At 39.0% G+C, this 231490-nt stretch overlaps 2 protein-coding genes and 1 non-coding gene across 3 annotated transcripts; 2 read left to right on the forward strand and 1 right to left on the reverse strand.

The window, feature by feature from the left end:
* The first annotated feature begins 106183 nt into the window (after positions 1 to 106183).
* On the forward strand, positions 106184 to 110164 carry LOC110467600 (uncharacterized). The gene is made up of 4 exons (XM_031507461.2): positions 106184 to 106697; positions 106794 to 106864; positions 107589 to 107706; positions 108955 to 110164. The coding sequence occupies exons 1-3, from the start codon at positions 106184 to 106186 to the stop codon at positions 107631 to 107633; spliced, it is 630 nt and encodes a 209-aa protein (XP_031363321.2). The 3' UTR covers positions 107634 to 107706; positions 108955 to 110164.
* On the forward strand, positions 107015 to 107145 carry LOC116184648 (small nucleolar RNA SNORA13). The gene has a single exon (XR_004149399.1). It is a non-coding gene; the product is annotated as a small nucleolar RNA SNORA13 (small nucleolar RNA).
* A 623-nt stretch (positions 110165 to 110787) lies between the features above and the next one.
* On the reverse strand, positions 110788 to 227208 carry EPB41L4A (erythrocyte membrane protein band 4.1 like 4A). The gene is made up of 23 exons (XM_021524791.2): positions 226991 to 227208; positions 181973 to 182077; positions 175268 to 175319; positions 174729 to 174807; positions 170981 to 171078; positions 167731 to 167851; positions 163580 to 163667; positions 161382 to 161470; positions 160937 to 161000; positions 151655 to 151746; positions 150534 to 150611; positions 148070 to 148182; positions 141933 to 142014; positions 137646 to 137729; positions 135408 to 135521; positions 133098 to 133145; positions 128522 to 128599; positions 124057 to 124176; positions 118694 to 118741; positions 118018 to 118086; positions 117037 to 117147; positions 115934 to 116015; positions 110788 to 114902 (listed from the first exon to the last, which is right to left on the reverse strand). The coding sequence occupies exons 1-23, from the start codon at positions 227087 to 227089 to the stop codon at positions 114774 to 114776; spliced, it is 2043 nt and encodes a 680-aa protein (XP_021380466.1). The 5' UTR covers positions 227090 to 227208; the 3' UTR covers positions 110788 to 114773.
* Positions 227209 to 231490: the final 4282 nt, after the last annotated feature.

Below are 231490 nucleotides of genomic sequence, written 5' to 3' on the forward strand. Positions count from 1 at the left end.
TGGCATTTTTCTGTTGGTTCAGGCTGGGAACACACTGTCCAACGTAGGTGACAGATATTGGCACGTTATTGTAAATCCAGCCCAGGGAGTTTCTGGTATTGAATGTTTGTAACATCCCACTGAGGGCAGAGCCCCACACGCTGCCCTGCAGGACAGAGCTGGGCAGGGCAGCAGAACATGTTAGAGATAAACAGAATAAACAACCTTGGAACCAGCACAGACCAATTATGGCTTCTGCTTTGGCTGAGGGGTAGAAAAAAGAGACTTTCTACAATCTCAGAATCATCAATACCTCAGATTCCGACCGGTTTGCACGGCCTGGTTTTGCTAGTGGGCGTACTACAGGGGTGGGTTCTGTGAGAAGATGGTGGAAGTTCCCTCCATGTCTGGCAGAGCCAGTGCCAGCTGGCTCCAGGATGGATCTGACTCTGGTTCAGAAGGCCAAACCCATTAGACGTGGTGGTTATACTTCTGTGATAACATATTTAAGGGTAAGAAAAACAGAAGTTATTGTGCAGAGGTAGTTGCAGCCAGAGGAGAGAGGGGTGAGAGCATGTGAGAGGAGCTGCTCTGCAGACAGCCAGGGCAGTGGAGCAGGAGGAGCAGGGCCAGGATTTCCCCTCAGCCCATGGTGAAGCTCCTGCAGCCCCTGGAGCAGCCCAGGGATGCCAGAGCAAGGGGAGGACATCAGGACATCAGGCTGTCAACCTGTGGGAAAACTCCTGGTGTGGAGCTGCAGACCTGTGGGGAGGGGATTCCAGGCTGGAGCAGGTTTCCTGGTAAGAGTTGCAATCCCATGAGGGATCTGATCAGGAGCAGGCTGTGCCTAAAGGACTGAGCCTTTCAGAAGGGTGACCCACGCTGCAGACAGAGAGCTGCTGTCCGTGGCATGGACTCCTGCTGGAGAAATTCACAGAGAACAGTTTCCTGTGGAAGGGACCTCAGTTTGGCATCTCACCAATGTATACAAACACCTGCAAGGGAGGGTGCAGGAGGCAGAAAAAGGATCTTTCCAGTGGTGCCCAGTTTCTGTCTGTCCATCCCATAGAGAATGGGCACAGACAGAAGGAAACACAGGAGGTTACTCCTGAGCAATTCAGTACAGATGCATAAGAGCATACATGTGTCCTTTTTCTTGCTTGGCCAGAAGAAATTCACTGCTAATCTGCATTTGGTTATACTTTAGCTAAGGCAAAAAAAGACATATTTTAAAGGAAATTCCTTGCTCCTGGGAAAAAAAAGAAAAAAAAGAAAAAAAAGAAAAAAAAAAAAAAAAAAAAAAAAAAAAAAGGGCATGTGAAAGACAAGGAAGTTAAAGAAAGAGACAAGGAAGGAAGGAAAGAAAAAAATCAACCAAGCAGCAAAGTGTAATATTTAATTATAGGTTATGGGGGTCTTCAGTAGATTGCTCTTCTTGAATCCACCCAGACTATCATCTGACACAAGGTTAACCACTGTGTGTGAAAGACTTGGTTGATCAGTTTAGTTCATAATTGGTATTATTTCACCCAATGCTTGTACTCAGGGATAACAGGCAGTCTCATTTCTCGACATAGTAACAAGGTGGTGGACTAAAAGTCATTGCTGATAAATTGAGAAAGTCCCTTCAGGTCAGTGCTGTGACATTGTCAGCTGTATGTAGGGACATGTCACCCTTTTGCTTTTGCATCATCTTTCAACATGTATCCTGACTGTCCTGCTGTCCTTTTCTGTTACTCCACTATATATCATGAAATATTGTATTATCACAATAAGGGAATTGGTTTCAAACTTTAAATTAAACAGAGAATACATACTGCTGTATGTTCTCACTTTGAGGCTAATATTTTCCTTTTAAATAAATGCCTTCCATAGCTGTTCAGATTCTGCTGCTTGATCCTTTAGTAAAGTCATAACTCTGGATTTGCATATCATAGTCTGTTGCCCTGTAAATTGCTAATGGTGAAGTTGAGAATATGTACTCCCACACAACATCGATTTAAAGATAGATTGTATGAATTAAAATCTCATTTTGTGTGTTTAGCAACCATGTTAAACATCTTCAGGGTGACCAAGAGAAATAGCATGCTAAGTCACATATTTATAAGGAACACTAAAACTTCAAACCTAATCCAATACAAAAATTACAGGTTATTTACTTTAGATCCCAAGTTAAAAGTGAGATGCAATCTGTGCATTTTCTAAGTTCAGCTTGAAAGTATTAACAGTATAATTACATTTTTATAAGAGATGTGCTCTTTTTAGGATTTATCAGAAGTTCTGGGTAATATTTCTAAAAGGTGTAAAATTGTACTTAAAAACACTAAATAAACAAACTCCCAAATGTCCATTTTTATTTGTGGAATTTCACATCTGAAAAAAGAAAAAGTAAAGAATATCTTAATATTTTTATTTTGAAACAAATTAACTCAGCTTTTCCATCTAATTTTTCTCCTTACAGGTTGTAGCCATGTAAGATAACACATCATAAGAGCATATTTTTACCAAAACAGATAAAAGCTCATACTGACCAAATACAGACTGATTTATCACAGATGCATCCCTCACATTCCTCATTTAATCTGGATTTAAATATATGGCAGTGAGAAAAGTACTGGGTTTTTCAACCTACACTACTTTTCATTATAGTGACACCCATGATGCAACTTGATTCAGCATTAGCTGAATTAAAAGCTGAGGCTTCTAATGAAGCCTTTAGCAAAAAGGCCTCCAGCAAAAAAATAACTCGAGGTGCCTGCCCCTCCAGCTGCCTGAGAATGGCAGGTGCTCCGCTGCAAATTCACACTGCTCACACATTTGCTACGATAAAATTCACACTATTCACACTATGTACAATGGAAGTCCTGCTACCTGAAAAGTGGAGTGGTATCTCTGTGTCCAGCTAATGAATGTCTCATTATTCTTATCTCAGAGTGGTTTGAAGGATTTTACTGGAAGAGTAATTATACCTTGAATGTGAAGGTAACCATGGTGGCTCTCAGTACTTATGCATTTATTTTATACACATTTTATATATACTATGTATTTACAGTATTTATGAGCCAAGTGAGTGTCTTATCCAGAAATGGTCACCTTGGTGCACTTCTGCAGCCCTGGATATTTGAACTCCAATCTGTTTTGCCATTTATTTGGTTTTGAAAATAACTGAAGGCTTCAGACACTGTTTACCACAGCAGTTAACCTCTTGCCTGGAGAGAACTTCTGGCTTTCTCCACTCTGTAAATCTGGTGGTCTGTATTTCCACCCCAAATTATAATTCACAGATCCAAGTTTCAACAAGGTCTGACTTTCTGCAAGTTTTGATTTCTGCAGAAACTTCCTTTGCTTCTATATTTCTTAAAATGATAACTAAGGCATGCTTGTACTCACAAGGACATTGTGTGACTCTTCATGACAGAATGTTCATGCCCTGCAAACTGTTTTATTTAATATCTGGATGGAACCTTCATAACCTGTCCACCAGGGCACCGTGTGAGGCACCTCTAAGAAAATATTTATCTTGCCAGCCTGGCAAAGAGAGGGGATGTGTTTGCTGGCAGCAGATAACTCCTTCATACATATGAAATTGTGGCAACCTCTGTCACTGTTTTTGTATCTGATCACATAAATGCAAAATAATTCAGGCTGGAAAGGACATGAGGAGATCTATATTCCATCCTTCTGCTCAAAGATGGGTCAACATCTGAGGTCAGATATGTTTGCAAAGGGCTTTTTCGAGTCAGGGCTTTAAACTTGGCAAGGACAGACACTACCTAGCCTCTGCGTAAGTTCTGCCACTGATTTACTGTCCTCATAGGGAAACTTTTTCTTTAATCCAATCTAAACCACACATTTCAACTCATGTCCATTATCTCTGATCCTCTTCACATATATCACTAAGTGTATGGAAACTTCTTATTTGATTGTTTACCCTAAGACATCATTATACATATTATAATTGTAATTCCAGTGTGGCAGCATCAGGAGAACTCATACTTCTATCAGATAAAAAAATGAAAAAATATTTTGTCAAGTAATATTATGGCATGCCATAAATTTTATCACTAAGTTTATTCTAACTCATGTTATCTGAAAGCTTTGTGATTTGTAGGCATTTTTAGTCAACTTGAGGACATTTAGTTATTTGTGTTGCCCTAAGACTCTGGAGTTAACAACAAAACCACCATACTGCAGTAGAGTCAGACTCTGGTTTTAATGTCAGAAGAGAGAACTGATCTTTCTGGACCTCGTATAGATGAAATTTAAAAACTCAAACTGTGCTAAATGAACAAGAACAGATAGCTTTGGTTGCCTTTAAAAAGGAGGAATAGAAGGACAATTTTCAGAGTTGTTCATACAGACTGAATATGTTTTTGGAAAAGCTCCCTGTTGTTTCTCCAGAGAGTAAGTAGCTACAAGTGGGATGTACATTATGAAGTTATCTACCTTTCTTTTACAGTTCAGTAGGAGCACTGACAATAATTTATTTACATACTTCTGACAAAAAAATGTCCTTAACTTCCTACTTTGCCAAACCATGCTGCAGTGTGTCTGAGCAGGACAGCTGAGTCTCGGCTCTTTCTGCATATCCAGTTTTGAGATGTGGGCCAAAGCAGCACGCCTCAGACAGGTAATTTCTTTGGTAAGGAGCCCAGGAAAACACTCACACCTCCCCAACAGCGCTGTGGCAACAGAAGGGCTCCACACATTCAGCCATCCTGTTGCAATAGTTCTTGCAGGGATACAAGCTGTACTCCTTAGGAACCTGATTTAGGGTATGCTGGCAAAAATGCTGCCTGTACTAACATCAGGTACCCTACTTTCTACACAGCTCACTCTACCTACAAGCTGCCTGATGGATGGAAAGAGTAATCACTAATGGAACCATAGAATCATACAATTATTACAGTTGGAAAAGCTCTCTAAGGTCATCAAGTCAAACCATTCATTTACTATGCTATTCACCCCAGTCAGCAACCAAACATTAATGAAACTAGATTTGTTACTGGGAAAATAATGGGGTTATATCCATTTGTACTAATAAGCATCTTCACTATTTTTGCTAATTTAAAATCTTCTACCTATAAAATATTTTTTAAGAAAATTATTAATAAATTGTCTAGCCCAGTCTATTTGTCAGTCTGTTCCCTGGAATTTTCAGATGATTTATGACCCCTGTGATTCCTCTTCTGAAGTGGGCCTTCTAGGAATTGTCATCTTATTCGCCTGCTTTTGAAGTAAACAAGCAGCATTGCAGTCAAGCAAACACCAAGCAGAAAAGTTTAAGACATCTGGGCTTCTGTGAGTATTTTTGCTCACAGAAATCTTTGAGCCCACATCTGCCTATCTTTGAAATTGAGAAAAGTTACATTCAGTGGATGAAAAATGTAGGGCTAAGAATAAATGTGGTTATTTAATATTTGTTTCAAGTTATTCTATTAGGAAAATATTTTCTCCACATCTTACAGCTCACAGACTTGTGTACATTAACACATATCTTAAAATACACAGTTTAGCTGTATCTAATAGTCTGATACAAAAACTATGCAAAAAGGATAAGGGAAAAAGGACTCATAATCATGCCATAATACCATCTGAAATGCCTCTTCCTTGCTTTATTACCTCCGAGCACAATTCTGTTACAATACTTTTCAATTAAACATATTTCAGGAACATCAGAAGAAAATTAACTCACTTTTTTAACATGCCGTGTGAGCATTGTTCTTGGCTTCCTCTACAACCAGAAAGGGTTTACAGCAGCCCCCATGGAGCCATGCATGGGGAAGGAGGGGGTGTGAGCTGCAGCACCACTGTGGCAGCTGGGGAGTGAGAGCTGTCATTGTGTGCTGCTGCTCTAAGGACACTTCCCTTCCTCCTGGCAGCCCCCAAATGGACATTGAGAAAGCTGTGCAGAAGGAAATCTGCATGGAACTGTGGTGGGGTAGCTCAGGTGGCCCGAGTGCTGCAGTGGCACAGCAGCCACAGCCCTTCAGAGGGGACAGGCAAGGAAGAGAGGCAGTGGGGAAGTCCTCTGTGTGAAGGAAAGCCAACAGCTTTATCATGGTAAGAATTGAATTCTTGTGGGTGAGAATTAGGGGAAAGGCCAATAAGATAGACATCCCAGGAGTCTGTTAAAGTCCACTCAACCAGGATGAAGAGGCAGGTGAAATACTCCACAAGCTGCTCAAGAGTACGTGTAGGTGCTAGCCCTTGTTCTCCTGGGCAACAAGAGAGTTCCAGTAATCCAGGAGGAAACAGTGACCTGCTGCTCTAATTCAACAGGCCAAATGGTACTAAGGGAGCTGGTGGAAGTGCTCTTTGAGCCATTTTCCATTATTCTCCAGCAGTCCTGGCTAACCAGGGAGGTCTCAGGGGACTGGAAGTGTTCAAGAATATGTGTAGATGTGGTAATTAGAGATTGGGTTTAACAGTGGACTTGGAGTGCTGGGTTAATGGTTGGGTCTGATAAACTTCAGGGTATTTTCCAACCTTAATCACAGAATCACAGAACCATTAACATTGGAAAAGACCTCCAAGATCATCATGTTCAACCTTTGACCTAACACCACTATGCCCAGTAAATGAAGTAAGAGGTGGTTTTGACTTTGTATTATGCAACACAGGGAAAAAGATAAACGTTTTTTCCTTTGAATCTTTGTAGCAGTGAGAAAAATCTAATGGTTTCTCCCCGAACCTGCCTCAACAATTCCCTGGCAACACTGCTTCAGTGAGAAATGTTGCAAATATTAGAAAGGATTTTCTGGGCCTCTCTAACACAGGAAAACTTCCACCTGTTAAACTAAAACTTCAGCATGAACTTCAAATGTTAAGCTTAAAGCACTGTAAGATATAAAGTTATGCTTTTTACCAAACAAAAACTGAAATACTACAAATGTTGACTGACCTACATTGCATTCAGGAGCAGTTTTGAGGCTATTTCAAAACTCAATTTTTCACCTTCATAGTGAATAGAAGAGTCTAGTATTTCACCAACAGATCACTTCCTATTTACTACTCTTTGGCTAATAGTTAACACAGAATTGTTTTCTCATGCTGCAATTTCCACTGTGACATTGCCACAATATCGTGAAGAAAGTATGAATCTCTTGTCACCTCATTTTCAGCTACAAAACCATATTTGTTCATTGCTATGGCAACGGCTGCCCCAGCCCAGCCTAATAGGGTGCTTGTCTAGACAGCATTAAACATATCTGTGCTTATGTGTGTCTGGTTTTAGCAGCCAGGTGTGCAGAAGGTGGGGTGAAAGGAAGAGAGGCAAGAGAAAAGAAGTGAGTAAAAGAGTAAAAGAGTAAAAGAGTAGAAGAGTAAAAGGGTAAAAGAGTAAAAGAGTAAAAGAGTAAAAGAGTAAAAGAGTAAAAGCACTTCAGAAGTGACCACATTTTACATAAGAATTCTTAGTTCTGGAGTCCTTTCCTGGGATGCGGTGTTAAAATGTGCTCCTCACTCAGGACACACATATTTACAGACTTGCATGAAAGCACTTCAAACTGATTTCTGATTGAACTGAGTAAGGGGCCAGCACCATCCACGGGTTACTCCAGAACGGAGGCATTTCTCAGGGCAGAAAGCCATTTCACACTTCCTATGGAGAAGAGTGAAGTGTCTGAGTCTGATCCAGGTCAGCAGGGCTCAGCAAGGACCTGAGGAAAGCCTTAGCTGTGATTCAGATCTGCAGGTTGGATCCTGGGGGAAACAGAGTAAAACACCCCAGCACTGCTGTCATGGGACACCCCTTGGAAAGGGAGAGTTACCACAGGGACAGTGGAGCAACTGAGACTGGGTAGACCAAGAGACCCACAAGACATCATTATGCAATAAAAGGAATGCATATTTTCAGCATTTTTCATTCACACTGGTAAATGAGTATTTCACAGTGGAAGAGCATCTAAAGAGGGATCCTTCCCCCTTTCCTGTGCATGATACAAGCAGATACTCCCAAAACAATTTCAAAGTAATATTTAGATGTTCTTCTGGAAGACAGACACCAACCTTCCAGCTGGCACTAAGTGACAAGACTCAATTCAAGGACAAGGTTTTTGATGGCAAACAGGCTCTTAGCCTGTTTGGGAAAAGCCAGAGATGAGTTTAACAGCTGCTTGTGGTGCCAACACCCTACTTCTGTGTCCTGGGGATGATTTGTTGACAGAACTGCTCAGAAAGAGAGCACCTCTTGAAGAAAAGACAGCTAGAGCTTGTTGGTAGAGATACATATTCAGCTGATTCCCACCTTGTCTAGACAGAGAGTTACAGAGAAAATACAGTCCCTGTGGAATCACTACAGGTAGCTCCCACTGTTGACTCCATATTTTATCTGTACAGGACAAGGGGATGCAGTTTGCACTTTCTTAAACAGATTGAGTAGGTTGAGACCACAGTCTGAAAGGGATAGTTTTTAACAAAAAGAGTATTCAATGATCATGTGTCCACTGCCCATTTTGCAGCCATCCCAAACTCATGGTCACACAAAATATGGTGTTCATGTGTTGCATCCCAGTGTCCCAACCCAAGATCAGCAGAGTTACATTATACCTTTCCATGTTCTTGGCTCAGCACAATTCAAATTGGAGCATCTGATCATTCCAAAAAGGGATGTTCTTGTAGCAATTTCATTCATCCCATAAATAGGAGGAAATAGTAAGGAAAAGACCTACGTATTGTATCTTAGAGTTGAAAAGTATAACTACAGTCTCAACTGAAATCTGGCAAACAATCTCCCAGTTTTCGAGAAGGACAAGAAGAGGACCCTGGAAAATACAGGCTTGTCAGTCTCACTTCAGTGCTTTGCAAAATTATGGAGAATATTATTTGGGGAGGTATTAAAAAGCACCTGAAGGACAGCACAGTCACTGGTGACAGCCAGCACAACTTCATGACAGGAAAGTCCTGCTTATCCAACCTTATTTCTTTTCATATAAAGGTTACCCACCTAGCTGATCAAGAGAAGGCATTTGATGACATTATTCTGGATTTCAGTAAAGATTTTGGCTCTTTCTCTCACAGGATCCCTCTGGACAAAATGTCCAGCACACAGCAGAATATTTATTTTATATCAACCTGTCCTACCCAGAAGATCCCCATTATTTGGATGCCACATCAGGACTATTCCAGCCTAGGTGTCAGTGAGGATTGGACTTTGACCATCTACTGGTACTGTACTAATAATTGTAATTGTTTGGTCTTAGGAACATCTCTTATATACTTATTGCTCTGCAAAAGTCTTAAAAGGGTCCACATGATACAAGTCACTCTCATGCAGCCAAATTAATTACTTGTAGCTGTTTGAAAATGCTTTAATTGTCTAAAACCCAGTGTTATTTGGGTTAGCAATTAAGCCCAAGACAAGCTTAATGAGAGCAGTAGCATAGATGAGGGTACTGTTGCTAGGCTCCTGCTTAAACTCCTTGAGTTTCCTTTGTTTAATTGCTCTTGGGAGAACAAAATATCTTCCTGAGACATCAAGTGCCTAAGCTGAAGCATTACTTGTAAGAGCTTAATATTTTCCATCAGGAGGCCAGACTGCTGATGAATCCCAATAATTGACGTAATGTAGAAGAGATTGTATATGAGTGCGGATTTTATCTTAGTGCTAGTATTGCCCCCAGGAAAATTACCATCTGTGTTCAATAAAGGATGAAAATCACTGCTTGAGTATGATTTTTGTGTTTAATGCTTAGCATCAGTTCTGTTTCTGAGGCAAACCACTCTTCAGGATACTCTTTGGCACAAAGTACAGATGAAGAGGCTGGAAGAAGGATGTCTATTATACAGAGAGATGCTCCAGAAAGTTTATTGTTTTTCTAAAATGATGTCCAGATGTCCAAAGTCTACTGTCAGCTACTTCTCTCATGAGGCTGCCAGACATGCAGGAGAGCTGCCTGTGGCTGATGCTGCCCGTGCTCCGATCCTGATCTCATTCTGCTCTGGAACTGCTGGATCCAAACTGGATTAAAGCATTTGCTTCAAAATATCAAGAGCAGATAATTATCAACTGGACTGATAAAGGAGTGCTAGAGAGAGTATTTGTGTTTAACATCAATCAATAAATATATCCACATCTATGTTTCAAATGACATTAAATGTGAATTGTATTAACTGCTGATCTCCATTAATAATAAAAGCCACCATTATCATACATTTGATTTCACACTAAGGTTGCAGAAATTGCAATCACTGCACTCTTTAATGAGGAAATTGCATTTGCTGAAAAGAGCCAAAAAGACATATTTTAAATGGAAACACAAGATCTTATTAATTTTTTTTTATTGTAAATCAGGGAAATCCAAAGCATTGCAGAAGTCTACAGCAACACAGTAAAACTTCTATTTTTCTTCAATTCCCTGTCATAATTAAAAAAAAACCCTCAATATTTTAAAAGCTTTACATTTTTTTTTAAACACCAAAATGAACAACCATTCTGCTGTAATACTTCTGCTTATAAAAAATGATAACTTTTACTTCTGCAGAATCATTTTTGTTTCACATTCCTTGCCTGAGTGGACAAAGTTTTGTAATGTTTGCAAAGAGTGTTCAAGCTAGCATCTTGTTTAGCTGTGCAGCTTTTCTGGCATGTGGCTGTACATTTGCTGTTATTTTCTTGATGCACTTACTGCTGCTTTCATCTTGCCAGACCCTATCTAGAAAAAAAGTCACTAAAACAGCTGCTATGCTGAGTGACTTCATGAAGGAGGAAAGGAGTGTTGGCTGCCTTGAAAATTTCTCTGGTGTACAGCTTTATCAAGTAAATATTGATAAAGTTGTCTTGATAAAAGTCACAGGTGCTTTTTTATTAGCATACTAGGAGTTTATTTCAGTGGGACAAGGATTTGGCCCATCTGTGTATTTTTACTGACAATCCTGAGCATGAACATAAAGTATTTAAAGTAGTTCTTTGGAGAATGATTTCTTACTTTAGTCAACTTTTTACAGTTTCTCATCTATGCCTCTGTTGTGCTTAGCTTGACAAAACAATTCTCAGTTGTAAACTCAGCCATGAAAACTGTAAAAACACAACATGTCCTGCTTTTGTCAGCTGAAGTAGCACAACTAACTAGTAACAGAAATAGTATCTGTTTCTGCCCTAAGATGGAGACATGCAAAATTTCCACAGAGCAAATCTTGGGGTCAGATTCTGGTTCCAGGTGCAGCCTGCCAAACCCTGGGAAAGAGAGCAAGTGCTGTACAGATGCAGTTTAAAGCAAAAACTAGTTTTATTCAGTATTTAGCTGCAGCTGCCCCTGTAGCATGTTTAGATTTTTATGGCAAACTTTATTTTACACATATGAACACAGCTGTAGCTGCCTGTACCCATCCAAGGGCTGCCAAGAGTTGTGACAAACATAGTTCCAGATTGTGCTGCAATACCACAGATGTCACACACTGGAACTGGCACGTGTGCATTCCCACCTGCAAGTAGAATTCTGTCTCAGCCCTTATTGTATTAAATAAAATACATGATATCCATACATAAGAAAATTGCTGCCTAAAGGCCAACTGCTACAAAAGCCATCTGCAGCTTCCAGTCCCAAAATAGGCCTTCCCATCCTGTTATCTCCTCATGCTTCCACTGCAATATTCTTTGGAGAAGAATGAGCTGAAGTTTAAATATTCCTCCATTGAACCTATAGGTTGAGAAACCCTTCTAGTGTGTTTCTTGCTAGGGTAAACTAAGCACTTGGGGTAGAATCTGGCTTTTATACTTCTATTTTAGTTTCAACAACAACATTAATAAAGCATGGCAGTTTGTCCTCATTTCAATTCAGTGGCAGCCTAGTAATACAATATACTTTGATGTACAGTAATCTCTGTCTGCTATCAGATTGGGAGACAAAGTCATGCTGCAATACAGACTCTGATAATTTATGTCACTCTGACTTAGGAGCATGAAGGTTGTATCTAAAATGTGGAATTTTGTCCGTACATATTGGACTTTTTACAGGATTTTTTTTAAATTGGTACTTGAAATATGTTATTACAGGTCTTTTTGTGTTTGTATGGATTTGTGTCTGCAACATTAGTAGCAGTTTGGCCTTTCAGCACAGTATTTATGGAAGGAAAGGAGAATTGGCAAAGGGAAGAATCACTGAACCATGAGTAAAACATTCAAACAGAGTAAAATATTGAGTGATGGCTGGTGGATCTGACTGGATTTTAGGAATGGAATCATAAGCACTCCCAGTTTGTACTGGGTCATTATATTTGCTGTTGTGGGTTGTTGTGGGGTAGCATTTTATTCTCAATGTTCACAGAGAAGTTGAAAACATGCCCTGAGAATGATGGAGTTCATGGTTCATTACACTAGTTTCCCATGGGGAAAAACTAAGTATCCTTAAACCCAAAAAATGATAAAAACATGCTCCTGAGTAATAAGATCTAATCAGTAGTGTTATTGTAGACCACCAAGTAATTAACCACAAATTAGCTTTACTTCATAAAGTGAAATATTTTACTTTTTAGCCTTCCTCTCTAGGAAGGGTTTTAAGTGTCTCTGTCAGATCTGAATCTCCTTAACTGACCACAGAATAACGTGTATTAAAATTCAGACAGATTTATAATTTCAGTAAGATCTAAAATAATTCTAAGGGGAAGAAACTAAAATAATAGAGACCTTCTTTCTCTATTGCATTAGCAGCATCAGCCAGGGATTATCAGCCATCAAGATCTTAGTGTCCCCAGGAGGAATAATTCCAATAGAATGAAACAACCTTCAGATTTGCATTAAAAAAAAAAAAAAAAAAAAAGAAGAAAGAAAGAAAAAAGGGTGCAGTGGATACTTTGCCCTAGTATGATGCAAAGAGAGTTCGAAGAATTAAAATGTACTTTTCCTTAATAAACTGCTCTGAAGGCACAAAGAATGTAATTTATATGTTAGTTTATTTCATGTATTTCTGCCATAGAGTAACAGAATGGTTTGTGTTGGAAGAGACCTCTGTGGTTTATCTAGTCTAACCCCCTTTCATGGGCAGGGACACTTCACCCAGAGCAGGTGGCTTAATAGCCCATTCAGCCTTACTTTACACTTCCCAGGGGCTTCCATCCACAGCTTCTCTAGGTAACTTCTGCCAGTACCTCATCAACCTCACAGTAAACAATTTCTTACTTATATCTAAAATAAGTCTACCCTCTTTTAGATTAAAAGAGAGTAGATTAAAAGAGGGTAGACTTTTAGATTTAACAAGGGTAGATTTATCCTATCCCTAGACACCCTGGTAAAACATTGTCTATCTTTCTTAAATGCCCCTGAAGGTTTCCAAAGGGCACATTAATGTCTTTCCAGAATATTCCCTTCTCTAGGTTGAATAACCCACTGTCTCAGCAGAGAATCCACTGTGTTCATAGCAGAGTTGTTTCAGACCTCTAATAACCTCTAATGACTGGAATCCCTCCTCTGGAGCCACTCACACAGGTCTGTGTCTTCCTTGTACCAAAAACCACAGAGCTAGATGCAGAGGGGAGAAATGTAACTCAGAGAAGTGCTGTTCTGTGGTGTACCCTCAGTATCTTGCACCCCTAATAATGTAATTTCACCAGCATTCAAGTCTAACTGCATGTAGTCTAATATTAGTGACAGGCATTGGTATCAAAGCTGAGATTAAACCTGTAGGGAATCCTAAATATGTGAGTGTAGGAAGAGAACAGATGACCTAGGAAAGGTGGATGTCAAGGGCTGGTCAAGCAGCATTCTTCTCTTCCAGTCTGTTCTCCCTCTGCTACAAAAACTTCAGTGTTATTTGATTTCCAGAAAGGGCACATGCCACATTTCACTGACCTTTTTGTTAGGGGGCACAGTAGATGAAATGAATACAACACAACAGTGTTTGCTGGCAAGTTTTTACACCTTATTTGCTTGCGCAAAAGAAACAACTGGACTCTAACTCCAATCACAAAAAAGGACACAAAGGGCTACACTACCATAAGCAAGCAGCTTGATGGAGACCTCCCTCTCTGGTCTGGATGCAGCAGCATCTTTCACCTCTGCAGCAAGAAATGCTAGCCCTGAAACTCCACAGACAGATCTGCACACTCTGACAGAACCACAAGGAGATGAGGTCCTGCATGTCTTTTTCTAAAGAGCAGTTTCAGAGATTCTTGTGGCCAAAATTGCTATTGGAACTTTTTCACTTTTTTTCACCTGAAACTTTAGCTGAGTGTTAATTCTCTCACTGGAATTCTGCCCTCCAACTCTTGCAGACGGGGGGTCAGATTGTCTGTGGCAGCCACCTTGTACTGTCTTTTGGCAGAGTGGGGTGGCTGACAGGGAGTTCATAACAGCACTCTCAGTCTTTCTATCAGTGTGGGTTACACCACAGGGGATGCATGCTAGCTGCTCCACTAGGAAACAAAAATCACTATTTCCTCCCCTCCCTGCACTCTTGGTTCTTTAGGGAAAAATCGTACTCAAGCTATGACCTCTAAATTCCAACACAGAACTGTATCTAAGTAAAGCTTTTCCCACCTTTACTGAAATATACAGGTGCCTAAGAAAACTCCCAAAGGTGATTTTCACCCAGTCAGAAGACTTCTAGGTGTCTTCAGTGACACTTCTATAACTTCCAGTAGTGGTTTTAACTGAAAAAAATGTGTTCTGGTGATAGATTGCAATGAAAAGTCCTAAAAGATGAGCAATATGACGGAGCAGAAAATGCTTTTGATCTTCTTAGACCTAGGTTAGAGTCTTAAGTAGTACCCGAATGTAAGGCTCAGAGATATTGGTATAAGAACTTCATTACACCAGTCTGTTCAAAACTTCTTTGTCATGAGGAGACTATTTCTTTGTTAAGAGTGTCAAATGAACACACATTTACCATTGAACTTATCTTCCAGTAGATACAAGTACATAATTTTCTATTCTATATGCAACAATTGTGCTGGGGATTCATCTCATTGTGCTTTACCAACTCTTGCTGCAAGTAAGAGTTGTCAGAGTTGTTCTCTGCTGCTGGGCCCCTTGTTCCTCACTTTTATTTCATCATTGTAACAAGCAGGAGGTACCAAGAGGGCATATAAATTTCGAAGACTATTGTTCAGGAGCTATATTTGACTTTTGTCTATGTCAAATTCCTAATTCTGTAGCTTAATGCTCATGGCCCCATACAGTCACCCTGTGAACAGGCAAACCCAGGAGGGCAACACCAATTCTTTGCTTGAACTAATCTTGTGAGATTGGGATTTTTTTTGTTTGTGGGGCTTGTTTGTTTGTTTGAGTTTGAGTTTGTTTTGGTATGGTTTTTGGGCGGTTTCGGTGGGTTTTTTTGTCACAGTCCATAAAAGGAATCTGAGAAGAAAGGGAGCAGTGGTCTGTAAATTGTATTGCCACCACATGCTCTTAACTGCAATACTGACATAGTACTGCCTGATCCAGTATTTAGGGAAAACAATTTCTCAGCAAAGAGTTACAGACTGCAGTAGTGCTGCTGCCAGAGCAGAATGTCAACTCAAGCAACAGAAGCCTTGAACCCCGTGTGGCTGCCATGAATCCTTGCTGGAGGACACCCCATTAGGCTTTAAATTGTCATGCACTGCAGAACTGCCAGACTTTTCTTACTCAGCTTCAGTCATTCATTACTTTGTATGTCACACTTTTTTAATCATGAATCTCAGTAGAGAATTTATGAGCAACTCCACACATTCATAAGAACATTCCTTACATTCTCCTCTTGAAGGTAATTTTGTAACCCTGTGTAAAAGAAGCTGACAATGAGATCATCTGTAAGGGAGTCCTGGATCATGTCATTTTTACTAGAAACACAATCAAGGGAAGAAGAGACCATTTGGAGTATATTTTTGCCAATCTTCCATCATACAGTAACACACAGTCACTGACATCTATATTCCTGCATAAATTCTGCTACTTCTTTCCTTTCCCTCTATTAATGACATCCCAGGAAAAATCAGTGTCTGAACTTCTGTGGAACAGTAATATTTAATGTTAATTTGTGGTACCATAACAATGGGGTTTTTCTCCCCTTTGGATTATAACAAAAATGTGGCTTTCAGGAGCATAAGACTAGTGAGAAATAGTGAAGGTATGAATGATTGCCTCTTCTTTTGCTGAAGAAATAAAAAATCTTCACTCCCTCAGAGCTGGTCAGAAAGCTAGGCTTATAAGGAGTCATGCATTCTGAACAAAGCTTTTTATCAATAGTTTGACCTAATAAAGATGTTTGTAGAGGGGATTTTGTGCTTTGGTTAGTTGTTAAACATAGGTCAGAACAGATCAGTCAGCCTGTGATTCAGATAAAGCCTCAGTAGTCAAAACATACATGGTGTTCAAGAAAATGGAGTGACAGGACTATGATGGTCTCACCTTGATGTAAATTTAACAGGACTAGGGGGCAGAGCACCTAAATATCTTGAGGACAGGTAAATGCAGTGACTGTGAAATGTGCTGTCTGCCACCCATTCCCTAAGGAGCAGCAGCATTCCTCTAAATCACCAGGCAGAAACAATTTCTCAGGCAGCAATAAACTTCAGCTCTTATTTAGCCAAATCATTCCCACGTGTTCAGTTTTCTCTGTATTACTACTGATATTGTCAACAAGGCTGTCCATTACTGCTAAGTCTTTGTTTAGCATCAACCGGACTTGTGAGGTCCAAAAGGAATTGGATCTTTTCTAGGGGAATCCTAGGTGTGACAGGATACAGCCTTAGGGAACAATTTTGATTCAGCTTTACAGAGACGATAATTGCATTCAGGGAATGCTGGTAGGAAGTCTTGTGTTGAGTTCTGCCCTAACACAGATGTCCAAGAACACAACTGCAAGTAATGAATCACATTTCCAGTGGCACCCATATGGGGACTTTTTCCCCTCTCAGATTTGTTTTGTTGTGGTTTAATCCCACCCAGGAGCCAGGCCCCACAGAGATGCTCCTACATGAGTAGGACTGGGAAGAGAATCGGAAAGGCAAAAGCTACAAAACCCATTGTTGAATACAGACAGTTTAATAGGGAAAGTAAAAGCCACACATACAAGCAAAACAAAACAAGGAATGAATTTACTGCTTCCTGTGGCTGGGCAGGTGTTTCAGCCACCCCCAGGAAAGCAGGGCCATCATACTAATGTCACTTCAGAAGACAAACCCCATCATTCCAAACATCCTCCCACACCTTTCCTCCTTCTTCTCCCCACTTTACAGATTGAGCCTGATGTCCCAGGGTCTGTAATATCCCTTTGGTCAATTTTGATCACCTGTCCTGTCTGTGTCTTTTTGCAGCCTCCCAGGCACCCCCAGCCCTTTCCCCAGCAAGGTGGTGGGAAAAGCAGGGAAGTCCTTGGCTCTCTGCAATCCCTGCTCAGCAATAACAAAAACACCTCTGAATTATCAACTCTGTGCTCAGCACAAATATGAAACACAGCCCCATGCCTGCTGCTGGGAAGAAAACTAATTCTACACCAGCCAAAACTATCACAGAACCTCAGAATCTCAAGCTGAGCAAGATACAGAGGAAAGATCAAAAAGAAAAAGCTCTTTCCAAAAGTGCAGCACCTCAGAGTATGCAAGACTACACTGCCATGTGGCTGCACTGCCACTGCACTGCAGCTGTTCACTGGGAGTAAAGCAGAGGTACAGCCTCTAAGTGTGGGGATCATGGGTTTGTTCTTTCATCTATGAGATACTCTTCATATTCCCAAATTAATATATGATGCAATCACTGGTCTCTATAACACCGATTTCCCAGATATGCTTGAGAGATGGGGAATGTCAGATAAAGATAATAACACAGTAAAATTAATTGTTCAGACAGGATCAAAGCAAGAAATTTCCAGAGGATCCTTCAGATAGAAAGCATGAACTCATAGTATATAGCTGTAAAAATTACTCCCTTAGTAAAACAGCCACAGAGTACAGGCAAAGGTCCCTTCACTTTCTCCCAAAATATCCAGATAAAAGTATGAAGAAAAAAGAGTCATATAAAAGCAGCAAAATGCACTAAATGGAGCAGTCCTTGTTCCAGGACTTCTTGTAAATTATCACCCTAATATTAATGCTCTGGGTTGCCAGGGAGTCGGAGAAAAACAGGCCTGTAAAATGTATTGATTCCTCACAATATTACTACCAGCAGAACAAACAGTACTAATATGTAGTCTTGCTCCTCTCCTTTCCACCACAGAAGACAGTGCGAAGAAAGCCTTGAAAATATGTAGTTGTCAGGTACATATCTGGAAAACAGGCATTCTTTCTTGGAGATGGGGGTGCATTCCCCTGGGAGGCAGCGTCAAGTGGTGGCAAACTTGATGGTGAACCAGTATATTGTGCTTCCTGACTCCTTGCAGACTTTGTTGTGGCTATAACTTTGACACAACTCCTGGCTATCTCCTGTTCTTCCAAGTTTTGTAAAAATTGTAGAAGCTTTTGCCACAGCACCATTGATTTGAACAAAAATGTAGAATGTTTTTGCTGTTATGACACCTCCCATTATTTTCCATAAAATAAAGAGCTCACCAAGGCAAGCTTACAAGGAATTTTAATAGACATCCATGTGCATGTCTAATAAATAATAATAAAATTATATATTTATTATGCAGAAGACGAATGTGCATACCTATTATAAAAAGCTAAACTTTACAGGAGAGAAAGCATCTTTTACTAGAAAGATGATACAGTTTGTAACAGTCAGGTAAGATCACCCAGTCCCTTCATCAAGCCAGACAGAAGCACCAAGCTCCATGCCAAACAGATGTTGGAAAAGATTGGAAGTTGGAAAAGACACCATTCTTCCTACTGCCACATGGGCAATAATTTGTCTTGCGCTGGATTGTCAGCTGTTCCAATTAAACAGTGACATTTTATACCACAATAATTTTTATTTTTTTTTTTAGTAAAGCAGTACAGAATTAACTGGATTAAGCATTCTCTTCTATACTGTTGTTATGTACTGCTAAATACAAAATACCTGAACCATAGACTACATATCTGACCGTGGTTCAGGTTGTGCATATACATAACAAATAAAAGCAAATATTTAATTGAGAAATAAATTATGTCTTCAGAAGATGGGATATATCACAGTAGCCACAGAAAAGGAGAAAATATTCAGCACTTTGAAGGCTGAGTACTAAAAATATTACACTGTGATTTTTATGATAAAGGAGGAAAGATATTTTTTTTTCCAAACTAGAATAAAATTGTACATGTTCTTCTAGACTTAAATATCCTTAAACACCTTGACAAGAAAAATAACCTCATGAAAACATGCAAGAGCATTCTAGGAAGGAAACTGAATTCTGTCCCTTGTAGTACAAAACTACGCAAGACAAAATCTCCTACTCAGTCTATCATTTCATAAACAAGTTTTCAGTACAGGTCACATATTCTGGCACCTCAGCCCCACCAACAGCAGATGAAGTGTCTATAATTCCTTCCCATCCTTACTGAGGAGGCAGGCAGGCAAGGCATATTGAGGAAGACATGAAAGAATAGGGACAATGTTCTACCTGGAAAAACCTTGCCCTGAACATGCAGTCTCCTCAGATTTTGGGAGTGGTTCTTCACCACAAACCATCCGTAAGCAGCTGCTCTGTGCCTAGAGCAGTGGTTGTTCTTCCAGCTCATGTTGTATGTAACTTGTGTGAACTCCTCTGCAGAACTCGTTAAGGCATCTGGTTGAGGTGGTAAAATGAAAGAAATTGCCATCATTTATTAGAAGATATAACTGTAAAACTGGTATTAAGGACTTAGAGGAATTATAGAATATTGTCCAGGTGCTTGGAAAAAAACCTGTTAGTCCATTAGGAAGAGCTGGAAGGATTGCTATTTCAGCTACTTTTCCCGTATAACTCATAAGTATTGCCTGTCAAATCCCAAACTGTTCACCCAGACAAACTCCTGCTGAGCAAATGGAATTTTGCCCGAGGAAGGACTGAATGAGGTTTTCTGCAGTTGAGTCTCTGAGCCTGGCACTGAAGGACTCATTGTCATGATAACACAACCTATAATCAGTGAATCTGACAGGATGGTACACATTTTGATATACGGTCCATGTACGTTTGTTTAGTCTGGGAATTCATTTGTCAGCAAATATACAGAATGCACTGGTCAAATGTGTGTTTGTCCCACACACACCAATAATTCATGCATTTCAAATATAAAAAATAATATTTTCTATCATTTTTGTGCTAGCTAAGGATACAAAAACAAGTGCTTTTTTTTTGTAACTGTCAGCCTTTCTTCAATTTGTGGTTCTCCTAAAGACAGAACACTATTGACAATAACTTCACTGTCCTTAACTGCCTTTTATTCCTCAGAGGCATCCCTTAAGAGCTGCTGTATCAGAAAGCTGAAAAACATTGCTATCTAAAATTATTTCCTTTTAAGTATTAAAGCTGCAGACACATGTACTCCACGGGCTAAGTAATTTTTAAAATTTGACAACAAAAGGCAAGATTCTGATGTTTTCACTTGCCCTTTGACAGAAAGATTTTCAGTGGGTCTACTCCTGAAATGAAGTAACATAAGGTAAAATAAGAGCATTATCATGCAGCTTTAAATCATTGGTCTTTATCAACACTGTGTACACACGTTTCTGCTGTAGTCTTGGAGAACTGCAGGACCTTGAAATTCTCTTGACCTGGATTTCACTGGTACTGGGTAACTTCCATTATTATTCCTCATAAATGAATTACACAGATTGTGTTTACCCTCTGTTGGAGGCACAGCACTGTGTGTTATTGTTATGTCTAATGTCAGCATTTGCTCAGGGCAGAACCAGACAAAAATAAATTGGCTGAGATTAACCTAACACACTTGCATTTCACAGGCCCACATGAATGCCAGAAGTAGCAAATTACGAAATAAAGTAAATCTAAGTCTTTTGAATGCAAAAAGTTCTGCTTAAGTGCTCTCAGAGAACTCACTTCCCGTTTCACCCACAAAAGAGATGCCTTGGCCAGATGCCAATTCAGCTAAATGCATGAAAGTCCAATTCTTCTGTAAGACATGAACGAGCAGATACCACTTGGATGATCTAACATCATTTCAATGGGCTTGATATAAAACCTGAACAGACTGACACCTGAAGCCAAACGTCTGAATCATAAGCATGAGATCTACTCCCCTTTTCTGTTCATTTTGAAGGAATTTGGCTGTTCTCTGCACTGATCTAGTGCACGGAGGAGAACAGTAAAGCAGCTATGTCTGTTAAATCATAGTCACACGATTCCTTTTCAGTGGCATTTGATAAGGAGCTGTGAATATTTCAAAATAGAAGGCCTGAAATCATACTTAGCAACACAAATGAGTGACTTGATTTCCAAATTAATCAGGCATTTGGAAGTTCTTACCCAGCTGTTGTTACTAAGCACCCTAGAAAATAAAGACACTAAACAAACTACATGCATGATACACAGAGGAACATGTATGTGCAAATAGTCATCCTCTTATGTTCTTTCTGTCTTTACCTAGCAAAAGACAGAAAGTGTCAGAGGAGATGTATCAGAGAAGACGCAAGAGAAAGCTTCAACTCAATAAATAGCAGATGGTAGGACAATCTCCACTTAGCACACATGACAGTTGGGATCCCTGGATGCCATAAATTTTATTCATAGAATCACAGAATAAGCTGAGCTGGAAGGGACACATCAGGATCATTCAGTCCAACTCCCAGCCCTGCACAGGACACCCCCAGAGTCAACACGCCTGAGGGTGTTATCCTACTTGAACTCTGTCAGGTGCTGTGACCACTATCTTGGAGAGCCTATTCCAGTGCCCAAACACCCTCTGGGAGGAAATCCTTTTCCTTACATCCAGCCTAAATCTCCCCTGCAGAACTTTAGGCCATTCCCTTGAGTCCTGTCAGTGGCCACCCCAGAGAAGAGATCAGGGTCTGCCCCTCCTCTTCCCTTCATAAGGAAGCTGCAGACTCCAATGAGTTCTCCTCTCGGTCTCCTCCAGGCTGAACAGACCAAGTGCCCTCAGCCCCTCCTCATATGGCTTCACCTCAAGGCCCTTCCCATCATCATGGCCTCCTTTGGACATTCACTGATAGCTTAATGCCTTTTTTTTATTGTGGTGCTGAAAACTGCCCCCAGAACTCAAGATGAGGCCACCCCAGTGCAGAGCAGATGGACAATAAAGAACTAAATGTATTCTAGTGTGAGCAAACTCCAATGGATCTGGCATATATTCCCTGCTTTGCAGCTTTGCAGCGTGTTTGACAATGAGTTTGCAAAATTCTTGTAGAAGTTGATTTTGTAACAGGATCTTCTTACACACACAAGAGGTAACAAGAGCGGGGTTCATGGCTCTGTGCTTGGCCATAATTGATGCAGGTCTGTGAGCTTGGTATGCACGTACCTGTGCCACTCAGTGAAGTCCTGGTCTGTAGAAAGGCAATAGAAAGCTAACAATCTCAGCACAGATAGGGGTGTGCTTTAGGATCAGATCAATCAATTTTTCATCTGCACTGCTTGGGCAGACCCTAAACACAAGGCACATATCACTTTCAAGGTTTTCCTTGAAAGCTTACACCCCATCTCCATTTAGTTGTCAGAAATCTTTGTGAAGTCAGCCATCTTGTTGAAATCTTGTTTTGCCCCAGTGTTTATTTTCCTGTTTCACTTTGTGAGACTCTGATATTCTTGCCAGCCAATCCCCTTGTCTGACCTTCCACATTTCTCACTGTTGCAATACCATTCTATTCACCTTGTTATCACATTTCTCAGTTGTCTTGCTAGCAAATGCAAGTCTAAGACTCATCTTACAAGTCACAGTGTCACCCCTTTAGTCTGCAGCTGTCTCATTCTGGCCGATCCAAAAGTTCAGGAAGTTTCTCCCAGGGAATATCACCTTCAGTCCAAGCTGTCTCTGGACCCTCATGTTCAAGTCCTGATTAATGTCAAGGATATTGTTTTCAGTAGTAGCAGTAGTATGGTATTACTGGACCCTATTCCATGACACATGTACCTATCAGGATTTTTTACTACATATAGCAGCACACAGGGAGAGCTCAACCCTGATCCCCATTTTTAAACTAAAACATAGGCCTACAAAAATAACAGAAGGCCAAATTTTCTTATCATGTCTTTTCCAGGAATGAACTTCATACCGAGAAATGTCACCTTTCCAAATGATTGCTGGCTAATCTACAAAATAATTATGCAGCCTGCAGAAGGATGCAGAGCTTGTAAAATCTGCTGCACATACCAGCATGTTTTTTCCAAGGCATTTTTTCATTCAACATTATTTTGGATATAGATGAGAGAATTCATCCTAATTTTAATGTGGTATGCATCTGGTTTTCTTGTTTCAAAAATAACTTGGAAGATACCCATTTCCACATTTAGAAAAAATAGACCTGAATATAATATTCTTTGCATTCCTATTTCTGACTGAGTCCAGCATACTTTGAAGGATGACTTAACAACAAAACCAGGTTGTTTTACATCTACAGTTGAGGGGGGAGAATGTGTTAAAATAATTCTTTGGGAATGTCCTATAGCCATAATTCTTAATTCTTCATTGTGTCTAATATTCTCCTTCTAAAGCCTGTTCTCATAAATGATTGCTGTGGTGAAATGGCTATGAGCCAAAACTGGGAAACAGAACATATTTCTCCAAGTTGTATCTATTTCCTGGGTTCCATAACAGTGATGTATTTGTGTCCAGAAGAGTGGTGGATGGGGAAGGAAAATGATTGGATATGTTGGTCTCCTGCTAAAAAAATTCATGTCAATACAGTAGACAGTAAGAGCAGCTGTATCAGGACATTATACCAAAGGGCATACTGACAAATCCATGAGCTCCTTCTCCTGTAGTGTCAGTACTTTCAGAGTTTACTTTCCATAAATCTTGATTAAATGGTCAGATTTCTAGATAATAATTTATAAAATGTCCTTCCACACAAAATCCCCTCTCATTTGAAATTTTACTGGAATGCCATTAGTTTGCTGATTATTGTGAGTTCTCACAAATGCTCTTAACAATGGAACAAAATAAAACGTTTGACATGGCAACTTCACTGAGAAACCCACAGATTCTGCAAAGCTTCCCTCAACTACCCTTAGGACTTGGCATCTTTGCTACACAGTGCTTTTCATCTGTTTAATTGTTCTTGATGTAAAATGGAAAGCAAAGAATCACTGAACAAGGAAGGTTGTTGAAAAAGGTTTTATTCTATTATCTCTCTGCTAACTAAAGCCCACATTTTCCATATACTTCTATTACCCATTTGCTATATACACTGCCCTAATAATTACTTCAGTAATTTACTTCATCTCTGTATTACAAGTAAATTATTTCCGTAAATGTGTTGTAAACAGATTTATTTTCACTCATGCCTATTTTCATTTCCATCTATTTTCACTTCAGAAGTGTAAAATGACAAGACTGAACAGTCAATGTGTCAATTTTAAATGTTAGATAATCTTAATAAGTATAATTCAATTTGTAGGTGCTGTGACAATGTTTTCCTAGAGAAATATTCATAAATTTAAAAGGACGGGCAAAATTAATTCCTGATTTATCTGCTTCTGAAGCGAGCAACTCAAAGCGGTGAAATTCAACGGATGCAGAAGGGGAGGACCCTCAGTGTCCTTGCTCCAGTCTCGATGGCTGGGAAAGGACAAATGCTGTCAGCAGAGCCTTGCTGTGCCATCAGGCCATCTGCCTGCACACCTCAGGGGCAGCAGGACTGCTGCAAGGCATCCCGTTTTCTGGGCAGCAAGGTAACATATGGAGCCCTCACATCAACTCCTGTCCAATATAAACCTGCAGCCACACCTCCCGTGCCACCTGGCGCCTTTCCTACCCTTTTTCCAGCAGGTGCAAGTGCAGGCACAGGTGTGAGAGGTGCTAAAGCAGGTGCTTTTCAGAGATCAGACCTCTCTGCATCAGACACTGCCTGCCAGGCCAAGCATCACCTTGTAGCACACAGCATTCTCTCACAGTTCCTACCCAGGGATGTTAGGAAACACTACAGGTGTGGTGGGATCAGCTGCATGCTAAACTGGGATTATCCACTAGTCTCTGCTCTTGATCACTTAGGGATACCATGAGCTAAGAAAATGGATAGCAGCAATGGGTGCTGGCAGCACTTTCTCAGATTCTCAAGGTCTCTTGTTTCAGTCACTAGCCCCTTCATATCAGGAAGAAACACCAGAGTGTTGTGAGAATACAAGGAGAGACAGGTGGCACAGAGATTAACCTGAAGGAAAGTCTGTAAGCAAGTAGATTGCAAAATAACTGAAAGTAAATATTGGCTTAATGGCTATATAAACATGTGTCTCTCCCTTCTTTTCAGAGCCCTGAGGGAGAGACAGGCGAGTATGAAAGCAGTCTCCATGGCAGTGTGGCTGTGACACTGCCCTGGTGTCATTCAAACCTCTCATTGTTAATCAATAGCAGAGATGAAAACGTTAACAGCACAGAGGCAGGGAAACAGCTCAAACCGTAAACAGCACCTGCTTCCAACCATCTAGTGGCTGCATCTTAAAAATCAGGAAGGGGTTGTCTAAATCCATTAAGGCACTTAGCATAAATATGTGTAACAGACCTGTCATTTTGGGTTAGGGAGAAAAGAGAGCAAGACACCCTACACACTGAGAAAATATATGAAATTACAGACAGTTTAAGTCAGACTGTGCAGTTCATGGCCTGTCAACTTCTCTGTTTAACAACCATTTTCAAGATTCAATTGATAAATTTGCCCTAAATCACAAAAAGCTGTGTAAAAGGGCAGGCAAGCAATCTTCCATTATTCCTTTCTTCACAAGCATTTGAAAAAAATTGTGAAGTCATTTTAAACTTCAGTAGTACAAAGGGATATATACCTATTTTACAGTAACTGTGTAAGGATTAACAAAGCTAGATGTGGACAACAACATGAGCACCTACAGCAATGAGGCACTATGAAATGCAAATAAGCATTTACACTGGAGACTGTACTTAACAACCAAAATAGACATCTATACACTGGAAAGGACAACAGTGCAGACAATAAAAAAGAGAGCATAGATTAAAAATGTCACCCATGAACAGAGAAGCTGGTTTGTGGGAGAGAGGATTGGTATTTGCTTTTTACTCAAAAAAATTTCACTTTCAGTGTAGGTCTTCAGAAAATGTTGTACCTTCTTCAGGAATTAATTTGGTCACCTGATATGCTGCTAAGCTTGCTCAGATAAACTATTGCCCCTATGGGTATTTGGGAAGTAATGAAAACTTGATTTCAGGAAGTTTTTTTTGTGCAGCTCTGAAACAACTTGTGGTACTTTTTTTCAGACTGGTGTGCTAAGAATAGAGAAGATCACTTAATGAATGCAATAAAAAAATGGGTAGTACCCCTTTTGCACGTGATAGTGAAAATGTGCTACTTAACTCTTTAAATCCCTATGGGTCATTTAGTTACTCTACTGTCACTCTCAGGTAGGTGACCAAAGATTGGCAATACGTGGTCACCAGTCAGCAGCCAATGTAATACAAACTACCAGGCTAAAAAAGCAAATGGAAAAGAAATTGCTGTAGAAACATCTTTTCCTTGAAGAGCTACTGGTGCACATCTAGGCTTTTGAGTGCTATGTCTGCAGGACCCTGATTCCTCTGGGCTGAAACTATGCATATTTGATCCTTAAATGCATTCCCTTGTGGATCCAGACTTTACACCCAAGGCTCTCACCTGGTCTTACCACAGACCCACTTTAAAGGATTGTTTAGGCTGATGGGGATTGTATTTAGGCATAAACACCCAAGCTCTGGCATGGCTCTTCCCCAGGGGCTGCAGGTCAATGCTGCCTGATGCTGCTTGCAAGAGTAAAATAAATTCCAAAAATCATACAAAGGAGTATCATCTGTCATAGAGTAGTTAGAAATAAATAATGCTTCTATTCCTAATGGTAGGAAACAACCTCACTGATGCTGCTCAGCTGAAAAGAAGAGCCATTCAAGTTTTTATATCAGGACACAAAAATATAGTTTAGGGAATGTGTGGGTTAAAGCAAAGAGAACACTATTTGTACGTAAAGCTTGGTAGGAAAAACTGGAACAGCTTATTGGGAAGTTAATGGTGTGCCAGAATGTAACCTGTACAGCTCTTAGTAGAAAACCACTAGCCACTGTTCTCTGATGAACTTTCAGTTTCCTTTTTAGGGTTTCTCAGGGTTATTCTGCCTTCAGAGTTCTAATTCAATTTTCAAAAGACACCTGTTCTCTCCAGCATTTTTTTTTTTTTCAGTTTTCCTCTATGTTTCTTCAGCAAAATCTCTGGCCAGCCTAGGGGTTAAATCCTTTCATTCTCTCATTTACTAAGTCTCTCTTCCCCCCTACAACTTCTCTTTCCTGCTCTCTTTTCCTTCAAGCTTTCACAATAGCACTAGTTCATAAACACCTATAGTTCCTCTTCCTTACCTCTGCTGCCTCTCCATTAGAACAGAGTCTCCTGTTCAGTCAAATTGACTTTCTTAGTGGTCCATCATATTCACTGGAATTTTGGCCCTCACATGGAACTATGACTGGGACATCCATAATGAACCCTGACAGTAGCTGCCCTCTGGGCCTTTAAATAACATCTCAAGCATTTCTCCTTCATAGATTATTTGCTTTGCATTGATTTGAAACTACTGGTGATGCACAAAAGAAGACCAGAGCAGGGTGAGGGTGACCGCAGTTCTTCAGTATGATCATTTGTACAGTAGATTAAGTGCTATACTTCATCTGCAGCATGATTAACAGGATCAAAGGTGCTGGCAGATAGCTCCGGAGGTTGACCTTCTATTTTGACAAAAGCTTTTTAGAGGCTTGCTATCAAACTATTGCTCAAATATGAAGTGGTTGGTACATATATCTACTTTTTTTTTTTTTTAACTGGTGAACTGTGTGCAGGCTGAGAGCTCCTTCCTGCAGAGAAAAATTTATGCTGTCATAGAATGGTTTGGGTTGAGGGGACCTTAAAGATCATCTTTAAGGGCAGGGACACCTTCCACTAGAACAGGTTACTGAGAGTTCTATTCAGCCTGGGCTTGAGTGCCTCCAGAGATGGGAACTCATGATCTGTCTGGGTAACATGTTCCAGTGCTTGAACATCCTTATAGTAAAGAATTACTTCCCAACTAATCTAAACCTCCAGTCTTCATGTAGACCCACTTCATGTGCTCTTAAGTTCTTCCCAGAACATTCCCCAGGCTGAACAGCCCCAACTCCTCTCAGGCAAAGCCTGCCTTCATAGGAGACATTATTATGCTATAAGAAACAAATTACCATTTTCTACCACAGCAGAACAGTGTCAACAAGTGAAACAATAGTGAGATGGTCCCTAAACTACTTCACATGTCTCTGTTGACTAGCTTGCCTTATGTTGCCAAAAGGAAAGCTGTTTCACAGCACTGCCTTCCTTTTCACGTCTGACTGCTCTCAAGGATCGCTTCTCTGTGTGTCCCTGTTGTCTGTGTGTGACATAAGGGTGGTAAATGGTGGGTGGTAACCCAAGCCACCTCCCATTTTTTCTTTCCTGTTTTATGCCATCCTGGAGCATACATCTGAGGGAAGTGAAAGGGGAGAAGTGCATCAAGCCAGAGGCAGCTGTAGTATGAGCTATCTCTTTTTGTCATAGCGTCTTGCCTGGCTTGAGCTTCCCAGCAGCAGCTCTTGAAATGCAGCATTCCAATGTTATTGTAGCAGAAGATACTAATACTGTCTTTCTGGGGTTTTTTTCAAAGGATAAGAATAACATTTATTTCTGCCTGAGGTCAGCCATATTTCTAAACTCTTTAGAATGTTTGCACTAAAATATTTACAAAGGTAACAATTACATGACAAAAGCTCATTATGCTATGATATATTATAATAGATTGAAATTTTACATATACAGAATCAGATTCTTTATATGTATAAAATCACAAAAGCAACAAAAGCACTCTTTTAACTGCTGTAACTGGGTAAAATTACTGCAGATAATTTCTTTTTCCCCAACTCTTTATCCACATCCCATAGTCTCTATGGGGAAGCTCAGTGCAAATCTAACAATTCCATATATGCAGTAAAGTAAAATTTAAAAATTAAAAAAAAAAGAGAACTTGAGTGCACTGAAAAAATAAATGCATTATTTGTGATACGTTTACTCAAACTGAAGGACTTCACTGCCTAAGTTACAACAAAACATCCCCAGCACAGGAAGGACATGGAGCTGTTGGAGTGAATCCAGAGGAGGCTGCCAAAGTGATCAGAGGGATGGAGCACCTCTGCTGTGAGGAAAGGCTGAGAGCATGGGAATTGTTCAGCCTGGAGAAGAGAAAGATTTGAGGTGACCTAACTGTGGCCTTCCAGTCCCTGAAGGATGCTCACAAGAAAGACAGAGAGAGACTTCTTACAAGAGTTTGGAGTGTGAGAGGGACAAGAGGCAATGTCTTCAAACTGAAAGAGCAGGTTCAGATTAGATATTAGGAGCAATGTATTTTCTGTGAAGATGTTGAGGCACTGGTACAGGTTGCCCAAAGATGCTGTGGCTGCCCCAGCCCTGGAGGCATTCAAGGCCAGGTTGGATGGGGCTTGGATCAGCCTGGGATAGTGGAAGGCATCCCTGCCCGTGGCAAGAGGGGTTGCCAGATCATCTTTTAGCTCCCTTCAACTCAGACCATTCTGTGGTTCTGATTCATTGGGCACTTCATGACATGATGGACTCTACCAGGAACTCAGCATTAGATTAGGGCAGCATCAGAATCATGGTTCTTAGTCAGAATCATCACCCCGGTAGTGCACAGATCTCATGTACACACCAAGCAGTCACCTGAAGCTGGCCTCAAACAGAACTGGTTCTGACATGAAGAGAAGAAATGTCAGGGATCTAGTCAGGAGACAGAACTTGCTCTTTTTCTCATTAATGGGCCAATAGGGAGCAATGTGTATGTCAGGCCAGCTGCTGCACAGGAGCACACCAATAGCAACAGTGGCAAGAAATGCCTCCCTCCATCTTTTAGCCAAAAGCTCTGTGTCATTTCCTCTTGGACCAGAGCCTTGCTACCATGATTCATGCTCTGCTTGGTTACTACAACCCACTGCATCTGGAGCTGCACAGATGCAGAATAAAGAGCTACAAAAACAGACACACTCATGAGAATCCTGACTGAGGAATAACTGTCTATGAGACTAGGGTGAGACAGTTTGGTACATTGAAAGTGTAGTTTCAAATAAAGTCTTGTCAAAAGTCCAGCCACTTTTTCTTAATCAGATCATAAGGGAATAACAAAGAAGTAAGGGGAAGGTATTTTATATCATTAACCAAGTCATTAACATAAGGGATGAGCATATTTAATATTACTCTCATGTTTACCTCCGTTGTCTATATATACCAGTGAGAAAAATGCAGGCAGATTGAAACTAGAAATGTATTTCTCTCATGCAAGGAAGTTTTCATTGCTTACACAGCCTCTAGAGCTTAAAATGTACTTTTCCCCCATAAGTAATAAATTCAGTTAAGAACATTTTGGACACAACTGTCTTTGACTCATGTAGTGGATCTGAGTCCAGCTGAATTTCTCTCCAGGCTGGAGAAACCTGCATTTTATCAGTTTCATGAATCACTACCAGCTTTCCTCACTTGACTTCAGAGTCGCCCTGTTTCCATTCTTTGGACATGAACAGGTTCAGAAGCAATGTGAAATAATGGGTGGAGAGTCCTGATGCAGTGCCTGTCTGTGAAGAAGGTTAGTCACCTAGAGCCTGACAAAAGTCTTCACAAGGGATCTGGTGTCCAGCTATTCAGATAAGAACATCGAGTACAGCATGTTCCAAGCCAAGCGGTATCTTCCAGGCAAACTGATCCCACTTCCTGTCATTTTTATATAGTAGCTACAATACCTTGCAAAAATTATGGCTTGAAGCTGCACAAAACAGGTATAAATGAACAAATTACCTTGGCAAATGGAACAGTAGCTACAGATTATGATGATGTAATGTGGATGCACTTGTATCTACATAAGACATTCAACTTAGTAGCTTTTAAACATATGTTAGCATTCTAACAGAGTTTTGCCTAATGTTCTTATGCTAATATCAGGCCAGGCAGAACCATGTTGTATGAATATTATTCATCGGTGTCAGTCAAACCAGTCATAATCAGAGTTTAGCATTTTTTTTTAAATATATTTTGCTATATAATGAAATATAATGAAAGAGCAGCCCCCAAACACTACCACTGCAGATTAAGGTGAGGTTTAACAAAGGATAGCCATTAAAATTAAGCAATTTGGTTTAATTGCCTCTAGTAATGAAAAGCTTATCAAAACATCTGACAGTGACTATCCTAATTTATTTCCTCAGTTTAAATATGATTCACACTACAACCAAAGTTGATTCTGTCAACTCTACTACACCATTCTTAATGGGAGGGTGGGTAGAGAAAAGAATAAGAGAAAAGAAAAAGATCTATAAATAGTCAGTCAAAGAATTTGTAATCTAACTAAACAGGTTCACAAACCATACTATTGGCAGACAGAGTATAAAATCTTCAGAAATGTTGAAATGTCTAGATGTAAGTTCCCAAATGTGTAGACACCAAAAAAATAGGATGTTAGGCTCCCAGCTCACTGCACTGAGCATCTTAGACTAAGTTGGTGTGTACTTTCCTTCTCACTCAACCCCCTTGCTGCAGGGTAAATGACTGGAGAGAAATTTACAAAAGTATGATGCATCTAATCCCAAGCCTTTAATCACCACTTTCTAATTTTAAGCAAATCAGTGTGTATCTTTTCAAGTTCTGCCTCATTATTACTTCTGCAGAAAGACATCTAAATATTAAGATACCTACAATGTTGTGTGTCTTTGGTGAGGCCTAAGCAAGAAGCAGCTTGGGGATAAGATCTAACAAGGTGTGTCACTCCTCTGACTCTACCCCCTCACATTTTCTACCTCCAGTCCAGTATCTGCAGTACTCTCACACAGTGTCCCATTTTCAAACACCTAATCCTGAAACAAACTCCATGTGCAAAGTTCCAGCATTGCCCTGTGACAGACAGAGTCTGGGCCTCTGCACCAAGGCCAGCTGTACTGCTGTTGGCATAACCTTTATGAAGAAAATCAACATCCTTTAAATGGAGAAGAGACATGACTCTTATACCTTCAGACCTGGCACCTCTCGTTCTTGTTTTTCTTTGGGCTAACCTGATTCCAGACCTTCATTGTATTTACTCCCCAGCTCCTACTGGCCAATAAGAAGGGGAACATCAACCACAAAAGCCAGAAAACCCTGTGATCATGCCAAAACCTCATGAGACATCTCTTTTGCTATGGTGAATGTCTCAGTTTTTAAAGATGAGTGTATGGTAGTGGCTATGAACAAGCCAAGAACAGTGAGTATGTGATGATCACCTAGGTTATGTACAATAAGCACCTTCACTTGCATGCATTGGTTACTGTGCAAATTAATTAACTGGTTGCTGGTCTGATGCTGAGAATTCCTTCAGACTGGCTAGTTCTCATTCTGAAAAAAAATTGTCTTATTTGGCACTTTCTTGATTCTCCAAGGAGTGTCCAGACAACAATATTAAAGCAAGGTGTCAACCAGGGACAATTTTTGGGGCAATTGCTTCTCCATTGTTCACCTTCCAAACAAGCCTTCCCAGAGTACTCATTTATCAACTGTCTGAAGCATATTTTACATTCAAAGCTGTCTAACACTGTGAATTAAGCATGATGGAGGCAATGCCTGGACAAAATCTAAACCTCCTCCCTGCTGCTCACAGACTGGAGAGCAGAGAGCTCTGTACATCATTGACTGAGATTCACTCTACTGAGGGTGAAAACAATCCTATCAATCTAAATACAAAATTAATATTTAGAGACATTCTTTGTCTCTAAATAGGTTAGGTGAGGTTATCAGCTCCTGGCAGATTGTACAAATGTATGCATGGTAGGGTTTCCCAGGGAATTATCTGTAAAAGGTACACCCCAGCAAAATTATTGTAATATTTTTCCTTCTTTATTTGTGCTCTCTAACACCCAACTTTTACACAACTTCATAGTTATACATTTCGTGGAGAGAATGTGTATCTTCTGGACTTTATTGCCTTACTGAAAGTGAGCATGTGTCTTAGGAAAACCTTTGTCCAAAATCTCTGGTGCCTGTGGCCTATTTATCTTTTTATCTGCAGATTGAGAAAAATGAGCCAAAGATTTACATAAAATGGACACTTAATAAAAGGTTTACAAATTACAGTACATAATTATGTATCTGGAAGGAACACTGATATTCCTTCTTTTTTCGAAACTTTTCCCCTTCAATTTGCTCAAAAAAACTCCCCAAAAGCAGGGCTAGTCAAAGCATCCATTAAATCATGGGAGCAGAGAGGCCTGTCGAGGGAATAATATCTTGTGTGAATATTTTAATTTAGTAATCATTTCTTGAAATTCTTTATTCCATTAAAATATGGAGAATGAAAGATTTTGCTCAGGTTATATGTGCTGAAAACTGGGTTTGTTCCTTTGGCTTTTTGTATTTAAATTACAAACCAGAAACCTTTCAGCAGAAAATATCTTGCCAACAGTAAAATATTTTTGTAGGTAGTCAGTTTCCGAAAAAGAATGTTGATTTTTTGACTGGCCATTCTTATCATTGATCTTTCCCTAACAGTGTGGAATATGATGTCAGTGAATTATCACACAGAAGAAAATTATTTTCTTTTGTCACTGTAGTAATCACCAGGCTAGCTAGTCTCAAACAATAAGAGTGACACCATTTAATTTAGCCCTGAATTGATTTAATCCGCAGTCAGGCTGATGAATAAACTGCTGATAATAGCAACACTGAAACTGAGCTAAAACAAAAGAACTTAACATATAAAAATTCAAGTCTGGAAATGGTAGACATTCAAGCTTGAGCAGGTTGAATTAACTTATCCACTTAAAATCTGGTTTAGAAGCCCATAATGAAAAGGAATGAATACAACACTGCTCATTTAGCTCCCATCAGCAAAACTGTCATTCTCCCATTTCATGGCTCTGACAAGTTATGTCATAGCCCTCTCATTTCAGGTCTTCCCAGTTACATAAATATTTTGCTGCTTATTAGCAGTGTCACTGTCCCACCAACAGCACATATCTAAGCACCATGCATATCATTAACTAATTAGATACAACAGGACTGTTTGCCAACAGAAGAAAAGAATCACATTTAAACCCTTGAATCACTACAGCCTAGTTTAATGGATCTGCAAAAAAAAAAAAAAAAAAAAAAAGCATAATTTGAAAACAAAAGCCTATTTATCACTTGTATTCCCCACAGAAGGAGTTGTATAAGGTCAGAGCAAAACCTTGGCTTTGCCTCTTCCTGACAGACAGAGTAGTCCAGCTGAACAGGCACACTTAGTGTTTTTCTGCTGAACTGTTGCAAAAATTTGATCCTGTCAGATAGCAGCATGAAAGAATCTGACTCACATTCATAATGCTCCTGAGGTGCTCTGGGGTGATGACAGTAATGTGACTCTGTTTGCTTCAAACACTCAAGAGAGGTAGAAGAAAAACACCACAATATTTTATGCATGGTCTTATTCTTAAGCGTTCTACAGCCATGGAGAGACTGGAAACAAACAACCAAAAAAATGTAGCCATGTGTTATTTAGGTTGGAAGCAGTAAAGACTTAACATTCATCAGTGATTGCCTGCAACAGGAGATGGGCTCAGAGCCAGGTATGCACACATCTGCCTTCCCTGCCAGAAAAATATGCCTGGTTAGAAGTTAGCTGCTAATCTCTTCAGCAGGGTATTTACAGTCCTACTGTAGACCTGGAAGAGTAGCTATGGAAAATTTTTAACATATCTTCCTCATGTTTGCAATGAGGAGGTTAATGTATGCATTTTAGGATGAGCTGAATTTTCTACTCTGCACAAAACTTTTTTTCTTCTGAGCATCCTAATACCTTTTTTTTAATACTGGAGAAAGACAAAAGAAATCACCTGTACTGACAGGCAGTGTGAACCCTTGAATTCAGCCAAACTCACACTGGAAGACAGGAGAAGTTAGCAAAGAGAGGAGCTACAAAACTTCAATTATCTATTTAAAGTGTTTGAAATACCAGGGACAACACCAGCAGAGAGGCTACAGACCCACTGTAGACCAAAATACTGGCCACGAATAGTCACTGAGTGACTCTGTGCTTTAACACAGAGGACTGGAATATCACTTCAGCAGGCATTTCACATTCTGCCTATCCACAGCACCAGCCCTCAGACGTGATGTGGATGAAGCTGATTTCCCTTTTAAAAGGACACCAATCTTCACCTCAGCCACATACTGGGTGGGGTGATGATCATTCCCTCTCTGTGTTACTGAACCACCTTGGCTTTTGTGTCTTACTTGGACAAAAAAGTCCCACCTGGAGACAGGTCTTACATAAGTAAATCTATCTAAGCATGAAAAAAGGTAAAGTAACTGCCATGTGATAATCAGTTAAGTTTGTTGTTATTCTAAGCTGTGTTTTTAATGGCTCGGAGTGGCAGAAAAAATATGAAAAAAGAATGTTTGACTTCTCCTTCTCTAGTAGTAATCTTCACCTTAAGTATAACATTCTGTTGTTAGCACCCTTTAATGAGACTTAAATTCAAAAGAAAAGGATAATGAAAGACATGAATGCAGAAGATAGAACTATAAAAGTTCATAGTGGAGGAAGCTTTGGAAAAGTAAATGGATGTGACTGATGGCAGAAGTAGACTATGCCTGATACAAGAAAACATGGTTATAAAACTTAACTCCTTGCATTTACACTGAGAAGGAAAACACGTTAGAGGTCATAGAAAAACCTCTGCCAAGCAGTGCTGCTTGGCAAGAACTAGTTTGTAGTTTACAGCACATCCCTAAGATAAGCAAAGCAGTAGGAACTAATGGATAGAAAGTGGCTTCCTCACTGCCTGCTCCCATATCAGGAGACAGCAAAGGCTTGCTTTTTGTTCTGGACACGCAGCAGTTTGATTTCCTGATCTACTTGGGTGGAGCAATTTGCCAAGAAGACTCTGTCCAACCAGCCATCATCTGTATCGTGTGATGCAGCCAAACAGACCTTCAATTTTGCCAGAAGCAAGACTGATTCAGTAGCAGGGGACTCAACACAAGCTGTCTGGGGTGGTGCTCTGATTCCTCTGCAACACTGGCTGGGACAGGGGGACTCTTTGCTACTGTCTCCCTGAAAGGAGGCAGAAGGAACAAGTCTCCTGGCCACCATCCTAGGAGGCAAAGTGCTGCAGAACCATAAAAATCATACAAGTACAGGAAAATAGGACTAGGCGGCATCTCAGGAATCTATATAATTCACATCCTACCACTAGCACTGCACTTCTTGCTGTCACCATATATGCAGCTGTGAGGAACAAGTCACAAAAGAGAAAAATGTGAACCAAAGTGCATACATGGCCACCCACAGCAATGCTGAAGGAACAGGAAACTGAATCTCATTTACTATATATTCATTTTTTGCCTTAGACACTGTAGCTTTTGTAAGTTCAGTCTAAAAATAAAGTCAGAATGTTGGCTAATATTACAAAGAACTTGATGAAAGTACTACAGAGCTCTTGAAGAAAGAGTGATAAAATTATCCTTTTTATCCCCACTGAGATTTTCACTCTATTTTTAACTCTGTTTGTTTCTCCCCTCTGAAATGTTATAATTACTGAAGAAGCAGAGCAAACTTTTGAAGGAGAAGCTGAAAATTTCCTGGTGTTACCAAAAATTTCAAATTGTACTTCTGGCTTCTGGGCAGATGCCTTTATCTCTGCGTATAGAAATAACACAGCTTTGGGGCAAAGATCCCTCAGAAAATTAATACCTATTTTTGGTGTTGTTTCTTTTTTTTTTTTTTTTCTTTCCATTCTTTTCAAAAGTACATGTTCCAAATACAATCTTGCAAACTCTCGGCAGTATTCTTGTTCAATATTTCAGTATTTTCATAAACAACTTCAGTCTGAAAAAAAAGAAAAAAATGTTAGGAAGCAAAGACAGACTACTGTAGCAGAAGCCAGAAACAAATCTGAGGGCTTTCTTGAGGACTCATCAGTGACTAAAGGAAGCTCTGTTCATTTGCATCACTATTCTGGTGCTTGAGTCAAAGCTATGAGTGCATTTTTGTATTTGAAGAAGTTTCTTAGTGGTTGCATATAGAGTAATGTGCCAGAGAAGCTGGGGGACTTTTCGACATATTTGTTTTATTTATGAAATAGACACCTGCTGTTTACTTTAGATTTCCCTGGAAGCCTTTGTAAGATTGAGTAAGACAGTGGCTAATGTCATATATTTTCAAGATATTTTTCCTTGGCTGTGTAGAACTGAGCTATTTGTAATAAAAAAAAACTTTTTAATTTGTGAAGAATTTGCTGCTAAAGCTCTCCCAGTTTTTCTCTAAAAGTAGATTTTCCAGAGTTGACTCACAGGTCATGCCCTGATATAAACAGGGGACAGTCAGCACAGGCCAGCACACAGCATTTCAACATAATAAAATGTTTCAGCAACTCAGCTACAAAAAGATGCTCACAGTACAGCTCCTGTGAGTCACAAAACTTTCAGGATTACTCCTTTATATGCCATCCAGCCGCATAGAGCAGTCACAGTTCTGGCACATTCAGACTGTCCTTCTGCCATCTCAGGGCTATTTCACATGGCTGATAGGTGTTCCAGAAGCCTGAACAGCTGGATTGTTTTTTAGAAACCAGTGGGAAACCATTAGCCTTTTCATCAATGATCTCAAGATTCCTTCAGTGAAGAAAATTTTGTGGGAACGTGGGTTTATTTCAACTTAAGACCCAAGAAACATCATTGCTTAGTGTTTTATAGCTGCTGCCCAATCCATCTTGCTTTGAAATCCAAACCGTGTTGCATTGCATTGGTCACATCAGTCAGCCTTTTCTTATAAAGGACACCCTGTCAGCTCTCTCCAAGGCATGACTGTAGGGCAGAGGGGATCTGGGCTCCCACACATGACCTGGCCATCCACTGCCCCCTCAGACATAAGGGCTTGACACAGGACAAGGCAGGCACACGCTGTGGTCCCCAGGTACTGCCACACCTTCATTTCAGAAGTTTAGGCATTATTCTAGCTAATACAACTTGTTCCCTGGAGGCAGAGTGAGGAGGACACCATACTCTCTCAGAGCTGAATCTATGAAGAATAGCTGAAAAACTTATATATTAAAAACTCATCCTGGTCCTTAAGCATTAAGAAGGTAGCTAACTCCTTCAGACACAGTTTGTTACTGCTTTCCAAAGCTGGGCAGCCCAAATAAGTGCTGCCCTTTGCTCTGTAATGTCAACTGCTAGTGCTAGCAGTGTTTTACTCAACAGTGGTGAGCATTAATAACCACTAATTAGTGACAATTAATGGCTGAAGAGAGTGAAAATGGCTCAAGAGAGTGGCCCTTTCAGGCAGCTGTGGACCATTGGATGCATTGATGGTCATACCTTCATTCTCCTTGTCATAAGAAATGCAGGAACCATAGGGGAAACAAGTCCAAAGTCCTTGATTATATGCAGGTACCAAGGTATCAAGGTGGGGCACACATTTCTCATTTACCTCTCTAGAGAGGCAGAGCTCCTATTTACTTCACCCAAGACATTTCCCACTTTAATACATGCCCTCTGTTACATTTTAGAAAACCCTCTAATAACACCTGGTATTTTACTCACAAAAAAAGACCACCTGACAGAAGTGTAATAGCACAGTCAAGAGTGGCAGGCTGGCTGCTGGACTTGCACTTTCAGGCTGAAGGACAGTGCTCTTCTTCTCTCAGATCAATGTCTTTACCAACTAAGTGCCAGTGTGACCAAAAGCAGGGTGGCACAACTGTGTAAAAAAATGATAAGGGTTTCCATTCCCTTATGTGCCCATGTATTGTCCTACAAAGCCCATTCCAGAAAGTTTGTTACTTTCTGATTCTTTTTTTATTCTAAATGCCTGTACTGTCATACAGGCTGACTGAAGTACTGCAGTTATTATAAAATAATCATGGAAATTTGGGAAAGCAATGTTCTTGTACCAGCTGCCTCTGCACAAATAATCCTTGCAAATGTAAAAAGAGCAAATGTGTGTCAGATTTTGCCATGGGCCAAAGGACAAGTTGAAGAATCATCTATGGCTGTGCAGCTGCAAACAACAGCAGGGAGCTTTGACAGTCCTGTGCTCTTTCAGAAGATCTCTTGTCCCAGGTTTATATCACATGAATTATCACAATTATCATGAGACACTTTACAGGCTATCAAGGTACTTCATGACATTAAGCCCTTCTTTAGTCAACTCTGTCACCAAGGCAACAGAAGTGCACTGTCAAAGTGATATATTCCATGCTCAGGTGTTCGCCATGCTAAATGTGATCTTGTCAGAAGTGGATGAACTGAAGTGATTAAACTTCTGGATGAGTCTGATTAACTGATTAGCCTACAATCTAAAAACAGACAAAATATGGCATGAATTATAAGGTATACTTTTCCCCATGAATTAGTTTTTGCTGAATTTACATCAAAATCCCATTACTGTGGTGGTCAGTGAAATTTAGAAGCCAGAAATTGCACATATGTTATCAGACTATAAAAAAATTATTAATGGGGAGATTTTCATAATGTTTTCTTTAAGGCATAAGGAGAAAAAACATCATATCAAGCTTCTTGTGATTTGTGGGTTATGAATGCTTAGTCATGTATGTATGTATAGCTTTAGCACCATGTGGCTATGAGTGCATAAAATGGCATTTGCATTGATATCACCAGTTAGAAAATCAAGTCCACAATTAAGACAGAAATAGATTTTAATTACAAATGAAGGTTATGTAAGTGTAAGTGCAGATGGAATAATTAGAGCCTTTACAGTGAAATTCTAAATGCTTGTTCATGAAGACATAAGAAGTTATAGCAACATCTGGTTCAATAAGAGAATAGAATACTCTTTTCATATTTTAAGTACCTGCTAATATGAAAAGAAAATGTCTCTGAACTGGAGCACTTGCAAAGTGCGCACACTGCACTTTGAAAGACATAGCTGCATGTTGTTTATTTATTCATGTTGAATGTTTTAAACTAAGGCATGACAAGCAATGCATAAAGAAGTAAATCAACTCATTCAGTCCTTTCCACTGTGACTCATGTTATCCAGGCTGCACAGGGAAAACAAAGTGGCACCTCGCTGAAAACCAGCAGACAGCACAAAGATAGAGACCACCCCTTTACAAACACTTCACTGAAGGATGTCCTTTAGAAGCTGGAGGTTTTTGCAGTCTTTGATTGTATTGTAGTAAGATAAACAGTAATTCCTTTTTAGCCTCTGCCTATGACTACAGCAATTTGCCCAGTTTTTTTCTTTAATAAAAAAGGGTACATCACTTCAGATCACAGTTACTGTGATTCTTTGATTACAAGTCAAAATCCTAAAGTTTCAGAGTCCATGACAAATAAATTTTTGTAGCTTTTGCTCTTAGAGGAAGAAATGCCCTGAAACAGAAAAATAGTATCACTTGTGGTGTCATTACATTGATATAAATTGAGAATACCCCTAGGATGACTGTGCCCCAGAAGTACCCACTAAATATCTCATGGAAGGAATAAGGAAATACAAAATGAAATAAAATTGCTCTATATAGATCTTTCAGTGGTAAAAGTAATATGACATGTGATTGCACTTCCTGCATGCATAAAATTTGCACAGGCAGTCTAGGAAGTTAAGATGTCTTTGGAGCCTAATTTTGTTAAAAGAACTGAAAGAAAACATGTTTTCCATTACTCCCTCTTGTTGGCACTTTCTAAGTTGTTCCCTAAACACAGATAGCAATGCCTCATCTTGAAACAATAAAAAAATAAATGCCTTATCTCTGTTTTGACTTGTAATCTGAAGACTTGTATTCCCTGGGAACACAAAATGCTATTCTGCAGAATGATTTTTTTCTGGCTGTAAATATATTAGTGGACAATTCCTAAACCTCATGTACACCCTTCATTCATTCACCTTCTACACTTCATTCCTTAGAAATGCCTTATGAAAAGAAGTGTTGCACTGACCTTAGCAACTTGCACTATAAGAAAAATATAATACTAATTTTAAAATCACAAGAGATAGCAAGAAGAAACACTTTCTTTCTGGGATATTACAATTCCAAACAAAGGGTTTTTTAATAATTATTTTATCTTCTTTCATTTTCTTTTTTATTCTCACTCTTATTTTTTTTTTTTTTTTACTCCCAAAGCAATTTGAGAGCTATTACTTAATAACTAAATATATTTCTTGCTGCTCTTTTTCTGTAACTCAAAGCCCTGAGGTTTTCTGCAGGTGGAAGTAATGCCACCTAAAGACAGATAAAGATATTTAGTACTTCCTTCTACTTCAGTTTAGTTAAGAGAGAGCAGAATAGATCCTCCTTAATCTCCTGTGCTCTTCTACACAAATTCTGACTTATATTAAAACAAAACCATCATAAAACCTCTCAACAGGGAAGATAAAACCGAATTTTGCCAACTCATTGTGGGGCAGAGCTGTGTCCAGGACACACACTGGGGGTGGAGAGCCAAGCACTGCCTGATGTTTTGCCTCCAGAGGAGGGGCTGAGGGTTATCACAGGGGCTTCATCATCACTGCTGCCCTTCAGGCAGTGTAGCGTGACTCTGAGGTTTCAGCTTCCCCACGCAAATTATCCCTTTTCCTGCGTGTGCCTGTAGCAAGCTCTGAAACAGCAATTCCTATGTAAGCACAGCATATCCATGGGCATGCCACTCTGTGGATTGATCTGCTAGATATAAATCCACAGCAGCTCTAAGTCTTAGGCAAAATGCATTTCAGACAAAATGGTCCCAGTGCCACTGTAAAAAGATTATGAGGAAGTTGTGAATGAGAGAGATTTAGGATTCAATCTTCAAACAGAAGAATTTTGTTTACTTTGTTGTATTTGGGGATCCACTTGGAAACAACCAAATAGAGAAAAGCATTCACTTTTTCTTTACACTGGAACCTCATTATCTAAACATTTTTCATGAGTTGCAGGTTTGAATACAATAACAAGAAAGAGTGAACTGAGGTATGATTAAATTAGTTTGATGCTTGGTAAGTTTGTTTCAGTGAAGAAAAGCAGCCCCAACTTTGAATACAGGATTCCTTGTTTCCTTAATGGGCAGTAATTATTAAATTTTATACAGACATACATTGACTTTGTGCACATGCACACAAAAAGTCCAACAGCAACAATGAGAAAAAGGAAAACAACAGAAAGAAGTCTTAGAAGTTTTTGCAGAAGAGACCAGGAAATTCTAAAAAATTTTAATCTAACCCAGTGTAACTGAAGTAGTTGCAATCTGCGGCACACCTGATCTGAATGGGTTGCATTCATTTTAATGACTAACATTGTATTTATTGTTTTGCACTATGTAATAAAAACAGATTGATAGTGATATCTCTGAAGTATAAAACTGCCAATGACCATAAGAGTTTCTATCTCAGTCTCTCCAGTTTTTATTGGACTGACTGAGGATTACCTTCACTATTTAACTCTATGCTTAGCATATTGTCTGTGCTTGTCTGTGTTCTGGTTATGAAACTGAAAAGTTGTTTTGAGGAAAAGGTAAATAAATACTTTAACATTGTTTTGTATGAGAAAACCTGAGCATTTTTACTTCAGAAATAGATAATCTAGTACGTGTTCAGCTGCTATGGAAGTTATACCTTTGTCTCCTTCAAGCCTACCCCTGTTTAATTGATTAAAGATATTGCAGTTTTAAGACATCTCTATCAAGGTCTATTTCTCATTACTAAGCCCATGAAACATCTGTAAACACTACTATATGCAACTGTTACTTTCAAAAGGAAGTGAGTAGAAAATAACCAACAAAAAACAAAATAACCAGTCAGTGTAAAATAATCATAGTGATTTTTGCTGCAAAGAAAACTGGCTGATTTAATCAATTTCATACCTGATCGATCTTTATCAAAATCCATAACTTTTTCTTTTTACTGGAAATTATGGTTAACTGGCATGTTTCTCCCACCAGTTTTGCATTTGTTGCATTATATTAATTGGAATATCCCTGCAATTCACTGTGGTCTGGGCTTACAGCCATGGTAAATGAGTGCCCTAGAGGTAACAAATACATCTTGTGGTAACAAGTCTGCCACTGAGTGAATAGAAATTGGGCCTTGTCAGAAGGTACAAATGACTGTTAATGTGAGAAATTATTGGTGTCACATGTTCAAAAGATACTCCTGACACCAATGCCTTTGTCTGGACCGAGTTGAAAGGTAAAAGTGTTTTATCCCTGCTAGAGCCACATATTCCTTTGAAATCCTCTCAGTAACACAGAAAATCTCCTGGCACATATGTAGTGACCATGATCTCTGTACAGAGAAGACTGACTGGCCAAGGATTCAGCTTTCACAGATGAAAGAAAGTAGAACAGTTTTGCATGGCTGTTTGTGGTTTCCCCCACCTTGAGTGCAAAGATCTGTGCTATTCATGCACTTCCATTGTGCCCTGCAGTTTGTTGAAACTTGAAAAGGATTGATGAGAAGGTTTGCCGTTGTAAGGGAGACCCAGAAGACAAAGAATTAAAACAGTCTCTTTTTTTTTTTTTTTTTTTTTTAATGGAAATTGCAAAATTATCTAGAAGAGCTGTTTCTTTGTCTTTGTCTTGTTTGTACTCTGGATACTGGGGACCTAAAATGTAAGCATCTTTGTAGTAGCAGCAGACTGCTCTTCTTACCTTCTTAGTCTGCTTACAAAACTCAAAATTTGAGAATTTGCATCCAGCAGTGTTTTAAGATAAAAGTAGATCCTCTTCATGAAAATGGATTTCCAGTTTCTAAATGAATACTAGATGACAACTGTTTTCCTAATAATCCGTAAAGAAAAGTATTTGGGAGTAAGAATAATTCCCCTGTTGCTATCAGGATGTTTGTTCTGTCTAGGCCTGATGCTTGGAGATTATTATTTTACATCTGGATTGCAGCTTTCTGATTGTATCAGAGGTACACAGTGGTGTTTTGTAGCTGAAAATAGTCCATCACAGATTCTCAAATGTATTTAGGTTTATGGGAAAAATTCTTATTTGGAAAACTTAAAAAGGAAGGTGAACTATGTTACTGAAGATGTAACCCCCACTCACTTCAAACAGTCTATCCCCATGCTATGCTAAAATAAGACTAGATTTGTTTGCAGATAAGCCTTTTTCATGTTGATCAAAGATATAAAGAACAAACTAAATGGTATTACTTTAATTTTTTTGTGATTACTTATACTGTCTCCAATCTTGATAACACAGATCAAGAACACACTACATATGTCAAAGTTTAATACCATTTTGACAGCATTGTACCATCTTTCTCTGGAAAGATTGTTGTATTTTTCTCAAAATACAAGGCTGACAATATGTGTTTAGTTTTCTAAAAATAACTTCCTTTACTGATACTAAGAACTTATTCTGGAGCTGTCGAAAGAAAATTTTCTGGTCACCCACTCCATTGATAGTGAATACTTATAGAAGAGTGTCAGTTGTAACTGTGGTTTCAAAAGTTTTCTGAGGTCCCCAAAATTGATTGAGTCTTCCACAATTCACATGTCAGGGATGGCACAGAGACTTGTGGGATCTATTTCATCACAAAGATAAAACATGGAAGCTTTGAACATCGACTTTCAAAACAACATTGCAATATTCTTTCCTTCAGGACCATGACAGGTTTTCATAATCATAGACAGGTGGAAAAAAAAGAAAGTCAAATAGCAAAAAAAAAAGTAAAATAGCAATATGTTAGAGACAATTAATTGCTCTGCCAAATCTAGTACAAAAGGGAAGGTTTTTTGATCAGTAAGAGTGCAAATCTATGCAGTGAAAACTCAGAAATTATGAATTTTAAAGGAACAAGTTGATGGTCATTAGTAGAGTTTTTATACTACATCTCCTCCCTCAAAGAAATTGGTTGGCAAAATCAAAAGAATATTGGATACATTTATAAGACATCTGATCCTTGGAGAAATGAGGCTTGATAAACAAAAATTAAAATTGAAGATTTAATGAAAATGCCACTATAGCAAAATAACTCTTCCGGCTGCTATGAGATAGATACTCATGAAAGCTGTAATGAGTTGGATGAGTAACTTGCTTTTAATCAGCCAGCTTCTGCATGATGACTTTTTAAAATATGCAGTTTGGTAATAACACAAGAAAATTTTTGAAGTAGCAGCTGGAGAACATGGCAGGAAACCTGAGGTAACAAAATCTAAAAAAATACTACTTCTTTGCTTATTAGTCAGTGACTAGGTGGTTTGGTTTATCCATACCTTGTTTACAAATTAACCAATCTGTTAAATGCCACATTTTTTAAGATCACCAAAAGTTGACTAGCATTGTGCAAATACAGTATTTTTAACAGGACAGCCTAAGAGGCTGCTAGGATGCAGCTCCTCCTGGGTCCAGGGGTACAGTACTTACTGAATGTCTTCCCAGTCTATTCTTCCTTTGCTGTTAGAAATATCAGGATCAAAATTAATGTTCTTTTGCAGTCTTTCCGCACGTAGGCATTTCCAAAGCTCAGTGATCAATTTCTCATCAGTGAATGCAGCATCTCAATCAAGAAGTGCTCATATCTGTCTCTGTCAGGATTGAATTTCTGTCCAGCTCTGCTTAGAAACAGGGCAGCTCTCATGTGTGTTGCCATCTGTGGCAAAGATCTTTGGGCGGTGATCTGTGCAGAAATGTGTTCTCAGGTATCTCTGGGGCCAGGATCTCAGGAGGTTTAGGCACACAAGTTCATTCAAAAATCTAAACCACTGGTATACCTGAGCTGGGCATCAAGTTCCTCTGCCGTGGCAATCTGGGACTCCTGTGTACCTGCAAAAAGGCAAACTCTTACAGGGGGGAGAACAAGAAAGAGACTACCAAGGAGGACTTACAGGAGTGCAGTTTTGAATTTGAGTACTAGCTGCAGTACAGTCATCATTCTCTAGCTGCACTACAGTCATCTTAACATGTGGAAGATTTTCAGACTGGAGAATCACCTTTAAAGGTTCATTGAAAGTTCTGGATGAACAAAGGAACTGAATAGTCACTTTACTCTTCCATCTGTTCTTCCCACCAAGAATATCCATCAAGCAGCTTTTCTGGTCCCAAACCCAAGGTCAGTAGCAGCTCTCAAGCTTGTTCAGTCTGACCAGTTCCTTACATGACTGCTTTGCCTCTTGTGTCAATGTATTTTAATGGCCTTCCAAAGCCTTCTACATTCTTTTCTCCAGTCTTGGCTTCTAGACTGACCTGCTTATCACCTCTGATATCTAGATATCTGGTGATATCTAACCAGGCCATCCTTTCCTAAACTGAACTCTGGAAATCCAAATCTGGAGACTTAGCCATGTGCACAGCAGCCAGCCCAAGGCTGTCCTGTCTTTCCAAAGGAATGAGAGACCACCAGAGTTGAAAAGGCATGATGCTTAATTCCTGTTTAACCCTTAAATTAAACAAGTGCTTTCCTGCTGGTTTCTTCCTCCTGTTCAAGAAGAAATACATAAAACAAGCTCATTCTGGACAGTCCTAATGTTTTAGAGGCAAGAAAATGCAAGCTATAAAGGCTTATACAAATCACCAGAGAAGTTTGCAGGTGTCTGTTAATCTCTGACCAGTCCCTTAGCAAAATCATACTTTCCAATGCAGTTGTTAATTACTTTACCAGGTCCTATCCCAGATGGCACATTCTGAAGTCTAACACAGTCATGTTGGCAGTGACATATTCTTTTGACAGATTTCTTAAGTGGAAAGTCCCTCCTCTGTAATTAATGTTCTCTTTTTACTTTACCAGTAGCATCCCAATGCTTACCAGCCTCCCAAATGAAGACTGAACCATATTGCTTTAGTTAATGAAATAATCAGAGCAGACAGTATCGTCCAGAGGTACTTGTTATATACTTCAAACAAGTCACAAGCAGGAAGAACAGGGAGGGAAAACAAGTGGGTAGGATTGTGCAGTTGCAGTGACTCAGCCTGTGTAATTAACATTAGATGGTGGCTTTTATTTCATTACTCTATGTAAGGTGAAGTGCAGTTTACTTCAAGATGCTTCAGTCTTTCAAGGGAAACTTTGTGGACTTGGTAATGAGTAATTTACTCATGTGTCCACTTCATTCCTCAGCACACAGATTTCAGCACCCTTAGGACACAGGACAAGGAGGGCTGGCATTCCCATGCTGCAGAGATTGCTGGGCTGCATGACGAAGAAAGAATTGCCACTCTAAATTCTGGCTACAAGTAGAAGTCTCTTTTTTCTTTATACATACAATTGAATTGCTTCAGTAAATGAATGCATACAATGTGTGTTGGTGTGCATGTGATAGAGATAACTAACTGCAATACTTCCTTCAAGGGTAAACAGATGAAAGGAGTTTATCTGTTTGTAATTTCAGCAAGAACAAGTTTATTTGGTTCTCATAATATCAAAAAATTAATTAATAACATTTTTTAATTTATTAAAATTTTCATTTTTTAACTTATTAAAATTGCAATATAAAGGTAGCTACATAAATCTACTACAATAGTTAAAGAAATTCACAATGACATCTGGCAGTATACAATATTTTTTTTGGCAAATGGGGTTTTAAAGTTCAATATAAAAATATTCTTTTCAAATAAATTCTGAAAAGAAAGCTATAGCTTTGTGAATAACAATTTCCTTAATATTATTTTACTATTAGGAGGGTAGAGCTCTCCAATATTTTAAAAGGATTCAAGTTTCTCCTTAACACTAGATCACTATGTAGAGCTTCTTTTTGAAATGTACACCTTGTATCTGACACAATCACAAGTAGCTTAGTAAGTGATAGGTCATAATAAATCCTGGTCCATTAAATTCTGAAACACATCTGCTTAAATACAATATTTTCTGCAAAGTGTCCTATTCATTCATTAACAAGACAACAAATCCAGTTTGTATTCAGAAAACAAAGTAAATCATATTAAAGAAGATACAATAGTCTGGATTTAGATCAGGGTAACCAGTAGCAACTAGTTTATCTTTACTTTCCATGGTGATGTTAGCAACATTTGTTCCTTGAAATGACTGCATGCAAAGGAATCAAATACACATACTGGAAAGAAATCAAACAGCAGAATAATTTCATGTGTTAGGAATTAGATGATAAACCATTACGAGTTCCAAAAGAACCAAGTACACTTCCCTACATGCCATCTCTACTTGCAGTAGCATAAACATCCCTAGCTCAGTAATAAAATGTTTCTTTCTGACACAGTAGATGATTTTCCAGTGATGTCAGTTCTTAAGCCATGATCTTAAAAAGCAACTTTGATACTGACAGCAAGAAGAATAATAAATGCAAATTCATATTGCATTTTGACTGGCCTAGTAATGTTCAGTGCAGTGAAAGTTACTCCAATATTGTAATTCACAACTTTGTCCTTAATATCTGGCAGCCATTTAGCCTCTTTCTGAAGGAGAATCCCTGAGGGCAAAACTAGCTTTACCTCTTAAAGCATAAAGCAATATTTATTTTTCCTTCATCTCACCAAGGTCATGAGAATATTTGTTTACGTAGTTTGATAAAATCTTGATTTTTATCAAAACCCAGAACTCCTATTAAATATACTACTGAAATGGCCATTGAAATAAGAAGGGTTAGATGGTATTTTTTGTTGAGAGATTCTTCATGCTGTGTTCATAGTTACTGAAATGACAGTAGACATGATTCCTATCACTACGTACAAATCAGTCATCCTGCATATTTCACTGCACTTCATAGAACCTAATACAAGAACACAGCCCTAAATTTGTTAATATATACTATTGGTTGCCATGGAAAGGAAGTGGAGTGCAGGCTGGGAAGATGGGGATCTAGGACATGGGGAAAACAGGGAGTTGCCTGTTCAGGAGAACATGGGACAAGAGGTGTGAAATGGAAATTGAGCTACTTAAGGGTCCAGTCAGGCAAGAAAAGAGCCTGGAAATAAAAATTATTATTATTAATAATAATTAATAATAAATTATAAATACTAATAAACAATAAAAATAATTAATAATAAAACTAGTCCTGCAAAACTAGGACTGAAAGTACAGGTGCTTATATCCATAGGATACATAAATACATGTCTTTCTACCTGTTATCATACACCCAGTTTTACAGTGGACCATATGACAGGGAGTCTTGTACTCCTTCCTATGCTTAGTGTGTAGTGTTTTCCTTAACTGCTCTCATCTCTTCTTCCCAGATTTCTTTCTCTTCAGGTCTATTTTTATGCTTCCTTTCTTCTCCTGCTTCCCTGGTGTCAGCTTTGTGCCAGCACCAGGAAGGGTGCCCCATGTCCTCAAGCAAGGTGGGGCTCTGCCTGCTGGAGCAGGCAGCCCCAGAGCAAAGAGCTAGACAGAGTCTTCCACTCCAGTGCCAACAGCCAGGCCCTGACAAGTTCCCACCGCACTCTTGAGAGATGACTTCTTTTTTTGGACTCATCATGTGTTCTAAAATACATTTTTCAGTGATGTCAAGAGATGCATTTTGGTTGTAAGCAGCCACCCTTCCTGCCAAATCCCCCAGCCCTGCTTCAAAACATGGGTGTGTAGAGCTTCAACTGGAATGACTATATTGCTTATATTAACACAGAAGGAAGCATGAGTATTTTTGCCTCATACAGTTTGAGATATGGCTGAACTTTCCAAAATGCTTAAGTTAAATAAGGTTAAATAATACATTAATGTACAGAGGCTTTTATAAGGCAGCTTGTCAAGCAAACATAGACTTCAACAACTTGCCCTGTTTAAAATACCATGATCTGATAGGGGAAAAAGATACAGATGAAGAATTCAAATACAAAAAATGAGAGGAAAGGTTTAGAAGAGATAAGTGTAACAAAATAAAATTAACAAATTGAAAACCTATAGCAGAAAAAAAAATTTCCCAGCATTGAAATTTGATTAGACATAGAATACTGGTCCTTTGGGGATGGTGTAAGCCCCATGATTTGTGACCCAGACTATAAAAATAGGCTGGACAAAATATTAGAAACATATGTCCTGCTGAATAACCCTGTGCTCTGAGATGGATGAACCAGATTACCGAATATGACTTTTCCATCTGTACCATCCATGAATCCAAGAGAATTTCTGTATCACTCTCTGGATGAACAACCCAGAAACCTCCCTGAAAGACCTAGCCCTGCCATCAGTGCCCGTGCCAATTAGCACCTTGCTTCACAGCAGCTCTCTCTCCTCTAAATTCCTCTCAAAATTGGATTCCAAGGGAAAAAGCTCACAGAGGAGAAAAAAATAAATTTGAAAATTATTGTGTAGCAATCTAGGAAATGTCTGAATTTCTTCCCTGGACAAAGGGGATGGAAATGCTAGAAAAGGGAAGGAAGAAGAAAGAACATTATTTGCTAGAAATGTGATCTGAAAATTATGGCCAGTCACCAAGGTCAATGTCTCATCCTCCAACAGTGCTTCTCCCTCCCATGAGCAGCACGAGTGACACGGAGACTTTATCATTTTGCTTACTCACTAGCAAATGTACACCCCCTCTTTCATCAGTGCAGGAATCTTTGTGAGATACTTCAGTGATGGTTTAAAAAACAAAATTAATTTATAGCTTGAGCTGCCATCCACAGAAGAATTCCTATTTGGCATGGGTAACCTGGGCTGTAAGGTCAAACACAAGGTTGACACAGGAGAGCTCCCTGCAGCAGCAGGAGCAGGCTGCTCAGCAAGACAAGAAGAAAACATGCAAAACAGAGAGTGATAACAATTTTCACATTCAGTCATAAAATTGCAAATTCTTCACTTCCTACAAAGAGAGTCACATGTGTCTCAGCAATAGAACTGAAAAGAGAGCAGTTTGAAGCCATAAAACTGCATGATTTTCAATAAAAGGAGTGCAAAAATTTCTGTTGCTTAGTAGTTGGAATGCAGTTTAACAGAATTTACATAACAGAATGCAGTTTTTTTAGACTTATGGAATCATAGAAAAAGCTGAGTTTGAAGGCACCCATCAGGATCATTGACTCCAACTTCTGGTCCTGTGCAGGACAGCCCCAAGAGTCACACCATGTCGCCTGAAAGTGTTGTCCAAAAGCTTATTGTCCAGTCAGGCTGGTGGTGTGACCACTGCCCTGGGGAGCCTGTTCCAATGCTGCTGTAATTAAGCAGCTGTAGAACTGAGCAACTGAAACAAATCATGCAGCTGTGTTCTAAAACTTAACAGGAAAAAACTGCTTTACCTGCCTTCTAAGGGTGGTCATTTTGGATTATCTGGATTAAAGTTCAGAAAGAGCATTAAGAGAACTGACACCTGGAATTATCATTTTGAAGTTGCTTTCAAATCATGGTGACTGTGTGAAAATCTGGGTCTTTGTCTTTCATCAAATCAGACATATATATATAAAAACTTGTGGTGAAAACATTATTTCTGGACCACCAATTTCTGTCTGGCTTAGTACACAACCTCTTTCATCCAGATTCAATGAGGATGTAGTAGTGTCCTGTCACAGGGAGCTATGACTGCCTGTCAGATGCTGAGTACAAATGAGCCTCCCCAAAAATCTGAACTTCTTTGATAGTTAAAGGGCAGAAACTGGAACTTCCTGAAAACTGTCAACTCTCCTGTTCATTCTCTTCTAAGTCTTGATGCTGTAATGGTTACAGGTGTTTGCATTTGACAACATTTAGATATTGATCATGACAAAACCTGCTGCTTCTCAAAAAGTCTTTCTAACCGTAATGCCCTGAGTAGAGGAACATTTTCTATAAGTGGAGTTTCATTAATCAACTAGTTAACTAATTAACTACCTAGCTGTGGATCTTTCTGAATCCATCTTTCTCCTTTTGTTCCCCAACAATACAGCATTGAAGCAGATGCTAGTAACTGACTTTTGCATATAATCCCATACACTTGCTTTTAATTTTGAAAGATTGCCCGCAAATTATACAGCTTGAGTTTCTACAGTTAACGCCAACAAATTTCACATTTAAAGCAGGAATTCAGCCACTTTCATTATGCAGGAAGAAAGAAGCATAAGTTTCGTAATTACGACATTCATCCTCCACTTTATGGAAAGTGACTAGTTGTATTGGGTTTCTGTGGCCAAGTTTTGGTAGTGGTAGGTTACTGGGTGGTTTCTGTGAGAAGCTGCCAGAAGGTTCCCCATGGCCAACACAGGCAGTGCCAACTGGCTCCTGTGGGAACTCAAAATGTCCCTCAGACATTTTTGGAGGTTCCAGGCCCAGGTCAGAAGCATTTGAGACCCTGGCAGGCAGCTGGAAACAGCTGTGATTATGGATTTGAACCTGGAATGATTTACCAACCTTGCAGGAAGAACAAGAAGTCATAAAAGTTTAGATATTATAGTAGAAATAGTCACAAAGTAGAGGGAAGAATTTTTGAGTGCTGTACAGGGGGTTTTGGTTTTGTACATGGGGGTCAGAGGTTTTAAGATGGAGGAATTTGGGCCTGCCCTGTCCTCCCTCTTTCTTCTTCCTTACCTCCATGTTCTTGGTGATGTTGGCACTCACAGATTGGTTTAGAGTAGAAAAGCACCATTTAATATAGGTAATAGGCATTGGGAAAAACTATAAGCATGTTATACGTAATATATCATATAAAAGATAGCAGCAGCCCTGGGCCGAGGGAGAGAAGAAGAAGACAGCAGACAGAGAGGATGTCAGGGTGTGTGTGTGCCTCTGCCTGAGCAGCTGAGCAAACCACAGCAACCTGAGAATCTTTTAGATAACTTGCAATAAACAACCATGAGACCAAACAACAAGAGACTGCTGAGCCTTTCTTTGGAAGCACGGGTTGGAGGAGAAGCTTTTCCACCACACGAAGCCACCCCGCAACATAGGGTGGTCTTCAGCAGCTCCAGGATGGATCCACCACTGGCCAAGGCCAAGCTATCAGCAATGGTGGCAATACCTCTGTAGTAACAGATGTAAGAAGGAAGAGGAGTTATTGAGCAGATGGAATTGTGCCCAAAGAGAGGGGTGAGAACATGCGAGAGGAACAACTTTGCAAACACCTGGGTCTGTGGAGAAGGAGGGGCAGAAGGTGCTCCTGGTGCCAGAGCTGAGATTCCCCTGCAGCCCATGATGCAGCCTGTGGTGAAGACCCCGTGCCCCTGCAGCCCATGGAGATCCATAGGGATGCAGAGATCCCCCTGCAACTTGTGGAGGACCCTGACTGGAGCAGGGGCATGCCCAAGAAAGGCTATGATGCCATGGGAAGCCCACACTGGAACAGGTTCCTGGCAGGACCTGAGGCCCTGTGGAGACAGGGGCCCACACTGGAGTGGTTTCCTGGAAGGACTTTTGACTCTGTGGGGAACCCAGGCTGGAGCAGGCTGCTCCTGAAGCACTACACCCTGTGCTGGAATCATAGCCCATGGGAAGGACACATATTAGAGAAGTTCATGGAGAACTGTCTCCTTTGAGAGGGAACTCGCACTGGAACAGGGGATGAACTCTTTTCCACGAGCAGAACCAGGAGCCGAGTGTGATGAACTGACCATAACCCCCATTCCCTGTCTCCATGGATCTCTGGGTGAGGAGGAGGAGCCCGGAAAGGAGGCAGGGGTGGGGGGAAGCTGTTTGTAATGGTTTTTTTACTTCTTATTATCCTGCCCTGATTTTTGTTGGTAATAAATTAATCTAATTTCCCCAAGTTGGGTCTGTTTTGCCTCTGATGGTAATCGTTGAGAGATCGCTCCCTGTTTTTGCCTAAACACATAAGCCTTTCATGATATTTTCTCTCCCCTGTCCAGCTGTGGAGGGGAGTGACAGAGTGGCTTTGATGGGTGCCTGGCATCCAGTCACAGTGTTAGCCCACCACAATAATAAAGCAAAGACCATAACAGACATGTTGAGAGATATTGTTCTTTCTCTTTTAAGGTTAGTGAAATGGAAAATGTTGTCAGTGATAAAACACAGAGAGAGGCAGCTGGAATTGACTGAAGGCTTGGCATGACATAAAGGAGAAGGTGCAGAGGCAGAGGAATGTCTCTTTGCAGAGGGCTACCTGGCATAAACCATTGTAATGCAAGGTTTGGCCTAATGAAGGCAACAAATGATGAGACCTCAGACTTGGATGCAACTGTAGAGAACAACACACTTTAATAGAGATTCATCATCATGGTGGAGCAGAAAATTAGTAGGTAGCCCAAGACTGAGAAGTACCTCACAGAGAAAAGCAGCAGAATACCCTGTTTTAGATGGCTTGCCTGTGGAAGAATGTGAGGACAGAAGAAAGGAAGGAAGGAAGCTCCCAGAGCAAAGACATTCCCAAGTAAGGGTTTGGCTGCACTAAGGGAAAGCAAAATATAGGAACTATGAAGCAGCTCTTCCCAAAAAGGGATGGAGAAGAAGAAATAACAAAAATAGAATGTAGCATAAGGATGATAGACATAAATAAGTGTAAAATTGGGCCAAATCACAGAATGATATGCAAACAGGAGAAAAATGCAGGGTAGGAATTCCATATGAACAGCAAAATAAGTGGGTTTATTCTTCCTTTTCAAGAATTCATGGGCCATTCACAGAATGGGAGAATGGGCTGCCTGCCAGGATGAAAAATGTGGGTGTGACTCTGAAGGGATCATCACAGGAATGGAGGAGAGGGCAATGAGATGCATGATATAGTCAGATTCCTACTGGGATGGTTCAAAGACACTTATGCACAGCTGGAGAGAACAGGAAAAAAAACGGAGGGACTCAGTCTCCAGTACAGTGCTTTTTGTATTAGAAGAGATGAAAATATGGACAAGATAGCAAAAAAGTACAAACAGGTATTCAGAAAAACAAACCTCTAAGAATGAATGCTACTTCATGGAAGAAATTTTACAGCTTCCTCCTGTTTTTTCATGTATCCAGACATAAAACATGAACATCTTGTTCTAATTTTCAAAAAAGTGTGGAGGGAAGGGAGGGAGGGAGGGAGGGAGGGAGGGGAGGGAGGGAGGGAGGGAGGGAGGAAGGGAGGGAGGGAGGGAGGGAGGGAGGGAGGGAGGAAGGAAGGAAGGAAGGAAGGAAGGAAGGAAGGAAGGAAGGAAGGAAGGAAGGAAGGAAGGAAGGAAGGAAGGAAGGAAGGAAGGAAGGAAGGAAGGAAGGAAGGAAGGAAGGAAGGAAGGAAGGAAGGAAGGAAGGAAGGAAGGAAGGAAGGAAGGAAGGAAGGAAGGAAGGAAGGAAGGAAGGAAGGAAGGAAGGAAGGAAGGAAGGAAGGAAGGAAGGAAGGAAGGAAGGAAGGAAGGAAGGAAGGAAGGAAGGAAGGAAGGAAGGAAGGAAGGAAGGAAGGAAGGAAGGAATCTCTGCTAAAAAGATGAAGGGTCTGATTAGCACATCTGGTTAATTTCTAATTGGCAAATGAGAAAGTTCATCTTGTGATAAGTTTAAACGCTTACCATTTTTAATCACTATTAAATGCTGCTCCAAGGCACTAAACTCACCTTACCTGAGGGGAGTACAAGTTTTTCTTGGAAATTCAAAATATTTTTATGTGATCTTACACAAAAAATACATTAGATTTGGCAGTGGGGTAAAGGGATTCTTTTCAATGCTCAGGATAAATTAAGGAAGACAACTCAGTGAAGCAGTATATTTTATGTTGTTGAAATAGAAGTCATCTTCTCCAATAATCTAATAATAAATACCCTTTGAACCTTTGAAAGTTCTCCCATCTGCAATAAATATCAGATCTACTAATTTTAATGTGTATATCTTCCAGCATTCACTTCCCCTGAACCTGTTATCATGACCCACATTTCATGAAACCTAGGTTTTCATGCAAAAATGAGAAGATTTTGTCCAAAGGATAAGACATGTTCCTCTTTTAAAATGAATATGGATAGCAAAGCAAAAAATATAAGGAACTATTCTTTTTAATATCATACATATTCATAAGCCCTTAGTATTTACTCCAGTCAGGCACAAGAAGATTATTAACCCTTTAAGGTTACTAACTTTTGCTTAACTAAGCCAACTATTCAAGGTAGGTGAAAACTCTTCTTAGAATTACAAGATAATGTTTGTATGTTGTTAATATTATGTGTGCAGAGCAGAAGACACACTGAGAGATTTCCATTCCAAAATGTTTACCCTCAGATAGGAACATCTGTTACCATGGTGTTTTTAGATCTCACTAATTTAAAACAGAAGAGTGACTTACAGCAATGTGTAAAAAAATCACTTCAGATGTTCCCTCTTTGACTGTTTCAGTCCATCTCTAATTGCTGGTTTCCAGCATCCAAGAAAATATCTTGCCAAAGCACAGAACCACTGGGAAAGAATTCTAATATGCTACTAATTCAAGTATGTACTTTCCTTGGAGACTGGATTTTGAAACCATATTATTTATTGTTTGTAAATGTCAGTCATGCTCTTGTCAGACATTTTTAGTTTCCTAGGATGAGGAATTAAGGATTTGCAGAAGAATTCAGAGTGTAAATGTCAAAATGTTAAATTCAATTTCAGAATCATACAATTAATTTAAATTGGGAGACTAATTATTTCAGCAGTTTCCCCTTCAATACCCTATGACCTCCATGTACACTACCACATTATCAAAGAATGAAAATGTCATCTTTTCTGAGATGTATCTCATGATTTTACAGATTTTAAAAAAAGATATTTACAAAATAGACTCTATTTACTTGGAAGTTTTAATTTTGACATTTATATTCTACAGCAATTCCTTTCTCATGAAAAATACTGAAAAATTTGTAGACTATTTGAAAACACTGCAGCGTTGGTATACAGTCTTTAATCCAAATAAAAGCAGCAGGTACTGGAGATCATTGAAGTCTGACAGGAATACCATTAGGAACTGCCACATGCAAAAGAGCAAAGTGACTAATGTACATCCATATTTCTTCACAGCATCACTATTTAGCTGTCAATGATGGCGGTTTCCTTGGGATGATTACACTGCTAGCAAAATCCATGCCATTCATGGGATGACTATGTCATCCTTTGCTTTGCTCTCTTTGCTTCTTTCTACCAGAATCTTGCAGTAAATTCCCCTTGGTATGACCACTCACTCCCTTCCTCTCTTGCCTCTTTTTCCCTCTTCTTCCATCTTTCTGCCAGACTAAAATAACCTTTAAAACAGCATAAGGCAATCACAAACTCTCGCAGTAAATAGTGAATAGAGGAGATAATAATAAACTCAGGATATGACAAAGAGCCTTTATTTTATGTCACTTTTCTTTTGAAGAGTGAGTACAGAGCTATGTAAGAAAAACAGATTCCCAAATTCTTCACATTCTAGTGGTTCAACACAAAACATTCCTTCCAGCCATATATTTTCCATAGGGAAACCACACAAGATAATATGTAATAAGAAGCCTTGCAGGTAGACTGCCTTGGCTTCCTGTAGTTTTTGCAAAGAAAATGCTGAACAAAGCAGACAGCTCCTAGGCCTGCCCCATTCCTGCCCAGATATGGAGATTTTACTGAGCTCTACCAGTGTGCAGAATGGAGCTGGAAAATAGCTAAAAGGCCCGTAATAATTTTCTACAGTGCATATTAGCTTAAAATTATAATTCAGTCACTTCAAATAGGTGACATCACTACTGGAGCAATGGAACTGTATTTGCCTTATAGAAATATTCAATATGTATCATCAGAGTCACAGGCTGAATCAAGATCAGCCTCTATGAGCTAGGGACATCACAAGCTGAGCTGAATTCTACTGTGCTCTGATTTTGTCACCCATTGAATTGCAAAAGCTGTAGAAAAACCACAGCCAACATGAGCAATTGTGCTGTTGGATATGCCTAACTCCTAACCTGTACCCTGGGAACAACTGGACTAAACTAGAGTAACCATCTACAGAGAATATTCACCACTAAAAGAGAAAGGATTACAGGAAATATGAATACAGATTCTTCTCTGATGCACAGGGAGGAGAAAAGAGATAATTGTCTTAGCTTGCAGCAAAAGCAATTCTGACTAGATTTCTGGAGAAAATGTTCTCTGTGGGAGAGGTCAAGCACCAGCACAGGAGCCCTAAGAAGAGATTCAAACCTTGGAGGAGATGTCTTGTCCTCAGCCAGGCCAGGCCCTGAGTGACTTGATCCAGCTTAGGTAGGAGATTGGACTGCATGATCTTAAGAGAACCTGCCAAAATTGGTTTTTATTAAAATGAACTTAACATTTTCTACATAAATATTCTCCAACCATGTTTAGACTCACTTTTCTACATATTTTTTTATTTCAATACCTGTCTTTACCAAAATGTTGCCAAACAGGAAGCGCAGCAGGTGAAAGTATAGATAAACTTCTTCAAGTCCATGCTCCCCTCCGGTCCCAGCCTCTCTCCTCACCAAAGCCTGTTTGCATGTTTTCTAGCAGATTAGGCAAAACAAGATTTTTTTTCCTTGCAGACCAGCTCAACATTGCAGTGCTCATAATTCAGGCCAGGAGAGCCAGGAGCAAACAGCTGATTTCGCTACCTCCACCCAAAACATGCTGCACACAGCTGCTCAGCAAGTTGCCTGGGATGTGCTATCCAGGATGTCATTCACTGAACAAAAAGTGGAAGGTCAAAGTTCCATTTTGACTAGGGCCTAGTCTACCAGCACAGCTGTGAATGAACACAAATGCCTTCTCCAGGAGAGATGAAACACTGGCAGCAATCAGAATCAAGGCAATGAAAGGTCTCGTGCTCCTGCCTTGCCCAGACAAACCCAGACCTCAGTACCCTTATACTGCTGAACAAATTAGTGCAGAGCTCTTCATCTACCATTGTCCTCCTCCTCACCTTCAAAAGGCCACACCGTGCACTTGGAACAATTCCTAGACTCACAAACTGGGTCATCCCTGCTTCCAGAATTTGTCAAGAAAACTCAATGCTTACCAAAGTTTTGTTGAGGAGTCTCCTAAAATGCTGCATGGGCAACTTCAGCTTGAGACAAAAAAAAGGGCTGGTTCACAACCTCAAAAAGACCCTTTTGTATGATGTGCTCAGCAAAAACTTCTCACTCTTATCATTCTTCAGAGGTTTGGATTTCCATGCCACACAAGCAAAGTTCAAATAAGTGCCATGGCTAGTAAGCAATGAGACAGACTATTAGAAACAGACAAGAATTCGTTGTATAGCAATTGTATAACAACCAGTGCAATATCAAGCACATGATGAGTCATATTATAGTAATAAAATATTTTAGGCAGTTTCTCTTCACAATATGATACTATCTGTGGCAGGAGCTTTCCAGAAAATTTGTAATTGACTAGATGAAGAGAGGAGAGAAATCAGTTTAAATAAAGCATTTCAGCAGGCAATTTAAGCCAAAAGGGCATACTCAGGGATGAGTATTTGCTACAAAACTAGGAGGAAGAATGTCTCAGATGTTGAGGAATATATTTAGTGCAGGTAGGTCACTGTGCAGATTGAGGTCTGGGTGGCAGACCCCAAGGCAGGTGTCCATGAACTGCCAACCTTTTGTGTCACAAATGCACAGGGACCTCTGGCTCAACCAGGTGAGGAACACTGCAGGAGCTGAGGCCTCGGTCCCTTTTTTGGGGGTCCCTCCTCCTCGGCACCAGCATGAGGAGTTATTCTGTTGTTGCACAATGATTACATTATTTTAAGGAGCCAGAGGTCTGGGACTCTGCTGTGGGAAAACTCAAGTCGAGGCAGTAAGGGACTGTGTGGGGTCTGCAGGGAGCCAAGCAGGGCATCCATCACCTCCCTGGGGCCACCTCTGCAGAGGGGCTTCGGTCCCAAGCAGGTGGTGCCAGTGTGGAAAATGACCTCCAAGTGCAGATATCACAAATAAAAATCCAATACTCATCTAGGTTTACACTATAAGGAATTTGAAAAGAATGTGAAGCTAAGAGGAATACAAAGCCCTACCCAACACATCTTTGCTGACAAAAGACCTTACTGGGAAAACAACTTTCTTCGGAATAATAGCTTGTTTCCCCTGGGGGCAGGTGAGTGGGAGGCCATGGTGGCTTTGCTATATGTGTAAACTGCAAATCTTTGCCTTTATAGCTCTACTGCTAATATATAACATCTAGGTGTCTACATTCCATGAAAACACTCCTTATGTAAACAAACACAAGCTAAAGTTCAACCTTTTCTTGCTAAATTCCCTAGACTTATATGTTTTAAAAATCACCTTTCAGATAAAATTGGATAGGCTCTTTGTATTTCTGGAGTTGTCATCCAGGCAAAATTTTTTTGGCATGGCCAGAGCAATACCTTTTGAAGCAAGTACTTTAGAACAAGCATATTCAAATGCAAGTAGGATATGCTAGTGGTTCAGATTTTGAAGCTTCAGAGTAGAAGTTAATAAATCAAAACTATAAGAAAGCAATTGACCATGTTCTCTGATAGTTAACAAGACTGATTCACATCTCTTGGAAAAGTTTGATAGTTGCCTTATATCTGCCTCCAAAAATAGTGCTAGCCCTGGCATAACCCACTGCTGGCAATGCCTGTAACTGCTGCTTCAGCATTTTCCTCCTCTGGTAAGCATGCTAACCTACCTGCATAAGCCTGCCATTTGGCCTTAAACAAATTACTCCCCAGATTCTAGGCCAGGGTAGTTTGAGTATATTATTTTAAATGCAAAAAACCTTTTTTTTCTTTTTTTTTTTCCTCTCCTACTGATTTATCAAAAATGTTCTACATAAAAGAATGGGCTTAATGGGAACACAATTTATTCTGGCCAAGTTCTTGTCTTGGAATCATGCAAAGGGCTGGGTAGCTGTTGGTCTTATAGGCTCCCAGAGTGGTAACCAGTTTATCTAACAATTGTCTTCAATCTCCTGCCAAACATGAAAGCAGGCAAAAATATCTTCAGAGTCTTGAAACAAAACCAGAGTGGGGAGTGTTGAAGGAGGACTGCAATGAGGAAGCAATTAGTCAGAACTGCAAGGATTGTGCATTTCAGCCAGGCATGTGTTCTCTTATTTATCTGGGTTTATAAGTGAAGATTACAAGGGGAGCCAAATTTAAAGAACAAATTGTACATCTTTAGTACTTAAGTTCCATAAATATGTAATACTGCATGTCCTAAAAACACTGATCCTGGGCCAAGATAAAGTCAGTTAAGAACGCTATAACAAAAAAGGAAAAAAAAAAAAAAAACAAAAAGAAAGTAAAAATAGTGCATTTTTATACCACAAAAGATCTGTGGGCTTTCTTATATTAAATTCTAATTTCTTCCACTGTATTTCTTAGGGAACAGAAAAAAAAGGTACAGGATTTTAAGTATCCTTCATGCTGAATATGCTATCATCAAATGAAAATATTTATACATGTGGTTATTTATTTATACATTTTTATAAAATGCAGCTGTGCAAAGTGCAGACCTCTGCTGCTCTTTGGCAATAGCCCTTTTCTTCCACCTCATGCACAAAAGTGATATGTACCCTACATATGTAAGAGGCGTCCCAAGGCAAGGTTGAAGACCAAATGCACAATTCATACGAACAGAAAGTACAGCCAGAGGCCACTTTATGAAACACACTAGGTGCCCAAGTATGTCCAAAGCCTTGGCTGGTTGCTGGATGCCTTAACATGCACCGTGGAGCTGACGGGCTCCCCAAGGCCGCCTGCGGGCACCCAGTGCAGCAGTGGTGTGGGTGAGTAAGAGAAGTCAATTCTAATGCTCCTCACAGGCTTTTTCTGGCACAACTCGCAAAGCATGACATAGATAAAGCCATAGAATCCAAGCTGTTTGTGACTGCAATTCCATTGAGCAAAGAAGACCAAGATGTGTAAAGTTTCACCTTTTGTTTCGCTTTGGCTCCTTCCGCCCAAAGCCCACTAGCTCAGGGCCATGAACTACACGAAGAGTGGGTCTTGCAGACCACCACAGAGATGAAGGGAATCTGCTGGGTTGTGCTTACAATTGTGGCCACAGGCATAAAACTCCAGACATGCCAAATGGCACAAGAGATAGTGGATAATGAGCCTTTGTCTTTTTGACCAGCCCTAAAGGTCTTGCAAACATCCCGTTTTATACCAACTGTGCAAGATTTGTGTACCAGAATTTTCTCTCTTAGTCCTATTTTATTCTATCATATGTTTTTCACAAAATGAGACATGTTGTAGTCTGATTTTCAGCCCTCTGGCTAGGTGCTTGGTTTTACATAGCAATTACAAAATAGCAGGTGTTTACAATGTGTGTTTATTTTTGTATATATTTTCTTATATTTTCTTAATTAGGTACTGCATCTTTTCCTGTTATTACTTGCTCAAAGACAACTGAAGCCATCTAGCTTGGCTAGTGCCTTTTCTTACTTGAAGATTAGTGTTGATAAGAATGAGATTTTCATTGCCAATCCACACTAAGATCAACAACTCATGAATACCATTTATTCATTTAGTATAAACTTGTGAGCTTGTGAGTAAATGTCACTGCTTAAACTAACAAAAAAAAAAAAAAAAAAGAACAGCAGAATACAATGTGGATGACAAGTCCTTCACTAATTTCTCTGTATTTGTTGTCTGAAAAGTATAAAATGTTTGCCTTCCTTTACATGATTATTGACTTTGTTTATACTCATGACATTTAATTCATTCTCTGATTCACTAGAAATAGCTTTCTTTCCTTGTGTAACACAGGAGAGATGTTGGTCTTAGCTCACATTAGAAAAATAATAATATCATTGCTGCTTCTCAGTAAGCTCCCAATTCCTGTAGGTGAAATTCATCTTCATGGGTGGGGAGGAGGGGAGGGGAGGATCTACTCCAGACCTATGCCACATTTCATTCCACAGAGCAGGGATTTAGCACAAAGCTGATATTTAACCCTTCTCACCAGAGACTGACAAGCATGAATCTGAAAATGAGTGTCAGTCCAGAACCTTGTCCCCATAAAGACACAGCAGTCTGCTCTCAGCTTTCACGTTACAGATCCAAGCCTATGACTCAGACACATGAAAGGATTTAGATCTCTGAAATAAATCACCAGCAGGACTACAGTCAAAACATTCAAGCCTTGTGACCTCTGTCTAACCACAGTGCTGACTAAATCTTGGAGACACCTCAGGTCCGAGGCAGGCAGTTTAATGGGAGCATCTTGCCCAGCTCAGCATCTGTGCAGATGTGACTCAGAAAAGCCTCTGCTGAATTCACTGCCAGTGAGGTCCATCAAGGCTCATGGATGCTCCCACCTCAGGGATTTTAGCAGACATCCACAAATCTCACCCAACACAACTCAACCTCTCGTTCAGAAGTGTGGCCAGCCAACAGAAAGCTGATAACAGCATAGCTGATAACAGCATGTGTATACAACAGCAGCACACCCAGTGGGTGTCCACTGGCATATTTTGATGTCACTTGCCAAGATTAGGATACACAGCTCCTAAAATAAGTAGTTTACAACAGTCTTTTATGATACACTAAATATTTTCATTGGCTCCAGAAATGATAAAAAATGTACTAGCACCATGAGGTCTGGACAGATGTTTTGTCTTTCAAAATTAAATTCTGAAAGAAACCACAGATCTGGATCTCCAAAAAAGAGAACTTGGTTTTCCAATGTGTATACTGGCTATTACAACTATCCAACAACTGAATTCTTACTTCCTGTCTCTCAAATTTCCATCAGTCATTACAGCTTTTTATGGAAAAATGTTGTCTTCCCTCAGTTCCAGAAACAAATTACATATAAAATTAGTGATCTAAAAAAAAGAGTTGAGGAATATCCACTGATAATCAATGACAGTAATAACTTACAAATATTTCAGAGACTCTGCCATAAAGAAGATCAGAAAATATCAGGCTGTGACATATTTATATCACAGAGCATTCAATACCACCATACAGACTGTACATTAAATTATCCACATTTCATGGCAATGATCAACAGTGAGATCAGCATTTCAAATATCACAAGAATCATCCCTGTAATTAGTCACTAAGGAATGACTATTATACATAGCAGAGTGTACTGAATAACTATTATGTAATGCTAATGAAAAACAAATCTATAGCTTATCTTATTACTAATATAATAACTAATTCAGACACAGATCTTTCACTTATTCTAAAACTGGTACTTTAAATCAGAAACTAAAGGTCAGTTCTGTTCTCCATCACTTCAGCTACTCTGAGGAGCCACACAATTATAATCAGGAAATGCATGATTGTAATTAATAGGGAAAATTAATCCAATTAATCAAAATATTTTTGTATTTAATTAATTTGTCTACTACCAAAAAAAATGAAAATATGAGGTCATTTACCTGCTATTAGTTGTTTCCAAGAACTCTAGTACCTTTACGTACCAGCCTAGGACTCCTACTTTGTGACTCATTTGATACACTGTGAAACATTTATCATTGCAAAACTATTTTCTTTCTTGGTTTCAGAATATCACAAAAACATTTCTACATCAAATGTTAATGGTTATATCAACTGGATTTTAAATATTTTTTAAATTATTAGTGCAATTTAGAATTATTTCCTATGTAAGGAAATCGGCCCAGATTGTTTCAATATTTTGCCATTTCACGAGCATTGTGTAAACTGCTTGCCTTAATGAGAGGTAGAGATTTTCAAATTTGATTACATTTTTTGTGTATGAAGTTTAGATGCATTAAGAAGACTTCGCTGTCTAAAAAACTCTCTTTAAAATCATCAAGAGTGGGGGACACAAGGTTTGAATCTGCAACTCAAATTCACAAGTTACTTTTGGAAATCAAATTAGCTTCTTTGTATAACCATGTTCAATAACATAAAATAAATCAAATTATGTTGCTTAAAAATCAAATTTTCTCTCACCAGTTTCCCATGTGAGGACATGACAGGCTGTGCAACACAGAGGAGGATGATGGAGGCAGTGGTGGGATCTTCTCAGAGACCCTGAGGCTCAGGGGTCTTGTCCCACCATGGCAGCAGAGGTGCAGGAGGATTCTGTGCCATCTCAAGCAGTAAGGTAAGAGTCTGCTGAATGTGAGGGCTGGAAGCAGGTCACTGCCCACACAGGAAAGAGGACTCCTGCTCCTCCTGAAGGCCAGCAATCAGCAAATAGGTTTGGTACCTCACAAAACAGGTGTGAGGGTCTGGAAGTGGATGGAGTGATCATAGATTCATAGAATGGTTTGGGTTGAACCTGGTGGTTCAAACCAATGGTTTGGGTAAAGATCTTCCAGTTCCAACCCCCTCTGCCATTGATAACAACACAAGACCAGTTTTCTCAGGGCTCCTTCTCAACCTCAGCTCTGGAGATGGGGCAGCCACAACTTCCCTGAGCAACCTGTGCCAGGGCCTGACCACCCTCACAGATTCCTCCTAATATTGGATCTTTCAGATCTCTCTTTCAGTTTGAAGCTATTTCCCCTTGTCCAGCCACTACATGTCCTCACAAATACTCCCTCTCCATCTTTCTTGTAGGCTCTCCTCAGGTACTGGAAGGTCAAAGCATTCTCTTCTCCAGGCTGAACAACACCAATTCTCTGTCTTTTCTCCCAGGAGAGGAGCTCCCTCCCTTTGATCACTTTGGTGGTCTCCTTAGGACTCCCCTATATTTTTAGAGAAATATGTGACTCTTTTATTTTTCCATGTTCAATTATGAGATAAGTTCAACAACTGAAAAAATGGACAGATTTTCAAAACTTCTTGGCTTCCATAATTGAGACCAGATTTTGGAATAGACAGATATATCAAGCACAAAGTTCTTGGGTGTCCAGTCAGTAGGGTCACAGTGGAAACCGCTAAACAATGAGCATTAAAAAAAAAAAAAGGCTCTAAACTGTAATTGCAATGGGAATTTAAAGCATTCAGTATTGCATGCTTTTCATGTCTTCAAAAGATTAAGCACACAATACTCAAAAGCCAATAATTTATTTTGCTTTAGCAAGGCTAACAATCCCATGATTCACAATCCCTCATGTTACAAATCAGGAATGGGGTGGAAATGAATTAGTATTAAATTTCAAGGAGCAGAATTACATCTGAATCACTTCCCCAGATCTTTATTGTTTAGAAGATGGATAGTGTGGAGAAGAGTATCTTTCTTATCAATCCCATTATATATTTATTTGATGTCAATATTCAATTTATTCCACATTTATTCTACTCAAACAAGTCCACAGATGCAGTTACACTGTAAGTTATTAGTTGGATTAAAAATTGTACTTAAAAATGTTATTTTAAAACTGGTTTTCCTCTATCACTTCCCAGTGGTCTCTGGGAACTGCTATATAAACTTTTGGCAAGCACTGACTTCCCAGCTGCTATGAGTTAGTTATTTATTTATGCACCATCCTACTTGGCACAATAGGTTTGATTTTGTTAAAGGCACAGTGAATGGACACAAATCAGAAATTTCAAATTAATTCATGGCTATCAACTGTTAATGTTAGAGGCTGAGAGCCATTGCTCAGACATTGCTCATCCTCCAGAAGTGTGAAAGCCATAGAGGTTCCTCTCTCAAATCTAACCTGGCCCTCAAGCTGAAAGGACAACCTCTGGCATCTCAGGCTCTGGGCCAACACAAGGCTGACTGAAAAAAAAAACCTCACAGACATTACTTGAGTAGGAATTTTGGATTATGAAACATTTTCAGGGCCAGTGCCTTAACTGATTTCTCATCTACCACTTCCAAGTAGGCAGCTGAAAAAGCACTATGGTTGAATCTCACAGCATGAAAGCACTTTTCACTGGAAAGCTGCTGAAATTCAGTTTTCTTCAGGTCACCAAGTAGCTGCCAGATTCTCTTAGGCTTTCTGACACTGGTGACCTCCACCTGTGTTTGAAGCCAAAATTCCAAAGCAGTGAGGCCCTGGACTGTGCTGGGGAGGAGGTGGTGTCCTTCAGTGGTCAGTGACAGGGTCAGTGAAGAATCCCAGAGGTGCCTGACAGGGGCACATTGTGACACCAGCCTGTGCTTTGCACCCATCAGCAGATTAAGACTCAGGGTCAGTATCAGAAAAATCTCAACCCACTGGATGATATTCTGATATTCCTTTGCAGCCCATCCTGATGGCAAATCTAGGCTGCTTCTGAGGGCTCTTGGGACAAGTGCCTGGAAGGGTGGGCAGGACATTTCCTGGTGGAACTGGCTTTTGCTGTGAAAAGCAGTATGAAATACTCATGTATGCATGCTGCAATCAATCTGGCATGTTGTCCAACACTGATCATCACTATAGTTACAGGGCCAGATCTATTTTGGGTTCAAAATTACAAAGAAATGTAGAATGTCATCCATTCATAGGCTGGCCAGATATTACAGTCATGCAAGCATTAAAAATATGTGTGGTAAATCAGGTAACTAAGCTAAGGTAGGCAGACAGAAATGTGGATTTTGAGATGCAAAATATTATGCCTATATGTGTTTTGGTGAAATGAAACATCATTCGGCATAGAATCTGGCACAGTCATGTGTTTTTGTAGTACTATATAAGAAATACACATCAGGCAATTACCACTAACTAACTGAAAAAAAAAGAAAAAACATGCAAAAATTATGGCACAAGTACTGTATTACTAATTTTCTTTAAAAAATTAAAACCAGGAACTAGAATATCTCAGGTAAATTGTGGAATAACACCTCTCTTTGTTTTTGTTTGTTACTAGTACACACCATACTACAGTGAACTGTTTGGAGTTCTTAACAAATGCATTCAGTCTTATCACACTAAATAGGCAGGTTCCTGTGAAAACCATTTTTTTTTTTAAGTGGAAAATTATGTTTTTAATAATTTAAATATCATCTACCAATAGTGCATTGTCCCACTGAATAATTCAGAAGTATATTGGTTGATGTTATGATATTTCAAATCTAATATTTGCATTTTTCAGTCACCCTTTCTAATCAAGTCTTCATAAATAATCTGATTAAGATAAATTAATCCCTGATTTGATGCTTTATGCTGACAAATAAGTGCAGATCATTTGCAGGCTAGTTTAAAGTTGGGGCTATGTCTAAACAACCACTGATCCAGTCAAATCTTTTGAATAATTTCCTCACATCACACTGCTACTGAAAGCTGAACCACTTTTAATACCAGAAAATGTGGTATCCACTTTGGGCTCTTCATTTTCAACTTGAGAGGGACTAGGCAAAGGATCAAAAGAGAGCATAACTGGATGCTGATACCCTCTAGAGGTTTTGAATAGCAGAATAGTGCTCTGCTACCAACCTGCCTACTCCACACACCAGGAATCTTCCAACACTAGGGACATGAAAACAGCAGAAAAGACAGTTCTGCATTCTCCTTCCTTGATTTCCCCCAGAGTGTCAACCAGGCCAGAGTCCTGGCCCACACATAACCCATTCCTAACATCAAAATCAGACCAGTTTAGCCCTCATCCTTAAACGTATTTACATGCAGCCACATTCTGTCCTTATTTATCCAAGCATGGATGAGAGGCTTGCCAACAGCCCACTTTTTGGCTGGCAACTGTCAGATTCACAGGGCCAGCCACAGGCACAGCAGCCAGCTGTTCCTCTGCCCTAAATTGCTCATGATCCTGATGCTCAGCACCTCACTGGCTATATGCCCAGGCTTTCTTCTGGCAGACAGTTCACCTCCTGTTTTCAGTGGTTACTATCCATGCTATTTTCTTCTTCCCCGAGTGATTCAGCACTTGTTGGGCATCATTTCTCCACTGTTCCACCACACTTTCACAACTTTGCGCTGTCCTTCATCCCAGTGGCTTGACCACCTCTTGCTGTCTTTATTGTATCTTCCTCCTCAGCTCATGCCTGTTAGAGTTCCTTTTTTTCTTTCACACAGCACTATTCCCACCATCTTCCTGTTCTTCCTCTGTATTCCAAGCAAGATTTTCTTGCCTCTTCCTGGCCATTTGTCTTACTCAATTTTTGGCACATTTTCCTACCTTTCCTACCTGCCATCTCTCTGTTCTTCCATGGCTTGCTGCTTGATCCTCCCTTCTATATCCATGCTTCTCCACCTTCTCCACATCTTCACACATTTCCAGAAGTCATCTACAGTATCTGGCTGCCTCACTTGACATAGACCTCTGCAATTAACACAACCCCATTTCTGTGTTGGCCTCTCCTCTTCTGCCTCACGCTGCCCATTAACATGCCTAAAAAAAAGTAACTGGAAAAGCAGGTTTCTCTTTTTCTGTTCAGCTCACTTCAAACTATCCCTTCATGCTCCTTTACATTGTATGTGAGTCATTTTCTTCTCAAATCTGGCTCCTTTAAGTCAAAAACCTCTTGCTGTGCTTCTCAAACAATGATTAAAACATTTCTACTATGAAGATTTTCCCTTTTCCCCCCAATTTTTTTTTTTCCAGTTGGATGTGTCTGATGTGAGTAGATTGTACTGTTGGGACTTACGTGCACTTCTAAATGACAAAAAAATACAAGTGATAAAATTCAGTTCTACTGCAATCTGCAAATATATTGCTACTTTTTTCTAATGCTGATTAGCAATTAAAAGTGAATTTTAATTGTATATAATGCTCTTCTACTCTTTCTGTCATATAAATTCCTCTTCCAGTAGTGACCCTGAGGAATGCCAAAACCAGGATGACAGAAAGAATGCAAAGAGAAAGATGGGGGATTCTAAAGGAATAAATAAACATTTTTTCTAAAAATTAATAAAAACCAAACACTAATAAAAACAAATCAAACCAAACCAAACAAAACCAAAACCAAAAGGCCCCCACACATAACAACAAAAACAAAAACAAAAACAAAAACAAAAAAAAAAAAAAAAAAAAAAAAAAAACAAACAAACAAACAAAAAAAAACAAGCCCAAAAACTCAAACACAGAAAGGAAAGCATGGATTCAGCAGTTGATCTAAGACTCAGGCTTATTGCATTCACTGAAAATGAATATTCCATTTTCCTGAAGCTCAAGGCAAAACCTTGGGCCCATTACAGTGTTTTAGGCCAAAATATTGACATGTTACCTGATTTCTGAAAATTTGTCCTCACCATCAAAATGAAAATATTTGACTCAGTGAAACTGGTAGAAGCCTCACTTCTAGTTAAAGTACAAAAACAGTTAAAAATGCAGCCTTATGGCAATATACTTCTATCTATCTCCTCAGGCCTAAACACAAATTTAAAAAAAACTACAAGGACTGTTTCTGCTAAGTTGTTTTTTTTTTATTATAAAACTGTATCTTATTTTTCCCCTATTATATGTTAGGTGAATATGGGTAAAGAGTATCATGTCTCTGAAAACATGAAGGGAGCGATATATTTGAAAAAAAAAGCTAGAAAATTAATGCAGTATCTGGAAATTTTGTTTAATAAGGTTTCCTAAAAGCTGTGGGTCATAGAAAATTATGGTACATCTCCTTCTCATCTACTTATTTCTGATTTGCAACCCACAGTTGTACTGGGACTGAGCAGGAGATGCTGTTATGATGTATACTGCCTGTCCTTGAACCTTATTGCACATAGTAAATCTACAGCTGTGTCAGGTGGCCTTGCTGGAGGATAATAATTTAAATAGTCAGAATAGCAGGGGACAAAATTTAATCTAGAGTGGAAATTAATGTCAGGGAAGGACAGGAAGATTTCCTTCCATTACTTACCACTGCAGCCAGTATAAAATCATTGATTTCTACCTTGCCATTTGTGGCTTTTCTGATGCCACCTAAATTGCCAGAGGTTATTGCTTCAACAAAGTCTCTAATCTGCACCTGCATTATTCATTTGTTCTTGTTGACTTACAGAATTTTTACATACACTTATAAATGTGTGCCTGTATTACAATTGTAATATCGATTGAAAGGCATTTTAAGAACCACTCAGCATGTACTCTACTAAGTTGGCAGCAGAAATCTCTACACAAAATGCCTCTTGCAGCCTAATTTCAACAATCCCACTCTTAACAACAGCTTTCCTAGTGGGTAGTAAACATCTGTAGATGTATTTGAGCATCTGTACAACTGTAACCATGGGCTTGAATAAATCTATTTTTCTTCCTCTTACAAAGGTAGCCAGCAGTGATTGCTACTTATGGCAAATTGCTACACTTAAATTTTACTCTTTTTTATGATGTGCTGCTACAATCCTTGCTGCAGTCTGAGTGTGAAAATAGGTGTGTGACTGTTTGTGTCTGCCACATAATTATGAGGACAGCCCACACCCTGGCTGCAGGGCAATCCCACCTGCAGCTTTCTATAATGTGCAAAGATTTTTACTAGGCCATAATAAGAGAATTTATTTTGCATTTTTCTCTCGCCTCATTGCAGTTGTTATTTTGGCCTGAATTTTGTGTGCAGTATGTACAATGCCATTTACAAAGAGAAAAGTTATTTACCATCAGGGAAGAAAATATTTGCATGTTTTAGGCACATTGAAGTATGTGGTTAGGTGCAAGGGAGGTATGTATGCTTCAGTGCTGCTTGAGAGGGAAGCAGGTTAGAATTACTGAAAGTACAGAGCAAAAAGGCTGGCGTGACCTTTTGAGAACCATGTGTAATGTTACACTATCAGACAGGAATATGATGTGAACAGACAAATGGAAGAATTTTAGCATGTCCTATTACTTAGACAGTTGCCAAACAGGCTGAGTAAAATCTGCCCACAAAAAAAGCATGAGATAATGCAGGCATAGGTTAGCCTGAATGACTGTATCACAATTAAATCATAATTATTTGAGAAGCATTACAGCACAAGCAATATACCAAGAGCTGCCTCTGTATAGCACAAGCTTGTTGCTAATACAGATCACATTCCAAATCCACTTCAGTCCATGGCACACAGCCAAGTGGAAGAGTATCTGCTATGAGCTCATCATCCTGGGGGAACGGGGATGGGCTGCAGGCTGCCAACTTCACTAACAGCCAGTGCTGGCTGGGTGAGCCTCCTTCTTACTCAGCCAGTGGCTCCCAGCAGCTTAAGGTCAGGTACCATCTCTAAATAGAGATGACTTTACAAAGGGGTGTTAATTAAAGGGTTTGCAACCACTTTCTGCCTATAGCTTTCCTTCCTTTGTCTCTTTTTCTTTCTGGAACTAAACCTTCTGAGGATATTCAGTACTTAAATCACCCTTCACCCTACTTTCCTGCAGTGGCCGTGATTGTGGATTGTTTATTACTCTCAGAATTTCTAGAAGTGCTTCTAGAAATAAAGGGCACTTAATTCTTAACTTCCCATGGTTTTCCTCTTTCCACTCTTCTCAGTGCCTTCTGAACCCAAAAAATATACACCCCTCTACATCTCAGCACATAAACTGAGAAAAATTAAATATATATTTATCTTAGTAATCTGCAAAGGAGTCTGTACAAGTTCAATATCCAGGGAGTCGCAGCTGAGGAGGCCTTTTGTACAGTTGTCTATTCTTTTCTTCCACTTTCAACTCATCTGTCACTGACTATATAGGTAAACAAAACTAATTTCTTCCAGTTTACAGTGAAATGCACTTCATTTCAAAGTCTGGGTTTGTTTTTTTTTTTTTGTTTGTGATGTGCTGCAGAATATTGCACCATTGCTTACTGCAGTATTAATAATTCTTGTCCCCAGGCAGCATATCCTGAAAGATGTCTTCCACACCACATGGTTGATGAGGCAGTTGCACTTATTGCAATGTGCAAATCTTGGCATCTGGGTCCAGGAGCCTAATAACCAGAGGGTTAGCTCCTGCTGAATCCCCTGGGAGTCTTGAACAAACCTTTTAAGAGTTGACACCATGGAATCAATGAGTTGATATCTTGTGCTTAGCTGAAAAATACTTGTACAACCTGAAATTCAGACAAATTCTTGGACTGCACCTGAAAGTTTACATTTCTTCATTTTCATTAAAATTTTGAATTTAGAAAAGTTCTTACTTTGTCTGGTTTTATGATATTAATTGTGCTTTCAGCCTCTATCTGAACCTGTGTGAATGACACCCTGTTTTATCAACTGGAAAAATTCCTCCTTTGCTCTGTTATTTTTGATGTTAGGTCCTTATGTGAGACACCTGCATGTGTCATCCTGCTTCTCCCACTCACACACAGAGCTGTGGTAAAAGGAGCAGCTAATAACACCATGGCCTCATATTTCTTGGCTAGAGCATACAAGCTGGTGTCATCACTACATACCAAAAAGATGCACCTATAATCATCAAACAGCTACTGTTGTCTCTAGATCCTTGGGATTACTCATAGTAATTACTCAAGTCTGTATCTCACAAGACTTGAGCTAGAGGGGGGCCAGCCAGTCCTGGAGACATTCTAGTTCTTTACCCAAGGTGGATAAGCAGCACTGCTGATGTTAAATTATACTGAGTTTCAACAACTGCTGTGCAGCATTCCAAGCAGCTGGGAGCTGCTGTAATGCTGCAGTCTTTTCCTATGATGTGCCTTCCATTCAGAAGCAGTCAAGAGAGAAGACCCAGCCATGTAGCAAACTGAGTACCCAGGGACAGAATTGGCACCTGAAATTTAGTTTGTACTGGACTACCTACAAAAAATTTCTGGTCTATATAGGCAAGGAGCCTATATAACTTCCTGAGCTTTGCCACCATTACTGACAAGTGACCTCACTGACCATCTAGAAAGAGTTCTGGGTCAGATGTGTTTCTGCCCTGTTATTATATTTTATGCATCATTACTTTCTCTTGGTTTTGTAATGCTGGTTGTGGCTTGTTTACCACCATGAATCTCCATGAGAAGCAGGAAAAAGAAAGATAATACCAAACTGTATTAAGGCAGGTCCTGTCAACATCATAATCCATCCCTGAGAAGTGCAGCACCAGCCTGCAGTACAGCACAGAAATACTTTTCTTTCATTATAGCTGATTGTGTTTGCTCAATTAAATTAAAGCACACAATAGTTCTGTCTTAATCAGAGCTTTCAGCTTTGTTTGCACAGGCAAAAGGAAACCTCAACCCTTTCAACAAATCGAAGAACTACCCATTCAAGCAGAATGTCCTAAAAGCAAACATTCTCAAAAGGGAAACCAGAATTTAAAACCTGTTAAAACCTTCAAGTTTCAATGCAATCTGTTTTGTGATCACATTGTTTCAGCAGAAATTGCTCCAATATGCAGTCTAGACTGTAGCCTTGACAGACTTATCTTTTATTCATGGAAGAAACTGAGAGAGAAGAAAAGAGAGATGATCCCGCTGTTGCAGATTTCATTGTACACCTACTCACTCCTTGCTGCTGTTTAGCTGACATCAGTGTGTTTTGTCCTTTTGAATCTATTACCCATCACCATATGTCCTCTGTTCACAAACATGATCCTCAGGGAATCAAATAGCGAAGCACTCTAAATATCAGATATTCAGATTTGCAAATGATCTGTCCTTTGCACCATACACACACTCACTATGTGCATAGCCCCACCACTGGACAGAAGCAGGTTTTAACTCAAGCTTTAGACCTATTTTCCATAGACCATGGGGACACGGTGCTTTAGGTCAGTCTGCTTTTGTTCAATTTGAGCATTATGATGTCAGTCCTGCACAATGCTGATGCAGGCAGCACCCAGACTGCACAATTCTACAAATCTTCCACAGCCCTCTCCTTATTGCGAGGGTGAGGAGGTGAGCATCTCTTATGCCCTACAAGCCACAGGAGGAAATTGAGCCCAAGCCATGTCCTGAAATCCTTCTGTCCTCTCCTTCAGTCCATCACCAGCCAAGGACTAACTCCTATGCAGAGGAAAGCTGAGGAGCAGCAAGAACAGGACTCTGAGTTGAGCAGGGGCAACAAACCTTGGCAATGCACCAGCAGCCAGCAGTTGTCTGCATGCCACATCCCCCCGTCTACTGCAAGACACCCTTTTACAGAGCAGGAGGAATGGAGGAAAAGCATAGAGATGCATTCTTCTGTGACTGTGGGCACACTTTTTACCTTATCAGGGTAGGAAGCTTGGAGCTGTTTCAAGTTTGCCTTGCTTTAACTGGATGCATCATGTACCCAGAATCTTCTCATTGGTCTGGTTCCTAGGCTTAAAAAATCCCAGCTCTGCTGGGTAGCCATGACTTCTAGCAGAGAAGTGATATTTTTGAAACAGAAGGCAAGGAGATTCCAAGGGAAAAACAGGATGCCTGATTGTGCACCTCAGGGAGAGACTGAGTAATGCCCAGTGGCAGTAAACCTCCGCTCACCGCTGAGAGAGACAACTGTGGACAAGGGAGGAAGGTAGGGAAATGACTGGAAACACTAAAGACAGTGGAATATAAATAATTTTGTATTCTTCCACTGTATGCCACACTAGAAATTATTTTCCAGTTGCTACATTCGCAGGCATTGGACAATCAGGAAATTCAACCTTCTCTCCCTTTTGACATCTTACACTTTTGGCAGCTCGCAGCAGTTCATTTGGCAGGCGCGTGCACCAAATGTGCCTTTCAGTCTTGAAACAGATGGAGTACATTACACACAGAACTGCATGCCTCACATACAATATCTAACACTTAAACTAGGAAAGGACATCCAACAGATCCCACTGACCACAAAATAACTTCCATATTGCTGAAGGGAAGAATTTTATAAATGAGTTAGAAGCAAATATTCTCTCTCCTCATGGTAAATAAATGTGTTATGCCTGACTCCACAGCCCTTGTTTTCAAAGATGCAAACAAGTTATTCTTGTAGTCACATTTTACTTTGGATATGAAATCTAAACCTAAATAATTAAATATCCTCTGATCTGTTTACATTTGTGATATAATTATTTCAGAAAGAATGAGTACCAGATAATTTTGCTAGCTGTTTGGTTTTAGTGGCTTCTTTGTTATATGTTTATAAATCCCAGAATAAAATATTAGCCACACAGAATTGTCAGGGACCATAGGATTTGATTAATGTACAGATTAAAATGTTTTGCACAATTAATAGATCAAATCTAAAGGCACTGTAATTTCAAGTACAACTTACAGAAGATTTTCAGAAATTCTCAGAAATTTGTTTCCTAAGTGCCCACAGATAAGTTGATGGAGCTAAAGAAAGTACCTTTTAAAACATGGCAGGTACCAGGTGCATGGAAAAAGCAGCCAGAGGGCAGAATAGGAAAAATAACAGGACAAAATATTAAAATATAAACACTGATGGGTTTACTATTTATATATTCAGAAACTTAAGGAGAGATTTGCACAGTTGTGAATCACACAGCAAGTTAGAAACTACCAGTGAATGTTTAATATATATTAAATACATGTGATAAACTATACAGAATATGATATAACATATAGTAAGCACTCATGGGTGCTTTTGAACTTGCAGTGTGACTAGAGGTGAGATAGTCACTTCTTCGATTTCAGAACTGTTCAGATGGGGACAAAAATATTTGTTGATAACAGTGGTCTAGTCTGAGGATGTTCTGGTATTTGCATATCAGCCATTCATGTGTATAGTGTTACAGTTTTTATCACTGAATTATAGATACTGCTGTCAGTACTTCAGCAACTCAAATACCAAAGTAAGCCATAGACAGAAAATCCTGCCCTTTTCACTGCAGAGCTGTACTCAAGAAAAAGACTCTGGGCCCATTTTCTCCTGTGATCAACACTGTCCAATCTAGAGAAAGGTCAACTGTAGAGACAAAGAAATTAAGTGTACAGTGGATGCTGCAGTGTTACCTGCTGCTCAATGTGACTCACTAGAAATCATGTGACACTTCGTCCCATCTCCTCATAAATGAGGGAGTTTAAAGAATTCAATTTCTGCAATTTTTTATACATGTATGTATGAGTAGCTGAATATGTATGCCAAGAAATATTTCTCATGTTTCTTGGTATATATATGTTTTATATGGTATTATGTGCATATATAATGCCAGTGTTTCTTGGTATTTCTAGCTGTTGTTTTTTGGTGTACATCTTGACAGTAAATAAGAATAAAGCAAAACATAACACTTCATTTGTGGATATAGCAATGCATAGTTTGGACTGTCTGAAACCAGCTATGTGGAGGACAAGTGCATATCAAATTAGACAGTAATGACACACATGTGAACAGAATTGCAGTTCAGAAAGATGCAACAAAATAATTTAAAGTATTTGTTCTCATTCTATGGAAGATAACAATAGATCTTCAAGAAAACCTCCAGAGCCAAATACTTTTCTTCAAAAAATTCATTTCCTGCTGTCACAGAAACAATCTTAAACTGAGCAAAGCAGAGGAACAAAGTTAATGTTGACTGAATTCTTACATTCCAAAAACTTATCCAGACCATGAAGACAAGATAACAGAGAGAGGTAATGAACAACTCTTAATTCATGGAAAGAGAGTAAGAATTTACAAAAAGGAATAGTCTTGTATTCAGCCAAGCCTTATCTCTTTGCTCCAAGTACAGATGGATTTTATTATGCCAGAGACAAGAGCCAATAAAGCAAGTTCACAAATTTCTGTATGACACAAAACAATGCTGTTTACAACAGCAGTATGTAGATGCATTATTTCAGTATAAACATATAACAAACAATTTCAGGTATAAAAGTTCAATCTTTCTTGAGAATTCAGTCGCACCTATAAAACAAGTCAAAATAGGGCAGGCAGATAAGAGGAGTAAAAAGCACATCAGACTGGCTGTGACCAGTCTATGGCTTCTCCTCTCACACAGGCACATGTGAATCTTCTCAGTTCTGCTGTTCTATTGAATCTAGATAAAGGAAGTATTGTACCCCACAGACCCAGACTGCTTTCCAAGACAGGGCTCTTGACTGTAGAGTGGCATTGGTAAACTGCTGAGAACTAGGGCCTCATGGGGCTTTTATAAAGTTAATAATGATTATATGGACAAAGGCACTGATGACAACACACTCAGCAGAGACAGAGCTGTGCTACCAGCAAAAATGCTGCACTAGATAAATTATTAAGCCTGGGTTGCCCGAGTTCTTTGCTTCAACAGGGGCATTGCATTCATACATTAGGTTTATCTGACCTTTGTTCACTATTCACATATGCAAGACATCAGTCAGTTTAAGCAATACACCACTGTGCTCTAAGTATACCGATTTCCTTAGATCTAACTCCAGAAATAAAAGGATAAATATGTATAATATATAGAAAGAGAGGTGTAGGACTTCTGTGCACAGCTCAGGACTTGCTCTGCCTAAAACCATGACTTGGCAAGCTGTATGGCAGGTCATCTCAAAAACCCATGGGACACAGTGTTGTGCATGTGCTATGCTAAACACTCTGACTCATGGACATTGCCAATGTTAAATGACAAATGTCATGGTTTATAAACTGATGACTCTGTTGTCACCAAGCAATAGTAGCAAAAAAGCAGCATATCCTCCTTCAGCAACAGTAATTAACATCCAGAACTTTGATTTCATCAGGTAAGACTTTGGGGTGTTAACAGCTGGGGTACATAACCATCTCTTACAAGATTTCTGATGGAAACTGCTGCATCTAGAACAGCTAAAATCAAAAGAGAGCCTGAGTAAGAGCTCAGATAGCCATATTGCTACTCTTGGGCCTATCTTAGAATACTGCAGGGACTGCATATATCTAAATATCTAAATATCCCCTTAAATTATTTCAAAGAAATGCACACATAATAAGGGACACTTTTTCAACATCTATGCTCCTGACTTTTGTTTCTTGTAAACTGAACATGAACATACAGTGTGGATTTACTGGGGGATTATTATTGGGATATAGACCAAAATAGGATGCTTGAAAGAACAAGCATCTTTAAAAAAGCTCCACCATACCAAAACCAAAATCAAAACAACAAAAGCAGCAAAATCAAACACAACATCAACACAACAGCACTGGGTTTAGCCAATTTTTCTCATAGTCACCAGAGCAGTGTAAAACTAGTAATTAGATAGCTATACACTAGGCACAAACACAATAGAAACATTTTGGTTTATGTATTCTGAGGGTCTCAACCATCACTGAGAAGATTATTAAGACGATAAAAATAGCTCATCACTTAGGTTTGTATTAATCCTGAAGGCCTCTGCTAAAATTTTGTACAGGAGTGAAGCAACTACAACCAAAACTTTGTACAGGGTGAAGCAACTAACTGCTTTCTTTACAATCTGTATTTCATTTTCTTTTTTGCTCTCCCTTTCATTTGATATAAAGCACATTTTTAAACAGGCTACATCAGTGCCACATTCTCCAAGAACATTTCCAATGATATAGAAAGTTTCCGCATGGGTGAGGGTAATGAAAAAATAATTTACTTCCAGTTCTGGTGAAATTCACAAAAACCTGTGTAGTGGCTATTCAGGTTTGTAAAAACAAATAATTTCAATTCTCCAGGCTCTTGACAGGTTATGTCTTGGCAGGCTTCCATTTAATCTTTCCAGATATTTGATGGAATTTGTATGACTTTCTGACAGCTAAACTCTGTGTTGTTGCAGGCTATTATTCCATTGCAACACTGCTTCATCCTCCTCTATCTGCTCAGCCACCCTCCATCTGGTGCAGGTAGGGATTTTAACACTAAGTGCAGCTGCTTCAATGGTTGATCACTGCAGCTCACAAACTGGAACAGGAGTTGAATGTGGACTGAATTTGATATTGCCACTATGATGGGCTGGAAACAGCAGTGGATAAAGTGCCTTCACTGGCCATCATCCAGATGTCTGCCATGAAGTTAGTGAGCTCCAAAAGGGGAAAACTGGGGAAAAGGGGGTGAAAATATAACTTCAACACTGGGACTCACATTTGCTGTTCCAGCCTCCCTAGAAAAAACATACCTACTCAATTTAATTCCACTCCCACTTAGCAATAACGCCTTCTCGTATTCTTATGCTTCTTTATCTTGTTAAAAATACCTTAGTTCGTTTCCCAATTGGTTAAGAAAATCATATTGCTTCAATAGCCAAGGCAGCTCCTTCCCATCTAATTCTGGTCATGGCACAAGGACACAGATTTGGAGTTTGACCACTCCATTGTTATCCACACCTTACTCACCTTATTGTACTGCAGTGTGATCTTAATGAGGTTTCCTCTTCCACACTTGAAAAGGTGACAATTCAGTCACACCACTTCCTGAGAGTGTGTGGTTATCAACACCCTTTGACCTTAGTAAGTTGTCTGTTGGATTCTAGGTGACATTTAACAGCATAAGGTCTGATCTGAATACTTTGGGAGCTGCCCATTTGGAAAAATTACTCTTTCCTCATGGGATAGTGTTAATGCATCTGCCAAAGGTGGTGGTCCACCTGGAACTCTGAAAAATAAAAGGGAGTGATGGAAGCTATTTTTTTGTATGGCCTAGCTCCAGAACATCTTCATCTTTCAATAAAACCTGCCTGGGATCTTTTAGCCTAGTGCAATGGGTATTGCTAGACACTGAATTAAATCTCATTGCATCTGGTTCAGACATCTCCCCTCATCAAAAAGCCAAAGGAATTCTGTTGATATAGGTAAAAGGGATTCTATATGTATTTATTTGACATCTGAATGGATGCTGGGCACTTAAGTTAGGAAAAAAGTGAGATGCTGATAGAGCAGGACAAAAAAGCCAGATTTGCTTAGGCATAGAAAGAGGTACAAAACCACGGTTGGACATAAACAAAAAGACTATGAGGAGGATATTAATTAATTACTTCTCTGCTTAAAAAAAAAAAAAATCCAAATTTTCTGTGTTATTGCAAACAAACACACCAGAACAAACTAACTCAACTCACTGCTTGGTCTCTTTTCCTCACCAGAATATCCTTAAAAGCCCCAAATGTTTTCTAGTCACTTGGACCAAGAAGAAGGCAATTATCTGTGCTAGGTCTTTCGGGAAGAAAGAGAATTTGTGTGGGTAGATCTATTCCCTGCTGTTCTACATTTGTTCATGTTTCTGATGGGTGTATTATGGTTAATTAAGCTTTACTTAATTTGTTATTTAAATAGTTGCTAAATTATTTAATTGCAGGGTCTAGATCCGGAAATGGATGGAAAAAAGAAACAGTATAGTTGCCCATGGAACAACATTAGTCAGGTGTTTTATTTTCACCCATTTTCTTTCTCTCTTTTCCTCACATCTCAGGAGATGGGTGGCATTCTATAACTTGACCCCAATCATAGCTTTTCTTGAATTATCTGAATTTTCCATCTCTCTTACTATAGCCAACACCTAATCATTACTTGGAACAGCTGGAAGCTTTTTACAGAAAAAAAAGCACAGAGGAAATTAACAAGACAGCATGTTTTATAGTCCACCCAAAAGACCAAAAGCTTTCTTTCTTCAACACACCTCCACATGAAACCGTGCTGTAAATAGATTCAGGGTCGAAATTTAAAGGAAAAATAAATCAAACATAATTAAAAGAACTTTACAGGAAAAAGGCTTGAAAGTTATTTCAGATTTCTGCGTAGTCCATTATTGACTCCTACCTGACCTGTTAGAAACTAAACATCTTTGTTTAAAAATAAATACAATTGTCACTAACAAAATGATACTTTGATTCATCTCCATCGATCTTATCTCCACACATGGTGGGTTGGCCACCTGTTTAGAGTCAACAAAAGAATCTCTTCCTTTCTTACAGGAGGGGAGAGCCAGGGATATAATTACTATAGATGGTGCGTGGAACACAATTGTCTCATACTTTCCAGAATTATTTTTCATTATAAACTTTCTTCTCTGCATCTTACTCTTCTGGGTAATTTCATGGCTTCTGCACTTGAAGCAGGAAATAAAACTAGAATTCCATCACAGGTGTTGTTGACTGATAAAGAATGAAGTCTATTTTTAGAGCTAGCTAACTAATAACTTTAATTGTTTATCACTAATGTTCCCAGACTCAGATGTTGTGATAATTGCAATGGATGGTCTGAAATGCAATAAACAGATGACAAGACATAAAATGTTACATTGATGTGCTTAAAGTTTTAATTCAATATATTCTATCTACTTATATGGGGAAAAAAAACCTTAAAATCTCAAAAATTAGGCTTTTATTCAAAGACATCCATTACTTTTATTTCAATATATTCTATCTACTTATATGGGAAAAAAAAAAAACTTAAAATCTCAAAAATTAAGCTTTTCTTCAAAGACATCCATTATTGATGGAATTAGGTTTTATCCAAGGTGCCACTTAAAACACTTGATCTTTAGCACTAACACAAGAAAAATACTTTAATAACATAAAACCCATAGAAAGTGATTAGCACTTTGAATTTTTTTATGTCTGTCTCCTCATCTTGTTCACATTTAGCCTTTATTTAAGTGGAATCACTTCAGTTGTCCCTGTATGTTGTCTGGTCCAAGGTCTTACCCAAAACAGGTCTCCAAAGAGCCTCCAAGTTGGATTAGGTTGCTCAATGTCTGTCCTACAATGAGAAATCTCCAGGGATCAACATTAAATATTTTCATAGGGCACCTATGCCTAATCACTCCCACAATTAACAGGTTTTTTGCCTTAGACCTACTTAGAATCTCTTCTTCTGCAGGTTTGGACTGTTGCCTTTTGTCCTTCAAGCTCACACCCCTAGGAGCAGTGGGGTTTCATCTTGTGAAGAGCCCTCATTCTGCAGCTGAAGAATTCTTTTGAAAATAGAGCAAAAAAAAAAAACCATGGCCCTCAGCCAGCATGTTATGTGCTCAAAGCACCTACTGCTGACCTCACCCAAGTTTTGGCAAGAACTGGTGTCCCAAAAAGGGATACAGTACTCCAGATATGGCCCCATAAGTGTATAAAGTGAATAACCAGTGGTAAATTAATCTGGCTAATGAAGTCCATCTTCCATACACAATGTCCATCTTACCATGCTGCTAGTACTTCATATTTTTCTTTACAGGCACATGGGTTCCAAACAGGCCAAAACCTTGGTTTTATGTACAGCCTGGTTGAAATAAAATCTATGTTATCACTCTTTTTAAAATATTTTTTAAAAAATGTTAAATATGACCACAGAGGTCATATTTAAATATGACCACAGAGGTCATCTGATGAGCAGAATAAATGTAGGTGTCCAAATCTAATACCACAAACACTTAAGCCATGAAACATGGAAGCCTTATTATTTCAAAAGGCTGTTTTAACCTCAAGCCTCCAAACCCTTACAGCATGCATAAAAGAATGGCTATTTCCAAAACAGCCTTGAGTTAGAAACTAGATCAAGCATTGGACTTTTTGCTAGTTTAATGATAATGTTTTCCTACTGTTAGACTGAAATGCTACTTTTCTCTGAACAAACACTGGTAAATTGGACACTGATTTTTGCTAGCAGTTTGAAAGGTGTACTACACCATGGACCATTTCTTCTCGTCTGCCCAGGTGCACATATGGCTCACCATGGTAATTTCTTTTCATTATAAGAAGACCTATACTTTCATTATAAAGTATAGAACTATATTTTCATTATAAGACCTACTCCTATCTACAAAAAATTTATTTCAAGATATTTCATAAAGTTGTTCTCTTCTTGCACAAATAAGTTCTACAAAGAAAGTTCTTCCTTTCTTCCTTGCAAGTGCACTGGATTCATCTTACTAAACAGCATTTTCATGTAGTCTATCTTAACATGTTGTTTCTAGCCTTCTAAACAAGTAAAGCAAAGCCTCTGGAGAAGATAATTTTCTCTCACTTTACACTACCTTTTCTTAAGCATAAACTACTTGTCTTCTAAGCAAGGTCTCTCAAACATCAGGTTCTGAAAAAAAGAAAAAATATTTACTTTGTTTGTGCTATGAGTGTTTTCAGGATCTGAAATGCTGTCTGAATAAGAACTTTTTCAGAATATGTTTTTTCAAAGTCTGTATAAACACAAACAGTGATTTTGACAAAGCTTACAATAAGGTAGGGATTGAACTAGCAGTTTCACAGATCACCTGCCAAAAGATTAGAAAGAATCAACAAGAAATTACTAGTATGATTCTGAAGTCAAGCCACATCTTGCTGTGGTAAGAAAATACAGCCATAAAATGAAGGATAGACAAGAATTTTACATAAGAAGGCAAGTTTTATTCATGTTTATATCAACTGAAACAACACGATTTTTTGTCTCAATCTTGGGGCAGTAAAAAAGTGAACAAAGAGCAGTTCAGCTATGCAGATAAAGCTTGAAAGGCACATCAGGGAGAGAAAAGACAGTCCCTGTCATTAGCTTTTGCTTATCAGCCAGTATCTCCACTTCCATCTCTTGAAGTTCAACCCTTCAAGTCTGTCACTGTAAGGCCTGCAATGACATGTCCAGAAATGCTGGTCAGCATCAGTGTCAAAAATTGTTAGACATACTTCATCAAGGAAAAAACCCAATTCAAAACAGCAACAACAAAATCACAAGGCTTTTGCTAGCATACATTAGCAAATTTGCATATATAGTCGCAGATCTGACAGGAAAATATTTTGCATTATACTGGCAAAATCTTTCTATTGGTCCTATTTCCAGAATACCTTATGCAGAAATGGTAGCTACTAAAATCAACCCATCTCCCAGGAGTTTGAAACTGCAGGCAGTCAGGCTACTGGTGGCCAGAGCCACCCAGCTACTTGTCTGCCACATTTCTTCAGAGATAACTACAGCACACCTAATACCTGTGATTTGGTACAATCGATGTCAACATCAAGGAACAGCCCTAGTGGAAAAACATTTCAAAAATTCATGTAAATTAGAACAGCAGACACAGGGGGAGAAAAAGCAGCATGAATATGGGGGTAAATGAGCACAAAGTCAGATAAAAAGTCGGACACAGAAGCAACTACAGAGCTCTGTGGTCTAGAAACAGGCATTTTTCCACTCCTACATGTAACTTACCCATGTAACTTGTCCATGAGAATAGTTCAGTTTGAAGAAATTCACTTGGAGAAGTGAATCTGCAGCCTAGATTAAAACTGTGAATTCAAGGTTTTAATGGAATCATGGAGAAATTTTGTTTCCATGACTTTCAGTTCAGTACTTTTAACACTTCTGAACTGTTATGAGAAAAAAATGTTAAAAATTTTAAATATAATATTAAGCACATTGCTATGGTCATCATGAAAACTGACTACAAAACCAAGCAGTCTGAATTATTCACATTTCATCAATTTATAAAAAATACCTGGCTGTACTTCAGCTTCAGTCTTAATAAAAACAGCCACTTGTACACTAACTTGTTCATATACCAGAACACTTTCTACACCTACCTGAAAAAAAAAGTTTCAACAAAATATGCCATAAAAATTGCTTACAATTTTTAAATTGACTTGAAAAAAAAAAAACAAACCCTAACTTAATGAATATTCCCAAATGTACAATATTCTACTCATGACAGAAAAGTACTTCACTGCATAGATACTGTTTGAAGCACTAAGGTCATACATTGTCAGATAAATTGCTTCCTAATTAATCAATCAGCCTGGGAAAAGGTTCTCCAAGAAAGCCTACTACAGTGTGCCGAAGAGACAAATTCAATACCTTTGGCCTTCATATATTTAACAGCTTTTATAATAAATGTATGCAGAGACAGAAATATCTCCCTGAAGATGGTCTGTTAAGTGAACATCCAAAAATTAGAAGTATTCAAATCAAAATATGCCAACTTAAAAAAAAAAAAGGATATTTTTTAAGGAAAACATATCTGATGCATAGGGAAAAGCAAAACACCCTATCAAGTACCTTTTCTCAACCAAAACTAATGATCCTTTTCAATGTCATATATTAAATATGTGCAAAGACGTACTCAGAAATTAAATTAACAGAAATTGCTTAGCAACTTATTTTAAATAACATAAAAATACGAGGAAACTGTAAGTAATTCACACTCAATTAACAGCAAGAGAACATATTCATTGAATAAAGGATTTGAATAAAAATTATTGTCTGGCCTCTCGCAGTTCAAGTTTCCATGACAACTTTTCTTTACTCATGAATAGCAGGTTTGAAGTAGTACCAAACTATGATTCAAATGTACTCTACATTTTATTTGAGCTTATCAAGCAAGATCCCTGGTAAAGAGAAGAGAAAATACATGCTTATTACATTCATTTTACAAAATACCTGAATGTGCACTACAAAAGAGTCCACAACAGTGATGTGTTGGTAATTATTTCAATTTAAACTCCTGACTGAAATAGTGGCACATACTGAAAGCCTATGCTTACAAAATATTTAATTACCATAAACAAGGCTAGTCAAATTTATTTCAAATATGAACAAGTTTTGCTTGCAACTGAAGTGTCTCCACATTTACTAGGTTTCATCATGAAAACTGCACAGGAACTCAAACTCTTGTTGACTTCAAAGTATCAGTATCTGGATAACCAGCAGTAGAAAGAGCAAGTTTCCCATGTGAGTAGAGTGTTAAATGGAAGGAAAAAAAATTATGGGGAAGTACCTTCCAGTGACTGTGATGTCATCAAATTAGCTTAAATAAAATTATCATTTGGTGGTACCTTTATATTCAAAAATTCAATACATCCCCAAATTTTGAGGATGACAAGATTAAAAAAAAAAAACGAAGCAAGGAGGATTAACACATAAATAAATTAGATGGATTTCTTTTTCAAGATAAATTGTTCTTATGCAAGCTTCACTCTCTGGGTTCATCAATTTGAATACCTCCATATAATTAATAGGGCAGGTTTAAAACAGAATTTGCAATTGTCACAAAAGAATTATCAGCTTTTTCCAAAGGATACATATCTTTTTTCTACTACGTCAAGGAACTCTGGAGACAGGTGCAGAGACACATGAGCCTGCTCAGGACAGCTTATTAACTCAGGCTCAGAGTCATGGTAATGAAGCTATATGATCTGCAGGCCAAAGCTGGCCCAGTTCCAGGAAAAGTGTAGTCAGAGGAAATACATTCACTTTTTGTGTCTGTCCATAAAAATGGCACACACAGCCAGTATTTCAGCTTCAGGTGTTCATTCTGCTTGTCACAAATTTTGAAAATCAGCATGTGATTCATAGCTGCCCAAATTTAAGCATCAGCTACATCAAATCCCAGAAATGGAGCTCTTCATCTGAGTTTACTGTGTTCACATTTTAAAAGACTGGCCATGGTCACTGGTTTTCACTCTGAGGTTTCATGCATTATTTCTAACTGTGAAAACCAGGCCTAGTCTCAACAGGCTAAGGCTGAGAATAAAAGGCACATCTACCAGAGTGCTTTTTAGAGGATCAGCAAGGTGAAGAACACTAGCAGCTCTTCCCAGAAAAGTACTCTGTTCACTGCCCTGGAGCATCACTCCACATCTTCCACCAATTGTACTGAGACTTCTCATCCCACAGAGTTACTGAACATACAGCTCATGTGCAAATATTTCTGCCCTCTACTTGTCAGCAACATTTTCCTCTATGACAAAGGTCTTGTGCATAGCCCTACTCCTTGCTTTCTGTACCTGCATCAGCAATCTGTTTTCTGTCACCTTGTGTTAATAATATTTACTCACATAAGATTGTCACCAGAAACTACTTCAATCTGTTGCAGGGAAATGCTCATCTGAAGTGTTCCAGAGTGTTTGCCTGAGAAATACATTTGACCATTGCCTGTCACTAATTGTGAAAGAATGCATTTTTAAGTACACTTAACAAGTTTCTGCTATCTTTTGTCCTTCTCCCAGAGATATTAAGATGCTAGAATCTAAGATAAAATGTATGTTTGTTGTACCACATTTGTACCACAGAAGTATTGTGCTCTATAGTCTATACACAGGATTCCTAAAGTGATGTTTAGAATGGCTGATTCACTCACATGAGTCAAAGTCACAAGAGATGAAATCTCAATTCAGAACTGTGTTGACTAATGTCAACAAAAGAAAAAAGTATGAAGAAAACACAGAGAACAGTTGAGTCCTGAATGGCCAATTCTAGTGTTTTAAAGGCAAGCCCAGTTGTCAGTTTTCTCCTATCACATACACTGTTGTATCAATGGTAATTTCTGGGGAAGAAAGATAGACTTATTAGGAATACTACTAAATATTACTAAAAAACACCAGATGAGGTCTTATATAATTCCACATGTCATCTTACTTCTATATACTACATACACCATATGTATAAAAATAGGATCTTTGAACACTAAAATAAGACAATGCTGTATAACATCTGCAATTCTTTTCTCTTTGCAGAGCTTATTCTTATGCATCTGGTATTCAAATTACTGTATTAGAAAAATTTTAAAGCCATCTATAAATTATACAAGCTCCCTTTCCTTAAAAATGTATGGATTTGATGTTTCTAGTCTTAATACATTACAGTTGTCAAATATACCAAACATTCCAGTTTTAAGGCAAATCCTTGCTTAAAAAATCCAAAGCTAGAACAAATACTGGATTAAATTATATTAATAATGGCTCATGAACATAGGCTATTTTGAAATAAAAGATGCCTACATAACTAATTATTAGAAAAGTGAAGAAAATGTTTTCTTGTCATGCTCTCTTCTTCCTGTAATCACTTGTTGTGTTCAGAGGTTTCAAAATTTGGAATAAATCTCGTAGGTGATAAATTAATAGGAACTGCACATTATCATGATCACAGTCACCAGATAAATTGTCAGAGGTCAGACAGATTACTAATCCTGCATTTGTATAAATATGTACATAAGAGACATGGAATGGAGCATGGGCCAGTCTCTCTGTTTAGATTTTACCTGAAAAAGACCTCAATATTGCAGCACCATACAAGCATGATAGGTCCAAATAAGAATGGTATTCTCTTTTCCACAACACAATAGTCCATTTGTATTTTATGGAATTAAGCAACTTTAAAAAAAAAAAATTCTAGGCTGTGCTTACCAATATTAAAAATCCAGAGAATTACAAGTACACTTGTAATATTCATTACCTGTATGTACCACCTTTCACAACAGACCTAAACCTACCTCCTGCAAGTGACCTTTTTTATAAAGACCTTAATGAGATAAAAACATAGTGACTATCTTCCTTTAAACAAAGGTTTGATTTTAGTGTCTTATCTGTTCAGCAAAGCACATGAACAACTAAAGCTCAGTGAAGCTCAACTGCTCCATTTTGTGAAAATGATTTCATGAACCATAGTGAACTGCAGCAAAAAAAGTCAGCAAGCCATGGCATCATTACTCTTTGGAAATTTTCTCTAAAGGAAAGCTGTCTTCAGCATAAAAGTGAAGCAGTCTGGCTCTGCACATTTTAAATTTTATTCTCTTCCACTCTGAATACTTTAAATGTTATATTAAAACAAAACAAAATCATTTCACAAGCTACTTTAAAAGTACTGTAGTTGTTTGCATAGAGACAAAACTTAAAAGAAGGAAGAATCTCCATTTTAAGGATTCCACCACTTATGGGAAAAACTCCATTACTCCCCCACACTATGAATCTTCCCAAATATATATATATATATTTATGTATGTATGTATGTAATACTATCAAGCTCTCCATATCATCTCCAGTATCCTCGCCATCTGTTAGCATATATGACCAAGAAGGTACTTGTCCAGTAAAATTAATTTCACGGAATTGTGTCTTTTTTACTTAAATGAAAACACACCATGATGGAATGACATTGCATGAAAAGGCATGTGCAAGAACACAATTTTGTGATGCAAAAATACAGTTTGGTTTATGATACAGTATAGCAAGTGTTTCTGACCTTCTCCCAGATCATTTCAGAGCAAGCAAAAAACATGTATCCAAATTTTCAATTCACTTGAACCAATACACATAAATCCTTCTTATATACTCATTCTCATCTTATTATGGCATATATGAGCTTCTGTTTAGTATTACAAATCAAGATGATGTTCCATTCTGGTGTAGTATGTTACTGCCAAGAATGAGTCACCTTAATCACATGGAATTTTAAGTGGCTAGTCCTTGCTTTTTGAGCTGAATAAATTAAGTTTTCAGCAATCCTGACCTGCCATGGTCCATATTTAATATAACTCTTTATCTTTCTAGTTTCAGGTAACTATAAGAAACAAATGCATAGTTTCTGAGATGACTTAACATTTGTGCAAATCTGCAGCTTTGAATCTGAGTTCACTGAAGTTATCCAATAAGCAGAGTGACATAATTTTGAAAATATTCCTAGACTAGAAACAGTGCTTTCTTTGACTATTTTTTAACCTAGGCCTAAAACACAGCAGTGCATGGCTCTACATAAACAAGCTAAACCAAACCAACCAACCAAGCAAAAATGGCAACTCAGAGAGAGAGAGGAAAGATGCTCAAGATCTAATAAAATTATGTCCTGGCCCTATCTGTTTTCAAGTGCATTTTTCTGGAAATTGACAGAAAACAGCTTTTTTGCCTGCATTTTGCAATCATTCTAGCAGTCACATAGCTTATATTCCTTCTTTAAAAGCTACTTGACTCTCTGCTTTAAAAACCATATTTGAGTATTTAGTTTTTGGTTCAGTAACAAACTTGTTTTAGATATAAGTGCTTTTCACTCCCAGGCAAAAATGAAATCTGCTTTTTGTTTTTTTTTTTCAATTTTTAAACAGCTATGTAATATAAAGGACATAAAAGTATGTAGACATGTTTTCAGTTTACCTTTAAAATGCAGAATTAATTGCATCTCCCTATTTTTAAATCACTTACTTTCTTAGGCCCAGATCTTGTATTTATATGCATTTAACCTTAAGTATATAATTAATGGCACTGTTGCCCTGCAGGACTTCAGGTAATCTTGATAATACTCTTTTCACTAGTTCTTCTCTACAGATCAGGTTTTCAGAAAACAAATTCTCAAGGTTAAAAATTATAATTTTAGGGTTTTTATTCACATCTAGGACAGTAGGGTTCCATTATTTTCTGAGTCTACTGAGTGGTCTTCTGAGCACTACTGGAAATGAAGAGGTATATACTGAGATATATGAAAAAAAACCTAGACTTAACATGTGATTGCAATTTATACCCTGCATGTTAGTTGGCTTATCTGTAAAGAAAGAAAAAGGAGATTAGATTCAAAAATAGGAAACCCTTTCCAGGCGCAATTTAGGATTTGGAAAAGCATCTCCAGCATGAGCATTAGGCTTTGCCAGAGAACATGGTTGGCTAGGCTTCAGCATCAATGCTTATCAATTTGCAGGGCTCACACGCACACACTCTGATGCTTCCATTTCAAGGGCAAGGGAATTATCTAATACCCACTTTTGGGCTGCGTGCAGTGGGCAGTGGCATCTCTACCATGCTGTTCACCTCGAGGTCATCAAGGCAAGCTTTCCAGGGGTAACTACAATTGCAGCAGCGTGGTGTTCTGTTCAGTCTGTCCCAGAAATAAACCCTTGTGCAGCTGGATTCTGCAGTGCTGCACACTGCTAAAGCTACATTATTGTTCGTGCTGAATGGAGCATTTAGCAACACCTTGCAGGTGTCTGCTTGAGTGAAGGTCACACCTTCTTCTACATGTGCATGGAAGTAGAAAGCCAAGACTCACAACCAACCTCCTGTTCTCCTATAAAACTAAATAATGTTCTGTTCTGTTATGATTGAATATTATTAATTGCTCTGTTTTAATGTTCCCCATGTAGATCTGACCAGACCCATAAACCAGCAGTCCTGCGACAAGATCCTATTTTATATTTCTCATTGGATCAATTTCTGTTTTGAAAATACTGATTTTCTCATTACCTGAAAATATAAGTATTGCAAGGTGTTCCGTGGGTAGCAGAACTAAGAAGCAGGCTCCTTAGGATTGTGTCCTTTGTTCTCAACCTTTAGAGAACATCCTCTCAAGGGCAAAAAAATGCAGCTGCTAACATCCAGCTCCCAACTGGTTAATGTGCTGCCAAACACAACGTCTAACACCTGAGTTGTCTGTGATATTTCTTTCTGTGACAGCTTTTGCTCATAAAAAGCCTGTGGTTTTCATTAAATCTATAGGAGAAAACTTTCTAGAAAATAATTATTTTAAGTGTCAAATCTATAATACTAGCCAAGAATGAAGAAAACATATTACTATAGACACTGCAATATCCATTCTCTGTGTTAGCTATGACTGTGTTCCAGCTGCTTGATTGCTCAAGCACCAGTTACCTCTTGTTTGCTTCCAGGTTGTAAACACTTCATGGAACACCAACTAGTGCTTATCACATATCAGCACACACAGATAGAGGTGTCAAGCCTTGCTGTTCTTAGAGTCCTTTCTTCACATAAACAGAGAAACCTGAAGATTTTTTTGTTATCTCAGGACATTCTCCTTCCTAATCATTAAAAAGGGAAACACAGCACATTATATTTTAGTTTGGGGTTTTTTAAGTTATTGAGTAATAACAGGCTATCTCACTTATAGCCATATGCCAAGGAAGCTCCCTATGAAGAACTACAGTGACAGCTTTCCGAGAGTCAGACCATTACACATTTGAGAGGTACACAGATCTATTCTCTTGGCTACTTATGTTCCTGCCCATCTGTTGCAGTGGCAAGATGCCTGCTTATGGACAGACATGTCCATTTCAATAAAGTAAAAATAACAGTTGTCAAGAAGAAAAACGCTTACAGGTGATGTAAAACTTGCAGCACTCATACTTCCACAAGGAATCCCTCCTCAGTTTCAGCAATACCATATGGTCCTCTCACACCACTCCAGTGACACATGTGCCAAACTCTGTTGGTAGGGATAAAGAACACCATGGGTTTACCATTGCCAGGATGACAGACTGAATACAGCAGGAGGAACCTGAGAAGTACACTAAGACAACATGTGATGTTCAAACATGTCACAAAGAAGCACAACTGGCATCCGTGGCTGGTAAAAGCATTCACAGCTGAAGTCACAGTGTCAGTTGTAACTAAGACACTCCAACTTGTATTCCTTACCTTCATCTTAAAACAAAAACTTTTTTTTTTAAACTGATATACTCATGTCTCTCAGGCAGCTCTTTTGAGTATCCTGCATTTATCATTCTTCTGGAACTTTCAGATCAGTATGTCCAAATTAAAATGAAGTACTTTCTGACAAGCCCAAAGTTAGCATGGGATTTGAAAGTCAAGTTGAGTTAATTTCTGTTTGCATATGATCGTGAGAACATTCAGCAGGAACAGGGAAATCCATTGTTTTCAAAGGACATACAAAACTTGGCATTCAGTAAGCAACTTCATGAAGAATATAGAAAAAGAAGACTCAGTGTATTCCTTTTAGATGAGTCAACTCTAAGGGTAACAGGAGGAGAACCTGGTTAATGCTTGTTTATCCTGTCCTGAATACAGTGAGCAGATCTGTTGAGAAACAAAAGCCTTTCCTGCAGTCTCTTCCGGACACAGAGCAGTTTTTAAATTCTAAGTAAATGAAATTTTAGACAAAATCATATCTGGTTGCCAGTCTAAAGCAACTTCCAGAGAAGCTGCATGTATTCTGGATTTTAACTAGTTGAGATGTTAAACACTAGGGAATTAAGTGTTGAATTTGGAAATCTGCATTTACTCCAGGCACCTAAATAACAAATTTGAATCTGGCCAGGTAGCAGCAGAGTCTTCCATTTAGAAGTCTGAGTGAAACAGCAAGTTTATATTGGAAAGCAAAGCCAGTGCTACACAGCCACAAATAGATAATGAGCACAGTGAAACAGTGACATCTATGTTTGAATACTCTTTTCAAATGGGTATCAGGGCGCTCTGAAAGGCTTTCACCTTAATGCCCATATTAAGTTATATGTACAGGTGTATTGTAGTGCGAAACCAAGATTTGGCTGTTCTGGTATCAGATCCACAGAGGAGTATAGGCTTCATAATCCTGAGTGTACTATGGTGATCCCATGTTGCCTTGGCTTTGAAGTCTGTCTCTCTCTACCTACAAAGGGAGAGTTCAATATTTCAGAACAAGCATGAGGAAAGAAACCCAGTATTTTCGCACAGAATCATACACACAGAATCACTAGGTTGGAAGAGACCTTTAACATCATCAATTAAGATCATCAAGCCCAACCCATCCCTAACACCTCAATTAGACCATGGCACCAAGTGCTACATCCAGTCTTTTTCTAAACACATCCAGGGATGGTGACTCCACCACCTCCCCAGGTAAACCATTCCAATACTTTATCACCCTTTCTGTAAAAAGCTTCTTCCTAATATCCAACCCATATTTCCTTTGGTGCAGCTTGAGACTGTGTCCTCTGGTTCTGTCAGTGCTGCCTGGAGAAAGAGACCAATCCCCACATGACTATGACCATCTTTCAGGGAGTTGTAGAGAGTGATAAGGTCACCTCTGAGTCTCCTTTTCTCCCCAGCTCCCTCAGTCGTTCCTCACTGGGTTTGTGTTCCAAGCCCCTCACCAGCCTTGTTGCCTCCTCTGGATGTGCTCAAGTATCTCAACGTCCTTCCCAAACTGAGGGGCCAGAACTGGACACAGCACTCGAGGTGTGGCCTCACCAGCATCAAGTACAGGGGGAGAATGACCTCCCTGCTCCTGCTGGCCACACTCTTCCTGATACAGGCCAGGAGCCATTGGCCTTCTTGGCCACCAGGGCACATTGCTGGCTCATGTTCGGTCTGCTGTTGATCAGTACCCCCAGGTCCCTCTCTGCCTGGGCACTGTCCAGCCACACCGTCCTCAGCCTGTAACATTACAGGGGGTTATTGTGGCACTTGGACTTGTTAAACTTCATCTTATTGGACTCTGTCCATCCATCCAACTGTTTCAGGTCGCTCTGCAGAGCCCTTCTCCCTTCCAACAGATCAATATATGCTCCCAACATGGTGTTATCTGCAAACTTACAAATTCTGTGAAGGACTATCAATACCCTCATCCATGTCATAAATGAAGATATTGAACAGAACTAGTTCCAGTACAGACTCCTGAGGGACACCACTGGTGCCTGGTCCCAGCTGGATGCAGCACTGCTCACCACCACTCTCTGGGCCAGCCATGTAGCCAGTTCTGAGCCCAGCACAGAGTGCTCCTGTCCCAGCCGTGGGCTGCAGCTTCTCCAGGAGTTTGCTGTGGGAGACAAGGCCAAAGGCCTTGCTGGAGTCCAAACAAACACATCCACAGCCTTTCCTGCATTTACCAGGTGGGTCACCTGGTCATAGAAGGGGATCAGGCTGGTCAAACATGACCTACCCCTCCTAAACCCATGCTGAGGGTTTACCTTACCAAGTACTGAGGTCAGACTAACTGGCCTATAATTACCAGGATCCTCCTTCCTACCCTTCCCTTGAATGGGCATCACATCTGAAACCTTGCCAGTGAGACAGGACTGTTGGTAAATTATGGAGAGTGGCTTCAGAACCTCATCTGCCAGCTTCCTCATCACCCTGGTATGGATCCCATCTGCTTGCATAGATTTATGAACATCCAGGCATCTCAGCAGGTCTCTGACTGCTTCCTCTTGGATAACAAGGCGCCTTTCAGCTCCCTGACACCATCTGCCGACCCAGGAGGATAGCTGTCCTGAGGACAAGCTATCTTACCACTAAAGAAGGCATAGAAGCACTTCCACCTTCTCCTCATCTGCAGTTACTAAGTTCCTTCTTGTATCCAATAGAGAACAACAATAGGTACCCTTCATTTCACCACTGATATATTTGGAAAAAAAAATTTTATTTTTTTATTATCCTTTACAAAAGTTGCCAAATTAAGTTCAAACTGAGCTTAGGCCTCCCTATTTTCTTCCTACATGCCCTAGCAAACCCCCTTAAATACTTCCTGAAAAATCTGACCCTCCTTCCAAAGATGATACATCCTCTTTTTATGCCTAAGTTCCTTCAAAACCTCACTGCCCATCCAGGCTGGACATTTTCCTCGTCAACTCATCTTTCAGCACACAGGGACAGTCTATTCCTGTGCCCTTAAAATCTCTGTGTTGAAGCACAACCACCTTTCCTGGACTCCTTCATTTTTAAAGGCTACTACCCAAGGAACTCTCTGAATAAGTCTCCTAAACAGGCAAAGTCTGCAATCTAATATAAAAGTCTTGATGTTTGATGTTCCTCCTGATCTCACAAATATTGAGAATTCTATAATTTCATGACCACTGTGCCCCAAGCAGCCTCCAACCATCACATCTCCCATGAGGCTATCTTTATTTCCAAGCAGGTCTAACATAGTCCCTCTCCTGGTAGCTCACTCATCAACTGTGACAAAAAGTTATCCTCCACACACTTTAAAAACTCCCTGGACTGCCTCTTATATGTTGTATTTAATTCCCAGCAGATGTCTGGTAGGTTAAAATCACCTAAAAGAACAAGGGCTGGTGATCCTGAAACATTCTCCAGCTGTTTATAGAATATATTGTCCACCTCCTCTTCCTGGCTGGGTGCACAATAACAGATTTCTGGTAGGATGTCAGCCTTGTTGGCTTTCCCCTTAATTTTCACGCATAGGGACTCAACTTCATTGTCATTAGTTTCAATACCCATGCCATCAAGAGCCTCCCTAACATAAAGGGCCACCCCTCCACCTCTTCTCCCTTTTCTGTCCCTTCTGAAGAGCTTGTAGCCATCCAGTGCAGTGCTTCAGCCATGTGAGTCATCTCACCACATTTCACTCCAACATAGTCTTACCACCCTTGGGCCTGCTTCCCCTTCCCCCTTCAAACCTACTTTAAAGCCTTCTCAATGTGCTCTGCCAATTCATGAGCTAAAATCCTTCTGCCCTTAACAGAGAGATGGAGCCCATCCAGTTCCAGCAGGCCAGGTGCCAAAAAAGTTGCCCCATGATCAAGGAACCCAAAATTCTGCTGCTGAGCAGAATCCTTGTGCCACTTGTTAATAACATGAGTTCTTCTGTTCCTTTCAACATTTTTCTCCGCCACCAAAAGGACTGAGCAGAACAGTACCTGTGCTCTGTCCTATCAACCATTTGACCCAGTGCCCTAGAGCCCCTTTTATTGCCCTGACACTCCTCTTCTCAATCTCATCGCTGCCAGCCTGGAGGATCAGCAGTAGGTAATAATCAGAGGGTCAAATCAGCCCAGGGGGAGTCTCTTGGTAATATCCCATATCCAGGCCCAGGGAGGCAGCAGATCTCCATGTGGGTTGGGGTCTGCTGACATATGGGCCCCTCTGTTCCCTTCAAAAGGGAATCACCTACTACAACTACCCTTCTTTTCTTTTTAATGTCAGAAGTGGTGGTCTGTCTGACAGACAAAGTGCAATTGGGAAGCTCACTGGGCAGATCATTTTCTTCTACTTCCTCTGGCTGACCCTCTAGATCCAGGGCCTCAAACCTATTCTGAAGGGGCACCTGGGTAGGTGATGAGGGTCAGGAAGAGTTTTTATTACTTCCCCGAGTAATAAACCCGTTTTCACTCCTCTTCATCTACCAGGTGTCCTCCTATTGCCTCCTATTGACAGTGGGAGATATGGGAGACTTCTGACTCTTAATGGGTCTTCCTGAAGAACGGAAAGGCTGAACTCCACCAGTCTATTCCCCTTTCACTTTCCCTGATACTCCTTAATCTTTTAACTTCCCCTTTAAGCTTGGCCACCAGCAAAAGGAGATCATTCACCTGTTCACATCACAGGCAGGCTTCTTGTGCAATGCCCCCTAGAGTGACTCATAAGCTCAAACACTCCACACAGGAATGGGTCTGGCCAGACACATCCTTTTTGGAGGTCTCTACCTGGCTACATACATTTTTACTAACTGCAGTTTTTGATCGTGTAAAAGCCCTTACTAACAAAAAAAGCCCAAAAATCAACCAAGAAAAGAGAAAACAAACTAAAAACCTCACTAGCAGGGGGAAACCTGCAACCCTGCCAGTGTGAACTGCCACAAAGAGTGCCATGCCATGCTCTCAGAGCCATGCTGTGCTCCCTAGAGCCCTCTTTTAATTACCCCACTGCTTGCTGGAGGAAAAATCCAACCTGCACCTGCGTGGCTAACAAGAATGAGCAAGTGCTACCTATAATGTTCAATAGAAAGCTTGCTGCCGAAGCCTCACTCTGCCCTTTCCATAGTTTGGCATTGCCACAGCAAGAAGGCAAGTCTGCAAGGAGGAACAGGTATGTGAGGTATCCAGCACCTCAGCTGGCTTAGCCTGGTCTGCAATCAATGTGCATCCCTGCCATTGCAGCTGGGTATGTCCTCAGTGGACTCTGAACACAAATTTCTCCTATGGAATGGACACCTGGGACCAGCAGATGTTCTAGTCTAAGTTAAAGCAAATAGCTCTCGAGGAAGAGTGAAAACTTGTATCCCATTTTCATAGTGAATAAAACTATGGGGGTTTTCTTATGCATGGGACAAGAATTGCAAACCTATTAATGTTGCAGTAAAAATGAATACCACAGAGTATAATTTATCATTTATAATTCATCACTCGTAATTGCTCATAGTGAACGGGACAAATATTGTAGATTAATACTGACATTTTTCATATTGCAGCCTGAAAGGATCTTCTAGTCTGCAATTTCCTAATTAAAGAGGATGTGTGCAATCACAGAATGAAAGAAAAGCTCTGATTATCTTAGCCTATGTCAAGCCAACACAGTGAAACTACAATGTTGAGGGTTAATGAGTAGCATTAGGGTAAAATAATGTTAATTCTGCATATTAGCACTAACAGATAGCATTATTTCTCAACTATGAGCACAGTCTCACAACTGGGTATTTCATTCTCTGAATGACACTGTGCTGTCATTCAAAAGAAAAATCTCCTGGAATTTTACATCCTACTCAGAAAGGATATATTAAAAAAACTTGAACCATGCAAAAGATCAATGGTCATCAAATAATACTATACAAGTGCACAGCAGAAGAAGCAGATGAGGAAAGAAAAGCAGAAAAGCACATGGATTAAACTGATTTCCAGTTCTGCGGTCAGTTTGCAGCGAGGTAATTTTTCTGGCCGGTAGTTTCCTTCCAGATGCCCTTCTTCCTGTGGACTCTATGGAAACAAGTCACAGGGTGCACAAATTGTTACATAATCTTCACCTAGTTTACACCTAGGTGCCTTCTTTCAAAGGATCCCTCCAGATTTGTCACCGATTATTCCATGTTTCTAGGAAGCCTCAGGTCTACCATTTAAGCAGAACAGAACTGTACTATATTCATAACTGCTCTTCGTTTAGGGGATAAGTGGGCCCATTTCTACCATTAGGTAAAACAACACTGCCCACTGACTAGAAAAACTGAGCAAACGCAGATATGTGTCAAATTACTCCTAAAAGGGCACCACTTTTTTTGTTGTTAGTCTAAATTAGGTAATTCCTAAGCATATCAGAACTAGGAACTTCTAGCTCAGACACAGAAATGTCAGATCACTACAGAAAAGGCCACATGAAAGACGTCAGTGGTTAACTTTTTTGGAGGTGGCCATTTTTAAACCCTTCTCTCACCAGAAACTTTGTGTGTTTGTCAGCACATCTCTCTCCTTTCAGTTCCCCTGCTTCCCAGTGACCCAGAGACATGGTGATTTTCAAGATATGTCATTTGTATACAGACAGCAGCACTTACAGTAATGATATGCCAGCACCCTTTTCAGAGTGAGAAATGCTGCCAACACAGTCAGTGCGCAGAGAATTGTTACAGCTTCTTAAACCTATATAGAACTAAAAGCCAGACCAGTGATGCATCACTCTGCATCACAGCCATGGGCTCCATTCTTACAAAGCCAAAGGGGTTGCACCTACAGAATATTTTCACAAAGAAAATATACTGGTAATTTAAGTACCTAGGTGACAGCTCCTGATTATCTGGACAAGAATAAACAAGCCCTTTTCAGAACAACAAATGTTGTTGAATCTCCTCTACTCCTTTCCAGTAGAAATTAAAGAACAGGGAACAAGCAGAGAGCCTGGGACCTCTGCAGAGAGAACACACCCTGAAGAAAAGCAAGGTTACTGTAATCTTTCTCACTATTGTTCTGCCCATTTCCTCAGGACTAAAAGAAACTTGTTCGAAGAAACTGAAAAAAATTATTCAAACTAAACCTAGAAGCAATATTCAAAAGTGACCAGTGTCAAATTTATTAAACACACCACTCCTGGCTAATGTGCAAAGTGCCATAATAAGACTGAACTTCTAGTGGAAAGAAAAAAAGCTACTTTCACAAATCACCCTAAAAAACTATTAGCACTATCACTACTACTTGGTGGCAATTTAGACAAACAGTCACTATTTTTATTCTGTGCGCACCTTGACTGAGCTTCTCAACAACAAATAAACAATTCAAACCCTTAACAATGATGGTGAGAATGAAGGGGTGTATGTTTACACTAACTAATGTTTTGAAAATAAAAGCTATTTCTAGACTATTTGAATGTATTAGAAATTAGAGTTAACTTCTCCAAAACAAGTGTAGTGTATATACCATATACAGTGCAAGACAGTGCCAATACACATACAAAAAGCATCTTGCTTTGAAAATAATCAGTCCATCAACTTTAAAATTGTTTGACCTAACAACAGAGAAATTCTCACAGTCAGAATCTGGAGCAGGTTCATCCACCATCCCCACAGAGGAGCTGAGCAGCTCATATCTGCTGAGCAGAACTGTGGACACTATGCCAAGGACTAATGTGTCATTTTCCTGCACCAGTTTCAAGTTTTTTTCTTAATTCAAGAGTAAATAAACATATGCTGCTGGGCAGATCTCTGCACCAAGCAATTCCCATATTGATTTTCTGTGGCTTTTTTAATAATTCTGAGAATGATTTATATAATAATGGAAATACGTTATCCTAAAAGTATACGTAAGGGAGCTCTCTGTTATTTGCCACTGTTATTTGCCAGATTTACACATTAGAAAATGAGTCTTCTTTAGGGATACACAGGTTCCTGAAAATATGCTTTACTAACTAATTTACCTGAGCCTGAGTACTTAATTCTACCAAATACTCAGTCCTAGAACTACCACAAAATAAAGAGTCAATTGCTGGATTAATATCACAGAGGGAAAAGACAATTGCTCAAAACATTTGTTATGTCCAGGACAACCTAGCCTATTGTCTTGTTAGTAGTGATAAAAATCACAGAACAGGTAGGAAAACACTCTGGCAAGCCAGCTTCAAATGCAATGTGCCAGATGAAGAGACCTGTGATACAGAGTGGTTACAAAAAAAATTCTGAACAGAAAAAAATCTTACATGTTTAACAAAATTCTTAGTGTGCCAGCATTTTAGTGGGTTTTGTAGTTTATTGTACTTAACAAGTGAAGCTACAACAGATGCTGAAAGGAGCTTGCAAATGGCCTGCACAAATCAGCTGAATAAGGAAATACAGTGGCAAACAAAGCCAGTAACAAATAAAAATTAAAGGAGAAAAAAAATACACTAAAAGTCCCAAAATGTTTCTCATTAATATTATAATGTTTGAAGGAAATTGGCATGTCATTGTAGTCCAGTGGAGCTTTATTCAATGAACAAGTGTTGCCAGAAAGGGAAGGGAATGAGCCATTGAGACCAAACCTTAATAAGATTAGGCCATTCTTTGGCTCTCCAGAACATCTGAAAAGCTGCTAATTGACATTAACACTCTTTCAAAGATACAGCCAGCTTCATACTTCTTGGAGGCTTGTCAGCCTCTGACCAGCTCAGCATCTACAGCTGACTTCACCCTGACTTTTTGCCAGCTTCATACCCTTTCCGTAATTCAGCTGGTACTGACAAAAGACAAGGTGCGCTGTTGACAGGTCGCTGCTCCGCTCGTGTGACCCCAGCAGCTTGGCATTTCTGTCCTGGCCGTATTTCACCATTCTTGGCATTACACTGACCTCTGCTGGGTTGCAGGAAAACAAGACGCCGAGAAATAAAGCGGATGAAAAGCCAAGGAAATCATCATACCCTGCAACTTCGGTGGGAGCTCAGCGAGGGCACGCAGAAAGTCTGACTTTGAAAGTGCCTCAAGACAGCCCGATAGGAACAATGCCACAGTAATGCCTTGCTGCTCACAAATCACTTTAGAGACATTTCAGCTTCTTCACACGATGCTCTCTCCAAATCTCTATTGTATTGTGTTAAGGCTTCCTGTAACACCACTAAAACATTGTACACACAGCAGCCCCTTAATCTTTATGAGGAAAAGGAAGAAAAGAATAGGTGGATCGGCAAGTTTTCTCTGCAACATACATCTTAAACTGAAGTGCATATGTTTAACCTTTCTTGGCTCTTCTCAGGCTATATTTAACTATTTTTGTTTATTTTATTATCCTCTATTGCACATTTTAGTGTGCCTGAAGGCAAATTGCATGTTTTTAGGAGTCTGACCGTTTCAGTGACCGCTTTTGTGGAACGCTGCCACAAATACCAGCACTGAAAAAACTCATGGAGCAGTTAATTGATATTGGGAACTGAAATGAGGCCACAAGCCAGGAAGGGAAGGAACTGGTTTTCTTGCTGAAGGAAGCACAGTGGGAAATTTTAGCCTTAAAAGTTAGTGTTGGAATTCACTCAGGAAAACTAAGGACACACCCAGACAGACTGGAACAAAACAAGATGTTTATTACAGATTCAGATTTTGACTGCTTATTAGCATTCACAGGAAATAAATGACTACTGAAAAGGATGAGGAGCCAGAACTGTGCTTATTGCACTTATAGAGTAAGACTGAATATTCACTCTCCCTTGCACACAGTGATATATTTATAAAAAACTAACTTAGTTTGACATTCTATTTCCTAGGGAGTGGTGGTGCAGGGAGCCCCCTTCTGACTATGTCAGTTGCCAAATGTTGAATTCTACTTTGAAAATAAGAAGAGTGAATTATGTGATCATTTATGATATGCAGTACTTTTTAAACATCAAGTTAATGTCATTTAAAGCCTAAATAGGCTCTTTCAGTACTAACTTGTCAGAAATATTCACATCTGACAAAATACATCAGGTAATAAGAAAAGGCCTTTTGTGAATGTTCAGGAAGTGCCCAATAATATTTTAATAGAAAGGGAAAATCTCAGCTGATGTAGCTGTTAATAGCAGACTCATTTAAGTACTGGGTTTGAAGCAGCTCAGCAGACCTTGAAAACACAAGTGCTGTCCACAAGTACTCAGAGACACAGGTACCTTGCTGCTGCAAGTCGTCAGTGCCACTTGAAAGCTGGTTTAATAGACTGAAAAGGAATGTTCGGAAAAAAATGAAGATACTAGTAAGTGTAGATAGTATCATTGCTCCCTCCCATGCTTTCTCCATTTGGCAGGATGACAAATAGTGCACACAGCACTTTCAGCCAGCCAAATGATGACTTTTCAGAAAACCTTCAAGAACTTAATATTCTTTAGCCCTTTTACAATTTGGCTCAAAAATATTGCCAATTGACACTGTAAAAATTCCAGTGATTAAGTAATTGATCACATGTTTAGGACACAAAAGAGAAAGTAGTATCTCACCAGTAACTTCAGAGACAAAAAGGCTGAATGTCTTATGCCTTTCACTAGGTAGGTTCAGCCTTTCTTTCTTAATCACTGTAGGGTCAAAGTTCTCCTCTTGTGCCCCGTGGCTGTGTTTACAAACTGGAATACATCAACTACTGCATGCTACTGGACAGTGGTTTAACTCAGATTCCACATAAGAGGCCACAAAGCTACAACAAGGTTTTGTATCAGAGCAGATAATTCACAGCTGCTAACCAAGCAAAACATACAATAAAAAGTCTGAACAACAGGGCCAACGGCTGGGACAGAAGTGTCCTGACCTGGAAAGGAGAACTCACACTTTAACCTTCTGTTAAACCTCCAACATATTTAAATGTGGCATCTGTTTTCACCTCAAGAGGTTGTTTTTATCTACTAGATACCTAAGAATTATTGTTATTTGTGCCTTCCATCTAGCATGTCTTGGTTTTGTAGAAATATTTACAACAAATAAAATTATCACAGATTCAGACATTAGGAATTCAGATTCACTGTGATCACCTAGAGGCACATAAAATCATTCCATTTTGAATTATGTTGCCACTTTCCAGAAAATTCTAACCCTGATAGGACTAAATGAATCAGTTTGAAAAGTAAGTAAATCAGGCTGTGCAGTATCATCTCCTGTCTTTTGTAAATTGTGCCACTGATTATTTTTACTGTTGTTCAATAAGAAAGGAAAAACAGGAAGTGCGATCAATGTCCCTAACCTACTTACAATCATGGTACAGGATTGCTTCAGCAAGTTCACAATATGACACCAAACTGAAAGGCATGGGAGAAGGGATTCCCTTCAGAGAGACCCCAATAGGTTTGAGGGGTGGGCTCATAAAACTTGGCATTGTTCAGCCGGGAAAAGAGAAGGCTACAGGCAGACCTTAAAGCAGCCTTTCAAACACTTAAAGGGAGCTTATAAGAAAGATATAGACAGGCTTTTTACCCTTGCCTGTAGTGACCGAACAATGGACAGCGGTCTGAAACTAAAAGAGGAGAAATTTAGATTGGACATAAGGAAGAAATTCTTTACTCTGAGGATAGAGTCAGATTGCCCAGAGAAGCTGTGGATGTCCCCATTACTGGAAGTCTCCAAAGCCACATTGGTGGGGTGGCTTTGTGCAACCTGGTCTAGGGAAAGATGCCCTTGCCAAAGGCAGGGAGTTTGGACTAGCAGGTCCCTTCCAACCCAGACCATTCTGTGATTCTGTGATTCAGAAACAACTTCTGGGTTCACCCGAAGTGACTACATTATTCATAGTCAGTTAGTGTTCTATAGATGGAACATTTTCTCATTTAGCTATTCAAGTTATCCTATATTCCCAGGTGTTGTAGGATTTCTGAGGGAGAGAGGACATGATTTATATTTGGACTAAGGATTGAGCTACCCTCCTGCTGGGCCTCAGATAAGTGGCCTTGGTGGGGCCTGTGAAGCCTTTTGCATAGTAAGGAACTAGTTGTGGCACAGTTAGAAATTACTTTAAGGTAACCATGGTGTTAATAGGATTTCTGGGTGTGTAGAACTGCAGTGTGAAACTCTTGCCACCTTGGCACAGGGACAAATAATGTTTGCTGACCAATGATAGCGTGTTCACAACTTGTAAACTATATTGAAGTGTATATAAACTGCCATTTTTTCGACAATAAAGAGATAACGTAGCTTTAACCACACTGGCTCAACCTGCGTTTGTCCAGTCCAGTTTCCCTAATATTATAAGTCCCTAGCTTCTCCCAGGCATAAATAATAAATGTCACAGGCATTTAAAACTTTTTCCTCACTATACTGTTCACTTCAATAACCAAAACCTAGTTATATTAGATGTAAACTTCTGTCCAGGCAACTGTCCCTGAGCTGTAAATCAACATTTGCCTATATCAGCAACACAGAGTAACACATCTCCACTGATTTAGTAGCTTGACTGTCACCAACAATCTCATCCATGTCCCTCCAAGACCACTACTTGTGAATTATCACTTTACTCAAAGTGCTGACCTTTATGCATGCGTAAGTTTGGCTTGAAGCAACATTGAAGACAATCTTCCTCATGTATAAAACAGAATTTCAAATGACAAGCCAAAGCTATTACAGGTGAATCTGCTTAAAATTAATGTTGATGTTATTTTAGTTAGTGCTATAAACAGAGCACTAATATACACTTAGAAATGTCTAAGCATAATGACACAAAAGCTAATTTCTGTACTAAGATTTTCCCAGAAGCTCCAAGTGGCGACATCTGCTTGCCCCTTTTTCTTTTATTTATATTTATTCCTCCTAACTGTCTTGGCTGCAATGAATCATGTCTCTCTGCCTCAGCATTAGGCAGTGCTCTCATAACCTCCTGTAATTTAGCTAAGGCACTACACTCCAGGCTGTTCTGCAAAGAGACTTGCCAACTCTGCCTTTCAGCCACTGTGAGTGCTTAATCTGATATTCCCAGGTAAGGAGGAGCCAAAAGAAGCAAGCAGACCACAGCAGCCCCAAGAAGCAGAGCAAGGTCTATTCCAGCAAAGAACATTAAATCCTTTCGAGAGAACAGGAGAACCTGACCACTCCACAAGCAAAGAAGCGAGCACACTGACAAAAACGGCACAGATATTCCAACTTGCACCTGACGTCCTGTGTTTCGCCCACAAAAAATCTGAACATTGGGTTTTTGTAAGTGTGGGAATCAGTAGTGTTGTAGAATTGTTAGATGATAGCTTAATCCACCAGAGCAAGGCAGGTAGGACAGCTGTACAGGTTTCCCTATAGCTGGCACCAGCTTCATCCTGCTCCTCCCTAGACGCGGTGTCACCGGTCGGGAAATGTGTAAGGTGTGCACTCAGAGCTGAACTCCTGCCAGTGTTCAAGCCTGAAATAACCGGAGTGCCACAGCCTGCGGTGCGAACCAAGGCTGCGCTCCCGGCGGGGCAAACAGCAGGACACTGCTGGGATCCATGTGGCCCATTCCGGCTCCTGAACGCAGACACAGAGCCACGTTTACACAAGAAACATTGCTTATTCTGCAAGGGAGCAAAGTGGAAGTTTCCACAAATCAAGCACACCAAAGAGTAAAAGGTCACAGCTTTCACGCAGCAGAACATTCTCGGGCCACATAATGCACGTGTATTTCTGTGACTTAACCTTGCGCAATTCTTCAAACACAGCACTTTCCTTTATTAAGCAACTTTTACTGCATGTTATCTGAGGGCATTGGTTATGTTTATAAAAGGCATGGGGAATTCAGCCTGGGGACAAACAATTCAACCTGAAGGCATCGCAACCACAGTGCACGGGAGGGAGGTGTTTAAGTGATGTCCCCCCGTAAAGACAAAGGGAACTCCGGGAACTTGCCCGTCGCAGCCGCGAAGGGCCGGGGATCACAGGGATCACAGGGATCACAGGGAGCCCCACAAATGCCCCGGGAACACCGGGAGCTCCCACAGGAGCAGGAACCGCCGGGAGCGCCCCCGCACAGCCCCACACGCCTCGGCGGGAGCGGCCCCGCGCATGCGCAGGCGGCGGGTGCGCCGCTGTCTCCCTGGCGGAGGCGCCTCCATGGCGGCGCTGCCGCGGGGGGGGAGCCGATGCTGGTCCGCACCTCGCCGCCTTTCCAGGCGGTGTGGCTGCTTGGAACTCCTCCTGCATGGACAGCCAAAGCTGCAGCCTCGCGTCTGCGGCAGACTCAGTACGCGGCTGCAGCGCTGCGGGAGGAGGAGCTGGCGGCGCACGGCGTGTCCCCCCCCCCCTTCGGGAGGGATGCTTGGCCCCGCGGGAGGCGCGCCGGGAGCTGTGGTGTGAGGTGGTGGTTGTTGCCTTCGAAGCCGGGTACTTTCCTCTAGTACGTCTTTTTAGACTCCTTGTACTCCTCTTGCGTCTCTGCCGCTTTTCCAAGTAAGTCTTCTCCCCTTTTTTCCCCCGCAGATGAAAGCAATGGGAGTTGGTCAGTGACTGGAGCATGCACCAACATGACCAAAAGGTGTCCCAAGAGCATGGTATTCTTGGCTTTTCTTAGTAAATTTTTGCTCTGTACAAAACGTTCCTTAATTGTGAACCTTGAAATATTTCTCAACTGATTAATTGCTCGTTTTCTTAAGCTGTGAGTTTAATTTTGCAGACTTAAGGAGTTCCCATACTTAAGTTTTGGCCTTTGTGTTGCCTGTTCATTCCTGTCCAGAATGGATGTGGTGTCAAAAAAGGCAAACAGGAATTCTTGCTTAAACTAATTTAGGGAGCTGGTTATGTACCTTCCCCCTCTGTTTTTGCAGGGACAAAAAACCCCAGACGACCTGTAAAAATAGTGTGGTTGAGTGGCCAGATTTTATTCTTCAGTCTTTTAAAGTGGAGAATCTGACAGTTATTGAAAGCAGAAAAGCTAACCTGATAATGGCCACTTTTAGCATTGTTTAGCTCTCCTGTTTGTCATGACCTTTACATCTGCAGGTAATTAGTACATAACTTTTCAGGTTTCCAGCTGTGTCCTCTAGTTTTTCTATTGTAAAAAGATATTTACAGCTTAATACTCATGCATAGGAAAGATTAAAATCTTCTTAAAGGGGAAAAATTGTTGTAGGTTTGTGGCTGTGTTAGTCAGTATTGAATAATATGTTGTCTACTCTTTTACTGGGCTTTCCTTGATGCCTTTTTGAAAGTATAAAGTGTACTTCGATATTATCAGATTCCTGACATAATGTTTAATGCTAGGAATGCTCCTTACAGGCTTCTAGCATGTTTTGCCGGAAGTTTGGGATCTCCCAGAAATAGCCCTGTGTGGTGAAAGCCTCTAAGTGTGAGAAGGTCATGTAGGAAGAAGCCACCAAGTGCTGATTGCACAGCTGTGAGTAACAATAATTCCTTGTACAACTCTGTCCTGTAGCCTGCTCTTAAAATGCAGCAAGCTTTCTGCTAAGAAGGAGGTTTGGCACAATGACTTCAGAGCTGAAATTAGAACTGAAACAGTGAGAGTGAGATCAGCCTGATGGCTGTATTCTTACCAACAAGAGCAAAGTGGAAGCTCTAAAATAAAAATTTTGGTGTGGTGGCTTGTTAAATGACTGCTTGTTATATGGCTGCCAGTGTGTCCAAGACAAGGACATGCTTTCTCATGTTTGGTTTTTAGGGGTGTGGTATTGTGGAGCAGCTTAGAACACAAGGATTGAAAATGTTAAAGAGACTGGCAAAATATGAAAGAAAGCTTGGAATCTCGTATGCCAGATATTACTTCACTATAAAGTCTTGGAAAAGCCAACATTATTGAAAAGCTGAGTAGTACAAGTCAGCCCAAAATTCATTAGTACAAACAAGGTATTAATAAAAATTGCATGCACTATCAAGTCTTTCTTTGTTGCTGAGGCTGTGATTTATGTAAATTACATAACCAAGGATGTGACACATAATCCAAGTCTCTTGAGCCAGGAACTTCTAGGTCAATACTGGAAATCTGGTGTAGAATGATCCAGTACTACATCACTGTAGCTTTTGTTTGGGTTGGGTTTTTTTTCAGGAGAAAATGTAACTAATCTTCAATGAAGTGATGAAAATCTTTCAGGTTGGCCATGATGCTCTTGAAAATAGTAAAATCAGAAAGTTTCATCAATGAAATGTTAAAAACTGCTTGAGCAGCACAGATGCACTGAATCCTGTATGACTCCTGCTGGTAGGAAATGAACTTGTGAAATCCATCCACACCTGTACACCACACACTGGGGACTTTTGGAGGGCTGCTACTTGTTTTTCCAACATAAAATTGTTAATTTGTGTATGATTGGCTTACTGTTCCCAGAGTGTTTTCTAATGTAGAGTCATATGCAAGAGTTAGTACTGCAGAAATTTCTGTTGATTCCCACTAGCCAGAAAGTGTTATTACTGCCACCAGCTTGTAGTTACCATCTGAATTCTCACTTAGGTGGGCAAAAGGCCTTTCTTACAGGCAGACTTCTGAAAAATCGGATTTGCAAATTTTACCGTTTTGCCCATGGGATGAGGGGAAGCTCATTTTTGTAATTTTGTATTACTGTTCGGGATTTAGAGGATGTTACTGAAAAGAGCTGTGTCCAGTCTCACATTGTGTGTTTTTTTTCCTTAGGAAGAATTGTTAGGAGCGGCCTGAGAGCAATGCCTGTCTATTGAAACACTCCTCCTTATTTAAAAGATGGACTATTAAGCCTCTGTGTAGTAAGACAAAGTGCATTTAACTGCATTGTGGCAGTGTCTGGTAATGTTTATATAAACAAAAAAATAAATATTTATGTTTCTGTTCTCAGATTTCTGTCTTTTCCAAGATTTAGTAACAATTGCTTTTGTTTCAGAGTTCAGACTTCTTGGTGTTATTGTTGAGATACCAGTGCACCCCTTTGGATGAAACAAAGCCTAGGACTGAGCTGGGATGAGATGACTTAAACCATTGTCTCCTGTAGTATTTGGAGATAGGGTTGGCTGAGATGTGTATTTGTAGTGAGTCAAAGTAGAAATTTAAAAAGTAGAAGCTCAGCAAACCTGGCTTTAAAAATAGCAGGAAAGGTGTTTATTCAACATGGAGAATGGCCAGCTTGGTTTATTATCACCTTGACCAGTTATGTCATGTGGTACTTCAGCATAACTTGGAGTGAAAGGCTCTTGAGATAATTGGGATTGCTGTTTATTTTACTAGGAAGACTTAACGTGTTTTATCAGAAGAACAAATATTTAAATTGTGTATCTTGCAATGTGTGATTTTTCAGTGCTGAATGTAAGCATATTTCTAATTCTAAGTGTAAGGTTGTTTTTAATTTGTCAAGCGAGAAGGTTTAGACAAGAGTAATTAATTTTTAGAGATCCAGCTTGTAATTATGGGATGTACTTGAAAGTTTAGGGGTTTTATTAGGGATTACATTCCCTGAAGATACCATCTGTCCAGAAGTTCTGCTCATGGGCCTTTGTTCTTGAAGTGTAAGACCAACAGGAGTAGCTTTTTTTAACGAAAAAAAAAAAATCTCAAGAGCAACAGCTAGTGACAGGACTTGATGATTGGTATCTAAAAGAATAATTACCTTTCAACTAAAAAATATGTATAACCCTCAGCTTTAATGTGTAATACAGGTGTTAAGTGGGGTAGAGCAAGAGAAGTGAGGTTGAGGGAGCAATAGGTGCATGACAAGTGTCACAGATTACTTAAATAATAATGTTGTTAAATGTGAAGTATGATGTTAAACATTAGGACTGCCTTTTATTTTGTATGACTGGTTAACTGAATTGCACCTTTAACAAAACAGACTATGAGAATCTGCTCAGCAATAAAATCTGAAGAGAAAGGATAAGGAATTTGTATTCTGGAACAAGTTACTGCATGTACTGAAGCTCTACTTTGCAGGACCTGGGTGGAGACCATGTGCTCCTGGGAAGTAGAAAAGTAAATCTTCTGGAGTTTGGTTTTTTTTTTGCTTTTGCTTCTGCTTTATTAAACTCCTTTATCTTGACCCACAAGGAGTTTTTCCATCTAATTCCCTTACCCATCCTGTTAAGGAGGGGAGTGATAGAGCAGCTTGGTGGGCACCTGGTGTCCAGCCAAAGTCACCATACCACAGCTCTTATTCAGGAGAGCAAATACAGGAAAACAACAGACACATTAAGGACACAGTGTTTGCCACACTGGCTCTGTATCTTTGTGTTTGCTTTGACAGCTTACACAGTCTGCTGTTGCTCTCTGGTGATTTTTAGGTGAGAAAGGAAACTGGTATAGATGTGCACTGGAAATGCAAAGCTTACACTGACAACTTCCTGCTACAAGATAAAATACTTAATCTGGAGAAGCTGTATCCTCAAGTGGATTTTAATTGGTACTACACCTGTTTTTACCAGATGGTGGTGTCAAATGAATCTGTATTTCTGAAGGCTTTGCTCCTTAGTGTAATGTAAATAAGACACACAGGCAACCATGCAATGCCCTAAAAATTCAAGTTTTACTTGACTTTTAAATAACCTGGACACAAGTATTGACACAGCCATCTATCAAATTCATTTTAAAATAAAGCACACAGTTGCTTCATGAATACCTAATGTACATGGAACAAATGTATCACATTGTTATATTCAAGTCTGTTGTCTTCAAACACTTTTCTAGGGAGTTCTGAATTAAACAAATCTTCCCAAAAGAAAACATGCTATCTCTTCCAGTCACTATCCACCTGTATAAAGAGAATGAATTTGGCAACTTAAATGGTAATGACTTTTCAACAAACATCATCAATATCATGAGCTTGGTTAGAATACAAGTTGCAGAGTTAGTGATACCTGGTAAGGGGTGCAGTGTAGAAAATAGCAGGTCCAGGCTAGTTCCAAATGAAAGAAACCAGCCAACTAAGCAAGGGAACCAGTACAGGATATACAACAGTGCTTTTGTGCTGTGGTTAGTAAGCCCTCTTTGTTGTATAAAATACATGTTTTGCAAAAGGTTGTACAAATATGTTGTAATTGTTGCTAATATAGTGAGAGTTCTGTAACTTACCATTGCTTAGCACTTACGGAAGTCTCAGAAGAGGTAAAGTCAGAGGCACAGTTAAAATCATTGGCCTGAGATCAATTCAAGAGAACTAGGATGAGAATGTCTCAAATACCAGTCCTTTGTCCAAGTGAGCAGGCATTCAACCCCAGAGTAAGCTTCCTGACACTGTTACACACCTCATGTCTTTTGTCTGATTCATCAGGATGTAGAATTTTAGACTGAAATCCAGCCTCCAGATCTGAAAATGCAACTGCAGTGAAGGCCTCAGGAGAGCTGGGGGAGGGTAACAACAGTGGAGAGGGCAAGGTGTAGCTCAGAGGTGTAAGAGGCTGGTCACTTAGATATGTAGAGCTGGTTCAGGTGTGGAAGGCATAGTTGTGACACAAGAAGTGTTTTCAGTGATTGATCACTTGTGTGTATCTCTCACAAAAATACCATAAAAAAGGTGCTTTTCCTCAAATGATTGAGGAAAAGAAACGTGAAGGGAAAGGAGGTTCACATATATGAAAGAAATTTGCTTTTCTGACAGTGATATCCTTGTTGCAAGTTTTGCCTTGTTTTGGCACAGCAAAACATTTGGAAAACATGTAATGGAGGCGTTACATCTTTAGTCTCTTGTGGACACAAAACTGGATTGTAGTGGCCCAGACTAAAAGCCTTGCTAAAAACATGCTTCCTACATAGTCTTACCAGGGAGAGACTCAAATCTAGAGCTCTCTCCATAAACTTCTCATCTAAATGCAAAAAACTTGGCTTGATTATGAAACAACTCTCCAATGACTTGAGAATTTTAACCTTTCACTACTAGACTAGACAGAAGCTATTTTCTGAAGTAGTGCAGTTAGTAAAATACCATGCATTTGGCTGATGGTATCCAGCAATAACACAAAAAAGGCCTGCAGGAAGATGAAAGCATAAAGGAAAACGTGAGGTTGGATATAAACCTTCTTGATCAATATTTAAAGATTGGCAAGGTAGGTACACTATGGACAGATAATTCTCAAATAATAACACAAATCCTCCTGCAGTAGTAGATATGTACTACTTACCTGTGCCTGAGTAAGGATAGCAAACTAATGGTAATGATTAGAAAACAGCAAACTATAAGCAAGTGTGTAATGCTCCAAGCTGGAATACCATCTCAAAGGAACAAGGAGTGGCTTTCATTGCTGACACTAACCACTTCTTGTATAGTTTGTAATTTTTCAGTTATATTCCAGAAGATTGTGATGCTCTCCATTAAGCCATTTTGCCATGGTGATGCTTTTTGTCCTAGGGGTTGGTCAGGTTTTTTTGTTGTGGTTTGGGTTTGGAATTTTTCTTTCATTTTGGTTTTGTTTGGGTTTTTTTTGTTTTGGCTTTTTTTGACTGTTGTTCTCGACAATACTATACAAGGTCATAAACAGATCCTAAAGGATAATTTTAAATTGGAGCAATGACAATGAAGCCATTTAACAAACTTTAAAGGCTGAGCAAATACTTTAAGCCAAGCTCAACAATCTCCTAGAATTAAATCCACAGGAAATTTAAAAAATTCTAAAGAACCTCCATGAAAACTGAATTTTTACTACAGAGGGGTTCTTGCTCTTAGATTTGCTCACTGAGACTGTAGAAGCAGAGCCATCACAAGTAAATTATCAAAGAAAAGTATTTGTTAAGTAAATCTGCCTTTCCTGCAGCATTTTCCAACACAAAGACCACTCCATACTGTGATAGGAATATTCAAACTGTATGGCTGCCACCCTGGCTAGTAATATCCACCTGACCACCTCAGATCATGAAACAATGAAGAATCAAAAAATAAAAGTGAAAAATAAAACACATTGTACAACATTTTGCTTACCAATTTAGTCAGTTAAAATGTGTATTAGCAATCCCATGCCTCTTGTAAGGTGTAACTTAAACACTTTATGCCAATTTCAGGTCTCAAACAGTGTTGCTTTTCTGACAGGGCTGCAATTCCCTGGTGTGGCTTGGACTGGAAGACAAAGGATCACTGCAAATCTCTGTGGGTTGTGAGGATTGAGTGTAGAGGGGACAAATGTAGAAAGGCACATGAGCTGCTACAGCTGTTTGCCACAATGTTTGACAAATTCAGTACTTAGTTCAATGATTACACTTAGCTACAAATTACTTCCACAAAACAAAGACTTTGCTAAGCTCCCTAGCAAGTCAGCAACACCTGAAGGTTCATGTGCTGACTCTGGACAAATGGGAGGCAGAGAAGTGATTTTTAGATATTTGTAGGAAGTGGTAGGACAAGAGGAAAGCTAGGCATCACTTCAGATACATATTAGAAGATAACAGTCAATCATCATTAAAACTTAGTATTAATCATTGTCATTAAAACTTAGTGCAGCATCATTAAAACTTAGTATTCCTACCATGACAATAGAAAAAAATTATAGTTCTTTCTCATACCTGAAATACTGCCTTTGACATTTTAACATAGTAGAAATGGCTCAGAGAAAAGTGTCAGATTATTTTATATGAGATATTAAGACAGATTTTGCTAATCTAGATTAAAAAAAAAAAAAAAAAAGAAAAAGCGATTTCTAGCTGTTTTAAATACTACTCCACAAGTTTCATTTAACCAGCACTGAAGTGCCTTGTTAAGCAGTCTTAACACAGTGGGTCAATTTATATATTCCCCTGTTTCCAGTGTGCTTTACTACAAGTTGGTAAATGTATTTCCGTGGTATAGAATGTTCATTTAAATAGTCCCTCTACACAAAAGGACATTCAAAATGTATAGCACTTAAACCTGCCCAAAGCAAAGTAAGTCAGTATCTCAGTATCACCTCTGGAACACACTGCTACAGCATGTTATAGAGTGTATTTTTTGAGCTAAAATGGGTTGAGTCAGAATTTGTATCAACAACACAAGCATCTGTTATTGTGCTAGGTTAAAATAACCCTTGTAAGAGCTATCTGTCCTTATGTCTCAGAACATAAGTTGATCCCCATATAAATTGTGAAGATAATTTCCCCATATCACACTGTATTGCACAATTGACCAAAAATATGACTATTTTACTTATCTTGAAGCATCTGATCCTGATCGTGTCAGTTAACAGTTACTTCTTGGAACAAGGCTATTCAGTTACAGAGCAGACCATGAAGCCTGTTTTGTTGCAGCAATTTTTTTGTTGTTGTTCATTTTTTGGAAATATAACTGCTGGTCTTTCAGTTTTGCAAAAACTTTTGGTTTTGGTTGTCTATCAGGCAGCTTGTCCTCAATCAGTTACACCACTAGAATGGTGTTGGTGATAAAACCATTGCCTGGTCTTCCCAGCAAGCAGGCTATACTGCCAGGTGTCCTGAAGGAAAGACCACCATGTCAACTTCTGTTCCTTCCCTTGCATACATAAACAAATTCTTATTTTCCAAAGACCAAAATCCATTCACCATCTTCAATTCATCAGTCAAGTTTCCACCTTGAAGCGTGACACCTGTACAGTTTTTACAATCTTAGTGTTGGGTTTTCCATCAAAATTATTAGTGGATAGCAGAGGTGGTTCTTCTATTAGGCCGTCCTTAGATGCATTCTGCCTCTGAAGAGATTAAATTAAATATGTTGTTGAAAAGATACAGCAGAATTGCAACACTATTTTGCTAACTTGCTATGAAAGCCTTAGGTTATGGGTATGGCAATTCATATATACATATATATACACTAATCAAGTCCCTACATTTATTTGATCAAACAGAACTTTTTCCCCTTCTTTCTTCCTCCCAGCTGCTGCCCCTTTGTGCTATTGCCTAGTCAGGAAATGCCATGATTAATTATTTGATATTTAGCAAAACACAGCAAGCAAACACTCACAAGGAGTTAATGGCCACTGTCATAAGGGAGCCTGGGACAGAGGGAAAAGAGAGGTGTTGGTAGACAGTCAACATTTTAACATTACTGGTATGGTAAGTTAGGTGCCTGGAATTCTCCCTTCCATGTTTTGGTTCTCCCATTTTGTGTTTGTACAAAAGACCTGTGAGTGCTTTTGAATAGAATTTGTTTCTCACATTCAGTGCTCAATAGATTATCAAAACTGAGAGATATGGTAGTGTAATATATGATGAAAAACAGTGATTAAGTTAGATTAACAAAAGGCAAGTTCTGTCCTTTTTAGATGTCAATAGCCTAAAAAAATACTCAGTATTTGTGGGGGGGAGGAATAAAAGGAAAAGAAGCACTGTTTCAAGTCCAAGCAACAAACTCTTCAAACAACTTCTAAAACAGATGATTAAGTGGTGTGATTACAGCTGCATCACAACTGCATCTGCATAATTCAAGTAATAAAAGTCAGTTTTCCTTCTGTGACATGTGGATATGCATCTTAGAAATGCAGACTGGGAAAGAGTTCTCCAGCAGCAGAAGCAGGTGTTCACAGGGGCATATGCTAAGAACTACATGTATTTTGGAATACCAAGTGTAAGTAAAATTTAAAAATTCAATTCACACTACTGCTGAAAAAAAACCTTGTCTTTATTTTTCACTGAAAAATGAAGAGTATCTTAAATAAAGCACTAGAGCCCCACTTCTCCCTCTAATAAAGAGGAAAATTGCAAAGTATGTACAATCACTAACCTGTTGAGTCATCTGGATGCTGGGAACTTTCCCATCTGAAGATCGTGTAACAGGCAGTGGAGGGACCAGATCAGTTTTGACACTGGAATTATATCACAAAATGGGTATTTCTTTAATGAGGTAAACTATAACTGTGCAGAGGAAAAACAATGAAACTGGCAGACTGCTCTATAGATCTGAAAGGCTTTTACCACCTGACTTGGTACATGTGAATGCTGTCACGCTGATCCTCTGTGGGCACCTTCAGGGCATAGCCCATCCCATCCCTGTCTTTTCCTGGTCTTTGGAAGCAGCGCCAATTGATACAACATTATTGAATCATAGAATGGTTTGGTTTGGGAGGGACCATAAAGATCATCCAGTTTCACCTCCTGTCATGGGCAGGAACACCTTCCACTATCCCAGGTTGCTCAGAGCTCCATCCAGCCTGGCCATGGACACTTCTAGGGGTAGCCACAGCTTCTCTGGACAACTTCTGCCAGGGCCTGGCCACCATTATGGGAAAGACAAGTCTCACATGAAAACATGGGTGTGCCACACCTCCTTCAGGGTGCTATCCAGCTTTCAGGTGGGGGCGACTGTTCATATTTTTATGGCCTGTCTGCAGCCTAGAATGGGTCTGTTGCTTTTCCATTAATATGTACTCTTCAGTCTTCTAGGAAAGACTGATCCACTAATTCATGAAGGGGGTTTTACCAGAGTTCCCATTAAACAAATTACAGAGCTAGCACAGATAACATCTTAACTCTATCAAGGATGAAGTTACCTGGAAAGCAACTCACAACTCATAGATTCTCATCCCCTAAGCAACTTTATGACCTACCACTAAAGACCAGGAGAGGTTTATTTTAGCCTTTTTAGTTTTTCCTCCTTCCAAATGGATCAAGAAATCTCAAAAATCTCAGCCACTGTGGCTGAGAACAGACCATAAATGGTTTCAGAGTTGTTTCATTCATGTTTAGCTCTGAAGACATACTGTTCAGGGGGTTGCCTGACCTTGTGCCACCAACAAGCCACATTTATGCAGCTTCTTACCACCATGATCTCTAAACAACTTCTGAGCTGCACTAGACCAGTGTAGTGCTAATAACCATGTTACATACTTCACTTCAGACAGGACAGATCTCTCCCCGTCGGAGCACTGGGAGCGGCGGTACTGCCGGTAGCTGCGAGGGGAGTGCGAGTGCCGGATGCGGATGGGGTCACCCTGAGTCCTGAGAGAGACACAATTCACAACACAGGGCTGGTAAACCAGATCTTCAGCACAAAACATAAATTCAGCTGCAGACTGAGAGCCTTCCCATTTAGTACTAAAGTGTAACAGATGGCTTCTGGCTGAATTTAAAGGGCTAATACTTCTTTTTGGAAGACTGTACTTGGAATTCAATGCTTTAAGAGAGCAGAGGTCACAAACTGGCATGCCCATATTTGAGAATGGAACTTTATAATAAAGAATGTATTAATTTATATGTCCTTAACATCCACATTTTCTGCCTAGTGGTGTGTGGAAGTACATGATAATGCAACCCAGGATCCCATTTGTGCCACATTCAGCTGCTTATGCTGACACTTGAAATCCCAAATGGGCAATTATTGCAGTGAAATGGATGTTGGTTCTTAAGGAAATAGTTATGCCCTGGCAACTGCCCATGACAAACCAGGGAAGGGGTTGCAAAGATTAAAGAGTGCCTTGGATGATTGGAATATTTAAAACAAAGAAGTTTAAGGAAAAAAATATTTTCTTGTTTGCATTCAATTCTTTCTGCTTCTGTAGTTTATAATTTAAGAAAGTTTCATGGCTAGCATAGGGAGACATACAGCACATACAGACAGGTTGATGAGTGTGTGGGAGAGATAAGGAGTGATTAAGATGGGTTTTTTTTCTTATTTTGAAAAGGAAAATATTTGATTTTAATATTATTAAGTATCCCCACGCAACCCATCCTAGGGGAGTATTTGGGATAGATATTAGTTTATAGATTATATGTAAATCCATTCCTATTTCTGTAGGACAGAGTTCACGTAAAGTTAGAAAAGTGGGCTTTTATATTCACAAAAAACAATTATTTCTGACATAAACTCACTCTACTTTAGTGTATGGAATTTCTTTCAATTGCTCCTCTGATAGGCCAGATGGATCCACAAGCTCCTTCCTGTAAAGGATCAGGAAAAGTAAAAATATAACAGTAACTAAAGTGCAAAAATTTTTATTATATTGGACTAAAAAGATTTACTAAAACAAGATGTTGTCAGCCCTGAAGCCATCTTGACATAAAAATAGGACTCCTATTTTGAAATAAGTGTAACTTCACCTTGATTGCTTCAACTACGTGTCTCATCCTGTCCCACCTTCTTCTCACCTCCCTGCAAATCTGATCTTGTCACTTCACAATACCATGAGCATTATGTGTGCTAAACAGTGAATATGCCTTGGAATTACTAAATGTTTTCCGAAGGGGTAATGAGAAGTCATGCTAAAATGTCAATATGGACATTTTGGAAGCCACATAGGAATAAATCTCTAAAATGATGTCTTGTTCGTTAATAATTCATTTACATACAATGGTCATCTTTATTGCATGCACTCGGTGACCTGCAGTCACTGATTCTATACAGTCTGTGATTCTATACACAGGAGGTCATTAACATACACATAATTTACTGAAACTAAATCAATGTAGTGCCACAGTGGAGGGGATTTGAATAACTACATTAAAGGCAAACCAAGCATCTCTCAGACCCTACAAGGACCATACTTACTGAATATGTTTCCATAGTTCTTCTTTAGCTTGTACATCTGGGCTTCTCCTATAAATATCAACAAAGACAACAAAGGCTCAGCTGTGAAAACCATCATCTGACATGTCTCTGTTCAAATAACTTTTAACATCACAGACCCTGCACAGAAACCATGATAAATGTAATCCACCAGTGATTTCAATTTTAAGGTCTGTTATCTCAGAAAATTCATTAAACTTCATCTGTTTACTTCAAAAAGTCATTTCTTGAACAACAGGCTCTAAATCACAATTCCAGTTCCACCAGCCTTCAGCAAGAGTGTACATAAAATATAAACATCAGAATTCCTCAAGCCAAATCACTGCCCAGTCGCTGCCACCACTTATTCCTCCAAGGACAAAATATTTTGGAATAACACTTCTGAAAAAGGCCCTCAGAAAAGTCCTGTGGCCCACAGAGCCCTTTGTGGGCAGAAGGAACCACAGGCCACGGATCAGTAATCCCAGCCATTCCCAATGGATACCAGAAAAGGCCTCTGGCTCCACTGCAACTACAGCGCAACCTCTCTCTGGTCATCTCCAAAAAGGGTTTCTGCTCAATTTATTTATTTTTGGTGTCCAATTAAAAAAAAAAAAAAAAAAACAAAAAAAAACCAAACTAATCAAACCAGCAACTGCACCTAATTATGCACTTAAATATTTAGTATGTATTTAATTCATGTGCAAAGAATTTACCAAAAATTATAATCTCCCTGTGTCAGACACAGAGATGTAGCAAAGCAAGCCTGAGAGGCATGTTTAGCATTTTCTACTAAATCACAGAATGGATGTTTCTAACGATAACCCTTTTTTTTTTTACTTTTCTTTTGCTGTTGCAAGGTAAGTGCAAAACCACTATTGTTTAAGCTGCACCTGGAATTCACCCAAACCCATTCAGAGTAATAGATTAAGTAAAGATTTTAGACAGTGGCAAGGACTACATTTGCATGGCGAGATCAGGTATCTCTTTTCCTTGTTGTTATATAAACTCAGTGTCAACAGCTAGACTGTTCCACACTATCTAAGATGTGAGGGATGCAACTTTTAGACACATACAGCACACATAAACATGCCCAAATTTTCTCAAATACTAAGTTATATACTACACAATTAGGTCATACAGCCTGGTCTTTTTTTCTCTTAGACAAAAAGGTCTAATATAGCCAAAGATGCTTTAGGAGGGCTATAATCCAAATTTAGATGCAGATCAAGGAGGACAGCAGAGATCTGCATTTCTGCACCTCTAAATGGACTCTCACTATTACCATGTCTGGTTTATTTCCAGACTTCAGCCTAGGAATACTGTTGAGAGACATCTATATTGTAGTAAACACTATACAGCTGATGTAAAGGCATAATATTTTGGGATGCTAATATTTTGGGATACTTTTTAGATTTTTTTTAGAGCAAAAATACTAGGAGATACTACTTGACTGGTTTATAAACACCAGAGAAAGATCAAAGGGCAAAAAATAATCCAGCATTTGTGTTTCCCTAGTAGAGTTAAAATTAATTCATCCATAACCACCTCAGGCTCCAAGGCTTTCCAGGCAGGATGATTCCCATCCTTGATAAAGTGCTGTCCCTTCCAGTTCCTCAGGTTCTCACAGTGGCAACAGCTACAGCATGGGTGGTTTACAGTCTATTTGTTGTCTGTGTACAGAGCTTTTTAAAGATTTCTTGAGTTTCTGTTTATTATAATGCATTTAGTTTTCTCTGATTTTCACTTCTATCAGTGCCTCCTGCTTTTTGTGGACAATGCCAGCTCCAGGCATTTTGCTCTGTGATCTCTGCCATTTTCCCTCTTTCCATCCCTGCAATTACACTAATAAGAAAGACTTTGCTGTACAATACCAATTTAGCATTATGGCATCCCATGGTAAAGAAAAAAAAAAAAAGTAAAAGAAAAAAAGGGCAAAATACAGTACTCCTAATACTCCTTCCTTCACCCTCTTGCATTTACTTCTCTTTATTACATCTGTCCAGACTGCTTTTAACTCCCTGATGGAGTAAATGCAGTGGCATTTAACAGCCTTTCCTCGCCCCTCAGGTTTGAACTGATTTCTGCCCCCATGTAGCTTCGTGCTTACAAAATAGCAGCTGCAAACCCTGCGGTCACCCTGGGGGTGGAAAGATAGGCATCCTCTTCTGAGGCTGAATAATCAGACAATGGGGGATGTGAAAGCTCCCTGGAAAATGCCAGCTTCTCCAGGGAGGCTTTGTCATGCTTACAAGCCCTGGTTAGCCCGAGGAAGCAAAGCCCCTAGGTCGCTCCCTAAGCCAGGACCCGCACAAAGCAAGGTATTGTAGGCACCACTGACCCATTGGATCAGCTCCTGGCTTTTACTTATTCATGGAAATACAGCAGTTCAGGACCTGGCCTTAAGTCTCAAGTATCATAAAGAATCGTGTGAAGCCCCACCGACAGTAAGAAATACTAATTTGTGGGGCAGCATGGAAAGAGAGTGGTTAAATAAGAAAACATCATTTCTCCACTTTCCAGGAATTGTGCCTCCTGTTTTCTGTGACCAGCTCCAGGTATTTTGCTCTGTGATCTCTGCCATTTTCCTTCTTTCCATCCCTGCAATTACACTAATAATAAAGACTTTGCTGTACAATACCAATTTAGCAGTATGGCATATCATGGGAAAAAAAAAAAAAGAAAAAAGGGCTAAATAAAATGAATCCTCAGAGCAAACTTCTCTAAGACTTCACATCCTGCAACTAGTTACTTTCCATCTGTTTAAGTAGTGTTACCATACTGGGATAACCTTACAGCATTTATTCAGGTTAGCTCCCCACCAAAGAATATAAATATGATGCAGATAAAGTAACTTAATTAAGGCATTTTCTTTCCAAAGGCCTGTTCCCCTTCCTTTAAAAGCAAAACAATAGAAAGCTTACAAAAAGAAAAGTGAGATGTAAGATGAAATGTAGGTATTGCATATACTGCATAGGACATTCATGTTTGTATGGTTTTTAAGAGCCCACAACAAAGCAATTCTGTTAAATCTTTAAAGCCAGATCACAATCCTCCTTTTACTTTGTTTTCATCTTTTTACTGTGAATTTTTTAGAACTCACTGGTTTGAAATATAGGACTCAGACTCTCCTATCTCAGTATCTGAATCAATACCTTCTGGACAATTTGCATGCTAATCAGTTTCTCTAATGCACAAGAAACCTAATGGGACTTCCCAGTAAGTGATGAATCTCATGGGGGGCTTTTTGTTTATTTTTTATTTCGTTTGCATAAGCTGGAACAGCTCTACACATTAATAAGGTCTACATTATTTTTTGTGCCTGCATCTGCACCCTTATTAATATTTCAGTTTGAGTCACAAATGGTAAATTTAAATAGTCATGGAATTTTATGGCCATTCTTCTTAATTAGAAAAAGCCCTTTGGCTACACGGATGTTTTACATGAACTCTTGAAAATAAACCCTGTGGAACTAGAATTGGGAGCTCTCTGCATTTGTTTATTCCTCGAGGAGACAGAAAGGTCAAATTCCTGTCAAATACTTTCATTCCCAAGACCAAGGAGACACCACCTTGCCACCATGAATGATTAATATTACTCATTATCAAGCAAATGTAATGCACTGGCCGGGCACAGTAACAAACATTTCAGACACTACTTCACATATCCAAAGGGAAGCTCTAGTTACAATTGCAATAATGGACTTACTGTGAAAGAATTACCTGTTCTACTAAATGTAAGGGTTTGTATAAATTTTTGAGTGGGCAAGTTGAAATGACCATTTGACAATATTTAAAACCAAAACAACCATAATCAATGGAATTATATTTCCTTTTCTTCTGAACTGTATCCAGTCAAGTAAACAAACAGCTGAGCCAAACTAAATTAAATACATTCTCTTATAATGTACTACATGTTAACAGTTAAATGCCTTTTACTAATTTATTTTCAAAGATTAATTTGGTCTTATTTCATTGTCAGTTTGTTTTTGTGGGGCTTTTTTAGCTGGAGAGTGTGATATAAAGGAAAAGCAAGAGGAAATGAGAAGCCTTCCAAAATGTTCAGGACTTCCTCATTTTTTTGCTTCCTCTAGGACCTTTGCTTTCTAAGTTAGATGCTTAACATCTATGTGTTTTTGCTAAAAGTAGTTTAAATGAAATATAACTCTGAATGTTACTGTGCTGGAAAATCAAAGCCATTTCAGAAATTAAGTTAACCACAAGAGGGAACCCGTGCTGTCCAAACAATGAGAATTACCTGGCCTGTGGGGAAAAAATAAAAGCTGGCTGCAAATTTAATGTAACCATTATTAACTGAGTACATTTCCTAGTTTACAGCACTTTCTGTAAATAACAAACAAACCAAAATCAAATTTAATCAACTGTATTTCCTGGATTCCATAAAATAAGCTTTAATGTTCCTGAAGTTTAGTAATATATCATTGTACAATTACACCTAATAACACATTACTTTTGTGCAGCTGAAAGTGAACAAGTCTGTACAAAGCTTGTTAAAGAAGAAATTCCAATATTTGTACCTTTAAAGGTAAATTCTGTTCCTCATAAAGAAATAAAACTGCAGTATAAAACTGGAGACAGCAATGAGTTCTATCAATATGGGCAACTGAAAATAGAAGTGGATTTTAACACTAAAAACTTTAATGCTGACTATGTGATACCAAACAGTTTGTCTATGCTCCAAAACCAGCCAATTTTAGAAGAAAAATACAAATTAAAGGAAACCAACATTTTCATTAGCTTGATAAAATTAATTTCAAAAGCTGATAACTTTACCATGTCAGAACAGGCTGTAAGCAGGAGCAGCGGTGCCTGGCATTGAGGCTCCATCATGGAAATCTTGACACTGGGATGCAATACACCACTGACTGCTGCTTGTCAGGAATAATTTGACATGGAAACATGAACAGCTGCTTTAGTTTGGAACACCACTGCAGATACTGTATGATTAAACAGGTGTGCGTGTATTCCATAAAAATATTTGCAGCTATCAAGTCTCAGTGCTTCCACAGATGTGCTGCCCAGAAAAGAGGAATCACTGTACTCATTACAGAACTAATGTTCAATGAGCCACAGAACCATCCAGGACTTATTCCCAAATGATGGACAGAGCTTCTCAGCAGCTTCGTTACAAAGCCCTCTCTGCCTTATTTGTGTCCTAAAATTCTAATCACTGAACAAAGGCAATTTGACCACAAAGGCAAATCTGCTAATGTGGGACTATGCCACGTGAAAATCTCTGCTCCTCAGCAGCTGAGGGTCACCGCCACAATGGAGATATTCCTCCTGCTCTTTAACACCATTAAACAGCCTTAATTTACACATCAAAGGGTGCAAGGGTTACGTACGATCGAGATCTGTGCCTGGACCGCCGGTAGTTCGGGTCTGCCTGGGTTTTCCCCTTCTGCCGCCGCAGCACAGCTTCCCACTGCGGAGCAGAGTCGACCATATCGTTCTCCTGCCGCAATCTGCACCGGAGATACAGGAGTTTAGTCTGAGGGCTCAGGGCAGGATGCTCTGAGAAGCAATGGGGTATTTCCACTCCCACTCCCCAAAAACTCCAGCTTCTGCAATGTTGTACTTATCCTTTTATCTTGCTAAATTGTAACTAATGCTCCAAAACTGGTTTAAAGTGCAAGAACTATATAAAAGAAAACTCACTGATTTGTTATTTAGAAACAGAAAATTTGTTATTTAGAAACAGAAAATTTAACAATCCATGCCTTTAAGAACAGACCCACAACTTGCGTTCTTCCTCCCAGTCCAAGCCAAACGTTTGGAATTTTTTCCCTGTTCACATATTCCACTCTACCTCATCAGCACCAAATGGGAGACCCACATCATGCTACAAGGTTCTACTATTACAATTTTCAGAAGCACTTTACTACAGCATGCACCTTCCTAGGATCCAGGGAAAAATCTGCTTGGTGAGTCCCCACTCAGACGAATCATTCTTTCATCCCAACCTGCAGCAAAGCTCACGATACATGCAGATCTCCATGCAGGCACTCCTTCTGCACCACCCCCTGAGGCTTTGATCCCTGTCATGGCTTGTGTGGATCTAAATGACATGCTGTGCTTTTTATTTCTTCCTTTTTTATTTGGTTTGTTTAAAATCAATTAATTCATTAATAACATGCATTACGGATTGAGCCAAATTTCAAAATCCTGTCAACTCAGCACATTTGTTAGCAGGCTGAAGTAATTCCACAATGCCATAGCCCTCCAGGCAGCCAAGCAGTGCTTGACCAAAGTTCCACAGATGCTTCCTACAGTTTTGAACGTTGCACATATGACTTTTGGGATGAAATGCTATGGTGGTGGAGCAAATGGACATGCTTGGTCACAGTGGTGAATTTAAAATACAGCAGGGATTTCAAAACGTCTCTGGAAAATACCACCCAAGCGTGGATTGTTTTATTGGATGGTATGACTGAGATACTGGAGAAACCAGAGGGAAGGCTGACAGGTACAACAAACAAAGAAGGCAACAGAGATCAAGGGATTACACTGGAGACTTAGGCAATGCAAAGTATGTTGTTGCTGCTCCTCACTTCAGATGAACTTTTCTCTTTGAGTTTTGAATTGTATCAGGCTAAACCAGCTACACAGGCTTCTGCTTTTCCTTTAATCAGATCTTCTCTCATATGCATAATGAATTTTGAGCTCAATCCCCAACTACTGTAAACAGCCACAACTCTACCAAATGGTATGAAGCATCTGGAGAAGACTGCAACCTCAGGTTTTGATTTCTAAGCAAATCTTTTTAAATCTGTAATCTGCTGACATAAACTTCTATCTAAGGATTTAGTAGAAAGACTCACACAGCAACAAGTAATGAGTTGTGATTTTCATCCCAAATAATCCAATTTGTGCAAACAGCAATCATCTCATATGGTGTAGACACCACCAGCTGCCTCCCACACACAGCAGTCACTTGCACAAAAGTACTGAAAATCTAAATATATAAAGTTAGCTTCACAGCTATTAAAGCAAGTAGTGTCAGAGCACTCTAAGTACCAGAGCGGAACTCTATGAGATGGAGACATGAAGAAACAAAACATACATTTTACAGCTGCAAAGAAAGGTAGTATGCTCACATTTAATAAGGTAAAAGATTACTAAGGTACCACAATATCTATATGAAATTCATTATTTGAATACAATGTTCAAATTCTAATAATTTTGGAGCATTTTTTTAGGTTTTTGGTGACAGAAAGGACAAAAAAATGCTGAAAGAAATTTAGCTCAAATCCTAAATTTCTATTTAAAGGTACTTTTGAATAAAAACTGTTGCCCTTGTACTGAAAGCCCATTACAGTTTTCATTTCAGACTTTTCACTGAGCACTGGCAGGTTGCCCAGAGCGGTGGCAGTGTCTCCATCCTTGGAGATCCTGAAAAGCTGCCTGGGAGCAATCCTGCACTCCCAGCTTGGGCCAGGTGACACCCAGAGGTCCCTGCCGGCCTCAACCATTCAGTCACTCTCTGATTCTAATCAAATGCATCTTCTAAGTGTAGAGGGAAAGCATGTTTCAGTGCACGCTGTCTCCTCCTTTTATGTATTTTTATCTACACAATAGATTTTGACCACAGGATTGAAAATGCAAATGCATTTCTTCTCTGATTGAAATATGCTCATTACAAATTCTTCTTCAATTTCACATGAACATCTGCTTAGGAGAAAACATTTATATAATGTAGTGAAACCTCAAAGATTGAGATCGGGTAAAAAGATTTTCCCCAAGATTTTTCTAGTTTTCTACCTTTTCATCTGCATTTCTGGTTTTCTCTGATAGTTTGTTTTCTTCTGGCAAATAGTTCACAGTGATCTCTTGTCATGTGAAAAATATATTCTACTCTACTATAATCAAAAGCAGACTTCTTTGGTTAATGTGAATATTCACTCATTTTATTCCAATAAAATAAAACAATTTTGTTTCTGCTTGTGTCAGGGGCCTGATTATTGTACTGGGAAAAAAAAAACTGTATTAGTTTATGCACCAGCACAAACTTCAGTAACAGCAGTTGCAAGCCTCATTATAATGTTCTATTTAACCCTGCTTGGGCTAGCTCATCTCTGAAAACAGGAAAGCTGCTCAGAGCCTCTGACCTTCCAGCTTGTTATGCTCCTGCAGAAATTCATTTTTATTGGTTGTTTTCCTGCATCTACCCACAAGGAATAAGTCGTAGACTTCCAACTCATTTAGTATATGTTTAATCTAAAACTAATAATGATTTTTTTTCTGGTCAGATTTCAAGTGAACACCTAAGAGCAAGATATGCTGAAACATTAGCATTTTTGTTGTATCTTCCATTTCTGAAAACATGAAAAACTTAGAAACAACCAAAAAAAAATTGATTTATTTTCTTTTTCTTTTTCTTTTTACTTTTTTTCCATGAAGTGAGGAAGTGTGGGTAAAGGCCCTTTCATTCTTCAAAAAATGATAAGCAGTACTTAATCCTTCTTACAATTCAGTGTTTATATTGCCAGAAGTTCTTAAAAACATTCTTGTGGTCAGTCTCTAATTTCTTTCACTTGCCTGTGGAGCTCCCTGCACAAGGAGTTTCACAAGAGGAAAAAAACCTGGCAAGAGTGTTCTGGGAGAAAGGGATACAAAATACCATTTACTGCTGATCACTGAAACTACACTCAGCATGTCATTTAAACTTCAGCTGAAAAACAAACCTTCCATGCACACTAAGTTATTGTTAGCCAAGTACCCCACAAGACTGCACTCTAATTTAGGTAAGCTTCAAAGAATCTCAGGTCTCAGATGTGCTTTATGCCATCCCATATGAGTGTCACAGTGATTTTTTAACATTCTTTAACTACTGCAAGTCATGCTGAAAATGTAATTATACTGCATGTTCCTGCTGCACTATCTAGCATGCAATTATTTCTCAGAGCTTCCAGAGATCTGGAAATCATTTATCACTGAATATAGGACATGAAGAAATAATGGCAGCTCATGCAGACAGTAACTTAGAAACTTTGCCTTAAAACAGTTCCTCTTTTGTCTAGTTACATTTCTCTTCTTGCACTGTGTTTATGCAATATGAGGAAATTCTATGTAATCTTAAAAAGTATATTTTCAGAAATACCTCCAGGATGTTGTGATTTCCAGTGCAACATAAAATACACAGCTTTGGAAGGAATTTATAAGAAATCAGTAGTTATGCCATCTTTTTCATACCAGCAACGGGAAAAATAGAATGTATAATACAGGACTTGTTAGCATCACTTGATATGCACTATCGCTATCCTATTAAGAGTTGATGCTATACACATTTTGGGTTTGGGCCCACACCTGACATTTTGGAAAACAAAATCTTTATACAATTAAATACATGAATTTAAAAACAACATTGAGATTCATATCCACTAAAAATATTTTTACTTCTCAACAGCTTATTTTCTGCTTCAAAAAATCTGCACTTGAATTTGTGAGGTAAAAAATATATGCTAAGAATATAATTATCAAGATATTTTCCACTTTATTTGCATTTATACTGCAAATATAAATACTGTAAGTATAGCCTGTACTTGATCTTGTGGTTCATTACTGAGCTCTTCCCAAGACACAGGAGGGCAGGATTCATTGCATGCAACTGTAATGATGCATTCTGGCAATTATTATCACTCTTTTTATTCAGAAAAGGGTACCTGGCAGTACAACCTGGTTGCCTCAGGAGGACTCTATACAAATAAAATACAGTAGATCCCTTCTTACTAGGTTTATCTGAGAAAAGCCCATCTCCATTTGTCCGTTTCATGTTTCCCCATCAAAAATATTTAATATATTGTTATATACCTGTTTCTCTTCTTTCGATGCTCTCTGTTGGAATTTTCAGATTCACTGCCACTGCTGGTGTTACAACGGGACCGTGACCTGGAGAAGAGAAAAGCAACATCTCGGGATGGATTTGTCTACTATTATTGCAGTGCTAAATGAGGAAAGAACACTGTAAAGACATTACTCAGAAAATCAGAATTAAAATACTCTGGAGTGCTTGTCTACACCAGCAAGACATATTATCTTTTTCTTATTAATTGATTGGGAAACACTGCTTCAAAAGTAGTACATCCAGAGTGTAGTATCAGGTGAGTGCTATTTTAATTTTGAATAACTTCACTGTTTCTTTTTTTTTTTTCATTTGTATTATTTTATCGTTCAGCATTCTTTTTGCATATGCCACATCAATTTGTTTCTTGGATGTGTGAAAGGTCTCATCTCTAATCTGCATGGCTCTCTTCTTCTTGCACATTCTGGTACACCCAACAGAAATTATACAGAATTCTGGGTTTGCAAGCAAAACAAAATGCTCACATAATATTCTATTCCCCTCAACTTCTATCCTGTAAGTTCCTACGTCTTCAGTCTATGGAGTCTGCTCTCCTCTACCTCCTAAATTAGAAAATCATTAGTTCAAATACCTCCTACTCAAACAAAAATGTGTTAGAAGAACAGGACAGCTAAAGTCTAGGAAAATCAGCTCAACCCAGCTTGTCTGAAGGGAATGTTAGGCAGCCTGGAAGAAACACCCATTTTTCCAACAGGATTCTCCTGCTCTTTATGGAAAAAAGAAGGCTGCACTACCTACAGGCAAACTCCTCTTTACTACCTGAGACCCTTAAATCCATGATTGCATTTTGGAGCACACAGACCAGCTGTCAGGGCTTTGGTCCTAGAATCCAGGACTCTGCCACTCTACCACTGGCTAGATTCTAAAGACTTGCACCGTCATCAAAATGTGGTGTGGATTGTGACTCTTCTTTAGTGTGAGGATGGTCTTGGAATTATTGGATTTGAATGATCTGAAAAAGATCCTTCCCAACCTGAACATTTCTGTGATTCCAGGAATGCCCCCAAAGACAGACGTGTTTCTCTGCTATACTGACAGCCCAGCTGATTAATGAGGAAAGCTGACTGATATTAACAGGAGCTAGTCTACAAGGATTTACGCTGTCTGGAATTGCAATCGGTAATGGTTTTGCTGCAATGGAAAATATAATCTTCCTTCTGAGGTCTCTGGCCATGAAATAGGAGCTATAAGAGGATGCACATTTTCTTATGCCTCCTGGCTCTTCTTTTGCTCTTTGATAGCCGATATTTGTAAGAGGACAGATTTGTTAAACTACATATCAAACAAGCCAAGGAGGCAAAGCAGTTCCTTAGGTGTAAGTAACAGGTAAAGGGAAGCATTTAATGACAAGGTAGGAAGTTCCTGACTAGCTCACTGCATGTTCTAATGGTTTAGGAAGAAGAGCCCAAACAGGATGAAAGATTGTTCCCAGAGAACAGCACAGATGCAGCATGGAGCTGTTCTACCTGGTCAGGCACACACCACTCTGCTTTCCACGAGCACTAAATAACCAGGACACTGCTACAGATGTCGTTCTGACACACCCGAGAGCCTCATGAAATTCTCTGTAATACCAGTGAATTATGGTTGCCTCCAACAAATTGCTGAGTCTTTAAACTCCCTGGTCTATGGAGTCTGTTCTCCCCTCTCTTCTAAATTAGAAAATCATTAGCTCAAATAGATCCCATTCAAACAAAAATGTCTTAGGACAGGTAAAGTCTAGGAAAATCTTCAGCCCAGCTTTCCTGAAGGGAATAAATTTGGACAAGTGAAATTTCCCCTAGAGAAGGAGCTTCTCCCTGTTTGAAAAGATACCAAGTTTATTTTTTTTTAAATTATTTTATAGCTTTAGTCAGGTTTATTCATCTTTGCCCTAGGGGAAGGGAGTCCAAGTTTTTCAGGACATTGTTCCACTAAGAAAGGCCTGATGTACTTAAGATCTTAACAGACTGGGAGTAGCACAGAAGAAGCACAAAAGATAACAACCATCAATGACCATTAATGACCATCAACTCTAAACATCAACCTTGGCATGGTCGGAGACACCTGGTCTCGGAAAGAAAAGATAGGAATGGGGGCCAAATTACCTTTGCAGGTGAACAAATTCATATCCAGTGGAAAGCCAAATGCTGAGAACTACATAACTTGGAAACAATGAAGGTTGAACCAATAAATCTCTATGGGTTTTGACTGTATAAAGTTAGTGAAAAATCTAGTAAAATGTATGTGTCATGGAATTATTTCCTCTGCACACCCAGGCTACGTGAAGATGAAATTATTTGTATTTGGATGAAATAATTTGTATGAAATTATGTTCTACATCCTGGTCAGAACAACATCCTAGCCAGAATAAAGTAATGACTTGGTTCTCTAATACTAAAAATGTTGGAGGGTTTTTTGGTTTTCCCTCAGTTTCAGTGACATCCCCATCCCCAAACTTCTTGTTCATAATTTAAAGCCAGGTTATCCATGCTGCCGGCTAAAAATACAATCTTCTGGGTGGAGCTCAAAGTGGGAATAAAAAATATGTGTGTTACTACAGAAAATCGTAATCTCAGCTGAAGAAGGAAGATTAAATATTGTGCCAAAAAGAGTCACTCAAGCACAATGGAAGAGTTAAGAGCAATAAATGCTCTAGAACTGCAGCATACCTTACACAGCCAAAAGTAAACCTTTCCCCACCCCAGTCTTATCAGATTTTTAATAAATATACCACTAACATCAACATTAATAAGTCATTTGAGCAACACTCTTCTTTCACACTTCCAGGTCATTAGCATGACTCTTTTCTTCTACATTTTGCAGCATGACAAGAAGTTTCTTAATGTGATTTAAGTAATTTGTCTCATAAGATACCAAAACAGCCAATAATCACAGCGTGGTAGGCAAAGTACAAGATAAAACATAAACAAGATACAACATAAAATTGATCAATCTCAAAACAAGCCTTTCTCTAACTTTTCAGGACTGGAAATCTGATTCACCTTTTAGATACTGCACATTGAATTTCCTTGCGTTACTTGTCACAAAAGCATTTGTGAGAACACAGAAAAGCTCCTGAGCTGTCAGCTGAGTAGCAGCTGCTCATGCTTGTTGTCAGAATATTATCTTTCACTGAATATTAAATATAATCTTTTATTGAACTGAATAAATTACCAAAAATGGGCAGAAAAAAAAGATAGTTTCATAAATCAGGTGCAAGAACACCAAGATCATCCAAATCTCTGGCAATTTTAGGGTACCTTTTGTCCTTTATTCCTCATTTTCCTTGTCATGCAATATATTTGATATTTTGCAGGTAGAATACCTATATACTCTGGCATGAGGAGCAGGAAAGAAGTCATAGTCAGTTTTACAAGAGACACAACAAATACTGTCTAGGAGAGGGCTTGGAGAGCTGAGGAAAGCTCATATTCTGGCACAGTCTTTTTCTGATTAAAATGAGAGGAGAATAGCCAAATTGTGAGGAAGTGGAGAAGGTCTTTTGCAACGTAAACAATAACAAACCTGTGGTAAGACGTCTCTTCTGAGCACTGGGGCTTTCCACCTGAGATGTTTAACTAAATCTTCCCAGTTTTATGTATTGGACATCTACCACAAGACTACCACTGGCAGCTTGTAATGCTAACATCCTCCCGAAAAATATTATCTCATAGTAAGTGCAAAGTGTATGAGCACTTTCTCTGGTTTCCTGTGATTGTCCCGAGAGGTTTGTATCCCTGCCAGAGCTCCTTTCCCAAGCTGCTGCAGTGAGTCAGATCCTGGGAGTGCCTCCTTGCCTTCCTAAGCTCCAGGAGCCTCTGACATTGAAGTGCACTCTACTGTCTCCTCATTCCAGCAGAGCAAGCAGGAGCAGAGTGAGGAGAAGCATTAAACAGTCACGACAGCAGATGTAGCAAAAATCTGTCCAAAGCTGAAGTTGCTGAAGGTCACACCCAAATTCACACCTGCATTTTATTTGAAATGTGATAACTAGTCAAGTCTGAAATGAGAGATGGGAGCAGGGAGGAGAAGCTTGAGAAAAAATAAAAAAATGTGCAAGGCAGAAAGAGGACCATCAGGAGTTACATATGCCTTTGCACTTACTTGTGGCAGGATAATTCATCTCAGACAACAGCACACTTGCTTGCAAAACAGATTAATTAAAACTGGGTAGGGAGGCTGGAGAAGTAAAATAAAATCTGCAGATTCAAAATCCACAAGCTAAAATTTATAGAATTGACTTTCAAGTTGTAGATAACCCTTAGCAAACTATCACAAGCTGCCTCTAACATGGGGTAGTAACAATTGTACTGCAAGATTGCTGTGACGAGGCTGTGACACAGAGCATTGTAGCAAAGGATAAGAAATAAAGAATAAATAAATAATAAATAAAGAAATAAAGAACTAAAAGGTCATAACACAACTAACCTTTTATACATTTAGGAATATGAGGGAGAAGAATGGAAAGAAGGGAATGCATGAACCAAAATATAACCAGTACCTTCAGTGACATTTCATAGCTGCTATAGATCATGTATTTACCTTCTCCTTTGCTTTAAATCTGAATCTTCACCACTGTTTTGATTTTTCCTGTGACATTAAGGAAGTTTTAATGAAACGTCATGGAGTTACTTAGTACAAATTCACAGAACTACTCACAAAAAAAACCCAAAATATTTTCATTTTTTCATGGATTTTTTTTTCCAGCATGATGTCTGGCAGAGAAAATAGGGCATGTGCTTCTTTTAAGCCCTTCAGGACACCTTTACAATAAGCTTTGAAGGCATGATTCCATTCAAGCTCTCATTGCAAACCCCTGACTTACACAATTAAGCAGATCATTCTGCCCTTTAGAGTTTCCTACTATTTCCAACATAGCAGAGTGTGGTGGTTTCCTCTTAACTCCAGCAAAGGGTGCATAAACAGCACAGCTATTGTTATTAACAGCTGGAAAAGGAAAGTGCATGAATAACACCAAGACTTAGGAAGGCATAATTAAGTTAAAATCTACCTACTATTGTCAAACTTTAAAGTCTCACATATGAGATAAGACTATTAAAAACATTTGTTCATGTGGTAGTCCAAGAGAAAACTTGCTGTTGGCATGACTGTCTGTCCACTGACCAGATCAGCCCAATGTAAATCCCAGATGATAAAAACAATTTCCTCTTGCACAGTGCACAAACACTTTTCTTTTCTTGATATGAGAAAGCTTTGCATTGCATGTCTCTCTACTCTTTTGTTTTTACAAAGCCAAACAAGCCCTTCTGGCAGCTAAGCTAGCAGTGACGAGAAAACCTGAGCTGGTTTTGTCTGCAGTAAAGTTTTCTTCACAGTGGCAGGCATCGGGCTGTGTTTTGGTGTTGTGCTGAACACGTGGCTGATAACATAGAAATGCTTTTGTTATTGCCGAGCAGGGACTGCACAGAGCCAAGGCCACACTGGGGAGGAAGCTGGGGGCACTTGGGATGCTGGAGGGGGCACAGCCCAGACAGGTGACCCAAACAAACTGAGCAAAGGAATATCCCAGACAGTGTGACAGCAGGTTCAGTGTATAAAGTGGCAGGGAGAGGAAGGAGGGGATGTTTGGACTGATTGTGTTTGTCTTCCCAAGTTAACCTTAGTGTGACGGAAATGGCTGATCAGCTGCTCAACAGTGGGAAACAGGGAATTCGTTCCTTGGTTTGTTTTGCTTCTGTGCCTGGCTTTCGCTGTTTTCCTCAACTGACAAGGTTTCTGTCTCCTACATTTCTGATTCTCCCCCTGATCCTGATGGCAGGGGAGTAAGTGAGGGGCAGCCTCAGACTTGGCTGTGGTTAAAACATGACAAAACCCATGCAGAAACACATTGCTGTTAACACCTACAAGGGCTCTATGCAACAGAGCAAAAACATAACTCCATTGCCTGAGAGTTACACTAATTTATTTGAGGTCATTAAGCATGCATTATGGGTGAGTTTCTTCTCTCCTGTTCCAGACAGCTAATGGTTGATAAAAGATTCTGAAACAGTTCAGAAACCTGACAAGGATAAAAGCTCTACATCAAATTGGATTTCTTCATCAATATAGCTGCATTGTCAGAGACCCCTTTGCAAGCTCTGGATTTGAAGGCCAAACAGGAACTCATTTCAGAGCTGTCAGGAAGAGATGTAGCTCTCATGTGCTGGCTCCTAAGGCAGTTCTAGAGGACTGCAATGAATATGGCACAGCATCTGTTTGTTTATACTTCATAACAGATCACAGCACCAGGCAGGTTGCCCCAGTGATGAAAGCAGCTTCTCAGCAGGACAAATCATCCCAGGTAACATGCAGTTTCTCAATTCTATTTTACTCCTCTAAGTCATTCAATTCAGCTTGTACCAACTGAAATTGTCATTTGTTGGCTTTTTGCTGGCATCTTCTCTAATGCAAAGTGGTTCATATATGGGGATGTTGAAGACAGTTTTATGGTTCATTTGTGTAATCCTTGGGTAAGTTAAAGTAAAGAAATGTTCTTTTAACACTACTTTGGAAGTTCACTGTCAAGCAAGCAAATCCATCAGTGCTTTCATTCACCAGGTAGAACGAGCTCCAGTAACTAAAGGAATCTTGCACATGCCAAAAACGTAACTTTTCACATTTTAAACATCATTTTCCCACAACATCAGACAAGCAAACAACCTGACCAAATCTTTCTTCCAAAAACAGCTGTGGTACTCTTGCTCAGGTGGGGTTTTTTTTTACTAACAACTGGCCCCTGGAATGGCCCCTTTCCCAGGACCCAGCTGTGCCTCCAGGAGCAGAACACTGAGCATGCAGGACCTCCAGTTTCTAGACAGAAAAGCTGACAGTAATTGATCCTGAGGCTCTTACCTCCTCCGAACTGGCTGCCCAGACTCATTCTCACTGCCACCAGATGGGTTCCTTCGGCGAGAGTAAGGAAACTTTGGTGATTTATTGCGGTCACTGGCAGAATTATACAGTCCGCTAAGGTTAAAAAGGAAGAGCAAAGAGTCGGCTTTAAAATTTCCAGGGCAGTTTGGCCAGCTGAGATTTAGTTCACAAAAGTGAAAAGGTTCATGCACATACATGCACACTACGTACAGGTGACTATTCAGCTATGTGTGCTTTTCTGGGTGTTAGTGGGTGTTCTATGTAAATGCAGATAGTGCTGCTTTCTAGCAATATATTTTTCGCACTAAATCTTGAAATGTAGGAGAGATACCTCTTACCATTGCCAGATCAATAATTCTAAGCTTACAAAGTATAAATTTTAGTTCATGAATATTCTTTTACCATAATAAAATTTCTGTGCTTTAGTATGGCATATCCAACCCAGAGGTAGGCATTCTTCATGTTTTCCATGGATGTAAGTATGAAAACTTCCCACGTTTTGTCATGACATTTGTCTTCATCACAGAGCTGATGCTTGGGAACATTAAACAATTCTATCTCCATTTCTCTTCTGTTCATCCACCCAAACCTCTGCCAATGGTGTGGAGGTGCTCCAAACTCCAGCTTTCTTTCTGCTTTCCTGAAAGCATCTGGCCTTCAATTGAATCCATTCTTTTTCATCTGCCTCTGCAGACAGCTGATTACAGCACTGCTCTGCACAGGTGAAGAGTTCCCACAGCTCATCTCAATGAGAATTATTAAGAGCTGTGAAAGCCTCTGTGCAACATCCAGCCTGCTCATGCGTCTAAACCTGCACAGTGCTTTAGAATTTATAGATTTGCAAAACCATTGTTTGGCTCCTGCAGGATCAAACCTCCTGCTCTCCTGAGAGCAACTGAAACACTAGAGACATAAAATGACAAGATGACACCACTTTTCTAAACATAACCAAAGATAGGTCTGTAGCAAGGGAATAGTTGCTCACTACTTTGTTCTTACTCTAGAAATTACTGCTGTTTACAGAAGCACAAGAGGTAAATCATCAGAGCACCCCAAATGACACATCAGGTATAGATCTGAATGGTCACAGAAGAGCAGGACCATTCTGGATTACACTTTACATGCTGTTTCCAACAGCAGCTGTAAACATCCAGCTACAGGAAGCAAAACCCTGAAGGCAGCTCCCCAGTGCTCCCTGAGTCCCACACCATTCCCAGTCTGGGGGACTTACTGGGGCAGCTGCTGCACCTCTGTCTTCAGAAGTCCTTAAGGATTTTTGTTCCATGACTCACCCAGCTTCCCTCAGGAATTCACCTCCTGGCAAAGGAGGACCACAGGTCTCCCACTCATGGTGAGTCACTACTGACTGCCTTTTAAACCACCTTCAATAGCTTCACCTGAAGATCCTTAGTTCTTTTACTGGAAAAATAGTCTTGGTCACTTTCTCTTTTCTCAGGTGACTCTTGATTTTCTATATATCATCCCCTGAAATTGCATCTTTTATAGTCTGTCCTTCCTCCTCGTGCAGATTTACTGCAGAGCCTGTCACATATTTGATCACTTCTGCTGCCCCTCTCCAAGCCTAGACCTTTTCCTGAGATAAGAACATCAGAACTGCTTCCAAAATGTGAGCCACCAATTTATATAATGGCATAATGCTGTTATCTTGCTTTACTAATAATTGCTAATTTTTTTTTCTGACTGCTACACAGCTGATGTTTTCTTTATTTCTTTATTATCCATCATAATTCTACAGCACTTTATATTAACCAGAAATCTAGGTTTGGTGTTTTTTTTGTCCTTATGCACCTCTCTTTATGTTTTTTGACTCAAAAGAATCTACCCATCAGTCACATTTTTAGGAGTCTTTCAGCCACTCTTCACAAACAAATTTCTCACTATCCTAAACAATTTTGCATCATCACCAAACTTTATTACCCCTTTTTCAAGTTCTATCACAAATATTCTAAATATCTATGAACAGATCTCTGTAGAAACCCACTGTTGACATTCAGTCACTGGCTACCTCCTCCTATACTTGCTTTCTTAACTTTTAATTGTTTGTTTATCCATGAAATAACCTATCTGCTTACATGAAATACACATCTATTATGAATCAAATAACACATTAATATATTATATTAATAACCTTCAACCTTCTGCTGTGGTATGATATTTATTATTGCCCAATACCTAAGACACCAAGTCTTGCCTTACCTCTGTGGCCCATTTTCCTCCCATGGAGCACTTGTTTTACTTCTTTGCGTTTCTGGACTGTTTTCATTTTTCATCTTCTTAAAGCTAAGTCAGAGAAGAAATATATACATATGAATAATGTTTAAAAAAAGAAAAACAACATTTTACACAGATCACATTTGCTTCTTTCTGACCACTTAAAATTTAATTTTAAAGGGATACACTCATTATAGAGAGATCCACCTTAGCATATAGTTACTTGTTACGTGAAAGAGGGCAAAGAGCTCCTATGCTGAAAAATCTCACCTATAAAGAGCAATCATAAGGGAAAGGAAAAAGAAGTAGTAAAAAAAAAAAATCATCTCTGTAACCTCATAACTGTAGCAGTACTGAGTCAGAAAAACAGGTAATCCTGTCTCCAAATAAACATGAACAGACACTTAAGCAAGAAGTCTAGCAGTAGGGCAAACATACAGCATGATCTCATAGTCTCCCATAAAATACAGCTAAAAGATAATTGGATCAGAGGCTTTACCTCCTTTTTATTTTACAAAGCTCTTAGTGAAACTTTTCTTCCATGGGTTTACTTAAATACATTTAGAACATTTTTTAATTCATAAATAGTGCCTAGTAGGAATATATTCCAGTATCTGACTATGACATAAACAATTATTTAATGTTATTTCAAAACTTCCACCTGGTTCAAAACTTCAATCCCTTTTTCCTGACTGTTTCTGTGATTATAGAAAGAAATAAAGAAAAACAAACAGCTATGAATGATGACTCCCTAAAGCAGAAGCTCCACCCCTTATTTTTTTTTTACAGATTTTTAAATGTCTAATCTCTTTTCCAAGTGAAAGAACCACAGGCTACTTAATCTCCCACAGTATGGGAGTCACTGCACACTTCAGATTATCCTTACCATATTTCTCTACCATTTTTCCAGGTGTACAGTGCCTACTTTAAAATGGGAGCAGCAAAGTCAGGGGTGATGGAAACTATTCAAAGTATGACAGATCACAGGTTCATAGGTTCACAGGGTAGAATATCCTTCTCATACCCTCCCCCGTAAAGCCCTGGGTTTTACTTTTGCCAGGAAAAAAAAATGTTTTTGTGAAAGAGCTGACTCATTGACTGCTGCAAGGCAAAGTACCAGGGTAGTCACCTGGCTTGAGAGATATATCAGCATTTGTAACCAGTCTCCCACTGATGGGGATGGGAGAAAAACAGTATGTGCCAATTCTTCCTTTATTCCTAGCATTCCCACAGTGTGAGGTTTTACAGCTTCTGACCCATTAAAGCTCCCAGATAATTGCCACTTCAAATGCTGGGAAGTGGCTTTTAGGTGAAGCACATCCCTGTCTAATGGCTCAGCAGAGCTTTTCCTGCAGCACCACCTCTGGAGTTCTTTTCCTGGAGTTCACCTGAGACAGAATGAGGCAGCCACACTGATTTCCACTAAGGTCATCAAGTACTACTGACAGAACCCTGTACAATTATTAATGCACCATATAGTTATAAAGTGCAATTCAAGAAGGAAAAATAAAAGCTTTACAGTTGCTTACAGAGAGGAGGGTATAAGCTCTCCCCAAAGCAGGAGGTGACAGACTCAGCTTTATGGAGTAATTGTGGCTACTTAACTCACTAATCCACTTTTAACCTCAGTCTTTGGTTACTACAGGTCACTGAGTTAATCATTTAATTCTCACAGAGTGAACAAAATGCAAAGCTACAGTAAATCAGCAGGAAAAGAAATTAAATTACATCTTATCGGGTAAATAATTTTCTTAATACTGCACCCATTAATTATTGACTCATAGATGCATGCAATCTATCCCTAGGCTTAAAAATACGTGCTTACTACAGACTGAGCAAGTAACTCAGATAAATACATTTCTGTCCCATATTGCAAAAAGGAATTGATTTGCACAGCATGAACTACTGAACGATGCCTAGGCTGAACTCAAACAACTGTGAATACTGTTTTCTAATCTTAAAAGGAGAAAAAAAAGATACCTGGGAGGTGAATTTACTGCATTAAATTCCCAAGTCATTATTCATTTTGAGCAGACACACACTTTGTAAACAGAAAGCTAGAGCATGGCAGCTCTTCAAATACCAGCAGTATCTCCAGGAATGCAGAGGCAAAAGGTACTCAGTTCATTCAAAGTATGTGAATGGATCTGAATTTCGTGTGAGATTTCATTGGGGGCTTTTTGTGCTTTGAGTCTATACCACGTACACAGAAGCGATTAACTATAGATCTCAACAGTGAATTAGATGTCAAATATGAAAAGTCAGCTTGTGAACACTACTGAAAGATACTCTGCAACCATTACTAACAACTAATGCAAGAATTACACAGGATGAAGCAAACTTCCAAACTGTAAGTGCTACACAAATTTAGTGTGCTACCTCTCACATACACAAACCCTGGCGGACCCAAAAGTTGTCTTTTATGTGCAGACAGAGGCACAGAGAAAAACAAATCAAATCCTAAATTGAAAAACAATTTCCAACACTGGTTTTTTTTTTTTTTTTTCTGGAAGTGACTAACACAGTCTAAAATATGACTTACTAAGAATCTGCCTGTAAATGGCTTTTAAACTGTCATGGCAAGAAACTAAACTCAGTAACCTTGAAGCTGTCATATTGAGAGCCACTTATTCTGGTTCTTCATCTAAGACCTGCCTATCCATTTCTTTTTAACAGCTCATTGTCAAAAATTCTGTAGTAAAGGACTCCCATGCCTCCTAAAACAATGATCTCTGCACTGTGAAATAGTGGTACCTTTTGCTTTATATCTTTCTTTCTCCTAACAAATCACAGAACAGCACAATGGTGGGGTTGTCAGAGTCCTCTGGACATCATCTGGTCCAGCTGCCTGCTCCAGCAGGGTGACCCAAGCTCAGTTGCCCAGAACTATTCCCAGACAGCTGTAGAATTATCTCCAAGGATGGAGACTCCACCACATTTCTGGACAACCTTTGCCAGTGCTCAGTCATCTGCATAGGGAAAAATTATTTCCTGACATTCAGAGGGAACCTCCTCTGTTTCAGTGTGTGCTCACCTGGTCCTGTCACTGGGCACCTCTGTAAAGAGTCTGGATCCATCCTCTTTGTGCCTTCCCTTCATGTATTTTTTTACCTCTGTATTGTTTTCTACTTAACGGTTTAGCTTCAGCATGACCAAGTGGCAATCATAAACCTTTTTTTAAACACATGATTAGCATTATTTTCTAAGGGCTAGAATAATAGATTCAATTTCCCTCAAAATGAGAAAGCAATTTAGCTCAGCTTTTCTTTTGGAGGTCAACTGTTCTAAATGTTAGGCAATAGAGAACCTTATCCACCAAGTATTTGCAGTACATCTTTTAGATCCTTTCTCAGAGTTCTGCCCAGATACCTAGTTTGTGAAGCCCACAGCCTCAATGCTTAGGTAAGCCCACTTAAGGGTTGCTCAGTCGAGGAAAAAACCCAACTGTCAGGATTGCCAAGCATGCAGAGACAGATATCTAGGCAACTAAACAAAAGTTAAGTGCTGTATTTTTGACTCATTCTTTTGTAAGATCACTCTTTTTCTGATTCAGGCATATAAATTCCACCTAAAATTAGGGGTGGGGATACAAACCTTTTTCTGTATCTAAGCCTTACCTCTTCCTTTCAAATACACTTAATAACCAGAGATGTGCACTTCAACACTAATAAATTAGACACAGCAGAACACACAAGTCCAGAGGAGCCCTAGCAATTCACTACTCCTACAGATCAGGAACAAATATGATTTTTATCTGATTTTTACTACAATTTCAACAGTGTAATGGGAAATCAGTGCAAGATTAACAAACCTGCTGGGAGAGAGCCCATGGCCAGCTCCTCCCTGCCACACACCCCAAGCTTGCCCTGTTCAGAGACACAAGGGCCATGACCTGAGGGCTCTGACAGTCAGCCCACAGCTCCCAGGGGAGAGACTAATAAGACTTCACAGGACTATCCTGACCAGTGCACTTTGGATCATTACCTGTCTTTTTCCTATTTAAACTTGAGACTCTCTGCCTTCCCATTAACTTGTGCTGATTTATGAGTTTTCAAACCATGTGTCACCTGAAATCCCTCTTCCACACTAATTGGAAGATCAGGGGTTTATAAAATTAAATACTTGCCAACATTCTCTGACCTTTGTCAGTAGATCAGATGGTCCTGAAGTCAATGGCAGGATAAATAGGATACTAATGATTACTCAGTTTTCCTCTATCCAATGCATTGTACAACCTCTTAAAATCTGTAAGGAAACTGCAGGTCTACATACCTTTTCACTGGAGAAGGTGCAATAATTTTGGTAGTTCCTTCATTTTCCCCATTTGTTGTAATCTGGCTCATGTTCTTAGAACCTAGGGAAAAAAAAAAAAAAAAAGAGCTGAATCTTGTAGCATAACTGTTTGCACAACTATTCAGCATAATCACCTACAGGACAACATGACAGATAAAATGACAAACAAAACATCTGGTGCATGCTCATCTTGTTAAAGGCATGTAAAGATCACACCTTTATGTCTTAGCCCTATTTCTAGTTGTACCAGGGCACAATAAAGTTTAACATGAAGCGCATTCATTACTCTTCCAAATAAGAAAGAGAAATCTGAAGTTGCTGTTCTCAAAGGGAAACTGCCACTGTCAACACAAGGAATGTCCCTGCTCAGTCAACAATGAGAATACAATTTGTGTGAGGAGAATACAATTTGGCTCCTGCTGGTGTTATGATTTCAGTTTCCATGCTATGCTATTAACATCAATCTGTAATTTCCCTTCAGTTCACACATTATGTTTCCACCTAATTGGCAATTCAGACATTTTTTACAAAATTGTTACCATCTATATAAACAGATGTCAAGAAGAACAAAAGAATATCACTATTGATGTAGATCTCTTCTGGACAGGTTTCTGAGCATGTTCATTGAATATAATTAAATAGTTTGAAGATTATAATACTATGTCCTCTGGACACAATTAGCAGCATCACATGGTTGTTAGTATAGTGGTACAATCCCCAAGTCATTTTGACTGGCTAAAACAAAAATGTGATGTCTTAATTTCAGCTGGGAAAAGATGCATGGTAAGTTTTCTCCTCACCCTCAGGAAAAGGATTTTTTCACAATTTCCTTCAACTTCCCATACCATCTCTTTGGCCTACAAAGCCTCTGGACCCTACCTCAACACAAAAACTTGAGATTTTTCTGAAGCCCTTTGTCTGCTCATCAACTGGTTCTCTTACAGGTTAGATTTGCCAGTCTTCTGCAGAAGTCAGTAAATATATTACTTTTTCAAACAAAGGAATTGATCTCAGTACTTCACATACTCCTCCATGAGGCAGTCATCAATTAAGTCATAGAAAGTCCTTGTCACTTAATGGAGTAATAAAAACTTGTGCTCAAAAACATATCACAACAGTGAAACAACTGCCAGAAAAATAGCCAAGGGTCAGATAATATAAAAGTAATCACCTCCAGAAGTGATAGTTTGCTATGTTTGGTAATATCTTTACCATTCTGCAGGTCACCTCTGGTGTCAGGCCACAGTGGATTAATCAGGAGTTTTCTGTCCACACTCACAGCAACTGCAATGATTGTCTCAAAGGATGTTCCATCTGCAGTAACTTTTACTGGCTACAGTACTGTTCTACCAACTTATACCTCTGTATGATATAATTATCTAAGATAAAAGAGCAGACTAGAAAAACACTGTCAAAACACTAACCCCATTGCAAAAACTTAAGTATATTACTGCTTTTTGCTTGCCAAGGAAATAGGCCTCTCAAAAATACCTTAGGCAGAAATCCTGAATATCTCATTCGAGGCCAGTTTCCCTGGTTGTTTACATTTGGCTGGATAAGGTACTCTCAGGATTGAGTGCACTGCACTGAACTTTTCCAGTGAAGTGAATGCACACACTTAATTCCTTTTTACAGCCATATTGACACTGATTTGTCCATTCAATTCAAGCCAACTATTACATTTTTAAAAACTCAAGTATCCAAAACCATATCAGCCTGGCAAGTAAGTTAGCTTGTCATGCCTGTTTCTTATCAGGTAAAGCCACTTAACTGACATTATCTGGAAGCAGTGTTTGTGTTTAAACCAAATCATGAGAGCAGCAGATAGTGACCAAATGGAAAACATGCAGTAAGAGTTCATGCTTTGCACCCTGGGCTAATGTGAGCCTACAAAAATGAATGGACTTTCATATGTCTGCACCAGCACAGCCTACTCTGTGATAAGAGCTGTTTTTCTTTTTCGTTTCTAAGCCTGTAGCCTCAAGAGTTTGTTCATCTCACACCCCATGACTGAAATGCGGAAGTAGTCACACCCATCCTTTTACCAAACATTGGAATTTAAGTAAACTTTAAAGTATAAAGCTCAAATTAGGAAACATAAATGAGTAAACAGCTAAAATCACTCCAAGATCCATTTTCTCTGAAATCTTGCTTTCAAATCTTAAAATTCTCTGGGAAAAGACTTTGTCTAGGCCAGACCAGCAGTTCTACCTACCATGGCTACCAGTTGGGTAGTGACAGGCATCTTTGGAAAATGTGATTGCTTAGGGAATATCACAATACAGACAGTACTGTAATTGTAATACTCACAACCAGTTCTCCACCTGGCTTCTAAATCAGAATGGCAGCACTTATTGTACACTGGTTTATACAAGTACCCCACGTGCAAAGGCAGGGACAAACCAAGTCCTCAGCTACCAAACAACAACAAATCCTAAGCAACACGTTTTCTACCACTGAATAAACTCAGACCCACAGCAACAGGTCTGGTCACATCAATGTTTGTCCTGAGAGGATGTTCCCAAGGAGCTTTTAATGTTCAGCACTCACACAAAAGAATAATGAACACTTTCACCCCATCCTGTGAAAACTGAACATTATCAGTCAGGTCCTAAAACAGTAAGACAGAACAGCAAGGGATCCTGTTCCACGTTTGAGTTTATTATTTGCAAGCAAAGCAAAATGCAACTGTAATTCTCTCAGAGCTGAAAGGGGAAAAGTAAGCAAATTAATGAAGTTACGCTTATCTCACTCACAAGACTTGACAGAACAAAACAAAAAAACTCTTTCTCTAAATGAACACCAACTTGAATAGCAGCCTAAACATACAGCAAAGAAAACCCCATGCATTACTATAAAAACACAGTCAAGATCTAGGATAAAATCTTAGCCGTTAAAGTTGCCTGATATGATTTTTGCACTAGCCCTAGAACAACGGAGATATGAAATGTATCAAACAAGTGACAAAATGGAGGTTACTGCATTTTAAACCATTGTAAACTGTATTCTAGGAAAATAATCTGCCATGCTAAAGCCAAAAGGTCTGCACTGTTCCTCCTATCAGGTGAAGCAATCAATGGCAGTAGCTTGTATGCACAAAAATAGTTTCTCTCTGTTGACAGTATCATCTCCTTCAATCTTGATGTTAAACCACAAATATTTTCACTGAAAACAGAAATAATATTTTCTATCACTGTCTTGGCTGGCACCTGCTCCAGCTCATAACACAGAGTTCACCAAATACATGCAGTCCTAAGCTCTTTAGCCTACTTTGGTGGACCAATGAGATAAAGAAACATTATTGCTCAGCTCTGCTAGAGATAACTAACCTCTACCTTCAGGTGACAGAAAAAATATATAAAAAGCACATATTATGTTTATAACATCAGAACATGTACGCAAAAAGAAGCAGCTAGGGGAAGGGTTTTAATTAGATGTCAGAGGTTAGAGGTTTTAGCACTTCACAGACCCTTATCTGATGGAGGCAGTGCTAATGTTATATGCTGCAGTCATGCACTTGTTCTAACTGTCCCCAAAGCCACTGCTGTGGCTGGTCCTATCATGGGAACCAATAGATTAAAAAAAAACCCCACAAATTAAATCTAAATGGCTAATTGCAGTGATGGCAAAAATGAAGCCTTTAATACATTTCATTTTGCAGTTATAAGAAAAGATAAAAAGGGGAAGAAGAAGATGAGGAAAGATGCTGAACTCAGAGAAGGTGGAAGGAAGTAATTTCACACAGCTTTTTGTGAGCTGTTGTTAGATTTGGGAAAGTAAATGGAAACATGACTTTCATCCCAAAAAAAATCAAATTATAAGACTTTGTCCAGCTATATCCTAATTAAAGATGTATTTGCCAGAAAATACCTTAAGATATAATACATGTTAACTGAAATCACCCAGTTTAAAATGTTGGAGGACAAGTTATATTTAAACTTAATATAGTATACTACAAACGGAAAATTAAGAAAAAATGACTAGCCATCAGGGATGACTATCTGCGTAAGGTCACTATGCAAAAGGAATATTTACTTTAAGAAGAAATATAATTTAGCTTTCTCAAATATTTTAGCCAGGGAAACTTTAACATAACCCATAAAACTTATTAGAGTACCAGGTTAATTTGCAAGATAAAAAATAGTCTAGAAAATAAAATCTACATTGGTATAATATATTTAAGGAAATTATGCTTAAAATATGACAAGTAGTCTTGATTTACTGTGTGAAATGGACTTTGCTATATCTAAGAACAACTTTAGGTAAAAAGAGGTAGATTTATTTTATGAAATAAACTATCACATGTCTGACACAGCAAGGAGAATCAACATGAGTCTTTATTCATCCTCTGAAAGCCTGTTTAAAATGAGGGAGAGTATTCAATGTGAATAGCAAAGACAAAATTGAAAAAAGAAGAAGAAAATATTCTTATTCATAGGGAAAGATGGCATTTAAAAGACATAGCTCTCTTCCTCAGCCCATATTTTGAGCTTGTAATTAAACAAATGAATTTACATTAATATAATCTATGTTAATACATTTGTCCCAGTGATATGACTGCACATTTAAAACATATGGGTAATCAATTAAGCTGAATTTGAAAAGAAAAGAGATGGATGATAGAGATTACACAACCACATGTAAGTAAAATGGTGACAAAGCAAAGATTTCATGTTGCCCAAATCAGAAAAGGCTACGGGAAAGTTTGTTTTTCCTGGTATTTCCAGCCAAAGAGACTGAAAACAAAATTAACAAATACAACACGTGCACAGCCTTGCAGCAACACAGACTAAACTTAACTGCCTGGGCTAAAGCAAACATTATTTTAAACCAAGAGCTGAATTTTAGCTGAGAAATAGCCACACAAATTTCCTGAAACAGAACTAGGGACAAATGGACAAATGAGGTAGGAAATGCTGTTTGGCTTTAATAGATGCCCTAAGAACAGAACAGTCCAGCTGAACAAAAAGTTTAATTAATTAGGTTCAAGGATCATTATCTTCTTGTCCTCTCAGATACCCACTTAAAACTGCACACACAATGAAACATATCAGAATCAGAAAGCAAAGCAATTCTCTTTTTACACTAAATAAAATAAAATAAAAGTTTTTTAAATGTTGTAAACTTCCTCTATTTTCTAAGACTATACTTTTAATTCTGTTGCATTTCAAGAGCCACCACAGCTAAAAGGCAGAGCACACCAGTTTTGTTTCTAAATCAAAAGACAAATGATCACATTCAGGATAAATACTGTAGGTTTCCAGTGGTATATACCTGCCTTCTTTTAAAAAATAGGTTTTAAATTCTGTAGAGTCATATTGAACCATGATAAAAGTTAATATTATTTACATTTTAAAGCCCAGACAAGTTTCTTCTCAAATACCAATACACACACACGTGCTTAACTCCCGGCACAAGTTTGACTGAACTGTGTGTGTCTGCTTGTCATAGATGAAGCTAAGCAATACCCATGTAATCATTTGTGGACCTGGAGCTTGACATCTCTATTACCAAATTTCAGGAAGCACCAATTATCTAAGGCATGACTTCTGTGATCCAAGCTTAATCCCATCTCCTCTAACACCTGTGGAAACTTCTATTTTGCCATGACAGCTTCCATATGCAGAACAGATTTCCAGCTCACACATCTTAAAGTTAAGGTTGAATAGCACTAACTTCTGTTCCACTTAATATCAAAATAAAGGGATACTGTCCTTGAAATGGGAAGAGGGTGCAAAAAGTGGCACCTTGGGTCAAACAGGCCAAACAATGGGATACTAAACAAGACACACAGGTACAAAATTTGCTTGCAAGAGACAGGTCTCCAGAGAAAAAAACATGTTCTCACTGTCTGTTTTCAAACTTCCCTTTCAACCTTTACATTAGACCTACACAAATGGGGGCTTGTCCTCTTTAATCCACAGCAACTATTTTTTTCTGGAAAGCTGGAGGTTTCATATCCTGCTAACTAAGATCTAAATACCGACTGAAGGCAAAACACAGAATTCATTCTGAAAGATCCTCAAGGACACTGCAGCAGTTCTGAGTCACCTCATGATGACAAAATGAACCAAAAATTAAGACATCTGCCCCCAGGTCAGCAGAGAAGGACCTACCTGTCTGTTGTGTTCTTTTGGGATAAGTCTTGCTGCGACTTCTTTCAATGCTCTGGTCAGGCCGTGGAAGCTGCACAGAAGTGTCTCTGGTCATTCGCAAAGATGTTTTTCCACTTCAAAACACAATAAAATGATGGAAAAACAGTAGGGAAAGTTACTTAGACTGAAAAAAAATGCTCTTAACTTGTCATCCCACCTCTGGTTCTCCTGTTGAGTAGCACGACCCTGAATTTTGTTTTGAATCAGTCACTGGCAAAATCATCAACAGATTGTGCCAACCACTCCTATATTTGGCATTTTCAAGTGGAGATACGCCACTAAAACAAAATGGTTTTTGTTAGGAATAGATTAAGATGGCATGACCTTTTCTAACCTAGAATATTCTAACGTACAACTTTCTTAAGTAACAATATTCCTCCCTGAAGTTTTTCTGAAAGTTTCCTCCCAGGAAAACATGTTTAATATTGTTTACATATATTTCATAATGTTCAGCTCCAGTCAGTCAGGGGCTACTTCTCTGGCATGTGGAATGACAGCCTAAAAGACTGCAAAATAAACTGTAATACAGGACTCTCACTAGAAAACCCCAGCTGACAAAAAAATTGAGTAAAAGTATTGATTTTTGTTTACAGTAAGGTTTTTATTCACTGCACAATTGAAGTAAATTATTAAGTTTCAATAAATTCTTTTATACTCATTTTAATGTTCCTCTCAGTGTGACTAAGCAGAATATAGTGGTCATAAAAAAAATATAAAATTCATATTCCTCCCCAAACTCCATATTTGTTCCTGGAAACTTATTTCACAAGAGAAGTAATTGTCACTATTAATTCCTTAATACCTGAAGTTTGATAATTTTGAAGCAAAAGCTATTGTACTAGAAAGAACTAAGCAACTATGCAGGAATTATTTACATAGATTTTTTTTAAATTATGTGAATAGACATCATGAAATACTGATAGTATTTTCATCAATAGGCCTTCACAGACAGTCAACACTGCAGAATTTAAATGTTTTCAGAATTATGAAATAATGGGAGGACAGAAAAATCTCAAATCCTAAGCCTACATCACAGTAATGTGGGTTTTTTTGGTTTTTTTTTTTTGTAGTTAGCTTAAAGTATTCTCAAAGTTACCCAGAAAACTTTTCTGTTCAACTTTTAAGTTTGGCAACCATGACAGTCTTGCAAATTCCAGAAGTAATTTTAACAAAACATCTCGGAATAAGACCTTCCACCCCCACTAAGCATTCGATCTTAAGACAAGAAAATTGTCCTCCTGAGAACTGTCTGACACACAATGAGAAGTACCTAAAAGATTTTACAAAAAAAAAATAAAAAAATCAGAGCAACGTTAAAAAAAACCACAACATCACAAGACAAATGAAAGTATCATGATCCCCTCCACTTACACAGAGAAACAGTGGGATTATGGTTTCTCTTCAGAGCTAATGATGTGTATGGATACACAACACTGTCACTGCTTTTGGTGATACAATGGGGGCCAAAGACAAAAATGGAAGACAACCAAAATTGTCAGCTATGACCATCATCCCAACATGGCATGCCTGATCAGAGATCATCCATGACATTTATTGAAATAGGAAGACAAACTGAACTGCACCACCAACAGCAATAGCTCAAACACAGTTAACTGCTTCATAGCCTGTTAGTTTCTGATTGGAAAGTTCTTGCCAGTACAAAACTTTCTCTTCCCCAGCACCAGTGCCCTGCTCCAATCTGCTGAAGTGATCCAACAGAAAAACTCATCTGGCAGGAATCAGTGAGCTACTACCCATTGTCCTGGATTGGGCAATGCAGGCCAGGATCCACTAGAAACACAAAAGGCAGGGCAATCATTGCCCTGTTATCCACAGCAAGGAGAATCTGGATCATGCCAGAGAATGTGACAACTCAGTCTGGATTAGGAAATAAAGAAAATTGAGAAAGATCTGCCTAACTAATGATTATCAAGCTTACTCATTATGATCCATTTATTTCTTGCAGCATAGTGAAAGCAATGCTCCTTATCCATCCTTAATTTCAAGTTTACAGCATCTTTCAAGGTTTAGAGCCTTGAACATTCTTCTAATGTTGTCACCTATTCAAGCCAGAAAACACACACCCTCATTTTGGTATTCCCCAGCTGTCAGGAAAACCTCTTTAGGACATGAACATAATTTCAGGATTTATAAGGAGATAATGATTTAAAGAGTCAAAGCTGCTCCTACTTTGAATACAGACTATAGCAAGCCTCAACCAATTCTGGGGATCTGGAGAGGAAACATTTGTCCCAAAACTGCCAGGCTTCCAAAGAGAGTCTGTTAAAATGGGCCTGATTCATCTTTCAACTTCAGAACCATAATGGGTCATATTCTGGGTGGTGATTTTCTTTCATTGGAGGGAAAGAGGAGAAAAGGAATGAAGAAGGAATGAACTGAAGTTTAAACTATAAAAAAAATTCACCTGTACCGATGTTTATAACCTATGGATCCAAACTTGCTGATTTTTCTTGACAGAGAGTTTGATTCATTCTCTGGCACCCTGTAATTTCAAAATAAAATAACAGAGTAAGTTGCATAGATAGGTCAGAACTATAGTTTCCTTGCCAAGTCAAGAAAAAAGAATACCTATTTGGGCTCAATTTTTTTTTCTTGCAAGTTCCTCTTCATCCCTACATCTGGACAGATTCTTATGAGGTTGAGAGTCTCCCACAGCCACCTGTTTGTCGCCCTTATTTTGACTACACACCTTTTTATTTCAGAGTCAAGTGTAAATTGCTGGAACCAGCAGCCTTTCAGCTAATTTTGGGAGAAGGCAAACCTACCCTGCCACAGTAGTGAGATTGCAGGAAGGACTTTTAGTTCACTCATTTCCAGCACTGCTAAAGGCAGCCCAGAGGATTTAATCCACCAATTCCCAGCTAGACACCTTAGCACATTTCTCTTGGTGTTCTTTGCAACAGTAAAATCAAGTGCTTTGAGATGTGCAGTACTCAAAGCACTTTGAGAAATATCTCTCAAAGATGCTTGAGCAGCACTTCTCAAAGTATCTTTGAGAAGATTTTTATACACCTCAGCCCCTCAGTAGTAAGCAAAATGTTATGGAAATTCAATTAATTTCTATTAAATATATATGTTTATTTATTTATATATATATATATATACAGAAACACAGAAATATATATATATATATATATATATATATATATATATATATTTCTGTGTTTCCAAAGGCTTCCCTCTAGCCAATGCTGCTACAGAAAATCTGATTATTAAATAAATTATCAAAACCTATATGGCAACTTAAATCCTGCCACCTTTCTCATAAAGCCTACTACATGCAACCTGAAGTACTGTTTAGAAAAGAATACTAAGACAAAAGAAACCACCAGACTACCCAATTTTAAAAACATTGTTTCACATCACTGTAAGAAAAGGTGTTGGCTTTTAAAAGCATTCCATAACCAAGAGCAGAAATGTATTTCCAGGCAACAAAACTTTTTTCATGACTCTGCAGGTGTAACAAGGCTCCCACTCAGTGTAGTGGCCCTATGGAAAGCACAATCTAACTTCTGCATCACTCACCTGAAAAATGTATGATGCTCTACACAGCATTTCCAGAGATGTTTGCATGTGACCTTGTTACGTGCTTCAAAAAAGAAGGAAGTTTCATTGCACTGAAGATAAAACAAAACAAATGAATATTCTTATGGGGGATCCTGCCATTGGAGTGAATCTCATTTCCTGAACAAAAGAACTAGCCATTGCATGTTAGTCCATGCAAGAAAAGTAATCAGCACAAAGAAAAGCAAGTTCTATAATTCTTCATTTAAGGTGGTTTTCTTTTTTAAAAAGCAGAGAAAAGAGATTATTGAAACACTCATGTTCCTTCATTCTTGTTCATACACATCATCTTCTTTCCTAAATAAAACACACCTGTCGGGGTTTTTTTCAAAAATTATGTTTCTGATGTTTTCTGAAACAGCAGCTCAGATGTCAATCAAAAATATTCTGGTTAACAGTATAAAAAAAGGCAAGAATAAATGAAAGAAAGAAAAGAGCTCAAGATCTGTTATAAACTACTATGAACTAATGACTGAGGAAACACACAAAATAGGCCAAAGTATACCTGAGGGGGGAAAGAAAATGAAGAAGGGAAGGGTTTTCTTTTTTATAAATAGCTAACTTCAGAATAATTCAAAATGCTAAGAAAAAGTTGAAAGTCTTAAAATCTAACTTAAGATCTCTTAAGGAAGACAACAACATCTAGAACAAAAGCACATACAAAGTTTAAAAACCGATCTCTGGAAACCAGCAGAGAAAAGTGGGACACATGCAAACTGTATCATACTTCCAACAGGAAAGGAGAAGCAATGGACACATCGCACTGCTTGTTTTCAACAAACACTCAGATGTGTTCACGAAAAATACTCTTCCATCTATTTCTCACTTGGTGAACTCAAGCACTCGGTGTTTCAGCTGTGATTTGCACAAAGAATGAGCAATCCCAGTGATGTCAGTGTGAGAGCTCAGCATGGCCTGACACCCCCTGTAACAAAACTGAGTCTAAAACCATTTCACCAACATGTGAGTTACAAAGGAGGTGTGATTCACACCACCTTCAGCAGCTGATTTTGGACAATCCATGCCCTTGCATTACTTCTGCAGTGCCATGCATGCACAAGAGCTCAGGCAAGTTTCTCCCCCTCCTCATTTATTATTGTTATTATTATCTGCAAACACCTTCCAAACTGTGAATTAATTCTCTATGTTCTCTAGAATTAAAAATTTCACCTATTAAAAAAAAACCCAGTTATATCTTTATTAACAGCTGTCAAGCAGCCTCACAAAACCACAAATTACCTCCTGAAGCAGCTTTTCCTTCACTTTGAAACAAATAACAGTAAAACAACAGAATTTTGCACCTGTGGTTAGAATAATACGGATTTTATTCCCTGGCAAAAAAAAAAAAAATATATATATATATATATACATGAGCTCATTTTCTCCCATGCCTTATTTCAATTAAATGTCTGGCTGTAACAGTCCCATGGAACAGGCAAGGAACTAAAATAATTCTCTGGTCTTCCATCAAAAACACATTTTACTCTCCATGGCAAGAGAGAAGAATACAGACAGTACAGTAAGACAATGACCACCAAGAAACCTAGGATTCATCTGATACTGCTGTGTATATCGTCAAATGACTTTGTAGTACATTGGTCCCATAAATATATTCCCAAAGTCCCTCAGGTTTAATAGGGATCATCATATCTCTGCAGGATTCACAAGTGGTTTAACTTATAGAAAAAAAATTTGAATTCATGAAAAGTAAAGGCTTTCTGAAAAATCTTGAAAATAGTTAAGGAGAAAAATAAATTTACCTTGGACTCTTCCAGAGTAACAACATTGCTCTTTCCCCTCTGATGGCTAGAAACAAACTCTACCCACTGAAAAATCATTATGCATTTTATATTGTAAAATTTTTAAAGAGAACATGTAAAGTGGTGCTTTACATTTGCTTATTTTGCACGTAACAGAAAAGTACCTTTGGATTTCATTACTTGATTTAAATTACAATTTTTATATTAGACTGTCATCTAATGTTTTCATATAAACCCACCCAACTATACTCATCTTCAAAAGGATAATATCAAACTGGATTGTAGTATTGCAAACTTGATGAAATATGATGAGTCAGTTTAACTTCTCTTAGGAAATAGCTCAATGATTCACTTTTAATATGCAGGGTCTTGCTCCTTCTTTGTTCACTCCCACTTTTTGGCAAAGAATTCTCTGTTGTACTTAAATTTATTTAATTATATCATCTCAAAGGAATGCATTTCTGGTATGTGGGAAGAGAGGGGCAGAGAGAAGACAGGTATGTTTTTGGGTTTTTTTTTTTAAGAGAATTTTAAAAATAAGGTGTTTCTGCCATATCTTACTGTTAGACCAGTTTGAATGCTGCTGGCATTCAACGACAGTGGGAAAAAGTTGGGGGGAAAGTTCTATTCCTGTTGGGAAAAAAGTTCTAGTCATCCTTTTTGTCTTCTTTAATTTACAGTTTTAGAACTTTCTCATGCACAGAACAAACAGCAGGAAAACGCATTAAAATCAGTAAGTGAAAATATGAGGGACAATATGAAAAATATGATACTGTCATATCATAGAAAGATCCAACCAGCAGAAATTACTGATTTCATCATATGAAGGCATTATTTTCTAAGGCAGAAGAAAGTTTACCCTATCTGGTAAGAAAAATATTGATGATGCTGAAGCATCTAAATTTAGTATCCAGCAATCAACAGCAGTAAGGGAGGGCAAAAAACAAGAGAGGGGTTGTGGGGGGGATGTGAGAGGAGGATAATAACTCTATAGACCCAATTTACCAAAACATTATGGAACTCAAATCTGGAAAATGAAATAATTGCCTAAAAATCATGGGACAGACCAATGAGGCTTCTGATAACATACTCAGGTTTCTTTATTTGAATTTGAAGGAAAATCACGTCTGAAAACTATGCCTTCAAAACTAATGCTTGTTATAACTCAGTAGCACAATTAAATTTTATTAGAGAGGAAAAAGAGCCTAAAACACTCATCCTTATCAAAGGCAAAACAACTGATAATTCTTTCACCATTTCTCAGCTTATCTGGGAAGGATTCTGTAATTTACTGCAACCAAGTCCAGTATGACACTGCTTAGAGCACAGCCAGGTTTAGGACTTCCTCCATATTCCTTTTAGGACTTTTTAAGGCTTGCAAGACCAGTGATTACCCTGATAATTTATAAATGCTTATATTAAAAAGTAAGCAGTACTGAAAACAGCAGTGTCTTTCTGGATTACATCTCTCCCCCAAGGGAATAAGTTGATTTATATAGGTAAAGAAAGGATGGCCTTACATGTTAAGACCACAACCTTTTGTTCCCAATAAAAGACAACATTTTTAGCATTTTGAACATCACAATTTCCTACAGTGTTAGCTGGGTGTTTTTCTTATTATTCTCATATATCTGAATCAAAAGAAATAAAGACCTATTGTAATTTTACTAACACTTTATAGGAAATTACACTTCTAAAGTCATTCAGCGCTGTTTGGTGCCTCACAAGCTTCTCCTGGCTACTCATCCTGCTGCTTTCAGAGTGCCTAGTGTACTAAAGGTAAGGCACTGTAAATCATGAACTGCTCCCACAGCAGCCCTGGCTGTCTGCACTCTGGAGATCTCTCTCCTTTGAGCCATCTTAGTGTTTGTCTGTTCTTTCAGGAAGCCCCTTTTGCTGATCAAACAAGTAGAAAATCACCTATTTTTGTATGATTATTTTCAATCCCATCTGTGACTTGCAGGAGCAAGGGAGGGGCAGGATAATGGGACCAGAGGCTGCAAAAGCACCCTTACAGCAATAATCACTCATCAAGATCTGGGACTGCCTCCTCCTAACCCTGAAAAAGGCACACGCCAAAAAACGTGAGGATAAGGATTACATATCCCTCTCCTTTTAGGTGCTTTAAAAACTTGTCCTGCAGTCTCCAAAACATGCTACAGCTCATGCTGTTAGAACCTCACCACCGTTTTTAGCCATAGCAGGAGAGACAGAGAGACCAGCACAGTGAGTGCAGACACCTTGTCTGCACTACAAGCTTATGCACAGATGGACACTGAGTTTTATGCTGGCATCCAGAGCAGCCAGAAGACTGATCTGGCAGGGCCTTTAAGATCTCCACTAGGGAGCTGGGAATTGGAACAGTGCTACACCCTAATACCCACACATCTCAGGTGAAAGATTAAAAGCGGGTTACAAAACCCTTCAAAGGAGACAACTCAGAGGGGTCATTGCTCTGCCTGAGTTCAGTACACAAGTTCAGGAGTGCTTGGCAAACAGCTTCCTGCTTGCTCTGCCTTGCCAACCCGATTACACAGCTTTCAGTCTCAGAAATGCTTTGTGCCCAGCTAGTTCAGTTCCTAGACAGGGCAAGCTCAGCTCCACCTGGAAGAGAAGACACACACTTAAAAAGACAGCTCTTCTCTCTGAGGGCTGGAAGATACCCTGTTCTTGGAGTTCATGGATTACTCCCAGGATAAGAGGCCACTGTCAGTAGATTTACACCCATTCCAGGGAGCACTGAACCCGCCCACAGAGCAAAAATTATTCAAGAACCACTGATTCAGAACAAGCTTTAGCTACCCTAATTTACAAGACATTTATGGGCTCCCAGCAATGCAGGCTCAGAAAATGAAGAAAAAAAACCCCAAAAGCACATTAGGAGCCATGCCAGCACACACACCACTCCTCCCAGTCACAGCTAAGGTTACATCAGGAGGGATCTTGCCCCGTTGTAGGGCACACTGCACATATACATATTACACCTGCACATGTAACAGATTTATTAACACTGGCTCTGAAGCTACTTCTTCAGAACATTATTCTTTGCCAGGCACATACCTGGTTATCATCAGTTCTAAATTCCAATAGAAAGCATTCTGTCTTTAGACATATGCAGACAAATCACAGCTTATGTAACGAACAATGTACTATTACTGGTTACACAAGGTCAATCTTTAGGAAAATTATACCAAGTTGGCAATTAAAATTGATAAAGCTGTGCCAGTTGCATTTCAACATTGAATCAAACACATCTCAGCTCTACATTACAGCAATTCAAAAACACTAAGGAATTTAAAAAAGAAAAAAAGAAAGCTGACAGCATTACCTTAATGTCAGTGAATTTAATTTTATGCAGGCCTTGAACTGATCTTAAAGTCCTTCAATGATGGCTCAGAAAGCAATTAAGAAAAGACAGGAAAACCCCCAAGCAACCAAAACAAGCCAAAACTATTTGATTTGACATATTAGCATCACTGGGCTTGCCCACCTCCACCCATTACTATCACTCTGAGTTAAGTGGGTGCAAATGCAAATGATGCAAAAGTCATTTGCAATTCTTAAGCCATAATAAAGATCAAACTGCTATTTTTGTCTGGAAACTATACATATAACCATACAATACATTGGACTTAAGACTGAGAGTAACAGATCTTCAAATCCTGTTCAATCTTCCCAAGAGCTGCAGGAACAATAAATCAAATTAGAAGTTCCTGGCTGGAATTTTTAACTCAAGACAGAATCCAGCATTTGATAGGAAAAGAAGGGGTATGCAGCCAAACAACCTTATTAACATAATTATTATTCATACTTATGGCACTTATGAAAAAGTATATTAAAAAGACAAAGCATATTTATGATGTTTTCTGGACTATTTAAAATAACAAAAAAATATTGTATTTAGATAAGTTTCAGCCACACAAAATGGGGAAGATTATGTACTTTGGACTTGCATCAGTGGTTGGTATTGCCCCTGAAGAGTCATTACCAATTTCACCTTGTGAATTCATCTGAATATGGAAGACTGCAGAGGGATGCACAAAAATGTGGAAATCATTTTTAACTGCACAGATTGGAAGATTGATCTGAAAATACCCAAATTTCAAGATATCATCAAATAAAATTTTCAAAATTCAAAAAGTCCCTTCTATTACAGCAAAAATTATGAAAGCAAGTGTTTTGCACATTGAATTCTTCTGTTTTGTGAAACAGGAAAAGTAAGAACAGAAGTTTTGCATAAACCCTGCTAAGGAATGAAATCATTCACATGCATGTTCAGACATAGAGCAATAAAGTAAAAGGCTCAGTTACACCAAACAGCACCGAGGTGCAGAGACCAGCACAAAACTACTTGGTACCTACAAACAAAAAACTCCACATCTCTCACTCCTGCCTATTATCACATTTACATTCCCAGCCTACACAGTCTATCAAAGTGTTTTTTCTCTGTTTCCTTTCATGTTCCTAGCTGAGAGAGAAATCTAGGAAGCCGGCTGTGCTTCTCACATGGGGAAGCACAGGAGGTGTGCTGGGTACCCCTTCCACCACTAACTTCCACACAGAGCATCCATTGTGATCCAGCTCTGTTTTGCTGGTGGAGAGGGGAGGGCTCTGGCAGCCACCTGTGTTACTGGGTTGTTTACAGCAAGATTGTTCCACAGACAGGGTGCCAGGACCTGTGCACAGGCATTAGATTAATTTCTCAGTTTTCTGAGAAATAAACTTCTTTAATCTTCAGAAATTCTTGGCAATTTTTTGTCATGTTCAGGGAATGTGAACATGTCAAGCCCTTGCAGGGAAAGGGTTCCTAAATTCATACTGATACTTAGAGGTGCCCGGGAGGACCTAATGCCTTTATAGCTCAGAATTTACAGCATGGATTAATGCAGGGGGACAATGAAATACTGATTGAATGATTAACACCACTGAAAAAGAGCTTCAGTCTCATATATCCATAGATGGCCAAATATTAAAGGCACTATTTTGTTTATGAAGGGGCAACAGCAATGACCTAAGGAAAACATAATACAAACAAAGTAGAGAAAGACAGAACCAAAATGCTAATGGTCATGCTTGTACACAGGTAACACATAGCAACAGGTGTGTAGGAAAAAAATATGAGGCAGCTAAATATAGAGGAATTATTCTCATGGAAGAGATATGAAGAAGTACAAGAGGTTACACTACAAAACAGAAAAACCAAAGCAACTTACTTTAAGACACTAAGCAATAAAGTCTTCTGCTCAGTAAACATCAAATTTATGAAGAGTGAAGCATTGTACACAAGAAAATGAGCAGCCATAGGTTTGGCTGACACAGATGAAACAGCTTGTGGCTTAGGTAGTCTGAAGACATGGACTTGTACATTTAGACTGTCATCTGTCAAGATCAGATGTCCATTTCCACCCCTCTAGTGGGAAATACACAGATTCTTCTGGCATGGTTGAAAAAGTTTCACACCAATCTCAGCAAGCAACAACAAAGAAGTTACCATAACCAAGAGCTTCCTCTTTATGAGCAGTGAAAGGGGATAGTCAGTGTGAATAAGGATAGCTTGTGTGTGTGGAAACATGGATCAAAACTCATCCTGCAGAGTTTTTACAACATGTGGAAGACATGATTCACATAAAATACTCGGTTCACTCAGAAATAATCTGCTCAGACATTGTGTGTAACATACATGGTATTAGCTCCTTCACTTTATGCCATAAAGTCAACTTAAAGACATGGGAAAGCCCCCATTATTTTTATTCCTCCTGAACCTCTTCTGGAGCTCTCTACAACTAACTGGAATAGACATTCCAGACTTGATATACCACATCTGATACAAAGAAAGTATTCATTCCTTGGGCTGTCAAATATTAGAGGAGGCAGGATGAAGTGAAAATGGCATATTTACTCTCCTATAATATACTCATGTGTCACATGAGCGAAAAAGTGATAGCATTTATTCAACAAAAAACAAGAGGAATAAAATAAATTTGTGAGTCAGACTTTTTAAGATTATTGGAACATACATTCATACAAATACACTGATGAGCTTTTCCTCCTCTGTGTAGAACAGCATAAATTGTTATGACAATTTTAATCCACAGACTGAGGTTAGTGTCTGCTTATTGCAAAGTATTATTTTGTTCAAAGTACCCCCCAGCTGTTAAAAAAAGGAAAAAGAAGATTTTTCTGTGCCATTTTGTCCTTTACTGATCTTGTTAGGATATGAAGTGCTATACAAATACTTCAGATTAATATTAGTTGCAAAGGCAAATTCAGTGAAGGTACACGCCCCTGTACTTACTGTTCTACACAACAATTTCCTAGAAATACCTGTCGAGGCTTGAAATTACCAAGTTCTGTCAAAATATTTGCCTTATGATCACAACGGTAAGAGCTCACCAGCCATGAATATTCACAGCCTCAACTTTTCCAAAACTTTCCAGGTTTTCTACTTAGCATGTTAAGCCTTTGCAATGTTAAAAGAAGACTGTGGAAATGTGGCATCAAAGAGAAGCTACAGCTTCACTTCCAAGCAGTTCGCTCCAAGTCAAACTCAGACATGTTTATACATGAACTATCACCCACACTTTACATGAAACATGGTGAAAAGTTTTCCCAACCTCGCCTCAGCCTTTAAATAACTCTTCAACAAACACACCTTCAGAAATAAAATTCCCACAGATTACCACACCAAATATAAACAAGCCATTCGGGGAGCGGGGGGGGGGGGGGGGGGGGAGTAACAAAAGAGATTTGCCAAGACATCTGCAAAGGCACCAGAAATGCTGTCCACAACAGAAGCAGACAAATGTCCTCATGGAAAAACCATGGATGAAAATGACAACCATTACAAAGATGAACAAAAACACATAGATAAACAGTAAAGGGTATTTTTGCCAGCAAATTAATTCTATTTAAAACTATAAACTATAAGTCCTTATGAAACTGCAAACTTTCGTGTTTCCAAAAAGACATACAAAGTATTTTCAAAAAATAATTCAACCAACTAAACTTAGATTTAAACCAGACAGCAAAAACTACAAACTGACTGCAACTATGTTTTTTATTACATGTTATTATTTTTTCCTACATTCTCAACAATCTCCTTCCTCCTTTTCCTACTCTTCATGCTTTGTAGGGGAAATTTTGTTTGTTTGTTTTTTTGTTTGTTTGGGGTTTTTTTACTTACTGTATCTTAAAACCTCCTCTCTTGCTATCAACCTGCTGTCTTTGCCCCACTGGAACCAATATTGTTTTCTCTCAAATGGTCTAAGAGCAAAGTGATGTTAAACTCTCATAAATGAGTTTGAAGCTATATAATGTGTCTGCCTGTTTTGTGCCTGACAGCTTTGTGAGGTTCCCTTCACCTACATTTGGTTTCATACAGTAAATTTCAATAAAACCAATTAGACTTTGACAGACACACTAAATTTCCACCTTCATTAGACATATATATTTTTAATCTTTTCAGGCCTAAATAGAAACTTACATCTTTTCCCAGGACTCGAAGTTCAAATTGTGTTTCCTTGAAGTGAACTTTTGTAATTCTAGGCCTGTAGTATTGAGAAAAAAAGGACAGATTTTCACAATCTTTTAATTTCATGTATAATAAAATATAAAGTTGTATACATTTGCATACAAAGACAAAAAAAAATCACAGGTAGATTTATATTTCAGGTATGTCCCAGATGTCAGCAGACAATTAGTGATATGTAAACACTTCAGCATGAGTATGCTAAAGGTGATCTACTATTTACAATACGTGGACTATCAAAGAATTAAAAATCTGCATAACCCAGAAAAATATTAAGAATTCTATGTATACTTTTTTAATATTGCTATGATTAAACTTTCAAATAGATACCACAAATCACAAACATCCATACAATATTGTTATTGTTTTAGTGCAGACTGCACATATAAATAATACATACCAAAAATACTTTCCTACTTGTTTTTTATTCTTGTAGATAACAACTCCTATGGGTGTTAATCCTAAAAAGTATTCGGATTTGTTTTCACCCTAGAAAATAAAAATCTATGTTATTTATACAGTTGCAAGTAGAATCACAGTATCAGTGAGACCCAGTGAGAAATTCATCCTGGTGACTTTAATATACTGTTTCACTCTCTCTACACATGAGAAAATAGTACTTAATCTACTTATGAAAGCTTCTATATGCAAATTTGTAGTTCTGAGGGAAAAGAGGCAAGAAAGAATGGCAGTGAGGGAAAGAAAGGGAATTTCATGCCTTGGTGAAAAACAAAAATGCCCTTTTTTTCTTTTCTTACTGAATTAATTTTTGCTATTTGGCAAATGGCCAAACTCAGAAACTGAATTCCTTATTCAGGCATGAATGCAACAGATATCCCAATTTCCAGCTGACAGTAAATAGGGATTTTCTGACCTATAATACAACCACACAGCTGCCTTCTCCATCCTAAAATAGTGTCAGCTGCTGCTGCCTCCAAGTGAAGTAGCTCCTTTGGGAGAGTCAAGGTTCCTTTTTGTTGCTCAGAAAGGGCAATGGTATGCAAGAAGAGCCACATGCATCAACTCCTCCGAAGGAAACCATTCCTGAAGTCAGGATACAAATGTCAAACTGCACTGGGAGAGAACAGGGTGAAAGCCCTGAGTGTCAGAAGGTCCCCACCACCCCAATTTACAGCCAATAACCAGAGCCAGAAGCAGCTTACAGCTGAAAGAGTGCAAACCCTAGTGCATGAGGTTAAAAGAAAGTCAGCTGGAAAAGCTCATTCACCTGCCTACTTGAGGCAATGAGGAAGAGCCCTGCAAGTCTGAGCTAGCAGAGCATGAGCAGCAGAATTATCAACTGTGAGAGGCACTGACTGGAGACACTGAGAAAGTCCTGTGTGATTACAGGGCTGACAGAGGTCAAGCACAGCTGGCAAGCTCTGCCTGCACTCCCCAGTGAATTAACTGCTAAAGGCAACTTTACTTTTAATATGACCAAAGGAGGAAAATAACTGCATCTCGCTGTGTGTGCAGCTTCAGTCTCCAATGAGGGCTTCTGAAGTAATTTAAGTAGGAATAATGATGTTCACAGGTTACCCAGGCAGGGATTTCATTGCACAACAAAGGCAAGTTATGAGGCAAAAAAAATTCCAGGCTGTACTAATTTAACATGATTTTGCTGGATCATGTTGAATCTTGTTCCAGTAACTCCCCATTTTTTCACTGGTAGGAGGGGAACAAAGCCTGGGATATTATTACAATTAAGCTATAGGGTGCATTAAAAAGTACTTTATATTTCAGGCTACACATTTCTTAGAGGAAATACATATTTAATCTTCAGGTAGTATCTTGATTTCTTTATTTTCTTTCAAGTAATTTTACAAAGTACTGACAATCTAACTTAGTGATCTATCTATACTATAACTCCCCATTTGAACCCTTGATCCCTTAATTTTCTTTTATTAAAAAAAAAACAAAACAAAACAAAAAAAAAACCCAAACAAAACAAAAAACAAAAACACCTGCCACAAGCAGAATAATTCAAACAAGATAGAATGATGTTTCCACCAGGAGCACATAGCCTCCAGGTGATGACTTGGATCCAAACCCAACATACATGCTGACAGACAAAAGAAATTGAGGGGTTTTCTGAGGCAATACAGACAACTTGCAATGCTGCATGACACAACACGGGAAAATGGAAACATACTCTGGATCTTTAGCAAAATCTTGAAAACAAGTATTTTAAAAAGACAGAATGCTACTGCTACTCCACCCTAATTGCAATGGTATTGAAAAGGTTTCAGGACACATTTGCTCTTATTTAAAATAAAATAATGTGCAAATTCTTCTGTCAAAGACAAAAGTGACAACCCTCACTCATGTCTCCTGACACTTGCACTAATTACTTCTTTTCTACCTGAATTATTTTTATCCAGAATATAACAGACGGGTTTTTATAGGCGTAACACAATCACAGCATTTGATCTGGAAATCATTAGGCTTTTGTATGTATGAATAACTGAATCCTCTTCATCTGTAAATATGTGTTCCTTTGCATTTCTTGATTAGTGTTCCCTTTACAGTTATCCTGTGGCAACAAGACTACTGTTTCACACATTAGTGCAGTAATTATTTTTCACAGTTAGCACTTACATAAACAGGATGGAGATCCACTCCATACATTTCCAGAGATTTGGCCACACCTAAGTAGTTCACTTCTGCTTCAGCAGGAACTTGACCCCTGTAAACACAATTATTTTTAGATATCTTCTCATTCCAATCAACATATCAAAATAGATCATATTAATAAAAACACTTTTCTGGACACATATGCAGCCCTTCTTACCAGTTTTTTTTTTACTGTCATTGTGTTTTCAACACTGAACTTCTTATTCCAGGTTAGACTAGATCTCTAGTGGTCTCCTAGCACAGACATACATGCTATCATATATATAATGTTTTCAAATGCAGGGGCTAACCTTTTCCTTGCTGTCAGAAACACAATTCACACATTTCGTTTTTAGGCTTCAATATGCAAAATAAGTTTTTTTCCCAATAAATAAATTATTATTAATACAGCAGGAATAGTATTACTGCTTGGGATACTATTTCCCCATAGCAGTGTTGAAGCTCCTGAAAGCAAGGTTGATAACTTCAGAGAAATTATTACATTCTCCATAAAATATTGCCTTTATTAAGTCACACCAGCTGGTAGCACCCAGGACTGCTATGTTCAAAACAAGATTTGGAGTCTCTCTCATGAGATTAGCCATTTTCAAAGATATCAATCCATCAGTTAAAAAGTACCACTGACAGGAAATAACAGGGAAAACTGGTGAAGGAAAAATCCTGGCTAGTAGGAACATATTTGACATTACCAAAAATGTACTTATTTTCAAAAAGAACAATACAACTAAATAAATTCAAAGCCTTATCCTCAAAATATAATTTGCTCTTTGCTTAATATCTGTCGCTGATACAAGGATGAGATTCTCTTTTGTAAGCCTGAAATAGTTGAAGCCATGTTTTCATTTTTACTTTTTTTCAATACTGATCTGAAAGCAGCTTGACTGTTATTAGGAAAGTACAGCACACCTTTTAAAAATATCAGCTCAAAAAGATGCATATCCTGCTTCATCCTGTTGGTTTTCTTGGGGAAATACTTCACTACCTTTCAAATTCAAGGTGTGAAGTAGAGCATTCTACATTCAACATTTTGACCAAAGATCTGGAAAAGTCCTGCAATATGCACATTCCTGCTTCTTGTGTCACCATTCTCTCTAGCCTAGAAGCTACCATCCAGGTTTTCCCAAGTTTGTTCTATGGCTGACAAAGAAAAAAGAATTCTCAAGTTCAAAGACACGAAGCATCAGTGCTAGCATGAATGCAATAGGTATTTAAAGGTATCCAAAGGCATTTGAAATTACTTCTTTGTATCTGGGAGATGGACAGCTTCAGCTCATTTTCAGCACTGCCACTTTTCCAGGTGCTCTTCTCTCCAAGGACTCCTGGAAAAGCAGCAGACCTGAAGCTTGCAAGAGAAATCCCTTTCTTCAAATCCCAGTAGATATGTCATTCATTATCTGTATTCAGAACATGCAGAACCCTGGATATTCAGCACATCAGTTAATGTCATATCTGTCACATCTTTTATACACTTTTGCTGTAAAAATTTACTCTGCAGCTCGATTAATTTAAAGTCTTGTATGTATATCTCAGAAATGTAAGCAAAATGTTCAGAGGGTTGTATTGTCTTACTGAGTTCACAAGCAGGCTAAATGCCAGTCCTGCGCAAAATGGATTAATTACCCCATTACTGAATTAGGGTACAATACAACACCAATTTAAACCCTGCTGTTGGTCTTTACTTACTGACCAGGCTTATAAAAATGCTGATGCACTTACTCATCTATTCTCACCTGCCTCTGAAGGGACCAAAAGGCTCAAATGTCAAATAAATTGTTTGAATGTGTTTTTATAAACACTTTCACAGCAATACATCATGTTTTAAAACTGAATTTGCAAAAATATTGAAGGAAACAAAGATGTGAGCTGGATCTTCTGATGGAAGCAGATGGAAGCCAGAGGTAGAAATCCTCCCAAAAGCAGATGGAGAAGCCAGAACATGAAGGGAAGAACTGACAGGGACTGAAAGAACTCCCATTAGTACAAAGAGAGCTTCATTTTTATTATGTGTGAAAACACAAACTCTCCACAACATCACACATGCCAAAACTAAATCAGTATTTGCCAGTGGGGATGACAAAGCTGGCAAAGTGACAGTCATGCAGCTGACACACGCACACCAACCTCTGGATGGACAAAGGGCACCTGAGTGCCACTTGAGGCCCTAAGCAACATTGAAAGCCACTTGTAAAGCTAAACATCAGGGTCAATTTTGCTTTCCTTGTGCCCCACTGGCAGCATGAAATGTTGATTCAAGACAGCAGCAGCTGACTTGCCAAGCATCAATCAGTGACAGATCTCCCACAGTCTGAAATGGGCACTGTCAGCAGTGCAGCACCAGCTCTCCTGCCTGCACTGAAGGATTCTGTCCTCCAGCACCAAGTGTTTCCTCCCTCACAAGTGAGCCCCAAAGTCACTGCTTGATCCTCCAGACGTGCCTGACAACATCAGGTCCTCTCACACTGCTCTCTCACCTTGGAGCTGTCATGTTGGTTTATAGATGGGACTACAATCACAGTAGGCAGGCTGAAGAGTCAGAAACCCCCTCCACTTTCTTCCCTCACCTTCCTTGCTTTAGAAACTTTCTCAAAAACTTCATCTTTACTGAATCTCCAAAAAGCTATTGTGCTGTGTAAAAAACCCCAAAAAACAGAGAGAAAACATGCAACCAAAACCAGTTTTTCTCAACATAATCAGTAGAAGGAAGGTATATGCAGTGACATAGCTGTTCTGAAAAAAAAACCAAAAAACCAAAACAAAACCAAAACAAACAAACAGAATAAAAAAACAAGCCAACAAACAAACAAACAAAAAAAACACCCATGTTTCCATGTTGGGATCCAGAAAGAATAAAACCAGTTCCTCCAAACCCTTTCACAAACCTGTCTCTAAAATGTCTCTGGTCAATGAGACAACTGGGGATGCCCTCAGCCATTATAGCTTCACACTTGTTAGCTGAAGAGGTTGTGGTCACCTGTGCAGAAATCCAAGCTGGCAGTTGGGCTGAAGTAGCAATGAGTACATCTTGGCTTTCCTCTCTGTTCTGATGCTGCTAAATCCCTCATACCTAACTGCAGTCAAGCAGCAGAACAGTACCAGGGCTCCAAATCAGTAAGTGTTTTACAGTGATCCCTTCACAGTCACTGCCTTCTGAACCTGATGGCTACAGAAGCTTTAGAGAGAGAGAAATGGAGGCTGCTTAGTTCACAGCAATTCATTCCAAGTCTCATTTCTCACAAACAGCTTCTGTGATGTTGAATCCAACTAACTAGCTGTGACTCAGTTTCCTTTCTCTGGAATGGAAAAAACAATATTTTTTACTTTATAGAAATACAGGTTCTCAGAAATGTTATCAATTGGTATAAGGCTGTCATGCAACCACACAGAAATAATTAGTGACAACAAACTCTCTTCCCTGAAAGAGAAATCTCAGGTCAATGTGGCAACTGGCACAGACTCCAATTACTGGAAAACTTTTCAGAGAACATCTGTGACCCTGAGTTAATACCTATTCTCATTAAACAAGACATATATAACATTAACACACAATGCTACAGGCAAAAATTACTTAACCTTTATCCAGAGTGTGGCTTCATTATAGCAAAATAATCAAGAACTTTAGATCTACTACAAGATGGGTAACTGATTCTGTTTGCATTACTTTGACAAAGGCTATGATGAACATCCTCATGAAAGGGTCCTTATTGCTTTCATCTTCATAAATGTATTATATCACAATTGCACCTAACTTGGATTTGTTAGAACAAGCTTCCTTACACTTACCAGGAACATGAACTTGGAGATAAGCAAGCAAATGGTTTTTTTTGGCTCTACATATGAATTTCTGGCATATGTTTTATTAAAACTGCTGGCTCTGAAACACTCATACCTAGGTCTGACACACCTCACATTTCCAGCTATTGTCCTACTCAGTTCCTAAAAGAACAGCTTGAATACGTAAAGCCTTTCCTGCTTCTGAGAGGTATAACTGGATTCCCTGTGTCCTTCCCTCAAGTCTAGAAACCTCCACTCTGTACCACATCCTGTTCCTCCCCACCTGCCTGGCATCCCTGAGTCTGGTGTTACCTGCCAAGTTCCCAACAGTACTGAATTCTTACATCAGAGTCTTGTGTATCCGCTCTATGGCATCCTCCAGCTCTTCCTTCTGGTCAGGAACGAAGCGGTACTCGGACACGTAACCTGCAGTGTGCTTGTACGGGTCATAGTCCCCCAGCTCAGCTACAGAACACAAGGAGATAACAAAGGTCACCTGTGTTTCTTCTCAACCAAAAAATGTGTTATATAATCCACCTACTGATGTCCAGCCACCCCTCTCCAACTGACAGCCAATTTAATCAGCAGTCAGATAAGAAAAAAGGGAACAAAGGAAGAGAATACAGAACTGTTTGCATCAGCACACACAAACCCAAGAAAAAAATTGTCTTTGTGCATTTTAAAAGATATATAGAAGGTTAGAGCTAGAAAGAGCTAGAATCCTTGACAGGAGACTTACTGCTTCTACAGGCCAGACAAAATTTTGACCAGGCCAGCAAAATTTGAATTAAATGACATTGATTATTTGGCAGCATAGGCAAAACAAGAGTAGAAGAAAAGTCTAGTTTTGTAATATCTATGCTCTCATGATATATTGCAATATTACTGGCAGAAAAGTTTGATATTATTACTGGGACTTCAACATAAACTTGGAATACAAATGGAGGTTAATATCCTGTGAGTCCTAGAGGGAAGGTCTTCTAATGGTGTTCCTTGTGAAGAATCACAAGATTTCCTTTTTCAATAAAATATCAGTGCATTTCCTGGATATCAAATTCACTTTTGAAATAAAAATAGCTTTCCAAAGACTTTTCTTAAAGAACAGAACATGATGCATAGCCAATGTAATTTTGTTTGACACAACCCTGAATTTGTACACATTAGTCATGTCTGTTCGTATGTTGTAACATAATTATAAAACAAATATGCATCTTGGCCAGAAGTCACATCTACTGATCTTAACTATAATTGCATCTGAGAAACTCTGCAAAAGTTAGTATTTCAATTTTTTATAACCCTTGGCAATATCTGTACACTGGATTTCTCTGAGAAAGATTTCACAGGAGCTTTCTTATCCAATTCCCACTAAACCAAAAACATAGCCAAAAGGAGGCTTCAAGAGCCAAGAAGGAAAAGACTCATCTAACTACTGATGTTTCTTTCCTAAATGTTGAAATGAAATTGCTTGAAGAAGATGGTGATCTGCTCAGTGAGGATGGTGAGAAGTCTCACTGGAAAACCTCCATTAAAATTATGTGTTACGTGTCTGAGACAGACATTTCTTTACATATTTGGAACTACTGCTAGCCCTAAATACAAGGATGAATTTTTTTATAGAGCCCATGAGAATGCATACCTCCTAGTGCCTGGACTAACTTTAACTCACTGTATCCGTAATTTCGGGGTACGGATTGGCTCTAAGGGCTGAGTCGGTCAGGGTGGGGCACGAAGCAGGGCTGGGCCATTCCCATGGATCGTCCCAGTTGCAGCTGGTGCTTTACCAGCTCCTTAGAACTGTTAGTGACCAGGGGAATCTGACTGTTTAATATAAACAAAGGTTCGTGATGGCTCCAGAGGGGTGTTGACACGAGGCGAGACCTGCCCAGTGCTCTGATTGTCAAAGTGAAGAAGTTCATACAAGGACGGGCGAGCGGCAGGTACGGCAATGTACCTTGGCACTTTGGGGGGCTCAAGGGATCCCAGGGCCAGCCTTTGGGCAACTCTACAGCAGGGCTAGGGGCTCCCACATAGTCCCAGTTCCAGGACAGCAGCGGTCCGGGAGTGTCCGGGAGAGCTGTGGTGTGGTGCTCCATCACGACACCCGGCGCTGGGGTAGGTGCATATCCCACCCCAGGTGCGAGGTTATGCTGCTCAGGTGTAACCAGCCGTAAGGACACGTCGCAAAGACACAGCATTCATGTCCCTACGGGGCCGTGTCACTGGTGATCCTTGGCACACACCCACCCTGGCCGAGACGGCAAACCCCGAATGCGCAGGACAATGCGTCGCCACCTGGTCGTAACATCAGTGGACGGGCCCCTGTCATCTAAAAAAAGCTGTGGATCGAGGGGTTCCACTCGGAACATAACCTTGGCCATGTTTTAACTCTTCTCTCTCCCATAAACTTTCTCATTGTTTTCCAATAGCCTCTTTGAGATTAGAATTACAGGAACAGGACACTACACCAAAACAACAGCTCTCACCACCTTAAAAAATTACTAAAGAGCATGAATTTGCTCCTTTTACTCATTTCTCATAATAAAATGAAAATGCTACCATCATTGCATATTTTTCTGCTTCACACTTGCAGTATTTTTTCAGAGAAGGCATGTCTGCCAGTAAAGTGAAATGTGCATTGCAAACAATTTTTCAGAGAATGACATGTCATATTTCTTAGATGGCAAAATAATGTCAGAAATAATTGTACACAAGTAAATACTGCCTGGAATTTTAGCTTTTCAGATACACATACAACCTACCATGAAATCCTTATTATCTCTATTATGCCCATTCCCATTTCATAGACAAATTATTATGCCTTGTCTTTCTAAAATGGATATAAAAGGAGGACTATTTTTTTATGTTATATTAAGTGTTGTTGAGTCACACTTGTAACACCAATAATACAAATAATCTTTCCTTGATACATATCACTTTAGACAAATTTAAATTTAACACAGAAGAAATTACAGACAGAGGTCCCAGCATGGCTCTTCACACAATTTTTTGTTACAATTGTATTTGAATATAGATCTTGAGCTATTATGGAGAAAGAATAACTGCTCCAGTAGACAGACAGCTCCTCTCTAATTGATTGCTAGTTCTATAAGCATGCAGCATATAACATGCACTCCTTAAAAGATCTCTACTGATGGATGAATGTAGATAAATACTAAATAAAAAGAAAATTCTTTACTTCAGGTCAAATCATATCCTTCCATTAAGTAAACATGCATTTGTATTGATATAATGTAATTTTTGAGATAATATTTTCTGTAAGTCTCCTGACAAAGGTTTTGTCATATTCTACATGTAATCCAAAGTAATAAAGTCTTGAATACTTGACAAAATATTCCCCAGCAAAAGCAGAGTCTTCAGATTGATTTTAAAGTTTTTTCTTTACACTAACTTCCATATTGCTCCTGCATTATCTATTCGGAATGGTCATTTATTTACAGCTCTTGAAGTGAAATCAGTCACACTACTTCTGTTTGGGAGTGCATAAAGTGTTAATGCTATCTTCAGTCATCACTTAAGATTAATCACAATGCAGAATTGAAAGAAATAAGCCCTCAGTGGGCCAGGAGAACTTACACTGAATTATGTATGCTCCCAGCTGTGCTGCAGTATTGATTGGACAAGGTAAACGGCCCTGTAGAACATCTTGCTTTACCTGCAAGAAAAACTGATACCTAAAACACAGAAATAAAACAAAGTTGTTATTTTAAGTCCAATTAATATTTCAAAATCATCCCCTTAGCTGTGCACATATCATGTACCATAACCATGTGGCAGTAAATGCCTGTATTCCTCTCTAAATTATTCCCCCTATTGATCCTGAAGTAACAAGTAATATTCATCCAGTGGAAGAGCCCAGGAAAAGGGAGCAGTCACTATTATTTTCCAGTCTGCTTACATTGCGCAGATGCGATTACTTATCTACCTAAAATGACATTTCCCTCTTTTGACTTTCACAGAGCAGTCAGGAAGTGGAAAAGAGGGATAGGAATCAGAAAAATTGAACAAGAAACCTATCAAAGGGCAAAAGTTTAACCTCAACACAGGATCAGTGTAAAGGATGACTGGGTATTGGATGCTTGCTTACTCAAATATTTCCTCTCCACATACCAGAGTATCAAATACAAAGCAGCAGGGAGGTTTGATGGAGCCCATGAAAAAGATGGATGGGTGTGCCATCAACAATTAACTAAATCTGTCATAGCACAGGGTACTCTCCTGCTTGGAATAGTGATAGCAGGGGTGAGAAAGTAATTTTTAAAGTCATAACCTGCTTCTACTCTTGATAAACCTGAGACCACATGGAATGAATCAATATGCCCAAAGCAGATGGAGCAGACAAGATAACAAGCCATTATACAAAGGATCTGCAGTTTTGCAACTTTCCATAATGATTTATATGGAATCTTTTAAATGCTATTTGGTTTTTGTCTGGTTTTATTACAACAGATGTATGCAGCGTTTCTCATCATCCTAACTTAATTTCTTGCACTGATTTCCTACAAAATGTAAAAATACAAGGAAGGTAATTTTTTACAGAAAAGAAAGGTTTTCCATACAAGCACATAGCTTTTCCATTATTCACTAGTCCCATTTTATCTACATAGAGCCATTCAGCTACTCTGCAAATAATTTATTCTGTGTTAGTACAAGTAAATTATGAAAGCACCTTGGAATGCTCTGTAAATTCAAAGTGCACCTACACTGATTTCAGAGAAGTTTACAAACTGCAGGTTACATGATAGCTGACTCAGAAAACTTAAGGTCCAACCAAATTTTTTAGACTTTATCAGATGAACCTCTGAATAAAGGTATTAATTCAATGTCTTTCTGATTAATGATTTCCCCCAGAGTTTGTGCTATGACAGATGTTATGGTAGGAATGTCCATCCTCTAGAAATGGTTAATGTTCTCTACTTTAGAGGAATGGCATTAGCATAGGAATTTCCTGGGAATATCTCTGGGCAACACAAAGCACAGACACTCAGTGTTTCCTCACTCTAAGCAATACCTCCATCCTGCTTCTAGTTTATGCTTGCAATCCTACCTAGACAAATCTTCCCTGTAAGAATTATGATAATAACCAAGATGACTTTACATCCTCTGTGGAGTACACAACATCACCTTTCCAAAATGAAATGCATTTTTGTTGCACACTCATACTTGTGTTAGCATTTCTCCACCTCTACAAAGCAGAGCTTGGAAGGAGAGGATGCTAGAAATATATTATCCTTGGAGCAGGTACCTAAATTTCTGTAGTCTCAAAATAAAGTCGCATAGGAACTTCCAAAATATACCTGCACCCTGCACTGTTAATTTATTAAATGACTCCTGTAAGGTGAACAATCTCAATTCCCACTGAAGCCACTGAGCTCCTCACAAAACCACGCCTTTTGTCCATACCTATAGCTAAAGAAGTCTCATCTTGCTCACCTATGTTTGTCATGCATATATTAGAGTGCCTAATTGCAAGTTTTCTCTAGCAAACACATCCAGCAAACACCACCGTGTTAGCTTTTGCCAACAAGCCACACAGATTCTGCTGCAAAGCAATTACAAATTTGACAGGTTTTCATTATTTGCAAAGAGTAATCATGTAATGGCACAGATCATCAGAATCTAACGACGGAGTTAGCTCTCATGCCCATTAAAGTAATAAATACATGCTCCAAAGAAACACATAGATTAGCACAAAGCAGTTAACACAACACTAGAATTACACAGTTAGGCAGATTATTATTATAAAGGAAAAGAGGGTTTTTAATGCCTCCTAAGTGGAAGTACCTTCAAGAGTCCCTTTCAATGCATATTATTCTAAGGAGATGGTGGTATTATTACTACTACTACTACTACTACTACTACTACTACTACTGTTATTTTCCTGAACAAAAAAGAAAAAGCCTTCCTTCCAAGATTTAAGAGCCTGTGGTAACAAGTGCTCATAGATGTTGAAGGCTGTTGACTATTCAATGTGTTTCATAGAAGACTGACAATACCATCACATCACTTTCCTAGGTTGGCCTTTTGTACCACCCAAGGTGCCACTTCTGCATGACCAAACGCTGTCAGGTCATGACCAGAGGCTTCCTCATGACACTGCAACCTTTCTTAACTGGATTTGCTCACCTAATCAGAAGTGTAGATCAGTGGCTGGCCTTATCACAGGGCAAAGGAAAAAACTTGTGAAAATTTACCCCCCTGGCTCCACCCTGCCTCCTGGGAGGCAATCACAACAGGTTCTGTGGCCAAAGTTCCCTTTCCCAGGGACACCTATATTTCCCTGTGAGGAGGATTTAAAGCTCTTCTGGGAAAGTACAAGAAAATGGCACTAAATTTCCATTGTACAGGGGCATCCCATTGCTGCCAGCTTAAATTCTTTTACCTGCCAAGTCACATCATTTTTTATTTTTGCCAGGCCAGCCTGGGTCTTGTTATGTTGGAGACTTCCATTCCTGTTGTGCCAGTTGGAAACAAAATAATTTTCTCACTCTGGAATAAGAAAAATACTCTGCCTCTGCTGCAACATTTGATTTAAGGAAATTAAAAACCTTGTGTGCATTCTAATGAATCCTCATGTGTCACATTCTTAGGATATCAAAAGAAATATTTTGGTATTTGTTAATGCAAGCCAGCACAGTAATTTTGTCTGCCTACCTACCCAAATTCTCAGATTTCCTTTTGAGCCAAAAGTAATTGTCTGAGACATTTAATAAATAAAGTAGACAGAAAATCCCAAAACTGTGAGAGAGTTCAGATAACCATGTGTGTGTCTGTGTGTGCAAGCATGTGCACATGTTACTGTGTGCATCCTCATACCTTCCAGAGGACAACAAGCTTAGGTAAAAGAATCAGAGGCATGCAACTCTTCAATTTCCTTCACATATTTTTAGTAAGTCCAGAAGAAATCCCCTTGAAAAACAGTTCTGGAATTTAAACTACGGCAAATGACGAAGAAAATTCCCTCTATTTATATCTGATACCCAAGTAAACTCTAAACTTGGTTCTAGCATAGTATAAATGCAGCTGTAACAATGCATTACTGAAAATATGGGGGAAAAAAAAAACACTCTCAAAAACACACATCAAGGTCCTTTGATTTTTGATGCACCAGAGAACATCTTTTCTTCCTGGGCTTCCTAACAGTCATCACAATCAACCACTGTGAAATTAATCAGAATTTCCTTTCTACACACCAGTGTTCAAGGAAAAACATTCAGATATTCAAGGAAAAAAAACAACCCAGGCACACCACAACAATATGCACCTGGTTGAAATATATTGCCAGCCTGAGATCAACAAACTATATTTTAATTAAATACTGTACCTTGTTATTTCTTCCTTAAGTTTACAAGGATCCTCTGCATAAAATTTAATGCCAAAATACAGAGTATATGGTGGTCCAGCTGCAGGAAAAAAAATGGTGTAAAAGTGAGTTGTCGTGAATTGCTAATTGGTATTAATTGTTACTAGTTGATGACAAAACAGCTACTAAGAAGCCTATTTTAACATTTTATGAAAATTTGAAATTATCAGAAAAAGTATTGCATTCACACAGCAAATTATTATGATATGTTAAGCATGATAGAGACATCACAGCTACTATAAAAATAATTGTACAAAATAAGAATAATTAACACTTATTATCTTAAAACAAAATGTAAGCATACAGCAGTCTTTGGACAATAATGACACTGTTAAATGATACCATGTTCAATGCATGTGTGAAATTTTGATACAGCAAAGAACTTCAAAAACAAACTTGCTAAGAACTGTAAATCTCTTGTGACTAGAATATTGTGCAGACTGTGTAGATGGAACATTATTACTTCATCTTTGTCATCTAAGTTCAAATTAAATACATACTGTTTATCAATTCTTTATGTTCAGCGAGGGTCTTTGCAGGATCCAGCCAGTACTGTGAGACAGATAATTATGAAAATTAGTCACTTAACTTTGAAAATTAACACAGAACAATTGGTTATTCCTATCTCTTAACCTTTTCTTCTCCTTCCCTCATACTGAGCTGACAGGAGGTACTGCACTCTCATCCCTGGAAGAGAGAGTGTTGCTGCTTGTGCTAGTAAAAATAACTATCAGCTGGCATGAGAAAATATGCTTTTCTGTGAGTGCCACTGGTCTTGAGATCAGCACAGGTGAGATTAAACACTTCAGTATGGTGGAGAAGAGACAAGAATCTCATCTGCCTTTTCATTTCTCCAGTGAGTACTTAACTCTGTGGCCATGGCACAAAGCTATGCTTAAAATCACCGCATAGCTATTTATTCAAAGGCTGCCAAAATTTTTCTGAAGTATGCAAGAGGTGGGGGGAGGAGCGGGAGATTTCTAACATTTTATTTGCAAGCCAAAGATGAATGGAATTTCATGGATAATGCAAAGGCATTTTTCAAGCCAAAGCCAGACAGTAAAGATGAGGACATTTAGAGACCCGAGAGCCCCAACACCAGGGCCCTGTGAGCACACCTAGGCACACCTGCACAGTAATGTGTGTCAGATACTTGATAAATGCTTGTACAGATGGATAAACAGGGTCAGCTATAGTTACTCTACAACCTGATAGGCTGAAGTGCCAAGAGAAATGGAACAAAAAACCAGTGTCTCTTTAATCCAGTGCGCTGGCACAGCAGTTGCTGACAACAAACCCCGGAGTGGTGAATGCCAAGGCAGCTCCGAGGTGCTGCCTTTGCCCTTTCCATCTCCTGGCAGCCCCTGTGACACTCCCCAGTGCTCTCCCACCTGCGCCCCCAGCACGGGCTTGCAGGCAGCTCAGCACTGCTGCAGAGAGCTGGGGGACCCAGCACCCCCTCACCCAGCTGCCAGGGATCAGTGCTGCCAACCTAAAAGAAGTATTTAACATTTACAGAAGAAGTGGGGAAAAAATATAATCATTTTGTTGTAGTCCTAACCAATGTAGCTATCCAGTTACTAAAGAGACTAATTTACTAATTGCTCTTTACAAGCACACAAAGTATTACTTTAATAATTTTTTATTTACTGGGACTGATTTAAAAGGTACAAAGTTATTAAAGAAAATAACTTCCTTTTAAATTTTAGGCAGAAATTACATTAAAAAAACAAAAAGGATATTTTAAAGTACAGCATAAAGAAAAAATGGACTCTTTTGTCCTTTGTACTTTTACAAATCTGGCCCCCATACAAGCCAGGTATGTAAGCAGCATGCATCCAAGCTCCATGCAGTATTTAGCCCTTTAAAGTGCCTGCAAGAACTTTACCACAAATCTGGAATCTTAAGTTTTTGCATCTGCATAGGGTTAAACTTAGGTCACATTCCATAAACCTGCTTGAAACAAAATATTAACTAGGTTGAAATGTTTGCTGTAGTTTCAGTCAATGAAGTGTCTGGTGCAGAAAGCTCTATCAACTTCAAACTAAATGTTGGACTGTCTTAATTAGATTCTTACAATGAAGATGATAGTTTTTGATCACATTTACAACAGGAATAAAATTTTGAAGAGGAAATTCTTCAATTATAATCTGAAATGATCAAGATTTTCCCACACCTTAAGACAACATTAAGAATTGGAATTGCTGTGTCAGATTTCTCCTGCAAATGTTCCCTCCAAAGAACCTCAACCCACTGAGTTCAGGATGCCCCTATTATATAAGAAATGCAAAAAATTTTCAGGCAATTCCTACATACAAATATGTATTTAATGCTACCATAGAATCTAAAGTTATATAAAATATATTTGTTATTATATCATCAGTGAACTGATCCTGCTGCACTCTAAAAATTTATTCTTACTACCTGTAACTCACTTGACCATCAGCTTTGTGTCTGCTGTTTTAATCCAATAATATTCTTCTAAAATTTATTGTTTCTACTCAACATTATCAGCCTCCATTTTCTTTCCACTGGTTATGACATCTAATGTAACACACACAAACAATTCCCTTTCCTCCTAGATAATTTCATATATTGTGCTTGGGGATGACTGTAAAAATCCATAAAAAGAAAAAAAAATCCTTTCAACAAAACATAAGCTAAGTACAATCTGACTTATTTTCTAAGATGTTGAGGACAAAATATGCTCTACATTCTATGATATTAATTCCCTGTATTGCCATGGGTTACCTCCTACCTGCTGTGCTCTCAGGGTTTTGTGCAGGGGAGAAAAACCTACATTGCAGGGTGGGGGCATGGTGCAATATTAATTAATATCATCATTTGTCCTTCTGTATTTGTATTTCTCCTCTCAGAGCCCTATGAGAGTATCAGTATGTGGTACATTCTGATTATAATAGCCCAGATTAGCACTATCAGGTAAGAAAAGAATATTTACATTACAGCCTGCTGTACAATTTTTTGTATATAGCATGATTCTTTTGGCATTTCACAAAAGCAAACATCTTTGGGCTTCAGGGGGACCCATTCCTTCATCAAATTTTGCTCAGCTTTTCCTGATATGTCATATTGCTATCTCTGCCTTTTGTGTACCTCAGTAAAATACTGGCTTGGCTATGCTACACACCCCAGCAAAGCCATAAAGGCAGTAGCAAAGGGACTGTAGCAAAGCACAGCAGAAAGCAGCAGTGACAGAACAGCCCTCCCTCACCAGTCCACCCAGCCCTAGAGAAGTACACCCTGTTTTCCCCAAACACTAAAGCAATGAGAGACTGCAGGGGGAAGAGTGTGGCCAGCAAGTCAAGGGAGGTGATCCTGCTCCTCTCCTTGGCCCTAGTGAGGCACATCTGGAAAACTTTGCCCAGTTCTGAGCTCCCTAAAGCAAGAGAGACAAGGAGTGAATGGACAGCGTCCAGTGAAGAGTCACAGAGATGGTGAGGGCTTTGGACTATGTCTTTTATGAGGTGAGGTAGGGTCTGGGCCTGTTTAGACTGGAGAAGAAAAGACTGAGAGGGAATCTCACTAATGCAAATAAACAGCTCCGAGGCAGGTGGCAGGAGGATGGTGACAGAGTCCCTTCAGTGGTGCTCAGTGACAGGACAAGGAGCGATGGCCATAGACTAAAACACAGGAAGTTCCACCTCAATCTAAGGAAGAACTTCTTTCCATGGAGGGTGGCAGAGCAGTGGAAGAGCTGCCCAGAAAGGGTGTGGAGTCTATCCCTTTGGAGACATCCTAAAACCACCTGGGTGTGTGTTCCTGTGTCACCTACTCCAGGTGACTCTGCTCTGTCATGGGTTGGACTGGGTGATCTCCAGAGGTCCCTTCCAACCTGATGGTTCTGTGATTCTGGAGAGTTTCCTAAGCCACCCTCAGCATCTGCTACACATATTCTGGTGATTGTGTCTCACCTGGAAATAGCAGATGGGGCACACAGTCCTGGGAGATGAGGCAGAAGATGCAAATGCCCTCTCCAGGAAGACCCAGCTGAGTATCCACATTGAGAACCATGAGGGCAGTACCTGGTGTAAACTCACACTAATTTGGGCACCATTTGGGCACATTACTCTCTGCAGAGTGCAAAAGGCTCACGTGAAGCACAGTTAGGGATTCTGCGGCACTCAGAGAAAATTGGTCATTCTTTTAAAGAATTTACACCACAAAAAGGTACTCAAACTCCACATGAGAAGAAGCGCCATGTAGTTTGTCAACAGAGGCGCTAAGAGATTAGGGAACACTACTGACAACACAGCATTAGCTGAACCCATCTGTTCACTGGGGTGTAGTTTGATATCATGGATTTTTAAATTAATTATTAAATGTTCTATTTTAACTAATTATTAGAAGATACATTTTGTTGTTCCTTTGGAGACCAGAGCATTAAGTAGATATATGTAATGCTAGTCTGACATCAACTTGTGGTCTTCCAGAGCTTGATTTTTCCATTTGAATACTGTCCGTTTACTGTGGAGAGTTTGGGGAAACCTGGAATGTCAGTAAATAAAATTCCCAAATTACCACCCTAGAGACAGTGTCATCCAATTTATGCTTTATCCTACTGTTTGTGCCCCTGCCAGTGCCTCCCAGTTTTGTCAATCTGTTTGCTGCATCCAGCTGTTCTCACAGGCTAATTAGTTGGTTGGCTGTTCAGGAAGAGACCATTTTAATGCTACACATTCATATACACTATGTAGCACAGTGAAACCTTGTTCACTCATTAATGCCCTACTGGTAGTACTAAAATAATTATTATACCACCCACATAACAGGTAGCTCACCAACACAGCACTTAAAAGACCACCTGGAAGTGCTGAGGCATGCAAGAGTAATGGGGAAAATAACCAAACAATCCCTTTCAAACCCTTAATTAAAAAAATGTTTCTTTTATGACTGATTTGTTCTTTAAAATACATCATTTTGTCTACACTGCTTTGTTCATCATTCAGTTAAATCTATAGTATGACAAAAAAACCTGACAGTACAAAAAATAAAACTTTCCCCACCACAAGCAATATATTAGGAGTAGCCGAACCCCTAAACACTTTTCTCCCTATAAGACTAACTAAGGACCACGGTTTTAAAACTAATTATCAAGGTCACTTTTTCCTCTTCCCTTAGGAAATCTACTGTGGTCCAAAAAATACCAAATCCAAAATCCAGATCTAGGCTCCTTGCCAGCTATTACTGAGCTAATTCCCACAACAGCCCAGTGAGTTTTAGCCGCAGTCAGCATGCAACTAAATATATGTTTACAGCTAAAGCACAAGGTGTTGTTTGTTGCGTGAAAGCTTTCCATTATACTGCCCATTCTTAAAAGCTTACAAGAGCTCACTAAAAATAGCAAGCTAGCAGCATAAAACCACGCATCATAAAACACATAAAACTACACACAGTAGCACTGTTAATGAAGTTTTACAGCTCATTTATGAACTTTTCAGATGAGGGAGCATCAGGTTTTCGTTATCCTGACACAGATGAACAACAGGACCAGGAGTTTTCACGATGGTTTGTTACAAAACAGTCCAGGTGCAGAGGCAGCAGTGCACCCTTGACAGCTCCTGTGCAGCATCTCCATGGCTGGGCAGGAGATGGGCAGGGCACTGCACAGCCCTGCACACAGCTGAGGTCCCGCATCCACACGAAAGGCTAGTGCTGGTGTAAGAGCAGGCAGATGACAGAAGTGGGATAAACACCTTCCTAATCCGTGGGAAAATCAAGAATCACAGAGGCTTACTGAATTTGGGCTGGCCCGAGGATAAAGCCTAAAGCTAACATTAAATTTGCACCACTGGAGCACCACATGAGAGAAAAGGCAGAACAAAAGGATGTGCCCTAAAATGTGCTTTCATGTGCCCCTTTCACAATAGAGGTGCAATCCCTTTTTATAGTTGTGTGGTATATAGTAGTATATTTTCATGTGCACCACTAAATATATCCTGTGTATGCTTCTGGAAATATTCCCAGGAACAGCCATTTCTATTTTACTTGCAACCACAGCTAAAAGGAAGACACTTCTGAGAGCAAAAAATGCCTACCTGCTGTTCATTCACACCTCAAATTCCTCAGGAAATCAAAACCACCACTTTTAACAGTCTACCTTTAGTTCATAGCTGAATATAGCTTTCATCTTCATGGAATAAAATTATTAGAAGCTCATCAAGGAACTGAATTAATAAATTTCTGGATGATGTCACAAAAGTTAAAATACAGAGAGTGAAGTAGCTCTCAATACCAATCATCAACCTGCTTAATACTGTTCTAAATTCAGTCTTCACATGATCAACTTCTGGTTAACAGAAGAAATTGGCAAATATTTAGCCAATTCAATAAATTATTACTATATATAGATGAAACAGGATCTTATGCATTGCTGTCATCACAGAACACTGGCTTCAAAACTGTAATGGCTTGACTTAATTTAACCATAGGCCAGGCACTATTCCCTTCATAATTTTAAAGCAGTATGAAGTCCATCCTGTGAATATAGCACTGGTTCCTCTTGCTGAGCACCCCCTGCTCCTCAGCTCTGCCTGCAGCAATCCCTCACAAGCCTTTGGCAGGGCAGACAGCACTGCTCCAAATAACTCCTGCTTTGGCTGGAACACCTCAGCCTGGCTGAAACATCTCCTTGTCTGCTTAGGATGGTAATGTCCCAGTGGAAAAAGCCTCAGCTGTGGGGTAAGTCCCTGTCAAGGAGGCTCTAGGGAACACGGGCTCAGGGACACAGAGATGATTCAGGCAGAGTGGAAATGGCATTGCCCACACACCCTGAAGCTCGGCCAGTGTTGCAGCAAGTGAAGCAGGCTGGGATGCACTTAGGGACACTGTTCCCTGTGCAGGGCCAAGGGAGGCTGAGCAGCACAGACCATCAGGCACTGGCTTCAGGGCACAGTACTAAAGAGGAAAAAATATCAATCCTACTTTCATACAATAATTTTTTACTGTTTGTACTTTCTTAATTTAGTTTTCAACAACATTTAACATTTGATTCCATTCCTATCTAAGATGTTAATGGCTATTCCAAGAACTTATTGGAAACAAACAAAATAAATTCATACTGGAAACCTGAGCCAGGAAGCAGTGAAAGTTAGGGGACGTATGACAATCTAATGCTTTACAGGCAAACAGCACAACAGGGTGAATTTTATACATGGCAAATCCAATCTGCTGTGTCTTTTACTCACCGTTTGATGACTTCGGTCACAGTAACGCAGCCCAAAGTAATCTATTTCCACCAGGTTTAAGTGACGAAACACGTAGCCCAGGACAACCGACCCTTTCGTTGACTTCTGTGGGAAAGAATTTACAGAGCCTATTCACAAAGATGCTCTGCCTTTGTCAGCTATGTGCAGTGGCATTCATGCAATCAATTAGCTTTGTCTAAAAAAAAAAAAAATTAGGCAGTTCCACTGCCTTTAACAAAAATTTCAGCAGTACAGATGTGAATATTTTGCATGTTTAAAAAATAATTCTGCAGAATACTATTAAGAAGCTGGCAAGGTAGTTGTAACACAATACCAAAAGAAAAACAAACAAACAAAACCCCCACAGTTCTGCTGAACACAGCATTTTTCAAATTCAACTCACCCTTCCAGTACAGACCTGTCACTCAAACTCTGACCGTGGAGATCAGGAGGCAAAACTGCCCTTAAGACCTAAATTATACATCATTAACTTCTCTGTTACTAATCTTTGTAAATAAGGTTAGGTTTTATTTGTTTTCTTGTAAAATATTTTTGATAGTAGAAGGGGGAACAGTCCAACACCCTGAATTGAAATAATCCTACTGTTTTCTTGAATAGCACTTCATTAAGCGTCTATGACAGTATTTGCAAACAACGCTGGGGACAATATGCTTACAAAAAGCTCACTTCCACCTGAATGCCTCCTATTTGTTGGTTTGCCTGGCAGCCAACAACAAACAGATGAGAAGGATGGAGAATAATTACACAGAATGATCCCCTCTCAGAATCAATTACGGTCTTTGGTGATTACAGTCCTAAATTCCACAAGAAAATATGGGCATAACTCATAACTAGGTTTTGCTTAGCTGCTTCATATTTTATAAATTACTAGACTGTAGTAAAATCACCACAGAGAAAAGAAGCAGAAAGTGGAAGCTGTATGATATTGTTTGTGCAATTTCACTTTCTAACTTATGAACAGATAATTTTAAAATTAAAATGGCAAATAATACTGATTAAAATATTCTTTAATTTAGTTCTGCTGGTGAAGTATCAAACATATCACAATGGTGAAGGTCTATTTTTTTTTCAGCAGGTGCATTTGGTCAGGATTCATATCTAATCCCATGAGCAGGGACAATACAACAATTTCATGTGGCCACTCACACATTAAGCATGCTATGACAAGGCAAACATCTCTTGTAGGCTGGAAATTTCATATCCATTCTATTCACCAGATTTACTATATATTTGTTTAAAACAGGATGTTCTTGAAAGGTTGTCTTTGTCTGAATCCATCAGACTGGTTGTTTACTTCAAGCAACTGCAATTACATATTCCCTCATTGTGTACAGTGAGCCTTAATGATCAGCCACTAAACAGAGAGCAATCTGGAGGGAAATATGATTAAGGTAAGCAGAAATTCACTACATCTCAATTTATCAAGCTGGATAAAGCAGAGCAATACAATGATTTTATCATCAGTTTCATCAACAAGAAACTGAAGTCAGGTTGTGAGAACAAGGCAAGATGACCTGTAGAGTACTGCAGAAAAAAGTTGGAACAAAACAAAACACACCTTAAAAATATTAAAAATACAGGTTTGATTACTAGAATAGGGATTTAAGACTGCAGGACAATTGTCCTTCAGTCTTAGTTTTTTTAAATTAGTTGTCATTCAAAAGAAGTAGAGGAGACATCCCATTAAAAGGAACATTGTTATCTCATAAGTCATGTATTGGACTTGATACTCCTGGTGATCTCCTTCCAATTGGTATGTTCTATGATTCTGTGTCATATAAGGCAAATTACCCTCAGCATTGTTAACTATTTCCATCATCATTTAAACAGTACAACAATGTCTTGGAAACCTAGGGCTGGACAGACATCTTTAGAAACAGACACAAAAAAGTCCAAAATAAACAAGCAGGTCTGACTCCAAATTGACCCATGCAGATAATGATGGCAACACTTCCAGCTGGGCACTAAACCATCTGAGAACATTTCAGACTACAGGATCTCCAACATCAGCGACTCAGAGTTGATGGTTTTTGACACAGTAAACCACAGTGAGGTCAGTAAAACCCTTGCAGAAGGTATAAAAAGGGGTGCCTGTACCATGGCTCACAGGACACATTGAGTGGTGCCCACCCAAGCCTTGCTCAGCTTCTGTGATTGCAGTTCAAATCTCTTTTCTTTCTGTGAGCTTGCCACTCCTTGTCTGACCAGTACCATTATTCACAGTATCAGTTGGTTTTATTAACAGCACTGAGAAGCAGTGATTGAACCACCAAGATGAAGCTGTCAATTTCAAGAATGTAAGTATTATTTTACTTACCATAATAGTACACAATCCTGTGAGTAAACAAAGAAGCTTAAGTCTTACAGGAGTTCAACTTACATGACTCTGCACCGGTTTAGAATGCAACTACCCTTCTTAGCTGGAACTCTTCTACTTCATTCAGTTGAGGTCTGAACAAGGAATTTTTGGGACAGCTTTCCTTCTATGGACCCTAAAGCTGGTGTGTTATCCCCAAGAAAAATGCATGTATCAGACCTGGTCTGGTTAAAATTAAAGCCTCCTTTCTTTCCTTTCAGAGCTTAAAGGCTTCTTTTAAACTGCTTTCTATTTATACTGCTAGGCAGATAGAAAACATAAATGCCTGTTTATTTATTCTCTTTTGACGCAGCCTACTTAACACTTCAATAATTGCAGATGCTGCAGAAGCAGGTGGTCTGTCTGGGAGGAAAAGCTGAGCAAACCCATCCAGCTCACAATGCTGGGGCTCTCTACCTCTACAGCAGCAAGGTGCTCAGTGCTTTGGTTACCCTCAGCCAAAACATGCTGCATGTTGCAGTCTCCACAGCCCTCTCTGCCAATACCTTTCACATCTTTCAGCAAAGCCTGCTGAACACAAAGAAATGCTTTGCAAGGGAACAGCCAGGATGTGAGCCAGGACCTATCCTCACACCCTTCAGACCTTAACCTCATATTTTCCCAGCACTGGGGATCACTGTTCACGTAAAACATTGACCCTTGGTGAAACCATTGCAGACTCATTTTCAGTTAATTTCTCATTTTTAGCCACATGATTTCAAGATTTCATTCAAGTAATTTTCATCTTCAACTTGAGTCAAGAAAGAAGTTTTGCTGATTAATCTCTTAGTAACTACTTCTCAGTCCTGAAACACATTTTTACTTAATTTGCTCAAAGTTTTGCAAACTAAGAGAAGCCATCTTATTTCCCTTGATAAAATTACAGCAAAATTCAGAAAAGCTAGAAACCAAAACTATCAAAAACATAAACAGCATTACATTCACATCATATGGCTTGCAAAAATTACATAATCTGCCTTGCATTAAGCTCAGACTTGCAAAGGGTTTGCATTTTTAGGGGTAAACCCAAGTACATTTGAAAATACCATCAGCAATGCTTTCAAGAGAGAACAAAGAATTATGTCAATGAGTCATAACATCTTGCTTTACATGTTAGCACTGTGGCTATAAACCAGAAAGGCAGGTTTATACTGGCTAAAGAAAATGACAGTCAGAACATTCAGGAGAAGGCTGATTTTACTGTAGTTTTCTTAATCAAATTGAAACTATTCTTTTAAAAGCAATACATAGAATTCTGTGTTTTAACATATTCATATTACTCTATATTTAGACACCAGAAATTCTTATCTTTCATACAGCTCACTGCTTTTTAGCTCCAGTGACATTTTTCTTGTTGGGTAGTTTTTAATTTTCTCTCTTGTGTTGTGCAGAGCAGAGGAGGCCACATCAGAACTATTATTGGTATTAATTGAATTTAAAGACAAGATCTCTGCCCCAGTAGGATGCTAGTCCCTCTATTGAAGGAAAAGTGCTATAGGTAGTGAAGCCTCTTGTTATTGTCTCTTTTATATCAAGCAGACATCATGATGCTTTTCTCCTGAAAATAATTCAATCTACACACTCTACCTCTTACAACCCAAAAAAAGCTAAAGGAATATGCAGAATTCATAAGCCTGTGCTCAGAAAAAGAGTTTATAACTTAGGTTGAACATAACCTTTGCCTTTTGAGATGCCCATCAGAGATTCCCCCTGATGCAGCATGCCTGGAGACCAAATTGCAGTATTTGCCCCAGGAAATGGTTACTAAGGGGAGAATAAAATTATGCACAAAGGCAGCACACAATCATGCATGAGAGTGAGCAGACAAAGAGCAGAAATAGGTGTCTCCAAAGAGCATTTTCTCACTTTTTTTTTTGGCCTATTCTTCCTCCTTACCTCAAGCTCAGAAAAGACTAGACACCAACACAATTTTTCATCACCTTCCCTTGACAAAAGCAGCACGACATGAAGCTCTGAAATCAGAGTCCTTGGTTTTTAACAATGAAGACTAAGGACTCCTTTTCCCCAAGGCAGTGTGCCACCCAGGCCTCAATTTGCATACCACATGTTCAAGCAGAGAAAAGCCTTTAAATTAAAAATGCTAAACATTTACAAATATTCACCCAGACAAAACAGCTTAACCTTAATTTCCAGAATGCATGTCTAAACAGAGAAGAATTTACATTAGTGTTCTTTTATACATGCAAGGCATTCCCCAGCACAGTCACATAACAGAAGTAAATACTTTGAGGAACTGAAAATTTAACAAATAAAAATGAAACATCACAGGCTGCCCTAAGTATACATCATTAAAATGAACCATCCAAAATGAACCATCCAAAATGTACTAATCCATCCCTGCCTCTCTGCTTCTATTTCACTGGCAGCAGATATGTCAACATGTTTTCAGAGGTTTTTATGTGAGAACTCCATGGATTTAGGGGCACAGGCACAGACCTCCCTGTCACTATTCCCAAGAACTTGACAGTGTCTGACCTGCCTGGATGTAACAGATGACACAGAATTCTAAGTGCTGTATATTAAGATACCTGTAAATCAGTTTAGCTTTCACTAGTGGTCAATCCATTGCATTCCAGTCAGCAAATGCTATCCTAGAAAAAATACCTGAAGACACACAATATTTTTCTGGTTTTGCAATTATTGTATCTGTCACAAATTCATTTGCTCAGGGGCAACCTCCTTGAAAGAGGGACACATTCCTAGGAGTGTAGGCACCAGCCAATTAAACATCTCCCCTTGTAACTACTGGCTGGAGTGCACTTTGAGGCACTGTCACAGATAGATGTAAAGCAATTTACTTGACTTTGAAACACAAAAGAAAATGAGCTAAAGAAATTATGCCTTAAAAATGTCTGGCTTATGGGAAATTACTTCAGTTCAGCGGGGTCCTTTTTGGGGAGAAGATGTAAGCAAGTATTTTTATATATACATGGTATAGCAATGCAATTCAGACATGCACACACGTTAAGCAGGAATCATAGCCCAGTGAAGACAACAAAGGGCAAGCAGAGCAAGCACATAAGTAATGGGAAGACAAATAAATTTTGGAAACATAATTAAATATTTACTAGTGCTCTAAAATTGATCTCTGTATTGAATGATATTTTACAAAATTGTAGCAACTGGTTCTGTTTAGAGGAATTCTAGCCATATAAATTTTGTTTTAAAATCTATTCATTAATCTATCCCCTAATATTAACATTATCCTGTTCATTAGCATCTACATTCACTGTATGACAGATGAGTTAAGCTACCCACAATAATGCATTCCAAGTTTTCACAAAAAAGAGCTTTTCTGAAGAACTGAATACTAATGACCATTTCCATTATTTTCATGTACTTTGAATAAATCTACACCCAAGAAAGGAATTATGAAAATAATAACAAAATTTAAAAATACAGAATACAACCACTCATTGGGAATGTTGAAGATGTAGGTTGCTATTGTTTTTCTACTTTTCGAAACTGATCTTCACTCACAGCTGTGTGACCTGGTGCACCTTCTCATCAGGAGAGGGTCCTTCACTCTGGGAGGTGAGCAGCTCCATGGTAGAGCACTTGGTGGAAGAGTTACCCTGGCCAAGAAAGGATGCTGTACTTACTTTTGGCACATTCATTCTAAATAAAGTAAGTATCCCCTGTTTTCTAGATGGTTTTCATGACATGGTTTCTGCAATTATTTTTGCAGTCATTGAAGTCTTTCTTTAAACCTTTCTCATGTTAACTTGTTGCAACTTTAAAAGTCTGTTTGTTGCTGCTGGTTATTTTGGCATTCTTGGTTTGTGTTTTGCTCCTTTTTTAGTTATTCTTTTTTTTTTTCTTATTTATTTATTTTTTCCTCCTTATTTGTTATGTTTTATTATGGCAATATTTCTTATGCTAGCTCTATTAACTTACATATAAAATATCAATTTAGGAATAAACACATAGGTGTAATCTTTTTTGTATCAGTCATGTAGTCCTGGTATATTTGGCTCTATTCCTCCTATTGGTAATTTTGTGATTTCTGCCTTTGTGTCAAAGGGAGGCAGTTGTGGTACTAAAGCCTCAGTTCTAACACACTATCTTTTTCTATGGTCATCCACTTAAATGCCTCTTTTAAATTAGATGTTGCATGCATTTTCATGGAGCATATTAAACTGATTATGCATAGCAGTTTTAGAGCACGGGGACTTAAAATTTAAATAAGTCGCTTTGCTTAACTGCTTTAAGTGCAAGACTGACAAGGGAGAGTGTCAGTAAAGAGTTGAACTCTATAAGTCTTTCAAAAAGAGAAATGTTAAAAATTAAAAACTAGACACTCACTCTGTCAAACTGCTCAGGGATTTTTCAATCACTTCAGCTGTTAAAAAAGTAATGAAGTTATATTCTCATAAGAAGTTGGTTCGAACTATTAGCTGGCAGGATTGTTGGAAGGCTTTCTGTGTTAGATTGTTTGGGAAGGTTTTAGAAGCAAGAAGAATGGGAAGGAGAAAAGGTCAGTGCCAATCCTTTACTTTGCCATTTTTTCATTCAGAATGAATAGCTGTACTGTCAGAGCTGAGCATACCTGCAGAAGCTTGTTTGTACAGAGCTCCACTAGACTGAGCAAAAAACAAACCACCTTCTCATGCTCTCTCTCCCTCAGCAAAGGCCAAATGTGGTGCCCTGCTCACCACCTGCTCTCAACCTTGTTAACTTCTTTGTCTTCAAGTTGCTTCTTCTTTTCTTAAGATAATTATTTCTGCTGTTCTCTGACTTTTGCCTATGTCATCCCCGTTTTTCTCCCCCTCCTTTAGTCTCCATTTCTCAAAGTCTCATCAGTGTTTTGGTCATGAAGTCAGCAACTTATGATGGTAATTCTGAAGTAGATTCTCAATTTATTTTTTAACCCTTTCTTTCTAAATCGCCATGTTCAAGAGTAAGGGCTACAACATATAGAACATAGAGACTTAAATCTTAATCTTCAAGTCGATTCACATCTTAGAAAGCTCTATCAAGCTCAGTTAGGTTTTTTTAATAATTTCTTATATTTTCCTTCTTCAAAAGCAATGGGGCTAGCATGATTTTGTTTAGTATCTGACTGTTAATTCAACTGCATTATTTTCAGTCAAGAGATATTACAAGATAAAAAGTAACAAGGAAAATAGTGAAACCTTCTCAGATGCAGAACTAACAGAAAGGACAACAAGAAGGTATATTTCTTGATTGGACAGAGACACCTTTTATCCCTAGCTCTGGTACACGTGACTCAGAGAAGAAAGAAGAGGGGGAAATACAAAACAAAAATAAAAGCTCTCTCTACTCAGCAAGCCTTTCAAAGCATGTAGATCTTTGGAACTTTTTTCTTCCACCACAAACCCGAGGGAGTCCTTCCCCCTCAGAGGGCCACTCACATCCCAAAAAGCTTTTCCCAAACACTTTACGATTTTTAATATTTAAAGTTTTATTTCCCATTTGATGAAGTTCAAGTTCTCATTTGGGCTAATACCACCACATTACTTACTTCTGCAGTGGTGACAGACAGAAGTCAAAGGAATACATGTGTTATCCTGAAAAATATACCTATGATTTCTGTACATCTTTGATAATTTGATTGCCGTGGTGTTTCCCAGAAAACTGATTCATTATACTGGAAATTTAATTCTTAATTTCTCATAATAAACATCTGGAATTTCATATTTATTTAAAAAATTGAAGATCGACTTTTTTTAAAGTCTTCATTTTTTGTTCAATAGACATTTCCCATTAGAGCAGTAGAGGATACACTGCAAGTATTTTGTTCTAAAAATAGTTTTCCAGATATTCTCGTTAATAAATGTCACACACACACACACACACACAAAAAAAAAAAAAAAAAAAAAAAAAAAAAGAGAGAGAGAAGCAGTCAACGTGTTTGCACCAGGACAAGAATAAGTTACCCATTAGCAGACCGTAATGGCTGCTAATGGGTTACTCTATACACCTGCATTCTCTCCTTCCCCGTCTAGAATTTCTGGCTGTCCTGAAGGGATGGTATCCAGTGCCACACACTGCATGGGTTCATATTACCATTTCACTGGCGCTGGGCTGCATTCAACTTTAACAGGCTTGACTGAAGAAAAAGCCCAACATAAAAGCCCGTGCATGGGAAAGGAAGGACGCTCACGGAGCCGCGGCAGCGGAGGGGGATGAAAAGGAGGTATCCATCACATCTCCCAGCTCTGTCACCCTCTCCTAGTGATCCATGGCCCCTCACACCCACACTCACAGCCAGAGTGCCTCATTCAGCTGTCAATCAATTCCCGAATCATTCAGCTTTCAATCAGTCCCCGAATCGCTTCAGATTCCATCCCTGCATATTCAGATAAAACAGAATCCAAGCCAGCCTCTTTTTTTTTTTTTTTTTTTTTTTTTTTTTTTGTAGAATGATACCCCTGCACATAAATAAACAGAAAACGCAAGTGTTAAGTTAAAATAGCAACACACATAATTTAAATTTAAAGCGTCGACAGAACCTGCCAACCATTAATTCATTCTTTTGTATGAATGTGGCAGTGTCGCCACCAGTTGTTCCCCTCCCCCGGCAACTCACACAGGACTATCCCTGTCTCCTCCCTGGCATCATTGCTCATCCCTGGTTGTCAGTGCTGCGCTTCTTAATAAGATCTACCCATGGTGTAACCCCGGGGAGTTTGGTGTGCTTTCCCGAACTTCCCAGTTCCTTGCCCTTCCCCACATGCTGCCTCATTCGGCAGAGCACCAAGAGCATCCTCCGTGATCACACCCCCTGTCACAGCCCCTGCTGCTTTGCCCAGGCAGGCACCCCCGCTGGCTCCTGCGGACTGCACTGAATCCTCCCTCCACTGCTCCGACGCACTTCCAATCTGCTCCTTCACTCTCCCCGGCCGACTTTGCCCTTGTCCCCGCGTGAATCAAGACAGGAAATTTCTCCATAGTCTCGTGTTGTGGGACAGGTAACGCAGAGAAACATTTGGCAGCTCCAAATGCAAGAAAATCGTTTTCTGTTTTGACCAAACTCAAGCATCAGGAACACCGGGACCAGTGTGAGATAGTATCCTAACAGGACTACGCTGATAAAGTCTGAGGAAATCTCTCCTGAGAGAGAGATTCCAGCACATTAAATGGGCTTACTTTAGGTATATCTTTTTAAAAAATGGAGAACAACACATCTCTGGTGTGGTGACCGTGCTGACAGCAATTGTAGTCTCTTTGCTCCAAGAGTTTCTCAGACAAAAGTTGCCTGGTTTTCTTTTTCTTGGAAATAGGCAAACCAACTTGAAAAAACTTTGCAAAATAATTCCTTGCAGAGTTGGAAAACTGATGAGTAGAAAACCTACAAAGAGAACAACCAACTCCTATAGGACTAACAACCCTCTCCTTTGCACCTTCTCTTATGGAAAATCCCACAAGCTTCTCACACTGAATTTACAGCTATTTCCTCAGAGATTTTTTTAAAAAATCAATATTACTCTGAACAAGCTCTTAGGCAAGGAACTGTAGTGATAACACCATTCTATCTCCCTACGGAAAGGTAATGCACAAAATATTCTGTGTGGTTTCAAGGGAAACTATGGCATATTTTAGTGAGATTTTCTTTCTCTGTAGCCTCCATCCTTTTCCCCTTTTAGCAATTAAACCTCTCAAGTAGTGACTTGATGTTAATCACAGCCATTCAGGCAAGGACACTACTTTCTCACTGCTTAGTCTTCATTGGATCCCTGAAATGGATAGTACATTTTGAAGTGACTTTGTAGGATATGGGAACTGCACAAACCAGAGAACACAATTTGCATGTTCACATAGTCATCAATAAAATTATTACACTTTCTTTATTTTTAAGAGATGTTTAACTAACCAAGGTTGTTGGGGAAAGATGTTTTTAACGTAAGTCTACAAACAAATTAACTGCTATACCTTGACTTGAAATCTATTCCTGCAGAAAGTTTTTATTCTTTGATATGGAACATTCAAGAAACTGAGCATTTTATAGATGGTGTAATATGATACGTATGATATATACTTATATATATGAGAGTTATGTTTTTACACATGCTGGCAGCTTACCTATATAAGTTAGCAAGAATATTTCATATAATAAAAAAAAAAATAAAAACCACTCACCTTAATTAGCATCTCTACAATACATCTCCCTGAAGGAGAATATAAAGTAATTATATATATGTGCAAATCTGGATAAATTTCTTTACTGCCATCTGATAGGCAGATTAGTGATAAGCATAGTATAAAGATCTATATGCAAACATGGCACAAGTAATTCTGCAGAACCAGATCCTTCTTTCTTTACATTGAGTACAAAACCAACAAATACGTCTGTGCATCATCAAAAGCTGCAGAGATGAAGGCAGTTAACCCCTTAATGCTCATAGTCTCGGTGTTGTGACTCCACTGAAGAAAGGCATCCTTGCAGCATCTCCATTATCTGACTCAAGAGGTTAGTTAATGAAATGCCCCAGGCATAACACCCTTTCCTATCTGCTATACTCTATGAGTCCACTTACACATCTCAAGCAAGAAGGAAAACAGTTTTTAAAACAGCTTGCTGACTATGGACATGAAATCACAAACATATTTCACATTAATGGAAAAAAAGGAGTTGATTACCACTAGAAGACAACAAAAATCTGATTAAGTTTTTCACTGGTGATGTGAAAATAACTCATTCAGATTTAGGTAAATGTGAAATTTATTACTGAGTTTTAAGGCAAAGAATTTTATATTAATGTTTAGAAATAAGATACTAAGCCTTTAGCCTAAAATTTGTTCACAGTGGAGCTGTGCTTACAGTGCCTTTTTTGGACCCAAACAGCACACAGGTCCCAGCTACCTTCCAATAATCAGAGTAAAATGCTGATGACTGCAATAAAAGCAAACCAAACAATTAAACTAAAAGCTGACAGTAAAAACTCTTGTGTTTAAATCCTGAGCTTGCAGGCAAGCCACTGGTGTATTGTCAGAAGTCTCCAGCAGAGAATCTCCAGTTCTGTTACAGCTGTACCCTGCCACAGAGCACTGGATGAACCTTAAACAATCATGTTTTAAAGGAATTATTTTAAATACTGCATATGCTCAACACAATTCTTTCACTGCAGGCAAGTCATGGCATGTTCTGCAGACTAGACCATTACATTTCAAATAGATCATTACTTACATTTTCAACTTGCTCAAAATGTACTTGGTTACATGAAAATCTCCAAGACAAAATTATCTATCTCTGATCTGTGTTGAATACAGGACTCTTGGCAGCATTACTTTTGTTTACAGTAAATTTAGCTTAACGGATGATTTGGACAAAATCCTATTCACACTGAAATCCAAAAGTATTAAAAAAAAAACCAAAACAAAACACAACCCACACCAACCTCACCAACCTTTTGCTTAAAGACAGGAGGTTCACACCCTTTAGTTTTTATCTGATTGCTTGAGGATAAAATAATGTGGTTTGTTTAGAGTAAAACCAGCAGCGTATTCAGCAGAACTTAATAAAGTAATAGTCCCTAGGCTTCCCCTGGCATTTTAGTTAAGAGGCAACATTTCTGTAAATTTTTAAGGTCTACCACTTCATGTGGACCTCAGCCATGCCCATACTCATCCCTTTGTCAATGAGCTGCTAAATGAGATGTACCAAATGAGCTTCTTGAAGTTCTGTTGCAAAGCCAGTGACACTCAGAATTAATTGTGACTAAGCACCCTTCCTTGCAAAATAAAAGGTTTTAGCTTTTGCATCCCTTTTTTTTTCTGGTGATATGAACTCCTGCTCACAAAACTTCTCTGCTGACAATAACCACTTCAGGACTGTTACACGAGAAAAGATCCAAAACCATATTAGAATATGTATCTCGTCTTATGTACATTTGACAATACGTATGTAAGATGATTTTTAAATAAGTGTATTTGTTTATAAGTGAAGGAGGTTGTGTTATTATTTAGGGCATCTCCCAAAATACTGATGCTTCCCAGCCAAGGTGAGATTTGAAACTTTATCCCAGGTAGTAATAAAAGGAAGACAGACACTAAAACTGCAAGATTGTCTCTTTCCACTGAAAGGTGCAGTTCTATATGAGTCAAAGTATGTTCCAGTAGATCTTTTCCATTAGAAAAATCTAAACCTAACATTTGTTGGTCCATTATCCACCATGTTAAAGATTCATCCCAGCACTATTTCTCCCAGGCTCCGCTCCTCAGCCACAAGGTTGTACTACAATGTCCCAGCCATGACTAAGGACCAAGGCTTTCATTTATTTGCCTTATTAGTTCTAGCTGAAATGCCCACATAATGTTCTCAAGGACAGTCTCATCCAACTTCCCAGTCGTTAACAAATTCAGCAGCTCTCACCAAGATGCCAAAGGGGCTTGATATCCCCATCCCCATGCTGATGAGAGGGTGGATGCCAGCCTACACAGCTGCTCCTGTGAGCATAACTCATCTGGTTTCAATGAAAATGAACCAGGATAATACAGATCTCTTAGGTAAACTTCACAAATCTAATAGATTTTGACTTGCCATAGCCTGCTGACATCTCAGTCAGAAACCTGCAGGAGAATTTTAGGCTGGTATCCAATCAGTATGAAAATTAACAAGTACACCAGGTTGCAGGAGTAGCACTGGAGTAGTGATCAGTTATCCCAACCACAGCACAAAGATAAAGAGCATTTGGTATATCCAGTTATACAAAACATATGAGATTTTAACTGCAAATTAGCCATCTCCCAGACAGAGTTATGCTGTTAAAATACACTATTTATCTCTAGATTTGGCCCGGGAGTACTACAACACTACGGTGGTGATGTACATGGCATTCATCCAGGCAATTAAGGAGGAGTAATGCTGGTGGCTTTGACACTTCCAAGGCCCAGCCTGGACCTGCTGCCATGCAACATGCCACCACAGTCAGTGACTGAGGTAATTAATGGATGAGTAGACAACACTACTCTAGTATCTCCCCCATATTCTAATATACATTTTAACAAAAATGTACAGAACAGGCAATAAAACCTCATTAAAAGAAGGATGATCAAAAGATTATCCAGGCTACCTAAGAAAATATGGAAAATACTCAAGTTGGATGTTGAAGGTTTGCCTGGTTCTAGGCACCCTCACCTCCTTCCAGAATGAAGTAGTTCTCACTTCTTTACATTCAAACTGTTCACTCCTTTACAGTTGTTTGACAGGTTCTATAAACTCAGCTATTACCTAGCTATCACTCCGTGCCACAAAACTTCTCCTGGGAACACCGCTGAGGAGAAAGGTGACACTGACTCCATTAGAGAATCATAGAAAAGTCAAAGTTCAAAAATACCTTTAAGACCAGTGAGACCATCCACTGACCCTGCACTGCCAAATCCATAACATTAAACCATGTCCTTAAATGCTACATGTCCACATCTTTTCAGTACTTCCAAGGTGATGACTTAGCCACTTACTGGGGCAGCCTGTTCCTCTGTTTGACAACCACTCCATAAAGAAATTTTCCCTATTATCCAATAAAAAACTCCCCAGCACTACTTGAGGCCATTTCTTCTTGTCCTATCACTTGTTCATGGGACAAGCAACCCATACTCTCTTTCCAAGTGGTCGTGGTTGTAGAGCAATAAGGTCTTTTCCAAGCCTCCTTTACCCCAGACTAAACAACCCCTCTCATCAGATTTGTGTTCCAGACCCATTCTCAGCTACCAGAGAAGTTTCCCTTCTCTGGACATGCTCCAGCACCTCACTGATGTTCTTGCTGTGAGGCATTCAAAGCTGAACACAGGATTTGAATATTATCATAGTCTGAAGTATGCTGCTGATGTTTCCTCAAGAAAGGGAGTTGATGGATTTGGGGATGTCAAATTTTGACACAGAATCAGAACAGTCTGAAAATCAAGTGCAGGCAATTGAAAGCAAGTGAAATAAGAGAAACCATCACCCCCACTTGCACAGTTAGATTGAGAATGGTCCATGAAGGCTGCCAAGAAACACATTTTTCTCAATTCAGAGCTGTTGGTTGAAGCATAAATAACATTATTGTTTTGCTAGTTGAGGGGAACCCATCTGTTATCCCATTCAGAACTGCAATACCCAAACAACGCTGGAGCTCCCATCTTGGGTAGGGGGACAGTAACCACTTAGACCAAATTATTTGGCTAATAATTTTTGGAGAGGAGAAGGGTAGTTTCTCATTACTGTAGCTCTGAGGTAATGCTTTATATATGTCCTCTATATCAGTCTACTTTAGTCCATAATTATAAGTCTAAATCTTGGTTCAAATAAAGCCCTAGCAACTAGCAAGAACAAACTCATCATATATTTTTACAGAAACTAGATTACACCTAGCACTAAATGTAAGAAGGCAAAAGTATGTTAATTTTCAAGAACTAAGATGTTTGCAAATTTGTATTGACTTCATTTTGTCCATAAGTATTTTTAGTACTATAAAAGTTCTTCCTGTTCTGATAGGAAAGTCTTCTCTGTACTTATTCCCACAGTAATAATATTTTTTTTTTTCCATTTTTCACCTCCACATTTGCAAGCATGATCATGCATCCTTTATGTTACTGAAATGCTAATTTGTATATGTATCTACTTCTTCTTACTTTTTTGCATAAATCCACTGAAATCAAGACAGCTGAGATATGCCGAAGGAAACTTCAGCATTCTATTCCTAAACCTACTCCTAAAATAAATATCATCACATAATACCAAGATTCAAGTGGCTAAGACAGGTTAATTATCAAAACCCTACTAAAGAAGCCTACACTTCAAATATACACCAGTGAACTTTACATTCATTGTGCAGCTCCTTCTTTCAAATTAGAAGGAAAAAAAAATTATATTCTTAGTCATGAAATTCAGTTTTAAGTTCTTTCCCTGGAGATCATAAATGCACTGCACATTTGAAAATGGCAAAACAACTTTTTAAATCTCTATCTGGTTAATTTTATGAGTGCAATAAGTCTTAGAGACTTGAGACTTTTCAGGATCTTCAGCTGATACAAGTAGTAGAGCCTCACCTGGGTTCACAAGGGCAGCTCACAAGACCTGTAAACACCCAGTGTTCAAACAACTATTACAAACCAGTTGGCTGCACTGTTCCAGGTGACAAAACTAAAGAAAATGTTTGAATAAGTTAGATGCACAGCTGTTGAAAGTCAAAGTCAAAGACATTGTTGGCTCACCAAGTAGCAGAATATTGTAGGTCTTACTATGTTCCCCTATGAAATGTTTGCTCTCAAATCTGTCACAAAGGAGAAAAGGTGTGCAACTCCACTGTCAAAACAAAGTGGCATAAGTAGGTTCTAAATGCTTCACTGTTTGACAAGTCAGCTGGTGACATGGCTGTTTTGACAGCACTCAACTCATTGTGTCCTAATCCTGCATTCACTGCATGAGCAGGATACTATTCAGAAAAACTGCATTTCACAGAAGGGCTTATATACATAATATTTACCAAAATAAGCACAAATATAAGACTTAACAAACTGGGAAGTTTAAGATTTCTGTCATACGGAAAAGGCAATTTTTGAAGTCCAATTATTTCAGTAGCTTACTCAAGAAACAGATGCTCATAAAATACCAAGCAGAATACATTGCCACTAGGACTATGAAGAGGGCAAATATTTCCTTCTAATTCATTTTATAGCCATTATAATACCTATTTTTGCCTGCTTTCAGAAGCCAGACCCAAAGAAGGTAAGATCAATTGCAGTTAATCTGGTATATTCACACTTCTACCACCCTGGTAGGAGTGTAGGACTGAACTTTCCCAAAACTGGGAAACTTCAGGACTAATTAGGACCAGAATGTTAAACATCAAAAGTCTTGTTAATTTATACTCACCATATCTAGACAGGGATGAAGTACAACTTTTGAAATATTATTTATGGACAGACATGAGAAAATTCATGTTCATTCCCCACTCTCTCCTGGTTGCCTGAGTTACATTGATTAAGCCTCCATTCTGTAAAAATGTGAGTTTATCCAAGTCCCACACAAAGACAAACCAGAGGGATCTTTCAGCTTTAATGATCCTACCACACAGCTTAACACAGTCCACAGAAGAGAGCTAACTAGTGCTGCATCACTTTATCTGCATTTGCCTGAAATTAGACTGGAATGTGAATAAGTGGAAATAGTAGTTTGGGGTAAGGATGTACATATCCCTGGTTCCAAGGATGATGTAAAAAACCTTTCTCATGCAGAAATTATTAAAATAAATATATATAATTGATAAAATTATAAAAACAGGCGGAAAAATGGAAAGTAGTCTGTAAAACTCCCAACTCCTAACAGAGCTTGTACAGACTGTACAAGCTTGTACAGCTTGTGCACTCACCAAGCATTATCAGTATTTTTTAATTGAAATGGTTATAAATAGTGCACTTACTGTTCCAAGACAATAGAGTATTGTTTCTCCAAATGCTATTCACTTTAACTTTGAAAATATTTTGAAGATATAAGTACCTTCAAATATAATATATATTTCAACACATTCAGGTATAACATGCTGAAAAATATTTTTATGTAATTGTGACAGCATAGGATTAATTCATAGTGGACACTCTCATAACGACTATTCCCACAAAAATACTTTATATTCATTTTTATGCTGCTTATATTTATACAAAAGGAAAGCAAAAGTTAAAAGAAGTTACACAAATCTCTTAGATATTAACTACAACTCTTAACTGCAGTGAGATATTCTAGTGTTAACCATCAAGTCAGCTTAAAATTAAAAGTAAACACACCAGAAGATAGGTTATGCATAAAGTCAATTACGCAACTCAGCTCTGTTTACCTATGGCAAAATGTTGCCTCTGAGGAGTTTCTAAAGAGAATAGTTAGAAACTTGAGGCCAGCAGCAGTTATCATGAGTTCTTTTCAGTAATTATTAACAGAAGACTCTTAGTTCAAGCAGACCATTTTCAATAAATTACTGCACTGCCAACAGGGCCACTTTGAAACAATGGCACAAGCATCTCAGTGACCCACTTAAAGCCATTTTAGTCACAACATGATCTGATAGCTTCACATTAATTATAACATAAAGATGACTGACTTTGCAATTCTTACATTTACTTTTGTCTTTCATGGTTTTATCCAGCCAACTTAGCTCTATGTACTACTATGGATTATTACTTGTGAAAAGAGAAAATTTTGGACAGCTTAAACAGGGCCAGCTATAATCACCACTATTGTAACAGGACAATGCTTTAACTTTCCTCTGGGAAAGGTAAAACCAAACTGAATTTGCTTACATTACCAACTAGATGAGGAAAGAAGCCCAGTCCCAACAGAAACTGGAAATCAATCTTTCACTCTTCAGTAATTACTGCTTACAAACTGGCAAATATTAAAACAGAGCTTTGCCATTACACAGAGCTGATATTTCAGAACTTAGCACTGACTTCATGGATGTAATTTCTGCTATCACTGTCACACAGTCAAATCTGCTATGCTTTTGAAACATTATGTTGACAGAGGAACATATTTCTTATGCATAACTTATAATTGAAAGACATAGACAATTTCTTACTAGAGCTTTGCAACTCAGTAAGTACACAGCCAAATCTGCAGCCACAATTTGTTTCTCTTAAAGATTAAACTTAATTCGTCATTTATATATGGAAATGAGAAAGACAGTGTCTGAAAAAAATGCAGGGCTGAATACCAAATTCCAAGGATCTTTATCTGAATTTTTTTTCTTTTTCCATTCCTTTTCTTTCAGCATGGGAGAAATAAGTGCTACCTGACTATAAAATTCAGGGAGACTATATAGCATCTCACAGTTCAAGAGTCATCTCCAAAGCAATAGTTGCAATTATTTTTATTATTATAGAATTTTCAAGAACAAATTCTTTAAAAGCTGTCAAAGGCAAGATGTTTCTCAGTTGTAACAAGCAAAGTCCTAGCTCATTATGGGCTAGGCACCATCAGAACTGTGTAAGTTTAGCATTTAAAAGTAAAGTTCCTTTCCTGCTAGTGTACTACTTAAAACTTTATACTTAAATACCTTTCAGGGAACTTTTCTAACACTTATTTTGGTGATTTATAAAGAAAAATGAAATTAAAAATTCTGACCTTAGGTAATTTCATGACTCAAGGCACTAAGATAGTCTCCCAGGGCAAAATACTATTTCATAACCTCCACTATATAGGCAGATAGATAACTGATGGCTTCTTCAGATTACAGCTGTACTCTGATTTAAATAAGTGCAATCACTTAACATGCAAGACATTTGTGTTAATAATGCAAAAGAGAAGATACTTATCTTACTGGTCCTTCATTTTCTTATCTCTATAAAGCTGTTGGAAAGAAAATAAATTAACACAAAATTTCAGCCCAAATCAGTAGTACTGCAGCCCCAGGTTCTGTTTTGGAAAGGAATATTGAGATAACTGGACCCCACAGATAAAACTTCAATTTAAAGCTGTTGCCTTAGGCATTGGTCCAATTTGTCTATAAAACAGAACCAAATCAGGTCTCAATCAAGAAATTATGCTGTGGATGCAAAGGTCACCTGCTAGTTGCACCATTTTCCATGGGCAGGTTCCACAAGAGCAAGACATTTGAAGCTCAAGAACTTATTTCCAAGTGTTTCCAACCGACCCAGTTGAAGACTGTCATTAACAAAGATAATTAACATTGTTGGCTTAAGCATCCATGTGGTGACACAATGCTGCTGTCTCATTCAGGCCTTCCAAATTCTTTGGAATCCAGTCCACACGGTCTCATCTCAATGGCACCTCAGTCCCCCATGTCCTCACATCCAGATCCTGCAGTACCACAGAGCAACTCCGAGGAAGAGGAATTTGCAGCAAACCTGCTGCCAGCTGGAGAAGGCCATGGCCATGCACCTCTGGCACGGGAAGTTCTGAGGTGTCTGAGCAGATAATTTGGTTGCAAGCAGAGAAAAATAAATTCTCGTTTTCAGTATGCAACATCTGGTTTAACCTCAGCCAGTGTTCACATTATCCACCCAGAAGGACAGGTGAATTGATCCTAGGCAATTTTATTCATTTGAAATTAAAAACAAAAAACAAAAAACAAAACAAAAAAAAAATAAACCACAAAAAATCAAAAACAAAAACACGGCACTGGAGGTTAGTTTGATTCCTAATTTGCTGGCCTTCAAACTGCACAACAGTACTTTAAACCAAAAGGAAGTCTCCACAGTGTAGGAAATCAAAGCCAAAATACCACACCTTCTTCTGCTAACCCCACATGGGGAGAGCACTTTAACAGAAAATCTCCAACCTGAGACACAACATACATGATATTAAAGAAAATACAAATATAAAACACACTATTCTGTGGAGCAGGAAACAAGTTCACAACTGCATGCTCCTCAAACCCCTTGGAGAGACCTGGAGATGTTGTCCTCCTGCTCCTCTCTATCCACACAGTAATAACAAAAGTATTCTTTTTCATTATAAATTATTATAATTATATATATATATACATTATAATACTGTATTTATACATATAATACAATTTTTGCAGCGAAACATATCTCAACATGTGCAATTTAATTATGGAACTTTCATGCTGATCACATACCAAAATAAACTATCAGAAACTCATGATCAACATTACTTTCTCATATCCTCTTTCATAACTGGAGCTTGCAGCAAGAAACAATTAAAAAGATCTTCCGTTCAAAGATTTTGCCATATTGGTACTTTTTTCTCCTTTCTAAATTTTTTTTTCCATTTTCTTTACCAGAAGAATAGTATTAATATGCACCAGTAGTAAAAACAACATGGAAAAAGTAGGTGTTTTACACCAAGGCTAAAATGCCTTATACAACCCTAGAAAGATTAAATTATCAAAAGTGTCAAAAATTTAGTCTTTCTACAGCCAACATGAATTGTATTTGAAAAAGCATTAAAAGCCACAAAACAAAACAAAAGATGACTAAAACAAGCATAAATAGCCCTTATAATTAGTACATTTTAAAATACAGCTAAATATTTTTGAACTACAGTAAGTGTAGAATAAAACTGAATGTATTAACTCAGTGTTTACAACAAGGGTGGGACAGCAATCATCCACTATAATTATTGCCAAGCACATACATAACTTAGTATTTTCTTAATATTTAAATTTATCCAATACCCTTCTTCATGAATATGAGCAGCATTGTCATCACCCTTTACAATAATATATTCTTGTTCTAATTCAAGGAAACCAGGCTGCTAACCTTTTGTGTCCAAAATCTTTACTGTTATAATGAGTAGACTCCAGGCTGACTTCCAGGTGCCCAGCCAGTTACTCCCTCACTTCCCCACCTCAGCTGCACAAAGGCAGAAAACAAGATTAAAAGCTCCTGGGTCAAGATATGGACAGAGAAATTGCTTCATCAGTTACTGTCACAGGCAAAACAGACTCAGCTTGGGGAAAGGCAATTTAATTTGCTGACAATTACAAGAAGGATGGTGAGAAACAGCAGCAAAATTTAAAATGCTTTCCATTTCTCCTTGCCAGGCTCAATTTCACTTCAATTATGAGTCCTGTATCCCCTCCCCAGGCAGTGCAGAGAAGATGGGGACAGGGGTTGTAATCAATCCACGACCACCCCTCACTGCTGCTCCATCCTTTCCTCTTCTCCCCTGCTCCACTCACAGAGGCCACCCCTGCAGACCTCACCACAAAAGCCTTGCCATGTAAACACAATGTGATTGTGTAAATAGACTGCAGAATAAGCCTTTGAAACCCTTATTATAGTGTTCCATAATGATGTTATTCTGGACGGTGGGAGGGGGGAAAGCTCTGTTTATAGGTTTCATAACATTTCAGCTCCAGCACCAGAAACATCATATGTAAAATTTCCTTCCCCAAAATAATTAACCACAGTCAGGGAAAAAAAAAGTAAAATCAATAATTTTCTTTGTGTAAAATAAATGTGTATTATGGGAGGGGTCTGTTTTTCCAACACACACACTAAAATTTTGGAGCCTGCTATAACTGCAACAATTTACTGGAGATGTCTGGCAGTTATAAGTAAATCTACCCTAAATAATGTTTAAAAGTAATACTATAAAAATACCAATGAACTATTAATTAAATTAAATAAATGTTGTGAATTATACATCCTTAAAGTACAATTTTTAGTAGAGAACTATCTTCCAAGTTCAAAGGAGGGCTTTACAGCTGTGTTTCTATAACCTGCAATATAAGACGCCCCTAGAAAAATTTGTAGACATTCCAAAAATCACTAAAGTGACATGTAATGAGAAAAGCCAGTTATTGATGAAAATAATCTGAGCCTCTTGGTAAGACAAGCTCTCTGAAAACACGCATTCTAACAACTGCAAAGGGCAAGATCATCTATAGCAAGAAAATACACCAATTTTATGAAGTAAGGTTTGTGTCCTGACAAGCTGCAGCTCTGAATGGAATTTGACCATCACCAGGAATAAGCAATTGAACCTGAGATCACAGTGATGCAGCAAGGGCAGGGAGAGAATAAAACACCATGAACTTCTGTTCCAGGTATCCCTGTAGGAAGGTGGAAATACTTTATATAATTGAAGAAGTGTAACTATCTAGTTATTATAACTATGTAACTAGTACTGGTCTGTACTTCAAGAATTAAAACTCGCTCAGATGGGTATTTTAAAAAAACAAACAGATAAACTCTGGAAATCTTATCATTTGGGAGGAGTCAAAGAATGTTGAAATATTCAGTGTACCAGAAAGAGTTTAAAGGTGATTTGGTCTGTACCTCCCACTATCAAGACAAGGAAGGCCTCTGACAGAGGGCTTCTAAGAGCAAAAGGCAGAGTAAGCTGAAATGGATAAAAGATATCTTGTAGGAAACATTAAAAAGAATTAACAGTGACAAAAACAAAAATAACACATCAACCTAACAGGTGATAGAGAAACACTTAAACTTTACATTCTCATCATTTTTAAAAATTGGGCACAAATTTCTGGGGAGGCAATGTTGCACATATCTAAACTTTCACCAGCTAAGGAAGACAGAATGATTTCTGGGTCAAGACTGCTAACACGATATCAGCAAAATTAAACATCCACTGTAGTGACCAATCACAGCTGCAGTGAAGGATGTATAGCTGTCTCCAAACACATCAGAAGAATGTATATTTCAAAGCCTGGACACTCCACTCACATGCTCATGTTTCCAGCTCAGAGCACTGTCAACAGAAAGGCTCACTGCCATCAAAGTTCTCCATAACTGTCCTTTAGCAGTAGCCATGCTAAGGACCTAAATTATCATGTTGGAGGGGAATAGCTAAAGGCAGTGCAATTCTGAAGCCAAAGACTCCTGTGGTGGAGGAGTTAATTTCTTTCTTTTTTTTTTTTCTTTTTTTTTTTTTTATTTTTCTGTCCAGAGGGGTGAAAAGACTATACTGGCTGGCATAACTCGACTCCCCAAAAATTAAAGTACTTCCTCTGGTGACACTCAGATTTTCTCACTATATCAGGCAGCAGCAAAACCTACAGAAACCTCCATTGCTCTCTCATGAGAAAGCTTAAGCTAAATTTTGCATCTAACAAAACACTTGTTACACTTTATCTTACAGGTACATTGCATAATATCAGACAAAGTAGGGGTAGTTACTCAGTAAATACACTAGGACCCTTTTTCCCCATCTGCTACTTCAGATACCATTCTCTATTCCCAAGAAGATACATCCCTTCACTACTCTCTTTGTTTACAGCAAGAATGCAGTACTGGATTCAAACATTTATGGACAAAAAGTGCTCTCAAACAAGCAGGTACAATGTGAAAGGGTTGGAAAAATATATTCAACTGCAATCACTATGTCAATACCAATCCTGAAGCTCTGGGAGTCATTTAGTGACGGGCAAAATAATAGCACAAACATGACAGCAGCTCAAGAAAGCAATAATTTCATTTTAGGTATAAAGGAATATTCTTATGTATTTTGTCTAAAAGAAATGAATGCAAATTTTTAGGCACTTAGCTTTCTTGCTGTGTCTTTGCCAGACAGGCTGCTCTGTCATATCTGTCTCTGCAGGTTTATGAAACTGTATAAGCCAGTAAAAATGAGCTAAAGTTTGGGCAGTTTTACATAATTATTGCTCCAAATCTGAAGCTGCATTGAAATTAGCACTTAAAGCAGAAACAAAATCCTTTTCCTTCACAAATTATGGGTGCGTTTTGCTTCAATTGGCACAATCTGGCATAAAAGTGCAGTTTTTTCTTTTCTACTTATAGATGATGCTTTTTAAAGAATGAAAGGAATTACTTAATTACTTAGATGAAATAAGCAGGCACAATTTCTGAGCTGATATTCTCAGATTTTATCCTCTTTGACAAGTTTTACTGTCTGTATTCCACTCACATTTATTTATCTGTGTACTACCTGAAACCAAAAATTCCTTTTTCGTGGTAATTTTTATAAGTCAGACACAAAGCACTCTGAGATCTCCATCGTCACACTTTGACTTCCATATGCAAGTCACACATGCAACTTAACTTGTCACAACTGATGTGATCTATAGCAAAAAAAAATATAATGGGTAATTAAAAACTGCAATTCAGTTCTTTTCAAGAAGAAGTGAAGGAAGAGCTCCTTGGAAGAGAATGGATTTTGTTTAACTGGATGGAAACCAACTGTACAAATACTATTTAGCTTCATTAGTGTGGGTGGCTTTGTCAACAGCCATCAGCTCTAAATTTGCTTTCATATTTTGAAAGGACTCAGATAGAGAAGATCCTTCTTCTGTATCTCTCTGGCTGAGTGAGAGAGAAAATGAGCTCTTGCTTCAAAGCCATATGCCTGAGACCAAAACATCCCTAAGCGGTACTGAAAGCAGTTGTGCATTAGGCTTCATGTATTGATAAGCAACATAAGACACAGCAGTAAATGTCTGCTTTCAACACAGCAGAGCAACAAAAAGAAAAAAAAATCAACCCTATAGTCTGTTGTTTTAAAGTAAGCCTTTTTTTTCTGCAAAACAGAAAGAAGGTAGGTAGCAACTGGAAGGATGTCCCTGGAGCTTCAGTCATGAAGGAGACAAACAAAAATGCATTAAATGCAGGCAGAGAAAAAGAGCAGAATTAGAAGGAGATACAGCATGGTTCCTTTTTTCCTTGCAGCACACTGTGCCCTCTGTGAAAGAAACAAATACCTTATCCTGCCTAACAGGGAGGGCAGCACAAATATCTGCCTTCAGGGAGCAGCACATGAGCTTTGCATGTCCCCTGTGTCCCGTTCACCCACTCTCACCCACTTGTAAGACTCCAGGTGTGAGCTACTGGCTCTGCAGAACCATCACCTGCTCATGCACAACATGGTGAGAAGGAGCCTGCCTAACAAGCCTACACAAGCAACCAAGAGAGAGGACAAAAAAAGCCCCAACACTCAAAACACCTCATAAAAACAGAATAAAAGGGAAAAGGTAAAAGGGAGCAAGGATGAAACAGGAACCAAAAGGCAATCAAAGTGTGCTGCTAAAAAGCTCAGGGAATTGCCTGTCAGGCATCAATTTATTGTGCAGGTTTATCCATATCTGGTTTTAAAACGTGATTTTTACTTGCCTTTGGGTACTGCATGTAAGGCTAATTACAGAACACTCCCAGGCAGGTGAAGTATACAGAACTCAGTCTGGATTTTCTTTATATTCCCATCATGCTATTTATCACCTACAAGACAAAAATCCCATGCCTTCTGCAGTCCCTGCCTACTCCAAGACTTTCTGCTGTTACATAGGTGAAAGGATAAGATGTCTAAATAATTCACAAACAGAATACAGGGCAGAGTAATTTGTGAGAAGTGATCTAGAAATAGAGGCTTTTCAGCAGTCCCAGTTGGCCCAGGTAGGGATAAAAGAAAACATTTAAGTGCTCTGCCAGAAAGTTACTAACATGCGGGTAACCACACACAATCTCCAAAATTCTCTGAAACAGACCCAGACATGCTGTTGAGATTTGTTGTTTACTCACTTCTGAAAATTGGCTAATTCTCTGTCCATTTGTGGCATTGTGAGAAGCATACCTGGCTTTATGAAACCATGACTGGCACCCCACAGTCATGTCAAGACAGATTATTTCCACAGTGATGCTCCACAAAATCTGTCACGAACCAGAACTGTAATACTGCTATTTTCTTCACAAGCCCACAAACTACTTAAAAGTCCAGACAACTGCGATAAACCAACTTCTAAACACTGTGCTAGTGGCAACTTTAGGAATATTCAGGTCATATCCTAAGGTTCTCTTGTCTGGCCCCACTTCAGCTCAGAACACAGCACCGTACACAAATAAAGCACAAAAACATACCTGACCTACTCAGACAATGCATACCAAACATCCTTCAGAAAACCAAAATAAAACGAGCTCTTTGCTTGTAGATTTCCTACTCCCTGCTATTGTGTCACTGGGACAACCAACTCTGTCTCCACTGACCTGTCTTCCCTGATACCTTGCTGTCCCATACCACAGGCAGAAACCCCTGGAAATGCAGATCAACACTAAAATGCACAGCTGGAATCACAGAATCACAGAAGGCTGGAAGGACCCACAATGGGCTCATCTGGTCCAGCAGCCCTGTTCAAGCAGGGCCATCCCAGGATTGTGCCCAGGTTCTGGAATACCCCCAGTGAGGGAGACTCCATATCCTCTCTGGGCAGTCTGTTCAGTGCTCAGCCACTGCACAGTGAAGAAGTTCTTCCTCATGTTCAGGCAAAACTTCCTGGAACATTTTCAAACTCCTTAAGTTTAATGCACAGCCAATGGAGATCTACAAAGCCATGTAAAATAGGAAATACACCACCAGGAAACCATACCTGAAAATCCTGGTCTTTATTTTCAGGAAAATATACACAGAAATCTGAAAAAATACACTGCTTTTAGGATTTTAAAATATAGGCTAAAAGTGTGAGCTCACATGATCAGATAATATATTAAATTGGGGGGGGTTATGTTAATTGTCTGTTTACATGTTAAATTAGTTCATTCTCTTGACAAAAATTATTGAAACTTGAAGTAAACATTATGGGGTGTATGTTTGTGAAATCTCCTAAAAAATGAAAAGATCCCACTGAACACCAATGTTTTGAAACTTTTACCACCAATTTTTGTTCTGCTAGAACATTTATGTTGGTTTTTTTAATTGCCTAAATATCTTGAGAAAATTACATACATATACACATTTTTTCCAGGCCCTTGTAAAGGTCTTTTTAAACAGAGGAGAAAGTGATAAAAGTTACCTTTAGTCTTTTGAAATCAGTGGAAAATGTGACATTTAACTAAGCTGTGTGTGTAAAGATCCAATTACAATTCCTTAAATTTACATCATCTCAGTCAGCAAAGGTTACTGATATTGTACATCACATGGACAACATATCTTTAAATTTCTTCCCATTGCAACCAACTCACAAAAATTCTGAGCACCTTCTGCTCTTTCACAAGAGGTTCAAAGCCCTCTTGCAGACTTTTAGGAATGGCAGCTCAGCAGTTCTTCAGCACACTTGCATTTTCAGCCACCAATCTCCTGAAAAAAGGCTCTGGTCTTTCAATTACTTTTTTAGGTAGACTCATAGTTAGAGAGATCCCAGCATAAATTACATTTATATTTTTATATACTGTATAATCTTTTACATAAAAGATATAGCATTTTTTGAAAGGCATTTTCACACTATATATATATATATATATTTAATTATTTTTAAGGCTAATCTTTTCAGTAACTCAGTAAAACCAAATAGTTACAAAACTATGCAGGTGATTTACACAGAACATATCCAGATGCTTAAAAATCCTGAAAATTCATTTTCACAGTCAATATTTACACAAGGTTTTAGATTTCTAGCTACACAATTCAATACACTCTTGTTCACTATAATCTCAAACCCGCTCAGGTTCTATAAACCAGAGAGATAATGAATTTTAGTTTGCTAATTAGTTTGCTGAACTTTAAAGTGAAACTTGTTCTTGCTGACAGCAGCCTACTGCAACATGAAGGTGAAGTTAAAGGTTAATATGAGGAAAATATTTCTGCTATCTGCTAACATTATGTCAAAACAATATTGCACATTTTAGGATGCATCTTCTATGATGGACGGTAAGCCTGTTCAGAAGGCTGCAGAGAATAATTCCCAATGTAATAAAAAACCGTGCTCTTAGAACAGGTACAATGCATTGGAGCAACACCTTTTATTTGTAAACTCTTGCAATGACATCCCAATTCCTAATGTATGTGTGGTTGCATTAAATCTGCCATCAACAAAGATGAAAGTCAATACTGAGCCCAGCTATAAATCACAAAAAGTTAAATAAATACATGAAGCAGGCAAGTAACACTAAAAATGTATTGGTGATAGCATATAATCCATGGATGTGCCTTTTTCTTTTTATTAAAAAAAAACAAAACAACTCTACTGTAGACAAGGAATCAATTCCTACACTTCGGCACAAACATTTTTAATAGCAGCTCTTAAAACGTGGCATATATTAAGAGAGTGAGGCAAGAAGTGTAGATTTAAAAGCATTTATTAAAGTATTTCTGATGCAGAGGAGAGGGAAAAGAATAAACAGGTTGAATGAATCATGACCTCAATTTATCATGTTACACTGTATTCTGTAATTATTTACTGCATTTACAGTTCATATCCACTCTGTTAAGTGAAACAGGATGATAAAACTCTTTCCAGAAAGATGAAAAGTAAACCCATCTTTTGTAAGTTTTTGTAAGTTTTTTTGTATTCCTATTTTGCTCATCCAAGTAACATTTTTTGCAAAAGACGCAGAGACATTAGTATCTCTGACTAACAAACTGCAAAGCTGTTCTGAGAGTGCCCTTAGAGAAGGTCCTTGGTAAAACCCACTGGCTGCAGCCAGAGGCCTTTGTGCCTGTCGTTCAAATTACAGGGCATTGGATGGCAGTGCTCAGACTGCTCACCCCCTCATGGATGATGGGTATTTGAAGGAAGACAGCAGGTTCATTCCTCCTCTACACCCCGCACAGCTTAAACAGGAAAGTCTCAGCAAGTTCCCTACTGGGGGCTCCTCACTTGGAGGAAACCTGGTGGGCTTTGATCCAAGAGATCCAGCTCCACGCCCTCCCGGCCACACCACCTTGGCAGGGTGAGGAAAGGGAGTGGCTGGGACCAGCCCTGTTCCAGCCATGGCCAGGTGACATACAGCTCCTCTGGGAACACTTTCCAACTGGAGTAAATTAAACAAGACCTCAGGCTACCTTACACAGGGCTGGGACAAGTCAGGAGAGGAGAAACACGCAGCTGTTATCAGACTTGAAGATAGACTTTTACAAAGCCTATCTCCATGCCTCCTGTCTCCACAACCAGACTTACAAATACCAACAATTCTAGGCTGGAACAAGCATGAATAGGAAGGGACAGCACCTCTGCTGTGTCATTCCTATTTCCACTGCACTCAGGATTCTTGGATCTTAAAAAAAGGTGCCAGAGTTAAAAATTCAACCACAGTACCAGTGCTGCTATGCCACTCCCAACCCCAGAAGGTGCATTAGGTGTGTAACTCAAAACAGGCTGCTCCTGACACCATGAATCTCAGCAAGCCAAGTGCCAAATTGGAGACCAACGCCAAATGCTAAACTAAAGTTCTACAGGCCTTCAGAAAAACAACCCAGCAACAGTGGAAAATATTGATTCAATGTACTTTTTCTGTTTCTGTGATTTTTCTGCCTGCATAGCAGACGGCAAGAAAGTGGTAAATACCATTTACAGTCTCAGTCTAATGCTTCACTTTCAGAATTACAGTGTGACCACAAAGACCCTGGAGCATTTCTCAAACTCAAAAGGTCAGAACTAATCTAATAAGAAGCCATTACAAATGGCTTCTTCAAAGCCTGAGACCAGAATGCAAATAGCAATGAGTTCACTTGAAGGAACTTCCTGAAATCACAGAGTCTTTTAGGTTGAAAAATATCTCCAAGATTATCAAATCCAAACTCTGACCAATCTAGATCATACCACTTAGTGCCCTGTCCAGTCATCTCTGGAACACCTTCAGGGATAGTGACTCCCCTGCATCCCTGGACAGCCCATTCCAATGCTTGGACAATGTTTCCATGAAGAAATTCTTCCTGATGTACAACCCTGAGACAGCTTGAAGCTATGTCCTCTTGTACTGTTCCTAGATGCCTGGAAACAGAGGGCTCTTTTAAAAATCATGAGTTTTTCTAAAAACCATGAATTTTCTAAAATCTTTCTAAAATTTTGTGGTTTACCTCTGGGAAGTAATTTTATAAGCATTTAGAAATGGGAAGGGACACTGGATGCAACAGTGTAGTGGAAATTATAAATATTGGATGCATAAGACAGCGAACTTAAATTTCAAAATTATTTCTGCAGAGACATATCTGTCCACAGCTGTAGGCATTTTTTAAGGTGAGAGGGGCCATAAAGTTGGCAGAACTGGTAGGTGAAGTTTGTTTGCATATCTTTTTGCTCTGTTTTGTGGGTTTGTTTTAAGTCAACTCATTTAGTTTAAATAAAATCCCAGATATTTGCTTGAACATATTTCCAGTCTTCAGGGTCCTCTCAGATCTTCTAAAAAAGAATTGTATGAGAACTTGTATCTGGTAGAAGGACCTCTATCTGAAAAGATCAATTTTAATTAAAGTATATGTTTCATACTGCAGTGCTTATTTCCCCTCTTGCCACTTGCTCCTCCTGCTTTATTACCATCACCAAGATGAGACACAAAAAGCAATGCTAAAATACTGTAGTTTCCCTGTGGTATGGATTGTAAAAGATACAATTACTAATCCCTGACTCCCAAAACATAAAGTTAAAATAGTGAAACAAACCAAACAAGCAAAAAACCATTTCCTCAATCCCACTTTTTTAAGTGCAGAGATATGAAGCCCAGATTGTCCCGAGTGCTGTAGAAACAAGAACTGCACTCTGCTCATTTACATGCCATGTCAAGCCTTTGGCCAGCAGACTGATGCTTCCAGCAAGGAAATAACAGAACAAGAAGAATTATTCAAGGAAGGCAAGAGGAAACTGCAAAACTCTGAGGACATACTGCAGGAACAAAGATGAAGGTTCCTGGGGGTACTCAGAAACACTGAGTGTGAGAGAAGCAGCCAAGGTAAAACCAACCCAAATCCTGACATTTTCCTTAGGTATATGAGTAGGAGAGATGGTGGTGTTTGCCTATGCAAACAACTTAATGCTCTATGTTCAGGTAATCTCCTCAACCCTGGCTGTCAGACAATTGCCTGGGTGTCTTCCTCTGCTCAAAGTCAAAGTTTCCAGCATCTCCTAGCATCAAGTCTCCTAATGTTCTATAAAGAAGGATGTGGAAAAAGGTTAAGGATCAAACGTACTATGTGCACAGACCCACCAAAGCCAGGAAAACATGAAAGCAGATTAACTGAAAACAAACGTGACCCTGACGAGAAGTCAGGGAAAGCTTTTTACTACAAGAGTAACAAAGGACTGCAGCTGAGCTCCCGGGAGGCTCCTTTAGCTGGGGTTTTTAAAAACAGATCACACTAAGCGAATCTGTAAAGAATGAGCCACATAACTGTGACCATGCCCTCATGGAATGTAATTCACTATACATTGACTATATATCCTACTCATCTGATTCCCTCCTGTCCTTGCTGTTCTACAGAAGCAATCCTGGCCATTGAGAAATGATGACTTTACTTCCAAGGGGGAAAAAAAAATCATAGCACTTGCTTCCACACAGAAATATGCAGGCTTACTGGTTTTAGGAGTCAGCAGGGTTCATGCTTTTGAGTTCCTCTCTGCAACCATGACAACAGAAAGTTTATTTCGCATGAAAGCAAGAAAGAAATTCAAGACTTTGCAATGACAAAAACACCAAAGTGAAATCTCCTGTAAGAGTCAGACTGAAGTATTGCAGATTTAAACCTCCCAGAGAAATCAGAGCTCTACAAGATATGAAACCTGAACCATCACCACAAGAAGTGAAAGTTCTTAGCCAATACCAAATAAAAGGTAATGCAACTAAAACCTCTGAGTGCCACCTAAAATAAACTGAATTACTAAATATTTGCTATTCATGTATATGGACTGCTACCAGACTGAACATTTACCAGTTTGATCACATTTCCAAACCTTTCTATAGAAACTCGTAAGAATCAGAAGGGCCTGCAAATACTACACACAAGCAAAATATTTAGATACTGTAATGCTTCTGAATTTCAGATAGGGTAACACACCGACATAAATCATAGCATTTTCAGTTCAATGTCACCACCTAAATGACTCTATGACATCCAAACCTTCCTTTTGAAGTACAGTTTTAATACCTTCCTGTGTGAAGAATTGCTATGGGGCAAACATTTTTTGTCTCAGCAGAAGCTGTTCCTTAAAACTGTTAGGTCCACAGCCTCAATAGCATAAAATTTTCTATATTTTCTAGCATTGAATTTCTTACTCAATTCTAGAAACTCTGTTTCTAGTATTGAATAAGAAAATGCCAGCTCTTACAGCTGAGATGCAACTTCCCGGTCTCAGCTCCTGGGTCAAGTTCTCATATACCGGGTACCTCAATTTAAGTGATACTTTTGTCCTGATATTTACTCTGTAACCAGTAATTCAATCCTGAGAGGTTTTCAGAGTTGCCTGAGTGCCCAGTACAATCTTTAACTTTTGAAAGACTCTTATGCAAGCACCTAAATAGTTCTGAATTACCTGTGTCTTCTGTGCACTATTGCAATCCTGCCTATGATTATGTGATACATGATAATTCCCACTGAAACTGGCAGGCCCTTCCTTCCCAATGTCAGATACTTCCAATTTCTTTATTTTATTATGCATAATTTCCTTCTGTTTGATTTGCACTTTATTTTTGTTGATATACTATTGCTTAAATGAAATTTGAGATAATTCAACACAGGAGAATATTCTTTCCTCCTCTTGTAGCAGAACACTAAATTCCAGCAACTGACTTATTTTGGCTTAAATGAGTGTCATTAGAGGATATAATTCCCCCCTGAAACAAGAGCCAAAAACCAGAACAAATCCTTGTTTAAAATAATGTGTCCTTTTAAGCAGATCCAGTCTTCTATCTAAATGAGGTAAAACAAGAGGAAAAAAATTCACAACAGTCATCTATTATGACACAATTCAATAAGTCTTTTATTTCTCCAAAATACTGTTTCTGCTACTTTTTAACATAATTATATATATAAATATGTTTCAAGGTGTTTTAACCTTCTCCATTATATTCCTTTGCCCACAAGTGAGTAACCTATGTTACATGAGCCCTATCATAATGCATACTCAAACTACAGGTGGACTCTAATTTATTTTCCCCAGGAAAGCAGACCCAGTTAGTCAGATACCATTTCTGCATGCAGAGAAAATCTTGAGGTTTCAGAGCTCCACAGTCTGGCAGAGGTGATGGGATGATCAAAGGGATTCAATAGATTTTGGGTAGATTTAGATAAGGTCAATACTCACTGTGAAATTACCTGTTAGGCCTTTGTCAGATGTGCTACCTTTGCAGCTTTAAGTTAGAGAAGCTTAAACTTTTTGGGCCTAGAAACCTTCCATTCACTCTGCTCCTGGAACCACAGTGTACCTCCCTCCCAGAGGTAAGAGCTGTACACTTGAAAAATAACCTAAACTTTATGTACTAAGAATGCTAATTGAGTCAAAGGCTTGTTTAATTAAATGTTCAGTGCCTCCTTCCAGACTTAAAATGGTGCAAGGTTTCTCTCTGTATACTCACAACACTACTGCAACTTCCTTTAAATCATACTTCTGGTTCTCCCCTCCTGCTTCAGACTTTAAACTGCAAACAAAACCCAGCTTTTCCCTGCATTATTATATTTCCCCCCTTTTTTCAAGCCTGTACTGAATAGAAAAAGCTAGTATTAGGCCAGTCAGGTTTCCTCTTCCCCTGTAACTGTTCCTAACCAACTTCAAAATGCGAGCACATTTGTATGCACAGTGAACTCCACAGCAAACACCTGCTTCTTAAAGGCACTGTACACTGTCCTGCCTCCTGTAATTTGCTGCTCAAATACATTATTTCACTTCTTTTTCTGTACACTCAGAAATCAATGTTCAAAATTCAATTACACTGCAATTTCTTCAGTTCAAGTGATTTTTCTTATCCCATTTTCCTTCTGCATGCAAGAAAAGGAATATGAATCACAGCAAGCTTGAAAAACAAGATAATAAGCAGCATCATGTTAGATGCTCTTCATCTTATAGTTAATAATACCAAGTCCATCTGCTCTATGTGGTTAGATTAGGTAGGAAAAAATGCATATTAAGATGAAGGCAAAGAAACTCTGCCACTTTCAATAGAATTGTGTGAACCCACTGGTGGATTAGATACAAACACAGTATAATCACCTCAAGCTGGGCATGGAGATGGGCAGTGCACACATTTATGTAACTTTCAAAGAGAGGTGAGTGCAGTAGTTAACACTAACTTGTACATTTGTAACTTTTCAAGTGAATGCTTATACCTTAGTACAGCAAGCACATAAAAATCTGTCTGGTTTGAATTCTCTTCAAGGTAAGACACATGGTAGGATTAACTAATATTGAAGAAAAAAATCTCTTTCAATTTTGAAGTTTCTTTAGGGGCACTATTTGTCTGTGAAAAGTTCCGAGCAAATATTCTTGGAGGGAGGGTTCTATTAGCACACTGTGTGTGTATGTCACACACAGCAGCAGAAATATTTCTGTGTGCTGCCCTACAGCAAATCTTCAACCCAATTTTTTCTAAAACTCATGAACAAAACAAAAATTTATCATAAATAAACAAATCAAGTAATTTAATTTAATTAATAAATAAATATCAAGATTACTGAAAGTGTCATGATCTGAGATACAGACTAAGCAATAGGAAAATGAAAATATATCTATAACAAAAAAAGTGGGTTTGATTAATTCTCACCCCTCAGTGGAAGTGGTTTAACTCCATCCCAATCAAACCTTCCTCTCAACACAGTATGTCAAGCTGAAGTTAAGCTTTCCTTCAGAACTTCTGCCTGCTTCTGGAACTTTACCATGCCCCAGGAAAAATTTTCAGCTTTCACAAAACTACAAACACTGCAAAGAAAGATTTTAAACAACAACAGTACTTAGAACTACCTTGGTTTTGACATTTTATAGATTCCTCTCCCCAAAACAACTTCATTTCACCAAGACCCCTCCAATTTCTGTAGGAGATAAACACACAGATAATACCAAAATTAAACCTTTTTTTTTTTTTTTTTTTGATACTTTGTTCTGACTTCTATTCACCTGGTCCCAAAGCAGCAGTTTGTTTTCATAAACAAACATGGTCAGCATTACAGTTTTCCTTTAAACAAAGAGTTCAGGAAACAGTTCATGAAACCTGGTTCTGTAGAAGATTTTTTTGAGGAAAGTGCGAAAAAGAAAAGAATAAAGATTCAGACACGGAAACAACAAACATGGCTTTCATGCTCTAAACAGATACAAGATCTGAATACTGATGAAAGGCCAAGGATGATTAAGAAAAAGATTTGACTTCTGTTAAAAGGGTAGAGGTTTTGTATATTTTACATGAATAACATCTGTCACCTTCATCCAAGAAATAACACTTTTTCTTTCCAATAAATTTATATTTATTAATTGAACCTGCTCACAGAAAAGTTGGGTTCAATTTGGCTCCAGTTGAAGTTGGTGCCAAAGCACTCCAAAACATGCCATTGACATTGGAATAGAAACCAGGTACAAAATTTCAAGTATTCTCCAATCCAGGGAAGACCATGGTAACTCACAATTGCTTTTACAGGGAAAAAAAGAAACATTACTAAATGGTGGTCCAAGAAAGAGAATTGGCTCTTTCAGGAGCTGCTTTGAGACACTGACGACACAGATAAAGGAACCTCAAGGCCAAGAATATGTTTTTAGTAAATCTCATCCATCCCAACCTGGAGCATTGGGAGAGTTCCAGAATATTACCCATTTTTGGAGAAAGTCAGAGGTGATTTTAAAGGTATTACAATTTGTCAACAGAAATGCATTTGTTAAGAACAAAAGGCTTCTCTAAAAACCCAGAATAATTGTGGTAGATATCCTTTGAAGGGTACCAGAAGCTTTTGTTTCCCACAACTTTAGAGTTTGCTATGTTCCAGAAGGACACAGACACTGAAAAGAGAACTGAAGTGTTCAGCCAACTTACATATTGCACACAAAAATAAAATATGGGACTTTTAGAAAGTGAAAAGTAATTGAGGGAAGAATACAGCTGAAGGGGGACATCACTTCAAAACAGGGGGAAAATAGTTGATCTTTTGAACATAAGGGCTTTATTCCATTCTGAAAATACTATTAAAAAAACATTTTTTATGTTTTTCATCCTCCCCTCTCCTTTTCCTCCCCTCCCCAGTTCCTCTTCCCCTACCCAAAGCAGCCAATGGAAATTAAACCTAAAAAGCTGAGGGCAGGTCAGGACATTCACACACCTCATCAAAAGGTTCCTCTACAAAGTCTTGTGGCTTTCTCCCCTTCTTTCACAAAGCAAATTGCAATACAAAAAAGTTTGTTTGTTGCAAGGCCATTCTGTCCATTTGCAACTCTCCTTCATTTGCCCAAGAACTTTTTCTCACAATCCCCACCACTGAACTTAAGCTACCTCTCTCCCATGGTCCCTCCTGAGGTTCCTAATTTGTGCTGAAGGGAAATCCAGGCACAGCTTTCAGGATTATTTGCAGTCTTGTCCCTTCAAGGCACCCCAACACATATCACACACCCCTTACAGTCATGCTATGACAATCAGAATTATGAGAGTCTGACATTCAGCTTTTTTTTGTCCTGGCATATTAAGTAAACAAATCAACCACACAGACAAAAGATTGCCTGTCAGGCTGAAGCACACTTGAAAGGACCCCTGTGGGGGAGGTCTGGGCTCTGTGTGACACAGCGTGGAAGTGTCAGGCTGCAACAAGCCCCTTGCAATCCTTCTCACTTCCCACAGCCACAGGAACCACAGGGAATGAGGATCTGAGGATCCCTCTGTGGGAACAAATACTGAAGAAATGCTGGCAGTCATGGCCTTCCAGTCCTACTTGGTTCTGACATGTGATTTCCATTCCTTTTGATGGCCATAATGAGATTACACCACTTTATAAATTACAGCCACCTTCTACAGCACAGCAAACTCCACCAGCACAGAATCAGGGCCTAATGCAGCATTCTTCTGTATCTGGTGCTGGCCCAACAGAGCAAAACTCATTTCAAAACAGCGAATTTTGCAGACAGTTTGAGGCACCCTCAAGAGAGATGTGGAGAATCTGCTCCCATGTTGCCTGTCACACCAGCATTGTAGGATTACCTCTGCTCACAAGGGGTGTTAAATCATTTGCTTCAAGTCCCAAATCAGTGCTGAATTCACCCCTCATTAGTCTCCCATGCATTCCTCCTAATTTTTATCATTCCGAACTCCTAGTTCCACCAGCTTCCTGTGGTACTCACAAACAGCATAAAAAGAAAATTTACTTTCTGTTATGGCTCTCAATGCAGTCTCCCTTGAAGACAATTCTTGCTCTAAGGGGGGAAAAGAACAAAACCCCATTACATTCCTTCCAGCTACCATTCATCCACCAAACAGGAAAGAAGTTTGTCACAACTCTTTTACACTGTGACACTGAGAAGCTGAATGAAACTGTGGAATGAAAGCAAGAACTGTAATTTTTTTCCCATAGCTAATATATTTAAAATATTAATAATAAAATAAACTAGATATTCTATATAACACACAAATTAGTATTATTATAGATAGAAAATATTTTCCAAAACACTACAAATAACCTCTTCTCAGACATAAATGAGAACTTTTTCTGTAATATACATAATATGTGGAAAACAAGAACCAGACCCAGTGGGTTTTGTTTGGATGAACCTTCTTCTGGATCAATTCTACAAGATGATCAAGTGCCTTTAGTTCTATAAAGTGTTAAATCATGTGCTTGCCTACATTAGTAGTTATGCCAAATTTTACTACTAATTATATAGGGAAACTGCCATTTTCTGCCTTCCAAATTCTTTTCATGGAATTGAGATACTGAAGGTCTTTCCTTTCCATTCCTAAAAGGCATTCTGTCTCTCACACAAACAAGAGAATTTATTCTTCAGTGTACTCAGTTCTTACTTTCCTGAGAACACAGGAAAAGTATTGAAGTGCTGAGCCATTTATCATCAAATTGGCTCACTCAGGCACAGAGAGATTTTACCCAGATACCCAAAACTTCAAAAACTACAGGAAGATAGATTGCCTTCTTCTCTGCTTTATCATCAGCCAGTTGTAATCCTGCAGAGTTTAAAATATAAATATTGACAAATAAATAAGCACATCAACCATACAAATTAGGTCCACTTTTCCTTCGCATTAGTAACCACCATTTACTGTAATGACTTTATTATTTCTTTTAAATATAAGCAGGAGCAGTTGGATTTCACTGAATATAAAGCCTTAAGCTTGCTCTTACCAAGCATAACTAATGCAAACTCCTGACAGGAAGGGGAGTTTGCCATTTGCATGCACTTCCTTCACACCAAGACAGAATTAAAAAGAAATAATGAAGGGCAAGAGGAAAGAAAGGGTTCTTAAAAAGGAATCTTTACAGACCTCTGAGGCCTCTAACAACCAAACTTTAACATAGCTACCCTAGTACCACAGGTTAATGGTACATTCAACCCAATAGGGGTTTCCATCTAGAATGATCAAAAATGCCTATGCGAGTATATTAAATTTTTGTTGTTACTTTCAATAAAGACAATTTGTATATGAATTCAAAGGAAGTTCTGAGGTGTCTTCTTTCCTCTGGAAAGGTACTGCTAGAATTACCATTCACAAAAAGTGTCTTTCCTTTAAAGAAATCAATGTTTGTGGCCACAAGCCAAGAAGAGCAGATTAAGCATGTTTCCCGCTTGGCAAAACAGGCAGCAAAACTCTTCATGCTGCAGCAGAACCAAAGGAGCAGAGCTCTCATTTTGCAATGTTTCTATTGGTTTTCCAATTTAGAATAATAGCATGGGTTGACCTCGAGCATGTCCTTTTGACCTTGGTGCCCACAGTGTTCAGCCATCCACAACTCAGGATGCAACAGAAGAAGTGGGAACAAAAGTTCAATCAATACAGAAATTACAATCTTCATTTTAAACTCTGCAATTAAATAGGTATGCAGCAAGCACAAGATCTGATCAAAAAGCAGCATCTAAAATGTGCACTTAAAAATGTAGTTTGCAAAATTATACCCAAATACTGAAATGTGATTATTCGCTTGCAAATATATCAGTTGTGAAAAAAGTGAAGGTAATATAGCTGACCTATCATTACAAAATTTAATCTCCTTTAGGAAAATAGATTAAAAAAAAATTAAAATCTCTCATATTTCTAGAAAAAAACCCAGAAATTAATAATGATGCAACATAACCAATACATAATTTCTCTTTTTCTCGTACATGTTCAATATCATCTTGAAAACAGATATTTTTACAGCATGGAGTGACATCAAATTTTAGCTTCTAGAAACATTCTCTTTATGAAACATCTTTTCAATTCAGTCTCTTCAAGATTTCTCCTCATATCATGTGATGATTTTTAGCAATTTTCTTTTTAGAGGGAAAGATTGCAATTCTGCAGCTGAATTTTACTCCAGAATTCTCAGGAACTAAAATGAATAACATATCAAGAAATTATATTTAACAATACTAAATACTTTAATATAAGAAATGCTCAATCCAAATTACATAAACCCAAAACTGTACAATAAAAAAGCCTCCCAGCCTCACACAGCTCACATTTGCCCCAGTCCTATTATGAAATTACTGCTCAGTGAAAACAGAGCAGACACCTCTGATAATATTATTGCTCAAGCCTCAGGTTGACTAAGACATTAACTTCCATTTAGAAGTTAATGGATTTCCTTCTTGTTGTCATGCTGGTTTCATTAATTTAGTTAAGTGAACCTAAGAAAAAGAAAGTGTCTCATTGTTCATTTAGTTTATGGTTAATTCATGGGGTATTCAAGATTGCTGGCCTCATCTGCAAAGATACTGGTGAAATTAGTAATCTATCTCAAATTTGTGACACAGATGTTTGTGGAACAATTAGTAGCAATGCTCATGAGCCATTTTGTTCCTTTCATTCTCTGTCAACTAGAATTGTGCACAAGTAGAATTGTGTAACTTACTTTTTTGTTAACATTTTCTCTGTTTCTCTTGCTACAGACAATCCTTAGATGTATAGTGTCAACAGTATTAAAGAAAAAAATGAGTATTTATTCACACTTGGAACTTGATTATATTTTCTGTGTAGTTTTCCTGCTGCTATGCAAATATATACATATAACAGAACTGTTGCTTTATAAAGAAAATATATTACAAGGTTGAAACAAGACTGAGATTGTGTCCTTTTAATCAATTCACTTTTTATTAACTATTCTTTTCAAATCAATATAGAGAATATCAAGAAGAATCTGCCTTGAAATATTAATCAATTATTTCTTTATTAATCAATACCAAAGAGGGCAGAGGAAAATATGATTAAATATGTTTGAACTTTGATATTTCAGTTTAGTAATTCCTGTAGGTGGTGAACTACCATAGGTAGAAAGCAACAGCAATCTACCTTTAAAAAGATTTCTCAGATTTCTGTCATAACTATAAAATTTTAAAAATTTCTCACAAAAAAGATGCCTTCCTTTCCCAGTAAAATGTAGAGAAGTAAACCAGCAGAAATCACTTTCATAGAGAATACATTCCATATTCACAGCAAATTACTAACAATTTGATTTAATGCTAACTCACAATTAAAAACAATTAACACAATATAAGTTCTTTCTATTCATAGGATTCTATTTCCTGCTATCAAATGCATTAATTAAGCATTTTCACTGGGAAAAAAAATAGATCCCTATCATTCCCAGACTGCTCCTTGGTATACTTATAGCTAATATAGCTTGATGGGAAAGTGCACCCCATATTTTCTGTATACACTGCATTTTAAAGACATGAAGTCTGGAACTGCTTAGCTTCACTGGGGACTGAAAAAAAGTCAAACAAAACAAAAGAAAAAGTAAAAAGCAAATAAACAACCCCCCCCCCCAAAAAAAAAAATAAATTAAAACCAACCAAAAAAGAAAACACCAGAATAATTTTTACATATCCAGTTATTTAACACAGTTACTAATAATCCAGTTATTTAACACAGTTACTAATATTAGTCACTCTCTATTTCAAGTTTGCTTCTTTTCTTTGGTTTTTTTTTTTTTTGTTGTTTGTTTGTTTGGTTTTGTTTTTTTTTTTTTTTGTTTGTTTGTTTTTTTTTTCGAGGCAAGGGTTTGGGGTTTTCTTTAAATCATCCTTCTGCTAAATTCTCAGTAAATCATCAAGTAAGTGATATGATGGCCATAATATCACTGGCCACCAATAATAAATGGAACCACCTAATAAAATAATATTACAGAACATACACTTCTCCAAGGAAGACTTTGTGTATCATCACTTCTCTTCTAATAAAATACTGCTGTTGGCCCATCACACATGTCAATCTAAACAGAGCATAACAACTCTGCTCAGAGAGGAATTTCAAGGAGCGCTTCAAAAGTGCAATGACCAGATGGCTTAAGACTAATTAGAGAACTTCTTCACTGCGGAAAGTATCTAATATTTTTTTTTAAATCTTTGTTCCAACCAAAGAGATGCAAACATGAGATACAGGTGCTTCATATAATTTTTAGCTTCTTCAGGAAAAAAAAACAGACACAAATATCTTCCTTAAATATTATTTTCTAGGGGGACAGAAAAGGGTCCTTAATTCCTGTAACATATATATTACAAGATGAGCAATATTTATCAAACAGCTGATCACAAATAGGTTTCAAGGCATTATTTTTAAGGGCCCACAGAGGTTTTCCTTAACCTCCAAAAACAATTTGTGCAATAAGACACACCACTGTTTACAAGGACAATTAGCCCAGTTCTTAACAGAGGCAAAATATGTAATGCCCACAACCCCTCAGTCAGGTATCACATCAATAGACCACTAACATGTCTTGTGACATCAACACATGAACTACAATACCATAAAAATGCCTAAAGTATTGTTTAGTGTATGTGAAGAGAAGACAAAGTAGCAGTCCTGGATAAGTGATTATTTTTCAGCAGGCAGCTGATTCTTACTATATCTTTAGCAAAAATCCATTTCCACGGCTGGGTCTGGAAACTTGAACACCCTTTTAAGAGGAAAAGCTGTCTCCATCTGAGGCCATATACTTTGACTAGACAAACTGTACAAGAATGTGGTGAATAGCCTCTTCCATTCCAAAATTGCTGTGACTAACAATTGCCATCACATTTTTATCTCAATGCATGTACTCCAGAATATCTCTGTTAATATACTATAAGGAAACATAAAAATTAATATTATGAGACACCGGATGGCCTCCTTTCCTGATTACCTAATAATTCTCATCAGCCTCCTGTAAACCTCAGTGTTGGAGAGCCAGCTTATACATTTTCATAGAGCAGTTCTCTAACCTTAAACCACAAAGAGAGAAAGGGAGAACAGCAATGCTGATAAAATCATTTTGAGGAAGAATTCCTCACAAACCCCTCCAGAAAGTATGGTCCATGGCAGAATGGTCAGTTGCTATCACCCTAATAGCAAAGGGAAGTTGTTTCCTTGTATGACCTTGAAAAAGCCTTTTGACCTCTTTCCATCTCAGCTTCCCCACTTGGAAGCCAGAAGAAAACAAATCCCTTCCCTAGCAAGCTCTCTGAAGTCCACAGAGACAAGTATCCATCCCTAAATTGCACTCAAAGTCTCAGTCTTGTCACCTCTGCTTGTTGTTTCAATGTGAAGTACGGTTTGAAGCCCACTGTAGTATGAAGAATGCATCAATGAAATTGTAATTTAAAAATGTCATGGTTTGATGCATAGAGTTGCTGACAAGCAGAAATAACCACTATGTAAACTAAGCAATGCATCCTCAAAACTCTTTGGACACAAGTATCTACTTCAGATCCAATTCCCTAAGGAAACAAACTTGCCCCAGACTCCTGCAGGGCACTGCCTTTCACCCTTCAAAGCAAGTAGGATTATATCCACTAATATCAAGCAAATACATAGATAACCAAAAGCTGTAGAGCTGTGGTTTTTATTTCTAACAGATGTGCATCTGCTTGGGGGAAAATAAGAGAACAAAGTTGCTTGTATAACCATTTAAAAATCCTGCTCCTGTAACAATTCAAGATCTGTGAAAGAGCACCAAAAGCTTGTTTCCCATGTGTCTCTGAACCAAACTAAAAGGGAAGATGGCAAAAGGAAGATCACATCCAGAATCTGTAGTTCTAAGGAAATGGTTTTTTTTAAAAAAATGTTGTTTCCAAATGAAATACATACGAACTTTTACAAACTATACTCAGGTGCCAAAGCTGAAACACCAATTAAAAAGAAAACACCTTAAAGATAAAAGTGTCTGCTTTTACATGAGTACATTTAAAAATATTTAGAATAAAACATTTGTATTTCAAGGTTAAAGTGCCAAATGACAAAGCATGACAGAATATGACAAACATTATGTTCTGTTTCACTGAGAATTAATAATATTACATCCCTGGAAAGCTGTAGAATAATAACAACACAAATGTCCCCTGAGTAGTTGAAAATAACAGAAGCCAGGACTGAGCTGAAAGCCGTTTCTGCCATCCTCCAGCTATGAAGTGGACCAGGGCACAAAGGTCCAGCTAAAGGCTCACCCAGTAAATGGCAAACCAGTGGCCTCCCTTCAGCTGAACAGGAGCTGCTCTTTATGCACAGCTGCACAAACACTTGTTTGGGTACAAAGGCAGGGGAGGGCACCATGGTGGAAGCCAGTGTCTGGGAGAGAGCTCTGCAGTTCCTCACTTTGGGTTTTCAAAGGCTTATGGAGCTACAGCACTGGGGTGTGGCTTCACCATGCACAAACTTTATCTTAAAATAAAGGAAAGAAAAAGAAAACGCAGAAAACAGGCTGCTAAAAAAAGGGAGATTCTCCCTTCCCTAAGGTTTCCTGCTGTGCAGTGTGTCTATGCCAAAATGTTAATGAACTACTACTTTTCTTGTCAGATCCACACACTGTTCCAGCTGATTTCATGACTGCTCTGTGGTTGGGTTCAAGACAGAGAAGGAGCAGTAGAAGGGATCAAATATTCAGCATTATACCACATTCAGATCACACTAAGAATGGCAGGAAAACACACCCTCATGTTAAACTAAGAAAATGACTAGACAGTTCCCAACACTGTAAGTCATGCATTCTTGGAAAAAAGTTACATCTTCAGACTCTTTCTTTCCCATGGGATATTAATTTTTATTAGACGCTGCACAAACCCTTCACTTTCAGTTCATAGGACTATCTTTGCAGATTACACTTTTAACATACTTCTACGACTGTACATTTACTGCACAAAACCGTGCATGATATACACACCCACACCTGCACATAGAAAGGTAAGGTTTTTCAGAAGTGTCTAAACTTAGACTTCAAAGACCCTGCACAGGTACTGAATTCCAGAGTCACTGTGATTTGCTTACTCCTCTGTGCTAAGCATAGATTTACGGGCCTATCTGCAGACAGTTGATTCAGCAAAGCCTGACAATTCAGAATACCTGCAGCCCTGGTAATACCACTGTTTACGGTTGAAAATATATTGTTAAATGTAAACTCCCTCTCTCCACCACCCTCCTTCAGATTCTCCTTTCCCTAGTTGCTTCACCAAGCTTCAATCATTCAAGCTAAAACATAAAGGCATACAGAATTTTGTTCTTTGGATGTCTTAGGTAAAATTGGTCAGCCCTTTCTAACAATAAATTTTAGAAGGACTGATTTCTTTCTTTGAATTTTTTTTCTTTCCTTTTTTTTTTTTTTTTTTTCCCTGATCCAACAATCCAACAGTGAAACCACGTTCTTTCATTGCTAATAAATTCATGTCCCCGGCTCTTCGAACAAGGACTTCAAGTGTCTGGAACATGCTATCAGCTGTCATCAGGCTTAACCAAACAAGACTAAGTTAAGGGCCTTTAGAAAAATCTCAATTTTCACAAGCTCTGTCAGGGCTCATTAGCGCTTGGCAGATGACTACTTTGAAGAGTTCATCCACGCCGAGCGCGCTGCAGCGGCGCAGGAGCTGCTCCCACCGGCGGGCGACAGGACACCGGGCTGGGGAGGCGGCTGGAGCTTCCCTGCGCTCGGAAGCTGCTGCGAGCCCGCCCCGCACCGCTGTCCCCGGCCTTTTCCCGGGAGAGCGCGTCCCAAGGCAGAGGGAGCAGGGAATGACTCAACGCGGGTACGCAACACTCCGTGCACACAGCCGCCTTCTCTTTTCTTGCGCTGGCAGGTACAGAACAATACCTCTGCGCCGAGCGTCCCGAGTGCCACGGGGTGGTCGGCACCTGCTCGCTTTAAGCCACTCGATGTGAAGCCTTCCAGAGCCACGTCTGCCCCACCAGCGCGCGTCACCCTGATCCATCTGTCCTTTGCGCGACCTTAAGCAAAGTTACGACGTTTTTCCTTCGCTTCCCGAAACCCCTTTTTTCTGCCGCTGCTCCCTTCCCGGGTACCGCAGCGCAGCCGGGAGGGAGCCTCCGCCGGGCAGCCCCGCGGGCTCTCCCGCAACGCTATTCGGCAGCCCGGCCGGCGTCCTTACCTTGATGCCCTGCTGCTGTGTGGTCAGGGTCAGCTTGGACTCGTCCAGGAGCAAAACTTCGCAGTAAAATTCCTCCGGGACCGCGCAGAAACAGCCCATGCCTGCTGCGATGGCCGGAGACGGGGCGGGGAGGCGAGAAGAGCCTCGGGCGGCGGCGGAGAGGGGCTGAGGCACGGCTGGGTCGGGGCCGCGCCCGGCTGCGCGGATGGAGCCGGCAGCTGCTAGGGCGCAGCGCCCAGCCCCGCGGGGCGGCCCGCCGCCATCCCGGGGAACAGCCTGGACGGGGCTGCCGGGCTCTCTCTGCGGGAAAGGGAAGAAAAAGGACCGGCGGCTTCTTTAGGAAGGATCCCAGGGCACAGCCCCCGCCCGCGCCCGGCTGTCACGGCGGCTCCCCCGCCGCTGCCGCCCCGGGGAGGTACCGAGCCGCCCACCCGCCTCGTCCTCCGCCCCGTCCGCGCACGATTCCGCGCCTCCCCTTTGTGTGCAGGAGCAGGGCCGGGGGAGCGCGCTCCGCCGCCGCAGCCGGGGCGCGGGGGTGGTCCCCGCCCGACCAGCGCGTTACCTCCGGCCGCGGACCTGCGGGCGGAGCGAAGCGGTGACAGCGCCCGGCCGGCGCTGGGCTGCTCCCCCGGCTGCCCGCGGCCGTGCGGGGGGGCGCCGGCAGCGCTCGCCTCCTCCCCGTCGGGGGCGGAGGGATGGAGGAAGAGAGACCCAGCGGCCGGGCAGCGCCGGCCGCCTCCTGCCGGCCGCCGGGCGGGGCTCCCCCGGGGCGGAGAGCGGCGGACGGCACCTGCCCGGCACCGGAGCCGCGCCGCATCATGGCACGGCACCGGCGTTCCGGGCCTGGCCCTCGCTGCCCTCTGCCGTGGGGCGGGGACCATCCCCGTCCCTGTGCCAGCCCGCGCCCCCGTTATCCCCGTTGCCGCTGGGCACCGCTGCCCGTCCCCGCGGCCCCGGCCCGGTCACCGCAGCAGCACTGACCCCTGCGGGCTGCGCCGGCTCCGCTCCCGCGGCGTCAGGTTGAGGAGCGGGTTTTGTGCCTGTGCTTGACAAAGAAGCGCTTCAGGAGACACCACGAGTGAAGGGTACGGCAGAAGTTGAATTTTTGAAAGTGCCCTACATCGGAAGTCTATTCTCCATCTGCTGTTAAATACTGAGCTTGCTACAGGTACATTTAATTTACAAAGCAACGGTATTAAAAACAAATAAACAGATACATTTTTTTTTTAAATAAATTTTAAAAATTGAAACCAAAGCCCAACAAACAAAGAAAAGGAGGAACACGAGAGACCCTCCAACTGCTTTTGCAGTTGCTCTCTATAGTTTCTGGAGCACACAACAATCCACTTTCATTGCTGCACATACCTAACCTCCAGGATTTTCCCCTCTCAGGTAGAAGATGGATCCTACAAGTCAAGCCCTGATCCCACAGGTGCCTGTGCATTTATGTAAATCTGTATGCATGAGTCGTTCTATTGAAGAAGTTCACATGTATAAATTTAAAAATATGCAGAAGTGCTTTTCTTACAGACAGTAGCTTTTTCATGTAGCATAAGAGAGGGGCACAAGGAAATTATATTTGCAAAACATACTGGATATGTAGTTAAGTCTGCTTTTAAACACCTGTCCTAAATATAACCCTGCTGCTCCCAAGAAATGACACTCTCATTTTCATGTTTGAACTTGGACCTTGGGGTGTTGGGATCTCTATATCCATCCTGTAGCTACAAAAAAACTATAATCCATGAGCACTGGGAAGATCGGGACAAAGACCCAATATATAGGTTGATAAAAAACAAAGTCTTTTGAAAGACCTAGAAACATTTATGAAGACTAACCAAAGTTTAAAAATTCAAGTTCCTAACCTTTTTTCCTGGGCAATGTGTACCCAATGAGATCGCCGTCCAGAAAGCACAGAAAATTTAGGAAATTTACTCTTGGTTTTCTAAACATATTTTTCAAACAGTTTTTGAGTGCCTCTGACAGCAGACAATTTTCTAGAGAACAGATGGTTCCTTTTCCCTTCTCTTTAGTCTATTTAGATCCATATATCATGCACATTGTGACATAAATTACCATCTAAGTCAGTTAAAGTCATTATATATGTGTAAATCACTGGTTGATCAAGTGAGAGGGAGGGGTCCATGAACTCAAAACTGCTTCAAAATCTTTACTGATAATTTTAAGTGTTCATATAGCTACAATCACAATCCTAAATCTGAGCAGTTTTATCAATACTATTCTGGGCTATATGTTGCTTATAAGCTGTCCAAGGGAACTATTTCATGTCTTCTCTTTTTGAAAATCTATTTTGTGCTGCTGCACATTAGCCAATTGGTCCATGGGGAAAATACAAAATACACAGTTATGTAGAGCTGATGCTAGCATTTAAAGCACAGAGAAGTTAACTCATGAATTTGTCTCCTAGCCATCTATTGCCAACAGCTAAGCACTCGATGAAGAGGGAGTACCAGAACCTGCTACTTGAGGTGGAAACCTGGGAGGGATTTCTGAACTTCAGAAGTGAGAAAATCAGCCAAGGGAGAAAAGGAAGAGGGGACAGAATAGATGTGATCTAGACTATGAACCAGTATGAGTCCTGAGAAGCTCAGGAAATCAAAACAACAAGGGGGTAAAAACATAGGGCCCAGTCTTTCCTCGGAGCACCATGTTACAGATGACCAGCCCTGCCTCAGTATTTCAAGTATCAATACCAGCTCACAGCTCATGAAGATGCTGAGATAGTCATCTGTTTTCCAAATCCATTAGGAAACTGTGCTCCTTTTTACTTCTCTGTACAATAAAAAACACAGGTCAAGCACTGCAGAGGGAAACTTGTTGATGTAAGCTCTCATCACACAAACACTTATGGACATGTTTAACTCAGGCATGTAAGTACAGGACCAGAGCATAAAGGCATTTTTGTCTATTGCCTGTTTGATGAAGTAGCCAGCAGAACACACTACAGCCTCTGTGATCCAGTACACCCTCATTACAATGTTCAGTTTTAGCTGTAATGTGGTATTTTCAATGAGATTGTATAAACAAGGCGCCACAATGGTAGCACAAGGACTCCTACACATGAAGTGACCTATATCCATATTCTAACATACCAGCAATTTCACTGCCCAAAAGACACAGCATGGCATATCTGCTTTCTCTCTCATTTTTACACAGTTTTGCTCGTATTTGCTGGCAAGTTGATAATGTAGCAGGAGTTATGATGACTTATTTTAGCTGTTATCAGTACCGTTTATCTATCACTATTATCCATTGATATGTAGGAATGCAATTCCTGAATCATATCTATGTGGGCTTCCAGTGACTGAGTGAAAAGTTTAAGAGAGGCACAAAGCAAGCTCTTCATTCTTCTTTACATGTAAAAACAAGTCTCCTGGACTCAGCTCCCTGCTCAAACAATGAGCAGAGAAAAAGGACTGAGATCTAATGCAAGAAGATTTAAATGAAAACTGAGAGAAAGAGCACATACTCTCTGGGCTACATGTACAATCCTGAATGTATCTTCCGTTAAAGAAAAAAATCTCACTGAGAAAACTGTTCAACAGTTCAGTAGGGTCTCTGGTATTTACAGGGAAAATAAGTACAGCTCCCTCAGCAGCACTGCACTGCTCTGGTTTGGCACTGCCCATCCGCACAGACACACCTGTCCTCAGCCCTGCCACTCTGGTTCTCCAGAGTTTCAACATGCTGTTAAGAACTCTACTTATTTGTGGTTCTTGGATCCAAAAAGAGGAGCAAAGCAGGCAGTGGAAAAAGAATACTTTTCACATAGCATTTTACAGTATTCAGAGGCAAAAATTTGTTACACTGCACCATTGGAATCTATGGTCAAAAACACTGTGAAAATAAATTTATTCAGATATTAATCAATTTTATATTTCCTGCAAAAATGTTGACATAATGCTCTACACAATGCATTTAGAGTCCTTAAAGCAAGGCAAGCCAGTTAAGACCACTTAATTACAAAATATGTTACAGAAAGGACAAAGTTCAGATATACAGTGCAAGGATAATATAAAACAAACCCACACAGGCAAACAAAACAGAACATAAAAAAAAATCTTAGAAGGCCAAAAAGTAAACTTGAGCTGATTACATGTATTAGTAATTCTATGCAATAAATGCCTTGAGATCCTCTGAACTGACATGGGACTGAGTGATAATAAATTATTGATTTTCTTCACACATTTACAAGACCCCAGAAGACTGCAACACTGTAAACACACACTTAACACTCAAGAAAATAATAAGCATCTCTCATTTGCTAATTTTTTAATAAGAATATATGGCATTAATTATGTCTTCTCCACCCAAAAAAATGTAAAAAAACTTTCAGGATATTTATTGTAAACCATAGAGCTAAAATTAGAAATTGAAAAATCTATATACTTTTATCAAAGCAAGAAAAAAATCTGGTTTTAGCTACTATTTATTGAACGTAATTTTGTGTGTGATGTGGTTTTACGAAGTTTCTGCCAA

Source organism: Lonchura striata, chromosome Z (assembly GCF_046129695.1).
Source record: "Lonchura striata isolate bLonStr1 chromosome Z, bLonStr1.mat, whole genome shotgun sequence".
Taxonomy (NCBI): domain Eukaryota; kingdom Metazoa; phylum Chordata; class Aves; order Passeriformes; family Estrildidae; genus Lonchura; species Lonchura striata.

Bases quoted from the DNA above. Each gene is read 5' to 3' on its own strand.
- LOC110467600 (XM_031507461.2), top strand. From the start codon at position 106,184: ATGTCCCCCCGTAAAGACAAAGGGAACTCCGGGAACTTGCCCGTCGCA. The intron at 106,698-106,793 runs GTACTTTCCTCT...TTTCCCCCGCAG, and splicing joins GTTGTTGCCTTCGAAGCCGG to ATGAAAGCAATGGGAGTTGG. The intron at 106,865-107,588 runs GTATTCTTGGCT...TGCTCCTTACAG, and splicing joins AAAGGTGTCCCAAGAGCATG to GCTTCTAGCATGTTTTGCCG.
- EPB41L4A (XM_021524791.2), bottom strand. From the start codon at position 227,089: ATGGGCTGTTTCTGCGCGGTCCCGGAGGAATTTTACTGCGAAGTTTTG. The intron at 161,001-161,381 runs GTATGTATTATT...TCAATACTACAG, and splicing joins CAAGTAGGAAAGTATTTTTG to GCCTAGAATTACAAAAGTTC. The intron at 128,600-133,097 runs GTAAATACATGA...TCTCTTCTCCAG, and splicing joins GATTTAAAGCAAAGGAGAAG to GTCACGGTCCCGTTGTAACA.